At 43.2% G+C, this 288,358-nt stretch overlaps 9 protein-coding genes across 21 annotated transcripts; 3 read left to right on the top strand and 6 right to left on the bottom strand.

Annotated features, from left to right (window-relative positions):
- Window positions 1-68,594: 68,594 nt before the first annotated feature.
- Window positions 68,595-158,604, bottom strand: LOC110499014 (serine-rich coiled-coil domain-containing protein 2). 5 transcript variants are annotated; one of them, XM_021575813.2, is made up of 12 exons: window positions 158,018-158,604; window positions 130,934-132,454; window positions 130,461-130,666; window positions 111,753-111,855; window positions 108,030-108,114; window positions 107,241-107,403; window positions 101,145-101,231; window positions 98,746-98,832; window positions 91,260-91,385; window positions 82,615-82,702; window positions 80,924-80,963; window positions 73,337-73,539 (listed from the first exon to the last, which is right to left on the bottom strand). In XM_021575813.2, exons 2-12 carry the CDS (start codon window positions 132,411-132,413, stop codon window positions 73,470-73,472), a joined length of 2,535 nt encoding a protein of 844 aa, XP_021431488.2. In that variant the 5' UTR covers window positions 132,414-132,454; window positions 158,018-158,604; the 3' UTR covers window positions 73,337-73,469. The 5 variants fall into 5 exon arrangements, with proteins under 5 accessions (XP_021431486.2, XP_036811751.1, XP_036811750.1 ...); XM_021575814.2 differs by lacking the exon at window positions 80,924-80,963 and having other exon boundaries at window positions 73,294-73,539; XM_021575811.2 differs by lacking the exons at window positions 80,924-80,963; window positions 82,615-82,702 and having other exon boundaries at window positions 68,595-73,539; window positions 158,018-158,602.
- Window positions 158,605-159,530: 926 nt separating this feature from the next.
- On the bottom strand, window positions 159,531-162,669 carry LOC110499013 (zinc finger protein 501). Of its 2 annotated transcripts, XM_021575808.2 has the most exons (6): window positions 162,284-162,668; window positions 162,131-162,175; window positions 161,827-162,004; window positions 161,672-161,730; window positions 161,408-161,510; window positions 159,531-161,323 (listed from the first exon to the last, which is right to left on the bottom strand). In XM_021575808.2, the coding sequence occupies exons 3-6, from the start codon at window positions 161,984-161,986 to the stop codon at window positions 160,275-160,277; spliced, it is 1,371 nt and encodes a 456-aa protein (XP_021431483.1). In that variant the 5' UTR covers window positions 161,987-162,004; window positions 162,131-162,175; window positions 162,284-162,668; the 3' UTR covers window positions 159,531-160,274. The 2 variants fall into 2 exon arrangements, with proteins under 2 accessions (XP_021431483.1, XP_021431482.1); XM_021575807.2 differs by lacking the exon at window positions 162,131-162,175 and having other exon boundaries at window positions 162,284-162,669.
- Window positions 162,670-165,434: 2,765 nt separating this feature from the next.
- Window positions 165,435-168,622, top strand: LOC110498744 (dnaJ homolog subfamily C member 9-like). Its single transcript, XM_036955540.1, has 2 exons — window positions 165,435-165,464; window positions 168,365-168,622. The coding sequence occupies exons 1-2, from the start codon at window positions 165,435-165,437 to the stop codon at window positions 168,620-168,622; spliced, it is 288 nt and encodes a 95-aa protein (XP_036811435.1).
- Window positions 168,623-169,758: 1,136 nt separating this feature from the next.
- Window positions 169,759-176,197, bottom strand: LOC110498743 (nucleoside diphosphate-linked moiety X motif 13-like). Its single transcript, XM_036955539.1, has 5 exons — window positions 176,191-176,197; window positions 172,177-172,274; window positions 171,059-171,170; window positions 170,705-170,853; window positions 169,759-170,135 (listed from the first exon to the last, which is right to left on the bottom strand). Exons 1-5 carry the CDS (start codon window positions 176,195-176,197, stop codon window positions 170,013-170,015), a joined length of 489 nt encoding a protein of 162 aa, XP_036811434.1. The 3' UTR covers window positions 169,759-170,012.
- A 778-nt stretch (window positions 176,198-176,975) lies between these two features.
- On the bottom strand, window positions 176,976-201,560 carry LOC110499012 (myoferlin). 4 transcript variants are annotated; one of them, XM_036955851.1, is made up of 53 exons: window positions 201,225-201,560; window positions 200,764-200,819; window positions 200,440-200,531; window positions 196,994-197,102; window positions 196,175-196,268; window positions 195,617-195,783; window positions 195,385-195,513; window positions 195,200-195,262; window positions 195,040-195,090; window positions 194,859-194,889; window positions 194,383-194,498; window positions 193,991-194,117; window positions 193,627-193,730; window positions 193,461-193,529; window positions 193,319-193,362; window positions 192,720-192,802; window positions 192,470-192,502; window positions 191,606-191,730; window positions 191,369-191,482; window positions 190,991-191,168; window positions 190,770-190,894; window positions 190,473-190,582; window positions 190,126-190,318; window positions 189,312-189,599; window positions 189,032-189,195; window positions 188,581-188,695; window positions 188,404-188,506; window positions 188,128-188,264; window positions 187,882-188,052; window positions 187,654-187,747; window positions 186,022-186,099; window positions 185,742-185,923; window positions 185,473-185,631; window positions 185,279-185,380; window positions 185,019-185,180; window positions 184,708-184,870; window positions 184,518-184,591; window positions 183,592-183,603; window positions 183,406-183,504; window positions 183,171-183,299; window positions 182,826-182,981; window positions 181,013-181,104; window positions 180,743-180,913; window positions 180,437-180,585; window positions 180,168-180,307; window positions 179,992-180,080; window positions 179,817-179,912; window positions 178,591-178,732; window positions 178,382-178,481; window positions 178,054-178,247; window positions 177,788-177,897; window positions 177,532-177,679; window positions 176,976-177,398 (listed from the first exon to the last, which is right to left on the bottom strand). In XM_036955851.1, exons 1-53 carry the CDS (start codon window positions 201,313-201,315, stop codon window positions 177,360-177,362), a joined length of 6,162 nt encoding a protein of 2,053 aa, XP_036811746.1. In that variant the 5' UTR covers window positions 201,316-201,560; the 3' UTR covers window positions 176,976-177,359. The 4 variants fall into 4 exon arrangements, with proteins under 4 accessions (XP_036811746.1, XP_036811747.1, XP_036811748.1 ...); XM_036955852.1 differs by lacking the exon at window positions 192,470-192,502; XM_036955853.1 differs by lacking the exons at window positions 200,440-200,531; window positions 201,225-201,560 and having other exon boundaries at window positions 200,764-200,783.
- Window positions 201,561-202,501: 941 nt separating this feature from the next.
- On the top strand, window positions 202,502-217,479 carry cep55l (centrosomal protein 55 like). 2 transcript variants are annotated; one of them, XM_021575803.2, is made up of 9 exons: window positions 202,502-202,657; window positions 203,223-203,422; window positions 203,778-204,050; window positions 207,319-207,372; window positions 207,465-207,615; window positions 208,313-208,629; window positions 213,416-213,487; window positions 216,768-216,899; window positions 217,034-217,479. In XM_021575803.2, exons 2-9 carry the CDS (start codon window positions 203,237-203,239, stop codon window positions 217,235-217,237), a joined length of 1,389 nt encoding a protein of 462 aa, XP_021431478.2. In that variant the 5' UTR covers window positions 202,502-202,657; window positions 203,223-203,236; the 3' UTR covers window positions 217,238-217,479. The 2 variants fall into 2 exon arrangements, with proteins under 2 accessions (XP_021431478.2, XP_021431476.2); XM_021575801.2 differs by having other exon boundaries at window positions 208,307-208,629.
- Window positions 217,480-222,232: 4,753 nt separating this feature from the next.
- pde6c (phosphodiesterase 6C, cGMP-specific, cone, alpha prime) lies at window positions 222,233-267,045 on the top strand. Of its 3 annotated transcripts, none has more exons than XM_021575798.2 (22): window positions 222,233-223,271; window positions 246,543-246,695; window positions 253,986-254,075; window positions 254,357-254,497; window positions 254,642-254,716; window positions 254,829-254,896; window positions 255,028-255,094; window positions 255,223-255,270; window positions 255,475-255,624; window positions 255,717-255,860; window positions 256,102-256,167; window positions 256,288-256,434; window positions 256,876-256,983; window positions 258,344-258,453; window positions 258,586-258,673; window positions 259,226-259,326; window positions 259,440-259,547; window positions 259,680-259,743; window positions 259,897-259,971; window positions 260,093-260,176; window positions 260,549-260,693; window positions 265,171-267,045. In XM_021575798.2, the coding sequence occupies exons 1-22, from the start codon at window positions 223,263-223,265 to the stop codon at window positions 265,218-265,220; spliced, it is 2,091 nt and encodes a 696-aa protein (XP_021431473.1). In that variant the 5' UTR covers window positions 222,233-223,262; the 3' UTR covers window positions 265,221-267,045. The 3 variants fall into 3 exon arrangements, with proteins under 3 accessions (XP_021431473.1, XP_021431472.1, XP_021431471.1); XM_021575797.2 differs by lacking the exon at window positions 222,233-223,271 and adding an exon at window positions 244,284-244,894 and having other exon boundaries at window positions 265,174-267,045; XM_021575796.2 differs by lacking the exon at window positions 222,233-223,271 and adding an exon at window positions 244,284-244,894.
- rbp4 (retinol binding protein 4, plasma) lies at window positions 226,400-228,238 on the bottom strand. Its single transcript, NM_001124278.2, is given in 6 exon segments — window positions 226,400-226,691; window positions 226,904-227,116; window positions 227,320-227,426; window positions 227,531-227,667; window positions 227,832-227,951; window positions 228,181-228,238. Coding segments are annotated over 5 exon segments (579 nt in total). The 5' UTR covers window positions 227,934-227,951; window positions 228,181-228,238; the 3' UTR covers window positions 226,400-226,671.
- A 493-nt stretch (window positions 267,046-267,538) lies between the features above and the next one.
- On the bottom strand, window positions 267,539-283,363 carry fra10ac1 (FRA10A associated CGG repeat 1). 2 transcript variants are annotated; one of them, XM_021575799.2, is made up of 14 exons: window positions 283,224-283,363; window positions 282,229-282,308; window positions 282,028-282,120; window positions 281,888-281,933; window positions 281,608-281,684; window positions 281,412-281,495; window positions 281,248-281,332; window positions 280,202-280,247; window positions 271,752-271,865; window positions 271,445-271,487; window positions 271,175-271,302; window positions 269,141-269,191; window positions 268,507-268,594; window positions 267,539-268,399 (listed from the first exon to the last, which is right to left on the bottom strand). In XM_021575799.2, the coding sequence occupies exons 1-14, from the start codon at window positions 283,251-283,253 to the stop codon at window positions 268,357-268,359; spliced, it is 1,008 nt and encodes a 335-aa protein (XP_021431474.2). In that variant the 5' UTR covers window positions 283,254-283,363; the 3' UTR covers window positions 267,539-268,356. The 2 variants fall into 2 exon arrangements, with proteins under 2 accessions (XP_021431474.2, XP_021431475.2); XM_021575800.2 differs by having other exon boundaries at window positions 268,507-268,591.
- Window positions 283,364-288,358: the final 4,995 nt, after the last annotated feature.

Here is a 288,358-nt window from a genome sequence, read left to right as displayed (position 1 = left end):
CAGAGGGTCAATGAGGTAAAGTATCGTCTACAACTACCGGATCTCCCCAGCCTTTCATGTCTCCCTCAGGCCGGTGGTATCTGGTCCCCTGGTGGATGCTGTCCCCCACGACACATCTCCGCCTCCCATGGACATCGAGGTGACCACCTCCTATGTGGTTAAGTCCCTCCTGGATTCTTGGTATTGTGGGGGTCAGCTCCAGTACCTGGTGGAATGGGAGGGGTACGGTCCTGAGGTGTGGTCAGCCAGGACATCCTGGACCCCAACATCATCTGGGATTTTCATGACCGGCCCACTCCTCGCCCTCGGGGCCATCTTCCTGGCTGGAGCCGCACGTCGGGGGTTAATTTCACACCTACTCCCTCCAGCGTTTGACGCCAAATGAAATCACAGATAATTATAAGTGCGCAGGAGAACTTATAAATTGGCTACCTTAATTGCAAAGACTTTTCAAGCACCAAATTGAGGATATGTCTGATTTTCAAGGTAGACTTATTCCAGTAGTTGACTTTCTGAGCTCCAAATTCATAGAGGCTACCTCAAGCCCCTTGTATTAAAATTGCAGGTGTAACATGGAAAACTAAATGTATTTGTCATGTTATTTAATAACCAAATCACTGGTTTATTTTAATTTTTTATTTTTTTTCACCTTTATTTAACCAGGTAGGCTAGTTGAACAAGTTCTCATTTACACCTGCGACCTGGCCAAGAATAAAGCTAAGCAGTTCAACACAGAGTTACACATGGAATAACAAACATACAGTAGAAAAATATCTATATACAGTGTGTGCAAATGAGGTAAGGCAATAAATAGACCATGGTGTCGAAGTAATTAAAATATACCAATTAAACACTGGAGTAATTGATGTGCAGAAGATGAATGTGCAAGTAGAGATACTGTGGTGCAAAGGATCAAGCTAAGTAAATACAGTATGGGGATGAGGTAGTTGGATGGGCTATTTACAGCTGGGCTATGTACAGCTGCAGTGATCTATGAGCTGCTCTGACAGCTGGTGCTTAAAGCTAGTGAGGGAAATATGATCCAGCTTCAGTGATTTTTGCAGTTCGTTCCAGTCATTGGCAGCAGAGACCTGGAAGGAAAGGCGGCCAAAGGAAGAATTGGCTTTGGGGGTGACTAGTGAGATATACCTGCTGGAGCGGTTGTTACGGGTGGGTGCTGCTATGGTGACCAGTGAGCTGAGATAAGGTGGGGCTTTACCTAGCTAAGACTTATAGATGACCTGGAGTCAGTGGGTTTGGCGATGAGTATGAAGCGAGGGCCAGTCAACGAGAGCGTACAGGTCGCAATGGTGGGTAGTATATGGGGCTTTGGTGACAAAATGGATGGCACTGTGATAGACTGCATCAAATTTGTTGAGTAGAGTTTTGGAGGCTATTTTGTAAATGACATCGCCGAAGTCGAGGATCGGTAGGATGGTCAGTTTTACGAGGGTATGTTTGGCAGCATGAGTGAAGGATGCTTTGTTGCGAAATAGAAAGCTGATTCTAGATTTAATTTTGGATTGGAGATGCTTAATGTGAGTCTGGAAGGAGAGTTTACAGTCTAACCAGACACCTAGGTATTTGTAGTTGTCCACATATTCTAAGTCAGAACCGTCCAGAGTAGTGATGCTGGATGGGCAGGCAAGTGCGGGCAGCGATCGGTTGAAGAGCATGTATTGAGTTTTACTTGCATTTAAGAGCAGTTGGAGGCAATGGAAGGAGAGTTGTATGGCATTGAAGCTCGTCTGGAGGTTAGTTAACACAGTGTCCAAAGAATGGCCAGAAGTATACAGAATGGTGTTGTCTGCGTAGAGGTGGATCAGAGAATTACCAGCAGCAAGAGCAACATCATTGATGTATACAGAGAAGAGAGTTGGCCTGAGAATTGAACCCTGTGGCACCCCCATTGAGACTGCCAGAGGTCCAGACAACGGGCCCTCTGATTTGACACACTGAACACCATTAGAGTAGTAGTTGGTGAACCAGGCGAGACAGTCATTTGAGAAACCAATTCTGTTTAGTCTGCCGATAAGAATTTGGTGATTGACAGAGTCGAAAGCCTTGGCCAGGTCGATTAATACGGCTGCACAGTAATGTCTCTTATCGATGGCGGTTATGATATCGTTTAGGACCTTGAGCGTGGCTGAGGTGCACCCATGGCCAGCTCTGAATGCAGATTGCATAGCGGAAAAGGTACGGTGGGATTCGAAATGGTCGGTGATCTGTTTGTTAACTTGGCATTCGAAGACCTTAGAAAGGCAGAGTAGTGTAGATATAGGTCTGTAGCAGTTTGGGTCTAGAGTGTCTCCCCCTTTGAAGAGGGGGATGATCGCGGCAGATTTCCAATTTGGGAATCTCAGACGATACGAAAGAGAGGTTGAACAGGCTAGTAATAGTGGTTGCAACAATTTCGGCAGATAATTTTCGAAAGAGAAGGTCCAGATTGTCTAGCCCGGCTGATTTGTAGTGGTCCAGCTATCTGGGTTTGAGTGAAGGAGAAATGGGGGAGGCTTGGGCGAGTTGCTGTGGGGGGTGCCGGGCAGTTGACCGGGGTAGGGGTAGCCAGGTGGAAAGCATGGCCATCCGTAGAAAAATGCACATTGAAATTTTCAATTATAGTGGATTTATTGGTGGTGACAGTGTTTCCTAGCCTCAGTGCAGTGGGCAGCTGGGAGGAGGTGCTCTTATTCTCCATGGGCTTTAGTGTCGCAGAACTTTTTTGAGTTTGTGCTATAGGATGCAAATTTCTGTTTGAAAAAGCTAGCATTAGCTTTCCTAACTTCCCTGAAAAGTTGCATATCACGGGGGCTATTCGATGCTAATGCAGTACACCACAGGATGTTTTTGTGCTGGTCAAGGGCAGTTAGGTCTGGAGTGAACCAAGGGCTATATCTGTTACTGGTTCTACATTTTTTGAATGGCGCATGCTTATTTGGTGAGGAAGGCACTTTTAAAGAATAACCAGGCATCCTCTACTGACGGGAAGAGGTCAATATCATTCCAGGATACCCCGGCCAGGTTGATTAGAAAGGCTTGCTTGCTGAAGTATTTTAGGGAGCGTTTGACAGTGATGAGGGGTGGTCGTTTGACCACAGACCCATTACGGATGCAGGCAATGAGGCAGTGATCGCTGAGATCTTGGTTGAAAACAGCAGAGGTGTATTTGGAGGGCAGGTTGGTTAGGATGATATCTATGAGGGCGCCTGTGTTTACGGATTTCAGGTTGTACCTGGTAGGTTCATTGATAATTTGTGTGAGATTGAGGGCATCAAGCTTAGATTGTAGGATGGCCGGGGTGTTAAGCATGTCCCAGTTTAGGTCACCTAGCAGCACAAGCTCTGAAGATAGATGGGGGGCAATCAATTCACATATGGTGTCCAAGGCACAGCTGGGGGCAGAGGGTGGTCTATAGCAAGCGGCAACGGTGAGAGACTTGTTTCTGGAAAGGTGGATTTTTTAAAGTAGAAGCTCGAATTGTGAATGAGCCCACTATGCAATGTCATTTGTCATTATTTCCAGAATAATTAATAGGCAGACCTTTAGATGTTGCGCTATATTCTATCCTACCCAATTGCTCACAGTAGACTCGGTGCCCAATTCAAGGCACAAAAACATGAACTCATTACCTTACTCTGTTAAATCTAACGAGACCCCTATAAATCAAGCAGACAACAACATATCAACCTCAATTTGATAGGGATATTATACTTAACGTGGACCCAGGCACAATTGTCTTCCCCGGCATAACTACTGAGACTCCAAAATATTCTGGACATTCCTCGCAAACGCCTTTTTTCCAGCACTTGGGCTGTTGCATTGCATGTGCTTTTACAACAGCTGTTCATCAATTATTGGTCATTTGGAAAATTCCTTCTTGGATCAGATGTATGAAAATATCACAAGTAATATTAAAACACTCAGCACCAAATGAACATCCAACAAGAATTATTGAAGAACCACGTTAATTCAGGTTTTAAGAATCAAGGTGAGGTGACTCTTTCGGGTTAAAAGCATTCGATTTTCCAAATAGATTAATTATTTTGGATTTGTGTGCCCATAAAACTGGTTTCATAACATAAGGACACATGTTATGTAGTTATACTGCATTTCTGGTCCAATTTAACTCATGAATGCTTTTTTGATTTAAATGCAAGGACAGAAAAGTAATGTTTTGTCACGTGATTATGGACAAATCCGTCAAGACACCAACCATGCATGATAACAGATTTGAAATCAACTCGTGAATTTTATTGAATATAGCTATGATCCCCTTATATCTTAATGAAATTAAATAAATTGGCAGATTATTATCAATGACTTATCAAAAGCTGTAACAAGTTAGCCAGTGTTGGATATCCTCACTGGTACCCTAGTTTCTAGAAAGGCCCATATAGAGAGAAGTGCCATACGGGGCACAATCTTACAATGTTGCAGTCCAGAAATGAGAGCTTTTACCATCTGTCAAAAGCCTGAGCCTCTGATGGAAACAGAATGGTCATCAACACATGCTTCAGCATCTCTCCCCCAACACCCTCGCTCTCTAGGAGGATTTGTGTGCCAAGGTCCTATATGTGTATCGAAAGGATCCCACCCTGGTCACCAATGTAACCAACTTATGTAGAGAGAGAAGTGCCTTAGCAGAATGCATTCTTAAGATTTTGTGGTCCAGAGACGAGAACTCTACTATCTACTGCAAAAAGCCTGGGCTCCTGACGGGGACAATATAATTCTCATCCGTGCATGTTACAGTAGTAAAAGCATCTGTTTTATACCTCATCAAACCGATCCTATATTGAATTTAGTCTACAAGATGTAGTATCTGTAGTTGATGCTCTTCAAATCTAAAATGCACTAGACTATGTAAGAAAAAAATCCACAAAGAAAAGACAACAGGGAGATGCGTATGGAATCGTAATGTCTAATAGTGACCACAGGGCTAGGTCAAACTGCAGTAGGATGGTTCTCCTCACAGTTGAGTGATTCAGCTGAGCCCATGCTTGGTGGATAGCACATGGTTGATCTCTGGGTGCAGGACACAGGAGAGGAGAGCTGAATAGTGCATGGAGGCAAAAGTGAATCAAAGAAATCATCACTGCAAAGGATTGTAGATTGAGCTACAAATGAACATCCTGACAGTTAAATTATAACAACTAGTCCACTAGAATAGGGATAGAGGTAGGGTGCTCCAACTAGGCCTTTTGACAGGGATGGTATCACATTTCTATAACTAAATAGAGTAAATATAAATTAATTTAAGTGATAGCAATTTTTGGATGGAGTTCTCTCAGGAGCTGTCACCAGCTGTGTTTATGTATTGTCCTTAGGTATGGAGAACGTGATTGGCAGACATGATCAACAGAGATGGTACCTGTATAGTACCTGCACAAGTTTGGATTGGTTTACTGTTTAGTACCTGGCATCTTTTGCCTGTCCAGCAAGCTTACATAAAAGTATTTTGAAAAAACTTTGCAAGAATTGACATTGTCAACAAACGGAAATGTGTTTAGAAGAAATAAATATACACAACATGTAAAAACCAGCTCCTTACTCGCCAGACCGATCATCAGTATATATTTGTTGTCTTGAGGAAGGTGTTACTGGCTTTGGTTTTCGATTTGGAAGTTGGTTCTATTTCGGTGTGGATGCGTACTGATTGGAATCATCCTTGTTGGCCAGGATGTGTTGCACCTGTCGCCTCGTTATTAGTCATTTGTTTCGTTATTAGTCATCAACTCTGCTGGCACAGCTGATATTTAAGAGCCCAGGGGGCATGAGAGATTTTGGATGTTGGAAGAACTAGACCAATGGTTCGGTCTCCCTCTAAGTTTGTGAATACAACATCTTTATCTGGTCTCCCCTGTTTGGTTTGCTCAACGTTTGTTTTTTACCCCCTAACCTAAGTTGATGGGGATATGATTTTCATTTAGTTTGTCTGAGTGGGCATCCATGGTGGTTATTTGTTATGAATGTACTCGTCAGTGATTGATTTGTTTTATGTTGAGCGACAATTTTTTTTGTTGGTTATTAGAGAATGTAACAACGCTTGGGACAGCAATAAATGCTCTTTAGAATCTTCCACAAGTAAGTTAACTCGCAGCACAATGTGAACAAGTAGCAACTAGCTTTAAGTAGTCTAGTGTTTAAGAGCGTTGGGCCAGTAACCGAATGGTTGACGTACCCTTGAGCAAGGTAAAAATGTTAGTATGTGTTAGGAGGGTTAGCTTTGGCACAAGACGAGCAGTGCTCTAGTCCGTGTCGTTAACTGACACTCACCAGGCGCATGCCCACTACATGAAATACCTATGAACAACTGTAGCCAATAGGATTGCAGGGGATGTGCCAAAAAACACAGGGTGAGCACAGATGTGCAATGTCTGTATAATTGCTACAGTATGTGCCAATTAGCTTAGGCCTAGATTAAATCCTGACCGCAGAAGATTCACACTTTAGTGTGATTGACATTTAAAGGTAATTTTCGATTGAGCCGACAATTTGAACGCGGAAACATTGCCTTTAAAAGGTGCATAGCTGAAATGGGGCAATTGGGTTGAATCTAGCCCATATTTCATCATTCTCAATGGGTCCTCAACATAAACACATCTAGTTCAAAACTACACCTACAAAGACACAATCTACTAAATCATGGTTGGGCAACTCGTGCCGGAGTGGTGTCACACCTTTCCCCCATCCCTAGAAAACACAGCTGATTAAACTAATTGTGTTCTAAATTGATGATCATGATTAGTTGATTATTGGATGCAGGTGTGTTAGCTGGGACTGGTGCAAAAGTGTGAATTTGAACTCTACTGATGCACTCTTTCCAACAGCTCGCAGATATAGTGTAGGTATGGTTGGTATAGTGATGCGAGCCTACCAGACAAGCTTTTATGATCACTTCGAGGCAAGCAACTGTCATGACGTGCCCTGAGGGGAGGATCATAGCCCCCCCTCTCTCCACAGTTTTATGACTTTACGACAGGTCATAAATAAAAACTGCCATGCAATATTGAGTCTACCAGAACAAAGATCTTATCCCCAAAATGGGAGAACTAAACAATAATTGTATTTTTGAGAATGTGGGAATGGTCTGTGGACACTTAAGGGACATGACGTGTGTGTTTCATTTGGTGATCTCATGAAGGGCAGGAAACACACAACTGTATCTCTGAAAGTTTACATTTCCCAGCTGTCAGGTTTACATCTAAACTTCTAAATAAGAGTATGGGTTTTCATGTTTAAAAAACCAATGGCCACGCCCACGTGAGCATAGACATTACGTCGTCATCATGGAACCGCCCTTGTTTTACTCCAGAGTGTTAAATCACGTGTGATGAAACATTTCATGCCGAAGAGACCCACGGTAAGCCGGACGTCAGGAATGGTTAAGGAGTCAGGGAACGCCGGGACGTCGTCCCCACGCTGGAATGGCTACAATTCTATAGGCCATCAGAGACCATACAGCTGTAGTTTGGCTACATGGCTGGAAATGGTTCATCTCTTGAGACTATGGATCACTACAGAATAAGAGCAAATCTTAGATGTATAATTACTAGTCTGCAGCTTGAAATTACATAAGTCTAGAACGAGAATACCGACAACCGCCGAAGCATCTATTCTATGAGAATAGGTACTCTGAAGTGTCCATTCTAACCACCTACAACCACGAAAGACATTTTGACTTCTGGGAAAGTTAACCAGGGACTCTGATGAACTCTACAGGACAATTGAGTGTTTTCAACGGAGAGACAACAACGACATCCAGGCATAAATATGTACATTGCAATTTCTTTCAGAATGAGTGGCCATTCATGTGCAAAGGATTTGCATTTCAATTAATATAATTATAGATTGTGTGTAGTGAATCCATTTAGTCTTTCCCGCTCTTTCTCAGTCCCCACCGCTTTCCTTTGTCTACCAAGCCATCATATTGGCTTAGCCCATCAGGGTTTTTTCAATCATTGTTAGTAACCAATATCTACTGTTTGTTTGTGATATATTTCTGTGATTATTTAGTTATTTAGTAAATAAATAATTAAGCCATGTTGTATATTGCTGATATATTATGGAAACTAGGGTTCGTGCAGATAACCAATAATTTTATGACGTTTGGAGACTAATGAGGTAACAATTAATAATGAATTATTAGAAGACTATTTGATCAGATATTAAAGTATCTGAAGAGTTATATTTGGAAAATTCTAACTTTAATCTCAACATTTTCTGTGGTCCCCCTGACTTCCTAGTTAATTAATGTTTACATGATTAGTTTAATCATGTAATAATTAAACCTAGAGAACTGATTTGATATAAATAAGTATTCACATTTAATGATAGTCCAGACACGACACAACACTGAAGCATGCATGAGAGCACCAGCTGTTCCAGACGACTATGTGATCACGCTCTCTGTATCTAATGTGAGCAAGACATTTAAACAGGTCACATTCACAAGGCCGCGGGGCCAAACAGATTACCAGGGTGTGTACTTCACTGATATCTCCCTGATGGAGGCTGTAATACCCACATGTTTCAAGCAGACCACCATAGTCCCTGTGCCCAAGAATGCAATTTTAACCTGCCTAAATGACTACTGCCCTATAGCACTCACGTCGGTAGCCATGAAGAGCTTTGAAAGAATGTTCATAGCTCACATCAAAACCATCATCCTGGAAACCCTAGACCCACTCCAATTAGCATACCGTCCCAACAGATCCACAGATAACGCAATCTCAATCGCACTCCACACAATCGCACTCCACACAACCCTTTCCCACCTGGACAAAAGGAACACCTATGTGAGAATGCTGTTCATTGACTACAGCTCAGCGTTCAACACCATAGTGCCCACAAAGCTCATCACTAAGCTAAGGACCCTGGGACTAAACACCTCCTTCTGCAACTGGATCCTGCACTTCCTGACGGGCCGCCCCCAAGTGGTAAGGGTAGGCAACAACACATCCACCACGCTGATCCTCAACACAGAGGGGCCCCTCAGGAGTGCATGCTTATTCCCCTCCTGTACTCCCTGTTCACCCACGACTGCGTGGCCAAGTACGACTCCAACACCATCATTAAGTTTGCTGACGACACAACAGTCGTAGGCCTGATCACCGACAATGAGACAGCCTATAGGGAGGAGGTCAGAGACCTGGCAGTGTGGAGCCAGGACAACAACGTCTCTCTCAATGTGAGAAAGACAAAGGAGATGATCGTGGACTACAGAAAAAGGCGGGCCGAACATGCCCCCATTAACACCGACTGGGCTTTAGTGGAGCGTGTCGAGAGTTTCAAGTTCCTTGGTGTCCACATCAACAAACTATCATGGTCCAAACACACAAAGACAGTCGTGAAGAGGGCACGACAACACCTTTTCCCCCTTAGAAGACTGAAAAGATTTTGCTTGGGTCCCCAGATCCTCAAAACGTTCTACAGCTGCACCATCGAGAGCATCCTGACCGGTTGCATCACCGCCTGGTATGGCAACTGCTTGGCATCCGACCATAAGGTGCTACAGAGGGTAGTGCGTACGGCCCAATACATCACTGGGGCCAAAATATTGTCAGACCCCAGTCACCCAAGTCACAGAGTGTTCTCTCTGGTACTGCACGGCAAGCGGTACCAGAGCTCCTTAACAGCTTCTACACCGAAGCTATAAGACTGCTGAACAATTAATCAAATGCCCACATTTTACAATGCAGTTCAAGAAATAGAGTTAAGGGTTTGTAAAGTAAGTATTTCACCTGTTGTATTCGGCGCATGTGACATCAACTTTTATTTGAATTTGATATAGTCTACATGATGAGATTAGGCTATTATGGATAAAGGAGTGAGATTATTTTTATTTGTCAAACGGCAACCAAGCATCGATCATCACCAGAATACCAGAATAATACCAGAATAATCGCCAGAACAAGACCCTCAATATTTATTGGAAAGGAGCATCAAGCCAATCACTGTGTGAAGTTCATCATTACTTATTTCATCTGGAGCCTAAAAAACTGCATGCTTTACCGAGTCGTAGTGGGAGGACCACACAACATATTTATTTGATGAACTTTTATTTAATCGGGGAGCCCAATTGAGACCATGATCTCATTTTCAATAGTGCCGTGGGACCATAAAGTAAACGAACGAGTACATTTACATTAGAACATCACTAACATCACAGCCATAATAAACACGTTATTAAATCAATCAAATCAAAACAATTGCACACCTCTGTGAAATAATTTATCATCTGAGATTTTAAAATGCCCTAATGGCAACAGAGAATCCAAATGTAATGAATTTTGTAAATTATTCCAAAAATGTGGAGCGTGAAAACGAAAAGCGGATTTATCTAATTCCGTGGAGACCCAAGGAATCTGAAGAGTTAAGAAAGCCTGTGGACATGTTTGGTGTCTCATTCTTTTATATGTTAGCTACGAAGTTAGGTAAGTTGGAAGCTTGTGTGGTAGGGTTTTGTAAACAAAAAGGGAGTAATTCATTGATCTACGGGACTTTACTGAGGACCAGCCAACCTTTTGACACGGGATGCAGTGGTGAGTATTAAAACTGTCAGCAGTGATAAAACGAACGGCACTGTGGTAGACGGCATCCAAAGGTTTAAGAGTAGTGTGTCACGACTTCTGCCGAAGTCGATGCCTCTCCTTGTTCGGGCAGTGCTCGGCGTTCGACGTCACCGGTCAAGGGCAGTTAGGTCTGGAGTGAACCAAGGGCTATATCTGTTACTGGTTCTACATTTTTTGAATGGCGCATGCTTATTTGGTGAGGAAGGCACTTTTAAAGAATAACCAGGCATCCTCTACTGACGGGAAGAGGTCAATATCATTCCAGGATACCCCGGCCAGGTTGATTAGAAAGGCTTGCTTGCTGAAGTATTTTAGGGAGCGTTTGACAGTGATGAGGGGTGGTCGTTTGACCACAGACCCATTACGGATGCAGGCAATGAGGCAGTGATCGCTGAGATCTTGGTTGAAAACAGCAGAGGTGTATTTGGAGGGCAGGTTGGTTAGGATGATATCTATGAGGGCGCCTGTGTTTACGGATTTCAGGTTGTACCTGGTAGGTTCATTGATAATTTGTGTGAGATTGAGGGCATCAAGCTTAGATTGTAGGATGGCCGGGGTGTTAAGCATGTCCCAGTTTAGGTCACCTAGCAGCACAAGCTCTGAAGATAGATGGGGGGCAATCAATTCACATATGGTGTCCAAGGCACAGCTGGGGGCAGAGGGTGGTCTATAGCAAGCGGCAACGGTGAGAGACTTGTTTCTGGAAAGGTGGATTTTTTAAAGTAGAAGCTCGAATTGTGAATGAGCCCACTATGCAATGTCATTTGTCATTATTTCCAGAATAATTAATAGGCAGACCTTTAGATGTTGCGCTATATTCTATCCTACCCAATTGCTCACAGTAGACTCGGTGCCCAATTCAAGGCACAAAAACATGAACTCATTACCTTACTCTGTTAAATCTAACGAGACCCCTATAAATCAAGCAGACAACAACATATCAACCTCAATTTGATAGGGATATTATACTTAACGTGGACCCAGGCACAATTGTCTTCCCCGGCATAACTACTGAGACTCCAAAATATTCTGGACATTCCTCGCAAACGCCTTTTTTCCAGCACTTGGGCTGTTGCATTGCATGTGCTTTTACAACAGCTGTTCATCAATTATTGGTCATTTGGAAAATTCCTTCTTGGATCAGATGTATGAAAATATCACAAGTAATATTAAAACACTCAGCACCAAATGAACATCCAACAAGAATTATTGAAGAACCACGTTAATTCAGGTTTTAAGAATCAAGGTGAGGTGACTCTTTCGGGTTAAAAGCATTCGATTTTCCAAATAGATTAATTATTTTGGATTTGTGTGCCCATAAAACTGGTTTCATAACATAAGGACACATGTTATGTAGTTATACTGCATTTCTGGTCCAATTTAACTCATGAATGCTTTTTTGATTTAAATGCAAGGACAGAAAAGTAATGTTTTGTCACGTGATTATGGACAAATCCGTCAAGACACCAACCATGCATGATAACAGATTTGAAATCAACTCGTGAATTTTATTGAATATAGCTATGATCCCCTTATATCTTAATGAAATTAAATAAATTGGCAGATTATTATCAATGACTTATCAAAAGCTGTAACAAGTTAGCCAGTGTTGGATATCCTCACTGGTACCCTAGTTTCTAGAAAGGCCCATATAGAGAGAAGTGCCATACGGGGCACAATCTTACAATGTTGCAGTCCAGAAATGAGAGCTTTTACCATCTGTCAAAAGCCTGAGCCTCTGATGGAAACAGAATGGTCATCAACACATGCTTCAGCATCTCTCCCCCAACACCCTCGCTCTCTAGGAGGATTTGTGTGCCAAGGTCCTATATGTGTATCGAAAGGATCCCACCCTGGTCACCAATGTAACCAACTTATGTAGAGAGAGAAGTGCCTTAGCAGAATGCATTCTTAAGATTTTGTGGTCCAGAGACGAGAACTCTACTATCTACTGCAAAAAGCCTGGGCTCCTGACGGGGACAATATAATTCTCATCCGTGCATGTTACAGTAGTAAAAGCATCTGTTTTATACCTCATCAAACCGATCCTATATTGAATTTAGTCTACAAGATGTAGTATCTGTAGTTGATGCTCTTCAAATCTAAAATGCACTAGACTATGTAAGAAAAAAATCCACAAAGAAAAGACAACAGGGAGATGCGTATGGAATCGTAATGTCTAATAGTGACCACAGGGCTAGGTCAAACTGCAGTAGGATGGTTCTCCTCACAGTTGAGTGATTCAGCTGAGCCCATGCTTGGTGGATAGCACATGGTTGATCTCTGGGTGCAGGACACAGGAGAGGAGAGCTGAATAGTGCATGGAGGCAAAAGTGAATCAAAGAAATCATCACTGCAAAGGATTGTAGATTGAGCTACAAATGAACATCCTGACAGTTAAATTATAACAACTAGTCCACTAGAATAGGGATAGAGGTAGGGTGCTCCAACTAGGCCTTTTGACAGGGATGGTATCACATTTCTATAACTAAATAGAGTAAATATAAATTAATTTAAGTGATAGCAATTTTTGGATGGAGTTCTCTCAGGAGCTGTCACCAGCTGTGTTTATGTATTGTCCTTAGGTATGGAGAACGTGATTGGCAGACATGATCAACAGAGATGGTACCTGTATAGTACCTGCACAAGTTTGGATTGGTTTACTGTTTAGTACCTGGCATCTTTTGCCTGTCCAGCAAGCTTACATAAAAGTATTTTGAAAAAACTTTGCAAGAATTGACATTGTCAACAAACGGAAATGTGTTTAGAAGAAATAAATATACACAACATGTAAAAACCAGCTCCTTACTCGCCAGACCGATCATCAGTATATATTTGTTGTCTTGAGGAAGGTGTTACTGGCTTTGGTTTTCGATTTGGAAGTTGGTTCTATTTCGGTGTGGATGCGTACTGATTGGAATCATCCTTGTTGGCCAGGATGTGTTGCACCTGTCGCCTCGTTATTAGTCATTTGTTTCGTTATTAGTCATCAACTCTGCTGGCACAGCTGATATTTAAGAGCCCAGGGGGCATGAGAGATTTTGGATGTTGGAAGAACTAGACCAATGGTTCGGTCTCCCTCTAAGTTTGTGAATACAACATCTTTATCTGGTCTCCCCTGTTTGGTTTGCTCAACGTTTGTTTTTTACCCCCTAACCTAAGTTGATGGGGATATGATTTTCATTTAGTTTGTCTGAGTGGGCATCCATGGTGGTTATTTGTTATGAATGTACTCGTCAGTGATTGATTTGTTTTATGTTGAGCGACAATTTTTTTTGTTGGTTATTAGAGAATGTAACAACGCTTGGGACAGCAATAAATGCTCTTTAGAATCTTCCACAAGTAAGTTAACTCGCAGCACAATGTGAACAAGTAGCAACTAGCTTTAAGTAGTCTAGTGTTTAAGAGCGTTGGGCCAGTAACCGAATGGTTGACGTACCCTTGAGCAAGGTAAAAATGTTAGTATGTGTTAGGAGGGTTAGCTTTGGCACAAGACGAGCAGTGCTCTAGTCCGTGTCGTTAACTGACACTCACCAGGCGCATGCCCACTACATGAAATACCTATGAACAACTGTAGCCAATAGGATTGCAGGGGATGTGCCAAAAAACACAGGGTGAGCACAGATGTGCAATGTCTGTATAATTGCTACAGTATGTGCCAATTAGCTTAGGCCTAGATTAAATCCTGACCGCAGAAGATTCACACTTTAGTGTGATTGACATTTAAAGGTAATTTTCGATTGAGCCGACAATTTGAACGCGGAAACATTGCCTTTAAAAGGTGCATAGCTGAAATGGGGCAATTGGGTTGAATCTAGCCCATATTTCATCATTCTCAATGGGTCCTCAACATAAACACATCTAGTTCAAAACTACACCTACAAAGACACAATCTACTAAATCATGGTTGGGCAACTCGTGCCGGAGTGGTGTCACACCTTTCCCCCATCCCTAGAAAACACAGCTGATTAAACTAATTGTGTTCTAAATTGATGATCATGATTAGTTGATTATTGGATGCAGGTGTGTTAGCTGGGACTGGTGCAAAAGTGTGAATTTGAACTCTACTGATGCACTCTTTCCAACAGCTCGCAGATATAGTGTAGGTATGGTTGGTATAGTGATGCGAGCCTACCAGACAAGCTTTTATGATCACTTCGAGGCAAGCAACTGTCATGACGTGCCCTGAGGGGAGGATCATAGCCCCCCCTCTCTCCACAGTTTTATGACTTTACGACAGGTCATAAATAAAAACTGCCATGCAATATTGAGTCTACCAGAACAAAGATCTTATCCCCAAAATGGGAGAACTAAACAATAATTGTATTTTTGAGAATGTGGGAATGGTCTGTGGACACTTAAGGGACATGACGTGTGTGTTTCATTTGGTGATCTCATGAAGGGCAGGAAACACACAACTGTATCTCTGAAAGTTTACATTTCCCAGCTGTCAGGTTTACATCTAAACTTCTAAATAAGAGTATGGGTTTTCATGTTTAAAAAACCAATGGCCACGCCCACGTGAGCATAGACATTACGTCGTCATCATGGAACCGCCCTTGTTTTACTCCAGAGTGTTAAATCACGTGTGATGAAACATTTCATGCCGAAGAGACCCACGGTAAGCCGGACGTCAGGAATGGTTAAGGAGTCAGGGAACGCCGGGACGTCGTCCCCACGCTGGAATGGCTACAATTCTATAGGCCATCAGAGACCATACAGCTGTAGTTTGGCTACATGGCTGGAAATGGTTCATCTCTTGAGACTATGGATCACTACAGAATAAGAGCAAATCTTAGATGTATAATTACTAGTCTGCAGCTTGAAATTACATAAGTCTAGAACGAGAATACCGACAACCGCCGAAGCATCTATTCTATGAGAATAGGTACTCTGAAGTGTCCATTCTAACCACCTACAACCACGAAAGACATTTTGACTTCTGGGAAAGTTAACCAGGGACTCTGATGAACTCTACAGGACAATTGAGTGTTTTCAACGGAGAGACAACAACGACATCCAGGCATAAATATGTACATTGCAATTTCTTTCAGAATGAGTGGCCATTCATGTGCAAAGGATTTGCATTTCAATTAATATAATTATAGATTGTGTGTAGTGAATCCATTTAGTCTTTCCCGCTCTTTCTCAGTCCCCACCGCTTTCCTTTGTCTACCAAGCCATCATATTGGCTTAGCCCATCAGGGTTTTTTCAATCATTGTTAGTAACCAATATCTACTGTTTGTTTGTGATATATTTCTGTGATTATTTAGTTATTTAGTAAATAAATAATTAAGCCATGTTGTATATTGCTGATATATTATGGAAACTAGGGTTCGTGCAGATAACCAATAATTTTATGACGTTTGGAGACTAATGAGGTAACAATTAATAATGAATTATTAGAAGACTATTTGATCAGATATTAAAGTATCTGAAGAGTTATATTTGGAAAATTCTAACTTTAATCTCAACATTTTCTGTGGTCCCCCTGACTTCCTAGTTAATTAATGTTTACATGATTAGTTTAATCATGTAATAATTAAACCTAGAGAACTGATTTGATATAAATAAGTATTCACATTTAATGATAGTCCAGACACGACACAACACTGAAGCATGCATGAGAGCACCAGCTGTTCCAGACGACTATGTGATCACGCTCTCTGTATCTAATGTGAGCAAGACATTTAAACAGGTCACATTCACAAGGCCGCGGGGCCAAACAGATTACCAGGGTGTGTACTTCACTGATATCTCCCTGATGGAGGCTGTAATACCCACATGTTTCAAGCAGACCACCATAGTCCCTGTGCCCAAGAATGCAATTTTAACCTGCCTAAATGACTACTGCCCTATAGCACTCACGTCGGTAGCCATGAAGAGCTTTGAAAGAATGTTCATAGCTCACATCAAAACCATCATCCTGGAAACCCTAGACCCACTCCAATTAGCATACCGTCCCAACAGATCCACAGATAACGCAATCTCAATCGCACTCCACACAATCGCACTCCACACAACCCTTTCCCACCTGGACAAAAGGAACACCTATGTGAGAATGCTGTTCATTGACTACAGCTCAGCGTTCAACACCATAGTGCCCACAAAGCTCATCACTAAGCTAAGGACCCTGGGACTAAACACCTCCTTCTGCAACTGGATCCTGCACTTCCTGACGGGCCGCCCCCAAGTGGTAAGGGTAGGCAACAACACATCCACCACGCTGATCCTCAACACAGAGGGGCCCCTCAGGAGTGCATGCTTATTCCCCTCCTGTACTCCCTGTTCACCCACGACTGCGTGGCCAAGTACGACTCCAACACCATCATTAAGTTTGCTGACGACACAACAGTCGTAGGCCTGATCACCGACAATGAGACAGCCTATAGGGAGGAGGTCAGAGACCTGGCAGTGTGGAGCCAGGACAACAACGTCTCTCTCAATGTGAGAAAGACAAAGGAGATGATCGTGGACTACAGAAAAAGGCGGGCCGAACATGCCCCCATTAACACCGACTGGGCTTTAGTGGAGCGTGTCGAGAGTTTCAAGTTCCTTGGTGTCCACATCAACAAACTATCATGGTCCAAACACACAAAGACAGTCGTGAAGAGGGCACGACAACACCTTTTCCCCCTTAGAAGACTGAAAAGATTTTGCTTGGGTCCCCAGATCCTCAAAACGTTCTACAGCTGCACCATCGAGAGCATCCTGACCGGTTGCATCACCGCCTGGTATGGCAACTGCTTGGCATCCGACCATAAGGTGCTACAGAGGGTAGTGCGTACGGCCCAATACATCACTGGGGCCAAAATATTGTCAGACCCCAGTCACCCAAGTCACAGAGTGTTCTCTCTGGTACTGCACGGCAAGCGGTACCAGAGCTCCTTAACAGCTTCTACACCGAAGCTATAAGACTGCTGAACAATTAATCAAATGCCCACATTTTACAATGCAGTTCAAGAAATAGAGTTAAGGGTTTGTAAAGTAAGTATTTCACCTGTTGTATTCGGCGCATGTGACATCAACTTTTATTTGAATTTGATATAGTCTACATGATGAGATTAGGCTATTATGGATAAAGGAGTGAGATTATTTTTATTTGTCAAACGGCAACCAAGCATCGATCATCACCAGAATACCAGAATAATACCAGAATAATCGCCAGAACAAGACCCTCAATATTTATTGGAAAGGAGCATCAAGCCAATCACTGTGTGAAGTTCATCATTACTTATTTCATCTGGAGCCTAAAAAACTGCATGCTTTACCGAGTCGTAGTGGGAGGACCACACAACATATTTATTTGATGAACTTTTATTTAATCGGGGAGCCCAATTGAGACCATGATCTCATTTTCAATAGTGCCGTGGGACCATAAAGTAAACGAACGAGTACATTTACATTAGAACATCACTAACATCACAGCCATAATAAACACGTTATTAAATCAATCAAATCAAAACAATTGCACACCTCTGTGAAATAATTTATCATCTGAGATTTTAAAATGCCCTAATGGCAACAGAGAATCCAAATGTAATGAATTTTGTAAATTATTCCAAAAATGTGGAGCGTGAAAACGAAAAGCGGATTTATCTAATTCCGTGGAGACCCAAGGAATCTGAAGAGTTAAGAAAGCCTGTGGACATGTTTGGTGTCTCATTCTTTTATATGTTAGCTACGAAGTTAGGTAAGTTGGAAGCTTGTGTGGTAGGGTTTTGTAAACAAAAAGGGAGTAATTCATTGATCTACGGGACTTTACTGAGGACCAGCCAACCTTTTGACACGGGATGCAGTGGTGAGTATTAAAACTGTCAGCAGTGATAAAACGAACGGCACTGTGGTAGACGGCATCCAAAGGTTTAAGAGTAGTGTGTCACGACTTCTGCCGAAGTCGATGCCTCTCCTTGTTCGGGCAGTGCTCGGCGTTCGACGTCACCGGTCTTCTAGCCATCATTGATTCATTTTCCATTGGTTTTGTCGTGTCTTCCTACACACCTGGTTTCAATCCCATTAATTACCTGTTGAGTATTTACCCCTCTGTTTCCCCTCATGTCTTCGTCAGAGATTGTTTGTTATTATTTCGTATTTGTATTGGTGTGCGACGGGTCCTCATACCCACTTTGTTTATTTATTCATGGTTTTGGAGTTATGTTTTTTTAAGTTATTAAACTACTCCATTTTACCAAGATCGATTCTCCTGCGCCTGACTTCCTTGCCACCGAGACACACGCCTATGACATAGTGGCGGCTGCAATCTGGTAAATAGTGTCGCTGCAATCAAGAACTGCTACTTCCTGTAAAATCTGCTTCCTCCTATTTTGAGAGGCAAGAGCTATTTCTAAAAAAGAAGCGGGAACCCGATCAATGGGAGAACCATCTAATGAATAAATGTCTGTCTATCTGAAACATTCTTGCGCGAACTAGAGAACAATATATATTCAGTATTGCTCGCATTAAGTACACATTTTTAACGAACCAGGTGTCACGCCCTGACCTTAGAGCTTTTTATGTCTCTATTTTGGTTTGGTCAGGGTGTGATTTGGGTGGGCATTCTATGTTCCTTTTTCTATGTTTTTGTATTTCTTTGTTTTGGCCGGGTATGGTTCTCAATCAGGGACAGCTGTCTATCGTTGTCTCTGATTGGGAACCATACTTAGGTAGCTTTTTCCCACAGGGTTTTTATGGGTAGTTATTTTTTGTTTTGTGTTTCTGCACCTGACAGGACTGTTTCGGTTTTCGTTCATTCTCTTTGTAGTTTTTGTTATTGAGTGTTCAGTTGAAATGAAAGTATGAACACTTACCACGCTGCGCTTTGGTCCACATTTTCTTCAACAGATCGTTACACCAGGGCTTTCTGTAAGGTAACAAGGTCAGATTGCAGCTCTAACATAGCCTGGTCAACAGTTGGGGGCAATGGCATACATAAGTGTCATCTGCATACAGATGACTATTACAGTTAACAGACAGACCAATATTATTTATAAACAGTAAAGAGAATAGGTCCCAGCAACAACCCCTGCGGTAATGCCAGAGGCGGGTGTTTGGAGGATATATTGGCACGGGTGTTAGGCCCGAGACGAAGTTGAGGGCTGGCAAACAGTGCCAATATATCCTCCAAATACCGGCTTTGAGGGCATTATTACTTTTATACAACGGGTTACGAACATATTCAAATAACAATTTACATATTTTCAGTATTTTATTTTGATACATTTATTCATACTATTTCAACCTTACAAGAGATACAGTCCCAACACAAATCTAGGGTTGCTACCCAAGCCAGCTGTTCGTTCGTTCTATTGGTTCCATTGCCATACTGGCTGGCAGCATTGTTATCCCTTGCTTGCTAGCTAGCCAACTACAGTTAACTTAGTCACGTCAATATAACCAGAATAACAGCAAAGTAGCCACATTTGCATTTGTTTAAGGTGTTTTCTAGTGACATTTATTTGGATACATCAGTAACCATGAGCTAATGAGGTGTGATTCCGCCTGGTATAGAAAATGTGCTCACTCGTCAGGACTGTTGTTCAGAGGAACTAGCCAACAACACAATCACTTCAAACTGAATCTGGAAGGACTGCAAACTAGCTGCAATTTGTTTCTTTTGACCTTTTTTCAATTGACATTTCTTTGTATATATCCACAAAAAGGATGCCAGCTGATTCATGATTTCGACTTGTTGAGAAACGCTGCCTGCCTGTCTGTCTGTCTCGTCCCAACTCCCGACACGTTCATTTCTATAGGACAGCAGGATATCAAATTTGAATATTGAAACAATGTTGCAAATGTCAGTGAGACAGACAGGGTTTATACAAGAAATGTGAGATAGTGGAGATCAAGTTTATGAAGTGCCTGGCTGGGCAGATGAGACGGTGGATTGCGCAGTCAGATGGAACAGAGTAAATAGGCATTTTAATGTCATAGAGTTAGCCGGTGGTAGCTTGTGGAATAGACACCGGCTAGAATGCGATTATAACCAATCAGCATTCAGGATTAGACCCACCCATTGTATAATATATCAATATCTATGTATAAAAGCGTTTCCACCACTTTCTCGCCTAATTAATTTTAATCGACACGAAAAGATCACCCTGTCTAGAGTATTTTGTTTGTCGACATTTGGAAAGTTGACTGGCACATTTGCTGTTTCCATCAGGCCTGCCGTGACATTATTTATCCAACGTACTTTACTTTCATAAAAAGGATGGAAACCTGGTTAATGACAACCCTATCTTCAGAAAGACAGAGCAACAGCTTGATAACAATGGGAGCTGTGTCTGTGAAAGGGCCCCTAAAAGAGGGTGATGAAGGCCCTTACTAAAATGCCAGTCTGAGTCTCCGGGCTCATTGGTCCTCTAAAATCAGCCTCCTGCAGACAGAGTCAATTAGAAACCAACGCAGGCATCAGGCACTCTGTTAGGTCAAACATCACATTTAGATTATAATTGCTACAAAATGAAATCCTGTCTTCCTGTGCTATTCAGTCACAAAAAAAGTTAATTTTGTGTGGCGAAAAATAATCACCCACCTCCTGAATACACATTTGCCGAGTGTGCTATCAACTCAAATGCCTTAGCATGCGCACTGAATTGATATTGATTTCTGTGTTGTGCTTTATCTAGTTTTACTACAGTGCCATTGTTGTAGACTCGGTGACAGGGCTAATAATAATATTAAAACTGATAGCAGATCGCTTAGAACAGAACTAATTAAAACCTCTCCCAATGCGAAACAAAGTCTTTGTTATCTCATAAAGAATATTTAGTTACTGTCTGTCTGCACTCTCTCAATTTCACAATGTTGTTGCAACACTTTAACATTGGCCTGTTGAGACGTCATCTATTGAACAATACCACATTGGAAAAAGATTATAGTCTACCAGGCAGCCCTCAAAAGACATTAGAGAACTTGTTAATTAGGCAGGAAGGTTATTGTTGTAATCAATGTTTCATGACTGGAGAATAATAACGTATGTTCTATTCAGCCACAATGCTGAAATGAAAGCTTATCATATGGATGGTCTTGCTTTTGAAGCGCTAAATTAATTCATCCGGTCTGCTTTGTAGTGATACTTTCTCTTCTGCTCCTCCTGTGTTGATGCACATCTGTCTGTTATTCTCTGCTATAAAACTTAGCATTTTCACTTGCTTCTACTGAAGTTAATTGATCAATAAATCCAAGGTTAGAGTGAAAACATATCATTCTGTACAACCTCACAATAATGAAAGAAATTCAGACATGTACACCTTTTCTATAATGGCATGGTTGCTATGGTAGCTGCTTGTGAAAATGTAGTGTAGTGAATGTCAAAAATACTGCACTCACTCCCAAAGCGGGCATCACAACTCACTATCCCCCCCTGGTGTTGGTAGGCCAAAGCAGCAGCATCATCACTTAAGTACAGGCTCCTGTCTGAGCCAAGCTTTCCCACTTGTAATGTTAGCAAATGTCATTGACTTTGTAATTAGCTCACTGGCTCAATAGGCCGAGCTGAGCCTGGTGTTCGGTTCACCTGGTGGTTTCCATGGCAACTCCGTCATGAGTCGTCGGTTTTCAGGGGAACGGAAACACTTTAGAAAGTAAAGCTAAGCAACGAGATGTATTTCATCCACTAATACTAAACATGTGCATGTAATATTTATTTTTAGTATTTTTGATCTTGAAAGATTACTTGAGCTAAGGGCGCCATTTTAAATTGACATAATAATTACTGAAGCCAATGCGGTATTGGTAGGAGTGAGAAAATGGTCTGTGGTATTGAGTTGTGGTGCAGAGAGTGAATCAAAGAATGAGCAGCGGACGGCGAAGGTGGCAACAAGAAATTCAAATGTGAACAGTTTAGCCCCAGACTGTACAAATTGCTTCAAAAACAGTCCTTGTGTAAGATACCATCAGCTACACAAGGACCCACAAAACTAGAAAAAGTGTCTCCAGGTCCTGAAGAGGAAGGATATGACATATCGAGGCAGGGCCTGCAGTCAGCACTTCGTCGAGGAGAGCTTTGCTGTGTAGACTTGTTTAAATGCTGCTGTGCGTTTTGTTGCTAACCTTACTTTGCTACCTGCCAACTTTACGGTTTTAACTTTTTAATTACAGTTTATATTTTTTGTTTTTCCTTCGCTCAACTTTTTTCATTCAACTTTTTCACTCCGAATGCTTTATCTGGACGTGGTTCGTCAGGACCTCCACCAGCCGAAGCTAAGTAGTAACATTAACATGATACCTTCTGATTGCGGTCGCTGTACTCATAATATACAGAACACCGATTGCTCAACCGGTGTCGCTCATTCAGCCGACAAACTTTTAACAGGTTCTCCCCATGAAAGAAGCGAGTTGGAGTCAGAGGCCGAGCCTTCTCTGGTCTCTACTCCTCCCGTTACGGGGTCTGAGACGACGAAGCCTCCCACCATTAGCTCTGACAAATTGAAAACCCTAGTCATTGGCGACTCCATTACCCGCAGGATTAGACTTAAAACTAATCATCCAGCGATCATACACTGTTTACCAGGGGGCAGGGCTACCGACGTTAAGGCTAATCTGAAGATGGTGCTGGCTAAAGCTAAAACTGCCGAGTGTAGAGAGTATAGGGATATTATCCAGGTCGGCACCAACAATGACAGTCAGTCAGTCAGTAAATCAGCTAGAAAGATGTGTTGGCGTCGAGTTTTGTCAGTTAGGGGGAGTGATGAGCTCTACAGCAGAGCCTCACAACTCAATGGCTGGTTGAAAAATGCTTTCCACCCCTCCCAAAAGATAGAATTTGTAGATAATTGGCCCTCTTTCTGGGACTCACCCACAAACAGGACCAAGCCTGGCCTGTTGAGGAGTGACGGACTCCAACCTAGCTGGAGGGCTGCTCTCATCTTATCTACAAGCATAGACAGGGCTCTAACTCCCCTAGCTCCACAATGAGATAGGGTGCAGGCCAGGCAGCAGGCTGTTAGCCAGCCTGCCAGCTTAGTGGAGTCTGCCACTAGCACAGTCAGTGTAGTCAGCTCAGCTATCCCCATTGAGACCGTGTATGTGCCTCGACCTAGGTTGGGAAAAACTAAACATGGCGGTGTTCGCCTTAGCAATCTCACTGGAATAAAGACCTCCTCCATTCCTGCCATTATTGAAAGAGATTGTGATACTTCACATCTAAAAATAGGGCTACTTAATGTTCCTCACTTCCAAGGCAGTTATGGTCAATGAACTAATCAATGATCATAATCTTGATGTGATTGGCCTGACTGAAACATAGCTTAAGCCTGATGAATTGACTGTGTTAAATGAGGCCTCACCTCCTGGTTACACTAGTGACCATATCCCCCGCACATCCCGCAAATGTGGAGGTGTTGCTAACATTTATGATAGCAAATTTCAATTTACAAAAAAGGTTTTCATCTTTTAAGCTTCTAGTCATGAAATCTATGCAGCCTACTCAATCACTTTTTATAGCTACTGTTTACAGGCCTCCTGGGCCATATACAGCGTTCCTCACTGAGTTCCCTGAATTCCTATCGGACCTTGTAGTCACAGAAGAAAATATAAAAAAATTTGGTGACATTAATATTCACATGGAAAAGTCTACAGACCCACTCCAAAAGGGCTTTCGGAGCAATCATCGACTCAGTGGGTTTTGTCCAACATGTCTCCGGACCTACTCACTGCCATAGTCATACTATGGACCTAGTTTTGTCCCTTGGAATAAATGTTGTGGATCTTAATGTTTTTCCTCATAATCCTGGACTATCGGACCACCATTTTATTACGCTTGCAATCGCAACAAATAATCTGCTCAGACCCCAACCAAGGATCATCAAAAGTCGTTCTATAAATTCTCGGACAACCCAAAGATTCCTAGATGCCCTTCCAGACTCCCTTCGCCTACTCAAGGAGGTCAGAGTACAAAAATCAGTTAAGCACCTAACAGAGGAGGTCAATTATCCTATATCTCTTGACACATTGATGAAAGTGGCAGTAATAAAACCTCTCTTGAAAAAAAACCTTAACCCAGAAAATATAAAAAACTATCGGCCTATATCGAATCTCCCATCCCTCTCAAAAATGTTTGAAAAAGCTGTTGCGCAGCAACTCAATGCTTTCCTGAAGACAAACAATGTATATGAAATACTTCAGTCTGGTTTTAGACCCCATCATAGCACTGAGACTGCACTTGTGAAGGTGGTAAATTACCTTTTAATGGCATCAGACCGAGGCTCTGCATCTGTCCTCGTGCTCCTAGAACTTAGTGCTGCTTTTGATACCATCGATCACCACATTCTTTTGGAGAGATTGGAAACCCAAATTGGTCTACACGGACAAGTTCTGGCCTGGTTTAGATCTTATCTGTTGGAAAGATATCAGTTTGTCTCTGTGGATGGTTTGCCCTCTGACCAGTCAACTGTACATTTCGGTTTTCCTCAAGATTCCGTTTGTTCCTCAAGATTCCGTTTTAGGACCACCAAAAAACTGATTCCAAGGTTTTACTGCTAACCTACAAAGCATTACATGCGCTTGCTCCTACACATCTTTCCGATTTGGTCCTGCCATACATACTTACACGTACACTATGGTCACAAGACGCAGGCCTCCTTACTGTCCCTAGAAATTCTAAGCATACAGCAGGAGGCAGGGCTTTCTCCTATATAGCTCCATTTTTATGGAATGGTCTGCCTACCCATGTGAGAGACGCAGACTCTGTCTCAACCTTTAAGTCTTTATTGAAAACTCATCTCTTCAGTAGGTCCTATGATTGAGTGTAGTCTGGCCCACGATTGTGAAGGCGAACGGAAAGGCACTGGAGCAACGAGCTGTCCTTGCTGTCTCTGCCTGGCCGGTTCCCCTCTCTCCACTCAGATTCTCTGCCTCTAACCCTGTTACAGGGGCTGAGTCACTGGCTTACTGGTGCTCTTCCATGCCATCCCTATGAGGGGTGCATCACTTGAGTGGGTTGAGTCACTGACTTTATCTTCCTGTCCGGGTTGGCCCCCCCCCCCCCCCCCCCCCCTTGGGTTGTGCCATGGCAGAGATCTTTGTGGGCTATACTCGGCCTTGTCTCAGGATGGTAAGTTGGTGGTTGAAGATGTCCCTCTAGTGGCGTGGGGGCTGTGCTTTCGAAAAGTGAAAACTGTTTGGCCCTGTACAGGGGTATCGTTCAGAGGGGGCCACAGTGTCTCCCGACCCCTCTTGTCTCAGCCTCCAGTATTTATGCTGCAGTAGTTTGTGTCGTGGGGCTAGGGTCACTCTGTTATATCTGGAGTATTTCTCCTGTCTTATCCGGTGACCTGTGTGAATTTAAGTATGCTCTCTCTATTTCTCTCTTTCTTTCTTTCTCTCTCTCTCTCAGAGGACTTGAGCCCTAGGACCATACCTCAGAACTACCTGGCCTGATGACTCCTTGCTGTTCCCAGTCCACCTGGCCGTGCTGCTGCTCCAGTTTCAACTGTTCTGCCTGCGGCTATGGAACACTGACCTGTTCACCGGACGTGCTACCTGTCCAGGCCTGCTGTTTTCAACTCTCTAGTGTCAGCAGGAGCGGTAGAGACACTCTGATTGAAAAGCCAACTGACATTTACTGCTGAGATGCTGACCTATTGCACCCTTGACAACCACTGTGATTATTATTATTTGAGCCTGCTGGTCATCTATGAACATTTGAACATCTTGGCCATGTTCTGTTATAATCTTCACCCGGCACAGCCAGAAGAGGACTGGCCACCCCTCATAGCCGGGTTCCTCTCTAGGTTTCTTCCTAGGTTCTGTCCTTTCTAGGGAGTTTTTCCTAGCCACCATGCTTCTACACCTGCATTGCTTGATGTTTGGGGTTTTAGGCTGGGTTTCTGTACAGCACTTTGTGACATCAGCTGATGTAAGAAGGGCTTTATAAATAAATTTGATTGATGAAGGGTCGCATGCAGGAGTTCCCAAATGGAAAGAAGTCAAACATTGAACCCCTCTGCTTGCCCCTCCCATCTTTAATATCTAGGGTTAGTGAGTAGGGGTTACTAACCGACCATTATAAACAACATTGATGAATTCAAAGTCAAGGAATGAACGGAGGAGGCAGTGCGAGTAAGTGAAGGTAAGCCGATATTGTCGGCAATATTGCACTTGTTGCAATATTGTCTAGGCTATTCAAGTCAAATGTTATTTGTCACATGCACCGATTGCAAAAAGTGTAGACCTTACTGTGAAATGCTTACTTACAAGCCCTTAACCAACAGTGTAGTTCAAAAAGAATTAAAATATTTACCAAATAAACAAAAAATAATGAAAAGTAACAATAAAATAACAATAACAAGGCTATATACAGGGGGTACCGGTACCGAGTCAATGTGCGGGGGTACAGGTTAGTCGAGGTAATTTGTACATGTAGGTACAGTAGGTGTGAAGTGACTATGCATAGATAATAAACAGCGAGTAGCTGCAGTGTACAAAACAGATGGAGGGGTGTCAATGTAAATAGTCCGGTGGCCATTTGATTAATTGTTCAGCAGACTCATGGAATGAGGGTAGAAGCTGTTAATGAGCCTTTTGGTCCTAGACTTAGTGCTCCGGTAGCGCTTGCCGTGCGGTAGCAGAGAAAACGGTCTATAACTTGGGTGACTGGAATCTCTGACACCGCCTATCATATAATAGTCCTGGATGGCAGGAAGCTTGGCCTCAGGGATGTACTGGGCCATATGCACTACCCTCTGTAGCGCCTTACAGTCAGATGCCGAGCAGTTGCCATACCAGGCAGTGACGCAACCGGTCAGGATGCTCTCAATGGTGCAGCTGTAGAACTTTTTGAGGACCTGGGGACACATGCCAAATCTTTCCAGTCTCCTGCGGGGGGAAAGGTGTTGTCGTGCCCTGTTCACAACTGTCTTGGTGTGTTTGGACCATGATAGTTCATTGGCGATGTGGACACCAAGGAACTTGAAACTCTCGACCCGCTCCACTACAGCCCCGTTAATGTTAATGTGGGCCTGTTCTGCCTGCCTTTTCCTGTAGTCTACGATCATTTCCTTTGTCTTGCTCGAGAGGTTGTTGTATTGGAACCACACTGACAGGTCTCTGACCTACTCCCTATAGGCTGTCTCATCATTGTCGGTGATCAGTCCTACCGCTACCATTACACAGGGTGACTTTGTTGCAACTCAGTTGAAGGAAACTAAATTGCGTCGCAAGTGCTTTGTGTAACTAAAACCCACAGCAACTAACGTTAGCAAGCAAATCAACAGCATCTAAAATTGCAACAAAGTTGCTCTGTGTTAACCTGTTATAAGCTAGCTTGAGTCCACCTCAGATAGCTAGCTAACTAGTCAACTAGCTAATTATGCTGACAGAGTTTGTTTTGGCCTGCTGCAGCTAGCTAGCTGCCGTTAGCTGTCAAGAAGTTTTGCTAGCTAGCTAGCTACCTGGCTTTGTTAGCTCCACCTCAGATAGCTGGACTGATGGTAACAACGTATGCTGAAGGATAAATGTCCCACCCTATGTTTGTTCTGCTGTCTGGTGTACGCTTAACACATTTGTAACCAAATCAACGTCAACTGATATATTTGGGTTGACGTAACAAAAAGGTGTTATCCTGAAAACAAAAGTTAACACTGAAAAGATTTTCATCCTAGAAGAGACCATGAAGAATGTGCTGTAGGAGCCGAAGGTGGTACACGTAAACCCCATGTAAGTGTGAGGCTATTTTACACTTCAAGCCACAATCTGTCATTCCTGAGGCCATTTTGAATTTAAATTGTAAACTATATATGCAGTGATTGTTGAAGAAAATAGCTATAGCCTAATATATAGATGCCTCATCGTGAGCTTAGTACTACTGCCTTTATTTTTTTCCTACCAAGAGGAATAAATTGTTAATATTGCCTGCCAAACTGACCCCTGTGTTTCAGTGTCCTTGTGCTGCAGTTGAGAAGAGGACCACCAGGACCATCACTACAGAGCTGAAGGCCCTAGCTAGACTGAGCTCACGTCCATCTGTAAACGACCAAGTCCGGCCCCTTTCCACCACAGATCATTGAGGAGCTGACTGAGAGCGAGAGTAAGGACCAGGACTCACAGTCTGCGAGAAGCAGCTCAGAATCATAATCGTCACAGTGCGAGCCAGGAGTTTCTATCAAAGAGTGTGTCAAAAATAAGAGAATTTGCACCCCATCGTGTCAGATTTGCTGGATGCTGTGCCAGAATAAATAACCTGAAAGGCTCACTTTCCCATGGACTCATCTTTGTTCTCGAATCCGCAGGACATAAAACAATATAGAGGTAAGATAGATATCGATTTTGAGACACCATATGTAGTATTTTCAGATTTTAGTATACACTTTTCATTTTAATGCAAAATTCCTGTTCTTTTTTTGACGATTTCTCACAAAAACAAGGGGCTTTTATTTTGAAAGCCTCTCACAAAACACACATTCATCCTCATTATCTGAGCTGTTACAGGCAGATCTATGTTTCTATTCTAGCCACAAGCATAAACTCTTCAAAATGGGGAAATTATCAGCTCAAACCTGCAAGGTTTCAGGTTTATTGGCTCCTTTAACTATTTCCTAACTACTAATACATTTTCAGAGCTACTGCTGCTCTCTGTAAATTCCGCCAACTTTGGGGAACACCAAAACTCTCTCCTACCAATGACACGACAATAGCAATATGGTGATTTAGTTACAGTTAGCTGGCTTACTAAAGCCTAGTGTTTCCCTTCCTCTTTAACATACCAGGTTGCTCAGGGAGGCTAAGGAGAAGCTAAGCAGAGTTGGACAGGAAAATCTGGGGATTAGCGACAAAGCTAACATGAGGTAGAGTTATGGCTAGCTTCACACAGAGATGACTGAAAGTCTTCTGTGATTAGCTTGTTAAGTCAACCAAATTTGAGATGCAAAAACCTTTTGTATTGATGTCAATGGGAAATTTGTGTTAAATCACAAGCTGATTTATGTGGAGTTATGCAGGCGAATGTCAGGAGAAACTCAATTGGATTTCCTTGATTCCTCGCGTCTTCTTCTCCATCCACCGTGCATTTGTTTAGAAGAAATGTGGAAACAAATGTGCTTGTATGAAATGACTCTAGCGCTCATCAGGAAAATGACTTTTTTGCAGATGTGGAATCCCAAAATACATCTGTAAATTGGTCAAAATAAATGTAGCTAGCTGTGTTAGAAATGTTATGGATAAGTAGCATATTGTTTTATAAATGTGTGCATGCTTTTCTTATCCCAAAATACAACAATTGAATCCAACAGCTGTTTCAAAGGGGGTGTGGCAGACTTCAAAACTCTTCCACGATAGGATACACCTGAGCATCTTTCATTTTCCTATAAAAAAAATGGAAACTCTCTGACATATGGGGGGGGGGGGTCATACTTGTGAACTTTTGTTTAAACCATGGTTTATTTCTCGCTAATTTGGCCAGGTTGGCCTGAGGACAACCAGCTGAACAGATAATCATATCTGGTAACAAATCAACCTATCAGTGTGACGTGGTGAGGTTGGACCCAGGTGTAGAGAAGAGACCAAAAGAGGAATCAGTGTTTAAGGATAAACATAAATACTTTACTGAGAACCGGTAGCCGCAGGATCACAGTACACTAGAAAAATAACAGCTGCACAGCTGTCAGCTGAATAACAAAAAACACACCCAGAAAACAAACGCGTGCGCGCACACACCATAAACAATTCAAGCTTCTGCAAAGGACAACAGAAAACACACCTCTTTTAACAGGGAAATCATAACAGGTAAATAGGACACACCGGAATGTCATTAATGTCTATAAGACAGTCTGTGCAGCCCTCTGGTGAACCATGACAATCAGACCTTTGGAACCAACTTCTCTGATTTTAAACAGCCTGTGTGGCATCGATATGAGTCATAAACATTTATTCTAGTGTCAAAATTGACTACAAAGTATATCTAGGATAAAGTCAGTCTCGTCCAAAACACAGCTTGCCATGACTTAATGGAGGGTTGGGTATGGATTACTTACTTTTGCCAATGATTCCCAATTGCCCAGAGACACACGTTGTGGTCCGCTGTCATGTGGACTTTTGTTTTCAAGTCTGCATATGGATGCAACCAAAGCATGCACATTTCGCTCAGCAAATAGGAGTAAAAATGGGCTTCCATAAAGTTGGTGCAAACTTCCATTACATCCAACACCCGTCAGTCAAACCACTATTGTTGGTGAGTAAGTTAGCTAAGTAGATAGCTGGTACTAGCTAGCAAGTAGCTACTTTTTGTTTTGTTATAGAACATTATTTGATCATCCTAGCAGGCCAGGCTAGCTATGATACCACAGCATATAGATAAATACATCAATCTAATGTGTAATGTGATGTAGCATGTCAGAGAAAGATGTGCATAGCTCAACTTTTTAAACCAATGTTAGGTTATTGTGTCCAAAAATGGTGTTGATATACGCTAGCCCAGCCAATAACACATCCAAGACAATGAAGATGGCTCTATTGTTGATCTGAATGTTTATTGGTTAGGCCAGTCAGTCAAAAGATGTAAACTCTCATTCCAGACTCACATTAAGCATCTCCAATCCAAAGTTAAACCTAGAATTGGCTTCCTATTTCGCAACAAAGCATCCTTCACTCATGCTGCCAAACATACCCTCGTAAAACTGACCATCCTACCGATCCTTGACTTCGGCGACGTAATTTACAAAATAGCCTCCAACACCCTACTCAATAAATTGGATGCAGTCTATCACAGTGCCATCCGTTTTGTCTCCAAAGCCCCATATACTTCCCACCACTGCGACCTGTACACTCTCGTTGGCTGGCCCTCGCTTCATACTCGTTGCCAAACCCACTGGCTCCAGGTCATCAACAAGACCCTGCTAGGTAAAGTCCCCCCTTATCTCAGCTCGCTGGTCACAATAGCAGCACCCACCTGTAGCACACGCTCCAGCAGGTATATCTCTCTGGTCACCCCCAAAACCAATTCTGACTTTGGCCGCCTCTCCTTCCAGTTCTCTGCTGCCAATGACTGGAACAAACTACAAAAATCTCTAAAACTGGAAACACTTATCTCCCTCACTAGCTTTAAGCACCATCTGTCAGAGCAACTCACAGATTACTGCAACTGTACATAGCCCATCTATAATTTGCACCCCATTATTTTTATTTCTACTCTGCACATTCATCCACTGCAAATCTACCATTCCAGTGTTTTACTTGTTATATTGTATTTACTTTGCCACCATGGCCTTTTTTTTTTTGCCTTTACCTCCCTTATCTCACCTCATTTGCTCACATCGTATATAGACTTATTTTTCTACTGTATTATTGACTGTATGTTTGTTTTACTCCATGTTTAACTCTGTGTTGTATGTGTCAAACTGCTTTGCTTTATCTCGGCCAGGTCGCAGTTGTAAATGAGAACTTGTTCTCATCTCGCCTACCTGGTTAAATAAAGGTGAAATATAAAAAATTAAAAATAAAAATAGCGTGTGTTACAAAATCGTCAGGAAACGGTCAGATTTAGTGTATTTTACTGCATCGGCTTAATAACTTGTGAAGCCAGGAGGAGGCTAGGCTTCACCTCAGTGGATTCCTGGAGTAGCTGCACCCTCTATTGGACAGTTGGTGAACCTAGCCTGACATGTCAATTTAAACTTTGTTACACATGTGACAAGGTAGGCTAGACAATGATTATATAAAACTCTGCAGGCGTAAACTATATCTAGGCAAGCACACATTCATGCAACCTCTGCCAAGATATTATTAGGACCTAGCAGTTTATTTGTGAAGAAGGGTTAAGAAAGTCGTAGGCCTATCTCCTTAGGAAATGCTTTCTTAATCTTCATTTTTAAGGTGATGACTGCTCTTTACTTCTCAACACAATGCCACAATGAAACGATGACCCCACCGGGATTCAAAGTTACGTTGCAAGTGGTGAAGTGTCATGAACTAGGCATCTTATACTCTGAGCTAATTTCCCAGACACATTTTTGCATGTAATGCATTTAATTTAATCATCAGAGTAAGGATGCTTTAATGAAAAAGTGTTGGATCACATCCAACTATCCAACTGGACTATTTTAATAAGCTGAGATGGAATTTGTTAACAAATATAATTATCTGCTTAACTGCTCATTCTTGGCATCATGGCTAATTTGGTCAAGTTGGCGTATGAGAAAAGCTAGCAGCTCGCCATTTTAGACCAATGGTTGAAAAAAAAAAAAAAAAGAGTTTGGCCCCATTTAGACCACCTATCGGTTTCCAGTTCACGGAAGAGATGAGAGGATGGACTTTTGCCCAATTGAGAATATCCCCTCAATTTAGGATTTATCCCATAATGCCTATTCATTCTGCACATATTTTTGCACTACTCAAGTGTTGAATTGTATTTACAAATCTTTACAGAACCAGCATTTTCTCCAGCATTGTTACACACGTTTGACAGCTCCAGCAGAAGGTCATGTGGGGGTGGATAAGTCTCCACATCGCAAACGCCTAATTTAGATATCTCTAAAGTCTTACATTTCCACTTTGCTTCCCTTGGCAGACCAGCCCTCAGAGTCAGCCACAGGGGTTGCCTGGCAACAGCACACAGCACTGGGGGAAAATAGCGGTTTGTGTGCCATGAGGCTCGGAGATCGAGTTAGAGAGTTAAACTTGAATCTCACTAACCCACAGTTGGCTCCACAGAGCTCCTATCCAATCAGTGACCACAATGGGGACTAGGAACATCACCCCACTGACACTATCACTAACCCTGGTCTTCGGAGTGTATTGGCTCTAAAACAACCTTGTGCTAATTGATATTTCAGTAATGTGATACTGTTGGCTAATGTATTGCTACTGAAAGGGCAGTTCTAATACTGGTTGTACATCCCATCCCTGTTGTACTGTACAACCCATCCTTATGACAAAATCACAAGAAAGTCACATGCTGGCCAAGTTGCCATTTGAATATGTGTACATACTGAACGTGTGATTTCCTGACAGGACCACGTCAGAATTAAGAGGCTCAAAGTCGAGCATAATGCTCTCCTGTATCTTTGAAGCCTCCTATGGATCGCTGAGTACTGAGTGGCACTGTCACTGTATTAAAACCTGTCTGTCTGTGTCCGTCAGCTGTACCTACCTCATTGCTGTGGAGGACACAGAGACAGTTATTCTGCCTGACAGTCGTATGTTGTTTATTTTCCCTCATGCTTCCCAACCCCACACACCAGGATGATCAAGCCATACAGGTCTTCTGTCACACTACATGCAATTATTGTTCTTTAAAGCACAGAGCAAGGACATGACATTCCCAATAGTGAAGAGGTGTCTGTGTGTGTGTGTGTGTGTGTGTGTGTGTGTGTGTGTGTGTGTGTGTCCCTGCTCACCTCATACTCCTCTGCATGAGGAAAGAAGGCACTGATGGGATGTCTGTGATGCACTCCTGCTTAGAATACTGATTACTGGCAAATAGTATTTTTACTCACGCAAATGAATAACTGATTAGCATTGTCTCTAGTTTCTGAGCCCTCCTGAGATATGACAACATTTTAGCTAGCTTATACATTAGTGGTGGCTAACTAGCCAACTGGTGAGAACACTTGCTAGCCAGCTTAGGTTAGTTTAGTCATCTAATTATCTAGCTAAAAACGTTGTGTGTAACCAAGTCAGCTCAAATGTGTTACATCATTTATTCTGGAGTATAGCCGAGATTCAGTCCGATCGCACTTTGTAAGCTATGTGCCATTTTAAAGGTAATTTCCGATTTAGCCAATGTATGCAGTGTTTACCGTGAATGTAGTTTCAATGAACGCAGGAGCATTGTCACAAAAGCACTAGCTAATTGAATCCCGACTTAAATCACCTTCACAAAGAGGTTTCTACTTCTGGTTCCTCAGTTGACCAATCTCTGGCGCCAAAGCCCATCTAAATGAGCTACTAATGTTCCATCATTTGCCAGTTAGTGATATGTGATTTCGCTAAATTGCGCTAATTGTATTATTTTGTGACATTTGTAGGGTTTAGCTAAAAACTAAGAATTGCCTATGTTTATTTCACAATATTTTGCAGTTTGACTTTAATGTCAAGAGCTGGTTCCTTCTTTCTAATTTTAGTCAAACTATTACCATGCACCTGCAAAAAAAGATAGCTCAGATGTGCCTTTTGAATTGCAGTTTGACTTTAAAAAATGACTGTTTGTCCATCAACATTGTTCACAAAAGTTTGAATTTGAATGGCCACCATGCACTTCCTGTACATTTTAGCTTAGGAATGATGTGCTTTCTGTGTGCCTACCGTAAATGTACAGTTCAACATTTCTCACATTCAATGTCATTTAAATTCAAATAACAATACATCTGTTTTTATATTGACAATCTCTGTTATTGTTCTTTTGCAAGGTAGGCTACATTTGAATGTGTAAGATTGAATGCATTGTTATGGGAGTAGTAGCTATGGCACCAATGTGATAGAGACCCAGTCCCAAGCTGCACAGCTGTCAGCTGAAACATCTAGCTCTAACCCGAACAGACACATCATTACAGACAGGACAGGAGAGCACATCAGTAGGGCAAAGGCTGACATTCTAGATAGAACCCTCCCTGGTCATCATGTCCAGGATTGTCAGGCTTTGGAAGAGCAACATTCTAGAACTGGAAGATAATGCCGGAGTGGGACCGGGACAAGTCTCTGAATGTCCTTGAGCGGCCCAGCCAGAGCATGGACTTGAACCCGTTCTAACATCTCTGGAGAGACCTGAAAATAGCTGTGCAGCAACGCTCCCCATCCAACCTGACAGAGCTTGAGAGGATATACAACAAAGAATGGGAGAAACTCCTCAAATACTGGTTTGCCAAGCTTGTAGCGTCATACCGAAGACTCTATGCTGTAATCGCACCAAAGGTGCTTCAACAAAGTACTGAGTAAAGGGTCTGAATACTTATCTAAATGTAATATTTCTGTTCTTAAATTAGCAAACATTTCTACTAAACTGTTTTCGCTTTGTCATTATGGGGTATTGTGTGTGGATTGATGAGGGGGGAAAAACACGATTTAATCGATTTTAACAAAGTGTGGAAAAAGTAAAGGGGTCTGAAAACTTTCAGAATGCACTGTATTACTGGAAAAGTTCAAAGTTTACCAGTAAACTACCCAAATTTTGTTAAATTTCAAGGAATATGGAATTTTCAGATGACACCTAGTGGCCTTTTTGGGTACTTCAGATTATTACAGGTTTCTGTAATTATCTCTAGCCCTCTGTGTGACTATCACATTATAATCCTTATAAGCACAGAAAGGGAGAGGTGATGTTGACTCACTTGATTGAGAAGAGGAGGGTGAAGACATTTGGGAGCTGGCCAGTCATTATTATCACGCTCTGTGAACCTAGACACCCAAGGTGGCGGAGCAGATGTATGTTTGAAAGGCAGAGAGCAAGCCAGTCAGGATGCAAAGCCATGAGCGAGCCAGCCAACCTAGCTGGGTAGGTACATTACATACCTGGACTTCTGAATTGCTTTGGGCAGGTGTAGGATGCTGGAAGTTGGGCAGAGCAACAGTAACCTGTGGTCTCTGATAACTGGGCCAGCTGCCACCCAAACGATTAACGGTGGCGGGAGAATGAAGAGCCTGTGGAGGCTTGTGTTTTTACGAGTCTCTTGTCCTGTCACCAGTGTTAACTGGCTAATGACTGGGGGAGTAATCTTCCTGTTATGTGCTGCTTGGTTTTGGTAATGAGATGATGAATAAGTAGGAAAGCCAAGGGGAAGTGATGTGTAAGGTTGTGTTACAGAAAGTATAATTGCACACCTTAACTACTGTTAAATGTAAATGTGAAAATGTCGATTTCTGCCAACAGACATACACAAAAGTAGTTATTTAGGATGAGACGACCATAAACAATACCTAGTAATTCTTATACTGCCAGAAATATTATAATCTCAGCTTTCTGGAAAAAAAAAAGCTGTTCTTTAAATTGCTGAAGTGTTGTCACTTTCGAGGACACAAGTTCAAGAACACAGTACAAATATGATATTCAATGAAGGTGGGGGGAATAGGGCTTGAAATTATTTAAATGTTTTCTAAATATAGTAACAATCAACTTTATAAACGATTCAAATGACTGCTGACGGCGTACAACTTCCGCTTTAAGCACAACGTGATTTCGTTCCTCTGAACAACAGGAAGTGTTCTGGTTTCAAATATACGCAATGATTTTATATTGTTGAAAACTCTAAAATCCTTCTGAGAGCATCACTCTGAGCTTTTCTGCAATCGCTAGCGTCTCCTGTTTCATATGTCGTATTGTAAGCGGAGCTGGAAGGTTCACAAATGTATCCTTTTGTCTGGATAGGCCAGAACATGAGACTTGGCGCTCTCTGTGCAAATGTGGTGTCAGATTTCACATACTGCATCTCAGATGAGAGTGGAGAGCGACATGTGAAGTGGGATAACCAGTGTTCACAGCAATTGTTGTTCACTGAGCATTCTTTTCACAAACATGTTGGTCAGAACTAGTCTGTCCCACTGCATGAAAAGGCAAATTACGGGTCGAACACTCCAGTGCACAATTCCAAAAACATATAGTTTCTGGAAATGTGCGGTCAAGTGTCCAGCTGTGTTCGGCCCTGCGCACGTCCCGTATACCTCCATGAACATGCACGGCGTGTATACACTAACGTTCAAAAGTTTGGGGTCAGACATTTTTGGTCCATTAAAATAACATCAAATTGATCCGAAATACAGTGTAGACATTGTTAATGTTGTAAATCACTATTGTAGCTGGAAACGGCAGATTTTTTTAAATGGAATATCTACATAGGCGTACAGAGGTACATTATCAGCAACCATCACTCCTGTGTTCCAATGGCACGTTGTGTTAGCTCATCCAAGTTTATCATTTTAAAGGCTAATTGATCATTAGAAAACCCTTTTGCAATTATGTTAGCACAGCTGAAAGCTGTTGTTCTTATTAAAGAAGCAATAAAACTGTTCTTCTTTAGACTAGTTGAGTATCTGGGCCAGCAGCATTTGTGGGTTCACAAACAAAGAACTCATCAGTCTATTCTTGTTCTGAGAAATGGAGTCTATTCCATGTGAGAAATTGCCAAGAAACTGAAGATCTCGTACAACGCTGTGTACTACTCCCTTCACAGAACATCTCAAACAGGCTCTAACCAGAATAGAAAGAGTGGGATTCCCCGGTGCACAACTGAGCAAGAGGACAAGTACATTAGAGGGTCTAGTTTGAGAAGCAGATGCCTCACAAGTCCTCAACTGGCAGCTTCATTAAACAGTACCAGCAAAACACCAGTCTCAACTTCAACAGTGAAGAGGCGACTCCGGGATGCTGACCTTCTATGCAGAGTTGCAAAGAAAAATATATCTCAGACTGGCCAATAAAAATAAAAGATTAAAATGGGCAAAAACACAGACACTGGACAGAGGAATATTGTAAAAAAAAAGTGTTATGGGCAGACAAATCTAAGTTTGAGGATCACAAAGAAGAACATTCGTGAGATGCAGAAAAGATGCTGGAGGTTTGCTTGACGCCATCTGTCAAGCATGTTGGAGGCAATGTGATGGTCTGGGGGTGCTTTGGTGGCAGTAAAGTGGAAGATTTGTACAGGGTAAAGAGGTCTTAAAGAAGGAAGGCTATCAATCCATTTTGCAACGGCATACCGTGTGGACGACGCTTAATTGGAGCCAATTTCCTCCTACATCTGGACAATGACCCAAAGCACAGCTCCAAACTATGCAATAACTATTTAGGGAAGAAGCAGTCAGCTGGTATTCTGTCTATAATGGAGTGGCCAGCACAGTGACTGGATCTCAACCCTATTGAGCTGTTGTGGGAGAAGCTTGACCGTATGGTACGTAAGAAGTGCCCATCAAGCCAATTCAACTTGTGAGAGGTGCTTCAGGAAGCATGGGGTGAAATGTCTTCAGATTACCTCAACAAATGGACAACTAGAATACTAGGTCTGCAAGGCTGTAATTACTACAAATGGAGGATTCTTTGACGAAAGCTAAGTTTGAAGGACACAATTATTATTTTAATTAAAAATCATTATTTATAACCTTGTCAAGGTCTTGACTACATTTCCTATTAATTTTGCAACTCATTTCATGTATGTTTTTATGGAAAACATGGACATTTCTAAGTGACCCCAAACTTTTGAACTGTGGTGTATATCTGGAAACGGTTCAGTGAATCCCCATAAATGACCACACAAGTCCACTTACAAGTCCATTTACTAACTGTAAATCTGCTAAATTATTAAAATATAACATTTTATTTTCAGTAAAACAGTCAATGCAGTTCTGATACAGAGGCAATTAGTGTTCCAACAAAGTACAGCAATTTGGTGAGTAATAATGGAACCATAGCAGCCAGGTGGGTGGAATTCAACGTCTTTTCATTCTACTCTTCTAGACTCAAATATATAACTTGAAACATTGAATAGGGCCATGTTTGCACTTTGTATTCCAAAGACCAGGAGTAATATAGGAGTGATGAACCTAGTGTTACACAGAAGCCTCTTGTACAAAAAGGCTTATCTGCTTTCTCCTCTGGTGACCCTTCTTTGCATGTTTCTCCAAGATTGTGTCCCCTTTGTGCCCAGGTAGACCTGAGAGAAACGCCCGCTTCACAGTCTCGTAATAGGTGGAACAAGAACCTGCCATGGATATAAGCAAAAGGTTCATTTTATGTTGTTTTGGTGGCCAGGAAACCAGTGAATCGCCTTGCTATCGTACGTAAAAAGGGCATTAAACATACCTTTGTGAGTTTCAATCTTTTTCTCCAGTGTAAACACAGCCCTGTCTCACTAGATGTGTATGTAGCTACTGTATGACACCCATGCATTGTATGGACAACAACAGTACTTCTCATTAACTGTATTTAAACAGTGCTAATTGTATAAGCAAATTATAGAAGAGGCCTGTGTATTAAATGTCAAAATAAAACATGAACAGCTAACTAACAACATAAGCTATATAGTAGGGTGATATGGTAGGCTAGCTAGCACCTAGCGCTGAGCTAGCTAACGTTAGCAGTTAACAATTAGCATGCGACTAAGATACAATTTTCATGAAAACTAAATACATATAAATACACTTAATTTGAGACAAAATAAAAACATTTAAGAGCCAAAATATTTATAACAGAAATAAAAATCAGTTCTCTTTAAATTAGCAACATACAAAGTTAGCTTAGCTCACTCGTTTTTCACTCGGTCAAAAAAAAGAGACATGAGTGTTCTGGTAATTTTAATAACAGTTTATATAAACATGTTATCAATATATTTTGATGAAACAAACCTGAAAACACGATAAATATGCAGACACTCTTTGCACTGGGCTTCTCTTCCACCACGTGACGAATTAGGGAGTCACGCACCTGCAGCCGTTGAACATTTAGGCGACATGCACAGTCCAGAAATTTCACGAAACGTTAATGCGTAATTGGGAATTTACTTTCCCAGAAATTCCTGTCTCACGCCAGTGTTCAGGCATGTGCGAGAGTGTGTAGGAATGCATCGAAAATTCCCACCCACAACTGTGCACCTCAAATTTCACCAGAATATAATTTAGCAGATCCCATTTCACCCAGAAACTCTGGTTTTCATGCAGTATCCAGAACCACTCAAAGTCCACGAAATAGGTGACTTAAAAGTTACAATATGTAACATTTTGGGCAACCCAGCCAAATTCACATTGAAATGTGAGTTATAGATCTGTCATTCTCATTGAAAGCAAGTCTCAGGACCGTTGGATGTGTTCTATGTGTACAGCACTATTGCTATGCTTCCCATGCTTAAATTTTGTTTTTGCGTCTTTTACTTTCAGTTTTGTACACCAGCTTCAAAAAGCTGAAAGTATTGGTTATGGAAAATATATTTTAGAGTGGTTTAGAAAACACTTGCTTGTTTTGTCAACATAAACTGAAATTAGGCAAATTAAGATTTTTTTCAAAAAGGAAATGGCGGAGCGATTTCTGCATAGTGCACTTTTAGCGGTTAAGAGGATTTAACATGCTACCAGGTGCATGGAGACAAAAGTGTACTATGTAACTAAAGGTTACATAATTGTTTTCCTCAATAAGCTATGTCTTGTTTTCACACTTTGTACAAAATAATAAAATGCAGTACTACAGGATATTTCTTAATAATGTAGCTCTTTATTAGCTAGCTACAACTGGCATGTTCACGTATTGCTTACCAGGATCAAAATGCCCATGACCTAATCATTGGGTGGTCTTAACCAATCATAGCACAGTATGATATGGCGGTAAAATGCATCCAATTACAATTCAGTATGTTTACACATTTGAATATTACAAGCTATACACTCAATTTCACAATTTTACACCTTGGAAGCTGTGTTCTTGTCACCTCAGAGAGAGAATATAGCCTCATTAAAATCTTGAAACCTTGGTTATTGATGAGGTATAATTAGTCAATCACAGCCAACATTCTTAGACAAAAAGGGTTCTGCGGCTGACCCCATAAGAGAACCCTTTTGGGTTCCAGATATAACTCTTTTGGGTTCCATGTAGAACCCTCCCCTTACCAAAAAAGATAGCCGTTTTGAAACTGCAGTCAAAGTGCAGTAACTACAGTCGACTGGGGAATTATGGGCGCAGTAATTGCAGATTAACTGCAGTGTACTGCAGTTGAACTGCAACTACACTGAGAAACTACTGCAGTAAAAACAAGTGTTGTTTTGGACACCGTATTTGCAATGTACTGCAGTTATACTGCACTCTAACTACAATCTTTTTTCGTAAGGGTCTGTGCAAAAGGTTCTACCTGGAACCAAAAGGGGTTCTTCAAAGTGTTCTCCTACTGAGACAACCAAAGAACCCTTTTTGGTTCTAAACTCAGCAAAAAAAGAAACGTCCTCTCACTGTCAACTGCGTTTATTTTCAGCAAACTTAACATGTGGAAATATTTGTATGAACATAAGATTCAACAACTGAGACATAAACTGAACAAGTTCCACAGACATATGACTAACAAAGGGGGGGGGTCAAAAGTAAGTCAATATCTGGTGTGGCCACCAGCTGCATTAAGTACTGCAGTGCATCTCCTCCTCCTGGACTACACCAGATTTGCCAGCTCTTGCTGTGAGATGTTACCCCACTCTTCCACCAAGGCACCTGCAAGTTCACAGACATTTCTGGGGGGAATGGCCCTAACCCTCACCCTCCGATCCAACAGGTCACAGAAGTGCTCAACGGGATTGAGATCCGGGCTCATCACTGGCCATGGCATTACACTGACATTCCGGTCTTGCAGGAAATCACGCACAGAACGAGCAGTATGGCTGGTGGCATTGTCATGCTGGAGGGTCATGTGAGGATGAACCTGCAGGAAGGGTACCACATGAGGGAGGAGGATGTGTTCCCTGTAACGCACAGCGTTGAGATTGCCTGCAATGAAAACAAGCTCTGTCCAATTATTCCGTGACACACTGCCCCAGACCATGATAGACCCTCCACCTCCAAATCGATCCCGCTCCAGAGTACAGGCCTCTGTGTAACGCTCATTCCTTCGAAGATAAACTCAAATCCGTCCATTCCCCCTGGTGAGACAAAACCGCGACTCCTCAGTGAAGAGCCTGTCCTGTCTGGTCCAGCGGCGGTGGGCTCAAGGAACTTTACTGGACTCTGTGTAAACTGGAAACCATATATCCATTTATTGTAGCTAGGGATTTTAACAAAGCTCATTTGAGAACAAGGCTACCTAAATTCTATTAGCACATTGACTGTAGCACTTGGGCGGGCAATACACTGGACCACTGCTACTCTAACTTCCGCGATGCATCAAATCAAATTGTATTGGTCACATACGCATGGTTAGCAGATGTTAATGCAAAAAAAAGTAAAATAAAAGTTTGAGTGTTTTCGGTGACAAACCTGAGGTTGAAGAGGCACTGTTGCGCCTTCTTCACCACGCTGTCTGTGTGGGTGGACCATTTCAGTTTGTCCGTGGTGTGTACGCCGAGGAACATAACTTTCCACTTTCTCCACTTCTGTCCCATCGATGTGGATAGGGGGGTGCTCCCTCTGCTGTTTCCTGAAGTCCACGATCACTTCCTTTGTTTTGTTGACATTGAGTGTGAGGTTGTTTACCTGGCACCACACTGCCAGGTCTCTGAGTGCTACGGGGTGGTAATCATTTAGGCAGGTTATCTTCACTTTCTTGGGTACAGGGACAATGGTGGTGTGCTTGAAACATGTAGGTATTACAAACTCAGTCAAGGAGAGGTTGAAAATGTCCGTGAAGACACTTGCCAGTTGGTCCACACATGCTTTGAGTACACGTCCTGGTAATACGTCTGGCCCCGTGGCTTTGTGAATGTTGACCTGTTTAAAGGTCCTGCTCACATCGGCTACCGAGTGTTATCACATAGTCGTCCAGAACAGCTGGAACTCTTATGCATGCTCCAGTGTTACTTGGCCTTTGTAGTCTGTAATAGTTTTAAAGCCCTGACACATCCGACGAACATCAGCGCTTGTGTGGTAGGATTCCATCTTAATCCTGTATTGACACTTTGCCTGTTTGATGGTTCGTTTTAGGACGTAGCGGGATTTCTTACGAGCGTCTGGATCAGTGTTGTGCTCCTTGAAAGCTAAATGCAGATGTTGCCTGTAATACATGGCTTCTGGTTGGGATATGCACGTATGGTCACTGTGGGGTTGACATCGTCAATGCACTTATTGATGAAGCTGATGACTGAGGTGGTATACTCCTCAATGCCATTGGATGAATCCTGGAACATATTCCAGTCTGTGCTAGCAAAACAGTCCTGTAGCGTAGCATCCGCGTCATCTGGCCACTTCCGTATTGAGCGAGTCCCTGGTACTTCCTGTTTTAGTTTTTGCTTGTAAGCAGGAATCAGGAGGATAGAATTATGGTCAGATTTGACAAATGGAGGACGAGGGAGAGCTTTGTATGCATCTCTGTGTGTGGAGTAAAGGTGGTCTAGAGTTGTTTTTCCTCTGGTTGCACATGCTGGTAGAGATGAGATGAAACGGATTAAGTTTGCCTGCACTATTTACTCACAGCTGTTTGAGTGCGGCCACTATGAGCACCGCTTCTAGATGAGCATTTTCTTGTTTGCTTATGGCCTTATACAGCTGGTTGAGTGCGGTCTTAGTGCCAGCATCGGTTAGTGGTGGTAAATAGACGGCTACGAATAATACAGATGGAAACTCTCTTGGTAGATAGTGTGGTCTACAGCTTATCATAAGATACTCTCAGGCGAGCAATACCTCAAGACTTCTTTAATATTAGACATCGCGCACCAACTGTTCTTGACAAATAGATACACACCTGCCCCTCGTCTTACCAGACGTAGCTTCTCTGTCCTGCCGATGCGTGGAAAATCCCGACAGTTCTATATTATCCATGTTGTCGTTCAGCCACGACTCGGTGAAACACAAGATATTACCATTTTTTTATGTCCCGTTGGTAGGATAATCTTGATCGTAGATCATCCAGTTTGTTATTGTGGGTGAAAAATGTTGGTCATTTTCCAGTACCCATGTTGGAGAGTCTCCGGTCGCCTAGCAATTTTCCAGTGCCCATCTGAGCCAGATGTGGGCGTACACAATCCAGAATTAAGTCATAAAGATAATAGTGGCGCATGGCCAAGGGGAGTTAATCATTTGCATAGAAGGGAGGGAACATGTCTGATGGAAATGTATAAATACTGATGTTTTGAACAAGAAGAGTAAGTTCTTCCATGGAATTGCTCGGCTTTGTTTCTGTTTGTAATAAAGTCTATTTGAATTCACAAGCTCCGGTATCTATTTGATTCAATATTTCCATGACATTATCCAATGATTGCACGTTGGCCAATAGAATCGATGTTGGCCAATAGAATCGATGGCAGTGGGGGTTTACTCACTCGCCTACGAATTTCACCTACGAATTTCGTTTGATAAGTTAGAAATTGCAATTTGTACAATATGTTATGAATTTGCAATACTTATGATATGTTATGAGTTCCTATTTGTTGTGGCTAACGCTAAAATTAGGCGAGAGGTTAAGGTTAGGTTAAAGAGTTAAGGCTAGGTGAAGGGTTAGCTAACATGATAAGTAGTTGCAAATTAGCTCAAATGCAGTAAGTAGTTGCAAAAACGCTAATGAGCTCAAGTTGTTCGTGATGAGATTCAAACAAGCAAACTTTGGGTTGCTAGACATTGGCATTATATGCCTACCCATCCACCCCAACACCCTCTTAGTTTTTGCCTTAAGTAACTTTTTGATTTATCTAACCATACTATACTAATTGGAGTGTCCCAGATTTTCATTTACTATTTTACATCTAGTCTATGAGACCAGCCGGTGTTATTACATTAACCGTTGTTACAGTGTACTTTATGAAGACAAGACCTGTCACGACTATTCAAACCAACTTACCGGCCAGTTTATTAGGTACACCCATCCAGTACCAGGTTGGACCTCCCTTTGCCTCCAGAACTACCCGAATTCTACGGGGCATTAAAACATTGCTCAATTGGTATCAAAGGACCTAACAGTTACCAAGATAACATTCCCCACATCATTACACCGCCAGCCTGTAACTTTGACACCTGGCAGGATGGGGCCATGGACTCGTGCTGCTTTCGCCAAATCCTGACTCTGCTAACAGCATGATGGAACAGGAATCGAGAATCGTCAGATCAGGTTTTTCCACTCTTAAGTTTTACAGTGTTGGTGATCGCATACCCACTGGAGCTGTTTCTACTTGTTTTTAGCTGATAGGAGAGGAACCTGCTGTGGTCGTCTGCTGCAATAGCCCATCCACGGGAAGGACCGACGCTTTATCTGAACATTTCTATTCATTTTATTTAACTAGGCAAGTCAGTTAAGAACACATTCTTATTTACAATGACGGCCTACCAAAAGGCAAAAGGTCTCTCTCGTGGGAACGGGAGCTGGGATTAAAAATATAGGACAAAACACACATCACGACAAGAGAGACAACACAACACTACATTAGGGCTCCAGAGTAGTCGCAGTGGTCTAAGACACGGCATCTCAGTGCAAGAGGTGTCACTGCAATACCTTGTTTGAATCCAGGCTGCATCGCATCCGGCCGTGATTGGGAGTCCCATAGGGCGGGGCACAATTTGTCCGGGTGTAGGCCGTCATTGTAAATAAGAATTAGTTCTTAACTGACTTGCCTAGTTAAATAAAAACATAAAGGGAGACCTAAGACGACAACATAGCATGGCAACAACACATTGGATTTAGGGATCCTGAGTGGCGCAGCGGTCTACAGTTTAGTAAACTGAGCCGGGTGGATGAAAGATTAAAAGGACTGGCTGTGGTGTCGTAGCAGATGAAACCTCCTTTAAAGATTGCACTTCCTGTAAAGAAAAGGGATCCTGACAATGTAAGTTATTGTAAACAAGCCAAAAGGAATTTATACACTCTATATTCTTAATCTAGCAATCCAGTGAAGTGTTATTTTTCAGGATTTTCTGCTATATTAATGAAGTAATTTACTAAATCAAACATAGATCAAACAAACTCCATGCCCTTTTGATCACTGGTCTCTCTTTCTCGTTTAACTTGGAGCCGACAAAAACTGATTGACTAGTCCCCTCTGTGATCCTCTTGGGCTCTTTTTACTACAGCGCTCGGATGAGGTTTGGGCCTCTCTTTTATGGTTCTCAGAAGTACTAAGTAGTTCTTCAGTCTGTCGTCTTTATGGGGGTAAAATACGGCATTTGAAGATAATAGAGCTTCACAGTGGTGATATGTCCTCACATTACAAGCCAGAGTTTTGTTTTTGTCATTGTTTTTGGACAAATTCTAGGGACAAACATACAGATCCAAGCCATATCTTTCTTTTCAGACAAACCAATCAAATAATCTGCTAGCCTCTTCCCTATAAAAGACCAATAGATAGTGCCCAAGAGAAAAACAGACAGCTGAGGAGTTTCATATAATATATACAGGTATTAAATATATTACCGTATATTAAATATTTATAGACTACATATTTTCTTTTGAATTCTATCCATGGGTGATAATATGGGGAACACATCATTTTGTGAGTTGGAAAGTGATGCAGAATATTACAGTGAACCTCATAAACTACTATATAGTCTGTAGACATAAAAAGGCATTTCTAAGTGGAATACAACCGTGAAATCATGTTCTGGTTTGGGGAATATTATTGCTACCTAAATATAATGATATAAAGAGTCTCCCACAATTGTAAAATTCATTTTTTTCACCATAAATAGCCTAACCATTTTAAAATGGTTTCTCATCTCGGTCATGGCTTTGATTTTCTGGAGAATTGTTTCTCTCTTATCTCGGGATCCTTTTATCTAGCTGAACTGAAGTGTGGCATAACTTGATTCGAATTTCAGATAAATGAGCAGCAGGCAACACTCCTCTGTAAATTTGTGAAAGTGAACGCCCCATTTCATGCATAGGCAGTGAGCAGCTTGGATTGTAAAAGCTTTGAGGGCTCTGCTATTTAACAGCAAACTTGAATTTACATCAGCCCAAATAAATACACTCTGTAATAAAAATGTGTAATCACCAGTCTTAAAATCAGATACTCATTTAGATATTATTTCTACATTATAACTTTTGACATGTGACTCTGTCATTGTAAAAAAGGCTACCATAATTCAGGGTAAATGTAAGGTTAGCTGCAGTATGTCAGTACAGTTGGCTACAGTATGATAATGAGTTACATGGGTAAATGAGTGGACAATTTGTTTGTACAGGTATTTACAGTCTGCACAATTATGAATGTAGTGCAGTTGATCTTATTACCATCATCATGCAGCTAATACAGGTAAACATCTGATACATTGCTTTGGAATTCAGCGATACATTTCATACCGTTTTGATTTTCTCCTTTTATAATCATGCAAATGGAGAGGAAGGAAGGAAGGCGGGCAACGCTGAAATGTGTGGGACAGGTTTGGCTTTTGATGTCAGCTCCTGTTCATAGCAGACTTACAACAAGTGATTATCTTGGCCTGAACATGTACAGTGACTTCAGAAGGTATTCACACCACTTGACTTTTTCCACATGTTGTTGTGTTAACAGCCTGAATTCAAAATGGATTAAATTGAGAGTTGTCGCTGGCCTACACACAATACCCATAATGTCAAAGTGGAATTATGTTTCTCAAAATATTTACAAATTAATTACAAATAAGTATTCAACTCCTTAGTTATGGCAAGACCAAATAAGTTTAGGAGGAAAAATTTGCTTAACAGGTCACATGAACACGTGTGAATGACTACCTCATCTCTGTACCCCACACATACAATTATCTGTAAGGTCCCTTAGTCGAGCAGTGAATTTCAAACACAGATTCTATCACAAAGACCAGGAAGGTTTTCCAATGCCTCACAAAGAAGAGCACTTATTGGTAGATGGGTAAAAAAATAAAAAAGCAAACATTGAATATCCCTTTGAGCATGGTAATTACACTTTGGATGATGTATCAATAAACCCAGTCTCTACAAAGATACCAGCGTCCTTCTTAACTCAGTTGCCTGAGAGGAAGGAAACAGCTCAGGGATTTCACCATGAGAACAATGGTGACTAGCAAGATGGTGCCGACAGAGATGGCCCCCTCGCTTCGAGTCCTTCGGAACCTATGCAGTGTTTTTTTAAAAAAAAAAGGATTATATCTTACATTGTTAGCCCAGAAAATCTTAAGTGTTATTGTTACGCCCCTGAAAAAAGTGGATAAATAATCACGAGTGATACGGTCTTGTTTCCTCAATAATAACTTTTGGTGCAATCATTTTACAAAAGTAACACATTTTACAGAACAACAGATCTACAGGAAATATATCGTTTTTAGGGTACAAGGCTTATTCAAGTCATAACAGTATACACTGTAATTTACTGAAACAGATACTAATTTCAATATAACTGTCAATCACAAAGCTTTAACTCAGTAAACCATAACTCAATTTATCAACAGGCAATAACATTTTTGAAAAACTATTATACAAATAATAACGCAAAATATCTTATTAACAACGCACATGTTCATTCACAATTGACATAAAATGGCAGCTACTCTCAGTACGATGCTATTCTTCGCTGCAACCGAGCCGGGCTCATATTGCTCTCTGCAAACTTAACTCTAACTTCCTCAAGATGTTACTAAGACACACCTTAAACACTCTTGACATGCTAGCGAGTTATTACATTTAAATTACTCTTTTTTTTCATCAATAACGTACCTGAAAAAGGGGAGAAATAATCATGAGAGTGATACGGTCTTTCTTCCTCATAATAACTTTTAGTGAGTGAGTCTCACTCAACATCAACAAAACAAAGGAGATGATCTTGGACTTCAGGAAACAGCAGAAGGAGACCCCCCCCCCCCCCCCCCCTTATCCACATGGACGGGACAGCAGTGGAGAAGGTGTGGTGAAGAAGGCACAACAGCACCTCTTCAACCTCAGGAGGCTGAAGAAATTTGTCTGGTCACGTAAAAAACTGACAAGCTTTTACAGAAGCACAATTGAGAGAATCTTGTCGGGCTGTATCACCGCCTGATACGGCAACTTCACCACCAACAACTGCTAGGCTCTCCAGAGGGTGGTGCGGACTGCACAACGCATCACCAGGGGGCAAAATACCTGCCCTCCAGGACAGGTGCATCAAAGCTGGGACCCAAAGACTGTTAAACAGCTATCACTAACACAGAGAGGCTGCTGCCTACATACAGACTCAAATCATTGGCCACTTTAATAAATGGGTCACTAGTCACTTTAAATAATGCCACTTTATTCATGTTTACATATCTAACATTAAGAATCTCAGAGAGCTACATTAGCATTAACATCTGCAAACCATGTATATGTAACCAATAACATTTGATTTGAAGAAGACTTGAGGCTGTAATCGCTGCCAAAGGTCCTTCAGCAAAGTACTGAGTAAAGAGTCTGAATACTTATGTAAATATGATATTTCCATTATGTTTTTTATCAAAAATGTCTAAACCTGTTTTTGCTTTCTCATTATAGGGTATTGTGTGTAGATTGATGAGGGGAAAAAAACAATTGAATCAATTTGAGATTTATGGCTATAACATAACAAAATGTAGAAAAAGTGAAGGGGTCTGAATACTCTCTGAATGCAATGTACTTGACAATCTATGACAAGACCTGAAAATGGTTGTCTAGCAGTGAACAACAACCAATTTGACAGAGCTTGAATAATTTGGAAAATCATAATGGGAAAATGTTGCACAATCCAGGTGTGGAAAGCTCTTAGAGACTTAGCCAGAAAGACTCACAGCTGTAATCGCTGCCAAAGGGGCTTCTAGAAAGTATTGACTCGGGTGTGATTACCTGTGTAAATGAGATATTTCTGTATTTAATTTTCAATAAATGTGCTAACATTTCTAAAAACATGTTTTCACTTTGTAATTATGGGGTATTGTTTGTAGATGGGTGAAAAAAACAAAACGATTTAATCAGTTTTGAATTCTGGCTGTTAACACAACAAAATGTGGAATAAGTCAAAAGGTACTGTATGAAGACTTTATGAAGGCACTGTATCTGCTACAGTGTTTCAAAGGGAATAGGTGACATACCTCACCAACCTCCATGTATTTTTACCACACCTCCAAGACCTACATTTGTTGAAAGAAGCCTACAGTAGGCAATACAACCTAATTTGTTACACTGCTTGGGTGAAGCAAGAACGACGCAAGAACGACGCAATCTGAGTCCCCAAAAATATAACCTCTCCCTTAGGCCTACAGTTTTGCAGTATAGAGATGGGTTGAAAATCAAGAGGCATTCCATGGCATAATGTGACATATTCAACTACCCAAGGACAATTTCAGCACTCCTCTCCAAAGGGAATCGTGCTGAGCCTGTCACCTGGCGATTAGTGGGTGGGGTGGAATTTTTATTAAATCCCAGAGTTCCCCTGCCAGTCCAGCACTATTGTCAGACGAGTGTGTCGACATTGAAGACATTTTCCAATTTTAAACTTTACAGAACCTTGTGAACCATTGATTGAAGTGTATTGAAGTGTTTCTAGCTGCCAGGAATAAGAAGTACTTGAGTTTACTTCACGGCCTGAGAGGCTTTAAACAAGATTTGTTTTGTGTGAAGCTGAATTATTTCCGATGTTTCGGCAAATGGGGATGTAAATATTTTCAGAATCAAGGTCTTTAGGGGAAGTTTTATGTCGACCAACATCTAGTACATTGTGAATCCAGTGGAGGCTCCTCAGAGGAGGACGGGGAGGACCGTCCCCCTAAGTGAATTTCATATTTTTTTTAAAGGTAAAACATTGAAAAACACTGATAAAACTATAATAAATGTATTCAAATGTCACCAAAGAATTGATTAAAACACACTGTTTTGCAATGCAGGTCTACAGTAGCCTCAACAGCACTTTGTAGGGTAGCACCATGGTGTAGCCGGTGGACAGCTGGCTTCCGTCCTCCTCTTGGTACACTTACACAATTATGACAACTTCCGGAGGACGCCCTCCAACGTATCAGAGCTCTTGCAGCATGAACTGACATGTTGTCCAACCAATCATGGGATCAGAGAATTAATCTAGTACTGAAAGCATAAGCTACAGCTAGTTAGCACTGCAGTGCATACAAAGAGAGAGAAAGACAATAGTGTCCCAGATCCGGATATCCCTGCAGGCCAAACCCTCCCTAACCCGGACGACGCTGGGCCAATTGTGCGCCTTCCCATGGGCCCCCCGGTCACGGCCAGCTGCGTCAGAGCCTGGGCTCGAACCCAGAATCTCTGATGGCACAGCTAGCACTGCGATGCAGTGCCTTAGCCACTGCGCCAACGGGGAGGCAGAGAAAGACAATAGTTGAACAGTTTTCAACAAATGTATTCATTAAAAAATAAAAGACAATCGAAGAGAGAGAAAGAGTGTCATTTGTTTCAGTTTCACTTACTTAGCCAGCAAATGCAGCTGGCTAGTTTGGTTACTCAAACACCCGGCTCAACTGACTATACACTGTACATTTACTGCATGATTGTAGCGGGTTTACTAACGAGTTAGTTATATTAGATTATAGTTATTAGTTATATTAGATATGTTGACTAGGACGTTACTTTAGCTGATATGGGGACAACGATGTTGGCTGTGTGTAGCGGTTATGATATGGTTTGGAAAGTTTTTTTCGCCTGGTCACATACAGCTGATGTGTTGTTCATTGAAGTCCTTAAACGAAGGGAAAAGGTGAGAGGAGGAGAGTGCATAGAGGTGAGAAGGAATACAACGTGGCTGATATAAAATTGAACTGTGTCTATGCGTGATCATGGGTGTATTCATTCCACTGATTATGTTGAGAAACAATTCTTAAGCGGAAGCAAATGAAACAGGGATAAAAAAATATACCTGCATTTTTCCAATAGAAACTCTCGTTTTCAACTGTTGGAAAAATGATTACACCCCAGATAAGCTAGATGCCGGCAAGTGTGTGCAAGGCAGGATTGAATGTGTCAATGTCTCTCCATGTGTCACTGTCTGTCATCTCACATTTTTCTCTCAACCTATGTGCACCTACATTGTAAACTTTCATTCATAGGCTAGGTTGTAGCAACCTCATGATGGGTATAGGGAAAATTTGAGTATCATGTAGTAGCCTAAACCTACATTTAGCTGGGTGAATGGAATGTGAATGACAGTCATCCAACATGCTGTAATAGAAATAAGGCCATGCTCATGCTCAAAAAAATAATCGTCCTCCCTCATCATAAACGGCACTGACCGCCACTGTGTGAGTCACATCATTAAACTCGTATTCGTAAGAGGCACCCGTAAATTAAGCTCTGTGGCATTTGTCGGGATCACAGTGAATGGTGTCTGTGTGGAGACTATTTTGTAGGCAGTAAAAAGGTTAGCTAACAAAGAAGTTGAGAAACCAGAGTGAGCATTGCTAAGTATCCTCAAGCTGTTGAGGTGAAATTAGGTTTCCACTTCCATATAAACCCTCCCTTTTCCCCTTCCCCCAACCCCTACAAATGAGCCGGAGTGAGTGGAACCCTTATGATGTAGCCACCAGAACAAGACATCTGTGCAGCTAGAGAACTCTCCTGTAATAGAGTGAATCCCCTCATCCCCCTCCTCCACAGTACAGTAGAGTAATTAGTACTACATGCAGTGCCGTGTGTTCCAGTTTACGAGCCTCTGAACGTTCCTTTTGATTCCTTACGGCTTGATTCCCTCGATCTCAATCCTGCTCTCATTAGCGCTCGTCGCAGTTACACACTGCTTGCTTCATCAGATCATACAGAACTGCAGGCTGTGTAATTGCACTCCATAATTATATTTCATTATGCATCGACAACTTCCACCTGAACAATGCGCACGGTCACGTGACCCCACCCCAAATTAAGGATATGAGGCGCTTGGTATCCACATGGAGGCTTCTTGATGGGCTCGGAAGGAGACAGAGTTTGTGTGAGTGGTGTATCGTACGTGTTTGGTACTTGGTATTACGGTTGGGTTTCCTTTGGGAATGCTGGCTGTCAGAAGCATCGGAAGCATGGCTTGTCTGTCGCTGCTTGTTCAATCAGAGAGTCAGGGAGAAGAAAAAAAAGAGAGTGTTTGTACCAGAAGAGCTCCCAGGGCATTATTTGTTTTCCCCAAATAAACAAGTGGATAATCCATTCGATAAGCAGGGAAAAAAGACCGATCTGGCACTCAGGGCGCTGATTACAGCAGAATTACAAGAGTTGGGACCTGGTTTCCGCAGTGGGTTCCAAAAGTCTCTGGAACTGACTGAGGCTCACTCACAGAAAACAGTATATGGAATGCATTCGTTCCACACATAACATCAAACATGAGGTGTGATTGCAAACATCATCAAACGATGAGGAGCTGTTTTCGCATCAATCGCGTTAATCTAACCAATACTGTAAGGGGTTTTGCCCTATGGTATACAACACCCACCACCCAGCAGATCCAGACATCCGCACACATAACATCCTAGCTACAGTGGGGCAAAAAAGTATTTAGTCAGCCACCAATTGTGCAAGTTCTCCCACTTAAAAAGATGAGAGAGGCCTGTAATTTTCATCATAGGTACACTTCAACTATGACAGACAAAATGAGAAAAAACAATCCAGAAAATCACATTGTAGGATTTTTAATGAATTTACTTGCAAATTATGGTGGAAAATAAGTATTTGGTCACCTACAAACAAGCAAGATTTCTGGCTCTCACAGACCTGTAACTTATTCTTTAAGAGGCTCCTCTGTCCTCCTCTGTCACTCCACCTGTATTAATGGCACCTGTTTGAACTTGTTATCAGTATAAAAGATACCTGTCCACAACCTCAAACAGTCACACTCCAAACTCCACTATGGCCAAGACCAAAGAGCTGTCAAAGGACACCAGAAACAAAATTGTAGACCTGCACCAGGCTGGGAAGACTGAATCTGCAATAGGTAAGCAGCTTGGTTTGAAGAAATCAACTGTGGGAGCAATTATTAGGAAATGGAAGACATACAGCAAGACCACTGATAATCTCCCTCGATCTGGGGATCCACGCAAGATCTCACCCCGTGGGGTCAAAATGATCACAAGAACGGTGAGCAAAAATCCCAGGACCACACCTAGTGAATGACCTGCAGAGAGCTGGGAACAAAGTAACAAAGCCTACCATCAGTAACACACTACGCCGCCAGGGACTCAAATCCTGCAGTGCCAGACGTGTCCCCCTGCTTAAGCCAGTACATGTCCAGGCCCGTCTGAAGTTTGCTAGAGAGCATTTGGATGATCCAGAAGAAGATTGGGAGAATGCATATGGTCAGATGAAACCAAAATATAACTTTTTGGAAAAAACTCAACTCATCGTGTTTGGAGGACAAAGAATGCTGAGTTGCATCCAAAGAACACCATACCTACTGTGAAGCATGGGGGTGGAAACATCATGCTTTGGGGCTGTTCCTCTGCAAAGGGACCAGGACGACTGATCCGTGTAAAGGAAAGAATGAATGGGGCCATGTATCGTGAGATTGAGTGAAAACCTCATTCCATCAGCAAGGGCATTGAAGATGAAACGTGGGGCTGGGTCTTTCAGCATGACAATGATCCCAAACACACCGCCCGGGCAACGAAGGACTGGCTTCGTAAGAAGCATTTCAAGGTCCTGGGGTGGCCTAGCCAGTCTCCAGATCTCAAACCCAATAGAAAATCTTTGGAGGGAGTTGAAAGTCCGTGTTGCCCAGCAACAGCCCCAAAACATCACTGCTCTAGAGGAGATCTGCATGGAGGAATGGGACAAATTACCAGCAACAGTGTGTGAAAACCTTGTGAAGACTTACAGAAAACGTTTGACCTCTGTCAATGCCAACAAAGGGTATATAACAAAGTATTGAGATAAACTTTTGTTATTGACCAAATACTTATTTTCCACCATAATTTGCAAATAAATTCATAAAAAATCCTACAATGTGATTTTCTGGATTTTTTTTCTCATTTTGTCTGTCATAGTTTAAGTGTACCTATGATGAAAATTACAGGCCTCTCATCTTTTTATGTGGGAGAACTTGCACAATTGGTGGCTGACTAAATACTTTTTTGCCCCACTGTATATTATCTGATGCTCCAGGGGTCAGCATACAGCAGCTCCCAGGAGGCCACAATGACACTGTACTGTATGAAGGTGATCAATTATTCAAACCCACTAGATAAAGCCACAGCCTACAAACAATAATAAGCTCTTTAAAACATGTATTGAAACTATTTTCTATTCACAGATACTCCAGGGGAAGAAAATGACTCATTAGAAAAACACAGACAGGAGGTAACGATTTCTAGTCCAGGCTTCATGCTTTTGTAATACAGATATGGACTGAATATTAAGGGACCATTAACGACTCGGAGAGAGTCCCCTATTTGGATCACTGCTCCTACATCCCTTCCCCACATTGTGCCTGTGATATCGAACTCTGGAATATTTATTCCTTAGAGTTTTTACTATCGTCATATTTTACCTTTCGTTTTATTGCCGGATCTGGGGTGTTAATGCTATTCCCGCTGAGGTGAGGCCAATTATACCCAATCAAGCTTATGAGATGAGAATAGAAAGCATCATTAACAGGGTTCTTCATTAGAGCAGGGTGCAGCCGGGAGAGAGGCGCATGGACACTGGGTATGAATCAGTGTGATGCTGAACAGACGAGTGTAGGAGTCTCTGTAGATGATTTACAGTGGTCTGTGGTACAGGCTTGCAGTGTGTGGCAGAGGTTGTAAAGGTTGAGCGTGTGTGTGTGTGTGTGTGTGTGTGTGTGTGATTTCAGTCCAGCAGTACACCATCGCAGCCTGGGGGAAGGTGAGCATGGAACCTGCCTCACTCCCTGGGTGCTTCAGAGGCCACAACGGCTACCAAGACTCAGTGGAAAGCAGACTGGGCCTGCCTGTCTGTTTCGCCAGGCATGGATGGAATACCTCAAAATAACTTATTTTGACAAGACCATCCATGCACTTCTGAAACGGTATGGGCCTGGCCACTAACCACTAAGCCTACCAGCACATGGAGGTACGTGCAGACTAGACCAGGGTTTCCCAAACTCCGTCCTTGGACTCCAAGAGGTGCATGTTTTAGTTTTTGCCTGAGCACTACACAGCGTATTTAAACAAGTCAACTAATCATCAAGCTGTGTAGTGTTAGGGCAAAAAAACTAAACGTGCACCCCTTGGCGTCCTGAGGACCGAGTTTGGGAAACACTGGATTAGATCCACAGCCCAGGGGACTGATTCTGGGTGAATGCAGGAGGGAAATGGGGAACATCTATCTTACCTCATGTGCCGCTGCTCTATGGAAAACATCTCAATGAGGTCGATGGATTGATGAGGTCGATGGATTGTCTCAGGGTTTCACTGGATGAATGAGCACTCTTCCAAAATGGGACCTAGTCAGTTGTCCAACTGAATGTATTCAACTGAAATGTCTTCCGCATTTAACCCAACCCCTCTGAATCAGAGAGGTGCGGGGGGCTGCCTTAATCGACTTCCACGTCTTCAGCGCCCCGGGAACAGTGGGTTAACTGCCTTGATCAGGGGCAGAAAGACAGATTTTTACCTTGTCTGCTCGGGGATTCGATCCAGCAACCTTCCGATTACTGGCCCAATGCTCTAACCACAAGGCTGCCCAAATGCTACATATACCAATCAATGCTATTTATACAATGGGTGGGTCTAATCCTGAATGATGATTGGTTAAAACCGCATTCCGGTGTCTATTCCATAAGTTACCATCAGCTACAGTAAATCTATGACGTTAAAATGCCTATTTACTCCTGACTGCGCAATCCACTGTCTCATCAGCCCAGCCAGGCAATTTATAAACTTGATCTCCACTATAAAAAGCATCTAGACATTCTCACATTTCTTTTAAACAGCAGAGGTTCGTATAAACCTTGCCTCTCCAACATTTGCAAAATTGTTTCAATATTCAAATTTGATCTCCAGCTGTCCTATAGTAATGAATGAGTCGGGACAAGACAGACAGGCAGGCAGGCATCGTTTCTCAGCCTGTGGAAATCATGAATCAGCTGGCATCATTTTTATGGATATATACAAAGAAATGTAAATTGATGAAAGGTCCAACGAAACAAAGTGCAGCTAGTTTGCAGTCTTTCCAGCTTCAGTTTGAAGTGATTGTGTTGTTTGGACACATCCATGATCATTATTTGAATATGTTGGTAACCTGTTGTATAAAAGTGATACTGCCCTCAAAGCTGGTGTTTGGAGGATATATTGGCAGTTTGCCGCCCCTCGACTTTGTCTCGGGCCTAACACCCGTGCCAATACATCCTCCAAACACCGGCGTTGAGGGCATTATCACTTAAGTTTGCACTGCCAATTAAGCTCATGTGATGGACACTTTACAATTACCTTTTGTTTCATGTTCAGACTAGAGACGTTTTATATATGCTTTAGATGCACATAATATATGTTCTCCCTGTGTGGATGACAGCTCGCCAAGACGCAAAACAGATGTAATTAAAACACATTCGCTCCTATGTACAGTAGCACTAGGCTATCTCATGGTTCGGGGGGGGTCAGGGGAGCTGTTAAACGCAACATCATTGTATAGAGAAATAGCCAGACAAGAATTAATCTGTGTAATATTGTGTTGCGATTGTCTCTGCCCCAGTATGCTTGATGGAAAGTTTCCACTGCCAGTACTTTTCTTATCTCCCTCACACAACACTGCCTCCCTAAACAGCATCTACCAACTAAGCACCCCCTCCCTCCACAGGATAGATAGGTCAATGTGCAAAAGTTGCAGAAAAAGCAAACGAGGGAAATGTTGAAATAATGAGGGAAGGAAGGAGAGGCCTGGCAGTTGTATCTTGGGAGATGATTATAGACGTGTTGTTCTGCTCAGCGCTACTTGCGGAACCAGTTCGCCTGCAGCCGCCTGAATATTTGAAAGTACAGCCAGAAGGTAGTATTGGAGATCTGGGGGTCTATTCCAACGATGCAGAATTATACAGTACACGCTGCAGGTGATGAGGATATTCACAGAGAATAGCCAAAACAGAGGCAGTTGCTAAGGTGTGTGTGTGTGTGTGTGTGTGTGTAAATGAACAGCTGTGATGTTGTGGAAGTGGTTCAGAACATTTGAAGATTAAGCTCCAGCGAGATGAACGTTTTTGCACTCAACATTGTCAAGGACGCCGGCAAGATGGAGCGCCAGGACACAGAACCGTTGCTTTTTGTCATCCTCAACCTGTCACAGCAAAATTGAGGCATCTTTCAGAATTTGGTGAGATATTAGGGACATCATGAGATGTAGGGCTACCTTGTTGTTGTTGGATGAGCAGCATGTCTAGACACAGGCTCTGAGTCACAGTGAAAAAGCATGTGAGTTTCGAACCTCTCTCTCTAGTTCCACACTGAACGCATAATTGCTTTAACTACTGTGTATGTGTGTGTGTGTAAATGAACGCCTGTAAAAAATGGCAGTAGAATAGCTACTTCTGTAACCAGAACCTACTATTTCCTGTTGTTCCATCTTATTATCTTCTCTTTCTACCACAAAGGAGAAATTAACTCCAGGATATTTCTGTAACTGTACTTCCCAAGGCGTGCAACTGATTAGCCTAAACACAATAATTACAGCTTCATCACAGTTCTATTGGAGTCCTACCTTCCTCTTGATAGCCTCCTAGACACACTGTGGAGAGGGAGATAGGTGGAAAGGCAGAGGGGCACAGGGAGGCCCTGATCTCAATCTGTCAGTGCCGGCACCATCAGCCCCAGAACATCTCAATCTCTTCAGCTTGTCTCCTCTGGTCTCTCGGAGGGGCATTAAAGTTATTAAAGTGGATGTGGGGCCGTGCGGTGGTGGCGATCGATAGCCAGCCCAGCCCTAATGGGAAGGGGAAATGTATGGAAGGGTGAGGATTAAGGAGGGGGTTTTTAAGTGCTCATGTCACAAGCGTTGAGAACAAAGGGAGACTGATCGACAGATGGCTGAAGAATGCTTTATATAAACTTGTGGTAGATGACACAGTTATGATTGTTTGTTGGTGTTATATGTTGGTACTGTATATGTGCAGTACGTGGAGTGGACTATGGGGAATCATTTGATATTTGCACTGGATTCAACAAAAACTGACTTGCTAATTGAGAACATCATGTATCCCCTTACGGAGAAAAATCTTTAAAATCCATTTTAGCCTTCTAGGAAATGGCACATGCCATTGTCCGTCTGAGTTAATGATAATTATGCGTGTTTGTATCTCAAGTCTCCCTCTCATGCTGCTGAGAGGAGGGGGCTACACGCCTTGGCCTCTTTGAAACATGATTTGCTGCAATCATGGCAATTGTTTGGTTGAATTGCCCCAAAATCCATTCAAGTTCTGGGTTAAGAAGTGGCTTATTCTGGGCCTTGAGATTTTCTATTTCCAGACTGGACGTGAAGCATTCCAGAACATCCTCTTTCAGGTTTGTGATTTACTCCAAACAACCTGCTTTGCCTTCTGTAAAGACATAGATATATTCATGGTTTATCTGCTGATTTATTTTTGGTGTGTGTGTGTGTGTGTGACTGTCTTGTTACATGTCAGTTACCCAGGCGTTATATAAACTGACTTTACCAGTGACTGACTGGGCTGCAGGGCTGAATTCCCATGTCTGATCAGTGCTTGCTCTTCTGAAAATTACAGCAAAACGAAAAGTGGGCCCTCATACCGTAGCACTCACTCATGACTCTTAACACTACTGTGCCACAGTAACCTATCAAAAATATCGCTGACTTCTCAACTAACTCTCCAATCCACTGAAACTTTAAAAGCATATAATTCAACTGAAACTCTCGGGACACGGATTCTCTCTGGATTCGAGCAGGGAATACGAAATGTGGTTTCTCATGTCAATCTATTTAATATATCTGAGGAGCCCAGACCAGATCAATCTTAAAAGGCCCAGTGCAGTCAAAAAACGTGATTTCCCTGTGTTTTATATAGATTTCCACACTGAGGTCGGAACAATTCTGTGAAATTGTGAAAATGCCCTTTTAGTGTAAGAGCTGTTTTGAAAATACCATCATCAGAAAATGGGTTAACCTCAAAGTCTAAGCTGGGGGGGACCCCTTTAGGTATACATTTTTTATTATTATTTGATAAAATATAGAATTTGGTCTTTACTACTATAGCCCATAGAAATGCATTGAATAACACATTCATAAATAGCAAAAAAAAGACAGTCAAAAAATAGATCATAAGGAATAAGGTTTTGAAGTGTCTGTCCTATATCTTGGAGATATATTAAGTTGAGGAATTATTAAAACATTTTAACCTCTTATTTTTTTGGACATACTTCTATTTGTTTGTATGGGTTAACTTCAGATGAGTGACTGTGACACTTGTGGGGGTACTAGACCAAACAGAGAACACCATCGTTTTTATGAGTCTCCCTTTCCATAGAGTGGTCATAATAGTTTGGATGCTACAGACGTTTTCATGAGAAGACAGATTTCAGAGATGACTCGTGGTCTGACAAATACCGCTGTAGCTCGGCCACCTTCCACCGCAGATGCGGAAGGCCGACATAGGAGGATGCGGTGGATTGAGACGCAGCCCATGCAACAAACATCGGATATCTCTAGCTTAAACTGGAGGATTTTGATTTTCTTATTGGTCAATCTCAGTAACATAAAACAGAGTTCCAAACCTCTGCCAATAGCAGCTAATTTTGAGTTTTCCCTCCCCACTTAGACCACTCAGACTGTCCGAGCAAAATTCTTGCTTGAGAAATTGCTCTTTGCTAAGAAGCTATTTTTGTTTGTTTTTTGACCATTTTCCATTTAAAAACAATCCCAGTTGTTACCCGGAAATGATTGATATCGAGACAAAGACGGCTGCATTGGACCTTTAAGGCCCATAGCACATCTGCTATGCTGTGGCCAATGGTGAGAAAGATAAAGCTAGTGAGTAATGGGAGCACTATGTGGGTTTTATTGCTCAGAGGTCTCCATTTAGCTTGGCCTCTTGTAAATCACCTGTACTGCTGAGTGTGGTGCCTGGGTGTCTGATGGCTTTGCTCTGTATAAAGTTAAACCAGATTTACACTGAACCAAAAATAAATAAATCGACATGTAACGTGTTGGTCCCATGTTTCATAAGCTGAAATAAGATCCCCAGGAATGTTCCATATGCACAAAGTTATTAATTATTTTCACATTCCTGTTTGAGCATTTCTCCTTAGCCAAGATAATCCATGCACCTGACAGGTGTGGCATATTAAACAGCAGGATCATTACACAGGTGCACCTTATGCTGGGGACAATAAAAGGCCACTCTAAAATGTGCAATTTTGTCACACAACACAAAGCCACAGACGTCTCAAGTTGAGGGAGCACGCAATTGGCATGCTGACTGGAGCAATGTCCACCAGAGCGATTTCCAGAGAACTGAATGTTCATTTCTCTGCCATAAGCCACCTCCAACATCGTTTTAAAGAGTTTGGCAGTACGCCCAACCGGCCTCACAACCGCAGGCCATGTGTATGGCGTCATGTGGACGAGCAGTTTGCCGATGTCAATATTGTGAATTGGGGTTAGGCATAAGCTACGGACAATAAACACTTACATTTTTTCGATGCCAATTTGAATACACAAAGATACCGTGACGAGATCCTGGGGCCCATTGTCGTGCCCTTCATCCGCCGCCATCACCTCATGTTTCAGCATGATAATGCACGGCCCCATGTCGCAAGGATCTGTACACAATTCCTGAAAGCTGAAAATGTCCCAGTTGTTCCATGGCCTGCATACTCAGACATGTTACCCATTGAGCAGGTTTGGGATGCTCTGGATCGAAGTGTACGACAACGTGTTCCAGTGCCCGTCAATATCTAGCAACTTCGCACAGCCATTGAAGAGGAGCGGGACAACATTCCACAGGCCAGTCCACAGCCAGATCACCTCTATGCGAAGATGTTTCCTGCTGCATGAAGTAAATGGTGATCACACCAGAAACTGAGCGGTTTTCTGATCTACACCCCTACTTAAAAAACAAAAAAAAGTATCTGAGCAACAGATGCATATCTGGATTCCCAGTGATGTGAAATCCATAGATTACGGCCTCATTCATTTATTTACATTGACTTATATGAATTGTAACTCAGTGAAATCTTAGAAATTGTTGCGTTTATATTTTTGTTCAGTATAATTCCTTTTCCCATCACACCTAGGTATTGGTTTACTTGCAGAGGTGGGGGCGTGGTGAAAAGAGATCTACACTGGCACACTACACTCATGGGAACTTCTGGGAACAGAGAAAGTTAAAAAAGGACTGTATATAACCTGTGGGAAATGAAGCTGCCACAACCCTACAGCACTCTATTGAAAGAGAGGGTTTTCAATGACAACTTCCCCTCTTATGCCGAGATAAATATGCAACAGCAGAGTCCCCCTTGAAACTTTGCCCTCTTCCTGACAAGGTAAAGAATCGACCTGAATCCAAAACAACGATATTAACTTCTTATGCCTGTGGCAGTCAGCATGCCATTTCATTAGAGCTGGCAGATAGAGCTGCAGAGAGAGGAGAGCGTCACTGTGTGCGAGTAGTTTTGCTGCTCTTTGGGCTGTGTGCAGGCCTCGTGCAGTTGTTGTATTTTCAAATCAAATCAAAGTTTATTTGTCACGTGCGCCGAATACAACAGGTCGACCTTACAGTGAAATGCTTACTTACAGGCTCTTACCAATAGTGCAAAAAAGGTATTAGGTGAACACTAGGTAAGTAAAGATAAAAGTAACGAGGCCACATACAGACACCGGTTAGTCAGGCTGATTGAGGTAGTATGTACATGTAGATATGGTTAAAGTGACTATGCATATATGATGAACAGAGAGTAACAGTAGCGTAAATGAGGGGTTGGTGGGTGGCGGGACACAATGCAGATAGCCCGGTTAGCCAATGTGCCGGAGCACTGGTTGGTCGGGCAAATTGAGGTAGTATGTACAGTGGGCAAAATTACTGGCACCCCTGACTGGCAATGCAAAAACAATACAATTATAGAGAAACTCAAAATACCATCATGTGAGAAATACTGTACTTTATTAATGTTTCAATGGAACCAACCAAAATACATTTATCCATAATTATTGGCACTCCTCATTTAGTACTTAATGCAACCACCTCTGGCAAGGATAACAGCATGGAGTCGGGCCTCCTGGGTGGCGCAGTGGTTAAGGGCGCTGTACTGCAGTGCCAGCTGTGCCATCAGAGTCCCTGGGTTCGCGCCCAGGCTCTGTTGTAACCGGCCGCGACCGGGAGGTCCGTGGGGCGACGTACAATTGGCCTAGCGTCGTTAGGGAGGGATTGGTCGGTAGGGATCTCCTTGTCTCATCGCACACCAGCGACTCCTGTGGCGGGCCGGGCGCAGTGCGCACTAGCCAAGGTTGCCAGGTGCACGGTGTAGCCTCCGACACATTGCTGGCTTCCGGGTTGGATGCGTGCTGTGTTAAGAAGCAGTACGGCTGGTTGGGTTGTGTATCGGAGGACGCATGACATTCAGCCTTCGTCTCTCCTGAGCCCGTATGGGAGTTGTAGCAATGAGACAAGATACTACAACAATTGGATACCATGAAATTGGGGAGAAAAAGGGGTAAAAAAAAATTTAAAAACGAAAAAAAAAACAGCAATGTACAGTAATTAACAAGGTTAAGGAACACATTTGGAGGGATTTTGGACCATTTTGGACCAAAACACCTTCACATTCTTGGGTTTGCCCTCTTCTACTCAGCCCACTGGTTTTCGATTGGATTGAGGTCCGGCAACTGAGATGGCCATGGCAGAACATTGATTTTGTTGACACAGAACCATTTCTGTGTGGGTTGTGCCATGGCGGAGATCTTTGTGGGCTATACTCTGCCTTTCTCAGGTAAGTGGTGGTTGAAGATATCCCTCTAGTGGTGTGGGGGCTGTGCTTTGGCAAAGTGGGTGGGGTTATATCCTTCCTGTTTGGCCCTGTCCGGGGTGTCCTCGGATGGGGCCACAGTGTCTCCTGACCCCTCCTGTCTCAGCCTCCAGTATTTATGCTGCAGTAGTTTATGTGTCGGGGGGCTAGGGTCAGTTTGTTATATCTGGAGTACTTCTCCTGTCCTATTCGGTGTCCTGTGTGAATCTAAGTGTGCATTCTCTAATTCTCTCCTTCTCTCTTTCTTTCTCTCTCTCGGAGGACCTGAGCCCTAGGACCATGCACCAGGACTACCTGACATGATGACTCCTTGCTGTCCCCAGTCCACCTGGCCGTGCTGCTGCTCCAGTTTCAACTTCCACCTGACCGTGCTGCTGCTCCAGTTTCAACTGTTCTGCCTTATTATTATTCAACCATGCTGGTCATTTATGAACATTTGAACATCTTGGCCATGTTCTGTTATAATCTCCACCCGGCACAGCCAGAAGAGGACTGGCCACCCCACATAGCCTGGTTCCTCTCTAGGTTTCTTCCTAGGTTTTGGCCTTTCTAGGGAGTTTTTCCTAGCCACTGTGCTTCTACACCTGCATTGCTTGCTGTTTGGGGTTTTAGGCTGGGTTTCTGTACAGCACTTTGAGATATCAGCTGATGTACGAAGGGCTATATAAATAAATTTGATTTGATTGTCTTTTTGGAAAGTCCACCTATGGCCAAGGCCCAGCCTTCTGGCAGAGGCAACCAGATTGTCAGACAAAATTGTCTGGTACTTTGTGGAATTCATTATGCCATCAATCTTAACCAGTGCCCCTGGACCTCTGGAATTAAAACAGCCCCAAAACATCACTGACCCCCCTCCATATTTCACCGTAGGTATGAGGTTCCTCTCCTTGTATGCATCTCTGTTTCGACGTCAAACATGCAGATGCTGTATCTGACCGAAACGTTCAATGTTGGTCGCATCTGACCAGAGCACCTTCTTCCGGTCATCATTTAATAAATAACGTTTGGCAAACTCCAAGTGCTTGTGTCTTGGGGTCAGAAAGGGCTTTCTTCTAGAAACCCTTCCAAAGAGCCAGGTGGCGCCTGATGGTGCTTTTTGAAACCTGGTGACCCCAAGATGCCACCAAGGCCTGCAAATATTTCACAGTGATTATTGGGGATTTTGTTGCTTCTCTCATCATCCTCCTTCCTATCCTGGGGGGCAAAATGCATTTGCGTCCTCCACCCGTAAGGTTCAACTGTTCCATTATCTTTTGAATTTTGTAATAATTGCCCTGACAGTGCTCAGTGATATATTCAATCGTGTGTGGATCTTCTTGTAGCCATTACCAGATTTATGAAGGTCTATGACCATCTGTCTCTTTTGAATTGCCAGTTCTTTTGTTTTCTTCATGGTGTGGGATGACAGCGGGATATTGCATGTGTGTTACATCATTTTTATACCCTAGTTAAACAGGAAGTGATGTAATTGCTCAATATAGTTCCTTAAGACTTAGATAAATTAAATTCCACTTATTTAAGTTTGTGGTTTAATTTTGGTAGATGTTATTTACAATAATGTTTAAGGGTGCCATTAATTGTGAAACCTTGATTTTGAGGACATTGATTTTTAATGAAATCAATACATTATTTTGGTTGGTTCCATTGAAACATTAATAAAGTACAGTATTTCTCACGTTGGTATTTTGGGTTTCGCTATAATTATATTGTTTATATTTGTTTAAGCATTGTTTGTGCATTGCCAGTCAGAGGTGCCAGTAATTTGAGTCCACTGTACATGAATGAATATATAAAGTGACTATGCCTATATCATAAACAGAGAGCAGCAGCAATGTAAAAGATGGGTTGGGGGAGGCACACAATGTAAATAGTCCGGGTAGCCATTTGATTACCTGGTCAGGAGTCTTATGGCTTGGGGGTAAAAACTGTTGAGAAGCCTTTATGTCCTAGACTTGGCACTCCGGTACCGCTTGCCATGCTGTAGTAAAGAGAACAGTCTATGACTGAGGTGGCTGGGGTCTGACAATTTTTAGGGCCTTCCTCTAACACGGCCTGGTGTATAGGTCCTGGATGGCAGGCAGCTTAGCCCCAGTGATGTACTGGGCCGTACGAACTACCCTCTGTAGTGCCTTGCGGTCGGAGGCCGAGCAATTGCCGTACCAGGCAGTGATGCTCTCGATGTTGCAGATGTAGAACCTTTTGAGGTTCTCAGGACCCATGCCAAATCTTTTAGTTTCTGAGGGGGAATAGGCTTTGTCATGCCCTCTTCACAACTGTCTTGGTGTGTTTGGACCATTCTAGTTTGTTGTTGTGGACACCAAGGAACTTGAATCTCTCAACCGGCTCCACTACAGCCCCATCGATGAGAATGGGGGCGTGCTCGGTCCTCCTTTTCCTGTACTCCACAATCATCCCCTTAGTCTTGGTTACGTTGAGGCATAGGTAGATGTGTTGCTACCTACCCTCACCACCTGGGGCCGGCCCGTCAGGAAGTCCAGGATCCAGTTGCAGAGGGAGGTGTTTAGTCCCAGGATCCTTAGCTTAGTGATGAGCTTTGAGGGTACTATGGTGTTAAACACTGAGCTGCAGTCAATTAATAGCATTCTCACATGTGTTCCTTTTCTCCAGGTGGGAAAGGGCAGTGTGGAGTGCAATAGAGATTGCATCATCTGTAGATCTGTTTGGGCGGTATGCAAATTGGAGTGGGTCTAGGGTTTCTGGGATAATGGAGTTGATGTGAGCCATTACCAGCCTTTCAACGTACTTCATGGCTACGGACGTGAGTGCTACAGGTCTGTAGTCATTTAGGCAGGTTGCCTGTGTGTTCTTGGGCACATGGACTATGGTGGTCTGCTTGAAACATGTTGGTATTACAGACCTAATCAGGGACATGTTGAAAATGTCAGTGAAGACACCTGCCAGTAGGTCAGCACATGCCCGGCGCACACGTCCTGGTAAGCCGTCTGGCCCCGCAGCCTTGTGTATGTTGACCTGTTTAAAAGGTCTTACTCACGTCGGCTACAGAGAGCATGATCACAGTCGTCCGGAACAGCTGATGCTCTCATGCATGCCTCAGTGTTGCTTGCCTCGAAGCGATTTAGCTCGTCTGGTAGGCTCATGTCACTGGGCAGCTCGCGGCTGTGCTTCCCTTTTAGTGAATGAACAGTCATCTCTACCCCTAGACCCATCTCACCCCACCCTATCCCATCGATCCCTACACTCTCTTACCACCCTCACCCAAAAACCCATTCAAACCACTCATGTTCCATCACTTCTCTTACTGTACAAACCACTCGTCTCTTCTCATCCAAGCGTCTCGTCCCCTTATCCCCACCACTGACTGCATCTCTCCTTGGTTCCTACCCTCTCATGCCAAACCCAGAGACCTAACCACTTCATTTCCCCACCACATTGTCACTGTGCGCACACACACACACACACACACACACACAGTAGATTGAGTGCAGTCTTTATTTGAGCGCTCAGCCACTCCGTAGCCTCAGAGAGATCACAGCAAAAAGGGTGGGGAGCAGAATCAAAACAAAAAGTAGTTCAACACATTTAAGTTCATTCATTCATATTCAGTCTCAACACAACCATTTAAAGTGCATTTCAGATTGAGATGTTCCTTTTTTGACAAGCTCACAGTGACAATTACACAGACAGATATTGGATAGACATAAATAATTAGTATTGTGTACAACAGTATGCTCTCAATCGTTAACGTATTGCACATTAAATAACAGTATAGCAAACATGGAATTAAAACAGAAGTGGCAGGAAGATAAACACAAATACATGAGGAAACACAACCGATCCTCTGAGCAGAGTCTCTCCGTTTTAATTTCCTGTCATAGGTGAGGAAAATAAGTTATACAGTACAATGTACAGTCAATGTGATGCTAGCGAGGTGAAAGAAACAGAACAGTCGTCATACAGTACATCTGCCATATTGATTAGTGTATTCAAAACAGACTCATGTTATGGCGTTTAAGTTCACAGCAGTGATGTCAGACGACAACAAAGCAGAAGATTATGGACCTGAACCCAGTCCTCACTGTCCATAAGATAAGTGGCCAGGACTTTCTAATTACCAAGTGACCTGACCAGAAGAATACATAAAAAATAAAATAATAACTGGGGTAGTGATAGCCCAATTTTTTCTTGGCAGGTCACAAGGTCGGGGACAAGTCTAGGCCCCCACATCTGTGAAATAGGAGGGGGGGGGGGGGGGGGGGGGGGGGGGGGGGGGCGACAATTGCGTTCCAAATAGCACCCTATTCCCTATATAGTGCACTACTTTTGACAAGGGCTCATAAGGTTCTGGTCAAATTGTGTGCACTATAAAAGGGAATGGGGTGCCATTTGAGATAATGAGGGACATTAAACAGATCGTAATGAGCAGCAAACACATGCCGCTGTTTACAATGTAATTTCATGAATTAAACTACTGTTTCAACATTTCCAGTTTAAAAAAGAGGAAAAAAAGTAAAATGAGCTTAAAAACTGAGATTTGTTCTAAATTCGTGAAAAGCCGAGCAGCACAGCAGCAGATCTACTTAAGACTGCTCACAAGGACAAGGGGGCACACCAGAGTGCATTGAGACGGCAGCAAAGCAAATCTGAACACTTGAAATTCAAAACGTCAGAGCTGAGACAACACTGGAAACATAGCTTGGCCTGCTTTTTGAATACAGAGGATGCTTCTGTAGTGAGACAGACAAACAGGTTTGCCCTTCCCAGTCAGAACAGGTTGTCTGTGTGAGTCTGGGACAGTGAATACTAAGTGAGGCTGGCATGCTAACATCTGATAGCCTGGAAGAGCATAATGCATCCCTGTGTTGAACCCAGTAGAGGGGCGGAGGAAGCCCCACTGGCAGCCAGATGCAGCAAGGAGTGGGAATCACCTGTGAACCCAAGGCAGACCTCCTTCCTCTTTCAGCAACACAGCCAGGCAGTGGGACCAAGCTCCAGAACCACACTCATCTACATACCAAAATGTTATGTTCAGGACTACGGGAAAGGAAGTCACAAAAGCAGGCACTTCTGTAATACACAAGAACAGCAAGAGTGCTTTACGGTGAATACTGCTACGTGATGCTATCCCATGCAGTCATTTTGAGGGCAAGTTATTTACTTGACATTTGTTTAATCTACATACCATAATATGGTAAGCCAAGCAAAGCTAGACAACCGAAAAAATAATAATGCATGACTAACAAGTCTCAACCCTTCTCAATAACTTTAAGTCACTCCTATTTCGGGGGTTTTGGGTGAGAAATTCTCAGAAACAAACATGTTAGGGCTTCTGTTAAGATCTCGTTAACATTAAAAACGAAATATTCCTTCCCCCTGCACATTCTAAATCCTTTAAGTCAAGGACTCTGACTGTCAAACAGGAATTGATTAAATTAATATCTTCCTCATCCCGACAAACCTCAAATAGTTTGTTTGTTTGTTCATCATTGAAGAGATTAAATGTATAAAAAGTATTTGGTTCTTATCTGGGTGGGATTGGAAGCAGCCGTGCATTCCAAACAGCAGAGTTGTTTTGGGGTGACGTTTAACAAGTCCTGAGGCAGATTCAGATCAGGGTGATGTTGTACGCATGCGTTGTAGGGTTGCTGCAGAAAGCACTTCAAATCGCTTGACAAAAACGTACAAGGTGAGTGCTCGTGATGACCATTATGGGGCATGGCTTCCAATCATTTAGGAATGGGAAGACAAATACTTGGTGGCAGCAAAACAAGTGTTTCAGATATCATGTACACTTACATCTGCCTTTACATATGCCCATAACGAGAAGGATTCATGGAGGCAACCAGCTCATTGCCCATGACTAATGTACCACTGTGACTTATCTTCCATGACTAGGGCACAACTGTGTTGCATAGAAAAACATGTAAAGCTTTAGCTGGGGAAGAAGAAATGCCAAATTAAGTTACAGAAATAGGCATTTTTATTCTAGTCTTTGAGATCGTTTTGACTGGGTGACGTTCTGCTCATTCTACAACGTACACTCAGCCAACTGACTTGGAATCAAAAGATCAGTTATGACATCAAGGAAATAAGGACCTGATAGGTCAAGGGTACAAATGTGCCCATTGGTTACTACTTAAAGCTCTCAAGGACTAAACATAGTAACAGACCAGGAAGTAGTTAGACATGATGGCTTTGAAGAAAAGCAAATGAGTCATTGTGTCCCTCTCCATCCTCCTTGACACTCTGCCCCACCGTGATGCACTCATTGTAAGTCTATCACCTTGAGGAAGGAGTGAGAGAAGTAGTAGTGAACAATAAAAACTATAAAAAATGGAGAGTTAAGTCTCAGCAGATGTCAAAGGAGCATGCCTGGCCCTGCTGTCGACAGGGACACACTGAGCGTGTGCGTAACCCACTCGACATCCTCACACCCCTCCACTGTGCCACTCAGCCGCGTTACCATGCCAACTGGATCCGACTCAGAATCATTACGGAATCACGTGGAAGTTGCCGCCAGCCTCTGCATTACACCAGCAACATTGTTTCATGCTAGGAAATTATTTATCTTTCTTTCTGTCCCCTTCTATTCAGGGACCTGGGCCTGAAGCACGTCTGCTGTGTAGTTGGGCTGAGAGGCTGAGCTCTTCTCTGGTGCAGCCTCATTAAGGTAGCATGTGGGTGACCCTCTACCCACAGACCTAACTAGACCTGCTCATGATGGAAGCACAGGGGGAACAAAGGTGGCTCAGAGAGCACCAATTGCACAAGATGGCTCTTCTGATCTCTTTGTTGTCCCCGTGTCGCAATCAAACTGCACCACCACACAGACAAAGACAGATACAGACTATCGGTAGACAGAAGAGTACAGTGCAACATACAGCTACTTTTGAGAGTGCACTTAAAAACGTAAGGCATTCTCAGGGTACAAGGCAGAAATAATAAAGGTGTTTCAAAACCAGAGAACACAGGGGGCTGCTGCGGGGAGAACGGCTCATAAACCATGTGTTGTATTTGATACCATTCCAATGACTCCGCTCCAGCCATTACCACGAGCCCCCCCCCCCCCAAATTATGGTGCCACCAACCTCCTGTGAGAGACATAATACTGGCTGTGTAGCAAGGGGAACTTTAGAACATCACTCAGCAAGTAGAATTCCCCCCCCCCCCAGTTTAGCCAGAGGGACAATATCTGAAGTAACAAACTATATTCTCTAGTCTATACAACCAAATGTTCCCCTTCAAGTCAAGAGATTCTCTGTTCCTGTAACCGTTCCACTGTGTTATATTGCCTTAATCCCTCTACCACAGTTACGCAGAGATTATATCAGGTAAATTAAAGTTCCCGTCTACAGAGAAATCAAAGTTCTACTGAGCCCAACCACTACATACAGGCAGTTGTTCAGTAAGTAAAGCTTGACATGAACTTTCTTAGCCACATGTCCTTCAGACAAGTAGAACTGTTTTTTTTTTACTTGTCCGAAAGCTCAAGTCACTTGTTTATCTATTTGTAAGGTTAAAATATTCAGTGTTCAACGAAAATCTTGACAGCATAGGAATTACTTGTCAATTAAGCTATTAAAAAATATATATTCTTAGACTTTGGCAGAATTACATGGCCAGTATTGTACATGGCCAGCATTGAATAGGAGAGGATTTTAGTGCTTGCGAGACGGTTTTACAAACGGAGTATGCAGAATTGGTTTCATCCACTGTGCACACGTATCAACTACGTGTCCGACATTTGCAGTTATACACGAGCGCGGGTCAAAGTATATTTTAGGCCATCGGACATTACATTAATACATGCTAATAGCTAAATAGTTAAGTAGTGAGAACAAGCCAATCTACACTGTTGTATATCATTACTTTACCTGCTGCGCAAATGTAGCTCTCCTCTGACAAGGTGATGCAAACTTTTCCAGCATTTTCATTGTCGACCAAAAATGAGCTGGGCAAATAACTCACTAACTAGCAATGAATATCAACATGTGCACATGCGGCTTGCTTTGATCTCAAAAACGCATCTCGTGACTGCATGATTGAAAGATCGCTTGTGCCCGTCAATGCAGGCCTACAATACTCTAAAGCGCTCTGCAGAGATTAGGAGGACACTGATCCAATTCGCCTAATTGTTTGTGATTTCTTTTATACTAAACATTTTTTTTTACTTGTCCAGTCGGACAACTTAAATCTACATTCTTCATAACCAATTTTTTTTGGGGAAAGCAGACAAGCATTAATGTCGAGCCCTGTAAAGTTCAACCCAACTGAGTATGTATAAGTAACAATAAATGCTATATTGGGGCCAGATAACGCGGTGTTCCTAAGCATGTTCATTATCTTGGGAAAAGTTTTGGCAAGAAAGTAAAGTTGCAATTGTAGCTTGTTGGGGCTGGAGGGAATATAAAGTTAAGCATCCTGCCAGTTCCCACTTTGAAACAGAACTTCACAAAAACAACAATCTATTTATCTGCGTACAGATAGTGTTGAAGCAAGTTTTTTTGGGGGGGATAAACAATAAGGTGTTATGCTTGACTTCTTCGTCTGAGACGATATCAAATGTGTACATGGGACAAAAGATTTTTATGACCTTGAGTGATTCTTATTGGAAGAGGTTAGATAAAATATTATTTTGGGTTATATATAATATATAACCTAAAATAATATTTTAAGTCTGCATGTCATCCTTTCTCACAGGGTAGACATGGTAACCTTACTAAGGGGAGGTCGGAAGCCTCTAGAAGAAGTCTGATCTTTTGGGTCTGAGTGGGTAGAGGGTGGTGCTGAATGGCCTTACTAGAGGGCACTGTTTGAGAATTGAGAGAGAGCAATCAGTGGCCCTTTGGCTTGGGGAGTCGTAAGAGGGTGGGAGGGCCTAGACCTCTGGCCTTGAGACCACCACTCTCTGGTTCTCTGAGGCCTGGAGTCTGTTTGGGTGCTCTGGTCCGGGGGAAGGCGGGCAGGGTAGGGCCCAGAAACGAGGCAGAGGACTGGGGTGTGGAACTGTAGCAGGGTTGACCTCTGGAGGCAGGTGGGAGCAGACTCAGCCTGAACTGTGGAGCTATGTGGCCCGGCCTGAGACCACCCCTACCCTGGATTCCTCTCACCACCCTGGGGAAGCCTGCCATGGACATCTGGGTGGTGGTGGTGGTTGTGGTGGTGGGGCCTTCATGTGGCCTCTTAGGGATGGAGGCTTTCTTCAGAGAGCCGGGGGACTGCGAGAGACAAGGTGGAGGGATCCTTTTGGCTGAGTCCAGCCTGAGTCTTGATCCAGGGTGGGGAGGAGAACATGTCTGGCCCTCCAGACCCTCAGAGTCACTGATCTTCAGCTGGGTGCTGAGCAAGAGGCTAAGTTCTTCTGAGCCAGGGAAACAGCCAGCAGGAGGGGTGGAAGCAGGGCTAGGGCAAGCCAGGCCAGAGCGGGAGCTGTGCTGGGCCCTGCTGGCCAGACTGTCCCCCCAGCCACAGCCAGGGTTAGAGGAGGCCAGCTCACTGGGGGCCTCTGTGTGGGCTGAGTTTGTTAATCTTTCCTGGGAGTGGGGTTGGTGCACCCTGTTGGGCCATGGCCTGGAAGGCTGTAGTATTTGAGGCTGGGGGAGGAGAGAAACATACGTTAAGCATCTAAAACGGTATATAAACAAAACTAGATCTAGAACCATTGTACTCCATCATAACAAAAATAATCAACTCTAAATCATTTCTGTTCTTTGGCTTTTGAAACAAATATTTTGTACAGTCTTTAATGCCTAAGCAATGTTTTTCCCAAAACAGCAGTGTCAGTCTCTTGACAGTTGCACAACAAGCCCACAATTCCCACGAGGCTGTACAGTGTGTACCGTAACGCCTCTCCCTTTTCTTACGAAGGTAGAGAAAGAAACAGACTGCGCCGCATTCAACACATGAAACGCCGTCGGAGATGGCGCTTTTGATTCCGGGGACTCTTTGGAGTCTGCAGCCAGGCTTGTCACAGTGCTGCTGCGTGCTCCAGTACAGTAGTCGCAGTCTCTCTGCACTTATTAGCCATGATGTACCGATGCAGAGGCTGGGTAGGAGAGGTCACCATCAAAAGAGCCCTCCTCCTGCCTGCAAACTCGCTCGCTCGCCTGACTACATGTTGCTTCCTCCGATGACAAATAAGGCAGACATAGGATGGCAGTAGCTCTCCCGGGCCGTGTCTGCCGCCATGCCAGCACATCCTTAATTAGTGAAAAGGTTAGCGTGCACGCCCGGGCATCAGGGGCCTACTTCAGCCCGCTCATGCTTTTTGGGTGGGGAAGATGGCCTCATACACACCTACCTGTCAGTCAAACAGAGAGAGAGAGAGAGGCAGTAGACAGGCTAGCTGACTCAAAGGGAATTATTCTGTCAGTTTGGAGGGTGGGAGTTGGAGTTGAAGTTGTGTATTTGTCACAGCTGAAAACACAACAACAAATCCCCATGGAGAGGAAAGGTGAGGACTTACCTGCCCTTTTTGGGGCGTTTATCGGCATGGCCAATTAATTAAGGCCGATTTCAAGTGTTCATATTCGTAATTTTTGAACACCAATTATGGCCGATTACATTGCAATCCACGAGGAGACTGCGTTGCAGGCTGATCACCTGTTACGGGAGTGCAGCAAGAAGCTTAGGTAAGTTGCTAGCGAGCATTAAACTTATAAAAAACAAAATCAATCTTAACATAATCACTAGTTAACTACACGTGGTTGACGATATTACTAGTTAACTAGCTTGTGCTGCGTTGCAAGCAATCACAGCCTACTTCACAAAAAGGGTGATGATTTAACAAAAGCACATTAGCTTAAAAAAAAAAGCACCATCGTTGCACCAATGCCTTTCTTAAACTCAATACACAAGTATTGAGGGAAAAAAGTATTTGATCCCCTGCTGATTTTGTACCACCGTTTGCCCACTGACAAAGAAATGATCCGTCTATAATTTTAATGGTAGGTATTTGAACAGTGAGAGACAGAATAACAAAAGAATCCAGAAAAATGCATGTCAAAAAATTTATAAATTGATTTGCATTTTAATGAGGGAAATAATTATGACATAACATTGAAGGTTGTGCAACGTAACAGCAATATTTAGACTTAGGGCAGCCACCAGTTGGATAAAATATGGAACGGTTCACTGAAAGAAACAACATTTTGTTTCTAAATGATAGGTCATTAATATGGTCAAATCCAGAAACTAAGGTTCGTATTTCTGTGTGTTTATTATATAATAATTAAGTATATGATTTGATATTTGATAGAGCAGTCTGAGCGGTGGTAGGCAGCAGCAGGCTCATAAGCATTCATTCAAACTTGACTGCGTTTGCCAGCAGCTCTTCGCAATGCTTGAAGCACAGCTCTGTTTATGACTTCAAGCCTATCAACTCCTGAGATTTTGCATTATTTAAACCAAATTGAACAGGTTTCCTTATTTATTTAAAGTTAAAATAAGTTAATTCAGTATTGTTGTAATTGTCATTATTACAAATAATAAAAAATGATGATTAATCGGTATCAGCTTTTTTTGGTCCGGTATCGGCGTTGAAAAATCATAATCGGTCGACCTCGAATACGAACATAATTGAAGGAGTGAATAGAAGGAAGCCTGAACGTAATGAAAATATTCCAAAACATGCATCCTGTTTGCAACAAAGCACTAAAGTAATACTGACAAAATGTTCCTGAATAAAAAGGGTTGTTTGGGACAAATTAAATACAACACATTACTGAGTACCATACCATACATAATTTCAAGCATAGTGGTGGCTGCATCATGTTATGGGTATGCTTGTAATCATTAAGGAGTGGGGAGTTAATGGATCTAAGCACTGGCAAAAACCTGGTTCAGTCTGCTTTCCACCAGACACTGGGAGATGAATTCGCCTTTCAGCAGGACATTAACCTAGAACACAAGGCCAAATTTACACTGGAGTTGCTTACCAAGAAGGCAGTGAATGTTCCTGAGTGGCTGAGTTACAGTTTTGACTTAAATCAGCTTGAAAATCTAATGCAAGACTTGAAAGTGGTTTCACAGAGCTTGAAGAAGAAAAAAAAGGGCAAATATTGTACAATCCAGGTGTGGGAAGCTCTTAGAGACTTACCCAGAAAGACTCACAGCTGTAATCACTGCCAAATGTGATTCTAACATGTATTGACTCAGGTGTGTGAATACTTATGTAAATTACACTGAACAAAATATAGAACGCAACATGCAAAGTGTTGGTTCCATGTTTGATGACCTGAAATAAAAAGGTCCCAGAAATCTTCCATATGCACATTTGTCCTTTGTCAAGATAATCCATCCACCTGACAGGTGTGGCATATCAAGAAGCTGATTAAACAGTGTGATCATTACACAGGTGCACCTTATGTTGGTTACAATAAAAGGCCACTAAAATGTGCAATTTTGTCACAACAAAATTACACGATGTCTCAAGTCCTGAGGGAGCTTGCAATTGGCATGCTGACTGCAGGAATGTTCACCAGAGCGATTGCCAAATAATTTAATGTTAATGTCTCTACCATAAGCCGCCTCCAACTTATTTTTAGAGATTTTGGCAGTACGGACAATCGGCCAAACAACCGCAGAGCACGTGTATAGCGTTGTGTGGGCCAGCGGTTTGCTTATGTCAACATTGTGAAAAGAGTGCCACAAGCTACGGACAACGAACACATTTGCCTTTCATCTATGACAATTTGAATGCACAGAGACACCATGATGAGATCCTGAGGCCCATTGTCGTGATAATGCACGGCCCCATGTCACAATCTGTACACACTTCCTGGAAGTGTCCCATTTCTTCCACAGCCTGCATACTCACCAGACATGTCACAAATTGAGCATGTTTGGGATGTTCTGGATCGACGTGTACGACCGAGTGTTCCAGTTCACGACAATATCCAGAAACTTCGCACAGCCATTGAAGAGTTGGACATTCCAGTCAACAGCCTGATCAACTCTATGCGAAGGAGACGTGTCACGCTGCAGGATGCGAAGGATATGTCACGCTGCATGAGGGAAATAGTGGTCTGATCCACACGTCTAACTTTCTTTTTTTAAAGGTATCTGTGACCAACAGATGCATATCTGTATTTCCAGTCATGTGAAATCCATAGATTAGGGCCTAATAAATGTATTTCAATTGACTTTTTTCCGTATATCAACTAAGTGAGTAAAATCTTTGAAATTGTTGCATTTATATTTTTGTTAAGTGTAAATATCTATTTAATTTTCAATAAAGTGCAAACATTTCTAAACATTTTCTTATGGAGTATTGTGTGTAGATGGGTGAAAGAAACAAAAATTCAGTACATTTTGAATTCCTGCTATAACAACAAAATGTGGAAAAAGTCAAGGGGTATGAATACTTTCTGAAGGCACTGTAAATGTAGTTATTCTTTTTGATCTGTTGCACAGTGATCTGTGTACATAAATATTCACATGTATAGCTTTGAGCTTCGACATCTCAGCAGATCAGATGCCTCAAAGTTTAGCCTTACCAGTCCAACTTATTACCACGATTCATTGACTATGGAGATGAATTCAGTAGTCCACACTGCCACCCGCTGGCCGCCGCTTTGTACTACACCACCTTGCCCATTTTATATTTAAATAATTTAGCACAGTTTTATCCAGAGTGATTTACAGGAGAAATTGAGATTAAGTGCCTTGCTCAAGGGCACAGAGATTCACAACGGGATTTGAACCGGCGACATTTCTGTTACTGGCTCAACACTCTTAAAATGTGAAGGCTAACTGCCACTGGACCTAGCCCATCCTCTGGCACTGTGCTTAGAATCATTTACACACCACACTCCCCCTTATGTTATGTATTGGGCCGATCTCTGGCTTTAATGTCAATGCTGCTTTGATGGTCCTGGGGCTATTTCAACAGGAAAAACATTTTCCCCTAGAGTCCAGATAGTCAGGGACAGCAGGGACAGGTTCAGTCAGCAGGGTTCGGGACCTGAGAGTAGAGGGGCCCCTGGCCCCTTTAGTAGTCTGCAGACTGACTGAAATGGGGGAGGGATCTGGCCCCTGGAACGAGGCTTCATAAATAATGGATGACAACTCAAGGGGATTAGGGAGTGGCAGCTAACGACAGGTGACACAGCTTTCTTGAGCCCATCGCAGCAATGGAGAGAAGGGGAGCCTGGTTTATAAAGCCCAGCAGGTGTTTCAAGGAGGGAATCACCTTGCCTTCCCCTCAAAGCCAGAGAGGGACACAAGTGCATGCGTGGGTGGGTGGGGGGATGGATAATACCGCTCTACTGCCAAACCAGAGCTTTCCACTCATCCACTCCCACCATCTCGCTCTCTGCATTCATCACCTCTCCACCCGATCACTGAGGTTGCAAATACTGCTCAGCTCCGCTAATTTTATTTTAATTCTTGCACGTCTGAATTGACTCCAAACACATTCGAAATATGACAATGGATACCCACAAGCAATTTCCAACGAGCACACAGGACTTCAATACTAATTAAAATTATAATAAAAAGGAGAGGGGGAAAATACACTTTCAGACCATAATGGAGTCTGACGGATGACGAGACATGGGGGAAAGAATATACATTTGTGGATCGGTTCCATCTATCAACTTCCCATGCATTCACCACAAAAATAACATGGAACCATGCAAAGAATTTTATTGCCAATGAAGGCCATAGAGATATGTTCAAATAATTTGTTTATGCGGACAAGTTCTTGCCTGGTTTAGATCGTATCTGGTCGCAAATATATCAGTTTGTCTCTGTGGATGGTTTGTCCTCTGACAAGCTTCAGTGTTCCTCAAGGTTGCATTTTAGGACCACTATTGTTTTCAATATTATGCCAGCTTTTGATGAGGTCATTTGGAAACACAATGTCAACTTTCACTGCTGTGCAGATGACACACAACTGTACATTTCGATGAAACATGGCGTTTCAGACACATGGATGGCGGCACATTTTATTATTATATTCGGACAAAAGAGATCTGCTGTTTGATCTGACAATCTCTTTGGTTGTAGTCTTTTTTTTTTTTTTTTTTTAAATACACCCTGAAGGATCTCAGTGTTAACTCTGCACCCTGATCTCGCTTTTGACAAACACATCACAAATATTTCAAGAGTAGCTTTTTCCCCCATCTTTATAACATTGCAAAAAAAAAACTAAAAATGACGCAGAAAAGCTCACCCATGATTTTCTCACTTCACGATTAGACAACTGCAATGCTCTACTTTCCGGCTACCCGGATAAAGCACTAAATAAAACTTCAGTTAGTGCTAAATACGGATGCTAGAATATTGATTAGAACTGCCCAAAAGGTATCCTATTACTCCAGTGCTAGCCTTGGCATCCTGTTAAGGCTAGGGCTGATTAAGGTTTTACTTAGTCTCAACCTTGAAGTTTTTACTGAAGACTCATCTCTTCAGTAGGTCCTATGATTGAGTGTATTCTAGCCCAGGGGTGCGAAGGTGAACGGCAAGGCACTGGAGTGATGAACCACCCTTGCCGTCTTTGCCTGCCCTGCTCCCCTCTCTCCACTTGGATTCTCTGCCTCTGACACTACTACGGGGGCTGAGTCACTGGCTTGCTGGTGCTCTCCCATGCCTTCCCTAGGCAGGATACATCACGTCTTGCCAGGCTTTATTCGCTACACTCCACTTAAGTGGGTTGAGTCACTGATGTTATCTTCCTATACGGTCTTGCACCCCCATCGGGCTCGTGTGGTGGGGGAGATCTTAATGGGCTATACTCCGCCTTTTCTCAGGATAGTAAGTTAGTGGTCTGTTGATATCCCTCTAGTGGTGTGGGGGCTGTGCTTTGGAAAAATGGGTGGGGTTATATCCTGCCTGGTTGGCCCTGTCTGGTGTATTTCGCCTGTCTTATCTGGTGTCCTGTGTGATTTTAAGTATGCTCCCTCTCTTCCCTTCCAGTGAACTTGAGCCCTAGGACAATGCCTCAGGACTACCTGGCCTCAAGGCACCTGGCTGTCCCCATCCCCAGTCCATCTGGTCGTGTTGCTGATCCAGTTTCTGCTGTTCTGCCTGCGGCTATGGAACCCTGACCTTTCACCGGACCTGCTGTTGAGAGAGTCTCTCTCTCACACACACACACACACACACACACACACACACCACCTGCTGTCTCGACCGCTGAATGATCGGCTTTGAAAAGCCAACTGACATTTACTCCTGAGGTGCTGACCTGTTGCACCCTCGATAACCACAGATTATTATTTGACCCTGCTGGTCATCTATAAGCGGTTGAACATCTTGAAGAATGATCTAGCCTTAATGGCCATGTTCTGTTTTAATCTCTAGGTTTCTTCCTGGGTTCCTGCCTTTCTAGGGAGTTTTTCCTAGCCACCGTGCTTCTACATCTGCATTGTTTGCTCTTTGGTGTTTTAGGCTGGGTTTCTGTGTAAGCACTTTGTGACATCTGCTGATGTAAAAAGGGCTTTATAAATACATTTGACTGATTGAGTCAAATCAGTTGCTGTAGGTAGTCTGCTTTTCTGGCAAAAAAAAGATTAACTAATCTGACTGAATTATAAATTGCTCTGGAAAGAAGCAGCTTCTAAATAACTACAAAGTAAATATAGAAAGGTGGTCGATGCAAAACCAGACCTGTCGGGGGAGAGGTGGAGTGGCTCGGGGAGAAAAGAGGGAGAAAGGGAGATAGCGCGTGAGAGAGAGCATAGGAGGAGGAATGGAGGAATGAAGAATGTAGGAAGGAAGATGTGAATTGTTGTCAGAGTGCAGGCGATGCAGGGTGACCTGATAGAAACACAATGGGAAAGAAGCAGCCTGTCAAACACAGGTGAACTGTAAGGTCAAACTGCACCAGGGAGGGAAAACAACACCAGACAAAGGATAGATACGGGCATCATCAGACCAGAACCAGGCATTCCTCATCATGCAGATGGGATAGATGGAGGGAACAGAGAAAAGGAAAGAGGGATGGTTTGGGAGAAATATGAAAGGGTACTGTACCACGCTGTATCGCTGATGTAATGCACAAGCTGTTCCACTCCTTGCCAAGGTCAGTGTGGGAGAGGCAGAGGGAGAGAAACAACAAGGAAGAAGGGAGAGAAATAGGAGGAGAGTGATTTAGGTTAGGTTGATGGAGGAGTCCAGAATGGATGAGGGTCATCAGTCCATTCTTCATTAATTGATTGATCACACACAGGTATGTTTTACTACACAAAGAGACTGAGGCATGTTTGGTACATGTGTACCATACACACACACAAGCATGTTCATTAAGAAATAGACGTGTTCTGTGCCGTTCAATGACACACTGATCTCTCGTGGACAGAGGCAGGTATTGTAGCATCTTTCAACAGAGTGTGGGATACAAAGACTAACAAGGAACTTTGTCACTGATCATTTGGGCAAAATCACAATTTTGGCAGGGGTGTTTGTGTCTTTCAAAGTTCGGAGGGGTGAGTTGACATTTGGCCCATGCTTTGGCTGAGAGTTTACTTTAAGGGGGGGTGGAGACTTCGTTAGTCTCGTTTCTCATACATCTCCACCCCCAAAACCTAATCAAGCATCTGACTCAATTACTCCAAATTTTAGTTCTGTGTTTCCGAGACTAATGACACACTGACAGTCTTCAATTACTCACAGCGCAAACACCTGGAACACTCACACTACCATGCATAGAACACACACAGTCACTGGCAGTTATCCTCTTCAGTTACTCCCTCTAGTTCCCAGTTGCTCCTAAAAAGAGCTATGGCATCACTCAACCAATGGAGGGTGAAGAAAATTCATTAAAAAATGAGTTCAATTACAGAGGGAACTATTCACTCATTAGCAGATGTGCGTGGAATGTCGCTCGACTGAAATGTGTGGGATCAAAGAGGCACCGCTCTGTCGAGCGTGACGGAGAGAACTGCTGATTCTGGGCAGGGATGAAGAGAGGGATGAGGGGATGGAGGGAAACAAAGGCTGGGGAAGTTTTGGGCCTGAGTTGAGGGATACGGCCCCATAGTCCTTGGCGACAGGCGTCTAACCAAGTCCCACAGATGGAGATCAAAGGGCAAAAAGGAATGAATTAACGGAGAGTTTTTCCATCTCTCGCTCTCCATTTTGTCGTCATTTTCTCTCTTCTACGGAATCTGTCCATCTTTTTGGTGTTAACCCATTTCTCAGCATATTGTAGGCGTCACTGTGCTTTGACTACATTTAAAAAGAGACTAGTGAGGAGACTGGAGCACTTAAGACTCTTCAGAGAGTTCTTACAATGAAAATGCCATGGCTACACAATAACAGTGGGTGCTCGAGAGATTACTACCAAGGCAGATTGTGGGTCTCAAGTCTGCTCTACAGGTCAAGTATCGGACTGGAAGAGCCTTTCGACATGTCAGCCAGTTTGAAAACTAGAAAAGTGGGTTGCGATGCCGACATGTAGCGAGCAACAGAGAAAACAAATCCGTGACCAATTGAGGCAGCAAAAAGAGAGCTAACTGGAGAGGATAGAAAATGATAACTAGAAGGGAGAAAGAGAATTTGCACTTGCTTGATTGTCTGGGTGTAGCCAGTCAGCATTATGCTCTAAGACTCTAGGGACTGAAGCAGGGAGGCAGGGTAATGGCATGGGGACACAGATGCAAGGCTCTATAGGGTATGGGTGGCGAGGGGTAGGGATGAGGTGGGGGGCACTGTTAGGGACTCACTCTGTCTGCTGTGGTGGGGCATGCATGCCCGCAGGGTCCCCTGGTGAGAGCGCTGCCAGGGAGAGAGGAAAGGAGCAGGCAGAACACCCTGTGCAGAGAGAAGACAAACACCAGAGGAAATAACACACACCAGAGAACAGAGAGATAGACAGAGAGGATCGAACCCAGCCATCCCTCCGTGGAGTCGGTAAGTGAGTGATTGGTCTCCAGTCACACACAGGGATGGCATCTTAAGAGGAACAGAGGTGTCCTGGCATCTAAGGATCATGGATTGGTGTGTGTGTGTGTGTGTGTGTGTGTGTCAGTAAAGACCTACAGTGTCTTCAGAAAGGTATTTATACCCTTTGGCTTATTCCATTGTTGTCTTACAGCCTGAATTAAACATGGATTAATAATTAAAATGTACAAATACCCTATAACATGACAAAGTAAAAAATATATATTGAAAATGAAATATACACTGAACAAAAATAAAACGCAACATGCAACAAGATTTTACTGCGTTAAGTTCATATAAGGAAATCAGTAAATTGAAATGAATTCATTAGGCCCTAATCTATGGATTTGACAATTTGACATGACTGGGAATACAGATTGCATCTGTTGGTAACACATACCTTTAAAAACAATATATTTAAAAAAGTAGGGGTGTGGATCAGAAAACCAGTCAGTATGACCACCATTTGCCCCATGCAGCACAACAAATCTCCTTCGCGTAGAGTTGATCAGGCTGTTGATTGTGGCCTGTGGAGTTTTGTCCCACTCCTCTTCAATGTCTGTGTGAAGTTGATGGATATTGGAGGAAACTGGAACACGCCGCGTACACGTTGATTCAGAGCATTCCAAACATGCTCAGGTCAAGCCCCTGGTGAGGACGACGAGCACGCAGATGAACTTTCACTGAAGTTTTCTGACAGTTTGTGCAGAAATTCTTTGGTTGTGCAAACTCTGTTTCATCAGCTGTCCGAGTGGCTGGTCTCAGACGATCCCGCAGGTGAAGAAGCCGGATGTGGAGGTCCTGGGCTGGCGTGGTTACACATGGTCTGCGGTTGTGAGGCTGGTAGGACATACTGCCAAATTCTCTAAAACGACATTGGAGTGGTTTATGGTAGAGAAATGAACATTCAATTTTTTTGGCAACAGCTCTGGTGGATATTCCTGCAGTCAGCATGCCAATTGCACGCTCCCTCAAAACTTGAGACATCTGTGGCTTTGTGTTGTGTGGCAAAACTACACATTTTAGAGTGGCCTTTTGTCCCAAGCACAAGGTGCACCTGTGCACAGCCACACCTGTCAAGTGGATGGATTATCTTGGCATCAGAGAAATGCTCACAAACAGGGATGTAACTAAATGTTTTCACAACATTATTGAGAAATACGCTTTTTGTGATTATGGAACATTTCTGGGATCTTTTATTTCAGCTCATGAAACAAACACTTTACATGTTGCGTTTATATTTTATTTCAGTATAGAAATCTAATTTGCATAAGTATTCACACCCGAGTCGATACTTTGTATAAGCCCCTTTGGCGGCGATTACAGCTTTGAGTCGTCTTGGGTATGTCTGTATCAGCTTTGCACATCTGAATTGGGGATATTGGGGATATTCTCCTTTCTTCCTTGCAGATTTTCTCAAACTCTATTAAGGTAGATGGGGAACAGCGGTGAATAGCAGTCTTTCCACAGATTTTTAAAAATGGAATTCAAGTCTGGGCTTTGGCTGGGTCACTCAAGGTCTTTCACATTCTTGTTCTGAAGCCATTCCAGCATTGCTTTGACTGAATGCTAGGGGTCATTGTCCTGTTGGAACGCAAATCTTTGCCCCAGTTTAAGGTAATTTGCACTCAGGCACATTCTCAATGATTTGCCTTCATTTGGCTCCATTCATTGTTCCCTCTATCCTTACCAGTCTCACAGTCCCTGCTGCTGAAAAGCATCCCCTATAGCATGCTGCTACCACCACCATGCTTCACGGTAGGGATGGTGTTACACGGGGGATGAGCTGTGCATTATTTTCTCAAAACATAGCGCTTTGCATTCAGAATCTTTTGCCTTTATGCTCTGAGTCTTTCACACGCCTTTTTTTTCTTCACCTGCCTCAAACTCCAAGCATGCTGTCATGTGCCTTTTTCTCCGGAGTGGCATCCATCTGGCATTTCCTATAAAGCCCAGATTTGTAAAGTGCTGTAGAGACGGTTGTCCTTCTGGCAGGAACTCTAGGAACTCTAGGAACTCTGTAGTTCTGTCAGAGTGATCATTGGGTTCTTGGTCACCTCCCGGAGCAAGGTCCTTCTTGCCCGGTAGCTCCAGTTCCTTGGACTTCATGGTCTAGTTTCTGCTCTGACATGCACTGTCAACTGTGGGAACTTCTATTGACAGGTGTTTCTTTCTAAATCATGTTCAAACAACTGAATGTGCCACAGGTGGACTACCATCAAGTTGTATTGACAAGGGTGATCAAAGGTAATTAGATGCACCTGAGCTCAATTTGGAGCATATTAGCAGAGGTGTGTGAATACTTAGGTAAATGAGATTTCTGTATTTCACTCTGTCATTACGGAGTATTGTGTGTAGATGGGTGGGAAAATATATATGTAATACATTTTGAATTTAGGCTGTAACAACAACATGTGGAACAAGTCAAGGGGTATGAATAATTCCTGAAGGCACTGTAGCTTAGAGCACCATACTCTCAAACACAGGACACTCAGACATGAGGACCAGGGAGACTGGGGGGGGGGGGGGGGGATTAGTTGAGATGGACATTTCTCCAGCGCCTCAAACTGAGAAAATATGCTGGGATGGGGTGCAGCCACCAGCCTATTCCCCCATTGCTACACCCACACTAATGTGACGCCACTCGTCTCTCAGTCCATCCCCAGACAGGGTGCCTGCGATGTCTCCCTGTACAATACAATCACACTCACCCTCCACCGGTTCAGACGCACCTGCCAGGGAGTGATTTGACATGGGGGAGGAAGATGAGAAATGTAGACTAGAGTCACCTCTAAACTCATAGCTACCTGACATGACAGTGATAGGTACTGTTATTGAAGCTGCAAGAGGCTCAGTGAGAGGGGATTGGTTGGGTGTTGAGTTTACCTTTGCTTTGGGGGGGGTAGGGAAGCGTTATTTGTGAACTGACACTACAGATCAATTGTGCTCATTATGGTTGATGCCAGTTTCTCTGCAGTCTGGATAGACAGCATCATTTCTCGAGCTCATTACAATGTCGCCTCTCTCAACCCTCCCCCTCTTTTGTCACTCTTTCTCTCTAACACACCATCAGTATTTCTCCAAGACACGGTTGCCTGTTCCATTTATCAGTATTGATTAGTAGGACTGTGACTAATCCGCTAGGGATCGGCTTTTCTTAGGGAGAAAAAACCTTATTGCTCTAAAAACCGTTACCATGGTAAACCGGTGTAGCTGTGACAATGAGTAACATTTTCCCTTGCGTTTCTGAATACATACAGCCTGATAGGCAGTATACCGACTTGAATTTGTGACATCACACACACCGCAAAGACAATCTTGTCATTTCCATTGGTCCATCAAGCCTGTCACGCGGGGATGCGGGGGGATGCGGGTTTCACAGAGGGAACCAAAGACACATTTTAGAATGTGGCTGAAATGTATAGCCACCGTTTTACGGGCTCCTGGCCAATTCCGTTATATTGTGTGTTTATTTGCACTGATCTGAACTTTTCTGTACATAATGTTTATGCCATTGTTTCCTGTAATGAAAAGAGCTTCTGGATTTCAGAACAGCGATCACTAACCTCGATTTGAATGAAGATTGCTACTGACACGCATCTAGTACCGGGTTGGACCCCCCTTTGCCTACAGAACAGACTGAATTCTTTGGGGCATGGAAACATTGCTCAATTGGTATCAAGGGACCTAAAGTGTGCCAGGAAAACATTACCCACACCATTACACCACCACCAGCAGCATATACCGTTGCCACCAGGCAGAATGGGGCCATGGACTAATGCTGCTCACGGCAAATCCTGACTCTGCCATCATCATGACACAACAGGATCCGGATTCGTCGGCCCAGGCAATGATTTTCCTGGACTCAATTGTACAGGTTTGGTGATCATCTGCCCACTTGAGTCGCTTTCTTGTTTTTAGTTGATAGGAATGGAACCCGGTGTGGTCGTCTGCTGCAATAGCCCGTCCGTGACGAGGGCCGGCGAGTTGTGCATTCCGAGATACTGTTCTGCAAAACACTGTTGTACTGCGCAGTTATTTGTCTATTTGTGGCCCGCCTGTTACCTTGAACGAGTCATGCCATTCTCATCAACATCAACTGTTTTCGCCCTAAGGACTGCCACTGACTGGATGTTTTTTCTTTGTCGCGCCATTCCCCGTAAACCCTAGACACTGTTGTGTGAAAAGCCCAGGAGGCCAGCCATTTCTGAGAGACTGGAACCGGTGCGCCTGGCACAGGATGATCATACCACACACTCAATCGCTTAAGTTTTCCCATTCTAACGTTCAATCGAACAGTAACTGAATACCTTAATGCCTGTCCAATCAAAAACGACGCGCCAAGTGGACGGCGATTTTAATGCAGGAAAACTGAAATATGTCTTACCAAATTTCTTCAAGCATGTAACCTGTGCAGCTAGAGGCAGAACAACTCTAGATCACCTATACTCCACACACACAGAGATGCATACAAAGCTCTCCCTCAATCTCAATTTGGCAAATCTGACCATAACTCTATCCTCTGGATTCCTGCTTACAAGCAAAAACTCAAACAGGAAGTACCCAATACGGAAGTGGTGGTAGGCCTGACCACCGACGACAATCAGAGATCTGGCAGTGGGGTGCCAGGACAACAACCTCTCCCTCAACATTAGCAAGACAAAATGGAGCTGATCGTGGACTACAGGAAACGGAGGGCCGAGCACACCCCCATTCACATTGACAAGGCGGTTTGAGAGCTTCAAGTTCCTCGGTATCCTCATCACTAAGGATCTATCATGGTCCACACACAACAACACAGTCGTCAAGCGGGAACAACACCTCTTCCCCTTAAGTGGACTGAAAAGATTTGGCATGGGCCCTTAGATCCCCCCAAAAGTTCTACAGCTGCAACATTGAGAGCATCTTGACTGGCTGCATCACCACTTGGTATGGCAACTGCTTGGCATCCGACCGCAAGGCGCTACAGAGGGTAGTGCATCACTGGGGCCGAGCTCCCTGTCAGCCAGGACCTCTATACCAGGCAGTGTCAGCGGATGACCCTAAAAAAGTCTGGAACCAACAGGACCATGAACAGCTTCTACCCCCTAGCCATAATTCTGCTAAATAGTCCTATTTGGTAAACTATCTTCATTGACTCTTCACGTACACTGCTGCTAGTCTGTATTTATAATTATTTGTATTATTACGTGTTATTACAATTTTCTCTCTCTCTGCATTGTTGGGAAGGGCCCGCATTTCCCTGTTAGTCCACACAGGTTGTCTACAAAGCATGTGACAAATACAATTAGATGGATTTGAGCTGGAAATACTATGATTGGAGTTCAGCACTAAGAGAGAGCATGGTGTGAGGAATCCCGTGCCTTTGAGACAGAGATACTCTCAAGCCACTGTCATTATGCCTCTGTCAGCTTGCTTGATTGATTGTTTGTTTGTGTGCTGACGCTCAGACGCTACACTTTCCTTATCTCGAGACAGCGGGGAGAATATTGTCACCGTTTCCCTCATAACTGAAAAATGAAATGTCAGGGCTATCACGTTTCCCCTTCAAACAAAACTGCAGCGGTTAGATACAAAGGAGAAACAATTAAAGACGACAGGAAAGGCTTTCATTTCGGTGGCACCTGACTTATCTGTTTGCTGATGGGCACTTGTGTGTCTGAACATCTGAACGCTGGCGAATTCAAATTAGAGTGGCGTAAGGCATGTGCCTTGGTGAACGCCACCACAGCCTCGCCCGTCCTCTTATCTCCTCTTGCACCCTGGAAACGCATGTTTCCTGCCCTAGTCCCAGCACCAAAGCCCACCCCCCCGTCCCCTCCATCACCCCACTCCCTGCACACAACCAGGTACAACTTGTCCATTACCTTCTTCAGGTGAAGTACAAACCCAAGCTGTAAATCTGAACCGAACCAAATTTCCCATCCACACCTTATTCCAAAACCGCAAAGCAGGCGGGTGAATGAATCCAAATCATGGCGGGATACAAAAGTGACCAGAAGTGCGCCGGCACCGGGTGTGGGTGTCTATGATTGAGCACCATGCCTCCCTGCCGCCCACCTCATGGCGCCTCTCACCGGTATATGCTGATATGCTGGTGTCCTTTGGCAAGGTGTAAAAATGAGACCCCTGTGCTGCGTTACTGGAGCGCATATTTCAAGCGGAGCCTTCTTTTTAAATCTAAATCCGCTGCCTAACCCAACAAGCCTGTCCATCACGGGGCGGCTAGCGGCGTGCAAAAGCGATTTCCATGTTATTGCCGGTGCTACTTTGTTCTGCGCTGGGCTTGGAGGTGCCCTTTGTTTATTTTGGCCAGGCAAACTAAAAGGGCAGCTAACCCCCTGGATATGCATTATTGTTTGTCATTAGTGATAGTCCTGTGATTTATGCTGCCCAGGGAGGGTTGAGGCCCTGTTTCATCAGAGAACACAGAAAGATAGCAGTAGTGTACCAGACAGGCAGGCCACTACGCAGCCAAACACACTGGCAGCCTGCTTAGGAGACCGGAGCAAGGGGGGGGGCCCATGGGCCCAGTCATCCCTCTAAACTGGCATTGTTCAGCCCACGCAACATCCTGCTCCAACAGGCCCCCAGGCTGCCTTACTGTTGGAACATGCTGTCTGTCCAAGTGGCAGAGGCCAGAGACTCCTGGCTGCTTGGCTTGACCAGAGCGCTGGCTGTCAGAGTAAAAAGATGACACCTACCTAGCTAAGTCACTATTAGGGGTCCTCCAGCAGCTACAGTATAAAGTTATACAATGCCTACGGGAAAGTATTCAGACCCCTTGACTTGTTACATTACAGCCTTATTCTAAAATGTATTAAATAAAAATAAATCCTCTGCAAGCTACAGACAATACCGCATAACGACAACGTAAAAATAGGTTTTGGGATTTTTATTCAGACCCTTTGCTATGAGATTCAAAATTGAGCTCAGCTGCATCCTGTTTCCATTGATCATCCTTGAGATGTTTCTACGACTTGATTGGAGTCTACTTGAGGGAAATTCAATTGATTGGACATGATTTGGAAAGGCGCACATCTGTCTATATAAGGTCTCAGAGTTGACAGTGCATGTCAGAGCAAAAATCAAGCCATGAGGTCAAAGAAATTGTCCGTAGAGCTCCAAGACAGGATTATGTTGAGGCACAGATCTGAGAAAGGGTACCAAAAAATGTCTGCAGCATTGTAGGTCAAAGCACACAGTGGCCTCCATCATTCTTAAAAGGAAGAACCACCAAAGTCTTACCAGAGCTGGCCGCCCTGCCAAACTGAGCAATCGGAGGAGAAGGGCCTTGGTCAGGGCGGTGACCAAGAAGCCGATAGTCAATCTGACAGAGCTCCAGAGTTCCTCTGTGGAGATGGGAGAACCTTCCAGAAGGACATCCATTTCTGCAGTACCCCACCAATCAGGCCTTTATGGTAGAGTGGCCAGACAGAAGCCACTCTTCAGTGAAAGGCACATGACAGCCCGCTTGGAGTTTGTCAAAAGGCACCAAAAGACTCTCAGACCAAGAGAAACAAGTCTGATGAACAAAAATTTAACTATTTGGCCTCAATGCCAAGCGTCACGTCTGGAGGAAACCTGGTTATCATCCCTACGGTGAAGCATGGTGGTGGCAACATCATGCTGTGGGGATGTTTTTCAGCGGTAGGGACTGGGAGTCTAGTCAGGATCAAGGCAATGATGAACGAAGCCAAATAAAGGCAAATCTTTGATGAAAACCTGCTGCAGAGAGCTCAGGACCTCAGACTGGGGCGAAGGTTCACCTTCCAACAGGGCAACAACCCTAACCTCACAGCCAAGACGACACAGGAGTGGCTGCGGGACAAGTGTCTGAATGTCCTTGAGTGGCCCCAGCCAGAGCCCGGACTTACACCCGATCGAACATCTTTAGAGAGACCTGAAAATAGCTGCACAGCAATGCTCCCCATCCAACCTGAGAGCTTGAGAGGCTCTGCTGAGCGAAATGGGAATAACACCAAATACAGCTGTGCCAAGCTTTTAGCGTCATCTACAATCTCTACCAAAGGTACGTCAACAAAGTACTGAGTAAAGGGTCTGAATAATAATGTAAATGTGATATTTCAGTTTAAGCTTTGAAGTTTTTGCTTTGTCATTGTGTGTAGATTGAGGGGAAACAACTATGTAATACATTTTTAAATAAGGTTGTAACAAAATGTGGGAAAAGTCAATAGGTCTGAATACTGCCGAAGGTACCGTATATGTTATAGAGCTTTAAAACGGCTAGAAACGTTTCACAGCTCCTACAGAGCTATGACTTGGAATAGAGAACACTTGCACGGTGAGAATCCAACAAACAAAAAAAAACAGTCAAAAGTGCCCAACAGTAAATATGACCAGGACATGACAGTGGGATGGACACTCGCTCTCTCTCTCTCTGAGACATATAGGAAGCAGCACTCACAGCATGTCCCCTCCATGGTGGAGTCTGTGTGGCCTTGTCATGGTAGGTCACCGTCACTCTTTCCACATCTCTTCCAGGTGGACTGTACTGCTGGCAGTGGCATCTCGTGGCCTTGACAGGAACAGCCTAATCAAGAGAGAGACACACACACACGTCATTCAGTTGAAACTTCACATAGACACTGTCATTCAGTTCAATCGTGTTGTTTGTTAGTTCCGAATAGAGTTTCAGGGGTCGCCTATTCAAGAGAGTCATTCAGTTGAAGCTACACACAGATACCAATACAATATCATTCAGGTCAATCATGTAGGCCTATTGGTTCGCTGCAAACTGAATTGAGTTGCCAAGAAAAGTTGCCGGTGCAGTGTGTGTTTTGAGTTGGTTGCATGTGTGTAAATAAACATTTTTAATTACAACTACTCAGTTTAAGTTTCCTAAATCGTAATTATCTGTCGAAGTACTTCTTCAGGGTGTTGGGGACAAGATGACAAACAAACACCCAAATCAGGGCTAGAATAAAATATGAGCGATCATATAAAATATCATAAAAACTAAATGTGAGAGGACAGAACCTTTCATAACATTTATAGAAGTGTAACAAGGCCATAAACTGCAATGAGTGTCTGCTTCATTGTGTACGCTCATACTATGCCGATCTCTAGCCCTCTGTTTAGGCCAGGGACACTCAGGAGCAATGAGCAGTATGAACACTTCTGCAATGGCCACTGGCCCCCACTCGAAACAAACCTGCAACAACAGCCCTTTTATTACCCAAAGAAAACACCCCACAGCCCAGAAGACAAATGAAACCCTGCAATGTTCTCCATCTCACAACCTCAGAGGAGAGGAGAGCAAGGGTGGCCTTTGGCTGTGGCCCGAGTATGACACACACACACACACACACACACACACACACAGAAAAGCAGATGCAGACTAACACGCAGACGGCATACACAGAGGACAGTTGAGACACCGAAGCCACAGCCACTCTAAATCATCATGTACCGGTACGGTAGCAGTGTTATCTCTTAGGACTCCCTCATCTTCCATTACCTATTCTAGGACCAGACAGACTAGCTTTGTGTTTGTACTCTTTCAAGCATTCTTCAAAACCCCAAGGCTCTTTTTAAAACACACACACAACTTTTCATCCCCATACGTCACTCTCATCGTTCTGATTACATGCATACAATTACCTGCGCAAACAATTATAGGCCTCGAGGGCTTATAGACTCCAGGAAATGCAAGCAGAGACTGACGGACGCTCCACTCTTAAAGCTAGTGGGAGGACTGAAAGCACCATACAACATGGCCATCTTAAAACAGCCATATGCTTTCACAAAAGCAAACCCTTTCACAAACAGTAAAGAGAGTATGCACATCAGAGACACTACGGCACGGGTATCAAACTCAGTCCGTGGAGGGCCAAGGGGGTGCCGGTTTTCACTTGCACTTGATTGATCAATTAAGGGCATTGATTAGTTAGGAACTCCTCTCACCTGGTCGTGGAGGTCTTAAAATCGGACACAAGTAATAAAAAATAAAAAAAGAGGACAAAATGCCCTCCATGGAATGAGTTTGACGCCGCTGCCCTACAGTATGAGGCGCAAGTGTTTGAATGCTCCCACAATGAATAGCAACGGTTCAATCACTGTGGCGCTTAGCGTCGAGGGTGGAAACACTCCCAGAAATGATTGAACTATTAAAACAGTGTACGTGTTATTGTAAAGGAGAGGACTACAAGCCCTACCAAATCAGGGTCTGTCCAGGCTCCAACTACCCGTTGTGTCTGCATACTATCAACAGGAGGATGAGTCCCTGAAATAAAACATTGCTCTATTTTGATCGATACGCTAGTTCAACTTCAAATGTGATATTAGCAGGAGAGAGAGTAAGAGAGCGAGAGAGAGGTGTGTTCCTGTGGTGAAGAAATAATAATGAATCCCCCTGTTGCCTCCACAGCTCCTCTGGACCTGGAATCATGCATCCGGGCTGATTCCAGTCATAAAGCATATCAGCTATGGCATGCTGAAATACACCAACAGGATTCCAACATGATTCCTTGAAATAAAATCGGTGCTCTGTTGTTTGAGAAGCTGGTTCAACATCAAAAAGGTGAAATTAGCAGGAAAGAGAGAGCTGTGTAATGAAATCTCCACTGCTGCCTCAACAGCTCCTCTGGGCCTGAATCATGCATCCAGGCTGATTCTAGTAATAAAGAATATTAGCCTTAAATCATGTATCTATAAATGGTCTATGGAACTTTGTTGCTAGGAATGCATGGCTTTTAAAATCAGGACAGAAGAAATTATAACTGACTTTATTTAGACATCATATACGGTGCATTCGGAAAGTATTCAGACCACTCGATATTTTCCAAATGTTGTTACATTACAACCCCCCCCCCCTTCATCTACACACAGTACCCTATAATGACAAAGCAAAAACTGTTTAGTTATTTGTGCAAATGTATTAAAATAAAAAAACAGAAACATAAGTATTCAGACCCTTTATTCAGTACTTTGTTGAAGCACCTTTGGCAGCGATTACAGCTTTGAGTCTTCTTGGGAATGACGCTACAAACTTGGCACACCTGTATTTGAGGAGTTTCTCCCATTCTTCTCTGCAGATCCTCTCAAGCTCTGTCAGGTTGGATGGGAAGCGTCGCTGCGCAGCCATTTTCACGCCTCTCCAGAGTTGTTGGATCGGGTTCAAGTTCGGGCTCTGGCTGGACCACTCAAGGACATTGAGACTTGTCCCGACGCCACTCCTGCGTTGTCTTGGCTGTGTGCTTAGGGTCGTTGTCCTGTTGGAAAGTGAACCTTCACCCCATTCTGAGGTCCTGAGTGCTCAGGAGCAGGTTTTCACCAAGGATCTCTGAACTTTGCGCTGTTCATCTTCGCCTCGATCCTGACTAGTCTCCCAGTCCCTGCCGCTGAAAAACAACCCCACAACATGATGCTGCCACCACCATGCTGCCAACACCATGCTTCACTGTAGGGATGGTGCCAGGTTTCCTCCAGATGTGACGCTTGGCATTCAGGCAAAAGACTCAATTGATTTCATCACACCAGAAAGTCTTGATTCATGGTCAGAGTCCTTTAAGTACCTTTTGGCAAACTCCAAGCGGGTGTCATTTACTGAGGAGTATCTTCCATCTGTCCACTCTATCATAAAGGCATGATTGTTGGAATGCTGCAGAGATGGTTTTCCTTCTGGAAGAATCTCCTATCTCCACAGAGGAACTCTGGAGCTCTGTCAGAGTGACCATTGGGTTCTTGTTCACCTCCTCGACCAAGGCCCTTCTCCTCAGATTGTTCAGTTGGCCAGGCGGCCAGCTCTATGAAGAGTTTTGGTGATTCCAAACTTCTTCCATTTAAGAATGGAGGCCAATATGTTCTTGGGGACCTTCAATGCTGCAGACATCTTTTGAAACGCTTCTCCAGATTTGTGCCTCGACGCAATCCTGTCTCGGAGCTCTACAGACAATTCCTTCGACTTCATGGCTTGGTTTTTGCTCTGACATGCACCGTCAACTCAGGGACCATATTTAGACAGGTGTGTGCCTTTCCAAATAATTTCCAATCAAGTGAACGTACCACAGGTGGACTCCAATCAAGTTGTAGAAACATCAAGAATGATCAATGGAAACAGGATGCAGCTGACCTCAATTTTGAGTCTCATAGCAAAAGTGTCTCATAAGCACAGCTAAGACAATGCAGGAGTGGCTTCGGGACAAGTTTCTGAATGTCCTTGAGGGGCCCAGCCAGAGCCCAGATTTGAACATCTCTGGAGAGACATGAAAATAGCTGTGCAGCAAACACTCCCCATCCAACCTGACAGAACTTGAGAGGAACTGTAGAGAAGAATGGGAGAAACTCCCCAAATACTGCAAAGCTATAAGCTTGGCACACCTGTATCATTATGGTGTATTGTGTTTCGATTCATCAGGGGCAAAAAACTATTTCACACATTTTAGAATAAGGCTGCAACAAAATGTGGAGAAACTCTTAATACTTTCCAAAGGCACTGTATATAGGGAATACAATCATCCCAGCTCTGCAGATTTTGTTGTGAGGAGACAGAATCCTTAGATCATTTGTTTTGGTACTGTCCATACGTAGCTTGTTTTTGGTCGCAGGTTCAGGAATGGCAACATTTACCTGGAGCGAACTCTGCAAATAGCACTGCTGGGTGATTTAAAAAGTCATCGTCAAATCGATTAATAATATTTTTTTTTTGCCAAGAGTTATTGTGTCTTTAAATTTACAATAGGTTGAATATAAATGTTCAGAACTTCGTGAAACATCACAGCACAGTTGAAAGATATATGGCAAATAGAAATCAAAACTGCATGTGTTCTGAGATAGATGGGAGGGGTTGAGTGGAGCTGAAGGATGGGACTAAAAACAAACAAAAGATAACTATTGTAAACTGTGTCCATAAAATGTATATAGTATGTTAAAGCAGGAAGTAGAAGCCTAAGAGTTGTTGCAACTTGTGGGATTACATTCGATTAGACAGATTGGAATTATACGTTAAATCTCACGGAATAGTTGAAAGATATATATGTTGAGTAGAATTCCGAAGAGGGTGGCCAGTAGAGATAGGTGGGATGGGCTTAGGGTTGGGATGTGCAATTGGAAACAAGTGGGAGTGGAGTTGCTGTGCGGGAGATAGAATGATGGTAAAAGATAAGTCAAAAATAAAACATAATAAAAAGTTTGACTGACACTGAGGAGTAGCGTTTTTTTTCAGTTAATGCCGGTTTGCCTGAGGCTGATGCCGTGCAGATGTTTGTACACATGAATATACACACACGTATGTAATAGTGCCAGACATGCATTCAAACATATACAGTTGGCGTTGCTGTTAGGATTTTAGTTGTCCATGATGTCCTTTTTTTTTTCTTGCATTGTTGTTTGCTGTTTTCTTTTTTCTCTTTAGTTTATTTTCGTGGTTGTTGATGCTTTGGGGGGTTCTTGGGGGTGGGGATTGGAATTCATTGCATTTATTTTTTTCTTGGGGGGGGGGGGGGGGGGGGGGGTCTCCGTTTTTTTTTGGCCTGGTGGGACATCTGTCGAGGTGCCCTTGAGCAGGGCGTTGACCCTGGATACTTCTGTGTGTCGCTCTGAATCTGAATGGGAGTCTGTTGGATGACTGATATGGTGTAGTTGTTGAGCGGCTTCACTGCAAGTATATTGTATGTCTCGGATATTCAATAAAATAAAATAAAGTTGTCCATTAGTTTACTCCAATTAGGGGAGGTATGGTAGGGTTAGGGGAAAATATATATTTTACATAGTTACAAAAAAAACATACAATAAAAGAAAAAAAGGAGGATTGGAAATGATGCAGACAATTATACTGATGGAAGCCACAATCCATCTGCAATATTAAAGCTGATCCACCCCCTAACAATAAGAATGCACGGCTTGAAGTAGGGTTGTAGAGAGAAGATGATATCAAAACAGAAGGTAGATCATTCAACTTAAATAGCATATCTGTGATATGGTCATGTAAAAGGTAGATTTCAGGGTACTTGAAATGATGCTGGTAAATAACTGGATGATACAGAGTCTGGAGTCACATGATGCAGTAGCTACTTCGGGACGCAACAGAAGGAAATGACAGAATACTAGAAAAAACTATATTTCCAAATGTTTCTTGCAATGTTAATCACAAGGCGTGAAAAACAGTTTAACAAATAACATGTAAACAGCATCAACACAGCACCATGAAATTAACAAAGTGTGGGTGGGGGGGGAATCAATAAATAAAAGTCTAATTAAAGCAGTAAGTCTCAATCAATAAGACATTTACAGAAGCTCAACATTCTCATTTTCATTCAGTTTGATCAGGCATGGGAGCTGGAAAAGATCCCAAAGAGATAGAGAGACCGAGAAAAAGAGAAAGATACTCAGTGTTTGCCAAACGGTAGGAACACCTTCCTAATATTGAGTTTCACAAGTGTTGCATGGTCAGGGGCAGACTAATCAAGCGTGTCGTTCAGTTGAAACTTGACACGGACACAAAAAGCGTTCCACAGGGATGCTGGCCCATGTTGACTCCAATGCTTCCCACAGTTGTGTCACGTTGGCTGGACGTCCTTCTGGGTGGTGGGCCATTCTTGATACACACGGGAAACTGTTTCGCGGGGAAAACCCAGCAGCGTTGCTGTTGACACCTACTACCACAGCCCGTTCAAAAGCGCTTAAATATTTTGTCTATTCACCCTCTGAATGGCACACATACACAACCCATGTCTCAATTGTCTAAACGCTTAAATATCTATCCTCCCCTTCATCTCCACTGATCGAAGTGGGTTTATCAAGTGACATCAATAAGGAATCATAGCTTTTACCTGGATTCACCTGGTCAGTCTACAGTATGTCATGGAAAGAGCTGTTTTCAATACTCAGTGTAGAGAGAGAGACAGAGAAACTGACAACAGCGAGAGAGCGAGAGCGAGAGAGAGAGCCACAATGAGAGACATTATTCCAAGCAAGGTGAAGTGTAATTTCACAGATCTACCCACAGAGTAAGAGCCACACTACCCACACAGGACAGGTCCGATAATGATAGCCCTCTTCCCACTCTACCTCCGGGGCAGTAGCAGTTAGCTGGAGTGGCTCAGGCCCTGGAAGACACATCCAGGCATGGACACAAGTACAGCTCTCTCCCACACTAGGTCCAAAGTAACATGAGAAGCTGCTCCTGCAGTTCTCAAGTCTTCACCCAGACTCAGAACCAGCCCCGGGATAGACCCAGTTTGGCCCTATGGAGCCCATAGTTACTTCATGATCCCCACAGTAAGTGGATGGCAGAGGAGAGCCTTATAGACTACTAGGAGCGGACATGTCACTCTGTGGCTGGATCTATAAGTGGCCAATATGCTCTCACAGTCTCAAGTCAGAATTAGACGTTCATCCATGTTTCTCAAACGTCAAAAAGTGTTTAGGATTAAGTTTAGGCATCAACTCAGAATTCTTAAGGTTAGGCATCAACTCTGAATGGTTAAGGGAAAGGTTTGGGATAGGCTTAAAACATAAATATCAAAAACTACTTTCTATTGCTGGATTCGAACTTGCAAACTTTGGAATCAGAGGCAGATGCTTCCGCCCATCCGCCATCCCAGCCCACAACACCTGAGAAAAACCGAAACCTACTTGAAGATAACAGCGCTCACTGTTGCCCCTAGTGGCAGGTTTCCAAGTCATCTCCAGACGTCCTCAGACAGATGGACGTCGAATACTGGCTTGTATAATGGGTGACCTGTCTGAAGGGGCTGTGGGTTTGGAAGAGGCTGGTAAAATCCTAGGGTTTGACAACACTTACTGCGCATGGGTCACAGTGGTAGCGACTAGCTAGAAGAGTGACATGAAAACGGGGTGAGCAAGGTTGGAGTCGGAGTCGCGGAAGTGCACTGCGATGAAATAGAGTTTGCACTTCCGGCGTCAACATTTGTACAATAATAAGCACATACCATCTGCTGGGTCAGCTGAGAAATGGTCCGGTCTTTACTCCTCAGCTCCTCTCTCAGCTCCTGCACCTCCTTCAACAGCTCCTCCACCTATAACACAAACAAAGACAGTTCAGTACAGCCGCACGGATTTATTTGACCCCTAACGGCCTTAAACACACATTTCTATTCCTGACTCATCTCCACCCGTCCACCGCAGGGCTGCCAAGATCTGAGCCAGAATCCAATTTGTGAATTCATCCAGAGGATAGCATGGAATAAGGGGGAGGTCGATCAGCCGATCATGGGCCAGAGTCACAAACCATGAACCTGGCTGTGAAGTCTCCCTGCAGGAGGGAGAGCTGGAGAGAGCCAGTGAATGCGAGAGCGAGAGAGAGAGAGCGCGCGCATGTTTGGAAAGCTTGAAGACGGAGAGGGGGACATGCCCTCGAATGAGAATCCAAAACACCTGTCGGGATGGGAGAGAGTGATAAGCTTGGTCCGTGGGCAAAGGCAGCACATCAGAGGCTCAGCGCCACGGAGGTACCCTGCAGCTTTAATGGGCCTCAGCCAAACACAGAGCGGGAACCCTAGGACCAGGCAGACACGCTGCATTCTGATGCGTTCCCAGCCCAGCCAGGCTCCCTCTGGCCCGGCCGCTACCCACTCCCTTACCCGGTCCCTTGTTGGGGATTAATCAGAATTAGTTGGGTAACATAGATAGGATGTTTTATTTTCATGATATGCTTATGAGTTATTTCTCATTAGAATGTATTTTGTTGTACTATAGTGGTGGCCATTGGCAGTTATCTGTTCTCTGTCAGGACTAAGTTGCTTGGGCCGCAGAGAGGGGAGAGGTCAAGGTGTCATGTGTAAACATGTCTTTTGCTCCACTGTCTGTGTGCCAGTCACTCCCTACTTTTTCCATCGGGGAGAGGAGGATGGCAGTGTCTGGAATCATTCTATGCTCCCTCTTTTGTTGCTCCTATCTTGACCTATAGCCTCACTCTCCTCTCCGTGAGTTTGTCCAGGATTGGTTGTATTTAGAATTGGTTCTATCTAAATGACAATTCCATATATTCCATAGGGTGGGGGTAATGTCTTGGTACCATTTTGTACCAAGGACGAGATAAGAGCTTTGTTTAGGAGACCAAACTGAACGATAATTTATAGCCAACTGTCTGGCTAGGGGATATTCCTCTCTGAAGTAAAGTCTTTCTTTGTGTAAGTTCCTAAGACCTGTGGTTTGTCATGTCGTCTAGGGGGGGGTGGATCTTTGCTATAAAGGATCCCATTTGCCATTATGTTGACCACTCTCAACTTTTCATTAGAGATACTGAACTGTTGAAAGTCAAAATGCTATTGCAAAAGCTTAAGCATTATTAAAGGTATAAGCATAACTCTGACTGGTGTGTGATTTGCTCTCTCATCATTTGGTAATTAAGGAAATTTCCACGACACCCTAAACTCCATGCACTCCGGCCCAGACAATCACACACAGTCCCTGCGTGACCGAAACAAAATTGTGTATAAATGGCTATACAATTTAATGCAGAAATGCATTGTAAATGCCTACTGGCGCCAATGCCCCCTTCTCTGTGTGACAGTGCATGCTAGAGAATATGGTAGGCACTCAGGGTGATCCCGTTTTGGAGCCTTCACCATCCATGTCAATGCTATCGTACAGCAGGGCTCTGCTTGCTTTCAGGGATAGAGATGAGAGGTGTGGGTTTGGGCTCTGCCAGGTTGTTAGGGTCCTTAATGTCTTTGTGGTTCAGGGTGGTTAATCTCCCCCCTCCTCCTCCCCCTCCACTGCCCCAGACAGACATGCTGGGAGAGCAAGGCTAAGCTGGAAGAGCCAGAGAACATTGGCCCAGCTGTACACAGGTTTGCAGTGTTTACAGGTTAGGTCAGGAGGAGGTTGAGACTTGGCCATTGTGATGTCGAGTGGAGAAGGAATAGACTTCCCTTTGCTTGACTCCGTCAAGAGAGATCAAAAAGGTTAAAAAAAAGAAGAAATGTGCCCCCGAACACACAGTCAATTGCAAACACGCACAATAAACACACACAATAACAGGAAATTGGATTCCAGGTTCAAAAAACGTAATATGCCTGGCAAACAAGCATACACACACACAAACAGACCTAGAGTTGACACGGCAACAAAGATAACCTGAGAATGGAGAACGTACAGCGGACAAAAACAGGGTATGCACACAAACAACAAAAAGGAAAACAAACCAAAGCGCTCAGGCCATGTGAACACAAACAGAAGATGGGCACTGGAAACACGAGGACAAACAGGGCCTTGGACAAACATCTATAACATGGGCATAATCCACTGTCTACACGGGGTTTGTTTGACAGTACACTTCCTACTACTGTGTGTGTGTGTGTGCGCAGTGTTAAACAGTGGGTCTTACCTGTCGAGCTTGAATTGGGTCCCGTCTGGATTCTGGACTCAAGGTATCCAGAATCAGAGTGTCGTCCATATCACTACCATCCTCCATCTATACAAGAACACCAAAACATACACGGCTCATATTAGGCTTGTGGATTGCCGGCTAACTCAGATGTCAGAGAGAGCGTGTCTGTTAAATATGACTAGAATGTCATATTCATGTTGGCCAACTACCATATACCTTTGAGCACTCTTTTTTTTGGTATAAAGAGCCAATGTTTGGCTGTGGCAGGGTTTATAACAGAAGGCTAAAGGCTGGCTCGCCAACAACAGGAACTGTAACCCAACATTATCATAGCTGCGTTTTGTATCTTTGTGACTCTTACACACTGAACTGAATTAACTCTCCAAATCTCCTACCGCCTTCAATCCACCCCCTGGTCAGGCCAAACGATGCCAGGAGTGGTTTAGCGTGTCAAGCTAACAAAAGCACTCAGAGTGCTCACACACTGCTCAGTGAGCCAGCGAGGGCCAGCAGTTTGAAGGCATCAAGTGCAATTTAACACAGTGACAGGGGCCATTTTTAGAGAACACCCTCAGATAGATCCGTGAAGATGAAAAGAGTGACGTCAGAGATTTCCGTATGTTCCTACCACGACAATGGCCTTTTTCTATAACCCTCTTTTTTTAATAGCAGCTCGAACAAAAATAACAGTCAATAGCAGTTCACAGAACTTGTTTTTTTTATCCCTTATATTTCTATGAAGAAACCAATGATCAGCCATAAGCTCTTACATGAATTACAAAATAGGCCTAATGCCTACACTAAACCATTCCTCGCTTTCAATTGTTCTTTTAAGACGTCTTGATGTCTAGGGACGCACGGTTATCGTTCCTCATTGCATTAACATTGAGATTGTGCCATTTCCATGGCAACGTTTCAACCAACAGAGGTTAGGAAGAAATAGTGCATGAGTAATGACATAGGCTACAGTCGCTACATTCAAAGTGCTCTTTATGTCAAATCAGGCTTTCAAGAACGCTATTCTGACAAATTGTCACACAATCCACATTTCAACAACCCACTAGCACTACTAAACGTGTGACGGAGCTGTGGAGAAGAGGACGATTTCGCATCAGGAGAGGAATCAGTGTCGAAAAAGTCTACCAGGGGTTGTGTCATCCCAGAGCATAGACGGGAGGGAGTCTCTAAGCTGCTTTTCAGTTGGACCACACTGCCCAGCGTCCACGAACGGAACTCAGTTCGGAGATTTTTGGATCAGAGATCTGATGAACATTAGATTTGCAATCGTGACATGGAACCCTTAGACAAGGGGTTTATTCGTTGGTCTAGTCAGTGTGTCCAGCCCAGCTCCCATCAGAGTCGGTCTGTTTCAAATGGCACCCTTTTCCCTATATAGTGCCCTACTTTTGACCAGGGGTCATAGGGCCCAGGTCAAAAGTAGTGCACCATGTAGGGAATAGGGTGCCATTTGGAATGTACTCACTGTCTCCTCTTCTGGCTCCCCGTTGCTCGCCACAGGCGCTTTCAACAGTAGGCCAGAAAACAAGCCGCACGTCAACCAATAACAGCCTCGCGCAAATCAGACACCTCCGATCGCCACCACATTTATCTCCCGTCCCTCACAGACAGAGACGCATTAGCCTTTAGCGGCATCCGAAATCTCACCACAGCCTTGGATACCATGGCTGGAGCGTTGGGGAAATCGGCTGCTTTCATCATTGATTCTGTCAGATTGTCACACCGAGATAATAATTATCTGTGGGACATGGATGGGGCCGTGTAAATCTATGATGCGAGTGTTGACAATAGCCCTACGGGACTGCAGTGGGACAAGAACAATCACTGTTTTGATGCAAAGATATATCAATGATAGGAGGGCAGTAGCCCTGCTATCAGGCTGTGGTCCTTGGAATAGTCTCAAATGGCACCCTATCCCCTATATAATGCACTACTTTTGAACAGTTGTTACTGTAGTGAGCCTACTGTTATACACAGCATAGGGACAAGATCCCCAAATGTCACAGAATGTTGGTGGCCAGTCACTCTCCTCCTAAACTCCCTGGCTGAGAGACTATGTCCCAACACCACAGATATGTACAAAACAGTACCTGCATCCCAAATGGAACCCGATTTCCAACAGTGCCCTCAGAAAGTATTCACACCCCTCGACTTATTCCACATTTGGTTGTTACAGCCTGAATTTAAAAAAATTGGTTAAATTGAGATTGTGGGGCGTTGTGTGTAGGCCAGTGACAATATCAAAGTCATTGTTTTAGTACATTTTTACAAATGAATAAAAAATGAAAAGCTGAAATGTCTTGTTATGGTAAACCTAAATACGTTTAAGAGCAAAAATGTGCTTAACAAGTCACATACGTTGCATGGACTCTGTGTGGAATACTAGTGTTTAACATGACTTTTTGAACGACTACCTCGTCTCTGTACTTCACACATACCGACAAGTGTAAGGTCCCTTCAGTCGAGCAGTGAATTTCAAAACACAGTTTCGACCATAAAGACCAGGGACGTTTTCCAATGCCTCGCAAAGGGCACCTAAAAACTGTAAGTTTAAATGGCTGTCAAAGGAGAAAACCAAGGATGGATCAACAACATTGCAGTTACTCCACAATACTAACTTAATTGACAGAGTGAAAAGAAGGAAGCCTGTACAGAATGAAATATTTCATGCATCCTGTTTGCAATAAGGCACTAAAGTAAAAAAAAAAAAGTTTTTTAAATGTGGCAAAGAAATTAACTGAACACAGTGCTGTGTTTGGGGAAAATCCAACAACACGTCACTGAGTTCAACTCTTTATATATTCGAGCATGGTGTTGGCTGCATCATGTTACGGATATGTTTCTTAGTTATTGGCAATGAGATTTTTGGGGGGATAAAAAGAAACGGAATAGAGCTAAGCACAGGCAAAATTTGACTTAGTTCAGTCTGCTTTCCAACAGACACTGGGAGACAAATTCACCTTTCAGCAGGACAATAACCTAGAATACAAGGCCAAATATACATTGGAGTTTCTTGCCAAGAGGATGTTGAATGTTCGTTCCTGAGTGGACTAGATACAGTTTTGAATTAAAACGGTTTGAAAAAGGCTGTCTAGCAATGATCAACAACAAACTTCACAGCGCCTGCAGAATTTAAAAAAGAAAAGAAAAAAAAAGTGCAAATATTGTACAATCCAGGTGTGGAACGCTTACCCAAAAAGACTCACAGCTGTAAATCGCTGCAAAAGGTGATTCTAACATGCATTGACTCAGGAGTGTGCATACTTGTGTAAATTAGATATTTCTGTATTTCATTTCCCAAAAAATAAGCAACTTCAAAAAACGTGTTTCCACTTTGTCATTATGGTGTATTCTGTGTAGATGGGTGAGATAAAAATGATAAAAAATCTATTTAATCCATTTTGAATTCAGGCTGTGACAAAATGTGGAATAAGTCAAGGGTTATGAATACTTTCTGAAGACATTGTATATAGTGCACTGCTGGTCAAAGGTAGTGCACTACATATGGAATAGGGTGCCATTTGGGAGGCATGCAGTATTTGCCCCTCTGCTCTCTCTGGGTACTACGGGGGAGCGGGAGATGAATTACCAATCAATAGGAACACGGTTGATAATGCACAGATGATTATAGGTACAGCCTGGAACTCATCAAAATACAACGGGGTCTGAAATTGACACCCTTGTAGGATCTATGCCAAGAAGCATTGAAGCAGTTCTGGCTCGTGGTGCCCCAACGCCCTATTAATACACTTGGTATCCTGTATGCTCAACATTTCTTTTAAAGTATATTATTTTATACTAATACGATTACTCTTAAGAAATAGATTTGGTTTAACAATATATACAGTACCAGTCAAAAGTTGACACCAACTCATTCAAGGGTTTTTCTTTATTTTTACTATTTTCTACGTTGCAGAATAGTGAAGACATCAAAACTATGAAATAACATATGGAATAATGTAGTAACCCCCAAAAAAAGTGTTAAATTAAATATATTTTATATTTGAAATTCTTCAAAGTAGCCACCCTTTGCCTTGATCACAGCTTTGCACATAATTGGCATTCTCTCAACCAGCTTCATTCAACCAACCAGCATTCCAATTAACAGGTGTGCCTTGTGGAATTTATTTCATTTTTAATGCGTTTGAGCCAATCAGTTGTGTTGGTATACAGAAGATATTTGGTAAAAGACCAACTCCATATTATGGCAAGAAACGACAGTACATCAATACTTTAAGACATGAAGGTCAGTGAATCCGGAAAATTTCAAGAACTTTGAAAGGTTCTTCAAGTGCAGTCGCAAATACCATCAAGTGCTATGATGAAACTGGCTCTCATGAGGACCGCCAGAGGATAAATTCATTAGAGTTAGAAGCCTCAGAAATTGCAGCCCAAATAAATGCTTCACAGAGTACGAGTAACCGACATCTCAACATCAACTGTTCAGAGACTGCATGAAATCAGGTCTTCATGGTCGAGTTTCTACAAAGAAACCACTACTAAAGGACACCAATAAGATGAAGACTTGCCTGGGCAAAGAAACATGAGCAATGGACATTAGACAGGTGGAAATCTGTCCTTCGGTCTGGAGTCCAAATTTGAGATTTTTGGTTCCAAACGCTCCTGTCTTTGAGACACAGAGTAGGTGAATGGATTATCTCTGCATGTGTGGTTCCCACCGTGAAGCATGGAGGTGGTGGTGTGATGGTGCTTTGCTGGTGACACTGTCAGTGATTTATTTAGAATTCAAGGCACACTCTGCATGGAAACCACAGCATTCTGCAGCGATACGCCATCCCATCTGGTTTGCACTAAGAGGGACTATCATTTGTTTTTCAACAGGACAATGACCCAACACAACACCAGGTTGTGTAAGGGCTATTTGACCAAGAAGGAGAGTGATGGAGTGCTGCATCAGATGACCTGGCCTCCACAATCACCCGATTGCAGCCAACAAGTGCTGAACATGTGGGAACTCCTTCAGTTGGAAAAGCATTCCAGGTGAAGCTGGTTGAGAGAATGCCAAGCGTGTGTAAAGCTGTCATCAAGGCAAGACGTGGCTACTTTGAATAATCTCAAATATAGAAACACTTTTTTGGTTACTACATGATTCCATGTGTTATTTCATAGTTTATGTCTTCACTATTATTCTACAATGTCGAAAATAGTAAAAATAAAAATAAAAACCCTTGAATGAATAGGTGTCTAAACTTTTGACTGGTACTGTATACATGTTAAATATATGTTTAGAAAGAAATGGCACCCTTTGTGTGCTCTGTTGGTAATAATGTATGCATGTATATTTCTCTCAAAAAGGTAGGGGTCAAATTTATTGACAGCCCTGTTTCCAATACCTTTCAATGGCTCACTTTGCGAGGATAACGGCACTGAGCCCTTTTCGAAACGTTTTACAGTAGGTATGGGGTTCTTTTCTGCTCTGCACATTTCGACGCCAAACTCACCATTGGTGTGCATGGCCAAAGAGCTCTATTTTCAAGTAAAACTGACCAAAGGACCAGTTCCAATCAAGTGGCAATGCTGTTTAGCAAAGCGTTTACATTTGTTGGATGACGTGAAAATAGAGTTTGATCGCGTGGACGTCAATTAAGGCAGCCCCCCATGCCTCTCTGATTCAGAGGGGTTGGGTTAAATGCAGTAGAGACATAGAATGTCATTGTATGGTATAGCGTTAAGATTTCCCTTCACTGGAACTAAGGGGCCTAGCACGACCCATGAAAAACAGCCCCAGACCATTATTCTTCCTCCACCAAACTTTTGCTCGATTTTATAGACCTGTCAGCACCGGGTGTGGCTGAAATAGCCAAATCCACTAATTTGAAGGGGTGTCCACATACTTTTGTTTATATAGTGTATATCTCAGTAGGAGTCACCTCCAGTACAGACACAAATAGACAGGGATAGTATAAATCAGTGAGTAAGTGTGTTTGAATCCTAACAACTCATAGAAATAGTGTGATTGATTGCATTCAAGTGTATTGTCCATCGTGTAGTCTGTGTTCTATCTACACAGAATGAGTGGAGCAGAAGCAGAGTTATGGTGTGAGTGTGACCGACCTGCAGCAGTAGTTTCAGGTGTTCTAGCTGGGCCTTTACAGAGCAGCAGTCGTCTGCCATGTGTTTCAGTGTCAGCTCATCCAGCTCCACAGCCTGGTGAGGGGCTGCCAAGCCTGTGCCCTGACTCTGGTACCCATCATAGGTCTGGAACACACAGTCACTACTGGAGAGGTAGAGGGGGAAAAAGACAAATAGAGAGAGACAGGCAGAGAGCGAGATAGTCACTGCACGTGATACGAGGGTGAATCGGAGTGCCCACGGGAGGAAGCCTGGGACAGGTGAGTGGCAGGTAGGAGGACGAGACATGTTACCCGGTTACCAGGGGACGAGTGGCTGTCTCCCACATCAGTAGTGCACACATACACAACTCACATTGACGTAGGTATCGTGATTTTGGCTTGGATGTTAACGTTAGCTAGCACTAGTCGGTGTGTACCTGCTTAAAAACTTGGGTATTTATCATCCTATAGCTAGTTCTCCAACATGTTTTGAGCACTTAACACCCAAAATAATTTCCTCACGGCTTTCTCTTGTCCCTCTGCAGCAGAGGAGCAATATGTTTGGAACACCGAATCGCAATAAAAACACAGTACCAAATCACAGTACATATTGAATCGTGCTGTATATGGAATCGCAATACATATCGCATCGGCACATAAGTATCAGGACCATATCAAATTGTGAGGTCCCTGGAAATTCCCAGCCTGACTCAATACCAGAGGGCAAAAGGCAGAGACGGTCAGGATGCGTGTGACAAAGAAATGTAACCGAAAGCCCCCAGCAGCTCACATGTTGTCGCTGTGGAGTCGGTCGTCTACAGTCCAACAGAGCTGCCGTCTCCGCCACAGGGACAGATGGGACATCCCATCAGTATCTACAACAGGAGACAAGACCACAGAGACAAAGGCATGGAGTCAAAGTGAGGACCATAACACGATAACTTCCACAAGTTGTCAGGTATTTGAGGTTAAAAAAAAATCTTCTGAAGTTTGTAATTTCCACTGACATTTCAGACTTGATTTTCCCTTACGAAAAGGGTTCTCAACCCCTACAAAAATGTCCATTAATTATAATCCATGTAAAAAAATCATATTTCCTGTTGCTGCAGGATTATTTTCCTGCTGTAGAAAACAAAACTGGCTCAAATTAAGATCCTACACCTGTAACCACACTCACACATTGGCATACAGAGACAGACTCTCACACACACACAAACAAGTGCACACACAATCTCCAAGCCACACACACTAAAGAAATGATGCCATCTTTTCTTCCTCAGTTCCTCCCCATTCTCAAAGTACTAAGGGCCTCCCGAGTGGTGCAGTGGTCTAAGGCACTGCATCACAGAGCATGCGCAGACCAGCTGGCCGGTGTGTTTACGGACATATTCAATCAATCCCTATACCAGTCTGCTGTTCCCACATGCTTCAAGAGGGCCACCATTGTTCCTGTTCCCAAGAAAGCTAAGGTAACTGAGCTAAACGACTACCGCCCCGTAGCACTCACATCCGTCATCATGAAGTGCTTTGAGAGACTAGTCAAGGACCATATCACCTCCACCCTACCTGACACCCTAGACCCACTCCAATTTGCTTACCGCCCAAATAGGTCCACAGACGATGCAATCTCAACCACACTGCACACTGCCCTAACCCATCTGGACAAGAGGAATACCTATGTGAGAATGCTGTTCATCGACTACAGCTCGGCATTCAACACCATAGTACCCTCCAAGCTCGTCATCAAGCTCGAGACCCTGGGTCTCGACCCCGCCCTGTGCAACTGGGTACTGGACTTCCTGACGGGCCGCCCCCAGGTGGTGAGGGTAGGCAACAACATCTCCTCCCCGCTGATCCTCAACACTGGGGCCCCACAAGGGTGCGTTCTGAGCCCTCTCCTGTACTCCCTGTTCACCCACGACTGCGTGGCCACGCACGCCTCCAACTCAATCATCAAGTTTGCGGACGACACAACAGTGGTAGGCTTGATTACCAACAACGACGAGACGGCCTACAGGGAGGAGGTGAGGGCCCTCGGAGTGTGGTGTCAGGAAAATAACCTCACACTCAACGTCAACAAAACTAAGGAGATGATTGTGGACTTCAGGAAACAGCAGAGGGAACACCCCCCCTATCCACATCAATGGAACAGTAGTGGAGAGGGTAGCAAGTTTTAAGTTCCTCGGCATACACATCACAGACAAACTGAATTGGTCCACTCACACAGACAGCATCGTGAAGAAGGCGCAGCAGCGCCTCTTCAACCTCAGGAGGCTGAAGAAATTTGGCTTGTCACCAAAAGCACTCACAAACTTCTACAGATGCACAATCGAGAGCATCCTGGCGGGCTGTATCACCGCCTGGTATGGCAACTGCACCGCCCTCAACCGTAAGGCTCTCCAGAGGGTAGTGAGGTCCGCACAACGCATCACCGGGGGCAAACTACCTGCCCTCCAGGACACCTACACCACCCGATGTCACAGGAAGGCCATAAAGATCATCAAGGACATCAACCACCCGAGCCACTGCCTGTTTACCCCGCTATCATCCAGAAGGCGAGGTCAGTACAGGTGCATCAAAGCTGGGACCGAGAGACTGAAAAACAGCTTCTATCTCAAGGCCATCAGACTGTTAAACAGCCACCACTAACACTGAGTGGCTGCTGCCAACACACTGACACTGACTCAACTCCAGCCACTTTAATAATGGGAATTGATGGGAAATGATGTAAATATATCACTTTATAACCACTTTAAACAATGCTACCTTATATAAATGTTACTTACCCTACATTATTCATCTCATATGCATACGTATATACTGTACTCTATATCATCGACGGTATCCTTATGTAATACATGTATCACTAGCCACTTTATACTATGCCACTTTGTTTACATACTCATCTCATTTGTACATACTGTACTCGATACCATCTACTGTATCTTGCCTATGCTGCTCTGTACCATCACTCATTCATATATCCTTATGTACATATTCTTTATCCCCTTACACTGTGTACAAGACAGTAGTTTTGGAATTGTTAGTTAAATTACTTGTTATTAATGCATTGTTGGAACTAGAAGCACAAGCATTTCGCTACACTCGCATTAACATCTGCTAACCATGTGTATGTGACAAATAAAATTTGATTTGATTTAGAGGCGTCACTACAGATGCGGGTTCGATCCCGTGCTGTGTCACAGCCAGCCGCAACCGGGAGACCCATGAGGCGGTGCACTATTGGCCCAGCATCGTCCGGGTTAGGGGAGGGTTTGGCCGGCTGGGATGTCCTTGTCCCATCGCGTTCTTGGGACTCCTATGCCTAGTGCACGCCGACTTCGGTCCCCAGATGTTAGGTGTTTCCTCCGACACATTGGTGTGGCTGGCTTCCGGGTTAAGCAAGCAGTGTGTCAAGAAGCAGTGCGGCTTGGCAGGTCCGTGTTTCGGAGGACATTTGGCTCTCGATCCTTCGCCACTCCAGAGTCCATACGGGAGTTACAGTGATGGGACAAGACTCGCTACCAATTGGGAGGAAAAGGGGTGTGTTTCCAGATTGCTGGGAGCAGTCGAGAGCAGGGCCGAGAAAGCTATCTGAACTAAGAGCACATTACTAACACAAAGAGGCCAACAGGAAACTCCGCAAACACTAGAACACTTCAAGTGAAGCCTTGAATAGTCTACCCCAGAATAGACTCTCTGCACAGCTTCCCAAGCAAATCTGAGTGGGATGAAAACACGGCAAAAGAGAGAGACTGCGGTAGAGAACAAATTGATCCTCCCAAGCTTGACATGCTGCTACCAGAGATAGATAGAGGGTCAGTACTGAGGCAACTACGAACACAGCCCTCTCTGCATTCCTTAAGCATCTGTTGTGTCTGGGTTCTCTGAAAATATGATTAAAAAGGTTCAAAACAAGACTGCTATGGACACGGAATATATATATATATATCTTTTTTTTAAACAGACCTTGAAAGAAATAACCTGAGAGTGTGTGAATGTGTTGCTTTGAAAACTTCAATTCCCTAGTTTGGCTGTGTGTACTCGGATACGGCTGAAGAGGCTTGACCAGGAGGCAAAGGCTACGAGGCGAAGAGTCAAAGTGCCTTTTGACACGAAAAACCCCAAACATCAGAGTGTAGAAAGCTAAGGCCTTCCCCTTTTCCATTCGGGTTTCGTGCCTCTGAAGGAAGCTGTTATAGGACCCCTCCCCAGATATCGGGGTTATGACCTTCGGGAGGGCACCTTGGGCAGATTGACATGGCCTTATGCTAACTGTAACTATATGCTTCAACACATGATGCTGAGCTTGTGAGGTGCATTCCCATGCAGTCTTCCTGACCGAACAGCGCTCTCCTTGTTCAGGCCCCTTTTCCCCACGCTCGCTCCCGTTAGAACTAAGTTGCCCATCGGCACAGCACTAGGATGAGCGTACTCTCCACCAAACCTAATCTTGATCATTAAAGGGACAAAACTACGCTGAGATCCGTGTCTAGACAAAAACCACACTCACCACCATGCAAGGAGCCATCCTCAGGGAGGTCATCGTCTAGCATGAGGTCATCGTCGTCCAGATCACACCCAGACTCTAGGTTGTCCAGGTTGTTGAGTATGTCCTAGCATTAGAGAGCGAGAGAGACAGCAAGACAGACAGCGAAATTAGTCAGTTTGAAGCCTCATTTTTACAATAACAGAAGCAGAGACGGAAACAATTTTGAAAAGGCTGTTCATCTCCTTCAAGGGAAATATTTCCTCGAAGAACAAGGTTGAAAGACAGAATTGCATGGTAAATTATTGCAAAAAAAAAAAAGACAGCTCTCGAGGAGATTGTTCAATAATGTAAGGGGTAAAACTTTTAATGTCTTAATGACCCCTCAAGACACAGGTTGAAAATGGTTACTTGTTTTATGCAAAACTACAATAGATCTGCTGGAGAAAGAAAGAAAAAAAATTATATTGAAGAGAAACCAACTTTAGACAAATAGTAGGATGAAAGTGTGTGTGGGGGGGTAGTGAAACAAACAATAAATCCTTGGCCGTAAGAGAATCTGTCTGTCTCCATATCGAGTATCGTTATCTTCAGGCCCATTCCCCTTTTGCTCTGGCCCCCTGCCTTCGCTTAGAGTGGGCTTAGTCACAGCACAGCGCTCCTGGGGAAATGACATTTCCCCATGGCACGCGCCCATCCATCCGTAGCATGACATTACAGCCTAATCTCCTGCAAGAAGAAAAAAAAAACAACACAGGCGCTCCAAGGAGAGATCAATGGCCAAGGTCTTACGTTAGCTACATTTTTAGGGATCTCAGATCCCCTAAGCAGCCTTGTCGCTGTCGGCTTGCTCACTTGTCATCATAGCTACAGGCAGACACTCAGCCTCTATGTGGAACTGCCTGGAACTAGGGGCATCTCACTGGAATCTCTCCATTGCTGCTTTTCGACTAACACCAGTGTATACGCCCGATGCTATTACTAGAGAAATTGTGTTTCCATAGAGGCCTTACAGGGAGGACTTGAGGACAACCTCTACATAATCAAAAAAGTTGCTTTGTAGGGAGGTGTTAACCGTCTAGTGTGTTCATAGTTAGCCTTTGTTATGTAAACGTTACCAAAAAGCCCCAGCGGCCTCGCCTCGGCCCCAAGTTAGAGCAGGTCCGTTGGAGCCATGGCCCAGTGAGACATGGGTGCCGGACTACGTAGATGGAAAGAGAAAAGTCTGAGCCTTTACGTAAAACAGTGGGGTAATGCACCGAAACTAACTCAAAGTATTGGCTGCACTTTAAAATCATGTTCTATGGGCTTCAGTGGCGCAGCAGTTTAAGGCATCACTACAGACCCAGATTCGATCCCAGGGTGTCACACAGCCAGCCGTGAACGGGAGTCCCATTGGGCAGCGCACAATTGGCCAAGCGTCGTCCGGGTTAAGTCGGGATTGGCCGTCATTGTAAATAAGAATTTGTTCTTAACCTTTTTGGGATAGGGGGCAGCATTTTCACTTTTGGATGAATAGCGTGCCCAGAGTGAACTGCCTCCTACTCTGTCCCAGATGCTAATATATGCATATTAGTATTAGATAGAAAACACTCAAGTTTCTAAAACTGTTTGAATGATGTCTGTGAGTATAACATAATTCATATGGCAGGCAGAAACCTGAGAAAAAAAATCCAACCAAGAAGTGGGAAATCTGAGGTTTGTAGTTTTTCAACTCAGCCCCCATTGAAGATACATGGTGATATTAGTTATGTTTCACTTCCCAAGGCTTCCACTAGATGTCAGTATTTAGAACCTGTTTTGAGGATTCTGCTCATAAGGGCTCTTTGAGTGAGTGGTCTGGCAGAGTGCCACAGCCTCGGTCTGGCGCGCTCACATGAAAGTTAGCTACGTTCCACTTCAATTGTACAGACAAAGGAATTGTCCGGTTGGAGAACATTATGTTAAAAACATCCTAAAGATTGATTCCATACTTAGGTTGGCATGTTTCTACGGGCTGTAACGGAACTTTTTGAACTTTTCGTCCGACGTTAGGCGCGACCTGAACGCGCTTTTGGATTTGTTTACCAAACGCCCAAACAAAAGAAGATATTTGGACATAATTGGTATATTATATTTGGTCAGAGCTCTGAATGATAATTGGGTGCTGTCCCTTCAAGACCTCACGCATGTACACATGAAACCGATCTAGAAAGCCCCCCCCCCCCCCACATTCATTTAACTCCACTGCACCCTATTCTTATTTGACCTTATTTGCACTCACTGTATATAGACTTTGTTTTCTTTTTTTTGTACTGTATTATTGACTGTATGTTTTGTTCTTTCCATGTGTAACTCTGTGTCGTTGTATGTGTCGAACTGCTATGCTTTATCTTGGCTAGGTCGCAGTTGCAAATGAGAACTTGTTCTCAACTAACTTACCTGGTTAAATAAAGGTGAAATAAAAAATAAATACATGTAAAAAATGCTGGTCCGTCGAGCCGGATGGCCAGATAAGCTGTGGCCTGGGTTCTTTGTTCTGGATCCTGTCCTTTCCAGTTCTGTTTTTTTCCATCCTCAACGGTCCTTCCTCAAAAGGATGCAAGACGGCTGGGCTGGCACACTGAGCACTGACCTCGCTATCGCTAACATTAGAGGACAACATCAGAGGCCTCTACAAGGCCTGACCCCCCCCCCCCCCCCCCCCCCCCTCCCATGTTTTCATTACAGCATCCTATTCAAAAGAAGTCTAAGGCCTCGTTTAGAGTAGCCTTGTTATTTCCTCTTCAATGGTTTGTATATTTTATCTGTTTTCAGACTGCACTACTTTCCTCTCTCTCTCGGAGTGTCGTGGGATTTTTACAAAACATTTTCATATTGCAGGGTTAATTTTTATCCTCACAATGGAGTGGCTTTTCAAACCGGCAGACAGAGTACAATGGCAGAGCTCCACACATGCAATCTGTGAAAACCTTGTAACCGAGGCCTTCTCTTTCATACCGTGGCACTTCTATGAGAATGCAAATATGAGTTTGCTTACTTTCTCCACATAAATTTCAAAACTTTTCTACTAAATCGATAAGTAAATTGGACGGAATTTAACCAATACTATGCTGGACTATATAGTGCATACACTCAAAACCTGACCCAACCTTGTCTAAGTCCTGACGTAGACGAGTCCGGCAAAAGATGGTCACTCCATCTAGGTTTTCCCGGAGGACACAGGAGGGATTAATTTTTTATTTTTTTGGGGGGGCTATTTGTGGTCAATAACAAAAAACAAGAAACACCTACATTTCACAGTAGCCTTTCGGTTACTAGTCCAACGCTCTAACCACTAGGCTAACCTGCCGCCCCGGTCAACATCTCCAATGTGTTCACATTTCTCTCACGTAAATGTTATTTGGGAAATATTCAGGCCTTTACTCTTTTCTTCATTAGCATGCTGATGATTTCAAGTTGTATTGGATTTCATTTGTATCTGTTTAGACTGTTTCGAATGCATGTTGTTCAGTATATTTAGTTCAGTTCTCTGTGAGAAGCAAGTTCATTTAAAGTTGTGATTTGGTTCATGTAGATTAATTTCAATGCTAATAAACAAAGCAACTTGAAACCTCATCTAATTTGCATACATAATGAGTTTGAAGCTAATTTGAAGCAAACAATAGAAAGTTCGCCACAAGTTTCCCAGAAGTTCACAAGTCGCTCATTTGTATGTGAAAATACAAAATTTGCCAAAGATTTGCCTCAACAGTTTTTTTTCCTGGTGAGGTTTCCCTCTTCCCAATCTCATTTTGTGACACTCCACTTGTTATATAGCTGCCCAGCCAGGAAAAATCCCACAGGGGCTTTGCACCACAGATGCTGATGGGAGTTGAAGTCCAAAGCAAGTTTAATTCTATTTCATACCTCCCCAATCTGGACTAATAATTTACCAGCAGCCTGTGAAAGCTGCTTTCATGTTTCACTTGATGAACACAGCTGTCGGAGTGAAACTACCCTCAAAATCTGACCCAACTGTTGGGAGTCACACACACTCACGCACCAACAAAGCACCCTCAGCTGAGTCGGCAACAACTGGATGCATCCGGTTTTCAGGGGAAATAGAAAGAGCCTGTGACATGACTTCCACTTTTGGATGTTAACAAGGCGACACATTTTAATTTACTGGATTGGTTGAAGTGGGCCTATTTTTCTTCTCACCAGTTAGGGTTGGGCGGTATCCAGACTTTCAGGGTGCACGGCATTACCAAAAGTGCACACAAAGGGTGCCATTTCTTTCTAAACATATATTTAACATATATACAGTACCAGTCAAAAGTTCAGACACCTATTCATTCAAGGGTTTTTCTTTATTTTGACTATTTCCTACATTGGAGAATAAGTGAAGACATCAAAACTATGAAATAACACATACGGAATGATGTAGTAACCAAAAAAAAGTGTTAAATCAAAATATATTTGAGATTTGAAATTCTTCAAAGTAGCTACCCTTGGCCTTGACAGCTTTGTACTCTTGGCATTCTCTCAACCAGCTTCACCTGGAATGCATTTCAAATCAAATTTCATTTGTGGAATTTCTTTCCTTCTTAATAATGCGTTTCAGGCAATCAGTTGTGTTGTGACAAGGTAGGGATGGTATACAAAAGATAGCCCTATTTGGTAAAAGACCAAGTCTATATTATTGCAACAGCTCAAATAAGCAAAGAGAAATGACAGACCACCATTACTTCAAGACATGAACCAGTCAAGCTGGAAAATTACAAGAACTTTGAAAGTTTCTTCAAGTGCAGTCGCAAAAACCATCAAGCGCTATGATGAAACTGGCTCTCATGAGGACCGCCACAGGAAAGGAAAAACCAGAGTTACCGCTGCTGCAGAGGATAAGTTCATTAGAGTTACCAGCCTCAGTTTGCAGCCCAGTTCAAGTAACATCAACATTAACTGTTCAGAGGAGACTGCATGAAATCAGGCCTTCATGGATGAATTACTGCAAAGAAACCACTACTAAAAGGACACCAATAAGAAGAGAAACACGAGCAATGGACATTAGACAGGTGGAAATCTGTCCTTTGGTCTGATGAGTCCAAATTTGAGATTGATGGTTCCAACTGCTATCTATGTCTTTGTGAGATGCAAAGTAGGTGAACGGATAATCTCCGCATGTGTGGTTCCCACCTTGAAGCATGGAGGAGGTGTGATGGAGTTGGGGTGCTTTGCTGGTGACACCGTGACTGATTTATTTCGATTTCAAGGCACACTTAACCAGCATGGCTACCACAGCATTCTGATACGATACACCATACCATCTGGCTTAGTGGGACTATCATTTGTTTTTCAACAGGACAATGACCCAACACAACACTAGGCTGTGTAAGGGCTATTTGACCAAGGAGGAGAGTGATGGGAGTGCCGCATCAGATGACTTGGCCTCCACAATCACCCAACCTCAACCCAATTGAGATGGTTTGGCATGAGTTGGACTGCAGAGTGAAGGAAAAGCAGCCATCAAGTGCTCAGCATATGTGAGAACTCCTCATGAAGCTGGTTGAGAGAATGCCAAGAGTATGAAAAGCTGTCATTAAGGCAAAGGGTGGCTATTTGTTTACACTTTTTTGGTTACTACTGTACATGATCACATGTTATTTCATAGTTCTGATGTCTTCACCATCATTCTACAAAGTAGAAAATAGTAACAATAAAGAAAAACCCTTGAATGAATTGGTGTCCAAAATTTCAACTGGTACTGTATATACTGTTCATAATATTTCCCCTAATGTTATTAGCATACCTCTTTCTCCATTATTGCTTCAGTCCTTCCTCGCTTTCAACAGTTAAAGGAAATACATTTTGACTGGTACTGTATATAAAAACTAATAAATAATGGATTTTTTGGGGCGGTATTGAAAATGATACTGTCGGCATTTCTAAATAAGTGGGTACACCGTATACCTCCCTAGTCTATCATCAGGACCTGAAAGAAAACAAACTCAGGCATTTCTTTTATGCCTTCTACATTAGGTTACCAACGCACACGCACTGGACTGTTTGAGGGAAAGCACACACTTCTTCTCTCTCATCAATATTTGTGGACACAGCTGTCGGATTGAAACCAAACTCAAAATGTGACACTATTCTGGGAGGGACACGGACACACACACACACACAGCCTTAAATATGGTTACTGGACTGAGGGAGAGAGCACGCTTCTCCCTCTCGCTCATCAATATTTCTGGACGGTCACCTAGACAATGGCGCGACAGTTTCTAAATAGGCAGAAAATACAGAGAGAGTACAGGACTACACAAAGCTTTCTTTAGTGATGCGAGAGGGAGAGGAAGGAGACGAGAGAAGAGAGGATTGATGTCTGGTGGAGTCGTCACATTAACATTCAGATTACCTCTCCTGGTCGTGCGCCACGCGTGAGCCAAAGTGACAACTTAATGAGCAATGTAACCCCGAGGCTCAGCGAACCTTTCTTTTGGTGACGGAGTTGTTCTGTCTTAGTCCGATGGGTAATAGTGCGGAGGCAAATTGAACTGCAAGAAGACGCAGGAAAAGAAAAAAAAGAGTCCTACAGAGCGGCGTTGGCCCTGTCAACATCATTGACTCACCTGGGCCCTTTTCAGAGGCGTTGGGGTTCTCTCGCACTACACTGACGTCTCTGGAGGCTAAACACGATGCTGACCCGGGCCATGTTTGTGGCACAGTCGCTAATATACGGAGATCTGCGACACGGACAGTCACTCACCAACAGTCAGAACTTGTTCCTCACCCATCCATCCTGGCTCAGGGTGGATAAGAGAAAGTAGACCAATCCAGTTCAGAGAACTATCCTCAATGTTTGCGCCAAACATTCCATATAATATTTCTTTTTTTTTAATGTTCAACAAACTGAGTTTGTAGAATTTTGTATGGGCCATCCTTTCAAGCCTAACCCAGACCCTACTATAGGCCTACCACACTAAAGGAGACAAGATCTGCCGCTTAGCGAATCAGTGTGCGGTGTGGCAGTGAGTGTGAGGGGGAGCTTAGGGGGGAGGGAGAGTGTTGAAGGGTAATGAAATTGTCAAGCAGCATCAGTAAAGTGGAGGAAGAAGGTCAGGCCCATCGCAAGCATGATTAAAAATTGGTCCTACACTCGCGCCGTGAGTAAATGACTACCAGCGTATGCTTTTAAAGCCCGCATGGCGGAGGCAGTGGGTTGCAAATACACCGGAGAAGCTTTGACGAGAGAATATCTGTGATGATCTGGGAGGAAAGGAGCGAGAAAGAAAGACTGGAGAGCGAGCAGGGAGAGCGAGCGAGCGAGCCGGAGAGAGTGAGCCGGAGAGAGCGAGCCGGAGAGAGCAAGCAGGGGAGAGCGAGCCGGAGAGAGCGAGAGCGAGCCGGGGAGAGAGAGCGAGCGTGCGAGCGAGCCGGGGAGAGAGAGCGAGCGTGCGAGCGAGCCGGGGAGAGAGAGCGAGCGTGCCGGGGAGAGAGAGCGAGCCGGAGCGAGCGAGCCGGAGCGAGCGAGCCAGAGAGAGCGAGCCAGAGAGAGCGAGCCAGAGAGAGCGAGCCAGAGAGAGCGAGCCAGAGAGAGCGAGCCAGAGAGAGCCGGAGAGAGAGAGCGAGCCGGCGAGCGAGCTGGAGAGAGAGAGCGGAGAGAGCCGGAGAGAGCGAGAGCGAGCCGGGGAGAGAGCGCGAGCGAGCCGGGGAGAGCGAGCGAGCGAGCCGGGGAGAGCGAGCGAGCGAGCCGGGGAGAGAGAGCGAGCCGGAGAGAGCGAGCGAGCTAGAGAGCGAGCGAGCTAGAGAGAGAGAGCGAGCTAGCTAGAGAGAGCGAGCGAGCGAGCTAGAGAGAGCGAGCGAGCGAGCTAGAGAGAGCGAGCGAGCGAGCTAGAGAGAGAGAGGAAGCGAGCTAGAGAGAGAGCGAGCTAGAGAGAGAGAGAGAGAGCGAGCTAGAGAGAGAGAGAGAGAGCGAGCTAGAGAGAGAGAGAGAGCGAGCTAGAGAGAGAGAGAGAGAGCGAGCTAGAGAGAGAGAGAGAGAGCGAGCGAGCTAGAGAGAGAGAGAGAGAGAGCGAGCGAGCTAGAGAGAGCGAGCTAGAGAGAGCGAGCGAGCTAGAGAGAGCGAGCTAGAGAGAGCGAGCTAGAGAGAGAGCGAGCGAGAGAGAGAGCGAGCGAGAGAGAGAGCGAGCGAGCTAGAGAGAGAGCGAGCGAGCTAGAGAGAGAGCGAGCGAGCTAGAGAGAGAGCGAGCGAGCTAGAGAGAGAGCGAGCGAGCTAGAGAGAGAGCGAGCGAGCTAGAGAGAGCGAGCGAGCTAGAGAGAGAGCGAGCGAGCTAGAGAGCTAGAGAGAGAGCGAGCGAGCGAGCTAGAGAGAGAGCGAGCGAGCTAGAGAGAGAGCTAGAGAGAGAGAGCTAGAGAGAGAGCTAGAGAGAGAGAGCTAGAGAGAGAGAGCTAGAGAGAGAGAGCTAGAGAGAGAGCTAGAGAGAGAGCTAGAGAGAGAGCTAGAGAGAGAGCTAGAGAGAGAGCTAGAGAGAGAGCTAGAGAGAGAGCTAGAGAGAGAGCTAGAGAGAGAGCTAGAGAGGGCAAGAGAGAGGGCAAGAGAGAGGGCAAGAGAGAGGGCAAGAGAGAGGGCAAGAGAGAGGGCAAGAGAGAGGGCGAGCGAGCTAGAGAGAGGGCGAGCGAGCTAGAGAGAGGGCGAGCGAGCTAGAGAGAGGGCGAGCGAGCTAGAGAGAGGGCGAGCGAGCTAGAGAGGGGGCGAGCGAGCTAGAGAGAGGGGGCGAGCGAGCTAGAGCTAGCGAGCGAGAGCTGGAGGAGGAAGAAGAGAGGATCTGGGGCATCAGCACACTGCAAGAAGAGGGAAATATTTGGGGGCTTGAGAACAGGTTTCTCACCTTGGATGGATCACAAACAACTGTCTGCTGCTACTGTGCTTGGTATCCTTTACTGGTCTGTAGTCTTTTACAAAACCTCAAGGACAGATGAATACGACTCTGGCTACAGTTGCTGTTGAAATACAGGAGAATACTGCAGAGGAAACACATTTGTGATCATATTGTCAGTACGTTTTCCTCAGCAGCATTTCCGAGCATTGGCAACGCCATCCAACTTCGTGGCTTTATTGATTCAGATTGATACAACAACAAAAAGTCCTAGGAACTCCAGATAGTGTGAAGCAATGCGGAGAACAACAAAGGGTCTCCCCAGGCACACTCGTTCTTCTGGCCATAATGTGCTCCGCCTGCATATCCTCTGCTCTAGCAGTGGGGATGATTATGGAGGAGCGGGGTGGTGTGTGTGTGCGGGGTGGTGAGACAAAGAGAGCCAGAGAGGATTGGGGGGGAGGGGGGAGTCTGAGCTGTGAGGAGAAGCATGAATGAGGGCGATGGTGACGGCCCTACATGCATAACCCGGGCCTGCAGGCCTATAGAGAGAGAGCTAGAGAGAGAGCGAGCGAGCGAGCTAGAGAGCGAGCGAGCGAGCTAGAGAGAGAGCGAGCGAGCTAGAGAGAGAGCGAGCGAGCTAGAGAGAGAGCGAGCGAGCTAGAGAGAGAGCGAGCGAGCTAGAGAGAGAGCGAGCGAGCTAGAGAGAGAGAGAGCGAGCGAGCTAGAGAGAGAGCGAGCGAGCGAGCTAGAGAGAGAGCGAGCGAGCGAGCTAGAGAGAGAGCGAGCGAGCGAGCTAGAGAGAGAGCGAGCGAGCGAGCTAGAGAGAGAGCGAGCGAGCTAGAGAGAGAGCGAGCGAGCTAGAGAGAGAGCGAGCGAGCTAGAGAGAGAGCGAGCGAGCTAGAGAGAGAGCGAGCTAGAGAGAGAGCGAGCGAGCTAGAGAGCTAGAGAGAGAGCGAGCGAGCGAGCTAGAGAGAGAGCGAGCGAGCTAGAGAGAGAGCGAGCGAGCTAGAGAGAGAGCTAGAGAGAGAGAGCTAGAGAGAGAGCTAGAGAGAGAGAGCTAGAGAGCGAGCTAGAGAGAGAGCTAGAGAGAGAGAGCTAGAGAGAGAGCTAGAGAGAGAGCTAGAGAGAGAGCTAGAGAGAGAGCTAGAGAGAGAGCTAGAGAGAGAGCTAGAGAGAGAGCTAGAGAGAGGGCAAGAGAGAGGGCAAGAGAGAGGGCAAGAGAGAGGGCAAGAGAGAGGGCAAGAGAGAGGGCAAGAGAGAGGGCAAGAGAGAGGGCAAGAGAGAGGGCAAGAGAGAGGGCAAGAGAGAGGGCAAGAGAGAGGGCAAGAGAGAGGGCGAGAGGGCAAGAGGGCAAGAGGGCAAGAGAGAGGGCGAGCGAGCTAGAGAGAGGGCGAGCGAGCTAGAGAGAGGGCGAGCGAGCTAGAGAGAGGGCGAGCGAGCTAGAGAGAGGGCGAGCGAGCTAGAGAGAGGGCGAGCGAGCTAGAGAGAGGGCGAGCGAGCTAGAGAGAGGGCGAGCGAGCTAGAGAGAGGGCGAGCGAGCTAGAGAGAGGGGGCGAGCGAGCTAGAGCTAGCGAGCGAGAGCTGGAGGAGGAAGAAGAGAGGATCTGGGGCATCAGCACACTGCAAGAAGAGGGAAATATTTGGGGGCTTGAGAACAGGTTTCTCACCTTGGATGGATCACAAACAACTGTCTGCTGCTACTGTGCTTGGTATCCTTTACTGGTCTGTAGTCTTTTACAAAACCTCAAGGACAGATGAATACGACTCTGGCTACAGTTGCTGTTGAAATACAGGAGAATACTGCAGAGGAAACACATTTGTGATCATATTGTCAGTACGTTTTCCTCAGCAGCATTTCCGAGCATTGGCAACGCCATCCAACTTCGTGGCTTTATTGATTCAGATTGATACAACAACAAAAAGTCCTAGGAACTCCAGATAGTGTGAAGCAATGCGGAGAACAACAAAGGGTCTCCCCAGGCACACTCGTTCTTCTGGCCATAATGTGCTCCGCCTGCATATCCTCTGCTCTAGCAGTGGGGATGATTATGGAGGAGCGGGGTGGTGTGTGTGTGCGGGGTGGTGAGACAAAGAGAGCCAGAGAGGATTGGGGGGGAGGGGGGAGTCTGAGCTGTGAGGAGAAGCATGAATGAGGGCGATGGTGACGGCCCTACATGCATAACCCGGGCCTGCAGGCCTATAGAGAGAGAGCTAGAGAGAGAGCGAGCGAGCGAGCGAGCTAGAGAGAGAGCGAGCGAGCTAGAGAGAGAGCGAGCGAGCTAGAGAGAGAGAGAGCGAGCGAGCTAGAGAGAGAGCGAGCGAGCTAGAGAGAGAGAGAGCGAGCGAGCTAGAGAGAGAGCGAGCGAGCTAGAGAGAGAGAGAGCGAGCGAGCTAGAGAGAGAGAGAGCGAGCGAGCTAGAGAGAGAGAGAGCGAGCGAGCTAGAGAGAGAGCGAGCGAGCTAGAGAGAGAGAGAGCGAGCGAGCTAGAGAGAGAGCGAGCGAGCTAGAGAGAGAGCGAGCGAGCTAGAGAGAGAGCGAGCGAGCTAGAGAGAGAGCGAGCGAGCTAGCGAGCTAGAGAGAGAGCGAGCGAGCTAGAGAGCTAGAGAGAGAGCGAGCGAGCTAGAGAGAGAGCGAGCGAGCTAGAGAGAGAGCGAGCGAGCTAGAGAGAGAGCGAGCGAGCTAGAGAGAGAGCGAGCGAGCTAGAGAGAGAGCGAGCGAGCTAGAGAGAGAGCGAGCGAGCTAGAGAGAGAGCGAGCGAGCTAGAGAGAGAGAGCTAGAGAGAGAGAGCTAGAGAGAGAGAGCTAGAGAGAGAGCTAGAGAGAGAGCTAGAGAGAGAGCTAGAGAGAGAGCTAGAGAGAGAGCTAGAGAGAGAGCTAGAGAGAGAGCTAGAGAGAGAGCTAGAGAGAGAGCTAGAGAGAGAGCTAGAGAGAGAGCTAGAGAGGGCAAGAGAGAGGGCAAGAGAGAGGGCAAGAGAGAGGGCAAGAGAGAGGGCAAGAGAGAGGGCAAGAGAGAGGGCAAGAGAGAGGGCAAGAGAGAGGGCAAGAGAGAGGGCGAGCGAGCTAGAGAGAGGGCGAGCGAGCTAGAGAGAGGGCGAGCGAGCTAGAGAGAGGGCGACGAGCTAGAGAGAGGGCGACGAGCTAGAGAGAGGGCGACGAGCTAGAGAGAGGGCGAGCGAGCTAGAGAGAGGGCGAGCGAGCTAGAGAGAGGGCGAGCGAGCTAGAGAGAGGGCGAGCGAGCTAGAGAGAGGGCGAGCGAGCTAGAGAGAGGGCGAGCGAGCTAGAGAGAGGGCGAGCGAGCTAGAGAGAGGGCGAGCGAGCTAGAGAGAGGGCGAGCGAGCTAGAGAGAGGGGGCGAGCGAGCTAGAGCTAGCGAGCGAGAGCTGGAGGAGGAAGAAGAGAGGATCTGGGGCATCAGCACACTGCAAGAAGAGGGAAATATTTGGGGGCTTGAGAACAGGTTTCTCACCTTGGATGGATCACAAACAACTGTCTGCTGCTACTGTGCTTGGTATCCTTTACTGGTCTGTAGTCTTTTACAAAACCTCAAGGACAGATGAATACGACTCTGGCTACAGTTGCTGTTGAAATACAGGAGAATACTGCAGAGGAAACACATTTGTGATCATATTGTCAGTACGTTTTCCTCAGCAGCATTTCCGAGCATTGGCAACGCCATCCAACTTCGTGGCTTTATTGATTCAGATTGATACAACAACAAAAAGTCCTAGGAACTCCAGATAGTGTGAAGCAATGCGGAGAACAACAAAGGGTCTCCCCAGGCACACTCGTTCTTCTGGCCATAATGTGCTCCGCCTGCATATCCTCTGCTCTAGCAGTGGGGATGATTATGGAGGAGCGGGGTGGTGTGTGTGTGCGGGGTGGTGAGACAAAGAGAGCCAGAGAGGATTGGGGGGGAGGGGGGAGTCTGAGCTGTGAGGAGAAGCATGAATGAGGGCGATGGTGACGGCCCTACATGCATAACCCGGGCCTGCAGGCCTATAGACCTTCACATCCAGCTTGGACCAACACTGCCACCCGGTGGCCTGTCTGCACACCGGTTTATTTACAGCAGCCTTGTACTAACAAGCTCTGCATCTTCCGCTAGCAACATACATGGCAACAAGACCTTCTGGCAAACAAGACCAAAAGAGCCAAATCAATAGTTGTCATCTCCGACAAGCATTTAGGGTGTCTAGTGTTCAGTGAACATGCGACGTCATTGACAACATCTAACATTGGCTTTCAACGCATACCGACATGTTGCTGCCTGATTTGAGCTGTGAATCCGTATGCTATTTGTCCCAATTAAGATACTGTAACACACCCACGTAAATGGAGCATCACAGCCTTGTGCACTGAAACATTCAGCCAATACCTTCCGGGCGAGTAAAGCAAGACGTGGCCTGTCCCTCTGTGAGGAGACGAGCACAGGCAGACAGGACGGCCAGGCTTAGCAGGGCTGACGTAGCTGCTCGGAATGAGGGTTGAGGTGATGCCTGAGCATAACGGATGCTCCCACGCGAATAAGGACAGCAGGAGAGGGGACTGACGCCAGCATGGGGATATTAGTTCCAGGAGCCCAGCACACTGTCACTTCTCTGTCTTAACACTCCACTGGCTCCTGAAGTGAATGAGCATCAGGTCCTCCGGCCTCCGTGTGTGTGTGTGTGTGTGTGACTCTACTGGTAAGTCCCCACAAGAATAGCGAACAAACAAACATTTGACCAACTGGGGACATTTTTGTTACAGTTTCGTCCCCACAAGGTAAAATACTATATCTAGGGGGGAGGTTGTGTAGAAGTTGTTTTAGGGTTAGAATTAGGTTTAGGAGCTAGGGTTAAGGTTAGGGAAAATTTGATTTTGAAGGGGACTGAATTGTGTGTCCCCACAAGGTTAGTTATACAAGACTGTGTGTGTGAGTGTGTGTGTGTCTGTCTGTCTGTCTCTGGCATGCGTCAAAATCACCATTGGCCAGCAGATGGTCGTGTGAATGATGTTGGGTGGATAGCCTTTGCCACACACCGATGTAATAATGAAAAACCTAATCAAATACCTCAGCCTTGCTCTCACATAAGGCAGCATGGTTCAAAGTTATTTAAAAAGGGCAGCGACTGTATTATGACAGCAGGCTTCCTGCACTGTCTGCTGGAGCGAGGTAGGCAATCAAATAGCTCCGGCTGAATTAGTCATGCCTCCGGGCCGGTGCTCTAACTAACACGCAGTCCCACACACTCCTCTCTCTCAGTCCCTAGCGAAGCAGCACTCCTCGCTCTCTCAGTCCCTAGCGAAGCAGCACTCCTCTCGCTCAGTCCCTAGCAAAGCAGCACTCCTCTCGCTCAGTCCCTAGCAAAGCAGCACTCCTCTCGCTCAGTCCCTAGCAAAGCAGCACTCCTCTCGCTCAGTCCCTAGCAAAGCAGCACTCCTCTCGCTCAGTCCCTAGCAAAGCAGCACTCCTCTCGCTCAGTCCCTAGCAAAGCAGCACTCCTCTCGCTCAGTCCCTAGCAAAGCAGCACTCCTCTCGCTCAGTCCCTAGCAAAGCAGCACTCCTCTCGCTCAGTCCCTAGCAAAGCAGCACTCCTCTCGCTCAGTCCCTAGCAAAGCAGCACTCCTCTCGCTCAGTCCCTAGCAAAGCAGCACTCCTCTCGCTCAGTCCCTAGCAAAGCAGCACTCCTCTCGCTCAGTCCCTAGCAAAGCAGCACTCCTCTCGCTCAGTCCCTAGCAAAGCAGCACTCCTCTCGCTCAGTCCCTAGCAAAGCAGCACTCCTCTCGCTCAGTCCCTAGCAAAGCAGCACTCCTCTCGCTCAGTCCCTAGCAAAGCAGCACTCCTCTCGCTCAGTCCCTAGCAAAGCAGCACTCCTCTCGCTCAGTCCCTAGCAAAGCAGCACTCCTCTCGCTCAGTCCCTAGCAAAGCAGCACTCCTCTCGCTCAGTCCCTAGCAAAGCAGCACTCCTCTCGCTCAGTCCCTAGCAAAGCAGCACTCCTCTCGCTCAGTCCCTAGCAAAGCAGCACTCCTCTCGCTCAGTCCCTAGCAAAGCAGCACTCCTCTCGCTCAGTCCCTAGCAAAGCAGCACTCCTCTCGCTCAGTCCCTAGCAAAGCAGCACTCCTCTCGCTCAGTCCCTAGCAAAGCAGCACTCCTCTCGCTCAGTCCCTAGCAAAGCAGCACTCCTCTCGCTCAGTCCCTAGCAAAGCAGCACTCCTCTCGCTCAGTCCCTAGCAAAGCAGCACTCCTCTCGCTCAGTCCCTAGCAGAGCAGCACTCCTCTCGCTCAGTCCCTAGCAGAGCAGCACTCCTCTCGCTCAGTCCCTAGCAAAGCAGCACTCCTCTCGCTCAGTCCCTAGCAAAGCAGCACTCCTCTCGCTCAGTCCCTAGCAAAGCAGCACTCCTCTCGCTCAGTCCCTAGCAAAGCAGCACTCCTCTCGCTCAGTCCCTAGCAGAGCAGCACTCCTCTCGCTCAGTCCCTAGCAGAGCAGCACTCCTCTCGCTCAGTCCCTAGCAAAGCAGCACTCCGCTCAGTCCCTAGCAAAGCAGCACTCCGCTCAGTCCCTAGCAAAGCAGCACTCCGCTCAGTCCCTAGCAAAGCAGCACTCCGCTCAGTCCCTAGCAAAGCAGCACTCCTCTCAGTCCCTAGCAAAGCAGCACTCCTCTCAGTCCCTAGCAAAGCAGCACTCCTCTCAGTCCCTAGCAAAGCAGCACTCCTCTCAGTCCCTAGCAAAGCAGCACTCCTCTCAGTCCCTAGCAAAGCAGCACTCCTCTCAGTCCTTAGCAAAGCAGCACTGCTTTCTCAGTCCTCTTTAAAAGAGAGTAGCACAGGAGTCCTTCATTTTTCAAAGCTAATCTGAAGAAACCGCGGCGAGGGAGCGGGGCCTGATCATGTCACAATCGCAGGCCAAATTAAAGTGATTTGACTTTAATCATACCCCCGCAGATAGTCATAATACATTTAATTTCCTTCAGGAAGGCAATTCCCTCAGCGTGACGGGGAGCTGCAGACGCGACAGTTTTAGAGCTGGGCAGCGACGGCGTGGTTCTGTGTTAGTGCATTAGCACCTCTCCGCGACAGCAGGAGGCCTGCGGCTCCAACACTAACCAGGGGAACTGGCTGCCTATCTGCCTGCCTGTCTGTTAGCTAGCATCCCACATCTCTACAGTCCCTCACACAGTCTCTCCTTTCTCTCACCCCATCGCCCCCTCCCTCTCTCGCTCGCTTGTGTTCAATCCCTCTTTCCCAAAGTCTCCCCCTCGTCTCTCTAACACACACTCTTGTTCGCTGCCCCTCTCTTCCCCCTCCATCTTGTTCATTCCCTCCATTTCTCTATAATGAGTTCACTGCTATCTTCGAAGTCCGTTTCCGTAAATGTGGTTGGAGGCAGGCAGAGGCCAAAATTGTGCTCCATACCGCATGACCATGCGCTGCCCAAATGTTGTAACAATGCGGAGGGCTCTGTATATTTCCGCGTTGACATGATTGGTTGATGGTAGGTGGGGGCGGGAGGTCAGTATAAGCACCAACTCACTTCCTTGACAACAGCTCTGCGAAGTGCAATAAGTAGAAATGCCTTGACTTCTGCAGAGGCCGTAATCTCAGTAAATACTCTACGGCCACCGCAGGCGTCGGATTTGACGAATCAGCGCCTTTTAGGGTGGTGACACCTTTTGTGGAAAACTACCCTTGACAGTTCAAGTTCAGACCGCAGGAAAATTAACTCCACCTGATGTTCCTGAATAGTAAAGGAATCTCCTATATTGGATTTATTTCTGTTTAATTGTCTGAATTAAGTTTTGGCGCTTTCAACCACTGCCTCCGGTGTCAGTACAGCATTTTCAATAAATAGAAACTAATAACATTGCGCATCTTCCCGACACATTTACTAACAGTAATAGCCTATTGTGTGTGGATACACTTGCTGATCAATGCTACCCTCTAGCTTGATTCTTCTGCACTGCACAGAGATAATGTAAAAGCCTTCTGTTCAGAGTGCAGCCGTTGCAGTACTTACAGTCTCCTGTAGAGGTCGCCCAAGTACCACTTTCAACATAGGCTACCAAACGATACGCACCAGTGTGTTTATGGCTCTGATTATTAGCTGCAGTCAGATATGAAAAGACTATGAGATCCCAATCCATGAGATGACTATGGGCTAATGTTTTTAGATTATATGGGGTCACACAACTCCTTGACTCAAATGATTACAACTTGCGGACAACGTCATATTAATATGTCTGTGCAGTACAAAGGTGTGCTTCCTGGAAAATCCCCACATTATCAGACTAAATACAGCCTAACCCGGATCACAGTAAGAGGCGGATTAGCTGCGTTGGGGGGGGAAAAAACACAGTATTGAGAAAAAGGATAGAGGCAAAGAGCTGTGAACTAAGAACCCAAAACAGCTTTTAGGAGGTGCTGGCCCGTAAAGGAGTTAACTTCCAACGGAGAAACAAAAGCAAAAGGAGCTAAACCAGGTCTTTTGCATGACCAAGCAAAAACAAATGCCTGGAAATGAGAGCTGCAATGTGTATTGGAGCTTGTCTTCCAACATTACCCGAACCAAGGAGAGGTGATTCAGCACTTTTCAGAGAAGTGCTTTGTGTCCTGAACTTGGGTGGTTTCAGAGATGGGACCCACTGTCTGAGTCACTGACTTATTATGAGCCTCCAGGAATACAAAAATGAGATGGTTAAAAAAAAAAAAATGTACTTTTTGTTCCCATATTTTCCTCCATATAAAAAGGGAGTTCCTCTGTTATCGATGAGAGGAGAAGGGTAACAAGCTGCTCCTGTAGGCCACGTCACACAGTAATAACTACACTGTCATCCTTCCGCTTGCCTCTGGTACTGAGGCTGCGTCCTCCTCTCTGGCCAAGTGATAGGCTGCTGTGAAACAGCAGGGAAAATCACATGGGGCAACAGCCAATGAGTTCCCTCAAGGAAAGATCATTGAACGGACTCTTTGGCTGGAACCCAGGAAATTGGGTTCTTACTTTCGGGAGGCAGAACAAGGCCCTGACTCCTTCCTTCCTTCCTTCCTTCCTTCCTTCCTTCCTTCCTTCCTTCCTTCCTTCCTTCCTTCCTTCCTTCATGACTGATCTGACACTCAGAGATTGGTGAAATCAATAGGCTGGAGACCATGCGATCACTTTCAGATCAGTGATGAGGAAGGAAGGGTGTATTTTAAAAGCATTCAATCAGATTAGAGGAAACTAGACAACTACGTAGCTGTGTTGTACAGGAGCAGAGTGGCACAGCACAAGGCAAAGGCCCTGCCTGCATACAGTACACTGGGCAGAGAAATAGCAGCACCATTGAAGACCTGTCTTGTAGGTCAACGTCCTGAGTATTGACGTCAGATTGGGGACAGTGAGATCCCGTGGGCAGGGAGTCCACACAGAAACAGTGCCCGGCAGTGAGCTCATTTAGGTCAAAGCCAGCAGGACAACCCTTGCCCCTCTAGAATACAAATCACCCAGGAAATTCCATAGAACGGAAGTACTTGCCAGCAGCGGGGAAAGTGAAACGCTGACTATTAATAAAGGTGTGTAAATTAAAGTTAAAGTTAAATGGGCAAAGGTTATGCACATTATGACAGCCAGCGGGGATTAGACAATCAGTAAAACAGAAACACATATCCTACTCGTTTTCCAACACACGCGCAGTGGGGATGAAAATCACTTTATTGGTCAATTTCGCACAAGGTCCAACCGAAATTTGACTTCGGCTTTTAACCCACCCACACACATTACTAACCGAAGTACTACTGAAGAGCGACACCTACCATTCCAATGACGAATTAAATCTTAATCCATTCTGTTGAGAACTGTCAATTCCATAGAATGACATTCTTCATGGTCAACTCACTAGAAATGTTGAATACGTTTTATTCTATCCAGACTTACCATGCTGTTGAGGTCTGAGTTGTAGCTCCCACAGGGCTGTGTGGTGGTCCCCAAGGGCTCCAGACCCTCCTCGTCCCACATGTAGGTCCCCCCCGAGCCGGAGTCTGAGGGAGACAGGTCGAGGGAAGAGCCGAGGGGGTAGTCTGCACCCCCGGACAGGGCCTGACTAGCACGCCGAGACAACGCCCCTAAGCACCCTCTACCCCCTATAACAGAGAGGAGAAAGAAGAGGTTTTACTCACCTGCTACCTAATCACTGAGGGATATCTGGTTCATTTGTTTTGGTTAGTATCGTATGTCATTTAGGGCCCATTTCCCAGACACAGATAAAGCCTAGTCCTGGATTAAAACGCATCGCCGATGGATGTTCTCCATTGACAGTGTTTTCTAGTCCAGGACTAGGCCTAATCTGTGTCTGGGAAACCGTCCCTTAGACTTTAAAGTCAATTATTTGGATTAATGTGAAATCTTACCAGTGAGTCCCATTCCGGCCCAGTCTACACTGTCAGAGAGGAAGCTGTTAAGGCCTGCCATGGAGGTGCCACCGTGACGGTGGATGAGGTCGGCGTTGTCATCATCTGCCAAGACAGAGTGTGATTGGTCGAGCCCTCCATCACGGGCAGGGAGCAGCAGAATGCCTTCTCCTCCGTTTCCCAGGTTGTCAAAGTCGTCCATGTACTCCTCGCTGGTATCGTTGCGCTCCAGGGAGGAGGTGGAGGAGAGGGACATGTCCTCCAGGCCTTCTCCCAGGGGACGCACCCCGCTGGGGGCCGCAGGCTCCTCTTGCAGGCCTTCCGTTAAGCACTCTGGGGTGCTCCATGGGCTGTCAGTGTTACTGGATGGGTCTGGGGTGACAGGGGGCGTCTCCACCGAGTTCATCCTCCCCTCGCTTTCCTCTGTGTTGCCCTGGACCTTCTCGGTGGAGGTGGCCAAGATGGGGCGAGGCTGCTTGATAAGTGAGGGCCGTGTGAACCTGTATCTGAGGGCCGAGGGCCTGGTGTTGCAGGAGGCTGAACTGGGGAGTAAGGAATTCCTCAGTGTGGTGGGGGGCAAGATGCAGCTAGCTGTTCCCACCACAGCCCTGCCTGGTGCTAGTCCATGTCCACCCTTACCGAGGTGTAGGCCGTTCCCTCTCCCCGCACTACTCAGCACAGGTGTCGGTTTGGCCAAGGGAGATGTCTTGACCAGTCGGGACTTGACTAGAGGCCTGGGCAGCTCCTTGGCCAGCTCTGAGGCCCTGTTGAAGGAGTAGGAGCGGATGATGGGCGGCTGGGTGGGGGAGGGGATCCTCTTGACGTGGGTGAGGCTCCGGGAGCGCACCATGTTCTCCTCCGAGGCGGTATCCAGGCTGTCGCTGGACTGGGAGTGGGACAGGCTGCTGGTCAGGTTGCTGTGGGGGGAACCACAGCTCTGGCCCCGCCTGAGGGAGCCATTCCCAGACCCAAACTGTCCATCACCACCCGCCTGGCCGCTGAGGCCCGCTTTGCCGTTGCAGAGACTCTGTCCAGACAAAGCCTGTTTGGGGATGGCCCCGTGAGGCCCAGTTTTGGAGGGTATAGTTCTAGGGCTGTTGGAGGATACCACAGAAGCACACCCCCGTACCTTAGTCGTGGCAGGCATGGCGGATGGCTTCTTAATCTCCCGTACCGCCGCTGGTGAGGGCTGCGGTTGTTGGAGGTGATGCCCAGCTCCAGTTCCACCCTCCTCCCCCGAGTCCACCCCCCTCTCCACAGCCTCTCCTCCTTTCCCCTTCAGAGAGGAGGGAGGGGGCATCCGCATTGTCCCGTTCTGCCTGGTGGTGGCAGTTGGTAACCCTTTGCCCATGATGCTGGAAACGGGTTGGTGGCAGGTCCCATTGGTCAGTGGGGCGGTGGCAGCCACAGCCGCGGGGCGCGAGCCAAACTTGGGCAGCCTGGAGACCATGGTGGGCACGTTGGGAACCGGATCTTCCATCAGCTGCCTGCTGGACCATGGGTGTGCTGGGCTGGCTTGAGCTGTAGAGAGACGGGGGACAGGAGAAGGACAGAGAGAAATGAGAGTGAGAAGCAAGAACAAGAGGAAAAAGAATGAGAAAGGGGAAGAGAGAACCAAAGCGGTGAGAACATGTCGTGCTAAGATTAAAACACCCCCAAAACATGTTATTTCTAAACACAAATGGACATTTACAGAGGTAGACGTGAAAGAAACTGTCCAGTGTTTCTTAAATATGACCTATAATTCATTACAATATGAGTGAAAAATATGCTTTTGTGTTGGAAAGATGTGGGTGTACCCAACAGAATGGTGTTGGCGTATAAAATCAAATGTTATTTGTCACATGCGCCGAATACAACTGGTGTAGACCTTACAGTGAAATGCTTACTTACAAGCCCTTAACCAATGACGCAGAGTAAGAAAACGCTAAATAAAGTTACTTCTTTAACTTTTTAAAGTAAAAAAAGTAACGAGGCCATATACAGGGGGTTCCAGTACAGAGTCAACGTGCGGGGGTACGAGGTAGTCGAGGTGATTAAGGTCAAATGTACATGTGGGTAGAAGCAAAATGACTATGCATAGATAATAAACAGCGCGTAGCAGCATCGTAAAAAAGGGGGTCAATGCAAATAGTCCGGGTAGCCATCTGATTCATTGTTCAGCAGTCTTAAGGCCTGGGGGTAAAAGCTGTTAAGGAGCCTTTTGGACCTAGACTTGCATACTTGCTGTCCGGTAGCAGAGAGAACAGTCTATGACTTGGGTGGATGAACTCTTCTGACAATCTTTAGGGCCATTCTGACACCGCCTGGTATAGAAGTCCTGGATGGCAGGAAGCTTTGCCCCAGTGATGTACTGGGCCGTATGCACTACTGGGGCTGTTTAGGAGACCATATTACCGCCAGCCTGGCAGTCATGAACGCAGTAAAAATCTACATGACTGTCGAGTCATGGTAATCTCCTTTAACACACACTGGTCTGCAGGGCTCTATTGTCCCTCTAGCCACTCTGACATCAATGCATTAATGCAAATACAATGGAAAACTCACCACACTGCGATTGATCAATTTGAAGAAAGAAGTTCAACAATAGGTTGAAAGAGTGGAAAACATGGTTGTGGGCTAACAATGAAATGGACAGCGATTTCTAAGTGGATGATTCTTTCAAAACACTCATATGCATATTAAAGCTCACAAATAAACATAGGCCTATACATGAGCCCGAAAAAACAAATTATTAAAATAATGATTCTGCCCATGGAAGAACATTTTTTTAAATACTGATTTAAGATCTTTGGTACATAATTTGTCTAGCCCAAATTAAACAAAATCAGATTAAACATAAAATTGCCCAATTTGTTTTAGATTTTGAATAGTCTAGTAATAGGGCTTTTTTCCCATAATTAAAAGACTGACATTACTTTTAGCTACAGCAACCCTCACTGTGTTTCCATCTCCGCCACTATTTCATTCCTTTCTCGCAGAGAAAGGGGCTGTCAACATGTTTGATGAAATATGTAGCGTTGTGAAAACATGTTACTATCGATGTTCCCAAACAGATTTCACTTGGTTTCCCAAGGGAAGCACTGGGTAGCTAAAGGAACAGGTTTGGAGAGCCCATGGCATACACAGTTTGGGCAAAATATCATCTGTGGCACAACAAAATAATCGGCGAAGCCTACCCAACATGAGAGAAAAACGGACCCGCAGGAAAGTGGCCTCCATTCATGTTAACAGATGTCTTTTTTTGTCTTGATGGGGATTTGGGCCCGGTCCTACTTGATAAATCTACCAGACATGAGTACTATGGGTCGGTAGACATTTATGCAGGTTACCTTGGACTATGGTGGTATGCTTGAAACACGTAGGCATTACAGACTGGATCAGGGAGAGGTTGAAAATGTCAGTGAAGACACTTGCCAGTTGGTCAGCGCATGCTAACAGTATACGTCCTGGTAATCAGTCTGGCCCTGCTGCCTTGTGAATGTCTTACTCACATCAGCTGTGGAGAGCATGATCACACAGTCTTCCAGAACAGCTGGTGCTCTCATGCATGCTTCAGTGTTGCTTGCCTCGAAAACCGCAAAGAAGTCATTTGGCTCATCTGGTAGGCTGGTGTCACTGGGCAGCCCGCGGCTGGGCTTACCTTTGTAATGCGTAATAGTTTGCAAGCCCTGTCACATTCGACAAGCATCGGAGCTGGTGTAGTAGGATTCGATCTTAGTCCTGTATTGTTGCGTTGCCTGTTTGATGGTTTGTCAGAGGGCATAGCGAGATTTCTTAAGCGTCCGGATTAGTGTCCCACTCCTTGAAAGCCGGCAGCTCTAGCCTTTAGCTCTGTCCTGATGTTGCCTGTAATCCATGGCTTCTGGTTGGGATACATAAACTCAGTAAAATAAACATCCTTTTTTCAGGACCCTGTCTTTCAAAGATAATTTGTAAAAATCCAAATATCTTCACAGATCTAAATTGTAAAGGGTTTAAACACTGTTTCCCATGCTTGTTCAATTAACCATAAACAATTAATGAACATGCACCTGTGGAAGAGTGGTTAAGACATTAACAGCTTACAAAAGGTAGGCAATTAACCTGTTAAGCCTATAGGGGCGCTATTTCATTATTGGATAAAAAAACGTGCCCGTTTTAAGCGCAATATTTTGTCACGAAAAGATGCTCGACTATGCAGCTTTGGACTATGCAGCTTTGGAAAGAACACAGTCTAAAGTTTCCAAAACTGCAAAGATATTATCTGTGAGTGCCACAGAACTCATTCTACAGGCGAAACCAAGATGAAACGTCAAACAGGAAATGAGCAGAATCTCTGAAGCTCTGTTTTCAAATGTCTCCTTATATGGCTGTGAATGCAGCAGGAACGACCATGTGCTTTCTGTGGTTTCTTCAAGATGTCTGCAGCATTGTGACGTATTTGTAGGCATATCATTGGAAGATTGGCCATAAGAGACTACATTTTCCAGAGGTCCGCCCGGTGGCCTTTGTCTAAATTTGTGCGTAATCTCCAGTTGCGGTCATTTTGTCCTGGGATTCAGAACGGAACGCACACTTCCACGAAGGATATATCATCGAAGAGATATGTGAAAAACACCTTGAGGATTGGTTCTAAACAACGTTTGCCATGTTTCAGTCGATATTACGGAGTTAATTTGGAAAAAAGTTCGGCGTAATTGATGACTGGATTTTCGTTTTTTTTTGGTAGCCAAACGTGACGCGATTTCTCCTAAACAAATAATCTTTCAGGAAAAACTGAACATTTGCTATCTAACAGATCATTCATTCAAACTGCATTTTATGCATTTTGCCAGCAGCTCTTCACAAGCACAGCGCTGTTGATGACTTCAAGCCTATCAGCCTAATTAATGGCTGGTGTAACCAATGTGAAATGACTAGCTAGTTAGCTGGGTGTGCGCTAATAGCGTTTCAAACCTCACTCGCTCTGACACTTGGAGTAGTTATTCCCCTTGCGCTGCAAGGGCCACGGCTTTTGTGAAGCTATGGGTAACAATGCTTCGAGTGTGGCTGTTGTCGATGTGTACCTGGTTCGAGCCCAGGTAGGGGCGAGGAGAGGGACGGAAGCTATACTGTTACACTGGCAATACTATAGTGCCTATAAGAACATCCAATAGCCAAAGGTATATGAAATAAATGGTATAGAGAGAAATGGTCCTATAAATACTATATTAACTACAACCTAAAACCTCTTCTTACCTTGGAATATTGAAGTCTCATGTTAAAAAGGAACCACCAACTTTCATATGTTCTCAGGTTCTGAGCAAGGAACTTAAACGTTAGCTTTCTTACATGGCACATATTGCATTTTTACTTTCTTCTCCAACACTTTGTTTTTGCAATATTAAAAGCAAATTGAACGTGTTTCATTATTTATTTGAGGCTAAATTGATTTTATTGATGTATTATATTAAGTGTTCATTCAGTATTGTTGTAATTGTCATTATTACAAATGTTTTTTATTTATTTATTTATGTTTATTTTTTAAAATCGTCCGATTAAATCGGTATCGGCTTTTTTGGTCCTCCAATAAATCGGTCTACCTCTACTTTATATGCGTCTGTGTGTGTGGTGTAAAGGTGGTCTAGGTTTTTTTCCTCTGGATGCACATGTGACATGCTGGTAGAAATTAGGTGAAAAGGGTTGAAGTTTTCTGCATTAAAGTCCCCAGCCACTAGGAGTGCCACTTCTGGATGAGCATTTTCTTGTTGGCCTTATACAGCTCTGAGTGCGGTCTTAGTGCCAGCATCGGTTTGTGGTAGTAAATAGACCGCTATGAAAAATAGATGACATTTAAAATAGTTTAGTCTACAGCTTATTGTGACGTACTCTACCTCAGGCGAGCAAAACCTTGAGACTTCCTTAATATTAGAGATCGCGCACCAGCTGTTATTAACAAATAGGCACAGACTGCCACCCTTCGTCTTACCAGACGTTGCTGTTCTGTCTTGCCGATGCACAGAAAACTGTAGATTGACTGTAGATTATCCGTGTTATCTTTCAGCCACGACTCGTGAAACATAAGACATTACAGTTAATGTCCCATTGGTAGGATAGTCCCGAACAGAGGTCATCCAGTTTATTCTCCAATGATTGCACGTTGGCCAATAGGACGGATGGTAGAGGCGGGTTACCCACTCGCCAACAAATTCGCACAAGGACCCAGATCTGCGCCCCCTGTATTGGAGTCTCCTCTTCATGTGAATGACGGGGATTTGGGCCTGGTCCGGGAAAAGCAATAAACCCTTTGCGTCCGACTCATTAAAGAAAAGATTCTTAGACCAGTTTGAGGTCAGTAATTGCTGTTCTGATATCCAGAAACTCCTTTCGGTCATAAGAGAGAGCGGCAGAAATATTATCTACAAAAGAAGCAACAAACAATAAAACACACAAAATAGCACAATTGGTTAGGAGCCCGTAAAAAACAGCAGCCATCCCCTAAAGCGCCATTACAAAAGGGTCATTACAAATATTAATACGAGTAGACCGCTGGAAAAAGCAAGCATTTTTTAAATGGTCTGTTTGAGATACAAGTTGGAGGGGAGTGTTTTTTTAATAATTTATGCTTTGGCAACAAATAGAAGTATAGGACAAGTCAACAACATTATTTGGGTATGAGTTAACAGTATATTAACTTTTTTTTTACAGTGAGTTTCACTACACAGTTACTTTGACAGTTAAAAGACTATCAAATGCAATAAAATAACAGTTGGCTACTTTCTGTGAATATTCTATTCAACCTAACGAGAAACAGAGACACAGTAAGCTCTAAATGATTTATAACATCTGTTCTGGGAAAGCAGTCGTTCCTGTACCATCTAAAACGTGCCCATTAAAGTGCCCTGCTTTTCAAAAGACTAGGCTGTGAGCAGACTTGGGATGGGCAGGAACAGAGTCAGGGCTTGTCGGAGCACAACCACGTCTCCACATACACATGCATGCCAGATACCACACCCCTAATTATCCCAATGCTACTCACCCAATGCCACTGAGCCAACAGGAGCCTAGTTCCCGAGTGTATCTACCGTAACCTTTAGGCTAAATTGTTCTGTCACCCTCGCATGCAATGTCAAAGTTGCAGTATAAAAAAAAACACAGAAACAGATTCAATGTACTAACATGCATTAAAGTTCAGTGATGATGTCGTTGAACAGGATTTGCTACTCTGAGGACAAGTTGAGCGCAGCCTGAAGCTGTGGGGAGACATACAGTGAAGACAGAGGAGAGGAGTACGGTCTACGGTCACGTCCCAAATGGCACCCTCTTCCCTATCGGCTCTGGTCAAAAGTAGTGCACTACATAGTGTATGCGTCCCAAATAGCACCATATTCCCTATGTCTACGGGAGACTGATAATAGGCTAACGCTTACCTGCCGATGACAACTACCACCATGTGGATGATGCCCAGTGGGCATGGAGGATGATAGGCAGGCGGGTAGGGGCTGGCATGTGTTCACAGGGGTACCACCAAACAGGGGCCTTTATTATTTAAAAAAGTTACATGTGCCAGGGGCAAGAGGGGCATGCAGTCCTCCCCCCTAAAACCACGAGATGACAACGTGGCAAATCATTCCCAAGGGGTTCGAAGCACAAAGTATCGATTCAATAGAAAATGAAGATTAGGTCATCGGGCCCCTCAGAAGGTGGTTCTCCAAAACACCCATAGGCCTATGTGCAGCCGCCCTGAGTCTTATTGCGATATACCACAGCAGTGAGAAACTCAAACTGTCTCTGTGCATCGTTTACCTTGGTTTCCATAGCAATGACTCTGCAATGAGCTCTGTTTACAAAGAGAGGCGATAGGGATTCAGTAACGAGAACTTGTACCACTGATATCAAAACATTTCCCTATCACTGCTTCCTACACAAGACCCACACAATCAATTTTCAGTTGCATTTGTGAGGCCCTTAATAATATGCACAAGTAGTAACTATATAGCACATTTGATTAGCTACTAGTGCTGCTGAGGCACTACGACCTATATATAACACGGCAGAGGAGATGTGCTCACTGACTGAGGAAATCCATTAGGGGGCCACTCAGCAATCAGTGTAGGCTAGCACTGGCTCAAAGCCATCAGCCCCTTCTCATCAAGAGTACTGGCAGTGGGCAGGGGTGAATGACAGAGACAGACAGAGGAAATGTGTGTGTGTTTGTGGCAGTAAACTAAGTAAGCTATGCTGCATACTGCAGGGGAAGTTGCTAGTGTTGCAAGGTTGGCCAAGGACAGGGATTGCTTGCAGATGAATGGGTTTGCACAGGGAGCCAATGAGCTTAAGCCTCCATACTCTAAACTGGGCACCTGGCTGCAACCAACACTCTCCACCTCAGGGGTTCCCAACCTTTGTCCCCTCAGGGGCCCCTTTTTCACATTTGAAAAATGTTGTTTATTGAGATGGCCTATATTAAAATACACCACCAGCTTGACTTTGTCTAATTTGGGGAACAACTTTTAGGTAGGCTAATGTATAAATAATAAAAAATATATTATTATGAAATCAATTCTTGACCTGATTTTCCCCAAATGTACCAAATGTTTTAAAACGTATATCAACTCAATTTAATTATACATACTCTTTTACAGAAAGTGAATAGATCATTTGAGAGCGAAAGTCACACATTGTGTAAGATTACTTCCCGAGCAAAGTCCAATTTCTATGACTCCTCGAATTTAGAAGCTTCTGAATGTCAGAGCCAAACCAAATATATTCCTGCGTGCATCAGCCGCGTCTTCCTCGGGCATTTTACAGCTTGTTTCTAGCTTAAAGCATTGCAGATATGCGTTGTTTGAGATCGGTAGAAAATATATTTTTTATCCCTCAAATCAAAGAAGGCTGCAGTGACCTCCGGGCTGCAGTGACCTCCGGGCTGCAGTGACCTCCGGGCTGCAGTGACCTCCGGGCTGCAGTGACCTCCGGGCTGCAGGCAGCACACAAGCACAGGACTGCATGAGCAGTGAGATCTTTTGCAGACATCTATTACACTTTCACAGGTCCAGGCTTCACTTTTCCACTGCTTGCAATATAAGTAAATGTGGAGCTTAGAGGTCTCCTTCCATCACCTTGGCTGTTAGAAATATTATAAATAGTGATTCTATGATTACGGTTACAGTGTTCACTTCTCTCATATGACAAGGCTGCAGCCAGTAGCGTTAGTTTGCGACCCACCCCAACCTGGCTTGTGACCAATGAGGCCAACTCTACTGGCACACACTGACCCACTTCTCTCCCACTCCTTCTCCCCGCTTAGGTTAAATTGAAGGCCCAACCTACGATACCCCACCACTTCAACGGTAGGTCAGACTAAATCAAGTCACAGGCAGGCTAGCCAAAGCCTCATTAACAGAAATTCCAGGGGACATCACTCTTTCACAGCAATCAAATGTCAATATCTCTGCGACAGATCGCCTTTTTAAAAAATTATTATTATTAATATATATATATATATATATATATATATATATATATATATATATATATATATATATATATATATATATATATATATATATATATATATATATATATATATATATATATATATATATATATATATATATATATATATTTATTAAAACAGCACACACACAGTACAGCAGGAAAAACGGCTTCACCAGCGCACACACACACACAGCATAGAATGGGCCAGAATGCCACACAGAAAGGCCTTGAGAAGTCAAAGCAGTTGGGCAGAGGTACTATTGAGCAGCGTGAGATCTATTACAACTGTGGGGCACATTAAAGCTTTCAGCAACACAGGAAGATGTGATGCTTTATGCTCATATATTCCTTGGAACCCTGCTTAGCCAATGAACCCCCCCAAGTGATGACTTCCAGTGGTACGGCAACAAGAATCACATGGTGGATGAATCCATACATGGATTAATGGACGGGGGAGGACAAATGCAGGCCTACAGTCTCTCGGCCTATAGATTTGCACTTTTGAGGCAGCCTGGCGTCTTACGTTTTTATACCTGAACTATTGTTTCACCACAAAGAGCCTACATAATTGGGAATGGTGTGGATGCCCACCAACGCTTGCCCTCGAGTTCACTCCCATTTCAGAGACAGTCAAGCCATCATGTCTTAAGAGAGCAAGGTGTAGGCTACCTGCGGGCCAAACCACAGGGAAATGAAGCCCACTAAGACTATTCATCTGTCCCTATCAGGAGGTAGACAATATTCTGATGGGAGATAGGCCTAGATATCGGATAGAAATAGTATTGAAAAGTTTAAAGATGGAAAGATAAGCACCGCATGGGCACAGAACAGTTGGCTCCCTTCAGCCCTATGACTCCCACTGGTCACATTGTCAGGTTGAGGGCAGCAGCAGCAGCAGACACGCAGCCTGGCTGGAGTCATGATTTTATCGACCAATGCCTTTTTATATGCCCAAGTGTCTGCTTTTCAGAGAGCATTTAAAAGCATGCTTTTCCAGACTGTATGACTCAACAGCGTTCTGTACACACATACTAGAGTCAACCAGAGACGTGAAACAAGTTCTCTTTTTAAAACCAGATCCTTTTACTTCAGGGTTCAAGGTTAGAATTGTTAAGTCATTTTTTTTAACTTTGCGCATCACTTTCAGAGTTCAATCAACATATCAGCGGATGTGGTTCGCTCACGAAAAACCCGATGTATTGAGTGGCTGTGATTGAACATCCTGTCTACTAGACATTTACAAAAATGCACTAAAGCCACAAAACAGAAATCTACCTAAATTAGCCTAATTATTGGCAACATAGAACTATATATGACCTACTACACTGTCTGGCCGCAATAAGCAATCCATCACAGAAGTCTTATCCTTAGCTCGTGCATGACTATTAGGCTAAGATCTATCTATAAGTGGCTCTCACCCCCAGGGCAAAGGGCCCTCTAGTCCAGAGGGAGAATGTCACCCAGGGAGCACAAGCAGAGTTTAAAAATTATTTTTTTAAATGTAAAAAGTGTCACCGGGTTCACTTCAGCAGCACCCTTCTAGTCTGTAACTGAGGAGGACGGGAGAACACAAACACCACTCCCTTACACCACAAACCACGATGGCCACAATGACTCGACGCAACAGTACAGAGGATGGGCCCTGGTCAAAAAGGAGTGCAGAAAACAGGGAACAGGATGCCATCTTCAATAAATAGATCAAAAAGACCTCTTCATCATCCTCTGCATTGTAACAGAGTCATTGTGTCTAACGTGAATGCCAGGTTATTTTAGGGAACCTTTCTTTCTGGAACTGTGTGACAATGTGGGATTGTGAAGTGCCTCTGATGATCAGGGCTCCCGAGTGGAGCATCGGTCTAAGGAACTCCAATCTCAAGTGATTGAGGCGTCACTACAGACCCTGGCTCGATTCGAGGCTGTATCACAACCGGCCGTGATTGGGAGTCCCATAGGGCGGGTTAGGCCGTCATTGTAAATAAGAATTTGTTCTCGATTGACTTGCCTCGTTAATATAAAGTTATATATTTTATTTTAAAATCGGGCAAGCTAAAATACCCAGCAAACTAACCCCTGCCTTGAGGACGCGCACACACGCATCGTGCATGCCCTGCCCACTTAGTTTGAAGGATGCAAAATCCACTTGCCACATAAATCGCACCTTTAATTTTTGCTTTAATTTTACTCCTGTGACTCTCCCATACTCTTGCTTGTGCGTGACGGTTTTTCTATGAACGTTACGGCCGCGGAAATGTTTGTAATGACCTGTCAAACACACCCGGTAACCGCTGAAATGGGCTCAATGGAATACAAATGGAAGCTGCTATAGACCACCAAGTGCTAACAGTAAGTATCTGGATAACGTGTGAAATGCTTGATAATGAATGTGCTATCAGAGAGGTATATTTTCTGGGTGATTTAAAATATTGACTGGCTTTCATCAAGCTGCCCACTCAAGAAAAAACTTCAAACTGTAACCAGTGCCTGCAACCTGGTTCAGGTTGTCAGTCAACCTACCAGGGTAGTTACAAACAGCACAGGAATGAAAATCACCAACTAAAAAGGCTCAAGCCACAGACAGAGCTAGGTCTAACAGAGGAAGATCGTCATATGAGAATGATAAGACACCCAGCTGCTATCCAGACGAGGAAGAGAAAGACTAACCACTCTCAGTAAAAAAAAAAAAAAAAAGGGCCTTAGCAGCTCTACGTCTTGGATGACGTACCACGGATCCACACAGGCCCGCTAGATGTACAGTTGTCCCACTAGAACTCCATATGGCTTCGGACTTCAGTGCGACTACTGCTGAAGCTGTGACTTCTGAGAAAATCGTCTTTATCCGTCATTCAATAAGAGCAGGAAACACGGATAGGGTTCCACTTGCTGCATCAGCTCATTAGTCTGCTTTCAGTGGAAATGAGGCTATAATGTGAATCTTTCCCCTCGGAATTGTCAAGACTGTCGTCTTGTCGATTACAAACGTGAACACTGGTTTGGCGAGTTAGAGAAGCATTACCTCGCCTGTCCTTTTTCCTTCAGAAATAGAAACGTGACTGTGTGGCAAACTCTGGGAAAACAAGTCTGACTGACCACCTCAGTTCAGAGATGTTGGTTTGACTTTAAAAAAGGTTATGAATGATGGATGTCTTGTCCCAGTCAGACTCCCCAGTTGGCCAGACTGTCTGGGAGAATGGGCTCCCAGCATGAGGCGGAGGAAAACAGGTGCTTTAATATTTGATGATGGAGTTCATCTGTCGGGCTGGGCCCCGCCCAGGCTGAGCAGAATTGGCCAGGGAGAGGTGTCTGACTAGTCGGGCTGACAGGATCATAAGCAGTGGGCTATAAGGATCTAAAGCCAGGCTACCGATGGACCTGCCCTGATGTATTAGGGGTCGACAGACGTAGCCTAGGCCTACGTGCACGTCGTGCCCATCCAAGCAGACACCGATTTGAATCTGTAACGTTGGTTAGCCGATTAAAAACACAGTGTAGGCAAGTCCTTCTCAGCATTCTGTATACCCCTCCACGTCACCACCCTACATCCTTTGAGGAAGAGAATTCATCATGCTCTAATTCACGGCAGTGACGTAAATGTAACAGAACTCCCCTCCCTTAGGAGGAATTGAACCGTGTACAATTTGTATAATCTTTTTTTTGGAAAGGATGGGGTTAATGACGACAATATGGTCTATAAATTGATGCTCGACTTGATCTTTGAACTGATATGGTACGGTCATGGTGTAAAGACGGCCTTTTCCAAGCCATTTGATTATTGATGATGTTGACCGTACGGCTAAACAATGAAAGAAAGCGAGGCCTTTTACAGTAAACGGAACTTGAGTCCAGGCCACCGCTGAGGCAAGCACAGATGGTTGTGTGGCTGGACTGAGGAACAGATGGTAAGAACCCCAGGCTGTGTCCGGCCAGCCGGCAAACAAGTGACCAGTGAGCCAGGTTCTGAGGTCAGTGGTGTGTATCTTTCACCTCTAATAGGGCTGGGGGGAGTCTGAATCCATACTAAAGCTAGCAGCTCTAGATGGCAGAATGATGCTTCTACCTTTGAGGTTGACAAAGCAAAATGCATCAATATAATCAACAGTAAATATAACAAGCACAGAATGAAATTACATCCTCATCTATTGATCAATAGCATAACACCGCAAACAGAAATTAAGTTATTGATCCACTCATTGACCTGCTCATGATGCCTGCTGTTCCTAGTTTCTCATGGCCAATTGGCCAAAGCCATTAAGTAGTAGAAGAGTCCAGTTGTGCGCACCATGAATTAAACATTCGACAACTGGAGTGGGATACAGCTAAGCCCTTGTTGAATAACATTGTTTGTTTATTGTGTCTGAGAGAAGGAAAATGGTCATTGTCCTAAGAAAAACTTTCTTTGAGTCTGAAGTCACAGCACAATGAAGACGTAACCAGGCTACTGTTGGTTGCCTACACAGTTTAGCACCAGTAAAAATGCCAAGGGGGATGAATACTTTCACAAGCCACTGTAAATTGTCACTTAGGACCTGTACAGAGAGCCCCGATCCAGACAGACTGAATGCTCTTTCTTGTTAGACACATCCTAAACCCACACACACAGATGCACGCATGTCACATGCACAAACAGCCACCAGCCAATTCCAATCTAATGAGATAATTCATCGCTTCCATTGGAACAGATCCACAAGTAACGGGACACTAAGCATCTAAAACGGACTACAAATATCATTTCAAAAAATGTTTTGAAATAATAATACAAAATAAATGAAAATTAAATATATATATTTTTTATTATTATTTATCTTTAACGGTAGGAGTCTATAGCTTAGCCACTGATCTCCAAATGGCACTCATATTCCTTTACTACCCACAGCTTCTCTGTAGGCAAAGGCACAGCTGGACAAAGTCCCTCGTGTTGGGGTTGTGTTCACTCGGCTCGGCGCTCTAGCTTTAGCGCATGAACTTCCCTTCACTGGACACAGACAAAGGAGGCCATTCTCTCAGCCGCCACTCAAGAGCTCTCACTAGAGTTCCACAACAGCGATATGCCTAACGTTTGCTGCTAGACATGTGCCGCTGTTACTTTTCCAAGAATGGTGTGCCAAACTAAGAATGTGTTAGGTGGTAGCCTACTCGTGTTCAAAACGTGTGTTCTTGTTGAGAGATTAATTTAGATCGGCCTGCCTGTGAAACAATGACACAACGTATACAAATAGACAATGACTTCATTCTGTGGCGATGACTAACATGTACAGAACAATGAATAATGTCTTGAGAAAGGGATTTCTTTCAGTTGGGTCTACTGTATGCATTCCAGTGCCTCAGACAGGTGTCAATAATGTGGGTGAAACGAGAAAGGCGACACGCTGAATTACGGAGGCAGTGAATATTGGGGGTTAAGCCAGGCAGGGTTGTAATTGATTGTAATCAATGGGCGGGCCCGCCTAAGTGTTTTTTCTGGTCGTCTATGTCCAAACAGTGTAAACAAATATTAGAATTTTCTGGATAGAAGAACGCTTTAAATGTAAACCTAAACGATTAAAACCAGATATAAAGTATGAAGAAAAAATAATGGACCTATACAACTTTTTATAATATATTTTGAGAACTAACCATCACCAAAACAAAAACTTGACAGTTCAAAAACAATTAAGTTAAGACTATTAATTTTGTTATTATGTTTGTGAAAAAGAATACAGCATTATCCATGGCATTTAAACTGCAACATGTCCTCTCAGCTACATGGCAAAATGTGTATAATTGCAGGAAATAAGCTTTAAAACTGCAAAACAAAATCGGTGTGGAACTGCAAGAACGTGGCTTTGAAATGCTAAAACATCTCTACAGGGCCAAGATAGGTGCTGCTGAAATGCCCCGCCAACCACCTAAGCCCCTTTTTGGTCCATTAGAAAACCCTGCCAGGGCCCAACCAGGGTTAAGCCAAGGACAACGAGTTACCATGGAATATCACTACTAGCATCATCCCAGCCCCAACTCACACTTAGCTTCCACCATCTTCCGTACTCTTTCACAGCACCATACTAACTAGTAGACACTACCCACAAAAACCCATGCCCTCACTCAATAGCGGTTCAGCTGCCCGTGCCGTAAACAAACGCATGACAATGCACTCATCCAGTGTTCACACAATACACAAGGCTCTAGAGCACCAGCTGGGACAACAGACAGAGAACAACTAAAAAGACACAGTCAAAAGAGTTTGAGAGAGCTCAGGTACAGGTTCATGAACCCTTAACATAAAAACACCAGCTTAAAAGATGACTTCATCTCTACTAAATAATGATAGAACAAGGTGTTTCATAATATGCGTGTGAACATTCCCATTATCCCTCCTATTTTATCAGATTGTGACTCAACTTATGAGGTTCACACCTCAGATAAACACACAGGTGCAACAAAGTCATGAATGGACCCTGATCTGTGAGAGTTGTGAAAAACAACGCAATACATACTCTTCCCATGCCCCAGGCTACTGATGATAACATTGCCCTAAATGTCTTAACAGTGGAAAGTATTCAGATTCCTTGACTTTTTCCACATTGTTACGTTACAGCCTTATTCTAAAATTGATACAATTATTTTTTTCCTCAATCTACACAGAATTCCCCATAATGACAAAACTAAACCAGGTTTTTAGAAAGTTGGGCAAATTTATTAAAAAAACATATTATTACTTATTATTACTTATTTACATATTATTACATATTATTACTTATTTACTTAAGTATTCAGACCCTTCGCTATGTGACTAAAAATGGAGCTCAGGTGCATCCTGTTACATCCTTGAGATGTTTCTCCAACTTGGTTGGATTCCACCTGTTGTAAGTTCAATTGATTGGACATGATTTGAAAGAGGGACACACTTGGTCTAACAGTCTAACATAAGGTCTAACAGTTGAAAGTGTATGTTAGAGCAAAAACCTAGCCACAAGGTTGAAGGAATTGTCCGTAGAGCTGAGACCGGATTGTGTTGAGGCACAGATATGGGGAAGGGTACCAAAAACATTATACAGCATTGAAAGTCCAAGAACGCAGTGGCCTCCCGGCCAAACTGAGCAATCGGGGGAGAAGGGCCTTGGTCAGGGAGTTGACCAAGAACCCGATGGCCTCTCTGACAGAGCTCCACAGTCGCTCTGTGGAGATGGGAGTTAACTAAAGGTTTACAAAAAGATTGAGAACCTTCTAGAAGAACAACCATCTCTACAGCGCTCCACCAATTAGGCCTTTTTGGTAGCCACTCCCTAGTAAAAGGCACATGACTCCGCTTGGAGCTTGCCAAAAGACACCTAAAGGACTCTCAAACCATGAAAAACAAGACTCTCTGGTCTGATGAAACCAAGACTGAACTCTTTGGCCTGAATGTCAAGCGTCACATCTGGAGGAAACCTGGCATCATCCCTACTGTGAAGCATGGTTGTGGCAGCATCATGCTGTGGGGATGTTTTTCAGTTGCAGGGACTGGGAGACTAGTCAGGAATCAGGATAAGACAAAGATGAACGGTGCAAAGTACAGAGATATCCTTGATAACCTGCTCCTGAGTGCTCAGGACTTTAGATTGGGGTGAAGTTTCACCTTCCAACAGGACAACGACCCTAAGCACACAGCCAAGACAAGGCAGGAGCGGCTTCAGGACATGTCTCTGAATGTCCTTGAGTAGCCCAGCCAGAGCCCGGACTTGAACCAGATCCAGCATCTCTGGAGAGACCTGAGAATATCTGTGCAGCGACGCAGCCCATCCAACCTGGCAGTGCTTGAGAGGATCTGCAGAGAAGAATGGGAGAAATTCCCCAAACGCAGGTGTGCCAAGCTTGTAGCGTCATACCCAAGAAGACTTGAGGCTGTACTGTAATTGCTGCCAAAGGTTCTTCAACAAGGTAATGAGTAAAGGGTCTGAAAACGTATGTAAATGCGATAGAAATGTTTGCTAAAAAAATTAACTAAAAACCTGTTTTTGCTTTTAATCCATTTTAGAATAAGACTAAGGTTACATTTCCTGGTTGCAAAAATTCTAATAGTTTGCCTAATTTCAGTTTGTGACAAAACAATCTAGAGTAGAGAATCATTGTATCATCTAAACCGCTGAGGAATATATTTTCCATAACCAAAGATATTGTATTTTCAGCTGGTGTACAAAACTGAAAGTAAAATCCTCAAAAGATGAAACTTAAGGAGAGCATAGAAATACGGCATAGAACAGATCTACCACTTCACAGATTTGCATACAATGAGAATGACAGACCTATAACACATTTCTGTGAATTTGGTAAGGTGCCCAAAAAGTTACATATGGCAGCTTTAAAAAAATAATAGCAAACAAGTCACTGGCCAAACTGCTAAGGGAGCATTTATTTTAAGATGTATTTCCTCAATATCCTCTGATCACAGCTGGGTAGGTAATATGCCAGGCTGTGTTTCTCAGAGAGACAGCCCTCCCTAGCTACAGGAGGCCATGCAGAGTTGGCAGCACACAGAGACTGCCAAACTCCAGCAAGAACAGACGCCCGGGCCATTAATTATCTATGGATATCAGATAGGCTAGGCTGGTCCACAGGGAAGAGCCTGGAGGAGAGAAGAGACAGAATGGGGAGTGCCAGGCCAGGGGGCAGGGAGGGAAGGCCTGCCCTTTGTGTTCTTCTTTCCCTGCTCCAGGACCTCATGCTGCATTCTTTAACCAAATCACAAACAAAACCAGAGGACAAATTCGAATGCTATTTTCAAGAGGATTAGCCTAACCTGCTCTCCAAGTAGAGCTGCTGGAGAAGAGCTGAGAGCATTTAAGCTCATGTACTAATCCAGCTTCAACGATTCTGGGCAAGATATACAGTGGATGTCCAGTTGTTCATCAGGCTCGTGTCAACTCTCTCAACTCTGGTGGGACATGTTAAAGCAGAATCAGCACTGGCTAATTGTTAATCTTGTTAATGAGCACTGGGGGAGCTTTAATCCCTTCCTCTGAGTGATTAAGAGAGACACCAGAGAGCGCAGAGTTCAGGAGCTTATGCAAGAGGGTGCAACACTATAGAATTTTCACATTGAAACAGCCTATATATCATGTTCAACAGACATTCTTCTTTGTCCTGGAGAATAAGCAAGCATTCATGTGAGCTCTAGCCCTAATGCATTAGCATCTGTTAAATCTGTTAATTTAATCAATATATTATTACAGTTTTACCGTTGAAATTGTAGGAGTGGACACGTTGTTTGCAGGGCGCACAACCTAGGCTACACTTGTGAGTATTACATTTGTCAATTTATTCATCGTCTTGTGCTCCTGTCAAGCTTGAGTAACGACACGCACCTCATTACGCATAGAAGTAGGCCTAGGCTACCAGGCCTGCACGAAATGTACTGTAGGCCTAGAAAATGTTTCCATTTGGAGATCTGATACCATTTCTGATCGTCTTAACTCAACATCACTATAGCTTCTAAAACTACATGTTTTAAACAGTCGGTTTTCACATACATATAAGACGCATGTCTAAATGGCCTGGCTCCCCCTCCACTCAGTATTTTTGTTAAACAGAAAACCCAAACATTTGGCAGCAGATCCACAAGGTCTACCATGAGAGGTGACTGTATAGTTAGTTACCTTAAGGAAAAGCACATTTAGTAAATCCGTTTTCTCTTGTGAGAGCTTCCCATGTCTGGAATACACTGCCATCAGACACACATAACTGCACCACATACCACACTTTCACAAAATGCTTGAAGACATGGCTAAAGGTCAATCAGATTTGTGAACATGGTCCCTAGCTGTGTGTTGCCGCTTTCCATGTTATCTGTAGCTTGTGAGGTGTGGAAACACTTTGTTGCTTTTATTAATTTTGTCTTGCTGCTTTTTGTTCTATGTTGCTATGTCTGTATGCTACGTCTTGCTTGTCCTATGTTGCTATTGTCTGTATTGTAATTGTTTTTAATAACCTGCCCAGGGACTGCGGTTGAAAATTAGCCGGCTGGCTAAAACCGACACTTTTACTGAAACGTTGATTAACGTGCACTGTCCCTGTAAAAAATAAAATGAACTCAACTCAATACATTGACAATTACAATAGTTCCCCAATGTAGCATATTTGGAGAAAAATAAATAACTCGGGGGGGAATGTCATGCTCTGATCCGGTGGAAACATCATAACATAGGACGACCTGATCCCTTGCACAAACAGCCTACAGCTGTGTCTGTCTGTCCAGAGTTCACTGGCACAGGAAACAGAGGGTCCAGAATATTTTATAGAATGTTGCAAGTTAGCTAGCACCAGCTTCAGGACAGACCAAGTTAATACGATGTTTCAAGTTCCTTGAAGACAGGCCATGCATAGCCAATGTGATTTCTAAGATATATATATATATATATATATATATATATATATATATATATATATATATAAACAAAGCTTTAACTTCCTGACTGATGTCTTGCGATGTTGCTTCAATATATCCACATAATTTTCCAGCCTCATGATGCCATCTATTTTGGGAAGTGCACCAGTCCCTCCTGTAGCAAAGCAGCCCCACAAAATGTTGCTGCCACCCTTGTTCCTTCACAGTTGGAATGGTGTTCCTCGGCTTGCAAGTCTCCCCGTTTCCTCCAAAGACAACGATGGTCATTGTGGCCAAACAGTTCTATTTTTGTCCTCTGGTCTGATGAAACATTTCTCCAAAAAGTACAATCTTTGTCCCCATGTGCAGTTTCAAACCCTAGTCTGGCTTTTTTATGGCTGTTTTGGAGCAGTGGCTTCTTCCTTGCTGAGCGGCCTTTCAGGTTATGTCAATATAGGACTCGTTTTACTGTGGATGTAGATACTTTTGTACCTGTTCCACCAGCATCTTCACAAGGTCCTTTGCTATTCTTCTGGGATTGATTTGCACTTTTTGCAACAAAGTACATTCATCTCTAAGAGACAGAACGCGTCTCCTTCCTGAGCGGTATGACGGCTGCGTGGTCCCATGGTGTTTATACTTGCGTACTATTGTTTGTACAGATGAACGTGGTACCTTCAGGCGTTTGGAAATTGGATGAACCAGACTTGTGGAGGTCTATCATTTTTTTTCTGAGGTCTTGATTTCCCCATGATGTCAAGCAAAGAGGCACTGAGTTTGAAGGTAGGCCTTGAAATACATCCACAGGTACACCTCCAATTGACTCAAATTATGTCAATTAGCCTATCAGATGCTTCTAAAGCCATGACATCATTTTCTGGAATTTTCTAAGCTGTTTAAAGGCACAGTCAACTTAGTGTATGTAAACTTCTGACCCACTGGAATTGTGATAGATTATTTAACTTAAAATTCACTGTCTGTAAACAATTGTTGGAAAAATGACTTGTGTCATGCATGCACACAGTAGATGTCCGAACCGACTTGCCAAAACTATAGTTTGTTAACAAGAAATTTGTGGAGTGGTTGAAAAATTAGCTTTAATGACTCCAACCTCAGTGTATGTAAACTTCCAACTTCAACTGTAGATATCTATATATATCTATATATATATATATATCTATATATATATATATATATATATATATATATATATATATATATATATATATATATATATATATATATATATATATATATATATATATATATATATATATATATATATATATATATATATATATATATATATATATATATATATATATATATATAGATATATCTATATCTTTTTAAATCAGGACATTTTCTACCTGCAGGCTGCAATGTTTTAATTTGTTGGCTTTATGTATGTAGGCTATTTTTACATAGTTGGCAATGACAATAGTAGTTACTTTTAGATATAATTTTGATTAACCACATGAGATTGACTGAGATATTATAAATTAAATGACACTTCCATGAAAATGTGCATATGAAAATCATAACTGGCTTGCAGATCAGTCGAAATGGAATGATAACTGTCACTCCAAATGGAGAAGGTTGCCGACCGCTGGTGTGGTCTAGCTTAACGGCAAATCTGCGAAGGCCAGCAGGCAACGGGAGGAGGGAACAGATTTTTTTCTTCTGGTTAGGCAATATTGATCTGGCTCCCTCTTTTTACTTCATTTATAAATCACAGTGCTTAATAAAAAGCATCAGACATGCTCAAAGGCCTACATACAGTTCATTTTATTCAAACATAGCGTGTCTATTCATGAAGAAAAAAAAGTTGAACATTTACACCAATGGATTGTTTTTTTTGTCAGGGACAGCCCTAATTAGCCTACACATTTTAAGTCTACAGCGTTCGGAGAGTTTCACCATTCTTAACATGTTACACCCTTCTCAACACAACCCAGATATCCCAACATAGATACACCTCAACCTCAGAGGAAAGAAAACACCATGGCTAAACTATTTAACAGCTAGGACGGTGGTATAGCCGACTGTAAAGGGCGACTGTAAATCATGCACAAACAAATGACACGCAGACATGTCAGAAACACTGACAAACATTGTAATAACCTAACATCAAGAGAACACCAACGAGTCAACATTCCTAAACTTGACTGACAAATATCCACTAACAACTTAGGATACAGTAGCCTAACTAGGACAGGCTTGAGGGCTAATGGTTCTCTGCGTCAGTGCATGCAGATATCCCTCGTCTGTATTCTGTGCTCTGGCATGCAAGTCTACCGGGAGACTCACATTACCCCCAGGCTGCGTGGCTCCACTGGGGCTCACTGACCTCCATAACGCCATGCAAGTCCTTCCATCTCCCTCTGTAATGGTTGAATTTATCATGAGAGTGAGAATGTATACCTCTGGGAATCAAGGTTCTTCATGTCTTTTTAACCATTATGGAGCCAAATCCATACATGAAATCCGACATTGTGTTTCGCTGCATAGACCTTGACACAGTGTGCAGTGTGGCTGTCCTTTTATGACCACCACACAGACAATTAAATCCAACCGGTCAGAGACTGTCGGGGATTTTACAATGACAAGGCCACAACAATCACACTACCATCAGTCAGTGTTTTACAAGTTGCAGTTAGACTCACTTCCAATTGAAGTATGCATGGCATGCTGGTTTAGAGAGGAATGTGCAGAGGTAAAACATGGATTCTTTACCTCTGGGCCAATGTGGCTGGAGCCTTTAAGCCAATGACTGTATAGATGAATGGACAAAGCCATCACATGACACCATTCCTTCCTATGCCAAGATTCAATAACGCATTGACGCCAAATTAAGTGGGTTAAGATGTCGTTTCATGGAGACGTAACATGCACAGTTTGAGCTACTCCAGGAAGTGACGTTGCAGGCTAGCTCAGCGCTCTCATTAGCACATGCATGGCCAGCAAGGGGCCATTTGTGCCTGATGCTGATTGTTACATGTTATTACACGCTTACAGTAGCCAGCAGATTCCGACCCTACCGTTACACTTCGGTCGGAACGCAGTCATGTTTAGATTAAGAAAACACGAAACATGTACCTTAAAGCAAGGATGGGATGTGCCACTGTACTCCAAATTCGACCGACAGAACAAGTCAAAAGTTTGGACTCACTCAAGGGTTTTTCTTTATTTAATTTTTTTTTTACATTGTAGAATAATAGTAAAGACAAACTATGAAATAACATATGGAATCATGTAGTATCCAAAAAAAGTGTTTCATATGAGATTCTTCAAAGTAGCCACCCTTTGCCTTGACAGCTTTGCCTTCTTTCAACCAGCTTCTTGAGGTAGTTACCTGGAATGCATTTTAATTAACAGGTGTGCCTTGTTAAGTTAATTTGTGGAATTTATTTTCTTCTTCTTAATGCGTTTTTGCAAGTCATTTGTGTTGTGACATGGTAGGGGTGTTAAACAGAAGATGGCCCTATTTGGTAAAAGACCAAGTCCATACTATAGAAAGAACAGCTCAAATAAGCAAAGAGAAACAACAGTCCACCATTACTTTAAAAGACATGAAGGTCAGCCAATCTGGAAAATTTAAATGACTTTGAAAGTTTCTTCAAGTGCAGTCGCAAAACCATCAAGCGCTATGAAACTGGCTCTCATGAGGTCCGCCACAGGAAAGGAAGCCCCAGAGTTACCTCTGCTGCAGAGAAGAAGTTCAGTAGAGATAACTGCACCTCAGATTGCAGCCCAAATAAATGCTTCAGAGTTCAAGTAACAGACACATCTCAACATCAACTTTTCAGAGGAGATTGCGTGAATCAGGACTTTATGGTCGAATTACTGCAAAGAAACCACTACTAAAAGACATCAATAAGAAGAAGACACTTGCTTGAGCCAAGAACGACAAGCAATGGACATTAGACCAGTGGAAATCTGTACTTTGGTCTGATGAGTCAAAATTTGAGATTTTTGGTTCCCACCGCCGTGTCTTTGTGAGATGCAGAGTAGGTGAACGGATGATCTCTGCATGCGTGGTTCCCACCGTGAAGCATGGAAATGGCGTGATGGTGCTTTGCTGGTGACACTGTCAGTGATTTATTTTCGATTTTCAAGGCACACTTAACCAGCACACCATTCTGCAGCGATACACCATCCCATCTGGTTTACGCTTAGTGGGACTATCATTTGTTTTTCCAACAGGACAATGACCCAACACACCTCCAGTCTGTGTAATTGCTATTTAACCAAGGAGAGTGATTGAGTGTTGCATCAGACGACCTGGCCTCCACAATCCCCCGACCTCAACCCAATTGAGATGGTTTGGGATGACTTGGACAGCAGAGTGAAAGAAAAGCAGCCAACAAGTGCTCAGCATATGTGGGATCTCCTTCAAGACTGTTGGAAAAGCATTCCTCATGAAGCTGGTTGAGAGAATGCCAAGAGTGTGCAAAGCTTTCATAAAAGGCAAAAGGTGGCTACTTTGAAGAATCTCAAATATGAAACACTTCTTTGGTAACAACATGATTCCATATGTTATTTCATAGTTTTGATCTCTTCACTATTATTCTACAATATAGAAAATAATCTAAATAAAGAAAAACCCTTGAATGAGTGTGTGTCCTAACTTTTGACTGGTAATGTATATCCAAACTGATACATCAAGAAGATTGAAATGCTGCTAGTTTTTTTAGCAATCGTTCTATCTATTCTGTGTAACAGTTGGTATAAATGGGAGAATTCGGTGTACAACGCAATTTCTCATCCCTGGATTGAGGTACGTTTTCCGACCCATAGCTCATGCTGGCTCCGTAGGGTCTTAACCATGAGGACGTTCCGACCCCAGTGCAGCTCAGTATAAACTAGCCCTTGATAATGACTCTCAGTTCCATTACATGACACATAAGTGTCATTGGATGAAGGCATCTTCTGTACAGGGTATTTTGTTAAGCGCCCCCAACGCTCGGTCTGAACATTAACACGCCGCATCACTTGCGTATCCCCCCCTTTTGGAAGCATAAGGACCTTCTCTTTCATATCAGCAAGAAATAATTTTCAAAAAACAAATATGGTTAAATTGATACACACCTTTACAGAGTTAGTGTTCCCACCCGGCCATATTTCCATGTTACAGCACTTGTTCACGGAAAACAGACGGAAGACAGTCAGAAATAGTGTGCAACTGCAGCCTGCAATTTGGAGCATTCTTGCAAGTGGGTATTCCTGCATCTGCAGGAACGCCCCCCCTCAAGCATCCCATTGGTTCCTTCATGAACACCCCTCCTCGAGTATCCAATTGGTTCGTTCATGAACACCCCACCCCCTGAGAAAATGTTCATGCTTGTGCGACACTTTTATACAGTACATGTCAAAAGGGAAATAAAAAAGTTATGAGTTTTCCCACCGGTAGACAGTGTTCCAGCCTGCCGAACACTTGCCTTCACCTTCGTAACCAAAACTGCAGGAAAAAAACAGCGCCGACAGTACAGCGGGATGAAGCTACACTGTGTGATAGCTAGCTATCACATGGTGTCGCCTCTGCCTCCCGCCTGCTGTGTATCGGAGAAAAATATGCCTGACAGGCAGGGGCAAAGGGCACTGCCTACTGCTAGCTACTTCGGTACACAGCAGGCGGAAGCAACACTGTGTGCTAGCTAGCTTGCTAGTTAGATTGCTAGCACATGGTGTCACACCCTGCCTCCCACCTGCTGTGTACCGAAGTCATCCCTATGACTAACGTAAACTTGTACATCGCCTTGGTCCGCACAATTGCCCTTATTTTAGAGTCCCAAAAACATAATACTTCCAGATCAACTGGAATGTCAATACCATTGTAAAACACAATTTCTCCCCTTTCCAACAGAATCAATTACATGACCTAAACGCTGCCCGTTTCTGCATAATACAAGCAGGCAATGAGCCCAGTCAGGTCTTTTTAAAAATGGCGGGTGGGGAAGCAAAACTAATGCGTGATAGTGAGAAGGAGAGATGTTGTGTGGGAAAATTGCTTTTTTTCCACTCGATCTGTCCAACTTATTACCTTATCGCCTCTAAAATGTAAATAAAACACTATAAAGAGTTAATATAATGTGTCATTACATACCTATTTGAAGGTTTGTGTCAAATTTGAATTGGGTTTTTAGGGCGGTGCTAAAGTGAACCTAGAAGTAAACAGCGGCTTTGAGAATGATGATTGCATGCAATGATGACGGAAAAAATGACTAGGTATCTCCCCCTTACCCCCATCACTGTCTATTTCTTGTTTTTAAAGGATGATAGAAGTGCTACACCTAGTGGAGAGAGATTGTAAGACAGAAATAGTTGCTTTATGCGTGCTGTACGTTACGACATGTAACGGAGGGTCAGTTTTTTCAACTTTTCTCCAATACTATAGAGCCATTACCATGTCGATCAACGCTTGAATAGAAACCTAGTTCACACCCCCGATTTTGACGTCAACACAGTCGCTACAGTCCCATTAGTTTTCTTTGTAGCCTAGTTTGAATGTTGCGGTTGCGCACATTTGTACGGAATGGGGCGAGTTTACGTTAGCTGGCTAAGCTAGCACAGTGTCCTTCCCGCCCGCCTACCGAACACCTGCCCTCGCCGTCATTAACAGAACTGTGGAAAAACAGTGCCCAACAGGAGGGGGCGAAGGACACTCTACCGGTGTGTACTAGCTATAGCTAGCTACCGTTGTCGGCCCGCCTCTTCCTCCTGTGGGGTTTATCGGCAGTTGTCATCGAACTTCATAGCGCATTACCGCCATCTACTGTACTGGAGTCAGCTTTTTAAAAAGTACCAATAGAAGTATAGATGCAGGAACACCCCAAATTACGGGCTGCAGTTGCACCCTTCTCTTTGCTAATTAGCCATCTGCGTCGCTTTACACCTATGTGTAAATGGAAGATGGACGCCACAAAGTGTAGTCACTGAAATATACTGAAATATACGGTTAATTAAAAAATTGCAGTTATGAAATTATTTTTTGATATTAAAGTAGAGGGATTTGTTTCTAGAACCGTACCGCAATTGAGAATCGATTCACGTTCAGATTGACCGTTTTGGCTTTCGGAACAACGTTAGACCATTATTGGGCTACGTGTAAACAAGCGTAACGGTGAGGGTCTGAATCTGCTGGCTAATGACTCAGAGTACTGTAAATTAGGCATTGCTGTGACTTAGCTGCTGAATCAGGCCTGAGAAGGGATAGTTAATGTCATGACAAGACAGGACTTCCACTGAAAAACTGACACACACAGGTGACTCAAACTCGTACTTACCTATTGAAACAGACGACGCATCAGCTTGCGCTACAGCAAATTCATGAATTGAAAAGTGAAGAGGATGATTGAATATGAAGTGCTGGTCCAATTGCTAACGTTGGCTAGTAAGTTAGCTAACTAGCAAGTTCAAGGCAGTAGTCTGGCTAGCTCGCTAAATTATTAATGTTCAGTTAAATAGCCTTACACTGCTTGCTGAACGAAGCCCATTCATTAAATATGAAAACTTACGATCATATTATATATGACTGAGAAAGTCAAATCCACATTAGCTAGCTAACTAACGTTAGACTGCTTTCTCTGAAGCAGGCGTTTTTTTCTTCTTCAGTCAGGCGTATGGTCCACCAATTCATCCAGATTTTCTTGTCGCCTCCCTCCTGGTGTTCATTTCCATGTCTTGTCAAAGAAATATTGTATGGAAAAACGTTTGTTTCCGCTTGTTTAGTAGCTAGCTAGCTGAAGGGCTCCTTGTGGCGTTCAGTGTTGCTAAGCTCGGCGCTGTCAAGACTGTGCACTCGGTCGCTCACCCGAATCTCTGAATCATCCACACGCTCACCGCTTCAAGCACAGCTGACCCCGACGTCAGAAATATAAACATACCCTCCCCTTAACCCCAACATTTTAATTTTATGTCAACCTGAGAAACAGCACACTTTTCTTGCTAGCATTTCTGTGATACTGATGATTCACAGTGAAATAATTAACTTACCATTTATCAAATGTCATTGAATAAAATTATTTCTGCCAGACCACCAGGTGGCAATATAATCTTTATTTTTTTATCAATAAAGGCTTTCTTTGAACGTATTGATTGTAATCAAATCAAATCAAATGTATTTCTATAGCCCTTCGTACATCAGCTGATATCTCAAAGTGCTGTACAGAAACCCAGCCTAAAACCCTAAACAGCAAGCAATGCAGGTGTAGAAGCACGGTGGCTAGGAAAAACTCCCTAGAATGGCCAAAACCTAGGAAGAAACCTAGAGAGGAACCAGGCTGTGGGGTGGCCAGTCCTCTTCTGGCTGTGCCGGGTGGAGATTATAACAGAACATGGCCAAGATGTTCAAATGTTCATAAATGACCAGCATGGTCGAATAATAAGGCAGAACAGTTTAAACTGGAGCAGCAGCACGGTCAGGTGGAAGTTGAAACTGGAGCAGCAGCACGGCCAGGTGGACTGGGGACAGCAAGGAGTCATCATGTCAGGTAGTCCTGGGGCATGGTCCTAGGGCTCAGGTCAGTTTTATTATTGAACAGATCAAGTTACCAGTTTTGCAACAGCAACACTAGATAGAGTTCTCACGTCCTTAAATAATAGTAACAAAATAAATTAGACAAAATAAACAATGAGGCAAACAAAATCAGTCAAATGAATCACTAAAATAAGCCTCAAAGTGCTGCAACAGCAAATGTCAACCTTTCAATTGAGTTTAGCAGTGAATTGGGCACTAAAGCAACATGGTAGCAAGGTTTCCATTTGAATCCATAACAAAGTTCACACAGAAGAAATGGCCAAAATTGCATGTTTTTAATGATTACATTCCCATAATTTACTGTGATTTGTTTGAACCAATTTGTTCCATCCCACTAAATACAGCCATGTGTTGATTTGTCTCTTTTACATAAAGTATATAAAAATAAATGCTATAAAATAGAAAATGTGTGAATTTTTAACTCAAGTCTGTGGGAAACAAACCTTAAGAAACAAGTACATGTGGTAAGCAATAAATACAAATGGACCTGATGTTTTGGAAGTACAGAGTAGCCAGCCAAGCAATTCTGTTAGAACAAGACAATCTACAGATTTTTTTGTATCCAAACACCAGTTTCAGTTTTATTGGCTTTTTACAAATGATATCAATACATATCAGGCTGCAAAATGTTAACTGTACTTTTAGTTATGCTAAATAAAATGTCTTACATATTTACAAAAATGCCATTATTATATACAGTACACACTAACATGAAAACATTATTTAACTTAAATATATTGTTTCTGATTTTTCCTTTTCATAATTGCTTAAATGGGAACAAAAACTAAAATACCTAGCCCCTGACAGCAAGTCCTATTCCATAATAAACTATACATTTTTGCTCAGGCTAAAATCAAGTTGAAAGGGGATTCCCTAGATTCGCCTGCCAGGCTTCAAGGCTCTTTCACCAGAGACATCTGGTGATTCAACCAACAGGCATAAAACAGCAAAGCAAAGGACAACAAAAGCCTGTCAAAGATTGAAACCGTTTGCCCATCGCAATGTTAGATTGAGGCATAAACACATTTGTGCATCTTAAGATTCCGTTTGTCTGAATACCTCTTCCCACATTTATCACAGATGTACTGTTTCCCTCCTGCGTGGACATGCTTCTTGTGAGTTCGGAGATGACTGCCCTGACTGAAAGTCTTCCCACAGATTTCACAGCTGTACGGCTTCTCTCCTGTATGGATTCTCTGGTGCAACTTCAGACTGTTGGTGTTGTTAAATCTTTTCTCACAGAAGCTACACTCGAAAGGCTTCTCGCTAGAGTGGGTGCGTCCATGAGAGATAAGACTACTCTGCTGACTGAAGGTCTTGCCGCATTCTGTGCAGCCGAATGGCCTCTCTCCAGTGTGGATGCGCTTGTGTATTTTCAGATTCACTGATTGACGGAATGTCTTGCCACACAAGTCACAGCTAAATGGCCTGACACCTGTATGAATACGCTGGTGGTTCTTCAGATTGACAGAATGACGGAAACTCTTGTCACACTGATTGCACTGGAAGGGCTTTTGTCCAGTGTGAATGAGTTGATGTGTCTTCAGTGTTACAGCGCGTGTGAAGCCTTTCCCACACAGCAAACAAGTGAAGATTTTCTCTCCCGTGTGAATTTGCTGGTGTCTAGACAGATTTTGAGCCAGGTTGAAGCTCTTGCCACACACACTGCAGCTGTAAGGCTTTTCTCCAGTGTGTATTATCGAATGGGTCTTGAGGTGTGCCTGCTTGCCGAAACATTTCCCACAGACGCCACATATAAAAGGCTTCTCACCAGTGTGGGTGCGGATGTGATCATTACAACTCTGTTTGTGGGCAAAGGCTTTGTTGCAGAACATGCACACAAATGGTTTCTCACCTGTGTGAAGTCGCTGGTGGGATTTGAGGTTACTCTGCGTGGAGAAACTTTTCCCGCACTCTGTGCAAATAAAGAGCTTCTTTTGGGCAAACAAAGACTCCAATAGGATGTCTGTGGGGTTCACTGGTGGGTCATCGCTAATCATACAATATTGGTTCTCTGAGGAAGAGTTTTCTGCAAAAGCATCATCAGCAGCTCCTGTAAGACATATATAAAACATCTAATTTTAGGTGGCAGGAGATAATTTGATATAGGCCGTCAAAATACTGGCTTTATACTTACTCTCTGCAATGGCCCCCAGGTGTATTTGTCCATACTCGTCTTTGACAGAGACAGCCAAGACGAGGGGAGATTCTGGGATGTCCACTTCCTCCACATCTGCAGACTACCGGCACAAACAGATTGATTAGCTGTGAACTTTACAAACATAATTGGATCATGTTATTGAAATGGCACAGACTACAAACATTTCACATTTTGCCTATTGAAACCAGCAAAAGTGTTTGCAGAAACAATGACTCTTGAAGCAATCTGCAAAGTGCTTACCTGCATTGAAACAGTTTGCGCCACAGTTTTACAAGTTCCACCATAAGAATGTTCCTCTGCTACACCAAAGAAAGGAGACATTAGAAAGATAAATAGGTAATTCTTGTAGCTTGTAGTGCAACAGATAAAGCAATATAAACATCTATGCTACTTACCCATTCCTCCAACTGACAGAATATTCAAGATGCTTGCTTGTGGTTTAGCTTTTTTCCCTCCATGTTCTTTGAAGGTCTTGGATTCAAAGTCCAGCAAAAACTTAGTATCATCCATAATTTTTATTATTTTACCCAATGCCTCACTGCCCAGTACCTCCATGAGTGTTGCGAAGTGTGTCTGTAAATTTAAAAAAATAATAATAATACCATTTTTTTTTTTAAAGAGATGAACAATGCTTATTTCAACAACAAAAAAATGAATATTGAGAGAGTGGCTCTTCTATTCATGTATGGTATCCGTCACCTGTATCTGTTTATAAACAATGGTAGGGCCAACAGGTCAGCTGATCTGTGAATGTGATATGGGCAAAACGCTAAAGTTAATAGCGACCTCGGTTCAGTATCCTAACCAGCTGCTAGGCAGGGCCTTTCCTCTCTCGCACTCATGGTGACTTACCATCTTATTCTGACTCTCAGTCTGTAGTTTCGCAGATAATTTGTCATCCTCGCAATGTCCCTGGGTCCGTTCCAGGCTGAACACGAAGACAGAGCTGTCTTCTATAAGTTTACCCAGTTCGGCCACCGCCGCGTGAACAAGTGTATCCATGACGGAGGCCAGCTGGGTCTGCAGCGCGATGAAATTTGACATTGTTTGTTGGTATTTATCACGACTGTAGCTAATTGACAACGCTTTCAGATTTGCATTGATGAAAGATTGAGCTAGTAGCTACATCAATACTTTTGATGAATTAGGACTACACAGACTTCTTCACACGATCGCAACGTAAATAGTGTCTGTGCCCAGTCGGAAGTATTACGTGAAACTCCCAAATCGTAGTTCCGGTTTAGAAATGAAGTGGTTTTATTAAAGAGACAATTACTTTATCTTTATGGGAAAAACTCTTCACGCCACTTCGATAACGAAGGGATTTTCGTAGGTTAGGTGAGCATTTTCGCTAACCCCAACCTCTTCTAACCTGCGGCGTAGGTTCGCCAAATATTGAGAATATTTGATGATCAGGCCACAGAGTTTCTAAACCCAAAATCGCAACATCGCAAGACTTCCGGGAACGCTTGCAAAACAGACTAACAGACAGGCCAGGGTTTGGGGTTTGAGAAGTCAATGAGAGAACTGAAAGATTCTTCATTAGATGTTGGTGTTCTCAAAATCTAAATGCACAACCTAGATTCAAGCCAATGTCTTAAGTAGTTGAACATGTTATTTTTATGGATTTTTTTTACATTTTATTTCACCTTTATTTAACCAGGGAGGCCAGGTGAGAACAAGTTCACATTTACATCTGCGACCTGGCCAAGATAAAGCAAAGCAGTGCGACAAAAACAACAACACAGAGTTACACATGGGATAAACAAACATACAGTCAATAACACAATATTAAAATATATGTACAGTGTGTGCAGATGTAGTAAGGTTAGAGAGGTAAGGCAATAAAATAGGCCATAGTGGCAAAATAATTATAATTTAGCATTAACACTGGAGTGATAGATGTACAGATGATGATGTGCAGGGAGAGATACTGGGGTGCAAAGTAGCAACAAAATAAATAACAGTATGGGGATGAGGTAGTTGGGTGTGCTATTTACAGTGATCGGTAAGCTGTTATGACAGCTGATGGTTAAAGTTAGTGAGGGAGATATAAGTCTCCAGCTTCAGTATTTTTGCGATTCCTTCCAGTCATTGGCAGCAGAGAACTGGAAGGAAAGGCGGCCAAAGAAGGTGTTGGCTTTGGGGATGACCAGTGAGATATACCTGCTGGTGTGTGTGCTATGAGTGGGTGTTGCTATGGTGACCTGCGAGCTGAGATAAGGCGGGGCTTTACCTAGCAAAGACTTATAGATGACCTGGAGCCAGTGGGTTTGGTGACGAATATGTAGTGAGGGCCAGCCAACGAGACCATACAGGTCGCAGTTTGTGGGTAGTATATGTGGCTTTGGTGACCAAACGGATGGCACTGTTATAGACTGCATCCAATTAGCTGAGTAGAGTGTTGGAGGCTATTTTGTAAAAGACATCGCCGAAGTCAAGGATCGGTAAAATAGTCAGTTTTACGAGGGTATGTTTGGCAGCATGAGTGAAGGAGGCTTTCTTAAGAAATTGGAAGCCGACTGTAGATTTAATTTTGGATTGGAGATGCTTAATGTGAATCTGGAAGGAGAGTTTACAGTCTAACCAGACACCTAGATATTTGTAGTTGTCCACATATTCTCAGTCAGAACCGTCCAGAGTAGTGATGCTAGGCGGGCGGGCAGGTGCGGGCAGCAATAGGTTGAAGAGCATGCATTTTTTACTAGCATTTAAGAGCAGTTGGAGGCCACAGAAGGAGTGGTGTGTGGCATTGAAGCTTTTTTATTTTTTATTTCACCTTTATTTAACCAGGTAGGCTAGTTGAGAACACGTTCTCATTTACAACTGCGACCTGGCCAAGATAAAGCATAGCAGTGTGAACAGACAACAACACAGAGTTACACATGGAGTAAACAATAAACAAGTCAATAACATAGTAGAAAAAAAGAGAACTAGGCATGGGGAGGTAGGCGAATAATTACAATTTAGCAGATTAACACTGGAGTGAAAACTGATCAGATGGTCATGTGCAGGAAGATATACTGGTGTGCAAAAGAGCAGAAAAGTAAATAAATAGAAACAGTATGGGGATGAGGTAGGTAAATTGGGTGGGCTAGATAGCAGATGTTTAAAGTTGGTGAGGGAGATAAAAGTCTCCAACTTCACCGATTTTTGCAATTCGTTCCAATCACAGGCAGCAGAGAACTGGAAGGAAAGGCGGCCAAATGAGGTGTTGGCTTTAGGGATGATCAGTGAGATACACCTGCTGGAGCGCGTGCTACGGGTGGGTGTTGCCATCGTGACCAGTGAACTGAGATAAGGCGGAGCTTTACCTAGCATGGACTTGTAGATGACATGGAGCCAGTGGGTCTGGCAACGAATATGTAGCGAGGACCAGCCGACTACAGCATACAGGTCGCAGTGGTGGGTGGTATAAGGTGCTTTAGTAACAAAACGGATGGCACTGTGATAAACTGCATCCAGTTTGCTGAATAGAGTATTGGAAGCTATTTTGTAGATGACATCGCCGAAGTCGAGGATCGGTAGGATAGTTAGTTTTACTAGGGTAAGTTTGGCGGCGTGAGTGAAGGAGGCTTTGTTGCGGAATAGAAAGCCGACTCTAGATTTGATTTTAGATTGGAGATGTTTGATATGGGTCTGGAAGGGGAGTTTACAATCTAGCCAGACACCTAGGTACTTATAGATGTCCACATATTCTAGGTCGGAACCATCCAGGGTGGTGATGCTAGTCGGGCGTGCGGGTGCAGGCAGCGAACGGTTGAAAAGCATGCATTTGGTTTTACTAGCGTTTAAGAGCAGTTGGAGGCCACGAAAGGAGTGTTGTATGGCATTGAAGCTCATTTGGAGGTTAGATAGCACAGTGTCCAAGGAAGGGCCAGAAGTACACAGAATGGTTTCGTCTGCGTAGAGGTGAATCAGGGAATCGCCCGCAGCAAGAGCAACATTATTGACATATACAGAGAAAAGAGTCGGCACGAGAATTGAACCCTGTGGCACCGCCATGGAGACTGCAGGAAAACCGGACAACAAGGTATGGTGGGATTCGAAATGGTCGGTGATCTGTTTGTTATCTTGGCTTTCGAAGACTTTAGAAAGGCAGGGCAGGATGGATATAAGTCTGTAACAGTTTGGGTCTAGAGTGTCTCTCCCTTTGAAGAGGGGGATGACCGCAGCAGCTTCCCAATCTTTAGGGATCTCAGACGATACGAAAGAGAGGTTGAACAGGCTAGTAATAGGGGTTGCAACAATTTCTGTGGATCATTTTAGAAAGAGAGCATCCAGATTGTCTAGCTCAGCTGATTTGTAAGTATCCAGATTTTGCAGCTCTTTCAGAACATCAGCTGTCTAGATTTGGGTGAAGGAGAAACACAAATATGCCTTACTTGCAATACGGTTTTGTAACCCTTTCGAACTTAACTTTCATATAAGCCAGAAATACTCTTTTAAATACAAAATATACTTAATGTGTGCAGTTTAGCAAAGTTGCACCGCCTAGGCTACAACACATCCTCTTACCTTGCGCTAGCATTTCCATAGAACCATTCCATTCCACATTTCTGGTGTTTCTCAAAATATAGCCGGGTGTAACTTTCCTAAACTGCGTACAGTAAGTGTATTGGTTGTATTTGAAAAAATATTTCTCACATATGAAAGTTAAGTTCCAAATGTTTCCAGAACTGTGTCGCATGCTAGGCGTATTTGCGTTTAGACGGAGCATTTTGGCAGTATCTGAGCATCAGGGCTTTCCCTTCAGCTCAGGTGGCAGACAGCTTTCCCACACATTGTTGACATGCTAGGGGAAGCAGATATGGGTTTAATGGATCAGTGTGAGATGCTGTACAAGATGTCAAACCCGTATGATGTAATTGGTGTCACAAAGGACGCATCAGAAGCAGACGTTCGACAGGTTATTATAAAGTCTCACTACAAGTCCACCCTGATATGAGCACCAGGTGACGAGCAAGCCACTGCCAAGTTCCAGTTTGGCAAGCCAACCTAAAAAAATAGTGTGAATGTTTGTTTACCTTTCAAACCTTGTTTTATATATCAGGAGGAGCAGGTCTCTGATTATGATCAGTTTATGTCCTGTTTGGTGTCTTGCTATGTTACGAAATAGGGAAGATGTACGCAGTGTTGAGTGACAAAGACAAAAGCTGACCAATATCGTAACGGAAGATTATTGGAGAACAATGTTTCTTAAGGTAGTCAAGTCAAGATTTCTTAACCAGCTTTTTTCCAGTGCCTGGTAAGTCTTTACACCCGCCTTACAGAGTTTTCACATTCTGCAGCCTTAAAATGAAAATTACTATGAATTAACACTGTCCTCAAGGCTCCGTTTTAGGACCACTATTGTTTTCACTATAGCAGTGAAAGTCAACATCGGAAACATAATGTTGACTTTCACTGCTATGCGGACGACACATAGCTGTACATTTTTATGAAACTGTAATGGGTGTGTACTGGTGGCAAGGTAGTCAGGCACAGGAGAGTGAACATGGTATAAACTGAGTAGTTTAATAAATGCTAAAATAAACTCTGAAAACCAATATATACAAAAATAATATAAAACGGGACAAAACCCGTCGCAAACCAGAACATGACTTGCACAAAACATACAACAAACAATCACTGAGACATGAGGGGAAACAGACGGTTAAATACACAACATGTAATTGATGGGATTGAAACCAAGTGTGATGGGAGACAAGACAAAACCAATGGAAAATGAAAAATGGATCAGCGATGGCTAGAAGGTCGGTGATATCGACCGCCGAACACCACCCGAACAAGGAGAGCGACCAACTTCGGCGGAAGTCGTGACAGAAACATGGTGAAGCCCAAATATTGTCCTCCCTGGATGCCTATGTTTCAGACATAAGGAACTGGATGTTGGCAAATCTGCTACTTTTAAACTCGGACAAAACAGAGATGCTAGTTCTAGGTCCCAAGAAACAAAGAGATATTCTGTTGAATCTGAAAATGAATCTTGTTGGTTATACAGTCGTCTCAAATAAAACTGTGAAGGACCTCGGCGTTACTCTGGACCCTGATCTCTCTTTTGACGAACATATCAAGACTGTTTCAAGGACAGCTTTTTTCCATCTGCGTAACATTGCAAAAATCAGAAATGTTCTGTCCAAAAATTATGCAGAAAAATGTATCCATGCTTTTGTCACTTCTATGTTAGACTACTGCAATGCTCTACTTTCGGCTACCCGGATGAAGCACTAAATAAACTTCAGTTAGTGCTAAACACGGCTGCTAGAATCTTGACTAGAACAAAAAAAAATGGATCATATTACTCCAGTGCTAGCCTCTCTACACTGGCTTCTGTCAAGGCTAGGGCTGATTTCAAGTTTTTACTGCTAACCTACAAAGCATTACATGGGCTTGCTCCTACCTATCTTTCCGATTTGGTCCTGCCGTACATACCTACACGTTATGGAACCCTGACCTGTTCACCGGACGTGCTACCTGTCCCGGACCTGCTGTTTTCAACTCTCTAGAGACAATAGGAGCGGTAGAGATACTCTGAAAGATCAGCTATGAAAAGTCAACTGACATTTACTCCTGAGTTGCTGACCTGTTGCACCCTCTACAACCACTGTGATTATTATTATTTGACCATGCTGGTCATCTATGAACATTTGAACATCTTGGCCATGTTCTGTTACAATCTCTATCCGTCACAGCCAGAAGAGGACTGGCCACCCCTCATAGCCTGGTTCCTCTCTAGATTTCTTCCTAGGTTTTGGCCTTTCTAGGGAGTTTTTCCTAGCCACCGTGCTTCTACACCTGCATTGCTTGCTGTTTGGGGTTTTAGGCTGGGTTTCTGTACAGCACTTTGTGACATCAGCTGTTGTAAAAAGGTATTTGATTGATTGATACATTCAGGTCTCAGGCCTGGACATGATTACAGTTATGTCATAGGAGACTGCTTTCTCTTTGCAAATCACACAGCAAGACATCCTGAACTTTGAGAAGTCCTACAAGAACTGTGAGGATGAGAAGCATGATCTGATGCGGGTCTATGTGGAGCACAAAGGCGACATGGACAGGATCATGGAGAACGTGCTGTGTGCCACCCTGGAGGATGAGACACAGATCAGAGCCATCCTCAAGAGTGCCATCTGCTCCAAGGGGCTGCAGGCTCACAAGGCTTTCACCAACGCAAGGTGTGTGAACTAATCTACTACTCTAAATCTATTTTTAGTTAGTTTTATCTCATGCTCATCACAGACATACAGCTGATACAGTGCCTTGCGAAAGTATTCGGCCCCCTTGAACTTTGCGACCTTTTGCCACATTTCAGGCTTCAAACATAAAGATATAAAACTGTATTTTTTTGTGAAGAATCAACAACAAGTGGGACACAATCATGAAGTGGAATGACATTTATTGGATATTTCAAACTTTAAAAAAAAATTACAAGTGATGAAACAATTAAACAATTAAAACATGCTCCGGAACTTTCACGAATAGTAAGTATTTTTTAAACCTCCCGCATAATCTATGAGCAGAATTACTGTTTTACCTCAATTAGCCACAAGCTGTGTCCAGCAACATTTTCCGCCACGTGGGCCAGCTATTAACCACTTGAGTTTCAACCAATGAGCTTCAGCCCCTCGCCATTTGAGTGACAGCTAGTAAGATGCACACACAGCAGAGCGAGAGAGAAAGAGCAATGCAATTCACGGGGTGCACATACAGTGGGAACAAAAAGTATGTGAACCCTTTCGAACTACCTGGATTTCTGCATTAATTGGTCATAACATTTAGACAAACACAGTCTGCTTAAACTAATAACACACAATTATAATTGTTCATGTCTTGTTCATGTCTTGAACACACCGTGTGTACACATTCACAGTGCAGGTTGAAAAAAGTATGTTAACCCTTGGATTTAACAACAGGTTGACCCTCCTTTGGCAGCAATAACCTCAACCAAACGTTTTCTGTAATGGCGGATCAGACCTGCACAATGGTCAGGAGGAATTTTGGACTATTCCTCTTTACAAAACTGTTTCAATATTCTTGGGATGTCTGGTGTGAACTGCTCTCTTGAGGTCATGCCACAGCATCTCAACCGGGTTGAGGTCAGGACTGACTGGGCCATTCCAGAAGGCATATTTTCTTCTGTTCAAGCCATTCTGTTGTTGATTTACTTCTGTCTTTTGGGTTGTAGTCCTGTTGCATCAGGACAAAAAAGTATACAAAAGTACTGCAGAATCTCTTGAAATGTATGCAAAAATGTGTTTTACATATGGCAATCTTGAATACGAAAGAAAAATGTAGCATTTTATTCTAGCCATTTAAAGGCATTCAATTAATTACTGAAATACATGTCAAAAATTAAAGCAAGTCCCTATCGCACATACATTTTTACACAAGTGAGATGTATTTCTTGTTCACTGGTCCTCGCAGTGTCTGTTATTGACCCCGGAATGTTCATTGGTTTTATCAAAATCTATCATCCCATCTGTGTATGTCACCAAGCACTTAACAAAGTACAGTATTGCTGCCTGATCTTTTAAAATCATTGGTATGTTACATTTGCAGATTTGATGCTGTCCGCCGTCTACCCATCTTGCTCTGATTTGAGAGGTTGTTGATCGGTCCATTCCTGGTTCAGCCTGTTAGCTATGGCGTAGCTTGGTGGAACCCAGAACCCTCTTTTGTTGTTCCAAGGTGGTGCCTTGATCTTCAGAGCCTCTTGGACTTCATGAAGGCTGAACCACCGTTAGTTCCGTTTTCAACATGTAATATCCTGTTTCAATATACACTGTGTATTGGCATAGGAACATTTTAATAATAATATATTTATTTTATATAGCGCTTTTCATTACAAGTAGAATCTCAAATTCGCTTTAAAAATGAAATGAACAAAAAATGATTTAAAACAAATAGGGATCTAGCAGTTCTTGGACACAAAATCTACAACCATGGATATGCAGAGCTGGGTTACCAACCTGATTTTGTTATGTTTCAATATGTGTCACTATGTGTTATGTGTCACTCAGATACTGTCGCATATACCTGCATTAACCATGGCGAAATGTGTAGAATTGCAGGAAATTATCTTTAGAACGCAAAAATGTTATCTTCACCGGCCCAGAAACAGGCCTAAAAAATATTATTGCCCAGAACCCCAGATTTACATTAGTCCGGCCCTGTGGATAAGGCTTCGTCTAGATGTCTTGCACACACTCAAGCGACATGAATGTATTCAACACAGAGAGGGTTAGCGTAGAGAGGCAGCCACTGACTTACCTGTGTCTTTTCTGGGTTGGCGGCGGCGTGACAGGCCATCATGAAGGAGCTCTGTGGGAAGGGCCAGTGCTGAGAGCCTGAGTACGGGATAGACTCCAACCCCACATCCTCAGCTATCTCCTTGCGGAGTGTCTCCTCCATGGGCTCACCTGTTGCGGGAAACACATTCAGGAACCTATACCAGTTCTTACGCTAACAGTAATATAATAGTCTTAACGAGTACAGTTATGGATAAGTAAGGTACATCGCTCATGCTGTTTACAGCTGGGACGTATATTTGTATGTAATAGACATGTTATAAATAGTCAATACAGATGCTTCATTAGTTTAAAATGTGTGACATGTGAGACTCACCCGTGTCACAGATGCCTGCCAGTGCAGTGTACATCCACAGTGGGAAGAAGGACTGCCTCACCAGGAAACACCTTTTCCCATCAGACACTTGTACGATCACCACCGAAAACATCTGTAAAAGAAAACGAAATAGACGACGAAATTACTTTTCTCTCAGCTTGGGTAATGTACTAACTACATATTTCATGACCAAAGCCCCATTGAACTGCATTTATTATGGGTCCCCATTAGCTGCTGCCAAGGCAGCAGCTACTCTTCCTAGGGTCCAGCAAAATTAAGACAGTTATACATTTTTTTAAACATTACAATACATTCACAACAGATTCTGGACTTGGGGGACTGTGAAGAGACCTCCGGTGGCATTTATTGTAGTGTATGCTTGGGTGTCCGAGCTGTGTACCAGTAGTTCAAACAGACAGCTTGTGCATTCAACATGTCAATACCTCTCACAAAAAACAATGCAGAGCAGAGCTTTATTATGGACAGACTTCTTCCCAACCCTAGCTACTGTTATATCAATATGTATTGACCATGACAGTTAACAATCCAGAGTTATTACAAGTAGTTTAGTCTCCTCAACTTGCTCAATTACCACATGATTCAGTCTGGGCGGCAGGGTACCTTGTCAGACGGGGCGGCAGGGTAGCCTAGTGGTTAGAGCGTTGGACAAGCAAGCGAGTTCAAACCCCCGTGCTGACAAGGTACAAATCTGTCGTTCTGCCCCTGAACAGGCAGTTCCTAGGCCGTCATTGAAAATAAGAATTTGTTCTTAACTGACTTGCCTAGTTGAATAAAGGTAAAATAAAATGATTGGTTGGCTATTTGAGCCATTAAAGGGGGCTTTATGGGAATGTATTAAATGCAGAGTTTTGATCAAACAGTTATGAAGAAGTCGCAAACAGCACAGTAGCACGACAACGCAGAAGTGTGACGTTTTCACGTCGTGTTATGAGATCTGCTGACACACACGGACTGCCAGACTGGTTTCTATGGGCGGGCAGCCAAGTGGAGCTGCAGAAGCCCCTGACGATCAAAACACACACCCAGGTATAAGAGCAAACACGATACAGTACAATACTAGATTGGAGAGACTTGACTCAAATATCCACTCTGGCTACAAGGGGTGCCTCAGGCCCTCTCAGTAGGAAGAAGGCTTTCCTCAGGTCTATGAAGGTTCCTCCACACAGCCTCTCCACATCAACCTGCTCTATAGACCCTACAACAACACAGAGAGACAATGTGTCAACCTGAACTCTGACCCATGAGACACAGAGGACAATTTAATTGGAGAATGAGATGGATTGTTATTTCAAATGGGAATGTACTATTCTAACAGTGATGCCATGAAGTAATTTGTTATATGTAGTGATGTTCTCTTACCAACATCAATCAAATTTAATCAAATGTATTTATAAAGCCATTCTTACATTCTTGATGTCACAAAGTGCTGTACAGAAATCCAGCCTAAAACGCCAAACAGCAAACAATGCAGGTGTAGAAGCACGGTGGCTAGTAAAAATTCCCTAGAAAGGCATAAACATAAAGATATAAAACTGTATTTTTTTGTGAAGAATCAACAACAAGTGGGACACAATCATGAAGTGGAACGACATTTATTGGATATTTCAAACTTTTTTAACAAATCAAAAACTGAAAAATTGGGCGTGCAAAATTATTCAGCCCCCTTAAGTAAATACTTTGTAGCGCCACCTTTTGCTGCGATTACAGCTGTAAGTCGCTTGGGGTATGCCTCTATCAGTTTTGCACATTGAGAGACTGAAATGTTTTCCCATTCCTCCTTGCAAAACAGCTCTAGCTCAGTGAGGTTGGATGGAGAGCATTTGTGAACAGCAGTTTTCAGTTCTTTCCACAGATTCTCGATTTGATTCAGGTCTGGACTTTTACTTGGCCATTCTAACACCTGGATATGTTTATTTTTGAACCATTCCATTGTAGATTTTGCTTTATGTTTTGGATCATTGTCTTGTTGGAAGACAAATCTCCGTCCCAGTCTCAGGTCTTTTGCAGACTCCATCAGGGTTTCTTCCAGAATGGTCCTGTATTTGGCTCCATCCATCTTCCCATCAATTTGAACCATCTTCCCTGTCCCTGCTGAAGAAAAGCAGGCCCAAACCATGATGCTGCCACCACCATGTTTGACAGTGGGGATGGTGTGTTCAGCTGTGTTGCTTTTACGCCAAACATAACGTTTTGCATTGTTGCCAAAAAGTTCAATTTTGGTTTCATCTGACCAGAGCACCTTCTTCCACATGTTTGGTGTGTCTCCCAGGTGGCTTGTGGCAAACATTAAACAACACTTTTTATGGATATCTTTAAGAAATGGCTTTCTTCTTGCCACTCTTCCATAAAGGCCAGATTTGTGCAATATACGACTGATTGTTGTCCTATGGACAGAGTCTCCCACCTCAGCTGTAGATCTCTGCAGTTCATCCAGAGTGATCATGGGCCTCTTGGCTGCATCTCTGATCAGTCTTCTCCTTGTATGAGCTGAAAGTTTAGAGGGACGGCCAGGTCTTGGTAGATTTGCAGTGGTCTGATACTCCTTCCATTTCAATATTATCGCTTGCACAGTGCTCCTTGGGATGTTTAAAGCTTGGGAAATCTTTTTGTATCCAAATCCGGCTTTAAACTTCTTCACAACAGTATCTCGGACCTGCCTGGTGTGTTCCTTGTTCTTCATGATGCTCTCTGCGCTTTTAACGGACCTCTGAGACTATCACAGTGGAGGTGCATTTATACGGAGACTTGATTACACACAGGTGGATTGTATTTATCATCATTAGTCATTTAGGTCAACATTGGATCATTCAGAGATCCTCACTGAACTTCTGGAGAGAGTTTGCTGCACTGAAAGTAAAGGGGCTGAATAATTTTGCACGCCCAATTTTTCAGTTTTGGATTTGTTAAAAAAGTTGGAAATATCTAATAAATGCCGTTCCACTTCATGATTGTGTCCCACTTGTTGTTGATTCTTCACAAAAAAAATACAGTTTTATATCTTTATGTTTGAAGCCTGAAATGTGGCAAAAGGTCGCAAAGTTCAAGGGGGCCGAATACTTTCGCAAGGCACTGTATTCCCATGCTGTGCAACCTACAAGTTTGTGTTGCTATATAAATCTCTGTTGAAAGTTGTGCATGTCAAGAAATGCCCGTTTCTTTTATATCATTACAATAATGTCACTCTCAAATGAGAAATTCGGGAAGTGGGAGGGTGCTCTTATTGTTGTATAATGTCTTAGTCTCAATTCTAACCTCCATGCCACAGGGAAAATACTTCCAGACTGCAATGCTGCTCGACATGCGTCATCATCCTCTATCTTATTCAGGAGCCTAAATCAGACATGCCATAACTTTAGCTTTTGAATCCCATTCAACTGTTATTTAACTTACGGTGTGCTTATAAAATGGGTGTGGTATATCTGCGGGTGAACTGAACTGACTGAACTACAATCTAATAATTTTAAAAAAGGATCCAAGTGAAAGACAAAGTTGATGATAGTGGAAACTGTCTTTGTAGCACTGTCATGGCTTGACCAGGGAGGGCTACTTCCAATCAGAGTATGTGGGCGGAGCTGGAGCAGGGCCTGATCAATTTGACAGGTGGGTGGAGCGAGATTCCCAAAGGCTGGAGCATTGGCTTTCTCACTGGCTCCAATTTCGCTCCAGTAGCGCTCCAGTAGCACTCACTTCACGAGCTCAGGGCATGCCTGCCCCAGCATGCATTTGTAGTCTACTCGTGTTCTGCTATAGCCCCTTGTTTTTAGCTAGTCATGGAGTTCGCTTTATATTTTCATTAAGTAACTGATAAAACACACAGGTGCTAAATCAAGGTGACTTAACAAGATGAGGACCAATATCAAGAGAGGGAGTGCGGTGATGTAGAGTTCACAACTAAATAATCATTGTGGAATCCGAATACTTACTACTTGCACATGCTAAAATAAAGGAATGAGGTGGGTAGATAACTAAGGGTATCATTGTAGCAAAGTATTTATAAACAAAAAATCTGAACTCTTAAACGTTCCTTAATTTTCGTTCTATTATCTATACAACAGGCCATAATTGATTTTGTCCCAATAGGTCTGGCATATTCCCATGTTCAAGGAGCTTTCTGTTTTGATTGGGTTATTTTGCCTATAAACATTTAGGCCTACCTATAGAAAAAATATAAATACAACTCTGCCCAGCCTGGCCAAAAGGGTGTTTAGCATCCCCAGTTGCTCTTCAAGTGTGGAGATGATATTCTCCGCTGCTGACAAGTGTTGTGCCGAAAATCTCCCCCCTGCCAGAATTCTCCCCCCATTCTCGTTCTTTATTGCTGCGACTTGCTTGCTAGTTGAGATTTCTGCGCTCCACTCCGTTGTCAGTTTAGCCTACGTTTCACTGATTTTAGTAGCATAAAGCATTTTTGTCTGCAGTTCTCGGTTTGGATATTTGCTTCAAGTGTATGTGGCGCCCTGGACGATCCCCCAACAGCTGTTCTCCAGATACCATCGTGTGACCCTGAAGCCACAGACAGGCCAAAATGATTTCAAAGGCACTAATAGGTCATTTTTCTCTTAATTTATATTTAATTCTAAGTCAGTCACATCCTATATGCGCAATTTATATACTATAATGATTTAATAAAAAGTGTTTAGATGCTGAACACTTTATGTCCCAACCAGTCTATTGTGTCGCAATCGCAAATGCATCACAATGTATTACTTTGTAGGCTATAGCTTTGAGAATTGAAATAATATAACCTAAATAAATAATTTGTTCTTAGGCTCCCTGTCTGGCTCCTGCCCTATTTATATGGTTTATATGCTGTTTAATATAACATGGAGCCTATTTGAAAATATCACCACTTACATTCACCTTTTGTTTATTCAAATACTTTTCATTCAAATCCGTATGGATTGGTTTCAATACTTAAACAAATTGGTAGGTCAAGGTAGTCACAAAAATAGATGGGTGTTCGGTAAACTTTAATGAATGGAGCGAATTTGGAGCAGCAGTTTTTCCCCCCCCCCATGTGAGCCTAAAAACAGGAGACGTAGGAAAGGGCATGGAGTGCCAGACCAGTGCTTGTCCATGATCGAGATTTCCAACCGCTCAACTCTGCTCACATGCCATGGTTCCAATGGAGCAGAGCCTGCAAAGGCGTTTATAGCGTCTTGAGTTCTACTAGGAAACATTTCGTTCGGAACATGATTAAATCAATGCAGTAAAACCACAATCAATTTACCTAAAAGTATGTTATTGCAGTGATATGCGTTTGACCTTCACGTCTGTGTTCATGAATAATCGCATAGAGGTGCTCACAGTACACTTTGTGTACACCTCGTTGACTTTAAAAATGGAGGTTGTTTCGTAATTTCTATTATCCGTCTCCACAAGTTCTTATCAAATCATTACGAGCCTAAACTAAATTAAACTGCAAAGGTGATACTGTAAGACAAGACCAACTTGCTTGCATTTCACCCGAAAATAATAAGGGAACAAATTGCGTCAAGGCACACCAATCATGTTTGAGACAGATACTGTAGATCGAGAGCACAGCGACCTCTGCCACTGAAAGAGTGTATGGCCAAAGACATGACTTCTGTTGTATGGTTTTGGTGTAGTCGAAGATTATTTTTGCCCCATTCAGCTGTAGTTTCGTTTTAACCTTTGGATTACATTTTACTGATGGAAAACCAAGATCAAATTACTAAAAACCTTTACAAAACATGTATTTCCTTTTAATTGACATTGGTCTCTCTATCCACATTTTAGCAGTTGTATTTTAAACTTGGCTGGAGTTAAGGTTACACTTAACCTGCAGGCATGTCCTTACCGTTGACATGGGTTTTCACCTGAACTAAGAATATTAATATATATTTTTTAAACACACCTAAGACCAACAACTCCATTTGCATACTGATTATCATTTATTATGACCTTTAAAAAACAAACATGTTTGTAAACATACATCTTCAAACAATACAAAAGCAGATTTGAACATTCAGTGTGTACATAATCACAACAATATCTGAATCGCAAAGCACAGAACATTGACAAAAAAAAGTGAAAAAGTGCATAACGTTTAAGGAATTAAGGAATGACTAACTTCTGAAAAGAGAACATATGGCAGAAGTTAGTTTGAACAATACCAATTGTGCATTCTGTGGACAAACAGTAATTTTTTTATACATTTGAAATATTACACATACAGTTTTGAATACATAAAAATAGTCCTGATATTTTTGGTTGAAAATACATGGGAAAACTTTGGGTCTCTGCTCCTCTGGAGTTCTCATTGAAACGGCTTCACAATTTTCATTGAAATATAGTTCTAGAATAAAGAAAAAAAGCAATTAGGCAAACATTAATAACATCAAAAACGTAAGCTATCGGTTTGTTATTTCCTTAATGGGAATTTTATTTAAAACAATCTGACCCTCTATCCTCCTCCTGCTTGTTCTTACCGGTAAAGAGTATAACAGGATTCCGATGAAGAGCAGCACTAGGATCAGCAGGATCAGTCCAATGAACATACACTTGAATCTGCGACACAAAATAAGCTTCATGGTCTTACAGGGGTTCGTGAACCAGAAGAAGGACGTGTCTGGACGGCTGTTGAAAGAGGAAACAGAGTTTAATATGGTATGTACAGTTTGAGGTAAACATTTCTGATATGCCTATGAAAAGGGTTAATCTACACAGACCAGTGGAAGTCCTTACTTAGGGAAGTCAAGCTTTGGGTTCATGTTGGGTTCATCCCTGCCCTTCCCAGCAGGCTTCCCATCCACCTCATTCTCAGCCACAATTTCAAGAGTCATCTCGACCTTCCCCTACACAAGATGTTCATTCAGATGTATTCCACACAATGTTTCATATATGCCTCTGATTTGAAATTTAGTAATCTACTGCAGATCCCCTAAAACCAGGTTGATTTATAGTCTTAGTTTTGCCATTGTTAAAATTGATGACCGCTAAGCTGTACTCACACCAAGGACTTCCTTCCCATCCTGTTCAATGACACAGGGCCACCAGCCTCTGACAGACTGCTGAGCGAACAGCGAGTTGGTCAGGTCTGATTTGTGTGGCTCTGCATCCAACATCACCTCCATCATACCCAGACCGCACTTCTCTGGAGTCTTGGCAGGAGGGGTTAGGTTATGCAGATCCAGCTCTACTGTGCCTATAAAATGAGCAGAACAGCACAGAACTGTGTGTTAATAGCAGAATTGATCAGCTGAAGCAACATTAACATCTGAACATTTTTGGTTGAAAGAAAGTATTGTATGGTAATTCATAGTGCTAGTGGTGTCTCACCCAGGTAATCATCCAATGAGAACTTGTCATTATCCCAAATTTGAACAATCAACTTGGGGGGTATCCTGAACTCTGTTTTGTCTAGACTCCAGAAGTGCTCCTGTTTAAGATAAGCAAAAAACAGGCACAATTGTTGCCAATGAAATGCATCTCAATTTTATCTTACTACACTATTACGTTTGTAATATTTTTGTCAAGCCTCAACAAACCTTCTTGGAGACCAGACATAGCTGTTCAGCGGGCAGGTATTCAAAGCCAAAGATGAACCTCCAGTTGAAGTTGCCATCTCCGTCCAGAGACCTGTAGTGGACGTCAGTCTTCTGCTTGTCCTCCTCCATACCTGGCATCCAACTGAAAAGACAAACTGACTGGTTAAATCATTTAGGTTGTAATGTGCAATTGTAGTAGTTAGATCCTAATATATTTTCAACAGATAATTGTTCAACACTAAACTCTATCCTCCCGATTCCTGCTTACAAGAAAAAACAGGAAGTACCAGTGACGAGCTCTATACGGAAGTGGTCTGATGAAGCGGATGCTAAACTACAGCACTGTTGTTTCGCTAGCACAGACTGGAATATGTTTTCCGGAATTCATCTGATAACATTGACAAGTTTACCAGTCACTGGCTTCATTAATAAGTGCAGCGACGATATTGTCACTACACTGACTGTACATATCCCAACCAGAAGCCATGGGTTACAGGCAACAGCCACACTAAGCTAAAGGCTGGAGCTGCCGCTTTCAAGGGGTGGGACACTAATCCGGACGCTTATAAGAAATCCTGCTACAACCTACGACGAGCCATCAAACAGGCAAAGCATCAATACAGGACTAAGATCGAATCCTACTACTCCAGCTCTGACGCTGGTCGGATGTGGTAGGGTTTGCAGAATATCACAGATTACAAAGGGAAATCCAGCCGCAAGCTGCCCAGTGACGCATGCCTACCAGACGAGTTAAATGCCTTCTATGCTTGCTGTTCCGGACGACTGATCAGTCTTCGTAGCCAGTAAGACCTTTAAACAGCTTAACATTTACAAGGCTGCAGGGCCAGAAGGATTACCAGGATGCATACTCCGAGCATGCACTGACCAGCTGGCAAGTGTCTTCACTGGCATTTTCAACGTCTCCCTGACCCAGTCTGTAATACCTACAGATTTCAAGCAGACCACCATAATAAATGACTACCGCCCTGTAGCACTCATCTGTAGCCATTTAATGCTTTGAATGGCTGGTCATGGCTCACAACACCATCATTCCAGAAACTCTGGACCCACAACAATTTTCACACTGCCCCAACAGATGTCGCAATCTCTACTGCCCTCTCCCAGGTGGACAAAAGGAAAACCTATGTGAGAATGCTGTTGATTGACTACAGCGCTGCATTTTTGGTAAGCATTTCAATGTTAATCTACATTTGATTTATTGATACCCTTTGACGTAGATATCGCTCATGTGCTCCCCAGTGATGCTGGTTTCATCCAGAATGACATCAGTGGTGTTCCAAACAACAGCTCGAAGGAAATACCTAAATGGAGACATGGAATTCATTAAGACGTTTATAGACAAGATTACTTTGAAATACCAAATTGAGAAACAATTCTTACTTTTTGGCCTTGCGTGGTGCAATGTCAAAGGGTGGTCCGGGAAGGCCCATGCTTTTGGGGTAAACATCCACCCACATTTGAAGACGGCCCTATAAAGTGAGTAAAAATACAGTTAGTCTCATATACATGGAAGCAGTGGTAGACATATTAAAGAGGAAGACAACATGGACAGTGACCTGAGAGAGTTGGGGCTGGAAGCTGCTGAACAGTGTTCTGGTCTCCACATGCTCTGGCACCAATCCTTGAGTTCTGAGTACATGCAGAGGGAGACGTTCGTTGGCAGGGCCCAAGTGCTGGTGGATCTCGTTGTTAGCCTCTAAATGTAGATGGTAAAAGTGGGTTACCTCAAGTCACATAAAGGCTCTACTCAGGTCACACAAAACAATCTAAAATGAACGTGAAGAAAAAAAAACTGCATTTAAAAAATAAAAAGGTAATGAATTACCAAATTGAGCCAGCGTGTACTGTTCCCCATTGAATGACAGTGTGTTGCCATCGTCTTCTGTTATGGGTGGAGGGACACCTTTGAGGCGGGCCAGGTTCTGAAGGATCTGAGAGGGCTTCAGCTGGTCGCGCCATTGGTTGATTCCAGAGCTGTTTCAGGGAGATCACAGCAAATAAGTTCTTAATTGACCTGCCTAGTAAAATAAAATGTAAGTAAAATACTATCTGTAGCTATACAACAGAAGGCAAGGGGCATTTTGTAGTGAACTCTCACATTACGATTTACAGTAGGAAAAAGTATCCTCACATGCAGTATGTCTGAGGCAGGCCACAGTAGGAGCCGAAGCGCGACAATAAACGGTTCTCCAGGTCAATCACCGTCTCGCCCACTTTCTCATCCCGACTCAGCAGATCATAGTCATACACAGAGATCTTCAGGTCTTTGTCTTCAGGCAAGAAACATGTCATCTCAAACATTCTGCAAAACAAAGGAGGTTTAGTATAAGTGTAATGTACAATATTAGCCATAAGATCTTGAGGGTAAGTAAATATCTAAATTAAAATGTGCGATTTTTACCTTCCAAACACAGGGTTGGTGGTATTTGGTAAGTAGTTATCTCGGTCCTCAATTGACTTTTTCCCCAGAGCAATCTTCATATAAGGATCACACTGTAAAGGAAAGGCAAATTGAGAAAACATGTTGCAACATTGAAGCGATTCAATGTAGTATGCGTAAAATTGAAGAGGGCAGCAACGGACAATGCAAGAGCTTTGGATTCTAAGGTTATATCTTCATTTTGGGATAAACAGTTAGACATAACAAGGTTCACTACCTATAGTGCCTTCAGAAAGTATTCACACCCCTTTACTTTTTCCACATTTTTGTTGTGTTTCTGCCTGAATCGTCTCTGGCCTACACACACTACCCCATAACATCAAAGTGGTATTATGGTCTTGAGAAATTTTTTAAAATGAATAAAAAAATTAAAAGCTAAAATGTTCAGAAGTAAATGTTTGCTTATTTAACAAGTTGCAGGGACTCACTCTGTGCAAGAAGTGTTGAACATGATTTTTGAATGACTACCTCATTTCTGTACCCCAACATACAGATAAATTGTAAGTTCCCTCAGTCGAGCAGTGAATTTCAAACACAGATTTAACCAAAGACCAGGAAGGTTTTCCAATGCCTCGCGAAGGGCACCTATTGGTAGAGGGGTAAAACTTTTTTTAAAGACACTTAATATCCCTTTGAGCATGGTGAATTGTGAATTACATTTTGGATGGTGTCAATACACCCAGTCACTACAAAGATACAGGCATCCTTCCTAACTCAGTTGCCGAAGAGGCAAGAAACCACTCAGGGATTTCATAATGAGGCCAATGGTGACTAAACAGTGGCTGTGATAGGAGAAAACTGAGGATGGATCAAGAACATTGTAGTTACTCCACAATACTAATCAAAACGAGTAAAAATAACGCCTGTAAAAATAAAAAATGCATTCTGTTTTCAAAGAGTTAAAATTTCAAAAAGTGGCAAAGAAATGAACTTTTTCCAAATACAAGCCGTTATGTTTGGACCAAATCCAATACAACACAATGAGTACCACTCATATTGTTAAGCATGGTGGTGGCTGCATCATGTTATGGGTATGCTGGTCATCAGCAAGGACTACAGAGTTTTGTTTATTTGAATAGCACTAAGCACATGCAAAATCCTAGAGGAAAACCTGGTTCAGTCTGCTTTCCACCAGGCACATACAACTTTCAGCAGGACAATAACCTAAAACACAAGGCCAAATATACACAAGTTGCTTACCAAGAGAACATTGAATGTTCCCGAGTGGCCTAGTTACAGTTGACTTAAATCTGCTTAAAAATCTAAGGCAGAACTTGAAAATGGCTATGTAGCTATGGTCAACAACCAATTTGACAGAGCTTGAAGAATTGTGAAAATGGGCAAATGTTGCACAATCCAGGTGGGCACATCTTAGAGACTTACCTAGAAAAGACTCACAGCTGTAGTCGCTGCCAAAGCTTACTAACATGCATTTACTCAGGGGTATGAATACTTATGCAAATGATATATTTCTGCATTTGATTTAATACATTCGCACACATTTCTAAAAACATGTTTTCACTTAGGGGGTAGTGTGTGAAGATGGGTGAGAATTATACTTTAAATCCATTTTGAATTCAGGCTGCAACAACAAAATGTGGAATAAGTCAAAATACCCCAATTCATGTTGTAAAGTTACAAATAATATGAGATGAATATTGCTCACGCCAATCAATGTCAAACCAATATGGGCTTAGAACTTTAAAGCCAATCATCTCAGAATCACATTTTTACAGATGTAATCTTATAACTCCAAGGTCACATCAGGACTCGCCTGGCCGTTGTTATCCTTTGGTTGCAGGTTGATGCCTCTGACCACATAGATCCTGACCAGGCACTCCTGAGGCCCGCTTTTAGGCAGCTCACGGAACTGGCGAGGAGGAAGAGCAACACCCGGGTCGTCTGATAGAGGGTACACCTTAAAAGAGCCCTGAAAAAACAAATCAGCCATCACTGACAGGTAGCAATGCATCAACTCCGCCACTAGAATGCAGCAATAGCCTGATTTATGACTGATGCATTCCATCCATTTGTATAACCGAGCCAATGTGGCATGTTATGCATGAGACATGTAAGTGTAGGTATTTTGTGACACAACGGTGAGCAACTGCTGTTCCACCTTGAATTCTCCAACGACAGATGGATCATCTTCCCCATCTTCATTCTTGCCTCTTTTCAGTTTGAAGGTCCTGCAGAAATCAGTGAGTTGTTTGAACTCAGGAATCTCTTCCAGTTCGTTATCATACACCTGAAAACAGAGGATATAAAATGATATTTGAGTCTAGGGGGGGACTATTCCAATTAATCAGTGCAGCTACTTCAGATGTATTCTGTGTGAGATGTCAAGGCTTCACCTTCAAAGTGTCATATCCTTTCTTTAGGTAAGGACGGCACTTCTCCTGATCTCCAATGGAAGCGTAGAATTTACTCCACCAATCAACTGTCTCCTTCTCCTAATGTGAAAAAGCGAAGTTAACATCAAATTCAAGTCTGTACATCAGTGTGATAGAGAGCTGTGCGTAGAAGTTTTCATATCTTACCTTCTCTGCAAGCTTTAAGGAAGGAGAATGGGATGAAAGGAAAGATAAGTAAACAAGGTGTCAAGTCAATATCAGAGTCATTCGTATGCCAGGTAGTGAATCAGTGTCACATGAATGTGTCACATGCATGATCAATCTGGTAGATTCTATAAGATCTGCTGTAGTATGAAGGGGGGAAAAAAAAAAACACTTATTTATTTGATTCATTGATCACCAAATGTGAGCCAATGACACGATTGGACATTGTTTGAATGCACGAGCTACGATTGTCTAGAAGGTTGATCATTGATTACAATAGAAGTGGTATAATTTGCAGTTCTGTCATTTTAAATGCATACAATTATAAAACAATTTAAATATGATTGCCTGATCAGCAATATCTATTGGATTATAGGAATGAGTAGGCAAGATGTGAGAATGCAAAATCAAAAGAATAGTTTCAATAAGGGTTTATTTTTTTTGTTGCTCAGTTCTAAATACGAGACACAGATGTCCTGTTTTATTAGATTAAACTCAAACTTAATCATTTTTTTATTTTTTTTTAAACAGGTTCAAAGTTCGATTTAATTTTGTTTACTTCTTTGGATGAGTCACATTTTGACTCTGCTCATACTCCTTCCGCAGCAGTCATTTCACCACACACACACACACATAGATCACCGTTGAGATTTGAGAAAGGCAACCTCAACCCTGCAGTGTCTTTGTCCAGCCTATAGAGTTAAACTATAGATGACCATACATACAAGATGAGAAGTAGGTGGCGGCCATTTTGTTGACTGCTGCTGATATACTCTACACAAACTGCAAGTCAAAGCATCGACGTGGAATTCGGACACTTATTAGATAGAATAAATCTTACAAGCTGAGTGTAATGTCCAACAAAATATGGTGAATGAGGGATTTCCCCTTCAAATGCCAGAGTGTACCTGCGTTTCAAGCACAGGCCTCCCGTCTTCCATGTCAATTCTGATGTCCCGAGGAGAAGCGGCCATCAGAGCCACTAAAAAAGTTGAGACAATTTCTTATGTACATCTCATATGTTGGAAAACCATTTCAATCTCAACATAGGGTGGTAGAATGCACGTGTAGTAAGTGTATGATAGAGACAACAGTTACCTTTGGATGACATGGATGACTTCTGGATGATGTAAGGGTCACAGCGAAACTCCTCCAGAGTGTCTATGGTACACTGTCCAACCACTGGCTTCCTGCCAAATGGCCTGTGGTCGATCACCTTCAGCACAATGGGAGGGGTGTACATCTCCTCTTTGGGAAGGAGCTGAGGATAAAGACGAGACAACTTTGACATCGATCCCCTGAGTGAGGAATGAGAGGACGCCTACACTGGCAACATTTTACCCCCCCCCCCAAAAAAACAGAAGAAAAAAAAACACAAGTGCCTGAGATCCAAAGCAAGCAGCTCTTACCACTTTGAGGAAGAGGACAGATCCAGGAAAGTTGGGGCTCTTCTTCATGTTCTTGATGACAGCAGACTGAACCACCTCTCCTCCACACTCCACCACCAGGCTAGGGGAGGACACTGTGGCCAACTGGTAGGTCTTCATGTTGCGCAAGCCCCAGGCCAGAATCTGGAACACACACACACAGCATATATAGTGGGAAACTGCAGGTAAACTTGCCATTTCTGTGGTAATGTTATGACATGACTGAAGTATTGTAGGTTTACCTCAATGGCCATGAGTTGCACCACAGGCCGTATCCCCTGAGGCACCATGTACAGATTCTCTGCCCTCTTGGGAGGAACCAGAGGGAGGTCCATCCCAATCCCCTAGAGACAAGAGTACACAATACACATAACCCTCTTCCTATAAGCCTACCCCACTAACCAATACTGATCCACATCCTCCTCTGGTACTACACCTTATCCATCAGGATGAGCTCAGCAGCCACAAGCACCTCCCCAGCCCGCCTGCCCTTGTGTGTGATGGGGGACCACAGCAGTTGAGGGGTCTGGTCCATGCCTGGGTTCAGTTTCACCAGGGGGACACACGTGCTCCGACCCAGCAGCTCATGTTTCCCCTGGGGCAGAGTGTAACACATTAACCAACTACAGCCAGGATGAAAATCACAGTCAATTAGGGGACTGTGTTGATAACCTGAGTAACTGACGGGACTTTGATCACACTCACCACTTGGTCATTGTCATAGAACTCCAGCACCACATCAGGGGGATAGTGGGCGATGTTCTGGGGGTCCCCGTAGATCTCCATGTTATGGAAGATCAGAGTCTGGTCCCACGTGGGGTTCAGAGTAGCCTTCATGGTCTCGGTGGTTTGACTCATGTGCAGGAAAGACACATGGGCATATGGATCTAGGAGGAGATCGAACACATTGTGTGTTATTTTCATAATATCTCACGTGCCAACTGCCACCAAATCAAGAGGATTTTTGACAGGGAGATGTGCAGACCCGAGAAGCTGTCTTTGTCCATGGCAACAAGGTTCCTGGCCTGGTAAACGTAGATGCGGAGGTGGTAGACATGCGACCCTGCAGGAAGAAAAAAAAAATAACAAGGTTAACCTCTTAGAGCTCTAGGGGCGCTATTTCATTTTTGGATAAAAAACGTTCCCGTTTTAAGCGCGATATTTTGTCACGAAAAGATGCTCGACTATGCATATTCTTGACAGTTTTGGAAAGAAAACACTGAAGTTTCAGAATCTGCAAAGATTTTGTCTGTAAGTGCCCCAGAACTCATTCTACAGGCGAAACCAAGATGATGCATCACCCAGGAATTAGCAGAATTTCTGAAGCTCTGTTTTCCATTCTCTCCTTATATGGCTGTGATTGCGCAACGAATGAGCCTACACTTTCTGTCGTTCGCCCAAGGTCTTAGCAGCATTGTGACGTATTTGTAGGCATATCATTGGAAGATTGGCCATAAGAGACTACATTTTCCAGAGGTCCGCCCGGTGTCCTTTGTCTAAATTTGTGCGTAATCTTCAGGTGCGGGCATTTTCTCCTGGGATTCAGGAGAGAAAGCATTTTTCCAAGAACGATGTATCAATGAAGAGATATGTGAAAAACACCTTGATGATTGATTCTAAACAACGTTTGCCATGTTTTCAGTCGATATTATGGAGTTAATTTGGAAAAAAGTTTGCGTTTTGAGGACTGAATTTATGGATTTTTTTTGGTAGCCAAATGTGATGTATAAAACGGAGCTATTTCTAATACACAAGGAATCTTTTTGGAAAAACTGAGCATCTGCTATCTAACTGAGAGTATCCTCATTGAAAACATCAGAAGTTCTTCAAAGGTAAATGATTTTATTTGAAGGCTTTTATGTTTTTGTTAATGTTGCGTGCTGGATGCTAACGCTAATGCTAACGCTAAATGCTAACGCGAAATGCTAACTCTAGCTAGCTACTTTTACACAAATGATTGTTTTCCTATGGTTGAGAAGCATATTTTGAAAATCTGAGATGACAGTGTTGTTTACAAAAGGCTAAGCTTGAGAGATGGCATATTTATTTCATTTCATTTGCGATTTTCATAAATAGTTAACGTTGTGTTATGCTAATGAGCTTGCTGATAGATTTACACAATCCTGGATACAGGGGTTTTTTCATAGCTAAACGTGACGCAGAAAACGGAGCGATTTGTCCTAAACAAATAATCTTTCAGGAAAAACTGAACATTTGCTATCTGAGAGTCTCCTCATTGAAAACATCTGAAGTTCTTCAAAGGTAAATGATTTTTTTGAATGCTTTTCTGTTTTTTTGTGTAAATGTTGCCAGCTGAATGCTAATGCTAAATGCTACGTTAGCCATCAATACTGTTACACAAATGCTTGTTTTGCAATGGTTGAGAAGCATATTTTGAAAATCTGAGATGACAGTGTTGTTAACAAAAGGCTAAGCTTGAGAGCTAGCATATTTATTTCATTTCATTTGCGATTTTCATGAATAGTTAACGTTGCGTTATGGTAATGAGCTTGAGTCTGTATTCACGAACCCGGATCCGGGATGGGGAGATCAGAAAGGTTAAGGCCAGTATCAGACAGAGAAATCCATGCCAACTATGTATAACTAAAGCACTCACTGTCAAATGAACAGGAAACAGTTGGAGTATTGGCACCAAAGGGCTTGGACGCATCAACCTTCTCATCTTTTCTCTTCTCATCTGTATCAACCCCCTGCAAAGACAAATCAAGAATCCCTCAGAATTAATCACTCAACAGGGATGGACAACTGCTGGACAAGTGTCGTCATGCCAGGGAGAAGAGAAAACCAACAGAAGCTGCAGGTCGCGAGGACCAGAGTTGCTCACCAGTGCCCCCTCCAGTTTGAAAATGGCGGATGCCCCTAGGCGGTCGGCGGGGGCCATCTTCCTCCTCCAGCGTCGGCGTCGGATTGTGTCGGTGGAACGCACCTTCCTGTGGAACTTCCAGCCAATCAGAGAGGAGAACTCCCAGCCCTCCGGGTCTCCTTGGTCTCGCTTCTGAAAAGGCAGGGGAATATATTAGACACCCACAACATTTAATTACAGTTTCCTATTGGCACAGTGCGCACGGACCTCAGCGGTTGTACCAGCAGCGGATCTCTTCCTGGGCCTGACCACTCTCCTCCGTCTGTGGACGTGGTACATCTTCTCTGCTGGCACCCATGACTTGGGCTTTTCATCTGGAGGGATGGTGATTCCATACTCCCAACCTGCATTCAAATAAAACCTTAGAAATTCATACACAATGCTTGAAAATACTACAGGTCATTTCTACAGTAGTAGACATTACAAATTCCAATTTCAAGTCAAGTCCTCCACTGCAAGATCAAGCAGTGTGTGAAAGCAGACCTTTCTCATCCACAGCCCGATTGTCATCCACAGCCCACTCAGCCTCCCAGCTCCAGCCTGCAGGACACTCCATCTCCCCTGGGTTCTGGGTCTTCTCCCCATTCTGCAAACGCAACGAACAACACCTCAGTTACTTGAACACCGTTGTGCGTTTGTCTGTGTTGTGTGTTCCCTAACCACGTCAGCGTAGGGCTCAGCAGCAGGCTTCCACTCTCCGCCAGGGAAGCGAGTCTCGTTCTGGAAGACTTCATCTATGAATTCAGTGTGTCCCGCATCTGCCTCTGTCAACAGACTTGTACAGACACAAAAAGAGATTATTACAGACTTAAAACCTGCTCAAAAAGACCTGGTACAACAATACTCCTCACTAATGGGTGGTTGATGGAATGAGAAAAATGAAAAACAACCAAAGAACTGGCAGCTTGGTCATGTTCATTAGGCACCAAAGGGAAGAAAATAAGAAACAGGGAGGGCCTACCTAGACTTATCATATATATATATATATATATATTCTGTTTCAAAACGGCGTGCCCTGTCTGCTGAACATGACTGATTTCATGACTGATTGTGATAAAGGAGCGCAGATGACAAATATTCTACCACTGTATAAAACAAACATGCGTCTTACCCTTTCTCTGGGTCGATGAACCATTCTCCCTCCCACTCCCAGCCTCGCGGGGGCATGAAGTACTCCTGTTTCAGCTTCAGTTTGCCAGTCACATCAGAGTACTTGTGGCGTAAACCCAGACCCGTAGTTCCCCACTTTCCCAGCATGTAGGCCTGATTCTCATACTGCCAAAGGGGGGGGAGGAAACAAACACTTGATATATATTATACATAAACACTCTCCTCCATTTCTATTAAGTTCAACACTCAAAAAAAAGGGAGTCATTTTCATAGAACCATACCAATTCAGCAAACACACTGAACGTCCCCTCAGAGAAAGTGTTGAACTTCTTCTCGTGTGCAGACAGGCCAAGCCACACGTTGACTCTGATCTGGACTGGAACCTTGAGTCCCTTGTTTTTATCCATAGGGTACTGCATGAGGATAGTCCTGGTCCTGCCGCAGAACTGTCCACAGGCCTGTTCGCTGTAGGTGGAGTAGAGGAGCTGGTGGGCTGGGATACGGCTGTACGCCACTCTCGTCTCCCCCCTCAGCATCCAGATGATCACGTCAGGCATGCTGTTCTGGGGCTGGAGAGGGACACATGTAAACACACAATGTCAATTAAATCCCTGGTTAATACAGACCTACCACTACCTTCAAGGGTAATTTAGAGGGAATTTTACATGGAAACATGCAGTAAAAGTCAAACATTTGGACATGGGTTTGGAAAAGGGTTTTTCCTTTAATATTTTTTCTAAATTATAGACAACAAAACTATGAAACATATGGAATCATATAGTAACCAAAAAACAGATACTCATTTCACAGATTACACCTACTTTGTAGAATATAAAATAAACAAATCAAGCTAACACTTTTTTGGTTACTACATGATTCCATAGTTTGCCTTCACTACTATTCTACAATGTAGAAAATAGTACAAATAAAGAAAAACCCTTAAATGAGTAGGTGTCCAAACATTTGGCTGGTACTGTACTTAAAATGTGAAGAGCCTATAGCCCCAATTTTCAGCCATTACAAAATCGCTGATTATTGATAGCATTTTACCAAAAGTATATCATGCCCAGACTAACAGCTTGACCTCTGACCTACCTCATCAGCAAGCTGCTTCAGTTTGTCTAGCCAGCCCTCGATGTCCACCAGGGTGTCCTTGATGTCGGCGGGCTCGTCTCTCATACAGTCGGCCCCCTCCATGATGGTCTGCAGGGCGTTGTCCCGCAGCTTCTTGATCTGGATGTCCAGGGCAGTCAGGTTGGATTGGCCCTCCAGGTCTGGAACTTTGAAACTGGTATGATGGGGATTGGGTTAGATACAAATACTGGGTTAACAGTCATCTTCGCCGTGTTTGAGCTAGATCAGAAAGGAGTTATTATTTGAAAACCCAACAGATTATCCCAATGTTTACCAGCTAAACCCATTAAAAACAAGGAAGCATTTACCGGTCAAGATCGTCGATCAGCTGATTCACCAGCTTCAGCCAGATCTCTGCCAGACAGTTGTCAGAAGCTTTAGCCAAGATGGCCGTCTTCATTGCAGTGATGTTAGATTGCTGAAAGGAGCAATAGACTAAAATGTTACATTGCATTCATACATTCTATGAATAATAGAATACTATTTACATTTTAGTCATTTAGCAGACACTCCTATCCAGAGCGACTTACAGTAGTGTGCATACATTTTCATACTATGAATAAAATCTTCCATGGCAAAAAACAATAATTAACACATTATCTTACCAGGCGTTCAGATATGTACAGAATTATGTTGACTGCATCCAAGCGGTGACTGATGTCCTCCCAGAAAGATGTGATGACAACCACTGGCTTTGTGTCAGCCCAGGGCAGGTAATAGTAGTGGTTACCTGTTTAAAATAAACTAAATTAGTCCAATTCACATACTCTTGTAGAGGTACCAATTACCAGATGAGTTTCATTTCTAAGGTGGCGTGGTCCTTTACCATCAAACACAGCACAGCTGTACTGGGTAGTGGAGGACAGTGGTTTACAGGTGGTGTCCAGTTTGTTGCCATAGTTGCCGATGCTGACCTCAAACTGGATTGGTTCGCCAGGCTCCTGGAGCATGCTGGCACTGTGGAACACGGCACACAGACAGTACTTCCTCCTACGCTGGTATTTCTGATCAGAAAATAAAACGTGTTTGGTTTAGATTTTATTTTAAGTATGAATTGACTTACATTTCAAATAACTTTATTATTCAAAGATGTAGCATGTATTTTGCTTTTCTTTGGCCATAACCACCAAAACAGGACATACCTATAGGAGAAAAGGGTAAGGTAAAATTGATTAAGAACCAATGGGAGGACAGGTTACAGTACCTGGGCCACCAAGATGTCATCACTAGGGATCGCATCCACAGTCTTGTCAGGTTTGCCTTCCAGTTTAGTCGAGAGCTCAACCAGGATTCGTCCTCGATAGGCCACCCCTTCACCCTGTCAAAAAAGAAAAAAAGTATAGATCAATTCAATGTCAACATTAGTTTATACAGTCCATATGTAGAGATCGGTCAACATCTCAAAGCTTAGAGATGTACTCAATTCCCTTGCAGGACCTACCTTGCCATAGTTCAGCTCTTCATAAGGGTCAAGAAGCCCAGTAAACTCTCTGGGACTCCCATACAGGTTGACATAGCAAGGCCCAAAGGCTGGCAGAAAACCCACCTCAGACTCCCCAGTCTTCCCTGTGGAGGAAATAGCATTTTTTTTTATTTTTTTTTACTAATGTGTCTAAATAATGAGCTGCACAAAGCTGTGGAGTTAGTTCTGGGTGTCAGAAGCTGATGTCTTGGATGGAGAACAGTTAACACAGCAGTAGCAAATCTAGGGCATCTGCTCTGTTCCCCCCCCCCCCCCCCCCTCTTTGGAGTGTTAGGTTACACAAAGAATCTCAGCCTCACACAGCAACTTAGAAATGCAACACATGCAGCAAATGAGCTTTCTCTCCATCTTTGGCAAACAAAAGGAGCACAGGCAACTCTGACAGCACGAACAAAGCATGCAAATGATATTGAAGTCACAAAATTCCATAACCGAATATGAAGGGTTAGACGGGAGGCAAAAATGTTTGCTGTAACCTTTTGAGTACCAAGGAAGGACAACTTTGAAATGATATGTTCTCACTACACTCAAATATCATGCTATCGTACTCAAAGGGCTACAGAAATGAATTGACCGGGCACAACTCTTAGCAGTCACACAGTAACTGCAGTGCAGTAATCATTGTCTGGGGTCAAATTCAATCCATTCTAAAAATTCTTTGAAACGTCGTGCTGGGCTATAATCTGAGGAATTGACTAATGTGATGTATACAGTACTGCAAACTGCAGTATCCTTCACATGACGCGTTTGTGGTACCGGGCCAAATAAGATTTTTACACTGGGTGGTACTTTAATAATTCATCACATCTATTGAACCCTCACGTGATTGAGAGAACCCATTTCCCGCATGTTCGTCTAGACAAAGAGAGAAAAAAAAAAGGCACGTTCTGTACATTAGACAATTACAATAGAATATAGAGATGAATAGAGTAGACCTGTTCATTTAACAACCAAAGTGAATGGACATCATGTAATTAGACAACTACAATGGCATAGAAATCATATACTTGAGCTATAGATGGTGAAAGAGAAATAGTGGGGCGTAGTGGAATAGACCTCAATCGAACCATACCTTCAATTTCACCACCAGAGGACGCTATCTTGCCCAAGTTCAAGTAAGTGGTGCCAATTGAGTCATTCCGAGTCAAGCGATCCCTGCATAAGAAGTGCAATATCACAACATGACATTATCCACCGTCAACTTCACTGTCATCACATTTAGAGGACACACGGTTAGAAGACACGGTTTTCCTAACCTTTGACTTGCCCTGATTTTCCACCATTCCCACTAGCAACAGACTAAGGCTACAGTGGTGTTTCCCTGCCAACAGAATCCCAGCCTGGAACAGGGAGTGGCGGTTGACTGACTCATACTATAGTACGGCCAAGTTCCTCCCAGGCCAAATAACAGACTGACCACACTCTGGAGACGCCATTACACAGCATACAGGCAGGGAGCAGAGAGAGAGCACAAGGGAGGCACTCTAAGAGGGCTGACTATACACTACTTCCTGGCCCTATTTGTGCAGAAACTCGGGACCTTAGAAAGTATGCATCTGAATACGGTTCTAAAACAGTGCGGTAGGTCAGAACAAAACTGACAAGAGGGCAAATGAAGTGCTTTAAAAATGGATACATTAGTGTTCAGTAGAGAAGATACTGTTGACTTACCAATCAAATATGGTCAGTTTGATTTGTTCACACATGGAAGGGAACTGCAGAAAGATTTTGTGAAATCATTGTTTTGAATCACAATTTACCAAAGCAGAAATCCAGTACACAAGTGTGTTTTTTTTTTGTGTTTTTTTTTTACCTTAACCTGAAGATTCAGCATTTGGTTCCATTCTGGGTTGGCATTCTTCTCAATGACTTGGGTGCACAGCTACAACAAACATTCACATATCAACTTCACTGCACAACCATTTCCATAATAAACAAATCCTCCCCATGATGAGTTGTGTAGAGAGGAATGGGAGTACCTTTTTGCCAGCGAAGCGGGCCTCTACAAAAGGGTCCACTAGATTCTTCTTGTTCCCATCCCCTCCAAACATATCCTTCACTGACTGGGCAAAGGCATCATCCACTATGAAAATAACCACACAAAAAAAACATACTGGTTAAGTTTGTTTTGAGAGGAAAGTATATACCACATCAATCCAAATCTCACATAGTTTCGAGAGTTACACTTTTCTAAATGAATAGCTAGCACAGATGCACACCCCCATCTTATGCGTAGAGAGCAAGCACTTAGAAGTCAGTGCTGAAGAACCTTAAAGCATAACAAATCAACCACAACAGCAGCAGGACGTGATCGCTACGACATTAGATATAGGAGTGGTGTACTCTGGGGAATGTCCTCGGCCCGGAACACTTTGAGAGACAGGGTGACCCATCGCAGAGTGACCCCCGCTGGCATCAGCAGGTTACTCTCTATGTCATCCTGGTCATCGCTAACGTCCCTCTTCTCTACCTGCGGAAGTCAAACACACACTGGTGTCACACTTTGCTATGGTAGGGACATACGTTATTTTCATGTAAATCTGACTGGGGGAGGCATATGGGGGTCTTCCTGGGGCATGTACATCCATACATTATTTATTTATTTTTAAATTTCAGCGCCAGCCACGATTTAGCAGTAGCGGTGCGCCGATGTTAAATGCATATAGGGGAAACACTGAGGAACTGTGGGAGGTAAACCCAAACTAAAGGTTGTATTACTGAACGCATTACTGTACCGGTGGTTCGTCTCCCGTCCCAACTATGAACATGCTGACTTTGAGGTATCCCCTGGCCCCCGAGCTGTAGTCATCAGGGTCATTCAGAAGGAGCCACTTCCTCATAACGGAGTGATCTGTGAGACAGACGGGCACAACATTTACCTCCATAGACGGGTTGTCTGACAACATCACATAAATGATGCACGTGTCGATGAGTTAAGATTCTGAACATTCGGACAGCTAACAACAATGACAAGCTTATGCCATGTGGAGAATCATAGATGGCTCATCAGCTAGTTGTATCTTGTTATTGATACCATGTCTTGTTTAGAGGTGTTTTGACTGATGTCTATACTAATATGGCTCAAATTTGCTTGCTAGAAAACCAACAACTGTAACAATGAATTTAAGATATATACATTTGCACAATGAGCACTTATGTTTCCAATAAACATTGAGACTGCAAATACAGAGAGTCACCTCCATAAACCTACCTGGTCCATCATAAATAAAGCCAATAGCAACCTGTGGGAAGCAAAAGATGGGAAATACCTCAGACTGATAAAATACATAAATCGAGTAATGGATTATAAAGTTGGGACTTCTTCTTGGGACTTCTTCGTGTCCTTAGTCCTTGAATGTTTTAATAAGAGGTGTAGGGGAAAGGAGGAGTACCTTGAAGTCCCCCATGAGACTGTCAGCTCTCAGAGAGAAGGAGTCGTACACCTACAGAAGGAGAGCACTTAATTCAAGCGAGAATGAAATGCTATACAACTCATAGCAACTGAATGTTCACCAGTTAGTGCCAAAATGACCAACATTGAGTTCAACTTACCCGAAAGCTGATAGATTGATCGAATAGGTCTAATGGTAACATGTTGACGTTGTAAAAGAACATCTGTAAAGAGAAAGGAATTGGCGTTGTTTAATGAGAAAAGCTAAGCCACAAACTGCAGTCATTTCTCAATTTGATAAGCACACATGGACTTAGTCAAGTTTAATAAATATGGCTGCCTTTACCTCATCAAAGAAGGGATTGTTTCCCCTCCTTATCCTTGTTCTGTGAGTCTGTCCACAAACATTCACCTTAACAACAGGTTTGATGTTATTCCCAGGGAGCTGTCGCCCCTCTATGATCCTGACACGGATCTGAGGGTAAGAGATGAGAATGAGAAAAAGGGAGTGAAAACAATGTTACGCAGCATGACAGTTGTGTTTAGATAGATGTTAGAACCGCTGTGGGAGAATTCACCTGAAAGTCCTGCGGTTTATTGGCCAGGGGACGGTTCCGTTTCCTGGTACTCCTGACCAGTCTTTGGTTAGGGTTCCCAGGCTGACCATTGGAGGAGACTCCCCCTGCACAGCCACTCTGTCCTCCATCAATAAAGTCCTCATCCCTCTCTTCACCGCCACCTTCCACTGCACACGCGCGCACACACACACACACACACACACACACACACACACACACACACACAATCAGATTAAAGTATATTCAACAGCACAAATGTTTTTGCTGAAGTAACAGCTAATACAAGGATCCAAATAAACTCATAGGCCTTTCATAATCCTGCCACTTCATAATCCTGCCACATGGAAAACAAAGCCACAGGAAAACAAAGCCACAGGAAAACAAAGCAAAAATACAAATAGCTCCATGATGTTTCTTTCTTATTTGGATGATTAAGACAAGCATACCAGACAGCTCTTTTTTACAATCAAAGTATTCATCCACAGAGCCGAGCAAACAAAAGTCCTCCATGATCCCAAAGACAAATGCTACCGTGGCACTACAGACCACATGACGTACCAGAATCACCAGCTGTGGCTCCTTCCTGTGGGTCATTTGGCTTTGGAGCGGCATTGGCTGGAGGGTCATAGCGAATCAAAAGGCTTACTGTGGCCTGGAAGGTGAATAATTGGTGGAATCAATCAATCAATCAATCATCCCATTAAAACATGCTGGTATCAAAATTCAAATTGGAAAATTGCACCAGATTTTTATGCTCATGTGGTTAAGATAATAACTGTTGAATTAAAAATTGTATAATAGGGATTGAAAGGATTGCAGGGAAAACAGGTGTTTCAATTTGAGCTGATTGCATGATTGTTTTCCCCATATCCTTGGTAGCTGGTGAGTATTAACTAGTGAGGGGATTGCATTAATCTGGCCCATCGCTTGGGTAGGCGTAGTTTGCACTGGGTGGAAAGTGATTGCAGATTGGTTTGTTTTGGAACCGGGGTGCCTCCGGAACATAAGCTGGCTGCCCTGTTCTGGCCGCCGGTGAAGTCTGCTCAAAACAAAAGTGACATAGGTTAAGCACGTAGAGTAATGAGTAGGATTCTGTGTTCACACGCAAAAGTGATTGCTTTTGATTTTTTTTAAAACGCTTTAATCTGCCTTCCCAATTGAAACTAATTAAAGCATATAATTTCATGAAACAGAGATGTTGTATGTTTCTGAACGATGGATCATGCTGCCTTGTTGACAACATAACCGAGCGGCGCAGATTGCTGTTCGATTTGAGCAGGGTGCGCCTCCCTCACCAGCTATGCCCGGTCACATGACCGGCCATAGACCGGTGTACCCAGGGCCAGTTTAATCGAATCCCCTCAGTGAAAAACATACCCCAATAGCCTGCCCCTTTTCATTGACAAGAGCCACATCTTGAGATGGAGAGGATTTGACTTGACCAGTTGCAAGGTCTTTCAGTGAGATTTTTGCAGAGCCTAGAAACCTACAAAACAAGGGCAAACTTCAGATTCGGCTAGCTGTAAAAACAAATACGGCTTTCATACTATACAAAGGTGAGGGTTGAAATTACTTTTGATAATAAATATCAGGCACATCAACAAACAAAACCCATCCCACTTATTCAATTACAGTCCATTCCAAAATACATCCCTACACAGGCTGAGGGGCCAGTGAGGGGGAAACATTCACAGACAGGAATTTCTCGCAAGGCCTCGGCTGTGAAACAAAGACCCAAGAAACGTTCAGCTGCATTCACACGGATTTCAATTTTCTCTGAATTTTTCTCCACTTGCGATGTACAGTTTATGACCATTGCAATAAATTATACAAAGTCCACCTTTTAAACATTGTTGGAATCGGCTAAACTTTGAATATTGAGATAATAAATGATAGAGACGAAGCCTTGATTAGAAAGAGTCTAACTAGCCAGAAGGCTTTGGAATGTGTTTGATGGAAAGGAGGAGAGCGATGTGTTGATATAAAGAAGACAGATGGACATCTGTGGATTAGGTGAAGGAGAGGTTGAAGTCAGGAGGTGAGGGGTGAGGTCAGTTCCCCTTAAGGGAGTAATCAGGGTTAGTATCTGGTTACCTTCTTCCTCTTGGGCATAAACTAAGGATTGGGAGAGAGGGAGTGTCTTAAGTAGGATGTATATAAACTGTGACGTGAGAAATGTTTTGTTGTTTGATTACAGCTGTACAGAACCTTTGGGAATAATTCAACTTGGTTAAAGCTTCTCTAGTGTGCGTGGGTTATTTACTCTGAAAAATAACATGTAACATTTCACGATCCCTCGCTTGATGAGAACCCTTAACTGGTTGTGGTGCCTCTACTACTATTGTTTTCTTCCCCACCACTTGTTCCTTCCACTCTTCTCACCTCCTCCAGATAGGAGACACGCTGAACACACCTTGCTCTTGCCACCGCGGTCTTCTTCACCCTAACAGGGCACTTCAGGATTTTGGGCGCATGTTCGCCTCCACAATTGCAGCATTTCACTTCATCTGGCATATGATACTCTTCCATTCCGCACACACGACCAAATGTTTTGCATTCATGACACTTAAGGGGCTTGTGCACAAAAGCTCTTGCAGGGTATCTCATGAATCCTAGCCGTATATGAGATGGGAGAGACTCTTCATCAAAGAACAGTAGTATGGATAAAGTCCATTCATTTTCTCCATCCACCATATACAGGCCAGTCGATGTGCTTGAACCACTCCATCGATGTCTTCAGTTATGTCGTCGACCTTCACTTCTTGCGCCACCCCAGAAATAACCCCCTTGACATTCCACGCCTATATCTTTCTGAGGCTTAAAACATGCTTCTTCTTCTCTGCCTATACACACGCAAAAAAAAAAAATAAGACAACTTCCTGTGACACTTTCCTCCAACACGTTCCAGATTTTCCATCGTGATGTTAAACGGATTGCCCAGGTAGCATAGATCCAACGCCACACGCCGACAAAAAACTAATCTAGGGGTTTCCTAGTTTCCACCACAACTTTCCTTCTCTTGATTTAAGTTCTTCGTCGCCACTGTAACCCACTCATTTTCAATCTCTGTGCTATTATCTTCACCCGACTCACTAGCAGTTTCAAACAAAACCTCAGTTCACGCCATCGTCTCCGACAGTACATTGCTTGCTAGCTTTCGCTGTGGTCTGTGGGAATGAGTGGGCACTCGTGTGCTAAGTGATGACACCATGATAAAATACTATGATATGACTTGCTGCACCACATCACCTACTGTATGCATGAACAAATTGTTACAACCCTTTCAAGGACTTGAACTTGTACCCTCCAATCATGATTGAGGTCTTTACAGACAGGATACGATTAAACATCCTGGTGGCTATTGTTATTAATGTTACACTTTGCACTTTACTGGTCACTCTGCTTATGGGGAATAGTACATTTCCTATGCAGTGTTCAGACTGATCTCTTCTACATCTGGGAGGCTGAAACTTGAATTCTCTGGAGATTGATACTCTTCTGGAATGCAGGATAATAAACCTGTGGATGTTTTTTTGGGGGGGAGGGGTCATTTGAGGAATTCCTGCCCAAATCTAATAAGTCCAGAATCACAAGCTTAACATTTCTCTCCCAAGTTGCTAGGGTTATCAAGTATCATAACATACCCTGAAAAACTATGTGAGAGAGGAGTCCCTATACTCTCCCACATCGTCAGTGTGTGTGTCAGATTAGGCTAACTCAATGGAAAGCTTTACTCACATCACATGGCCTGCACTGATGCATGCATATAACTGACCAAACTGGAGCATCAGACATCCGATTTCAAATGTGCCGAGCTGCAGAATACTGTAGCTAATCTACATTACATACACAGGATTCACAGACATGATAATTTTACTGAATTAATCTCACTAAAACATTTACATTCTGTAAAGTATGTGTTGTCTTCATAACACAAAGCTTTCACGATTTTAATTGGCAGACCGCGGAAAATCTTTCTGTGGTTACATCTCCAGATCGTTACCATATGTCTTTTCCTCTGTGAATGGAAAATACTAGACAGACACCACAACATTTTAACTTTGGTCTATACTTAGTGGCCTGAACCCTCCCAACTTTTTCATCCTACATGAATACAATCTTTCCCTATCAGCAAGTGCCATCCAGCTCATCCCAACAGAACAAACAGGGATTCATTCATTGTTGCCTAAGATGGATCACCTCTCCCACTCATTGCAAGGACGTCTGAGCATGGCAAGTAGGGTGTGGGCGCTACATGTTGAGCCAACAATGAGGTCTCCTGAAACAGTGGCTATGCTAACTTACTTTTCCATTAACATTATCCCTAGAATGCATTGTAGTACTCTCAGTAGATATTGGGAATTGAATCGTATGCCATGCTACAAGCCCTGATCTGTTTATGTCATTATGTAGCTCTGGTCAAACCGTTTCAAGACTGCAGTTGACTCTTTCCCTTTGGGGGTTAATTTGCAGGAGGTTGGTCTAATCTACAGTATACCTTCATTAAAATTGAACCGATTAAGAGATCTTGTAGTAGTCGTAGAAGTCCTACCACCCCCTGTAATCACATTGCAGACTAGGCAGCTCTTTGCAACTTCATTTAGAGGACAGCTCTGCTCTGTTTTAATGAGGTGGAGCAAACTGGGTTTCTCTCTCTCCTAACCCTCCCCTATTACTGCAGGGGTGCATTCATTACACCTGTTGCAAAACATTTCTTAAATGGAGGCAAATGGAACGGTGAGGGACCTACCTGAATTTGTCCAATAGAAACTATTGTTTTAGTTGCAAAAAGGAACGTTGAGGTGTATGTGTGGGCCACTTACTTATCTTTCCCAATAGTTTCATAGTCTTTCACAATCACATCAATGTAAGATGAGGAATCAAGCGCAGAGCCCTTCAAATCAAACTGAAGGACCTGTAATCAAACATGACATGTATTAATTATCAAATCAGGGGCACTGCCAAGGTGTTTCAGGTACACACAAATCATATTATTAAGCCTATTAGAGAGCAGGCAATGACAATATTATACAGAAGCCTACAATAGTACACTATCAGCATTGTAGCTATTTTGAGCATATCTAGTCTTGCTTTGGCAATACAACTTTCCCAAGGACAAATACTCTGTTTGAACAGAAAGTACTTACTTCATTCCAAACTGGGTTCACTTCACTGTCAATTGATTTGGTTTTCTTCTTTTCATCTGAAAGTAACATTTGTTTTTTTCCCCCCACTTTTTTCAGTCACATTTTACAGTTGCTAAGAAAGTATCCCATTCTTAGCAACTTGTACAGAGTAAAAGAATGCCAATGCAGTCAATAGAACTCAGGTAATATTGAATTGATACATTCATCAGTTGAGGTCAAATGAAAAGTTATTGCCTACTTCAAAGGACCACATCCTGATTTAACCAATCAATAGGTTACACCATCATCATTCTTCATCTCACAACCTTTGTTCTTTCTCAATGAATGCAACAAAAGAAAACGTTATGACATTTCTATGTGTAAGGTGATGGGAGTAGCTCAATAAAGCAGCCCATCAGATTTGTGGATCAAAATACAGAAATATAAACTCTGGGACATAAAAAGTAAGAGCACTTCCTTACCTTTAAAAATAATAGATGCTACGGGATCCGGTGTCCTTCCAAGTTTATTTTTAGGCAGACCTTTAGCAGATTCTACCACAACCCGCAACATTATGATCCTCACTAATAGGATTCAGTATTGTTCTGGAATTACTTTAAAAAACCGAATAGCGCGCAGCATCATCACCACCGCCACCCCATCACTAAAGCTAACAGCACCTATTTGAACCCGTGTTAAATTTAGGAAAATATCAAGGGTGGGTCAGAGAGGAATAGGCTAATCGAGAGGTTTCACTCTCGCCAAAATTGAGCCCAATGCGTTTCTAAACTTGTTGCCTGCCTTCCCGCCTTTGAGGCAACGACTCCCATTGTTAGGACGGAGACATGAGCATCTCGTCATTATACCGATCTTTGGGTGGGTGGGGATTTGGGGGGAAGGGCAGTGTGCTGCCATCCTGTGTAAAGTGTTGACAGAGGAAAATATTGGCTCAGTGAAATAAGTAGGAAAATACTGTAAAAAAAAGTGCTAGTACTTTGCATGGCGTTATTAAAACAGGATATACAGGACAAAAATACATCTAGACTGAACAAATCGTATTTTTCCATTGATATTTGTCCGTTAATTTCTGTCCCATGACAAGTTAATTGGTGCTCTATTGTTATTGGACCGGTCAATAAAAGTACTCTGTCTCTATCTAGTGTTTGTTTTTTTATTAACATGTCAACAAACAAAAGAGGAATAGTCACATGCAAACAAGCATACATACAAACTATTTACATTGCCAGGAATCCTAAACAAACAAATCATAATCATTAATAATACAAGTTTTAATTGCCTTTTTGTTTTTCATTTTAGTTAAAGTAGTGCCATATTGTTTAAATTCATTTATAATGTGGAAAAAAGTTAGGTTTTGAATTAGACAATTTGCATTTGTGAATATGAAATGTGCCTAATATTATTAGCAGTTTAATTTAATATACTACATCTTTATCAATGTCAGAATTTCTGAAATAAATCATTATATCAAAACCATTAAATTGTACAACCGGTCCTATTTTTTTGTAATACAATTCTGTATGTCAATCCCAAAAATTATACTATAAATACAGGCGAAAAACAAATGCAAAATGGTCTCCTCCATTCCACAGAAATCACATTTATAGTCAATATTCAGCTTGAATCTTTCCAAAACATGTTTCACAGGATAAATTATATGTAACATTTTAAATGAAACTTCCTTTACTTTGTTACTGATACAATATTTGTTAGCAAATTTCCGTCGAGTGGTGGTTGATTTTTTAAAAAGGACTGTCAGCGTCATGATCTGACTCCCGGATATGACGCCCAGACGCGCTGTAATTCAAACTTTTCAACTAGGAAGCTAGAAAGTGGCAATTTCATTCTCAGAAGTCAAGCGTTCTACAATGTTATTTTGGAAACAGTGGTCTATATTGTGAGTTATATTTTATAAATGTTTAAAGATACATACATGTTTTCTTAACACAAGAAAACAGTTTGGGTTGAACGATCAAACGCTTAGCTAGTTAGCTGTATTTGCCAGACCAGATACTTTTGACAGGCACATAACATAACGTCACTAGCTAGCATTAGTCACAAACTCAAGAAAAATATATAGCCGACAAATTCTAACAAATTATCTGTATCTTTTTGGTAAGATTATGTTATGTAGTTTTGTTAGCCAGATAACTAGTTATAACATTCAGTTGTGAAGTTATAGTACCTATTAAACCTTTTTTTTCGATTAGGCATGTTCTTCTGTTGGTTTGTGCTTGAGTGTCTGTTTTGTCTGGCATGCTAATTTCAATAACTAGGCCTCACTGCAGGTGCCAAATTAATTTCATTTGGGCCTAATGAAATAAATGTTAGTATTGCCTGTTCTATTGCCTACCTAACTAGATATATTTAGACTTTATTGGAAATGTGCCATTGAATGAAATGTGAGTGATTCAATTGTTAACATTAGTATTAACATTTAAACTTCAAAATCATTTTTCTAGGTAACACTCCAGACATGGCATCAAAAGGCACCAAGGAGACCATTGTCAACAAGTTAGGCTTTAAATCCAGTGGCTCAAAACAGGCAGAAGCAGAAATGGACAGACTCAGGAAGGAGAATGCTCATCTGAAGCAGAAGATGGATGAAATATCAAAACGAACAACGAGGCCACCAGACTCTGACAAAAGCAAACTGCTGGAGGTAGCTAAAGCGTAGTAGTTTGTGCAGACGTTTGGGCTAAGCAGTATTGCCAGCCCAATGATTATTATAAAGTTATAGAGTCCAAATTTAATAGGATTCATATAGTGATACTGTTTATGAATGTAGGCTACAAATATATTAAACCAAAACAACCTTTTCACTCAATATATTCATATACTTGACCATATGATTTTGTGAGAGTCTGGGTTTAGCATTTTGCGCATCATGGGTGTGTCATTTTGAAAACCGTTGCTTTTGAAATTGTGTCTTGATGGAGTTGTGATAGGCTCATTTAAACATTTTTGTGCACTACCACATTTCATTCAAGTCATTCAAATGTTACATTTGATTGCAGAGGATTCTGTCTCTGGAGACGTCGAGGGAGAGGAACACTCAGCAGCTGCTGGCTAAGGACAAGGAGCTGGAGACTCTGAGACAACATCTGCATTCCAATGGGGGAGAGGTGGTGGCCTCGCTCCAGGCTCAGCTGGACCAGGGGAGGAGAGAGGCCGAGTACAGAGAGAAACTGTTCCAGTCCCTCTCGGAGGAGACAGGGAATCTGAAGAACAAATTGGTGGGAGTGTCGGCAAGGTGTCAGGCACTGGAGAAACAGGGTCCTGATTTACAGGTGGGTGAAGGGAAATGTTCAGTCTGCTGAGGGTGCCTAGACTTTGATCCGTTTTGTTAGCCAAGGCTGAGTTATGGAGAGAATGTACACTATATATACAAAAGTATGTGGGCATCCCTTCAAATGAGTGGATTTGGCTATTTCAGCCACACCCGTTGCTGACAGGTGTATATAATCGAGCACACAGCCATGTGATCTCCATAGACAAATATTGTCAGTAGAATGGCCTTACCGAAGAGCTCAGTGACTTTCAATGTGGCACCTTTCCATCAAGTCAGTTTGTCAAATCTCTGCCCTGCTAGAGCTGCTCTGGTGAACTGTAAATGCTGTTATTGTGAAGTAGGGCCTCCAGAGTGGCCGGTGGTCAAAAGCACTGCATCGCAGTGCTAGAGGCATTACTACAGATCCGGGTCGATCCCGGGCTGTGTCGCAACCTGGAGACCCATGGGGCGGCGCACAATTGGCCCAGCATTGTTAGGGGAGGGTTTGGCCGGCTGGGATGTCCTTGTCGCATTGCGCTCTAGCGACTCGTTGTGGCGGCCTGGGGGCACGCAAGCTGACTTCCGGTCATCAGCTGTACGGTGTTTCCTCCGACACATTGGTGCGGCTAGCTTCCAGGTTAAGCGGGCAGTGTGTCAAGAAGCAGTGTGGCTTGGCGAGGTCGTGTTTCGCCTCTCCCGAGTCCTTACGGGAGTTGCAGTAATGGGACGAGTGTAACTATCAATTGAATTTCATGAAATTGGGGAGAAAGAGGCAAAGTACCCAAAAAATAAATGTTATTGAGAAGTGTAAATGAATTGGTAGGCCACACAAGCTCACAGAACAGGACGACCAAGTGCTGTAGCGCGTTGTGTGCTGTAGCGGTTGCGAGAGACACTACCGAGGTCCAAACTGCGTCTGGAAGCAACGTCTGCACAAGAACTGTTAAACGGGAGCTTCATTAAATGGGTTTCCATGGCCGAGCAGCCGCACACAAGCCTTAGATCACCATGCGCAATGCCAAGCGTCTGCTGGAGTGGTGTAAAGCTCGCCATCATTGGACTCTGGAGCAGTTGATACGCATTCTCTGGAGTGATGAATCACACTTAACCATCTTGCATTCTGATGAATGAATATGGATTTGGCGGATGCCAAGAAAACGCTACTTGCCCAAATGAATAGTGTCAACTGTAAAGAAATGGTTTGTCAAGATCGGTGTGGAAGATCTTGACTTACCTGCACAGAGCCCTGACCTCAACCCCACCGAACACCTTTGGGATGAATTGGAATGCCGACTGCGACCCGGGCCTAATCACCCAACATTAGTGCCCGACCTTACTAATGCTCTTGTGGCTGAATGGAAGCAAGTCCCCGCAGCAATGTTCCAATATCTAGTGAAAAGCCTTCCCAGAAGAATGGCGGCTGTTATAGCAGCGAAGATGGGACCAACTCAATATTAATGCCCATGGTTTAGGAATGAGATGTTCGACGAGCAGGTGTCCACATACTTTTGATCATGTAGTGTGTGTAACAAGAAGACACTGTAGTTCACACCCCTCTATATTAAGATGTTACAGTTTCCTGTATGAATGTTGTGGTCATGGGGGCATTCCAAATCAAGGTGAAATTCTCTTTTATCACTCTAGATGGCAGCAGTTTCTTTCTGAATGTCATGTCGTCTGACATAATACTTGTTTACTCTCAGATCAGGTGGCTCTGTGATATTAGGAAAGCCAGGAGTCTTATTCATCGAGAGAGAGCTGATTTTATATCTCTGTCTCCAACTTTCGAATATCCATTTGGTCATAATCAAGGAAATCCGCCTCCTGACAGGCCCTCCTCACCGACCACATTACCATACTGTACATAATCCCCCCCCCATATGATCACTCAGTCTCGGTATTACAGGATGGGATTACCATCTGGAAGGAGTTCACGAGCTTATGAACCTATGACTTCTCCTCTCGAAGTGTAGTTAAGGGCCTGAGCCAGGGGAGAACGACTGCCCCCTAAGCCCCATTTTGATCCAGAAAAAACCCTGTATGTCATGTGTCAAACTTATTCCACAGAGGGCCAAGTGTCTGTGGATTTTCACTCCTCTCTTCTCCTTGATTGATTAAATAAGGCCACTAATTAGTGAGGAACTCCCCTCACCTGGTTGTCTGTCTTAATTGAAAGGAAAAACCTGCAGACACTAGCAGTGGTGGGAAAAGTACCCGATTTTGTCATACTTGAGTAAAAGTAAAGATGCTTTACTAGAAAATGACTCAAGTGAAAGTCACCCAGTAAAATACTACTTGAGTAAAAGTATTTGATTTTAAATATACTTAAGTATCAAAAGTAAATGTAATTGCAAAAATATACTTAAGTATCAAAAGTAAAAGTATAAATCATTTCAAATGGCATATTATTCAAACCAGACAGCACAATGTTTTTATTTGTATTATTTACGGATAGCCAAGGGCACACTAAAACATGCCTTCATCATTTCCAAATTAAGCTTTTGTGTTTGATTTGGTGGACTCATTAGAGGCAGTAGAGTTTCCCAGGGATGTTCTCTTGATAAGTGCGTGAATTGGGTCATTTTTCTGTCCCGCTAAGCATTCAAAATGTAACAAGTACTTTTGGGTGTCAGGGAAAATCTATACATAATTTTCTTTAGGAATGTAGTGAAAATATAAATAGTGAAGTACAGATACTACTTAAGTAGTACTTCAAAGTACTTTTACTTAAGTACTTTACACCACTGGACACTAGGCCCACGATGGAATGAATTTCGACACTCCTATAAGTGAATTTGTCCAAATACCTATGACTTCAAATGGGGGGGACCAGATGCATAAAGTGTTTTAATTTTTAAAAGGTGAAACGCATGTGTGTGAAATACCCTCTAATTAAAGGTGACATTATGTCCTGTACTGTGTCGCCTCATATGAAACATTTAAACATCATCTCAAATCCAAAATGCTGGAGTATAGCGGCAGATATATATTTTTAAAATACTTCCAAATACATACAGAGATAAGTGTATATTCAGGTCACTGGCTGGTTAAAGGACACCCAAGGCATTAGATTATTGTATGCAGTACATACTGTCGCTAGAAGATGCTTTCGGTTAAGCTTTCTTCCCTTTTTTATGTTTTGATTATAAGGGTCTCTTAGCAACCAAGAATAGTATCCCACAGACACACACACAACAGACCACGTCTTCATGTAGAAAGAGGTTGTTTACACCTATGTCCTCGTTTTGATATAGGCTAATACCTGTGTTTTCTTTACGATTTGATAGAATGGCCAGGGACTCACCGGTGAGGTTGCAGTAGTTGAGGATCACTTGAGAGATGTGAGTTGAACAACTTGTCAAGATTAAAAATGAAATTGTCTTTCTTTGAGTGCTAAGGTATGAGTATGTGTTTTTCCTCGGTTTACAAAAAGGCTTTGGAGAAGAATCAACAGTGGCTGGTTTATGATCAGCAGCGAGAGGCCTATGTCAAGGCAGTCCTGGCCAGGACCCTTGAGATGGAGCAGCAACTAAATCAAGCCAACGAAGCACTCCAACAACAACACAAAGAAGGCAGTTTGGACGGTAAAAAAAAGGGGGCCTGTGAGCCTTCAGCGCAGTGTGGGATTTGGCACGCGTTTGCTGTCGAGTAAATCCACTTTTAAATCAGTAGATACGGAAATGCATTATAAAGGCTGATTCAACACTAGCCATTTTTTCCCATGTGGTTAAAATAATTATCCTTTAGGGCCCACAAACTCAACTATGGACTTCAAAGACAGTTCCACTGGGTTTTTTCCCCCAGTTGTTCCCCCTCTAATCAGGGACTGATTTTTAGACCTGGGACACCAGTTGGGTGCAATTAATTATCAGGTAGAACAGAACCAGCATGCTCCAGACCTCGTAGGGTAAGAGTTGAATACCCCTACTCTAGGGGCTAATGCTTATTAACCTGTGTTTAGACTAGAAATTTAATTAATTATCTGTTGTCAACTAGCTATTAATTAACCATTACTAATTAGCTATTGCTTTGGTAAAGCACAGTCTACTTGAAAATAGTATTTCCTAGTGGCCGTTTTATAAGTGTTGCATAGAGCCCTCAACCTCATCTCTGGACCCCGAAGCCAGTTCGTTCCACTGCTTTTTTTTCATCGTTCCCCTCTAATCACAGACTGATTTAAACCTGGGACACCAGGTGGGTGAAATGTAGGGTAAGAGTTGAATACCCCTGGCATAGGAGCATGTAAGACTCTAACCCTGCTTCCTTTTCCCCCAGCACCAGAGAAGTCTTTGTCCCAGCTGCAGGAGCACTACGACAAGCTGCTGCTGCAGGCCAAGCAGGACGTGGAGGCCCAGAAGGAGGCGGCGGCACGGGCCCAGGGGGAGCTGGGCGAGCTCCAGAGGCGGTACGAGGAGCGGTGCATGGAGTTGGTCGAGGCCCGGGAGCAGCTCCGGGCCGAGCGCCTCAGCAGCAGATACACAGTCGGCGAGGAGAAGAAGTGCTCGGCTGACCGCGCCGACAGAATGCGGTCCGAGCTGGACAGCATGGACGCCAGGCTGGAGGAGGAGAGGAAGAGGTCTGCTGAGCTGCTGCTGCAGGTATAGTTATACGCCAGGGAGATGTGGTCTTGGTGTGTTTATTATGCAACGTTGTTTGACCAGGTGAGTTGATTATAAAGAATTCTCCTTTGCAACCACGGCCTGTGGAAAAGTTGCCGGGTAGAGGTTGAAGTTTAATTTAGCAGTTCAATATGGTTGGGGATTTTAATGACAGTTTTCTGTGCCAGACCACATACACTACATGACCAAAGGTATGTGGACGCCTGCTCGTCAAACATCTCATTCCAAAACCATGGGCATTAATGTGGAGTTGGTCCCCTATTTGCTGCGATAACAGCCTCCACTCTTCTGGGAAGGCTTTCCACTAGATGTTGAAAATTGCTGCGGGGACTTGCTTCCATTCAGCCAGAAGAGCATTTATGAGGTCGGGCACTGATTTTGGGCGATTAGGTGGGTCGCAGTCAGCGTTCAAATTCATTCCAAAGTTGTTTGATGGGGTTGAGGTCAGGGCTCTGTGCAGGCCAGTCAAGCTCTTCCACACCGATCTCAACAGTTTTTGTATGGACCTTACTTTGTGCACGGGGGCATTGTCATGTTAAAACAGGAAAGGGCCTTCTCCAAACTGTTGCCACAAAGATGGAATCACTGAATCGTCTAGAATGTGATTGTATGGTGTAACATTAAGATTTCCCTTCACTGGAACAAAGGGGCCTAACCCGAACCATTAAAAACAGCCCCAGACCATTATTCCTCCTCCACCAAACTTTACAGTTGGCACCAGACATTGGGGCAGGTAGTGATCTCCTGGCATCCGGCATTCACAGATTTGTCCGTCGGACTACCAGATGGTAAAGCTTGATTCATCCATCGAGAGAACGCGTTAACACTTCCCCAAAGTCAAATGGCGGCAAGCTTTACACCACTCCAGCCGGAAGTTGGCATTGCGCATGGTGATTTTAGCATTGTGTGCGGCTGCTCGGCCATGGAAACCTTTTTCATGAAGCTCCCGACAAACTGTTCGTGCTGACGTTGGTTCCAGAAGCAGTTTGGAACTCGGTAGTGAGTGTTGCAACCAAGGATAGATGATTTTTACGTGTTTCAGCACACAGCGGCCCTGTTCTGTGAGCTTTGGTGGCCTACGACTTTGCGGCTGAGCCGTTGTTGCTCCTAGACATTTCCACTTCACAATAACAGCACTTAACAGTTGACCGGTGCAGCTCTAGCAGTGCAGAAATTTTACGAACTGACTTGTTAGAAAGGTGGCATCCTATAACAGTGCCACGTTGAAAGTCTCTGAGCCCTTCCGTAAGGCCATTCTACTGCCAATGTTTGTCTATGGCGATTGCATGGCTGTGTGCTCGATTTTATACACCTGACAGGTGTGGCTGAAATAGCCAAATCCACTCATTTGAAGGGGTGTCCACATTTGTGTGTGTATAGATAGATTGATATATATATATATAGAGAGAGAGATATAAAACACACACACACAGTGGAAGTCGGAAGTTTACATACACCTTAGCCAAATACATTTAAACTCAGTTTTTCAGAATTCCTGACATTTAATCCTAGTAAAAATTCCCTGTCTTTGGTCAGTTAGGATCACCACTTTATTTTAAGAATGTAAAATGTCAGAATAATAGTAGAGTGATTTTTTTCAGCTTATATTTCTTTCACCACATTCCCAGTGGGTCAGAGGTTTACAAGCACTCAATTAGTATTTGGACGCATTGCCTTTAAATTGTTTAACTTGGGTCAAACGTTTCGGGTAGCCATCAACAAGCTGCCCACAATAAATTGGGTGACTTTTGGTCCATTCCTCCTGACAGAGCTAGTGTAACTGAGTCAGGTTTGTAGGCCTCCTTGCTCTCACACACTTTTTCACTTCTGCCCACACATTTTCTATATGATTGATGTCAGGGCTTTGTGATGGCCACTCCAATACTTTGACTTTGTTGTCCTTAAGCCATTTTGCCACAACTTTGGAAGTATCCTTGGGGTCATTGTCCATTTGGAAGACCCATTTGCAACCAAGCTTTAACTTCCTGACTGATGTCCCACCTCATAATGCCATCTATTTGCCATCTATTTTTGTGAAGTGCACCAGTCCCTCCTGCAGCAAAGCACCCCCCCCCCCCCCCCCCCCCCCCCGTGCTTCACAGTTGGGATGGTGTTCTTCGGCTTGCAAGCCTCCCGCTTTTTCCTCCAAACATAATGATGGTCACTGTGGCCAAACAGTTCTATTTTTGTTCCAGCAGACATTTCTCCAAAAAGCGGTTTTGGAGCAGTGGCTTCTTCCTTGCTGAGCAGCCTTTCAGGTTATGTTGATATAGAACTCGTTTTACTGTGGATATTGATAATTTTGTACCTGTTTCCTCCAGCATCTTCACAAGGTCCTTTGCTGTTGTTCTGGGAATGATTTGTACTTTTTGCACCAAAGTACGGCCATCTCTAGGAGACAGAATGCGTCTCCTTCCTGAGCGGTATGACGGCTGTGTGGTCCCATGGTGTTTATACTTGCGTACTATTGTTTGTACAGATGAACGTGGTACCTTCAGGCGTTTGGAAATTTCTCCCAAGGATGAGCCAGACTTGTGGAGGTCTACAATAAATTTTTAAAATTAGGTCTTTGCTGATTTCTTTTGATTTTCCCATGATGTCAAGCAAAGAGGCACTGAGTTTGAAGGTATGCCTTGAAATACATCCACAGGTACACCTCCAATTAACTAAACTTATGTCAATTAGCCTATCAGAAGCTTCTAAAGCCATGACATAATTGTCTGGAATTTTCCAAGCTGTTTAAAGGCACAGTCAACTTGGTGTATGTAAACTTCTGACCCACTGGAATTGTGATACAGTGAAATAATCGGTCTGTAAACAATTGTTGGAAAAATGACTTGTCATGCACAAAGTAGATTTCCTAACCCGATTTGCCAAAACTATAGTTTGTTAACTAGAAATTTGTGGAGTGGTTAAAAAATGAGTTTTAATGACTCCAACCTAAGTGTATGTAAACTTCCGACTTCAACTGATATATATATATATATATATATACAGTGCCTTGCGAAAGTATTCGGCCCCCTTGAACTTTGCGACCTTTTGCCACATTTCAGGCTTCAAACATAAAGATATATAAAACTGTATTTTTTGTGAAGAATCAACAACAAGTGGGACACAATCATGAAGGGGAACGACATTTATTGGATATTTCAAACTTTTTTAACAAATCAAAAACTGAAAAATTGGGCGTGCAAAATTATTCAGCCCCTTTACTTTCAGTGCAGCAAACTCTCTCCAGAAGTTCAGTGAGGATCTCTGAATGATCCAATGTTGACCTAAATGACTAATGATGATAAATACAATCCACCTGTGTGTAATCAAGTCTCCGTATAAATGCACCTGCACTGTGATAGTCTCAGAGGTCCGTTAAAAGCGCAGAGAGCATCATGAAGAACAAGGAACACACCAGGCAGGTCCGAGATACTGTTGTGAAGAAGTTTAAAGCCGGATTTGGATACAAAAATATTTCCCAAGCTTTAAACATCCCAAGGAGCACTGTGCAAGCGATAATATTGAAATGGAAGGAGTATCAGACCACTGCAAATCTACCAAGACCTGGCCGTCCCGCTAAACTTTCAGCTCATACAAGGAGAAGACTGATCAGAGATGCAGCCAAGAGGCCCATGATCACTCTGGATGAACTGCAGAGGTGGGAGACAGCTGTACAGCTGAGGTGGGAGACTGTCCATAGGACAACAATCAGTCGTATATTGCACAAATCTGGCCTTTATGGAAGAGTGGCAAGAAGAAAGCCATTTCTTAAAGATATCCATAAAAAGTGTTGTTTAAAGTTTGCCACAAGCCACCTGGGAGACACACCAAACATGTGGAAGAAGGTGCTCTGGTCAGATGAAACCAAAATTGAACTTTTTGGCAACAATGCAAAACGTTATGTTTGGCGTAAAAGCAACACAGCTGAACACACCATCCCCACTGTCAAACATGGTGGTGGCAGCATCATGGTTTGGGCCTGCTTTTCTTCATCAGGGACAGGGAAGATGGTTAAAATTGATGGGAAGATGGATGGAGCCAAATACAGGACCATTCTGGAAGAAAACCTGATGGAGTCTGCAAAAGACCTGAGACTGGGACGGAGATTTGTCTTCCAACAAGACAATGATCCAAAACATAAAGCAAAATCTACAATGGAATGGTTCAAAAATAAACATATCCAGGTGTTAGAATGGCCAAGTCAAAGTCCAGACCTGAATCCAATCGAGAATCTGTGGAAAGAACTGAAAATTGCTGTTCACAAATGCTCTCCATCCAACCTGACTGAGCTCGAGCTGTTTTGCAAGGAGGAATGGGAAAAAATTTCAGTCTCTCGATGTGCAAAACTGATAGAGACATACCCCAAGCGACTTACAGCTGTAATCGCAGCAAAAGGTGGCGCTACAAAGTATTTACTTAAGGGGGCGGAATAATTTTGCACGCCCAATTTTTCAGTTTTTGATTTGTTAAAAAAGTTTGAAATATCCAATAAATGTCGTTCCACTTCATGATTGTGTCCCACTTGTTGTTGATTCTTCACAAAAAAATACAGTTTTATATCTTTATGTTTGAAGCCTGAAATGTGGCAAAAGGTCGCAAAGTTCAAGGGGGCTGAATACTTTCGCAAGGCACTGTATATAGTATACCCTCTGGAGAAGGGAGTTTGATCCCTTTCTCTCTGACACTTTCCTGTCTGACCTTCACCCCCCCCTGTACACTTTCCCACTGTTCCAATGTCCTTATTTTATTTTTTAAGACATACTTTTCTCATCAGGTGAATCTACTCCAGAAAACTCTGTTAAACCAAAATGAGGAGCGGAGGAGAGTTGCTGTACTGGAGCAACATGTATGTATTGGCAACGTAAACCATTCCTGACTCTAGATTGTGAAATAATCAGTTATATAACATCTCTTATGCAATGGAACATCCAAGATCTGCAGTAGAGGTCGACCGATTTTTAATTGGGGCCGATTTCAAGTTTTCATAACAATCGGAAATCGGTATTTTTTGACATTGATTATTTATATATATATATATATATAATATATTTTTTACACCTTTATTTAATCTTTAACTAGGCAAGTCAGTTAAGAACACATTCTTATTTTCAATGACGGCCTAGGAACGGTGGGTTAACTGCCTCATTCAGGGACAGAACGACAGATTTTTACCTTGTCAGCTCGGGGGATTCAATCTTGCAACCTTACAGTTAACTAGTCCAACGCTCTAACCACCTGATTAAATCAAATCAAATTTTATTTGTCACATACACATGGTTAGCAGATGTTAATGCGAGTGTAGCGAAATGCTTGTGCTTCAAGTTCCGACAATGCAGTAATAACCAACAAGTAATCTAACTAACAATTCCAAAACTACTGTCTTGTACACAGTGTAAGGGGATAAAGAATATGTACATAAGGATATATGAATGAGTGATGTACAGAGCAGCATAGGCAAGATACAGTAGATGGTATCGAGTACAGTATATACATATGAGATGAGTATGTAAACAAAGTGGCATAGTTAAAGTGGCTAGTGATACATGTATTACATAAGGATACAGTCGATGATATAGAGTACAGTATATACGTATGCATATGAGATGAATAATGTAGGGTAAGTAACATTATATAAGGTAGCATTGTTTAAAGTGGCTAGTGATATATTTACATTTCCCATCAATTCCCATTATTAAAGTGGCTGGAGTTGAGTCAGTGTGTTGGCAGCAGCCACTCAATGTTAGTGGTGGCTGTTTAACAGTCTGATGGCCTTGAGATAGAAGCTGTTTTTCAGTCTCTCGGTCCCAGCTTTGATGCACCTGTACTGACCTCGCCTTCTGGATGATAGCGGGGTGAACAGGCAGTGGCTCGGGTGGTTGATGTCCTTGATGATCTTCATGGCCTTCCTGTGACATCGGGTGGTGTAGGTGTCCTGGAGGGCAGGTAGTTTGCCCCCGGTGATGCGTTGTGCAGACCTCACTACCCTCTGGAGAGCCTTACGGTTGAGGGCGGAGCAGTTGCCGTACCAGGCGGTGATACAGCCCGCCAGGATGCTCTCGATTGTGCATCTGTAGAAGTTTGTGAGTGCTTTTGGTGACAAGCCGTCTCGTCGTTGTTGGTAATCAAGCCTACCACTGTTGTGTCGTCCGCAAATTTGATGATTGAGTTGGAGGCGTGCGTGGCCACGCAGTCGTGGGTGAACAGGGAGTACAGGAGAGGGCTCAGAACGCACCCTTGTGGGGCCCCAGTGTTGAGGATCAGCGGGGAGGAGATGTTGTTGCGTACCCTCACCACCTGGGGGCGGCCCGTCAGGAAGTCCAGTACCCAGTTGCACAGGGCGGGGTCGAGACCCAGGGTCTCGAGCTTGATGACGAGCTTGGAGGGTACTATGGTGTTGAATGCCAAGCTGTAGTCAATGAACAGCATTCTCACATAGGTATTCCTCTTGTCCAGATGGGTTAGGGCAGTGTGCAGTGTGGTTGAGATTGCATCGTCTGTGGACCTATTTGGGCGGTAAGCAAATTGGAGTGGGTCTAGGGTGTCAGGTAGGGTGGAGGTGATATGGTCCTTGACTAGTCTCTCAAAGCACTTCATGATGACGGAAGTGAGTGCTACGGGGCGGTAGTCGTTTAGCTCAGTTACCTTAGCTTTCTTGGGAACAGGAACAATGGTGGCCCTCTTGAAGCATGTGGGAACAGCAGACTGGTAATTACATTGCACTCCACGAGGAGACTGCCTGTTACGCGAATGCAGTAAGCCAAGGTAAGTTGCTAGCTAGCATTAAACTTATCTTATAAAAAACAATCAATCAATCATATTCACTAGTTAACTACACATGGTTGATGATATTACTAGTTTATCTTGCGTGTCCTGCGTTGCATATAATCGATGGGGTGCGTATTCGTGAAAAAGGACTGTCGTTGCTCCAATGTGTACCTAACCATAAACATCAATGCCTTTCTTAAAATCAATACACAAGTATATATTTTTAAACCTGCATATTTAGCTAAAAGAAATCCAGGTTAGCAGGCAATATTAACCAGGTGAAATTGTCACTTCTCTTGCGTTCATTGCACACAGTCAGTGTATATGCAACAGTTTGGGCTGCCTAATTTGACAGAATTTTACATAATTATGAAATAACATTGACTGTTGTACAATGTAACAGGAATATTTAGACTTATGGATGCCATCCGTTAGATAAAATACAGAACGTTTCCGTATTTCCGTAAGAATAAAAGTCTTGTTTTCGAGATGATAGTTTCCGGATTCGACCATATTAATGACCTAAGGCTCGTATTTCTGTGTGTTATTATGTTATAATTAAGTCTATGATTTGATAGAATAGTCTGACTGAGCTGTGGTAGGCTCCAGCAGGCTCGTAAGCATTCATTCAAACAGCACTTTTGTGCGTTTTGCCATTGCCGTGCTGTTTATGACTTCAAGCCTATCTACTTCAGAGATTCGGCTGGTGTAACCGATGTGAAATGGTTAGCGGGGTGCGCGCTAATAGCGTTTCAAACGTCACTCGCTCTGAGACTTGGAGTGGTTGTTCCCCTTGCTCTGCATGGGTAACGCTGCTTCAAGGGTGGCTGTTGTCGTTGTGTACCTGGTTCGAGCCCAGGTAGGAGCGAAGAGGGGGACGGAAGCTATACTGTTACACTGGCAATACTAAAGTACCTATAAGAACATCCAATAGTCAAAGGTTAATGAAATACAAATATGGTATAGAGAGAAATTCATCTGGTTAATAATAACTACAACCTAAAACTTCTTACCTGGGAATATTGAAGACTCATGTTAAAAGGAACCACCAGCTTTCATATGTTCCCATGTTCTGAGCAAGGAACTTAGCTTTTTTACATAGCACATATTTCACTTTTACTTTATTCTCCAACACATTGTTTTTGCATTTAAACCAAATTGATTTTATTGAGTTAAAATAAGTGTTCATTCAGTATTGTTGTAATTGTCATTATTACAAATAAATAAATAAACAATCGGCCGATTAATTGGTATCGGCTTTTTTTGGTCCTCCAATAATCGGTATCGGCGTTGAAAAATCATAATCGGTCGACCTCTAATCTGCAGTGCTCTCTTGATTTGCTCTTGTCTATTCCCCCAAGATCCAGCTATCTGCCAAAGACTTTGAGAACGAGAAGCTTGATCGACAGAGTTTACAGCATCAGCTGCACAAGGTCCTGAAAGAGCTGCGCAAGGCTCGGGACCAAATCGCAAGACTAGAATCTAGCAATCAAGTAAGTGTTGTGAAATGTTGCTTTACGCATCAATTCTTTTGACATTTCTGCTTTTCAAATGAGTCATCATGAGTACATTTGCTATCTTCAGATAAGCAACTGTAAACCATTTTATTGTTTTGTACTTATTGTAGAAACAGCAGAGCGAGTCTTGTTTCTCTGAGCCAAGTTCTTACAAGCCTGAGTTTGAGAGGCTGTCCATTGAGGATCCCATCCCCACCTCAACCTCCAAAAACCTCCTGGACGAGAGTTTCCTGGAGTGTCCAAAGTGCAGAGCTCCATACGCCACCAGTCAGCACAGAGAACTGCTGGCCCACCTCGACTACTGTTTCACTTGAACAGCCTATAGGGGATTAAAAAGGGAGTACATCTGTCCAGTCTGTCTTGCTTTTGTCTTTAAGATATTATTTTTACATGACACATTTTTTTTTTGTTCATGCCGTGTTGTTTTTAAAGTGAAACATCAGTGATCTAACTGTAAGATCCTGAAGATTTGTTTACCAGTCTTTTGTTTCAAAAGAAATCAGTGACTTTTTGACAAGAATAAACTATTTTCTGAAATCTTTTTTTAGATGGAAAATGTTGTGTGGATTGTTTTGATATAGAACTTATGTAAAACAGTTATTTATGGCTTTGTAAGTGGTTTTCCTTTGTCTATCTGCATATTGTATTGTCTTTTATTTTATTTAAGGTTTTTGTTTTGAACAGAATAGGCTACCTGAAGATGATTTAGAACCACATGAAAAAAGTATTTCCCACACAGTTTCTTTGGGGCCTGTGGTGGATATTCTTTATTTCTGAGCTCTGAGAATAAGAGTTACACAGCGCAGTATAGACAGTATTTGGTGATAAGCGCATATCTTTATAGTTTCCTGTTCTTGGGCAGAACTTTATCTATACAAGGATGAAGGTGCATGCTGGATTGCAATGCAGGTTGATACTCCCAAGAACAGGAGATTATAATAGGACGGTTTCACAAGGTTAGAGACATTATAATTAAAATGTCCCATTACAGGCCATATTTGCGAACATTAGAAAAGTCTAAGTTTAAACACTTGCTCAGTCTCTCAATCTGCCTCAGCGAATTATAATCGTCGACGTACAGGTGGTCAAACGTTACATTAGCTATTCCCATCAGATAACCTGGCAGACTTTGCCCTGTGATAACCTGCACAGCTGGCCGTAATTCTGTCCGGTTCAAATTCCGTATCGGCCAATTAATATCAGCAACGTGATCCAACACTTATTCATGAAAGCATACTAAACAGAAGTCCAAAGGCACGTTCTGATAAACAACTATACTGAACAAAAATATAAATGCAACGTGACAATTTCAATGATGTTACTGAGTAACAGTTCATATAAGGAAATCAGTCAATTGGAATAAATTCATTAGGCCCTAATCTATCGATTTCACGACTGGGCAGGGACGCAGCCATGGGTGGGCCTGGGAGGGCATAGGCCCGCCCACTGGGGAGCCAGGCACAGCCAATCAGAAAGAGTTTTCTGGAACATTTCTGGGATCTTTTATTTCAGCTCATGACCTATGGGACCAACACTGCATGTTGCTTTTCTAGTTTTGTTCAGTATGGATCACATGCATTTGACTGACTGCTCATATAGCTCACAGTTGTCGCAGATTGTGGCAAGGGTTTAAATCCCACATTAGTATTTTTCTACTTTTAAATGTAGAATTACATTTATTTACAGCTACAGACCAACAACCCACAACGGTTTTGGAAGGAGATACATTTCACATCAAAATTGCACTGGAAAATGGCGAGTTTCACTGTCAAACTGATATTGTTTTGGGGAAATGGGAAAGAGATGTTGCACTTTTATTTTCAGGCGATAACAGCACTTTTATATTAGATTTAAGTTGGAGGAGGAAATACAGACAGTCATACTCCCCTAACCAGTATCTGAATGCCAGTCTTAATCTAGAGGAGATCAGAAAGGTGATTTAGCTTGCATAACCAAAGAAAGATACATTAATTGATTTGTCTAATGAAGTTTTGTAATCGCCTATGTTGTTCCAAACACTATTTGAACTCTTCCAGGCTTGTTTTGAGAATGGCATTATTCCATCTGTATGGTACCAATCCATAATCAACCCTATCCCCAAATCTTCCAAAAATGGCCCTAAAATCCCTTTGAACTAATGAGGGATTAGTCACATTAGCACCTCATGTAAACTGTAGTCCTGTGCTCTCCCACTAGTGCTCTCCCACTATCTAGAACTGTCCGGTCAGCTTCCAGATGAACAGAACGGCTTTAGGAAAGCCTGAGCGTGTATAGACCATAGCTATACTGTCTCTACAGTGGTCCGGGCTAGAATTCAAGAGAGAACCAACTTTTGGCTGATTTATTGATTTTCGGAACGCTTTGATTGGGTGAATAGACCTTGCTTTTAGACTAATTAAAATGACAATTCATGTAAGGTTTTCTGATGCTATGAAAGCTCTTTATCGGGCTCCAGTTGCATGTGTCCAGGTCAGTGACCTTAGGACTGTCTGGTTTCCAACCCCTTACAGTGTGAAGCAGGGAGGTGTACTCAAAACCCACTTTATTTGCACTAAATGTTTGTTTAAGCCCTACCAATCAAACATGCTAAACTTGGTGTTGAAGTTGCAGATATATTCCCGGTCATCTTGTTGACATGGTTCTCCTTGCTGAGACCGAAGATGACCTCCAGTGTATGTTGGATATTGTTAATTTATGGTGTACTAAATGGAGACTAACGATAAATCGAGAGAAGACCCAGGTTGGCCATTTCAGAAAGAAGGGCATGCAGAGAAGTGCACACAACTTTTGTTTTGGGTACAACCCCCATTATTCTACACTGGGCTCTATAAATAACATGGATGACAACATGACCTTTAAATACAGCATGAGATCACTAGCAAATTATGCAGGTAGAGCCTTGGGGTCAGTGTTAAACAAAATTAAGTAAAGACCTTGGTTACTGTGCTTATTCTCAGCTGTATAAATCCTATGTCCTGTGATGGCCTATCCTGCTGGGGTATGGGGATCCAAAGTACATATTAATTGTAACAATGTTCCAAAAAGAGCAAGCCACAGCTTTCTTGGTGTGTGCACAAACTGACTCCAAACCTGGCCGTCTGTGGAGGTATGAGTTGGGAGCAGTGTGCACAGTAGTTAGGCAAAAGGGTGACATGGTGCATCTATGGAATAGACTGATACATATGCCAGAACACAGAATCACAAAATGTATTTGACTAGAAGCTTACTCCTAACTATCCGTGGGCTAGAGAATGATAAAAAAAATTGTGGAACTGATATGAGGTGTGTAGATATTCAGGAACAAATTGCCATGTGGTCCAAAGCAAGGACAAGCTCTTTCTGATCAAAAAGGAAAAATGGGCAGCTGATATTTGGTTTAAACCTAAACTTAGAACTCTTATCAAAGAGAACTACTGGCCTGAACCATATGAGTCTAACAAAAGGCAAGTTTGTGTGTAGCTAAGATCCGGCACCCTCCCTCTGGCATGAGAGATGGGTATTATATTATCCATCGTATTATGTTAGCGTGTTGAGAAGGGAAGTGCAGCCAACAGGTTGTAAATGAGGATTAAGATTATTTTTTTAAACCTTTTTTTAACTAGTTAAGAACAAATTCTTATTTTCAATGATGGCCTAGTGGGTTAACTGCCTGTTCAGGGGCAGAACGACAGATTTGTACCTTGTCAGCTCGAGGGTTTGAACTTGCAACCTTCCGGTTACTAGTCCAACGCTCTAACCACTAACCACGCTCCACCCTGCCGCCCTGAGGAGGAGCTACGTCTTTCACCCTTGCAGATAAACATTAGGCTATGGCCTAATAGTCAAATTGCATAGGCTATTTTACATGGGCGTGTACACGCAATGCTTTATATGCATTTAATCATCTACTTTGTCAAATACAGTGCATTCGGAAAGTATTCAGATCCCTTGACTTTTTCCACATTTTGCTACGTTACAACCTTATTCTAAAATGGATTAAAGAAGAAATCGTACTCACCAATCTACATACAATAACCCATAATGACAAAGCGAAAACAGGTTTTTAGACATTTTTGCAAATGTTTTAAAATAAAAACCAGAAATACCTTATTTACATAAGTATTCAGACCCTTTGCTATGAGACTCGAAATTGAGCTCAGGTGCATCCTGTTTCCATTGGTAATCCTTGAGATATTGCTAACAACTTGTTTGGAGTCCACCTGTGGTAAATTCAATTGATTGGACATGATTTGTCAAGGCACATATCTGTCTATATAAGGTCCCACAGTTGACAGTGCATGTCAGAGCAAAAACCAAGCCATGAGGTCGAAGGAATTGTCCGTAGAGCTCCAAGACAGGATTGTGTCATTCTTAAATGGAAGAAGTTTGGAACGAACAAGACACTTCCTAGAGCTGGCCTCCCGGAAAAACTGAGCAATCAGGGAAGAAGGGCCTTGGTCAGGGAGGTGACCAAGAACCCGATGGTCACTCTGACAGAGCTCCAGAGTTCCTCTGTGGAGATGGTAGAACCTTCCAGAAGGACAACTATCTCTGCAACACACCACTAATCAGGCTTTTATGGTATAGTGGCCAGAGGAATCCACTCCTCAGTAAAAGGCACGACAGCCCGCTTGGAGTTTGCCAAAAGCACCTAAAGACTCTCAGACCATGAGGAAAAATATTTTCTGATCTGATGAAACCAAGATTGAACTCTTTGGCCTGAATGCCAAGCCTCACGTGTAGAGGAAACCTGGCACCATCCCTACAGTGAAGCATGGAGGTAGCAGCATGATGCTATGGGGATGTTTTTCAGTGGCAGGGACTATGAGACTAGTCAGGATCGAAGGAAAGATGAACACTGCAATGTACAGAGAGATCCTTGATGAAAACCTGCTCCAAAGAGCTCAGGGCCTCAGACTGGGGTGAAGGTTCACCTTCCAACAGAACAACGACCCTAAGCACACAGCCAAGACAACACAGGAGTGGCTGTGGGACAAGTGACTGAATGTCCTTGAGTGGCCCAGCCCAGACTTGAACCTGATTGAACATCTTCTGGAGAGACCTGAAAATAGCTGTGCGGTGACACTCCCCATCCAACCTAACAGAGCTTGAGAGGATCTGCAGAGAAGAATGGGAGAAACTCCCCAAATATAGGTGTGCCACACTTGTAGCGTCATACCCAAGAAAACTCAAGGCTGTAATCACTGCCAAATGTGTTTCAACAAAGTACAGAGTAAAGGGTCTTAATACTTATGTAAATGTGGTATTTCATTTTATTTATTTTTTATGTGGAAAAAAATCAAAAAAACTGTTTTTGCTCTGTCATTATGGGGTATTGTGTGTAGATTGATGAAGGATTAAAACTATTTGATCAATATTAGAAGGCTGTAATAATAAATTGTGGAAAAAGTCAAGTGGTCTGAATACCTCCCGAATACCTCCTGAATGCACTGTATGCGTTATTTGACTCGAGGACCAACAGTGGAGTGTTTTGTTTTTTTCAAATAAAAACCTTGCTCCAAGTCAGATTCGAACTTACAGCCATTGTATTTCACTGCTTCTGACCTTAGTTGATCACACCACCAATTAGTGATTACAGTAAACATGTCAATTACAGCTATTTGAGAAGACCACGAGTGCCTTTAACTTTCTATATACAACATATGAATATAAACTTACATGTTGTATAATCCTCCTACATCTTTATTGCTGTAAAAACACATGCATCTGTGTGAAACGGACTTATTCCACATTTTGTTGTTACAGACTGAATTCAAAATGTATTAAATATATGCACAATAACCCCATAATGACATAGTGAAAACATAATTTATACATTTTTGCGCATTTATTGCAAATTAAATACAGAAATATCTCATTTACATAAGTATTCACACCCTTTGCTATGACGCCCTGAATTGAGCTCAGGTTAATCCAATGTATTTTGATCATCCTTGAGATGTCACTACAACTTGATTGGAGTCCACCTGTGGCCAATTCAATTGTTTGGGCTTGATTTAGAAAGAAACATCTGTCTACAGAAGAATCCCAGGAAATTAGATGACAATAGGATGATATTTGACGGAAACCAGATTAAAGTATTATGACCAAAGTATGGAAAATGACTGTTGCTTCTACATTGATTACGTTTGATAATAAACTTACTGGTCCCTTCCCACATGTTACCTTAACTCTCATTTTAATACACCAATGGTAACATGATATTCGCTTATCTAATTTAAATAAGTACCACCTTGTCACAAACATCGGAGAAAACGTGTTTGCAGAGGGCCGTGGTTTATATAGCTAGATAGCTACTCTACTGGTGCCAAATGTTGACTGTATGTACCCTATTCATCTATGGCAAAGGTATTTATGTTTCCCCTTTCATCTGTGTCTGGTGTTAGCTAGTTACTGGCTAGCTAGGTCTTCATCTGTGTCTGGCGTTAGCTAGTTACTGGCTAGCTAGGTCTTCAGCCAGCATGTAACAAAACGGGGGGAAGGGTTGTTCAAAACTCCGACACAGCTGTCAAGTCAACACATGCATCAGTGCTGCTGTGAATCACAGGAGACATGCCAAATGGGAGATGTATTAAAATAAATTATACCATTGATGCTATTTCAATATTATATGAGTTCCTTTGTGTCACAAAATGTGCTTGAGATGATTTTACTGCAACACTGCATCCAAGTTGCTCAACATAGGTGTTTCAAAGAGCTGTCAGTCAAGGCGAGCTCATAAATATAAGCTCCCCGCCCAATCAGCCTGCCTTTTCAAACTTCCTGGTAGTTAGCCATGAGAGAGAAATTACTTCTCAGAATGACCTTTAAGAAATGCCATTGGTTGGTGGATATAAAGTCTAAGGTCTTTGATGCGGAATTTGCTACAGGAAATAATCACTGTCAGCTGGTGATGTTACCATAGGACTAACGTGTGCCAGGCTAGCTGATGGGACCAGCTACAGTGTAGCATTATATCACGTGCAACTACGTCAATGATTGTAATTGGCTGATGCGTATTTTGAGGTCCAGGTTCAAATTAAACTTTTTCTAATGTTTGCAAGTATCGCCAAAATATGTTTTACGTTGTACTTTGTCTTTATAAGAAATGTTTGTGTCCCTAAGTTGTATTCCATCAACGTGTTAAAGGCCCAGGGAAGTCAAAATTCAGTTTTTCTGGTTGACAGCTGATGAAACTAATACTGTAAAAGTATGAAATAAATCTGACCGCTGGATTGATACCCACACCACAATCCTAACTGTGGTTAATGCACCACTTTGGTGCCCTCCACTCAGACCACTCTCAGTTAGTCCTAGCAATTTTTTTGCTTGAGAATATTGTTTTTACAAAAAATCTCTTTTGAAAATTTTTATGGAAAACTAGCACAGTAAGTTACTAGATTGTTACCCAGAAATGATTTGATATTGAGATAAAAACAGCTGCACTGGGTAATGGTAACTAGTCAATGGTACAGTGCCTTCAGAAAGTATTCATACCCCTTGACTTATTCAAAATGTTCTCACCCATCTATACACCATCCCCATAATGACAAAGTGAAAACATGTTTTTAGACTTTTTTGCCAATTTATTGAAAATGAAATACAGAATTATTTCATTTACATAAGTATTCACACCCCTTAGTCAATACATGCTAGAATCGCCTTTGGCAGGGATTACAGCTATGAGTCTGTCTGGGTAAGTCTCTAAGAGCTTTGCACACCTAAAATGTACAATATTTTCACATTATTTATTTTTTAATTATTCAAGCTCTGTCAAGTTGGTTGTTGATCATTGCAAGACAGCCATTTACAAGTCTTGCCATAGATTCGCAAGTCTATTTTAAGCAAAACATGTATATTTGGCCAAGTGTTTTAAATTATTGTCCTGCTGAAAGGTGAATTTGTCTCCCAGTTTCAGACTGAACAAGGGTTTCCTCTAGGATTTTGCCTGTGCTTACCTCTATTTCTTTTATTTTTATTTTTTTTAAACTCCATAGTTCTTGCCGTTAACAAGCATTCCCATAACATGATGCAGCCACCACAATGCTTGAAAATATAAAGAGTGGTACTCAGTGATGTGTTGTGTTAGATTTTCCCCAAACATAAGACTTTGTATTAAGGACATAAAGGTAATGTATTTGCCACATTGCAAACATGCATGTTTTGGAATATTTTCATTCTGTACAGGCTTCCTTCTTTTCACTCTGTCATTTAGGTTAGTTTTGTGGAGATACATCCTCTGTTTTCTCCTATCACAGCCATTAAACTCTGTAACTGTTTTAAAGTCACCATTGGCCTCTTGGTGAAATCCCTGAGTGGTTTCCTTCCTCTTCGGCAACTGAGTTAGGAAGGAAGCCTTTATCTTTGTAGTGACTGGGTGTATTGATACACCATCCAAAGTGTAGTTCATCATTTCACCATGCTCAAAGGGATTTCTTTTTTCTGCTTTTTTTTTACCCCTTTACCAATAGGTGCCCTTCTTTGCGAGACATTGGAAAACCTTCCTGGTCTATGTGGTTGAATCTGTGTTTGAAATTCACTGGTCAACTGAGGGACTTTACAGATAATTGTGTGTGGGGTACAGAGATGAGGTAGTCAATCAAAAATCATGCTTGCACGGACTGTGCAACTTATTACGTGACTTGTTAAGCACATTTTTACTCCTGAACTTATTTAGGCTTGCCATAACAACAGGGTTGAAAGCTTATTGACTCAAGACATTTCATCCTTACATTTTTTATAAATTTGTAACAATGTCGAAAACATAATTCCACTTTCACATTATGGGGTATTGTGTGTAGGCCAGTGACACAAAAGCATTTAAAATTCAGGCTGTAACAAAACTACATTTGGAAAAAGTCAAGGGGTGTGCTTACTTTCTGAAGGTACTGTAAATGTGTGAACAAGGCCCACTTCTGCCTCAGTTCTTACTTTGCAAACCAGCAAAACTAAAGCTTGAATGAGATTGCATGAGCAAATCCTATAACCCAGACTGAAACGATTTAAGGCCAAGGATTAGCGAGGCTTCTCTGGGTAGTGGAAAAGAGGTTGAGGTGTCTCTATTCAAGGAATGTGACAACATGGTCTTAGCTGTAAGGTTACTGCTGCAGAATATTCATATGGTTGGTTCCAAGCACTGTGTTATGAATAAATCTGTGTTTGATGCCAATTTGTGACAATTTGCAACAGAGAAACATGCATCCTTTACTTTTTTTTCAGACAATTGGGTAGCTTTGATTCTATTTTTGTTTTGGCCTGTATACAAAAGATGTATTTGCTCTTTATTTGTTATGCACTGTACAAACATTTGCAATAAAGATTATAGCCATTGTCCTGTATCAACACAATCTTTGAGTATTCATTGTCTGTTTGTCACAGTCGAATGGAAACCATGTGGGACAATGCAGTTGTATGGATAGCAAACAAACCTGATGACATCAGAGCACAAAGTATGACTGAAACCATTGATACTAATAATACAAAATAAACACTGAACTAGTACATATGTGGGTTTTTTTATTTCAAAAAGAGGTTCAAGACTACATCATACAATGACAATCAGTAAAGTATCCCATTCCCTTGTACATTCAGATACACATAATTTGCTTTGGTTGATTGGTGTCATCTTTGGTAATGGCAAAGTTCCCCAACTGCTAGAAGGGGCTGGTTCGTGACGGATGGTTTGTTTTTGTTGCTGTTGTGGAACATGGTTTATATTTACAGTCTTGTGGAATTCTACTCCCACGATATCCCTCTGAGTAGTTAAAGATCAACTGCTTTCACAGAAACCTGCAACGGAGGAATAAAACATATATATATATATATATATATACACCTACTGCATATAATGAACTTATAACTGATATTTGGATTCAATAAGAGTTCATCATACACACTAGCTAACAAAAGTTAGACCCAAAGTTGCACAATTGCTTGCTACACAATCGTTTGTTTGGAAAGTATTGCTTTTCATTTTTAAATGTAGTTGTTACAACTCTTACCAGTGTGTCCAACGCGTCTGTATTTGCCGAGGAAGCAGATCTCCTTTTTCTTGTCTGTGACAATCTTCTGGTCCTCGGGCCTCAGGCCAGTGGGGTGACGGGAGAAGATGAAGGAGTATCCGTCCAGGCAGGTGCCATCCAGGTCAACCTCTCTGCAGGAGTAGTGGATGGCGTAGTTGTCGTAGTCGGTGTCAATGACCCAGTGGTCATCGTCTATGTGGAGGAGAGAGGAGACAGAATCATAGCAATGGTTGGTTTAACAGCAGGCTTTGACAGCAGGCAGCTTCATCAATGGCATGCTATTATATACTAATGAGGAAGAGTTATCATCAACGTGGGGTGGAGTAACTCAATGGAATATTCTGCACAACAATAGGAGATGTTAGTCTTGAGTGTGAGCCTGTAGTCTTTCTTACTTCCAGTCTGGAGGTATGAAGCAGCGCCCCAATATCTCATCTTGAACTTGGCAGGGTCTGGAGTGTCCTCGAAGGTGCCGAACATGTTGGCACACATTTCCCAGTTGCTAAAGGGAGGAAAAAGGGAGGATAAATGGGGAAGTTCAGTGGAAGTGAAAGCATAATGAAGTTCAGGAACAATTTGTATCATTTGTAAGTGAACAGAACTCACTTCAGGATGATAACTCTGCCGTGGGCAGTTGCAGTCATTTTGCCACTTTCATCTACTGAGAACTGAGCGACGACATTGTCCAAGAGAAACAGACCAACAGGATCTTTCTTGGCCACAGCATACCACCTACCAGTATACTGCAAGAGGAAATGCGAGCTCTATCAATCCCTGCATACCATACAATGACATTCCAGTTCCATTCTTCAACATTTAACATTCCAAAGCTGATAGATCAAAATTGGACAAGAGCAGAGATAGTTTATGAGAAGTTACATTTCCGAAATTAGAATTGTGTTCTTACCCTGCTCCTATCGAAGTTCTGCATGACCTGAATGTTTGAAACTTGACAGTCCTGTGCCCAGCATGTTGCCAGGGCACAGAGGGCCACACAGATCCTCAGCATGTTGCCTTGTTGATGGATCTGTGGAAGACAGTGCCCAGAGTCATGAAAAAATATCACAACATTACCACCAGTACATCCCATCAGGTCAATACAAGAGCCATATCCCACTCCATTACAGCTTCACTCTACAAAGCGTGCAAACTAATCCAAAATGTGAAAAGTTATTTTAAAAAGTTATTTTTTTGAAAGAAAAAAAAAACCCACAAGCGGAATAGATGTAAAAACCTACTATCCATGTAGTACATACCTTGTTCAAAAAAAGGGCTGAGGTACTTTGCCTCTCCAGACGACAGGGTTTTTTATAGTGTAGGGTCCCGCCACAATCAGGGTTGTGTAAGAGCAACTACAGATGTGAGACAGCCCCCAAGCAGGAGCCTCCCCTCAAATTGGGCAAACATTACATAACTCCAAACAAGACTCCCATTTGACCCTTGTTCCAAAGTGTTTTTGCTGCCTAATGAAAGAGCTGTTGTGAGTAAAGCCAAGAGCACATCTGGAATGCTATACATACTCACTATCAATCACTAACCGTGAAATGTTATGCTTCAGCAGTACGAGCCCCACGTTAATGTCCAGATCCAGACTTTTAAAAGGCATGTTTCATGTTTTTTCCCCCTGGAACAGCTACACAATGTTCTTTCTGGTTAGTCATGTCATTTCTCCACTTTTCTTGAAATGTTTCACTTTTCACTGGAAAACCATGTTAGGCAATCATGTACAGTACATTGTTTATTGCTGTATGTCCAAGACATCTCTAATGGTTGCTATCCTATAGGATAGCCTGTGGAGAAAAAAAACCCATTGACTTCTGGTTTGCTATGCAACCAATATCAAAGAGAAATACCTTGTAGTTCAAACCAAAGTCCAGATCCTCTTGGATTCACGCCACTCAATCAATGCTGATCTGATTACGGTGAAGGGCCTGACTGTTTGTGTTGTGTGCTTTCACCTGAAATCTCAACTAATCATTTGGAACTTGGAAAAGAGAATGCAGTGAGTGATCAAACAGAATTAATAAATTGTTTAATTCCATTGATCATAACACGCCAGCAAATTCCATAAGATATTATAAAGGCTCATACAAGCTAACAAGTTGTAAAGCATTATACTTGCAGGCTTTATGGAAAGGTTTATGAAATGGGCATGTACAGTAAATGGAGGTGTGTGTACTTACTTTTTTGGCCGACAAAACCTTGATTGTGCTTTCCAAGTAAACTTCTTTTTTTTCTAGGATCGTACAAACGCAACTCAGGGGCCCCGTTATGTAACTTGGCATGGCTAACTGCAAAAAGCATCATTTGTTGCTCCAAATAATGGCTGAACCAGTGCCAGAGTCATGAAAAAGTCATACTTTTTACCTGCTGAGTATGTAATATAGTATTCCAAACTAGATATATACAGTATGTGTAGGGGCAGGACAAAGCATATTGGGAATTTTTTGTAACGTTATGAGGTGTTTTGTAACTTTATGAAGTACACCCCCAACTGTACAATTCATCAGGTTGGTTACAGTCACATGTGAAGCTTTTTAACCTTTTGTGACTAGGGGGCAGTATTTTCATTTTTGGAAAAATAACGTTCCTGTAGTAAACGGGATGTTTTGTCAGGACACGATGCTAGAATATGCATATAATTGACAGCTTAGGATAGAAAATACTCTAAAGTTTCCAAAACTGTAAAAATATTGTCTGTGAGTATAACAGAACTGATGTTGTAGGCGAAAGCCTGAGAAAAATCCAATCCGGAAGTGCCTCGTGTTTTGAAAGCGCTGCGTTCCAATGCATCCCTATTGAGCAGTGAATGGGCTATCAACCAGATTACTCATTCTCCGTATTCCCCAAGGTGTCTACAGCATTGTGACGTAGTTTTACGCATTTATGTTGAAGAATACCCGTAAGCGGCTACATTGCGCAACTGGTCACCTGATGGCTCCCAGAGTGATTCTCGCGTAAAATACAGAGGTAGCCATTAGTCCAATCGGTCCTACTGAAAAACCTATTGTCCCGGTGGATATATTATTGAATAGATATTTGAAAAACACCTTGAGGATTGATTATAAACAACGTTTGCCATGTTTCTGTCGATTATTATGGAGCTATTATATTTTTCAGAGTTTTCGTGACTGCAATTTCCGGGCGATTTCTCAGCCAAACGTGAAGAACAAACGGAGCTATTTCGCCTACAAAAAAATATTTTGGGAAAAAAGGAACATTGGCTATCTAACTGGGAGTCTCGTGAGTGAAAACATCCGAAGCTCATCAAAGGTAAACGATTTAATTTGATTGCTTTTCTGATTTCCGTGACCAAGTTACCTGCTGCTAGCTGGACAAAATGCTAAGCTAGGCTATCGATAAACTTACACAAATGCTTGTCTAGCTTTGGCTGTAAAGCATATTTTGAAAATCTGAGATGACAGGGTGATTAACAAAAGGCTAAGCTGTGTCTCAATATATTTCACTTGTGATTTTCATGCATAGGAATACTTTCTAGGAATATTTATGGGGAGTGGGGAGTCACTACAACCAACAAAAACGATCACTGCCAAGCAGCATCAGATCAGATATCTACAGTGTGAGAATGTTGATGATAGGAGAGGGTGGATTAATCTGACATAACTCCGCCCCTTCAATGCAGGTTTTTAGTTCTGTCACATATAGATGTAGGATGTTAATTTGAGCAGGTTTGCTGGAAAATAGTTCTGCAGCAACAGGAAATGTGAATTATTATATAGATATTCATTTATTTATTTTTAATTCACCTTTATTTAACCAGGTAGGCTAGTTGAGAACAAGTTCTCATTTAGAACTGCGACCTGGCCAAGATAAAGCAATGCAGTACGACACAAACAACAACACAGAGTTACACATGGAATAAACAAACATAGTCAATAACACAATAAAAAAAGTATATATACAGTGTGTGCAAATGAGGTAAGATAAGGGAGTGGCGAAACAATTACAGGCAATAAATAGGCCATGGTGGCGAAACAAATACAATTTAGCAATTAAACACTGGAGTGATAGATGTGTAGTAGATGAATGTGCAAGTAGAGATACTGGGGTGCAAAGGAGAAGGAGAAGAAGGAGAAGGAGAAGTGTGTGCAAAGGAGAAGAAAAAAAATAACATTATGGGGATGAGGTAGTTGGATGGGCTATTTACAGCTGGACTATGTACAGGTGCAGCGATCTGTGAGCTGCTCTGACAGCTGGTGCTTAAAGTTAGAGAGGGAGATATGAGTCTCCAGCTTCAGTGATTTTTGCAATTCGTTCCAGTCATTGGCAGCAGAGAACTGGAAGGAAAGGCGGCCAAAGGAGGAATTGGCTTTGGGGGTGACCAGTGAAATATACCTGCTGGAGCGCGTGCTACGGGTGGGTGCTGCTATGGTGACCAGTGAGCTGAGATAAGGCAGGGCTTTACCGAGCTAAGACTTATAGATGACCTGGAGCCAGTGGGTTTGGCAACAAATATGAAGCTGTGGGTAGTAATCAATAATTTTGCACGCCCAATTTTTCAGTTTTTGATTTGTTAAAAAGTTTGAAATATCCAATAAATTTCGTTCCACTTCATGATTGTGTCCCACTTGTTGTTGATTCTTCACAAAAAAATACAGTTTTATATCTTTATGTTTGAAGCCTGAAATGTGACAAAAGGTTGCAAAGTTCAAGGGGGCCGAATACTTTCGCAAGGCACTGTATATGGGGCTTTGGTGACAGAACAGATGGCACTGTGATAGACTGCATCCAATTTTCTGAGTAGAGTGTTGGAGGCTATGTTGTATAAGACATCGCCAAAGTCAAGGATCGGAAGGATAGTCAGTTTTACGAGGGTATGTTTGACAGCATGAGTGAAGGATGCTTTGTTGCGAAATAGGAAGTTGATTCTAGATTTAATTTTGGATTGGAGATGCTTAATATGAGTTTGTGTCTAACCAGACAGACACCTACAGTGCCTTGCGAAAGTATTCGGCCCCCTTGAACTTTGCGACCTTTTGCCACATTTCAGGCTTCAAACATAAAGATATAAAACTGTATTTTTTTTGTGAAGAATCAACAACAAGTGGGACACAATCATGAAGTGGAACGACATTTATTGGATATTTCAAACCTTTTTAACAAATCAAAAACTGAAAAATTGGGCGTGCAAAATTATTCAGCCCCCTTAAGTTAATACTTTGTAGCGCCACCTTTTGCTGTGATTACAGCTGTAAGTCGCTTGGGGTATGTCTCTATCAGTTTTGCACATCGAGAGACTGAAATTTTTTCCCATTCCTCCTTGCAAAACAGCTCGAGCTCAGTGAGGTTGGATGGAGAGCATTTGTGAACAGCAGTTTTCAGTTCTTTCCACAGATTCTCGATTGGATTCAGGTCTGAACTTTGACTTGGCCATTCTAACACCTGGAAATGTTTATTTTTGAACCATTCCATTGTAGATTTTGCTTTATGTTTTGGATCATTGTCTTGTTGGAAGACAAATCTCCGTCCCAGTCTCAGGTCTTTTGCAGACTCCATCAGGTTTTCTTCCAGAATGGTCCTGTATTTGGCTCCATCCATCTTCCCATCAATTTTAACCATCTTCCCTGTCCCTGCTGAAGAAAAGCAGGCCCAAACCATGATGCTGCTACCACCATGTTTGACAGTGGGGATGGTGTGTTCAGGGTGATGAGCTGTGTTGCTTTTACGCCAAACATAACGTTTTGCATTGTTGCCAAAAAGTTAAATTTTGGTTTCATCTGACCAGAGCACCTTCTTCCACATGTTTGGTGTGTCTCCCAGGTGGCTTGTGGCAAACTTTAAACAACACTTTTTATGGATATCTTTAAGAAATGGCTTTCTTCTTGCCACTCTTCCATAAAGGCCAGATTTGTGCAATATACGACTGATTGTTGTCCTATGGACAGAGTCTCCCACCTCAGCTGTAGATCTCTGCAGTTCATCCAGAGTGATCATGGGCCTCTTGGCTGCATCTCTGATCAGTCTTCTCCTTGTATGAGCTGAAAGTTTAGAGGGACGGCCAGGTCTTGGTAGATTTGCAGTGGTCTGATACTCCTTCCATTTCAATATTATCGCTTGCACAGTGCTCCTTGGGATGTTTAAAGCTTGGGAAATCTTTTTGTATCCAAATCCGGCTTTAAACTTCTTCACAACAGTATCTCGGACCTGCCTGGTGTGTTCCTTGTTCTTCATGATGCTCTCTGCGCTTTTAACGGACCTCTGAGACTATCACAGTGCAGGTGCATTTATACGGAGACTTGATTACACACAGGTGGATTGTATTTATCATCATTAGTCATTTAGGTCAACATTGGATCATTCAGAGATCCTCACTGAACTTCTGGAGAGAGTTTGCTGCACTGAAAGTAAAGGGGCTGAATAATTTTGCACGCCCAATTTTTCAGTTTCTGATTTGTTAAAATAGTTTGAAATATCCAATAAATGTTGTTCCACTTCATGATTGTGTCCCACTTGTTGTTGATTCTTCACAAAAAATACAGTTTTATATCTTTATGTTTGAAGCCTAAAATGTGGCAAAAGGTCGCAAAGTTCAAGGGGGCCGAATACTTTCGCAAGGCACTGTAGGTATTTGTAATTGTCCACATATTTTAAGTCAGAACTGTCCAGAGTAGTGATGTTGGATGGGCGGTCAGGTGTAGGCAGTGATCAGTTGAAGACTATGCATTTAGTTTTACTTGCATTTAAGAGCAGTTGGAGGCCACGGAAGGAGAGTTGTATGGCATTGAAGCTCGTCTGGAGGTTAGTTAACACAGTGTCCAAAGAAGGGCCTGAAGTATACAGAATGGTGTCATCTGCGTAGAAGTGGATCAGAGAATCACCAGCAGAAAGAGGAACATCATTGATGTATACAGAGAAAAGTGTCGGCCTGAGAATTGAACCCTGTGGCACCCTCATAGGGACTGCCAGAGGTCCGGACAACAGGCCCTTCGATTTGACACACTGAACTCTGTCTGAGGATTAGTTGGTGAACCAGGCGAGGCAGACATTTGAGAAACCAAGGCTGTTGAGTCTGCCGATAAGAATATGATGATTGAAAGAGTCGAAAGCCTTGGCCAGGTCAATGAATACAGCTGCACAGTATTGTCTCTTATCGATGGCAGTTATGATATCATTTAGGACCTTGAGCGTGGCTGAGGTGCACCCATGACCAGCTCGGAAACCAGATTGCATAGTGGAAAAGGTACGGTGGGATTCGAAATGGTCGGTGATCTGTTTGTTAACTTGGCTTTCAAAGACCTTAGAAATGCAGGGTAGGATAGATATAGGTCTGTAGCAGTTTGGGTCTAGAGTGTCTCCCCCTTTGTAGAGGGGGATGACCGCGGCAGCTTTCCAATCTTTGGGGATCTCAGACGATACGAAAGAGAGGTTGAACAGGCTAGTAATAGGGGTTGCAACAGTTTCGGCAGATCATTTTAGAGAGGGTCCAGATTGTCTAGCCTGGCTGATTTGTAGGGGTCCAGATTTTGCAGCTCTTTCAGAACATCAGCTATCTGGATTTGGGTGAAGGAGAAATGGAGGAGGCTTGGGCAAGTTGCTGTGGGGGGTGCAGGGCTGTTGATCGGGGTAGGGGTAGCCAGGTGGAAAGCATGGCCAGCCGTGGAAAAATACTTATTGAAATTCTCAATTATCGTGGATTTTTCGGTGGTGACAGTGTTTCTTAGCCTCAGTGCAGTGGGCATCTGGGAGGAAGTGCTATTATTCTCCATGGACTTTACAGTGTCCCAGAACTTTTTTGAGTTTGTGCTACAGGATGCAAATTTCTGTTTGAAAAAGCTAGCCTTTGCTTTCCTAATTGCCTGTGTATATTGGTTCCTAACTTCCCTGAAAAGTTGCATATCGCGGGGACTATTCGATGCTAATGCAGTACGCCACAGGATGTTTTTGTGCTGGTCAAGGGCAGTCAGATCTGGAGTGAACCAAGGGCTATATCTGTTCCTGGTTTAAAAAAAAATTGAATGGGGCATGCTTATTTAAGATGGTGAGGAAGGCACTTTTTAAAGAATAACCAGGCATCCTCTACTGACGGAATGAGGTCAATTTCCTTCCAGGAAACCTGGACCAGGTCGATTAGAATGGCCTGCTCGCTGAATTGTTTTAGGGAGCGTTTGACAGTGATGAGGGGTGGTGTCACGTTCTGACCTTTATTTCCTTTGTTTTGTATTTATTTAGTATGGTCAGGGCGTGAGTTGGGGTGGGCAGTCTATGTTTGTTTTTCTATGATTTGGGGATTTGTATGTTTCGGCCTAGTATGGTTCTCAATCAGAGGCAGGTGTCATTAGTTGTCTCTGATTGAGAATCATACTTAGGTAGCCTGGGTTTCACTGTTTGTTTGTGTGTGATTGTCTATGTTGATTGTTTGTGTCATCACAGTTCTCATTTATCTTCACGGTCGTTATTTGTTTATTGTTTTGTATAGTGTGTTTCAGTGTTCAGTGTTTTCGTCATTAAATATCAAGATGAACACAAACCACGCCGCATTTTGGTCATCCTCTCCTTCCCAGGAAGAATCCCGTGACAGGTGGTCTTTTGATCGCAGACCCATTACGGATGCAGGCAATGAGGCAGTGATCGCTGAGATCCTGGTTGAAGACCGCAGAGGTGTTTTTGGAAAGCAGGTTGGTTAGGATGATATCTATGAGGGTGCCCGTGTTTACGGATTTGGGGTTGTACCTGGTGGTTCATTGATAATTTGTGTGAGATTGAGGGCATCAAGCTTAGATTGTAGGATGGCCGGGGAGTTAAGCATGTCCCAGTTTAGGTCACCTAACAGCACGAGCTCTGAAGATAGATGGGGGGCAATCAATTCACATATGGTGTCCAGGGCACAGCTGGGGGCAGAAGGTGGTCTATAGCAAGCGGCAACAGTGAGAGACTTGTTTCTAGATAGGTAGATTTTTAAAAGTAGAAGCTCAAATTGTTTGGGCACAGACCTGGATAGTAAGACAGAATTATGCAGGCTATCTCTGCAGTTGATTGCAATGCCGCCCCCTTTGGCAATTCTATCTTGTCGGAAAATGTTATAGTTAGGGATGGAAATTTCAGGGTTTTTGGTGTCCTTCCTAAGCCACTTTTCAGACACGGCTAGGACATCCGGGTTGGTAGAGTGTGCTGATGCAGGGAATAAAACAAACTTAGGAATGAAGCTTCTAATGTTAACATGCATGAAACCAAGGCTTTTACTGTTACATAAGTCAACAAATGAGAGCGCCTGGGGAATGGGAGTGGAGCTAGGCACTGCAGGGCCTGGATTAACCTCTCCATCACCAGAAGAACAGAAGAGGAGTAGGATAAGGGCACGGCTAAAGGCTATAAGAACTGGTCGTCTAGTACGTTTGGAGCAGAGAGTAAAAGGAGCAGGTTTCTGGGCGCCGTAGAATATATTAAAGCATTTATGTACAGACAAAGGTATGGTAGGATGTGAATACAGTGGAGGTGTTTACCTAAGTATTGAGTGAAGATGAGAGAGGTATTGTCTCTGGAGCCACCATTTAAACCAGGTGAGGTCACTGCATGTGTGGGAGGTGGAACAAAAGGGTTAGCTAAGGCATATTGATTAGGGCTCTGCAGTGAAATAAGACAATAAACACTAACCAAATCAGCAATGGACAAGGCATATTGACATTAGGGAGAGGCATGGGTAGCCGAGTGATCATAGGGTTCCAGTGAGTAGCTAGGCGAGTTGGAGGCACGGCGATTCAGACAGATAGCGGGCTGGGGCTAGCAGGCTAGCAGAAGGGCATTAGAGGGACGTCGCAACGGAAGATGTCTGTTGTAGCCCCCCTGTGTGTTTACGTTGGCAGACCAGTTGTGATGGATCAGCAGGGCTCCGTGTAGTAAAAGGGTGCAGGCCAATTGGCAAAATTGGTATAGTAGCCCAAGAAATTGGCTGATGGACCTATTCAGCTAACAGTCCGATATGCTCTAGACAGCTAGCGGGCTGCTGCTAGCAGGCTAGCAGGCTAGCAGCTGGGCATTCAGGGTACGTCGTGAAGGAGGAGCCTGTTAAAAAAAAAACTCGGGTGGATTACATCAGTAGTCCAGTCGTGATGAATTAGCAGGGCTCCGTATCGGCAGTAAAAGTGGTCCAGGCCAATTGGCAAAATAGGTATTGTAGCCCAAGGAGTGGCTAACCTCTTCAGCTAGACAAGAGATGGGCCTAGCATAGGCTATCTCCAGGCTAATTGGTGCTTGCTTTGGGACAGAGACGTTAGCCAGGAGTAGCCACTCGGATAGCAGCTAGCTGGCTGCGATGATTCAGGTGAAAAGGTTCAGAGCTTGTGGTAGGAATCCTGAGATATGGAGAAGAAGAAGTCCGATGGGTTGAATCGCACTGTGCAGACTGGGAGGAGTTGTTCTGGCTAAAGGTTAGCTGATGACAGCTAGCAGTGGCTAGCTGACTACTAGCTAGTAGTTAGTTAGCTGGCTAGCTTCTGTTGGGGGTTCCGGTTCTAAAGTAAAGAAAATAGCAGATCCATACCACATTGGGTGAGGCGGGTTGCAGGAAAGTATGTTGAAGTTGAGGTTAAGAAAAATGTTTTTTAAATATATGTGACACCTGACTTACGGTACACGACAAGACTAAGACAAAGACACCTGACTGCTACGCCATCTTGGATTATATTTCATTGCCTTTTTTTGTAGGGGTTCATTTTTCATGAGGGCACATCAAGTCTGAAATGTCAAAATAGAAATAACAAACTTCAGAAGCCTTTCTAAAACTCAAATGCACTACAAGTTTGCAGTTCCTGCTGTGCACGAAAATTATCAGCAACGAAAAGAGTGATTCAATTAAGTTCCTACATGTCTACTATACTGCAGGTAGCAGATGGTGGTTTTTATTCAACACAAGTCACCTGGCTGGTGTGGTGGGGCATCCCAGTGTGACAGCACAGTGCATGCAGAGTGGCCTTTCTGAACACAGTGCCACATGTTTTCCACGTGGAGGCTGGTGACAATAAAATAACTGATAAGCAGCAACTGGTTCACACACTACTGAAATGAGAGGTTTTGAAGGAATGGGAGAGTTTCTTGAACGCATCCAATCCAAATCGATTGCAGACTTTAGTTATCAAGTTTGAGTGTCTAATGTTATCTAACGCTTTGACAGTGTCTCTTTTTTTCTTACTCTTATGTATATTTAACTAGGCAAGTCAGTTAAGAACAAATTGTTATTTACAATGGCAACCTACCAAAAGACAAAAGGCCTCCTGCGGAGACGGGGTTGCAATAAGAATAAAATAAAAAGTAGGACAAAACATACCGACGAGAGACACCACAACACTACATAAAGAGAAACCTATGAGGCAGCATTGTGGCAACACATGACAACACAGCATGGTAGCAACACAACATGACAACAACACAGTATCAACACAACATGGCAGCAGCACGACATGGAAACAGCACAAAACATAGTACAAACCTTATTGGGCACAGACAACCACACAAAGGGCAAGAAGGTAGAGATAAGGACAGTGTACCGTCTAGCCATACTCTCAAGTACTTGTATGAGGTGACTACCTCAAACTCTAAACCCTCAATCACACCGGTGGAGAGAGAGGCATTCTTCTTACCGAACCACATGACCATTGTTTTGGAGGTGTTCAGAACAAGGTGAAGGGCAGAGAAAGCTTGTTGGACACGAAGAAAGCTTCCTCAGCGTGATAACATTGAATGTTTGCTTATTTGTCTCATTGCAGCCAGCGAGACTATTACCATATGGCTTTCTCAATGCGATTAACTCCTAGGTAGGGTGTCCATGTAACTAATCCATTCCATTGTGTCAGACTATCCCCGTCTCTCGCTCTCTCTCTCTCTTGCTCTCTCGCTCTCTTTCAGGGAGGACATCCCACAAATCACTTTTACTTAATCTGTGATTAAGTGATGCAGCTATTTCTTTGGCCTGTTGTCTGACTTTTATTCAGTGCCATGCTGTGTTGGCTGGGAGAGAGAAAGACCTTTTGTACACCGTACCAGGGGTAGGCAACTAGATTCAGCCGTGGGATGATTTTTGTCCAAGGGGATTGTCGGGGGGGCCAGAACATAATTATAACAATTTGTACACTGCAAATTGACCACATGTAAACACAAAAATAGATTGTATAAGCGGTATAACAATAATTTCATACCTTGATTACATTGAGACACGATCACATATTGTGTTTGTATTTATTAAGGATCCCCATTAGTTGCTGCCATGGCAGCAGCTACTCTTCCTGGGGTCTAGCAACATTAAGACAGTTATATACAGTTTAAAATATGACATGATATTTTATTACATTTCATAACACTTTCCCCAAAACATTTAGTGTGTTCCCTCAGGCCACAATTCCACTATTATATTTACAACACAACATTCATGAGTGCGTGTGTGTAGAGTGTGTGTCTTATCATGTGTATGTATGTCAGTGCCTGTGTCTGTCTCTTCACGGTCCCTGCTGATCCATAAGGTGTATTTTTTATCTGTTTTTTTTTATTCTACTGATTGCATCACTTACCTGATGTGGAATAGAGTTTCATGTGGCCATGGCTCTATGTAGTTCATCTTGCCAATGAAAAAATCATTGAAGTAATTGGTTATATTAGTGGGTTTTGTGATGAGTGAGCCATCTGATTCAATGAATGATGGAGCTGAGTTTGCCTTTTTGCCCAAAATGTAATTTAAGGTGCTCCAAAGCTTTGTACTATCAATCTTTATGTCATGTATCTTTGTTTCATAGTGTAGTTTCTTCTTTTTATTCAGTTTAGTCACACGATATCTCAATTTGCAGTACATTAGCAAATTGTTTGAGCAGCCAGACTTATTTGCCATTCCTTTTGCCTCATCCGTTTCAACGAAACAATTTTTCAATTCCTCATCAACCACAGAGATTTGATAGTTTTTACAGTCATTTTGTTAATGGATGCATGCAAATTTGTAACTGGAATAAGCAATTTCATAAATGAGTCAAGAGCAGCATTTGGTTTCTCCTCATTACACACCACAGACCAACAAATATGATTTACATCAACGACATAGGAATCGCTACAAAACTTATTGTATGACCTCTTATACACTATATTAGGCCCAGCCTTTGGAACTTTGGTTTTCCTAGAATATGGCTACTATATTGTGATCACTACATCCGATGGATTTGGATACTGCTTTAAAGTACATTTCTGCAGCATTAGTAAAGATGTGATCAATACATGCTGTTTGTAACTACCCTGGCAGGTTGACTGATAACCTGAACCAGGTTGCAGGCACTAGTTACAGTTTGAAGATTTCTCTTGAGTGGCAGCCTGATGAAAGCCAGTCAATATTTAAATCACCCAGAAAATATATCTCTCTGTTAATATCACATACATTATCAAGTATTTCACACATGTTACCCAGATACTGACTGTTAGCACTTGGTGGTCTATAGCAGTATCTGACCAGAATGGGCTTTAGGTGAGGCAGATGAACCTGTAGCCATATTACAGATCCTCTCTAAGTTTAACAGGGATCTGGTTCTGAATATAAACAGCCACACCTCCTCCTTTGGCATTTCTGTATTTTCTGTAGATGTTCTAATCATGTATTGCTACCACGCATTCATCAAAGGTATTATCTAAATGAGTTTCAGAGATTGTCATATGAATATCATCTGTTACTAGCAAATTATTGATTTAATGAACCTTGCATCTTAAGATACATCTGTTAACTTAGACTTTGACACTTTTCTGGGATGCTTGATTATTTTCATTGCTTTACTGGGAAGCTTAGCAAAAGTAGACATGCTCATGTTATTTATGTTAATGCAGGGTACGCTGGGTTCCTGGGTTCCTGCTGGTGTACAGAAATATTTAAGTCACACCACAGATTCTCAATTGGATTGAGGTCTGGCTTTGACTAGGCCATTCCAAGACATTTAAATATTTCCCCTTAAACCACTCGAGTGTTGCTTTAGCAGTATGCTTAGGGTCTGTCACATCTGCTCCTTCCACGCCCTCTCGTGTTCATCCAGTGTCTCCTTGACCTGCAGCCACTCACCCCGTACACTCACCCTCTCTCTCTGTGTGTGTGATTGTGTGGGTGGAGACAGGTGTGCTGGAGTCTGAACAGATCCCCACCAGCTGTAACCCGTTCCAAAATCAAGACCTCTACAAATACTCAGTCCTGCCACTTCCACTCTGCCAGATTGTGATCTCTGCTCAGTCAGTTTATGCTTCTAGCTATTTGTTTTTATTCAAGATCCTTTTACCCTGCTGTGCCTTTTTCCCTGTCTGATGCTGTTTATCCTCTCCACTGCAGTTTCGGCACTCTGAATCTGGTCCCTGTCTCCTGTTTCATGTCTCACCACCCTGCTACACTGTTCTGGATTCGGCACACTACTACTCCCTTGGATTCAACACCGAATCTGCTTACCCTGTCCCAATTCCATTCACTCCAACCTCAGCCTCCACATCTGGTTTCCTACATCCCACCCGAGCTTCCCCTGGCCTGCACTCCATCTCTCCCTGTTTTGCAATAAATACCTTGGTTAATTCAGCCCAGTTTCCGAGTCTGCTCTTGGGTTTCCTGTGCCGCTCCACCTAACAGGGTCATTGTCCTGCTGGAAGGTTAACATCTGTCCCAGTCTCAAATCTCTGGAAGACTAAACAGGTTTCCCTCAAGAATTCACCTGTATTTAGCGCCATCCATCATTCCTTCAATTCTAATCAGTTTCCCAGTCCCTGCTGATGGAAAAACATCCCCACAGCATGATGCTGCCACCCCCATGCTTCACCGTGGGGATAGTGTTCTCGGGGTGATGAGAGGTGTTGGGTTTGCGCCAGACATAGCATTTTCCTTGATGGCCAAAATGCTCAATTTGTCTCAACTGACCAGAGTATCTTCTTCCATATGTTTGGGGAGTCTCCCACATGCCTTTTGGCGAACACCAAATGTGTTTGCTAATTTTTTTCTTTAAGCAATTAGCTTTTTCTGGCCACTTCTGTAAAGCCCAGCTCTGTGGAGGGTACAGCTTAAAGTGTTCCTATGGACAGATACTCCAATCTCCACTGTGGAGCTTTGCAGCTCCTTCAGGGTTATTTTTGGTCTCTTTGTTGCCTTTCTGATTAATGCCCTCCTTGCCTGGTCTGTGAGATTTGGTGGGCGGCCCTCTCTTGGCAGATATTTAAGATGTTTTTTTATAACCCAACCCTGATCTGTACTTCTCCACAACTTTGTCCCTGACCTGTTTGGAGAGCTCCTTGGTCTTCATGGTGCCGCTTGCTTGGTGGTGCCCCTTGCTTAGTGGTGTTGCAGACTCTGGGGCCTTTCAGAACATGTGTATATATATACTGAGATCATGTGACAGATCATGTGACACTTAGATTGCACACAGGTGGACTTTATTTAATTAATTATGTGACTTCTGAAAGTAATTGGTTGCACCAGATCTTATTTAGGGGCTTCATAGCAAAAGGGGTGAAAAAAAACACACTCGCAGGCAGGATTTGACGGCCGCCTGTTGCCACCCCTGCCGTAAACGCATCATGAGCCTGTCTTAATCCCACATGTGAAATTAGACAGGGGAACTTTGTCCGTTCTGTCTTGCCAGACAATCTAATAAAAGCACACCTTTGTTTGGACCATCTTTATCAGATCTCTAATTTTCCTCACTTAGCAAGGCTTCCAAATTCCCCTATGAGGACAGTGAGATTAAGAGAATTAAGATAAAATACTTCTACCAACATTGTTGTCACGACTTCCGCCGAAGTTGGTCCCTCTCTCTCGTTGTTCGGGCGACGTTCGGCGGTCGACGTCACCAGCCTTCTAGCCATCGCCGATCCACTTTTCATTTTCCATTGATTTTGTCTTGTCTTCCATCACACCTGGTTCCAATTCCATCTATTACATGTTGTGTATTTAACCCTCTGCCCCCCCCCCCCCCCCCCCCCCATGTCCTTGTCCGGAATTGTTTCTTGTCGTGCTTGTGCACGGTATGCTGGTGATCACCGGGTTTTGTTTGACACATTTCATGTATTGTTCTGTTGACGGTGGTTTTATGTTGATTAAACAACACCGTTGTAAATCAGTTTTTGCTTTCCTGCGCCTGACTTCTCTGCCGCCAGTACGCACCCCATTACAATTGTGAACATAATGTCTAGGTGTTTTTTGTTCTGCAGTATGTTTATCACACTTGAACCATACCAAGACTAAAATGAGCTGGGTTCAATGTCGGGTTCACCTAGTGGTCATGATATGGGCTGTACCAAATGTTTGATGTATTATAATAATTGATTATGCTTATGTTGTATTAAAAGAAGGGGAGGGGTTATAAGACCCCGCCCTCCTTACATTTATAGGATCCTAGACTACAGATTAACAATATATATTAATTATAGAGGTTTAGTATTGTTCCACAGTTGTTTTCTAGTCTCTCTGCCTCTTATAAAGAGACACCTCTGAGAAATGTGTGACTGAGACAGAACTCTGCAGGGGAGTGTAGGAGATAAGAGACTAGTCAGACATTCCACAATATATCAACTTTGGGGAGTGGACATTTATTGCCTAGGCCTTAGAAATCACTGGAACTATTGTAATTCTCTTGCAAGTTTATATAGCTGTGTATGCATGGGCTTGGTCTGATGAGTAGAAGGTAATGGCGTATGCAGTGACATCACAAGGGCTGGACTTCGGGTTTAATAAAATAACTTGGGACCTTTTATATTTTTCAGAACTTACTCGGAAACATGTGCATGTTCCTGTTGTCAACTTCTCTCTGCAATTGCATTAATAAAGGTTTATTAATTAATTAATTAAAGATATTGTCAGAATGCTAATTTCACCAATGAGCCAATGATTGACAGGGAACAAGGAACGAACCCCAACAACATTATAGAGGGAACTGATTTAATTGAGCTCTTTTTTGAATTGCTTCACTGATGCTATTACTCAATTGGCTTCACTTTGACTGGAAATATAGCGTAGGGTATTCTTATAAACATACATCACTGTGAGAGAGAGTTCTGCGGCTGGAATATTTGCTTGGAACTATAGTGGGGAACTAAAGAATTGTTCTTCAAGGTCAACTGTCCAAATATTTCCTACTCAGTGGGCCAATTGGGTAAATAGTCTATTGATGAGTCAACCATTTTGTCCCAAAATGAACTTTCTATACCACAGCTGCAGTAAGAGATAGAGCTCCAACAACCTGCCTCCCTTGCCTCAGATTGGATTGTCCAATGTAAAATGATCTGTGTTGGGATTTGCAGGTTAAGAAAGCTTAAGGGCTTTAATTTCATGACGTCACATTAATTAGCGGACACTTTGATCCTTTCAGCCTGTAAGCCACCACATTCAGTCAGCTTGTAGCGTAGTACGGGACGTTTTGGTGATTTGTCTGGGACCACAGCAGAGGATGCACGTCGGCGCAAACGGAGGCCACTAACTAAGCACCTTTTACACTTCCCTTTCGACTTTCCCGTGTGATGCGTCTGTAAGAGAAGGGAGGGAAAAGCAAACAATTCAAAATGGGAGACAAGGATAGTGTGGAAAAGTACCTGGAGAACAATCCCCAGTTCGCTAAAGAGTACTTTGATAAAAAGTTGCGCCCCGAATTGATCTCGACAGCGTTCACAGAAACTCTTGAGATCAAAGATCCGACTTCGTTCAAAGATGTCTCCCAAATTCAGGAGGCCAATCTCATCTTTGACCTTGTCAAAGAAATGCAATCAGAAATTGTTATGGAAAAAGCATTGCACAAGGTCCTGCAGAGAGTTTGCATGATTTTGAACGCCGACCGGTGCAGTTACTTTGATCTTCGATCTAGAAACGGAATACCTGAGCTTACAACGATGCTCTTCAATGTCACCCCTAGCACCAAATTTGAGGAGAACCTTGTCAACCCCACTGGTGAGATTGTGTTTCCAATCGATATGGGTGTAGTTGGATACACAGCGCACTCCAAAAAGATGCAAAACATTCCGGATGTTACCAAGGTGAGTGCCATTGTCAGCAGGTGCCCACCCGCCAAAGTGTGTGTAAAGATTGTACAAAGCACCCATAACATGGGAAACGTTTACGTATGATTTGACATGTTTTCTTATTTTTCTTACAATTTTTATCCTGTTTTAGCATGTAAAAATTATTGGAACGATCAGAGGTTGGACCTAAGCAAATGTATAAGTACTTCCCTACACATATAGAATATTTTGTGTGTTCTTATTGAAGTGCTAGATGTGTTTGTTGTATTAAGTTTTATGTTTTACATTTGGGTTGTGTAAATTATGGTTTATTTTATTTCATCTTTGACCTTGTCAAAGAAATGCAATCAGAAATTGTTATCGCAGTTATCGCAGTTTACTGCAGTCGCAGTTTACACACAATTGTTTGTGTCAGATCTAAATTCTTAAAAATGTATTTTGTTTCTCACATAGTTTAGACATTTTAATTGATGCAGATTTGAGAAGATAGTTAAAGAAATATAAAGTGTTCATGCATGTCTCTGAAGGCGTAAGCCCATGCTATTTTTGTTAAATTCACTTGATGGATTTCTTGAAGGTGTTGCCTAATAGTTTTGATTATCCAGAAGTCTGACCAAGGCAAACTTCCTAGTCTGATTAGGTCTACAGTAAAGTCAGCTTTAACAAGTATACGTGAAATTACAAGTATGATGGAATGAGGGGTTCATTCTAAATGTTAATGTTGACCACTGAGTTTCCCCTGTGTAGTGTAGAAAATTGCTTTTACCTCCAGAAGCCCTACAAGTGTCATTATCTGGTTGATTTGCTAATTGATACATTAATGTATTATATATATTTGTATAATTTAATTCAAGTCATCATGATAATATATTGTATCATTTTCAAAACATAAATGTCCAGTTGTATGACTGCTAAGATGTTGATGTTACAGTATGGATGACTGAAGAGAAAGCAGGTTGACATTTATTGTCATGAATTTTGCCCAGGAGGCAAACTGAGCGAGTTCTGCTAGATGGGCCAGCTGCAAAGTCAAAATTGGCTATATCGTACAAATTCATTAAACTAAAATGTGCTTTTTGGACATAATTTACAGTAAGGTTAAGGTTAGGCATTAGTGTAAGCAGTGTGGTTAAGGTTGGGGTGAGGTTTACATTTGAGGCTGTGCCAGCTAGTGACCATTCTGCAGAGCTGCCTCCAGGACAAGATTCATGACAATAAATGCCAACCAGCTAAAACAAATCTGTATTTGCAATTGGTCAACATTCTGTAGATTACTGGATGAACACCCTCATTACATGTATAAGTTAACTACAGAATTCAAGTAGGGGTTCAATCTATGCTTTTTTAGCCAGTGTATGTCCATAATGTTTCTCGTTTGATTAGCCCATGATATTTTCATTGATTGAAAATCATCTTTATTACTTTTAAGACAATGGTTATAGAATTGGGCCATTTACATGACATCCATTATGTGCAGGCTGCAAAAACCATAGCTAGCAGGGGTCGTTTTTTTAATCTAGCGACTGTTAATTGTACTCAATAGGCCTTTCCACATGGCATTATCTTAGCCCAGGGCTAAGGAGACTGTTAGCCCTGGGCTTTATTGCAGTGTGAACGCAGCTAATGTCTTGATCCAATATACTCTTTTCTTTTTCACTTCCAGAATAACCGCTTCAGTGACTTTGTGGACAAGCAGACAGGATACAAAACCAAAAACATGCTCACATACCCCATCATGGCTGATAAAGAATGCCTTGGTGTTGTAATGGCACTAAACAAAATTGGGGCCGAAGAATTCTCAAAAGCCGACGAGGAAGTAAGTCCTGAGCTCTCAAAAGAAAAATACCAGTCTTAGAAAGGTTTCTCAGTGTTAGTAATTAACTTAATTAACTTTTTTTTAAATGTACAATTAATACATAATAGCACAATTCACACAGCACATGACATATACAGATACTGTATAACCTATATTACCCCAGTAATCAATATTCATGATGTTAAGTCCCCTATTTGGGTGGTTCTGGATCGGTTCCGACTGACATTTTGGTGGACAAATCGCTCTGTGAACGTCTTAGGGTCCCGTGTCTTAAAGTGTCAGAAAGCCCCATATCTCCGTAGTCCAAAAAAAAACACTAATCTAAATAAAAGAAACACAAAATCTAAATAAAATCCTACAGGATTTTATCCAATAGGACTAGTTCCAAAATCAGATAGGATTTTTCTATTTACATTTTAGTCATTTAGCAGATAATCTTATCCAGGGAGACTTACAGTAGTGAGTGCAAACATTTTCATACTGGTCCCTCGTGGGAATCAAACCCAAAGCCCTGGCATTGGAAGTGCTATGCTCTATCAAGTGAGCCACACAGAATCCTGTAGAATTTCAATGCTTTTTTTCTCCGATATGATTTCTATTGATTTTGTTGACGGGCATTACATTACATTCTTAAAAAATATATTTTTTTACCCCTTTTCTCCCCAATTTTGTGGTATCCAATTGTTAGTAGTTACTATCTTGTCTCATCGCTACAACTCCATTATGGGCTCGGGAGAGACGGTCAAAAGCCATGCTTCCTCCGGAACACAACCAAACCAAGCCGCACTTCTTCTTAACACAGCGAGCATCCAACCCGGAAGCCAGCCGCACCAATGTGTCAGAGGAAACACCGTGCACCTGTTGACCTGGTTAGTGTGCACTGCACCCGGCCCGCCACAGGAGTCGCTAGTGCGCGATAAGACAAGGATATCCCTACTGGCCAAACCCTCTCTAACCCGGACGACACTAGGCCAATTGTGCATCGCCCATGGACCTCCTGGTCGCGGCCTGGGCCATCATTCCGCTCAGGAAGGAGACGCGTTCTGTCTCCTAGAGATGAACATACTTTGGTGCGAAAAGTGCAAATCAATCCCAGAACAACATCAAAGGACCATGTAAAGATGCTGGAGGAAACAGGTACAAAAGTATCTATATTCACAGTAAAACAAGTCCTATATCGACATAAACCGAAAGGCCGCTCAGCAAGGAAGAAGCCACTGCTCCAAAACCGCCATAAAAAAGCCAGACTACGGTTTGCAACTGCACATGGGGACACAGATCGTACTTTTTGGAGAAATGTCCATTGTTCTGATGAAGCAAAAATAGAACTCTTCGGCCATAATGACCATCTATATTTTGGAGGAAAAGGGGATAGTCTTGCAAGCCGAAGAACACCATCCCAACCGTGAAGCACGGGGGTGGCAGCATCATATTGTGGGGGTGCTTTGCTGCAGGAGGGACTGGTGCACTTCACAAAATAGATGGTATCATGAATCAAAAATGCAGATGTTAATGCGAGTGTAGTGAAATGCTTGTGCTTCTAGTTCCAACAACGCAGTAATAACCAATGAGTAATCTAACCTAACAATTCCAAAACTACTACCTTATACACACACAAGTGTAAAGGGATAAAGAATATGTACATAAATGTATATGAATGAGTGATGGTACTGAACGGCATAGGCAAGATGGAGTAGATGGTATAGGGTACAGTATATACATATGAGATGAGTATGTAAACAAAGTGGCATAGTTTAAAGTGGCTAGTGATACATGTATTACATAAAGATGCAGTAGATTATATAGAGTACAGTATATGCATATACATATGCGATGAGTAATGTAGGGTATGTAAACATTATATTAAGTAGCATTGTTTAAAGTGGCTAGTGATTATATGTTTACATCTATTTCCATTACTAAAGTGGCTTGAGTTGAGTCAGTGTGTTGGCAGCAGCCACTCAATGTTAGTGGTGGCTGTTTAACAGTCTGATGGCCTTGAGATAGAAGCTGTTTTTCAGTCTCTCGGTCCCTGCTTTGATGCACCTGGACTGACCTCGCCTTCTGGATGATAGCGGGGTGAACGGGCAGTGGCTTGGGTGGTTGTTGTCCTTGATGATCTTTATGGCCTTCCTGTGACATCGGGTGGTGTAGGTGTCCTGGAGGGCAGGTAGTTTGCCCCCGGTGATGCGTTGTGCAGATCTCACTACCCTCTGGAGAGCCTTACGGTTGTGGGCAGAGCAGCTGCCATACCAGGCGGTGATACAGCCCGACAGGATGCTCTCGATTGTGTCTTGTAGAAGTTTGTGAGTGCTTTTGGGGACAAGCCAAATTTCTTCAGCCTCCTGAGGTTGAAGAGGCGCTGCTGCGCCTTCTTCACAACGCTGTCTGTGTGGGTGGACCAATTCAGTGTGTCCGTGATGTGTACGCCGAGGAACTTAAAACTTACTACCCTCTCCACTACTGTCCCGTTGATGTGGATAGGGGGGTGCTCCCTCTGCTGTTTCCTGAAATCCACAATCATCTCCTTTGTTTTGTTGACGATGAGTGTGAGGTTATTTTCCTGACACCACACTCCGAGGGCCCTCACCTCCTCCTTGTAGTCCATCTCGTCGTTGTTGGTAATCAAGCCTACCACTGTAGTGTCGTCCGCAAACTTGATGATTGAGTTGGAGGCATGCATGGCCACGCAGTCGTGGGTGAACAGGGAGTACAGGAGAGGGCTCAGAACGCACCCTTGTGGGGCCCCAGTGTTGAGGATCAGCGGGGTGGAGATGTTGTTACCTACCCTCACCACCTGGGGGCGGCCCGTCAGGAAGTCCAGTACGCAGTTGCACAGGGCAGGGTCAAGACCCAGGGTCTCGAGCTTGGTGACGAGTTTGGAGGGTACTATGGTATTAAATGCTAAGCTGTAGTCGATGAACAGCATTCTCACATAGGTATTCCTCTTGTCCAGATGGGTTAGGGCAGTGTGCAGTGTTAGGGCAGTGTGCAGTGCGTCGTCTGTAGACCTATTTGGGCGGTAAGCAAATTGGAGTGGGTCTAGGTTTGTCAGGTAGGGTGGAGGTGATATGGTCCATGACTAGTCACTCAAAGCACTTCATGATGATGGAAGTGAGTGCTACGGGGCGGTAGTCGTTTAGCTCAGTTACCTTAGCTTTCTTGGGAACAGGGACAATGGTGACCCTCTTGAAGCATGTGGGAACAGCATTCTGGGATAAGGATTGATTGAATATGTCCGTAAACACACCAGTCAGCTGGTCTGTGCATGCTCTGAGGACGCGGCTGGGGATGCCGTCTGGGCCTGCATCCTTGCGAGGGTTAACACGTTTAAATGTTTTACTCACGTCGGCTGCAGTGAAGGAGAGTCCGCAGGTTTTGGTAGCGGGCCGTGTCAGTGGCACTGTATTGTCCTCAAAGCGGGCAAAAAAGTTATTTAGTCCGTCTGGGAGCAAGACGGGGCTGGTTTTCTTTTTGTAATCCGTGATTGACTGTAGACCCTGCCACATACCTCTTGTGTCTGAGCGACTCTACTTTGTCTCTATACTGACGGCTTAGCTTGTTTGATTGCCTGATGGAGGGAATAGCTACACTGTTTGTATTCGGTCATGTTTCCGGTCACCTTGCCCTGGTTAAAAGCAATGGTTCGCGCTTTCAGTTTCACGCGAATGCTGCCATCAATCCACGGTTTGGGAATGTTTTAATCGTTGCTATGGGTACAACATCGTCAATGCACTTTCTAATGAACTCGCTCACCGAATCAGCGTATTTGTCAATGTTATTTATTTTTTAAATGTAATATTTTACCCCGTTTTCTCCCCAATTTCGTAGTATCCAATCGCTCTCATCACTACAACTCCCGTACAGGCTCGGGCGAGACGAAGGTTGAAAGTCATGCATCCTCCGATACACAACCCAACCAAGCCACACTGCATCCAACCCCTCCCTAACGACGCTAGGCCAATTGTGCGTCGTCCCACGGACCTCCCGTTCACGGCCGGTTACGACAGAGCCTGGGCGCGAACCCAGAGTCTCTGGTGGCACAGCTGGTGCTGCAGTACAGCGCCCTTAACCACTGCGCCACCCGGGAGGCCCTGTCAATGTTGTTGTTGGATGCAATGCGGACCATATCCCAATCCACGTGATCGAAGCAGTCTTGAAGCGTGGAATCAGATTGGTCGGACCAGCGTTGAACAGACCTGAGCGCGGGAGCTTCTTGTTTTAGTTTCTGTCTGTAGGCTGGGAGCAACAAAATGGAGTCGTGGTCAGCTTTTCCGAAAGGAGGGTGGGGGAGGGCCTTATATGTGTCGCGGAAGTTAGAATAACAATGATCTAGGGTTTTACCAGCCCTTTGCGCAATCGACATGCTGATACAATTTAGGGAGTCTTGTTTTCAGATTAGCCTTGTTAAAATCCCCAGCTACAATGAATGCAGCCTCAGGATATGTGGTTTCCAGTTTGCATAGAGTCAAATAAAGTTTGTTCAGGACCATCGTTGTGTCTGCTTGGGGGGGAATATATACGGCTGTGATTATAATCAAAGAGAATTCCCTTGGTAGATAATACAGTCGACATTTGATTATGAGGAATTATAGGTCAGGTGAACAGAAGGACCTCAATCCTATAGAACATTTGTGGGCAGAACTGAAAAAGCATGTGCAGCAAGGAGGCCTACAAACCTGACTCAGTTACACCAGCTTTGTCAGGAGGAATGGGCCAGAATTCACCCAACTTATTGTGAGAAGCTTGTGGAAGGCTACCCGAAACATTTGACCCAAGTTCAACAATTTAAAGGCAATGCTGCCAAATACTAATTGAGTGTATGTAAACTTCTGACACACTGGGAATGTGATGAAAGAAATAAAGCTGAAATAAATAATTCTCTCTTCTATTATTCTGACATTTCTCATTCTTAGAATAAAGTGGTGATCCTAACTGACCTAAGACAGGGAATTTTTACGATAATTAAATGTCAGGAGTTGTGAAAAACTTGGTTTAAATGTATTTGGATAAGGTGTATGTAAACTTCCAACTTCAACTGTATATAAAATGAAATAAATGCTTATCTTTGTGCTACTGTACCTAAACATTTATTTTCCTTCTACTTTTTATTTGCATATAAGGAATGTAAAGATTCTGTACATTCTAAGGGGAAAATCCCCCCAAACATCTCGTGTTATTGTAACATTGTCTATAGTATTGTATGTCATATTGTAATGTCTAATTCAAAGACAAGAAGTTGCATGAATAAGCATCATATCAAATAACTCAAGTGAGTGTTGGAGAGTTTGTTGAAAAAGGTATTGGTGGTCAGACTGTAAATGAACTTACAGCCTTCAATATCTCCCATATTGTGGTGGTGAATAAAACTGAAATTAATATACAACAGTTTTTTTGTACTGGAACAAATGACAACAAACTATCATTTAATGGGTTCAATTAAGAAAATATGTTCTAGTAGGATTCTGATTGGGGTGACAAGATCCTACAATCCTATAGGAATGTTTGGTATCGATAATTCCCCATGGGATTCAATGGAGAAACACATTTTTGATATCAATAATTCCATTGTTTATATAAATAAGTCAGGTTGCTCTTGATGGTGCAGCTGTTGAACCTTTTGAGGATCTGAGGACCCATGCCAAATCTTTTCAGTCACCTGAGGGGGAATATTTTTTTTTGTGCCCTCTTCACGACTGTCTTGGTGTGCTTGTTAGTTTGTTGTTAGTTTGTTGGTGATGTGGACGCCAAGGAACTTGAAGCTCTCAACCTGCTCCACTGCAGCCCTGTCGATGAGAATGGGGGTGTGCTCGGTCCTCCTTTTTCTATGTCTTAATCACGTTGAGGGAGAGGTTGTTGTCCTGGCACCACACGGCCAGGTCTCTGACCTCCTCCCTATAGACTGTCTCATCGTTGTCGGTTGACAGGCCTAACACTGCTGTGTCATCGGCAAACTTGATGATGGTGATGGAGTCGTGCCTGGCCAAGAAGTCATGAGTGAACAGGGAGTACAGGAGGGGACTGAGCATGCATCCCTGAGGGGCCCCCGTGTTGAGGATCAGCGTAGCGGATGTGTTGTTCCCTGCCCTCACCATCTGGTGGTGGCCCATCAGGGATGGGAGTGGGTCTAGGGTTTCTGGAATGATGGTGTTGATATGAGCCTATACCAGCCTTTCAAAGCACTTCATGGCTACAGACATGAGTGCTACGGGTCGGTAATCATTTAGGCAGGTTACCTTAGTGTTCTTGGGCACAGGGACTATGGTGGTCTGCTTGAAACATGTTGGTATTACAGACTCAGTCAGGGACAGGTTGAAATTGTCAGTGAAGACACTTGCCAGTTGGTCAGCTCATGCTCGGAGTACACGTACTGGTAATCCGTCTGGCCCTGCGGCCTTGTGAATGTTGACCTGTTTAAAGGTCTTACTCACATCGGTTACGGAGAGCGTGATCACACAGTCACCTGGAACAGCTGGTGCTCTCATGCATGTTTCAGTGTTACTTGCCTCGAGCGAGCATAGAAGCAATTTAGCTTGTCTGGTAAGATATGTGTCACTGGGCAGCTCGTAGTCTGTAATAGTTTGCAAGCCCTGCCACATCCGACGAGCGTGTAGTGGTGTAGTACAATTCAATCATAGAGTTACGGGATCGTAAAATGACGGCCATCTCCATCAGCGCCATTATCAAATTATTATTGAATTAACCTGGTATAGAAACTTGATACATTTTCTGGAAAATAGTAATCCTTTAACTGTCACTAAGTATAATCATATTTATTTTACAGTTCTAAGAAACGTGAAATCTTATATTAAGTCATTTATAATGTGATTGTTGCTATATTTAGAAAGCATTTCAGTCATTTCAAGCCCTAATGCCCCACTTTTTCTAAATAGGAAGAAAATCATATACTGTACTTGAGCTTGTGTCCTACAAAGTGAGTACACCACAGCAATTATTAACTATTTTTACTAGGAAGGTGAGTTCCAGACCTTTATAAAACTATGCAACTTTACCAGTTGTTGTTTATGACCAACTCATGAAAAGTAATTATGTTTTGGTATGTCTATTTAGGCAGAAAAAATTGTTTTGCCATATAATTCAACTGTTTAAAAGCCACACTGATACTGCCACAAAACTATTAGGTTCTCTCTCGATCATGAGAAGTGGCGATACTGCATATTCAATGTTAGCACGGTGTGAGGGATGTATGACATCAATAGTGTGGACATCACCTCAGATGAATGCCTGTCTGCTGTACTGATGATTGATTTAATTGGATTTGGTTTCCAGCTCTGGAACAAGTACATGGTCTTTGCACACGTCATTGCCCTGCAGCATCACACTGCATACATGTTCAACGTGGAATCCAGGAGGAGTCAGGTAAGAATCCAGTGAACCCCATCATTCAACATGAGCTGTCCGTCAACTGTGTCAATCATGCTGGCCCTTGAATACAAAGACACAGTTCACCAAGGTAATTTTCTATTAGTGTCTGACACAAGAATAAGATGATAAGATGAGTGGTATAATATATCAGTAATATATCAATGATCATCATAATATATCATCATATCAGTTAAAGTTTCCTGTAAAGCCATGTTGTTCCATTATAACAGTTTCCCAAAAGAAAATGATTCATTTTTCTCCATTTGTTTCACCAGGTACTTCTGTGGTCTGCCAGCAAAGTGTTTGAAGAGTTGACAGACATTGAGAGACAGTTCCACAAAGCTCTGTACACTGTGAGAATCTACCTCAATTGTGAAAGATACTCTGTGGGCCTCTTGGACATGACCAAAGAGAAGGTTTGTTGCTAGTGTATAATATGCTGAGGCATATTGCTGTTTTGTCACTGTCTTGATATCGGTGCCATTTTGGATCTGCTCCCTCTGTGGTTGCTAAATGGATACACTGAAGTCCTGACTGCTGTCTTCCCTCTCTTCGTGCAGGAGTTCTACGATGAGTGGCCAGTGAAGCTGGGAGACGTACCACCATACAGCGGACCAAAGACCCCCGACGGAAGGGTAAGGACCGATTTTCCTTTGATATGATTTTCGCCAAGCATTCTGCTCTTTACTCTACTGCATTGTCTATGGCACAATCACAGCCGGTGACTGTTGTTCTGTGCGTCTGCAGGAAGTCATCTTCTACAAGATTATTGACTATCTCTTAGAAGGACCCAAAGAGGAAATCAAAGTCATACCGTAAATACCAGGAGCTTCTTGTTAGAAAGCATTCATTATTATTATTATGCTCTCTGAATGAACACAAAAAAGTCTCAAAAGTACCAAAATCTATCACTCACTCTCTTACTCCCTCCCTCTGTTCCATGCAGGGGACCTCCTATTGACCACTGGGCCCTGGTCAGTGGGCTCCCCACCTATGTTTCTGAGAATGGCTTTGTAAGTTGATGTGAAAGAGTGCATGTAGTCCATACATTAACCACAGACAATATACTATCCACAAGCATGTAGGGCCTACTGTAGACAGGGATTTTACTGAAATAGGTCTTCTTCTTCTTCCCCTGCAGATTTGTAACATGATGAATGTTGCCGCTGATGAGTACTTCACCTTCCAGGTGAGGAGTCTGGGCCCCAATTGGATGGATGGTATTAGGTATAGGATGACCTTGGTGTTACAATATATCGAGTCCTCAGCAACACGTGCTATTTGAAGAGGACCACCAGCCCTCAGATTGGTGTTGTATTCCTAAAATGCAATATTCTAGGGATAAAATCGACTTGCGATTTGCAAATCGACTTCATGCTGTTTTGTCTTTCAGAAAGAGGCTGTGGATGAGACCGGTTTCGTCATCAAGAACGTCTTGTCCCTTCCCATCGTCAACAAAAAGGAAGAAATCGTGGGTATTGCCACTTTCTTCAACAGGAAAGATGGTAAACCATTCGATGAGCACGACGAACAGATCACTGAGGTGAGTGCATAGACATCAGTCATATCAATAAATTCTGTCATGAGTTACATGTGAATGTATGAGGTGGTAAATGCCTTTCTGCATTGTTCCAGGCCCTCACTCAGTTCCTGGGATGGTCGGTGCTCAACTGCGACACGTACGACAGACTGAACAGGATGGAGTGGAGAAAGGACATCGCCCAGGAGATGCTCATGTGTCAGAGCAGATGCACTAACACTGAAATGCAGAGTATCCTGGTGAGACCTGAGACATGTTAGATTCATAGAGGAAACTAGCCTCATGGGACAAACCTTTGATACTCTTTTCTCTTTAAGCTATAAAAATACAAATAAATATAAACAGAATTAGTGTGCGACTCTCCTTATTTTTATAGCTCATAGTTTATCTGCCGTTAGTCAGGACCTATACATAAAATTGTTTTCTTTGGGTGTGCGCCAGCTCATGTTTTTTTTATTTCACCCTTTTCTCTTTCCACAGAACACAAAGGAGAAGTTTGATGCCGAACCAGAGGACTGTGACCAGAAAGAGATGTACAAGCTCTTGGTAAGACCCATGTATAAGACTGTCAGTGAAAGTGGGTAGAGACACAGTGATAATGTAGCCCAGAGTGGTGTTTGAATGATCAATCAATAAATATATGGCTATTATTTTGCCCTTCTGTAGAGATCGAACTGCCCTGTGGCCATAGACGTAGACCTGCTGCTGTTCTCCTTCAGTGACTTCCCTGTGACAGAGCACGGCCTTATCATGTGTGGAATTCGCTGCTTCTTTGAGCTGAACGTGGTGGAGAAGTTCAAAGTGCCCGCAGAGGTCAGTCATGAAGCCCCTGGCTAGTAAAACAATCATATTCATTTCAGAGGTATTTATTTTGTTGTGACCTCAGCATTATACATTACCATGTCCCCAGAATGCATGCAATGTATGTACTGTACATGACTCAATATATTAACAAAGCTTTTGCCTTTTTGGTATCTAATTTATTTTGTTGAGCCTAACGTTTTCCAAATACAAGGCCATGTCCTACTGGTTTGGTCAAATAGAGCAGTGGTTCCCAACCAGGGGCACTAGGACCATCCACTACTTGAGAAGACTCATGAGACCATAGGCCTACTGGTAAAATGCACATGAGGGGGTACTCCGGGCAGAGAAACATTCTGTTGGTGGTAATGTAACCGAAAAAGGTTGGGAACCACTGATATAGATCATTAGTAAAGTCATGGCTAAATGTTTCCTCTCCACATGTACAACCAGACCCTGACCCGATGGATGTACACTGTCCGGAAAGGTTACCGTGACATCACCTACCACAACTGGAGACACGGCTTCAATGTGGGCCAGACCATGTTCTGTCTTCTACAGGTGAGTCCCTCTACTCCTATACCACCTGATACCTACAGTGCCATGAACAATTATTTTCCCCCTTTCTGATTTTCTCAATTTGTTCATATTTTTGATACTGTTATCAGATCTTCAACCGAAATGTAATATTAAATAAAGGGAACCTGAGTTCCCCAAAAAAAGTTCATTTTTTTTACATTTTTAACCCAATTCCCCTGGGTGAAAAAGTAATTGCCCCCTTACAATAACTCAATAACTGTTTGTGCCACCTTTAACCGCAATGACTACAACCAAATGCTTCATGTAGTTGTTGATCAGTCTCTCACATCGCTGTGGAGGAATTTTGGCCCACTCTTCCATGCAGAACTGCTTTAACTCAGCGACATTTGTGGGTTTTCAAGCATGAATTAGTCGTTTCTAGTCCTGCCACAAAATCTCAATTGTGATTAGGTCTGGACTTTCACTAGGCCATTGCAAAACTTCACATTTGTTACTTTTTAACCATTTTCATGTGGACTTGATTGTGTGTTTTGGATCTTGCTGCATGACCCAGCTGCACTTCAGCTTCAGCTCACAGACGGATGGCCTGACATTCTCCTGTAGAATTCTCTGACACAGAGCAGAATTCATGGTTCCTTCTATTAAGGCAAGTCATCCAGGTCCTGAGGCAGCAAAGCATCCCCAAACCATCACACTACCACCACCATGCTTGACTGTTGGTATAAGGTTCTTATTGTGGAATGCAGTGCTTGGTTTTCGCCAGACATAATGTCCAAAACGTTGACTCAAGTTTGTCGAAAAGCACCTGGAAGCACATGGATGATCATCAAGACTCTTGAAAGGAAGTTCTATGGACAGATGAGTCAAAAGTATACCTTTTTGGACGACATGGGCACCACTATGCCTTTGGTTGGAGTCATTGCAGCATAAGGTGGCACAACCAGTGTAAGGGGGCAATTACTTTTCCCCACAGGGGCATTGGGTGTTGCATAACTTTGTTTCTGAAATAAATATGTAATTGTTGTGTTATTTGTTCACTCAGGGTCCCTTCAGCTAATAGTCGGTTTTGGTTGAAGATCTAATAACATTCTGTATTAAAAAATATGCAAAAGTAGAGAAAATGAGAAATGGGGCAAATACTTTTCACTGCACCGTACATGGCTAAGTGTAGATTGTGCAGAATATCTGGACATTCAATCACCAAAAGAAGAGTAGTTCAAAGTTCCTATTTATTTAGAGAAACATTGATGATGCCAACCAAAGGCTGCCCACTAATGATAATTGTTCAATCACCTGACACATCCATTTTGTTCGATAGTGGATCACCCCACCCCTACCATTTTGTTTGATAATGAATCAGACCACCCTTTTGCTTCTTCAGACGGGCAGGCTGAGGAAATATTACTCTGACCTGGATGCCTTTGCCATGGTGGCTGCTGCATTCTGCCACGATATTGACCACAGGGGGACCAACAACTTATACCAGACAAAGTAAGACCCCCTCTGTTTACCTATGAGCACTCAAACCACTACCTAAATAATCACTGTTTAGTTGTCTGTTCTTGGTTTGGAAGGTGTTGTTTGGGGTCTAATGATTGTGTTACCGCTCTCTCTGACCTGCAGGAGTGGATCGCCTTTAGCCAAACTGCACGGATCCTCCATCATGGAGAGGCACCATCTGGAATATAGCAAGACGCTCATGGCTGAGGAGGTTCGAGACCCCGACTCCTGTTACGGCTGTGGCCAAAATGGCACCCTGTTCCCTATTACATTTGAGTAATTTAGCAAACGCTCTTATCCAGAGCGACTTACAGTTAGTGAGTGCATACAATTTTGCCAGTTATCAGTTGCCGCCTTCATCCACCTTTCCAGACGTTTGGGAGATAGGACTCCTGTGTCCGCCTTGCCAGCCGTTGAGGACTTGTGGCTTTGTAATTGGAGTTGTCCATCTCCTAGACTGGCTGCATACCAGGGTTTGAGAGCCCAGTCTACCCTATATTTTCCTGTAACCCTGGGTAGGGGCCCTAACCGGGTGCTGTCAGCCGGAGCCAGCTGAGCCCGAGGTTCGCGTGGGGCAGGGGCGTCACTCCCTGAGGTAGCATGCAAGGCAGAGCAGAGCAAAATAAGGGAAGTCAGAGCAAAGCAAGCATGGCAAAGCTATGCTACCCGCTACCCCTACATAGAGCACTACTTTTGGCCAGCGTTTGCATACAAGGTAATTGTGGGAGTTGAATTCTTACCTTTTTCTCTACTCCCCCTTCAGAGCCTGAACATTTTTGTGAATCTCCAGAAGCGCCAGTTTGAGACTGTACAGCACTTGTTTGACGTCTGCATCATTGCCACTGATCTGGCTTTGTACTTCAAGTGGGTTTTTAACAATTGTTATGGTCTCTGATATAGCTGCTTTTAAATATACTGAATCAGTATCACTTTTCATGTGTGCAATGTTCTAACTTGACTGTTGGTCTGGCCCCCAGAAAAAGAACAATGTTCCAGAATATTGTGAACGCCACTGAGCCAATGGAAACCGAGAAGGACAAAATCGAGCACATTTCCAACAACGCCATCAGGAAGGAAATTATCATGTGAGTAGGAATGTTATTCTTTCCTCCATCTCAGGGATTTACTACACTTGAGGCAGTTGTGCACATTGTCGCAGTTCTCGGTTTCTTACATAATATGAATTAATATAACAATATAACCTTCTTGTGTATCAGGGCCATGATGATGACAGGTTGTGACTTGTCTGCCATCACCAAACCATGGGAGGTCCAGAGCAAGGTGGATACTATTTCTGTCCACCATGTCATGAAACAAAACAACATAGCAAAGAAATATATATCCCAATTTCCTCAAGACAATATAGACCACAGGATGCTCTGATGTTTAAATTAGTACTGACACCATTTTTTCTATGAATTATCTACCTCCTAGGTGGCTCTAATGGTCGCAGCTGAGTTCTGGGAGCAAGGTGACTTGGAAAGGTCCGTTCTCGATCAGCAACCCATTGTGAGTTTGTGAAGAAAACCGCTGTTTCTTTACAATATACTATATGTTTATAGAGTAATCACACATTTTTGTTAGTTCTCTGTTTGAGTTGATCTTCCCCATTAATTTCATTGATCCTCAGCCCATGATGGACAGAAACTGTGCAGCGGAGTTACCCAAGATGCAGTGCGGTTTCATTCAGTTTGTGTGTGCGTTCGTATACAAGGTAACTGCCTGGCTGGTTGAAGCTCAACAAAGCCCTGTTTTATCTCTTAATTCATTGGAATCTGATGATTAGAAAGAACTCAGCTTGTGTTATTTGTCATTGGGTATAATGTTCTATCAATTGTTTTTGGAAACGGAATCATCCTTCGAAAAATAGATGAGATCAGTGTCTCTGTGAACCATCAATGTCATCTTCAGTGAGGAGGTCATCCAGTTTAGACCACCATGAGTGACCAGTAAGCCTATCCATCTCCAAGTTTGCATCAGCTGAACTCCACAGCGGGAATGTTTTTGCACTGTGAGGAATATGTCAGGTTGAGTGACAGTCCCGAGCACGAGAATGCTTGCAATAATGGGGCCTACTTGTGTGCAGGAATTCTCGAGGTTCCACGTAGAGATCACCCCAATGTTTGATGGGCTGAACAACAACCTAAAGAACTGGAAAGAGCTGGCCGACATCCACGCCGCCAAGATGGCGGCCATTGAAGAAGAGAAAAAGAAGCTTGAAGCACCAGCAGGTAACTTTTGAAATACAGTCAGGTCTCAGCCAAGAAATCAGGGTTGGAGTCAATTTTGAATGAAATTCAATTCGACCCATGAATTGAAATTCTATTTTGAATTGAATGTAACAAGAGTGTACACAAAACATTAGGAACACCTTCCTAATATTGAGTTGCAACCCCATTTGCCCTCAGAACAGCCTTAATTCATCTGGGCATGGACTCGTAAAGGGACAGGGTTGCTGGCCCACGTTGACTCCAATGCTCCCCACAGTTGTGTCAAGTTGGCTGGATGTCCATTGGGTGGGGGACCATTCTTGATACACAAGGGAAACTGTTGAGCATGAAAAACCCAGCAGAATTGCAGTTCTTGACACACTCAAAACAGTGCATCTGACACCTACTACCCCTTAAATCTTTATCTTGACCATTTTTTTTTATTTTAGTAGGCAAGTCAGTTAATAAGAACAAATTCCTATTTACAATGACGGCCTACCAGGAAATAGTGGGTTAACTGCCTTGTTCAGGGGCAGAACAACATATTTTGACATTGTCAGCTCAGGGATTCAATTCAGCAACCTTTCAGTTACTGGCCCAACACTCTAACCACTAGGCTACCTGCCGCCTCAATCACCCTCTGAATGGCTCACATGCACAATCCATGTCTCAATTGTCTCAAGGTTTAAAAAACCTTCTTTCACCTGTCTCCTTCCCTTCATCTACACTGATTGAAGTGGATTTAACAAGTGACCTCAATAGGGTTCAAAGATTTCACCTGGATTCACTTGGTTAGTCTACGTCATGGAAAGAGCACATATTCCTAATGTTTTGTGCACTCAGTGTATGTGCACTCAATTTTTTGAAACATTTGTATAAGATAAGATACAGTGCCTTGCGAAAGTATTCGGCCCCCTTGAACTTTGCGACCTTTTGCCACATTTCAGGCTTCAAACATAAAGATATAAAACTGTATTTTTGTGAAGAATCAACAACAAGCGGGACACAATCATGAAGTGGAACGACATTTATTGGATATTTCAAACTTTTTTAACAAATCAAAAACTGAAAAATTGGGCGTGCAAAATTATTCAGCCCCTTTACTTTCAGTGCAGCAAACTCTCTCCAGAAGTTCAGTGAGGATCTCTGAATGATCCAATGTTGACCTAAATGACTAATGATGATAAATACAATCCACCTGTGTGTAATCAAGTCTCCGTATAAATGCACCTGCACTGTGATAGTCTCAGAGGTCCGTTAAAAGCGCAGAGAGCATCATGAAGAACAAGGAACACACCAGGCAGGTCCGAGATACTGTTGTGAAGAAGTTTAAAGCCGGATTTGGATACAAAAAGATTTCCCAAGCTTTAAACATCCCAAGGAGCACTGTGCAAGCGATAATATTGAAATGGAAGGAGTATCAGACCACTGCAAATCTACCAAGACCTGGCCGTCCCTCTAAACTTTCAGCTCATACAAGGAGAAGACTGATCAGAGATGCAGCCAAGAGGCCCATGATGAAGAAAGCCATTTCTTAAAGATATCCATAAAAAGTGTCGTTTAAAGTTTGCCACAAGCCACCTGGGAGACACACCAAACATGTGGAAGAAGGTGCTCTGGTCAGATGAAACCAAAATTGAACTTTTTGGCAACAATGCAAAACGTTATGTTTGGCGTAAAAGCAACACAGCTGAACACACCATCCCCACTGTCAAACATGGTGGTGGCAGCATCATGGTTTGGGCCTGCTTTTCTTCAGCAGGGACAGGGAAGATGGTTAAAATTGATGGGAAGATGGATGGTGCCAAATACAGGACCATTCTGGAAGAAAACCTGATGGAGTCTGCAAAAGACCTGAGACTGGGACGGAGATTTGTCTTCCAACAAGACAATGATCCAAAACATAAAGCAAAATCTACAATGGAATGGTTCAAAAATAAACATATCCAGGTGTTAGAATGGCCAAGTCAAAGTCTAGACCTGAATCCAATCGAGAATCTGTGGAAAGAACTGAAAACTGCTGTTCACAAATGCTCTCCATCCAACCTCACTGAGCTCGAGCTGTTTTGCAAGGAGGAATGGGAAAAAATGTCAGTCTCTCGATGTGCAAAACTGATAGAAACATACCCCAAGCGACTTACAGCTGTAATCGCAGCAAAAGGTGGCGCTACAAAGTATTAACTTAAGGGGGCTGAATAATTTTGCACGCCCAATTTTTCAGTTTTTGATTTGTTAAAAAAGTTTGAAATATCCAATAAATGTCGTTCCACTTCATGATTGTGTCCCACTTGTTGTTGATTCTTCACACAAAAAATACAGTTTTATATCTTTATGTTTGAAGCCTGAAATGTGGCAAAAGGTCGCAAAATTCAAGGGGGCCGAATACTTTCGCAAGGCACTGTACACTATATCTACAAAAGTATGTGGACACCCCTTCAAATTAGTGGATTCGGCTATTTCAACCACACCCGTTGCTGACAGGTGTAAAAAAATCTAGCACACAGCCATGCAATCTCCATAGACAAACTTTTGCAGTAGAATGTACTTACTGAATAGCTCAGTGACTTTCAACGAGGCACCATCATAGGATACCACATTTCCTACCCAGGTCAACTGTAAGTGCTGTTATTGTAAGTGGAAACGTCTAGAAGCAACAATGGCTCAGGCGCAAAGTGGTAGGCCACACAAGCTCACAGAACTGGATTGCCGAGTGCTGAAGCATGGAGCGTGTAAAAAGCATCTGTCCTCAGTTCCAAATGGCCTCTGGAAGCAACTTCAGCACAAGAACTGTTCGCCGGGAGCTTTATGAAATGCGTTTCCATGGCCGAGCAGCCGCACACATGCCTAAGATCACCATGCACAATGCCAAGCTGTCGGCTGGAGTGGTGTAAAGCTCGCCGCCATTGGACTGGAGCAGTGGAAACGCGGTCTCTGGGGTGATGAATCAAGCTTCACCATCTGGCAGTCCGACAGACGAATCTGGCTTTGGCGGATGCCAGGAGAATGCTACCTGCCCAAACGCATACTGCCAACTGTAAAGTTTGATGGAGGAGGAATAATGGTCTGGGGCTGTTTTTAAGGGTTCGGGCTAGGCCCCTTAGTTCCAGTGAAGGGAAATCTTAACGCGGCAGCATACAATCACATTCTAGACGATTCTGTGTTTCCAACTTTGTGGCAACAGTTTGGGGAAGGCCCTTTCCTGTTTCAGCATGACAATGCCCCCGTGCACAAAGCAAAGTCCATACAGAAACGGTTTGTCGAGTTCGGTGTGGAAGAACTTGACTGGCCTGCACAGAGCCCTGACCTCAACCCCATCAAACACATTTTGGTATTAATTGGTATGCCAACTGCGAGCCAGGCCTAATCGCCCAAAATCAGTGCCGACCTCACTAATGCTCTTGTGGCTGAATAGAAGCAGGTCTCAGCAGCAATGTTCCAACATCTAGTGGAAAGCCTTCCCAGAAGAGTGGAGGCTGTTATAGCAGCAACGGGGGAACCAGCTCCATATTAATGACCATGATTTTGGAATGAGATGTTCGGAGAGCAGGTGTCCACATACTTTTTTTTAATCCCCCAAAGGGTGCTTAATAAAGTGATATAGTGATGTATAGAAGACATTAACCATAACATATTTATTGAATTAAATTTGCAGTTGCTACAACCATTTGTGGACTTATAAATTAATTATATATACCCATTGATTCTTGAAGAATATAACTTATAAATGCCTTATGAGCTTAGTTCAACTGTCTGAAACCAAAATATAAGCTTGCTTTAATCCAATGTCTGTAAACAAAGTAAATGTAACAAACACTGCATAGCCTCAAAACATGGTTAAAAGTATATTTGTGATATCATAGATGGTCAGTCCTTGCATCCATAGCTCTGTTAATGAATTTCAGAGTGGTAACATTTCTCCAGGCCCATCCCTCAGCTTTTTACCATAACAGGGGTGGGGTGTACGCTTTGCTATTGTTTCAAGTGCTGATTGCCACTTTGATATAAATTATATTCTATTGTGGCCAATTCGAATTCAATTCTAATTCAACAATTGAATTAGAATTAAAGGGCTATTTGCAGAATGGACCCAACCCTGCAAGAAACACTATTGTACAATCTCCCAAGAAATAGCAACACCGGTAAATAGCATACCATTCTTTTAGACACAGTGCCTAAAGCTTGTCCATGCACACAGATGCCAAGCCACCAGTGGCACAGCAGGCCACCGGACCATTTTTTTAGACAGGCCTGGGCTAAACATGTCAGACAGGGCTGAAAACGGACCGGCCCATCTGGCATTTGCCCAAAATGCCAGATGGCCAGTCCGCCCCTGAAGTTACCTTAGTTAAGTTATCAACAAACTAAGACCACCTTCTTACTCTTTATCTTGCTGCTTGCTGTCTTGCTATGAACACAAATCAATCTAAAAAATTGATTTGTATTGTTGTGTATGTTGTTGCTGCTTGCTGCCTTGCTGTCCTGCTTTCTGTTTGAACAGTAGAGGAGGCAGCAGAGGTTGGAAAGTCCAAGACCTGCACCATCGCCTAACCTCCTGGATTGTGCCCCAGTCCCGGCCGTGTGGCAGAGGATCCCTGGGCGCAGCAAGCAGTCAGTGGGGAGACCGTGTGAAGATGTGTCCCTGTGTGGACTGACTTAATCACTTCCCCTCATTCTCAGGACTTGATAAGCCAATCCTGATGGATCGACACACTCATTGCAGATGTACTCGCAGCTGATGCATTACCATATCTTGACAGCGCACTTAAAGTAGAGCTTACCTTTCGCAGATAACTATAGGTACGACTTTATCGACAACTAACATAATCCAAGTAATGAAACAAACATTACATCTTAACATCTGTCAAATGGCATATACTGTATTTAATATTTAGACATGTATTCTGTTTTGGGAAATATCTCCCTGTACATTTGCATCCATACTCTGATGATCCATAAAGATATTAGGGGGACAGGTTCAGTGGACAAACTTTTATAACTGAGCTGTTTTATTAGAACAGGAAAAACTCAAACTTCTCAAACTTGAAACTTGTTTTTAGCAAATGACAATTGACTTTACCCGAGGGCTAATATAATAGCAATGCTCAAAATGTGTTCACACTCCTGAGCCTTGTGAGGTTGCATTTATGTTGATATGCAAAAGTATATATTTTTTGATTGTCAGAGATTTTCTACTTCATGTATTTTACGAGTGGAGCTGAGTCAGTTCAAAGCCTAAGTCTTTAGATTGTATGAACTAATATGTTTCGAAGTCACATTTGAGCATCAGGTATCCATTGCAAACTTTGTGTTCAATTTTAAACTCAATTTCCTACAAATAACTTGAAAATGTAATATATATGACAATAATATATTGGTGTGTCATAAATTGCAATTCAATCATCTTTTAAAAAAAATGTAGATGATGCTACTGTATCATGTATGTTTATGCTCCAAAGAAAAGTAGTTCATCACATAAATGTAAAATATGTGAAAATGAAACCTACAATCCCCCCCAAATTGTTGTGCTTGCTATTAGGAGGCAATCCTTGGTAAGGCTCCATCAGCGTTGTAAATATCTCCAGGTACCTGACCATAAGATGATTTGATGGGATTGAGTTTACTTGTCAGTCGGCTTTTGAGATCTGCACAGCTTGAAACTTTAAATACCCTACTTACTGTAGATAAAGCAGGCTACCGAAGTCTTGTATCTACTGTGTGTGAAAGGCACCATGTTTGTTTGATGGGGGACAAGCCTGCAATGTGGCCTCAGTCAGACCAAAGTTCCTCTTCTCTTTGTTTGACCATTTGAGGCTTATTTGATGACCGGTGTAAAATGAATTTAAGCAACAATGAGAAAGTGAATTGCAACGGGATTTCCATAAAGAAAACATCCTTAGAAATCCTGCCAAGCAATCTCCTTTTGACCTACTGTAACAGGTGGCCAAGACATCTGCGGAGACATCCGTGAGTTGCCCTGAGCAGGAAACACAGGGCAGGCAAAGTTTGACTCCCTTGCTTATGCAACGTGCCCTCACTAAATCAATGGAAAATCAATCAAGAGCAGTAATCCAATGAGGGTGGCTTTGACAGCCACTCTTCATCTTAAATGGATTCTCTGAATTTCTGTTCCTATAGGTGCTGGGCGGGGCAGGCTGCTTGGGTTTGGGCTCCACAATGGGATAAGGCGAACAGTATGAGAAGCAATCTATTCTGCGCGTACGTTTAAAAGACACAACATGTATATCTACTAATTCTATTGCGTTATCATTGAGAGATTAGAATTTGACATTTGATGTCTGATGAAACGAATTCTACTGTATGTACGTGTCATAAGATGTAACATGTTAACAAAATAAAGGCATTCATCAAAGTCTTGTGGGATTCTTGTCACATTCTTTAAACTTGCCCACTGAATTGAACAATTTTACCCACTACCCTTGAAATGGAATAGCACATTGATATACAGTAGACGCAGGACTAACTTGAAACACTTTGGGGTAGACAGTCCTCATGACTCCTGTATCGTGCATGGAGATTACCCTATAAAGCTGGATTAGCCCTTGGAAAAGAAGATCAGCCAATTGCGTTGCTGTCGAGACCAATGCACTTTGACGCACTTTGAGTAATCACCTTGAGCGATGCCTGCATGAGGTGTTTCCTGATCAATATCATCCCGTGTCATCATATACAGCCGTTATAGAGCACTTTTTTTAAAACAGTATACTGCATTAACTATATGACACATATAAGTATACATATATATGTAAGACAGTGTACACTTTTCAATCAAGGACAATTCAGAGCAAAAGGTTATTCAATCATATGCAATCATATTTCTGTGACAACATATGCCTACAGTATTGTAATATGACATCCAAACTCTTTAATTGGGTAAATAGGGCACATTTATTAGCACAAAGAAACACCGATCAAAGTAGAATGTGTACTATGGTCGACTTCCTCTTTAACGCATGATAACCGTTCATGCAGGTTAACTCACTATCTGTGGACTCCTTTAGAAAGAAGAGAGAGTAATTACTGAAGATTAAAGCCATTGTGTCTAATCCCCGGGCAATGGACACGCATCTGAACTTCCTGACGAAAAGAGCACACGGGCCACTTCAGGCATAATTCACAGCTTCCAAATCGTAGCGCTACAGCATCGAACATTGGTTTGGACATCTATAACCCTATAGACAGAACATTGGTTTGGACATCTATAACCCTATAGACAGAACATTGGTTTGGACATCTATAACCCTATAGACAGAACATTGGTTTGGACATCTATAACCCTATAGACAGAACATTGGTCAACTATAACCCTACAGGAAGAACATTAACAATGCATTGGCTTTTATTTGGTCTCTCTACTACCATGGTTGAATGTTTTGCTTCATTTTGCTTCATCTAGTTCTTCTGATATTGATCTTTCTTGGCTTAATTTTTGCTTCATCTAGTTCTTCTGATATTGATCTTTCTTGGCAGTTCTTCGTGGTTTTACATGGCACTCTATGCATATCGTAGTCTTTATTTCAGTTGTAAAAAAAAAAAAAAAAAAAAAAAAAAAAAGATTTTATTTAGCTTCAGATAAACTCAAATATTCAACGAGGACAACTTCTAACACCAAATCAATAACATCAATGTCTGGACTCTTGCTGGCAGAAATCCAAGGTCAGGGTGGTCAAAGAAACATGTCCTCAAAGTACTCGTCAAACTTCTCCTCCCTGGAAGACAGAAAATAGTCACGTCACACTTTAAATGGCTGGTATTAGTGGCCAAAGGCCTAACAGGACATTGTAAAGGTGAGCTAATGTGAGAGTGCTAAGCTCACCTGGACTTCTCCTCCATGGTGGGGGCTGGGCCTTTCCAGTGGTCTGCCTCCGACAGGCTATCTGGCTCCTCACTGTGTTCTCCCTCTGCTACAGGGCGGAGACCATACAAATCAGAAAGATGTTATTCATCAAGAGATGTTCATGTATTCAATCATAATGCTTTCATAAACAAACACGTATAACAAGCTTCAACTGAGGGATTGCTGCAGCACATGAAAAAATAGGTACAGCGCTTAAGGTTTGAAGAGGGTCTGTAGAGTCAAGTCCCGACTTAAACTTAAGAGTATATGGCCCTTGGTCTGCACCTTGGCTTTAGAGTTTGGCCTTCGTGTGCAACGACTGCTTTTATTTATGTTAAACCGACAACCGAGGGTAAGCAGGCCCATACTTCAAGTGCAGCTGACAGTGTGAATGGATCGAAGCCACAATAATAACATGACCGTTGTCGGACTTTCTGCGGAGCTGCAGGGAAGACTCCCCTGAGGCTTAAGGGCCAAGCTAGCACACATGTTTTAAAAGGCACCTGTAATGAATGTGGACACTAGGCCCAGTCTATTCTGCTTGCTCTGAAGGTGTAAGATAATAAACTGCTTGACTTTGGTAGGGGAGGTGGAGAGTGAGAACGAACGGTACCTTTGTCTGACTCTTGGGAGTCATCCTCAGAGTTACTGGGCGAGGAGTGGTCTGCAAGGGGAGAGAGAAGGGGAACACAGGAAGGGATCAGTCAGTTTAACTTGGACAGCCAACTATGCGCAGTTGACATTGAGTAACAAAAAAAAGGCAACATGACCGTTGAAGGGTCATTAACAAGCAAAAAGTGTTCAGCCAGCTATTATGTAATATCACAGCTATTATGTAATATCACAGCTATTATGTAATATCTCAGCTATTATGTAATATCTCAGCTATTATGTAATATCTCAGCTATTATGTAATATCTCAGCTATTATGTAATATCTCAGCTATTATGTAATATCACAGCTATTATGTAATATCACAGCTATTATGTAATATCACAGCTATTATGTAATATCACAGCTGTTATGTAATATCTCAGCTATTATGTAATATCTCAGCTGTTATGTAATATCTCAGCTGTTATGTAATATCACAGCTATTATGTAATATCTCAGCTATTATGTAATATCTCAGCTATTATGTAATATCTCAGCTATTATGTAATATCTCAGCTATTATGTAATATCTCAGCTATTATGTAATATCTCAGCTGTTATGTAATATCTCAGCTGTTATGTAATATCACAGCTATTATGTAATATCTCAGCTGTTATGTAATATCTCAGCTATTATGTAATGGACAATTCCACAGTAAGAGTAACAGAGTCCGATGTTTCACTTTAAAACGTCAAATGAAAAACCTATGATTGAAAAGTTAAACAAACCGTACAACTCTGTGTATGAGGACTACTTTTCACAATTTCCACAGAAAACTTCACAAAAACAAATGTACTTTAAGAACAGCGCAAATGAAAAGTTTGGTAACAGAATGATGGTTTGTGCTGTTTGTACCATCATTCTGTTTCTGCATCGGCACAATTCTTCTAGTAAATGTGTTTTGTAAAGTTTTCAGTGGACATCTTTAAAAAGCCCTTGTGCATAAAGTTGAATGGTTTGTTTAACTTCATTGGTTTTTGTTTGACACGCATTTTAAAAGTGAAAAATCTGAGTCTCAGTGTCACTGTTAACATGGAATTGCCCTAATATCTCAACACTGTAGTAGGCCTATTTTTTATTTTGAACCTTCACTTAACTAGGCAAATTCTTATTTACAATGACGGCCTACACCCGTCCAAACCCGGACAACGCTAGGCCAACTGTGTGCCGGCCTATGGGACTCCCAATCACGTCCGGTTGTGATACAGCCTGGAATCGAACCAGGGTCTGTAGTGACGCCTCTAGCACAGATGCAGTGCCTTAGACCGCTGCGCCACTCGGGAGCTCCGAGTGTACAAAACCGAGTATACAAAACAATAACACCTGCTCTTTCCATGACATAAACTGACCAGGTGAATCCAGTGAAAGCTATGATCCCATATTGATGTGACTAAATCCACTTCAAATCAGTGTAGATGAAATGGAGGAGACAGGTTAAAGAAGGATTTTTAATCCTCGAGAAGATTCAGACATGGATTGTGTATGAGTGCCATTCTGAGGGTGAACGGGCAAGACAAAAGATTTGTGTCTTTGAACAGGTTATGGTAGTAGGTGCCAGGCACACCGGTTTGTGCCAAGAACTGCAACGTTGCTGGGTTTTTCACGCTCAACAGTTTCCCATGTGTATCAAGAATAGTCCATCACCCAGAAGAAATCCAGACAACTTGACAACTGTGGCAAGCATTGGAGTAAACATGGGCCAGCATTCCTGTGGAATGCTTTCAACACTTTGTGGAGTCCATGCCCTGACAAATTGAGGCTGTTCTGAGGGCAAAAGGGGGGTAGCAACTCAATATTAGGAAGGTGTTCCTAATGTTTGGTATACTCACTGCAAGTTGTTCATGGTTGTGAGTCGGCAAATCCTAATTACATTTACACCATCAAGACATTAGTACAAACACCTTCTGCACTTTAAATGTTATCACCATGGCCTGTTATTGTTGTTTACCTATAACCATGGTTGTACAAAGATATGAAACGGGGGAGTCTTGCCTTTGTGCTTCCTTTTATGTTTGTTTTTGTGTTTCTTGGAGCCTTTCTTGGATCTTTTTGACTGTGGCTCAACTTCATTTTCCTCAGACGACTTTGGTATTTTTCTCTTGGCGATCACCTCCTTTCTCCTGAAAAAAATTCACTTGTTTCAATTTTGCCAATCGTCAAACATTAACTGTGACATCTTGACAGCACAAAAAGGGTCCAGAGACCCCACGTGTTCAATAGACGATGATAAACTGACAAGGAACAATTAGAGATTCAACTTACTTGTGATGATAGTTGAGTTTGAAGGAGCACTCGGGGCAGAGTCCTAGAAAATACCATCTCGGTCAGTATGGCAAACAATTGGAATCGAGGATGTGACCTAGGAAATGATTACTGTGACAGACTGCTACATTTGCTTTTAAGTAAACTAAGTTGATTTTGCATGTCAGAGTTTCCTCAGGGATCACAATGAGAGAAGGGAGTTATTCTTTTGGCTTTACGAATGCGATTCGCTTCGACATGATACTGGAGCGAGGATTTAAAAGTCCCAGCCCTAGCTTAGACAGCCAGTAAACAACAGAGCTCTTACGGAGTTTGACCAGTGCGTTTCTCTTCTCTCCCTGCTCCACATAGGCAAAGTTCACCTCCCAGCTCTTCAGGCCATCCTCCTTCTCACAGCGCTTGTTCCCACACAGAAACTGGCCTAGAGTGTCAACACAACAGAAACAGGATTCAACTGCATTTCCATACCACACAGAGTAGAGCAATAGAGAGTGATTGAGAAATAATCTGTATCGTGTAAAAACAAATGTACTCTCATGACGACCTGCATTTTGCAGTTATTTTTTGTGCAAAACCTTGGAAACCCACATCTGGGCAGGTTTCATTAAAAGAGAACAGACTGAAGGGGAAATATTTTCAAGTATATGAAGTCACCCAGTATTATACCTATTTTAAGGCAGATTTGGCACATAGGATAGTCTGAATACGGTGCGAGAAATGCCAATGTAAAGCTCAACAAGGGTGTGTTTCCCTGTGCACTTCATTATCACATATGTCACTACTAATCAAGTCAATTAGTCAACTACTAGTCAAATTAGCTCTCAATTGGAGGAAAGGTGCATAAACATGGCTGTATCTTTAGTTCACACCTTGTTGTGTTACAGCCAGAACTTTAAATGGATTATATAGTTTTTTTTGTCACTGGCCTACACATAACACCCCATAATGTCAAAGTGGAATTATGTTTTTTTTTTTTACCCCTCTCTCCCCAATTTCGTGGTATCCAATTGGTAGTTACAGTCTTGTCTCATCGCTGCAACTCCCGTATGGACTCGGGAGAGGCGAAGGTCGAGAGCTGTGAGTCCTCCAAAACACAACCCAACCAAGCCGCGTTGCTTCTTGACACAATGCCCACTTAACCCGGAAGCCAGCCGCACCAATGTGTCGGAGGAACACCTGGCGACCATGTCAGCGTGCACTGCGCCAGGCCCGCCACAGGAGTCACTAGTGCGCGATGGGACAAGAACATCCCTGCCGGCCAAACCCTCCCCTAACCCGGACGACGCTGGGCCAATTGTGCGCCGCCCCATGGGTCTACCCGTCACAGCCGGCTGCAACAGAGCCTGGACTCGAACCCAGAATCTCTAATGGCACAGCTAGCACTGCTATGCAGAGCCGTAGACCACTGCGCCACTTAAGAGGCAAAGTCAAATTCTGTTTGTTGACATTTTTACAAATTTCTAAAAAGTGAAAAGCTGAACTATATTGAGTCAGTAAGTATTCAACCCCTTTGTTATTGCAAGCCTAAATAAGTTCAGGAGTAACAATTTGCTTAACAAGGTCACATAATAAATTGCATGGACTGTGTGCCATAATAGAGTTTAAAATGACTTTTGAATGACTACCTCATCTCTATACCCCAGCATTCAATTATCTGTAAAGTTCCTCGGTTTTCCAATGCCTCACAAAGAAATGCACCTATTGGTCGATGAGTTTAAAAAAAACAGACATTGAATATCTCTTTGAGCATGGTGAAGTTATTAATACACCCATTCACTACAAAGATACAGGCTTCCTTCCTAACTCAGTTGCTGGAGAGGAAGGAAATTGCTCAGGGATTTCACCTGAGGCCAATGGTGACTTTAAAACAGTTAGAGTTTAATGGCTGTGATAGGACATTGTAGTTACTCCACAATACTAACATAAATTGACAGAGTGAAAAGAAGGAAGCCTGTACAGAATAAAAATATTCCAAAACATGTATCCTGTTTGCTACAAGCCACTAAAATAAAACTGCAAAAAATATGGCAAAGCAATTAACTTTTTTGTTCTGAATAAAAAGTGTTGTTTGGGGAAAATCCAATACAACACATACTGAGTACCACTCTCCATATTTTCAAGCATAGTGGTGGCTGCATCATGTTATGGGTATGCTTCTAATCGTTACGTTTTTCAGGATAAAAAAATAAAACGGAGCTAAGCACATGCAAAATTCTAGAGGAAAACCTGGTTCAGTCTACTTTTCATCAGACACTGGGAGATTAATTCACCTTTCAGCAGGACAATAACCTAAAGCACAAGGCCAAATATACACTGGAGTTGCTTACCATGAAGACAGTGAATGTTCCTGAGTGGCCTAGTTACAGTTGTGACTTAAAACAGCTTGAAAATCTATGGCAAGACCTGAAAATGGTTGTATAGCAATGATCAACCACCAACTTGACAGCTTTAAGAATTTTTAAAATAATAATTGTACAATCCAGTTGTGGAAAGACTCAAAGCTGTAATCGCTGCCAAAGGTGCTTCTACAAAGTATTGACTCAGGGATGTGAATACTTCTGAAAATGAGATATTTCTGTATTTCATTTTCAATCCATTTTTAAAAAAATGTAAAAACATGTTTTCACTTTGTCATTATGGGGTAGTGTGTGTAGATTGGTGAGAAAAAATATGTTTAATCAATTTTGAATTCAGGCTGTAACACAACAAAATGTGTAATAAGTCAAGGGTATTTACTACTTCTGAAGGCACTGTATATAGGATGTGTCAGAAGACACCTCCATTCCTATCAACAGTCAAGAGCTGTGGTTGACCTGCCGAGGTTCCTACTGCTGCGGTCTAATCTTATTTTGCACCACCAGGGCTCCTTTTAGTCCTCTCCTCCTGCAGCAGGAGACATGAAGCAGGAACTGGCCAGTGGCCATGCCTTAACCCTGATTGACCATCAACAGCCTAGGTTTATCTTTAGCAGGCTTAATGATGGATCCTCTAGATTGCCCAGGAGGAAAAGTGTCATGAGCGGTCGGGACTGTTCCCCCCTTCTTTCTTGTCATCCTGCTGTTTAGGAGTCCTTAGACCTCACCTGACCCCAGGCTGCTGGAGCTGGCAACATGCCATGAGCTGCCTTCTTCACATGAAGGCCTTATCTGCCAGAATAAAGACCATTCTCTCCGATGCTGACAGCTGTGATTTATACTTACCAATGGAAAAGCATAAGCAACAAGAGTTAGCAGTGACTTCTAGAGAGACCGTGTCAACATGACTTTAGGCCGCTGGAGATGGCTACATGCCATGAGCTGCACGTGCAGGCTAATTAACACCTTATCTGCCAGATAAGGCTCCATTCTCCCGGATGTTGGCAATAGTAGAAATTGAAATTGTGCACTAATATTGACTTTTAAAAGCCTGTTATATTAAATGAAGTGACCTTTAATATAAACCACATGGAACATTTAATACAACACATTTTTTATATGAAAAAAAAAAAAAATATGCAAAAACTCTCCTTCCTGGCATGTTTCACCTCATGTTTTTTCTGACTTCGTGGAAGATTTTAACCCACTTAACCCCAACATTTCTCCAAGCTGTCACCATCATTGTAAAACCCTAGTTTTGCCCTATGTTGTTGATTTACATAAGTAATTTGTGAAGATGAATGTTTATTTCATACGATAAGGGATTCATTTACATTTGTCCTTCATTTTAAGGTCAACCCTGTCACGTAAACTGAACTCTCGTTTTAATAGCAAAAACATTGAACATCTAATAGTCAAATCATAGTGTAAAAGGAGGTGAGCTGATTCCAATTTTTTTTTGTAATTTTCTTGTTGTTTTGTGGTAGAAAACTGAGAGTCGAGCATAACACATCAACCCTGCTTTCATAAATAGATGGGCAAGAAACATTTTTTTTAACAAGTACATTTTTGTTACGCTTGCTTTCAATTGCCCCTCCCTGTTGTACACAACATGCTTCCATTCCCCGTCAAGGGGAGTTATGTCTGATTTAAGATAAAATCATCAACCCTGTAAGGTCGACTGAATCTTTAATTGGCCCTTTTCCTGTTACTTTAATTGTAATTTGGCTTATTTTGACCTTTTGAGATAGGAAAACATGTTTCTTTTATAAAGTGGAACATGTGCTCTTTATGTCAGAATATTATAATTAGGTGAAATAAAGTTTTTTTAATTTATTTTTATTTTTAAGAATTACACTACCCAAAAGGCACTCTTTTCCATGGAATGACTCTGGTAGCTGTGATTATAAAGCATGTTAAGCAATGAAAAGGGAGTAACTCTCTAGGGAGAGGCCCCGCCCCGTCTTAGAGATACAGCGTATGACCTCACTGGAATGGATCTCTAGTGTCCTTTTAGTTTGGACACACTTCTATGCCGTTTGACTTTCCAAAAACATGCTGTAAAAGTTCCACCAACAACTGTTCCCAAAACTAGCCCCTGATCACGTCTCTCCGTTCCATTACATTTACCCCTAAGAATCATTGGACGAAGGCGTCTTCTGTACGGGGGAGTTTTGTTAATGCTTGGTCTGAACATTAACACGCTGCATCACTTGCGGTACGGTTTTGGAAGCATAAGGACCTTCTCTTTCATATCAGCAAGAGATAAAAAAATATATATATTTTTTTTATTTACCCCGTTTTCACCCCAATTTCGTGGTATCCAATTGTTTAGTAGCTACTATCTTGTCTCGTCGCTACAACTCCCGTACGGGCTCGGGAGAGACAAAGGTTGAAAGTCATGCGTCCTCCGATACACAACCCAACCAAGCCGCACTGCTTCTTAACACAGCGCGCATCCAACCCGGAAGCCAGCCGCACCAATGTGTCGGAGGAAACACTGTGCACCTGGCAACCTTGGTTAGCGTGCACTGCGCCCGGCCCGCCACAGGAGTCGCTGGTGCGCGATGAGACAAGGATATCCCTACCGGCCAACCCCTCCCTAACCCGGACGACGCTAGGCCAATTGTGCGTTGCCCCACGGACCTCCCGGTTGCGGCCGGTTACGACAGAGCCTGGGCGCGCACCCAGAGTCTCTGGTGGTACAGCAGGCGCTGCAGTACAGCGCCCTTAACCACTGCGCCACCCGGGAGGCCTTAGCAAGAGATAATTTACAAAAAAAACAACAAAAAAAGGTTCAATTGAAACACACCTTTACAGAGTTAGGGCTGCCACACGACATCTCTATGTTACAGCGCTTGTTTACGGAGGACAGACAGAAGACCGAGGTTGACCACCTGTGCTAATTAGCCATCTAGCATGTGCCAAACAACTGTGTATAAGCGTAACTCTGTGTAGAGGTAGAGTCATCGGATGGAGGCACTCACAGCTGTATGGATCTGTGCAACACTGCTACAGTGTAGCTTTTCTTTTTTTTTAAGGATTCTATCTCGCAGACAAAAGACATGGGCCATATGTTTTGAAAGCTGCATCGCAAGCAATGATTATTGACGTTTCTAAATGCTCAAACACAGCTTCTGGATTGTGGTTCACATGAGCGATTAACATAAAGAGTTCATCGCTCGCCTTTGACCAGCGGCGTGCACTCACAGCATCAGATGTGGATGGTTACAGCCTCCCGAGTAGCGCAGTGGTCTAAACATTCTCGACATAAGAGAGATAAATGATGATTATGTCATCAATAATTCACAAATATTGTTTATAAAAACAAATGCTTATGCTGCTTGAGTCAACAATGGTTAAGTGGCCCAACACTCAGAATTGGGGGTCTGCCCGATATATATATATTTTTTAAAGCATATTTGTCATGTCTACTCCTGCTCCCCCACTCGCCGTCGCCAGTTTACTAACCACCGGTCCTGGCAACCCATCACGATGCACACCTGGACTTCATCACTACCCTGATTACTTCCCCTTATTCTAGCACACCCTAGCATCTCTCTTCAGGCAGTATTGGTTCAGTTTTTATGTCCGGATGCTTCTCTTGTTTTGTACTCTCCATGTTCGCTATTATTAAACTCGCCATTTGCACCGGTTTCCTGACTCCCTGCGTCTACGTTAAAATATTGAAAGATATCTGCTGTTTCAAAGTGAGCAAAATAAACCAATTAGAATATTATATAAGCGAACATGTTTTTATGTCTGGGACCTTTGAACAGAAAGTATCCAACTCAAGGAATTACAAAGTGATTGCAGACAGACATGTCGAAAGATGAACTACTGACCTTGCTTGATCAATGCATCTTCACATGTGTACTAACCTCGGTTAACCCAGAACTAAAATCTTGCGGAATTGGGTCTATACATGTTACAAATGGAGAATTCTGGTTAGCGAAGTCTCCGCCCTTGCAAAAAGGAAGCTCTGAGCCAAACCCAAACCTGACACATTCAAATAACCAGTGACCAAAACCCAAACACCGGAACTACTCGTTATCCCACGCATCCCATTCAGTCTCAACAGATTCTACGGTTTACACTCCAGTCTCATCATGACGTAGGCCCTACGTACTTCAGACTGGGGGATTCTCCAAACACCAGCTTGTTTGGCAAAGTGTTGATTTAGGACACACTTTGTTGAATCGTGTCAACTTGGTTTCAAGGAGCACACATTGTCACATGCTAAAGTAGGCGGACACACCATTGCCATATGGGGATGGACAGACATGGTCTTAGCTAAGACAGATGGCATGTAAACAGTATGCTAAGGCTCAGACGGTAAGAGGGTTTAGGGGCCCTAGCGCTCCAGCGGCAGACACGAGAACAAATCAAATGTTATGTTACATGCGCCCAATACAACAGATGTAGACCTTACTGTGAAATGCTTACTTACAAGCTCTTAACCAACAATGCAGTTCAAGAAATAGAGTTAAGAAATCATTTAAAAAGTACAAAAAGAGTAAAATAACAATAACGATGGGGTATACATGGGGTACCAGTACCGAATCAATGTGCGGGGGTAAAGGTTAGTCGGAGTAATTTGTACATGTAGGTACGGGTATAGTGACTATGCATAGATAATAAACAGCGAGTAGCAGCAGTGTAAAAACAAAGTGGGGGTAAATAATGTAAATAATCCGGGTGGCCATTTGATTAATTGTTCAACGGTCTTATAGCTTGGAGGTAGAAGCTGTTAAGGAGCCTTTTGGACCTAGACTTGGTGCTCCGGCACCGCTTGTCGTGCAGTAGCAGAGAGAACAGTCTAGGTCTTGGGTGACTGGAGTCTTTGACAATTGTTTTGGGCCTTCCTCTGACACCGCCACCAGTGAGGAGAAGACAGAAACATAAGGCTTTGGAAAGACGGTCCTTTTAACAAAAGCATCGGGTCCTTTTCTTATCAAATGAATGACGTGCTGTATAGAGGGTGAAAAAAGATGTATGTCCCCTTGGGCAAAACAACAGCTGTAAAAGGCTTGCTACAAAACCTTGTGTATAATAATAAGAAAGAAGTGCTGTTGCTGAATCTTTCCTGGTGTGGCCAAAACGGGTAACTAACGTTCATTACACATGATTAGATCAATACTTGACCTAAACCAAAGCAACATGACCTGTGACACAGAGATAGCATGACACTAAAGTATGACTAGCATTGGCCAGAGAGAGAACATGACTGGCCTCTTACACATGTAGACGATCGGATTCGAGGTCATGGATTGGTCATTGCATCCCATTGAAGAGGGAATGATAGAACAGAGCATCGGGTTGTGAACTTTGATGTTCTGAGTCAGCCTGTTAATCCCGTGGCACTGCCTACAGAATAGCAGTAAACGAAAATACAAGGGCGGGATTAGCTAGAGTGACTTAATCTGGTACAGCATATTGGCTTATTCAGCTTTCTCGGAGTGGCAAGAATAGATCTGTTCAATGCATTACTTAAAGTGTCTCAGTGCACTCACCTTGTAGCATTTCCCAATAACCTAATCTATTTATACTTTCTATCATCCACAAAGCCATCATCCACAAAGCTTTTTAAAATCATTTACAAGTGGATAATTGAATGGCTACTCTATTTGTGTAGTTACTTCCTGAGTACCAAGTGAAGGAGGAGATTTATTTGGAAGCATCAATGGCAGACATCACACATCTATTTGTTTTGGGGAAATACATTTATCTGGTGATTATTTTCCACATAATGGGATGCAATGACCAATCCATGCTCTGGCTGAGAGTTTCCATTTAGGGGAGTGGACACTTTGCTAGTTCAGTTAGCATCTAGTATCTTTTCTCATACATCTCCCCCAGAACCTAATCGAGCGTCTGACACAATTACAGTAGATTTTATTTCTGGGTTTCCGAGATTAATGTTAACCAAAAGTGGTTAACTCTGATCCTGGAGCGCCGCAGGCACCATCGAGTTTTGTTCCAACCAGATACCACACCTACTTCTAGAAATCAGCTCACCAACTAAGCTTACCGACTATTCTTAGTGGTTGGATACATTTCACCCTCCTCTCCCCAGTCGAAATCCAAAGAGGTAAACTAAAAACCTTACGTGCCTGCCATGTGGTATTACAAGAACAGGGTTGTCAACCCCTTAAAGCTGAGTCAAAAGTATGCACGCCTTGACCTTTATCGCCATCTAGTGGTAGAGTGCCGAAATACTTCTGACTAGAGCTGTTGGTTGATAGGTACAAACGTATGTCCCCGACTCCAGGTATTGGCATTTTAATGGTGAACTGTATAAGCCATTAACTGAATAAACAACAAACGAATAAACAGAACTTTCAACAATGTATACATTTATAATGTATAAATGTCTCTGAATTTAAAATGTAATAAAGACTACCTTTGCCAGAGACGACTTCCTTTTCTACGCGCCATCGGAACCCAAACTGGAGGAAAAGTGCAGTCATCCTCATTAATCACATAATACCAATAGAACACTATGTATGCACACTTACATAAACACTACCGTTCAAAAGTTTGGTGTCACTTAGAAATGTCCTTGTTTTGAAAGAACATTTTTAAAAAACTGTCCATTCAAATAACATCAAATTGACCAGAAATACAGTGTAGACATTGTTAATGTTGTAAATGACTATTGTAGCTGGAAACCGCTGATTTTTAATGGCCAGCATCCCGGAGTCTCCTCTTCACTGTTGACGTTGAGACTGATGTTTTGCGGGTACTATTTTATGAAGCTGCCAGTTGAGGACTTGTGAGGTGTTTGTTTCTCAAACTAGACACTAAGGTACTAATGTCCTCTTGCTCAGTTGTGCACCGGGGCCTCCCACTCTTCTTTCTATTCTGGTTAGAGACAGTTTGCCCTGTTCTGTGAAGGGAGTAGTACACAGCGTTGTACGAGATCTTCAGTTTCTTGGCAATTTCTCACATGGAATAGCCTTCATTTCTCAGAACAAGAATAGACTGACGAGTTCCAGAAGAAAGTTATTTGTTTCTGGCCATTTTGAGCCTGTAATCAAACCCACATTTGCTGATGCTCCAGATACTCAACAAGTCTAAAGAAGGCCAGGTTTACTGCTTCTTTAATCAGGACAACAGTTTTCAGCTGTGCTAACATAATTGAAAAAGGGTTTTCTAACGATCAATTAGCCTTTTAAAAGGATAAACTTGGATTAGCTGACACAACGTGCCATTGGAACACAGGAGTGATGGTTGCTGATAATGGGCCTCTGTACGACTATGTAGATATTCCATTTAAAATCAGCCATTTCCAGCTACAATAGTAATTTACAAAGTTAACACTGTATTTCTGATCCATTTGATGTTATATTAACGGACAAAAAAAAAGTGCTTTTCTTTCAAAAACAAGGACATTTCTAAGTCAAACATTTGAACGGTACTGTATATATATAAAAATATACCACATACCTTGTTTTCTTTATATCTGCTTAGGTCAGCGATACAGTACTCTTTGAAGAGCTTGTCATAGTACTTCTTTGCTAGTTCTTTCTCCCTGATAATAAAAGAGCAGCTATTGGTGACCAATATTTCCAACAGTGGCAAATAAAAGTATTTTGTTTCACAGTACTTACCATGTCATTTCTTCTTCATCCTCATCCCGCCACAGGAAGCGATGGTTTTCACGCACCACATCCAGGTCCGATTTATCATTGGCCCTTAGGTTTACAATGACACGTGTCAGCATTTTTTCATATCACACAGAAATGTATCATTAGGAAGATCTCTACTCCACATATTAGGCAACATTAAAAACATAGCAAAACTTACGTGGAGCGTCTGAGATCCTCCACTTTCCCACCATAATACAATATGTAGTCACTGACAAACTTTTTATGTCTCTCAAACTGAAGGTAAATGGTTAGGGAATCAATGATAATAAAATCATGTAGAAAAATAAGGAACTGAATTAATATTGCATCCTGGGGAAAAAAAATAACAGATATTGAACATTGTTGCTGGGTGAAGCACATTCAGGGGGAACTTTGCTGCTATTCTGGCAGGTACACACTCCCAAACATGAATCATCAAGTCAATTTTAGAAGGATACAGCATTCATTGATATCAGGTGATGACGTCGGTTTCTGGCTTCCTCCCTGTGTGGGAACACAAAACCCTTGCAGTCACTAACAGAAAACATAATTGACGTCAGGCAACGATGCTTCATTATGAAAGAGACCGATACTGCACCTGTCATATTCATGAGTGGCAACATCCCTATGTGCCACCTTTGTGTGTCTTCCTTTCTGAAAGGGCTTCCGCAGAAGATCATCCTCACGTTTCCTGCAAGTCAACATTAATGAGAAAAAAACAAAAAAAAATGGTATGTAGTATCTTGAAGTAGGCTAATTGTTTGGATTTGAGTTTGCTATATGGTCATCTGGCCCTTACCTTTTCACTCCACGTTGAGACGTCTCCCCCTGGCCCTCGTCATCACTGAAGTCAGAGTCATACCCTCCGCCTCCATGGACCTGCAAGAAAAGTAACCTTTCTGTCATCATGCCATATAGCTTGTTAGACCCTCACGATAGTAGGCCTATAATCTATTGTTTAGCCATCAAGCACAGTTAGGCTAAATCTACAGAAATAGGAAAGGTAGCTTATGAAATATTCGTTGTTTTGGAAGCAAAACACTCAATGTGGGCGGCAGGTAGCCTAGTGGTTAGAGCATTGGACTAGTAACCGAAAGGTTGCAGGATCGAATCTCCGAGCTGACAAGGTAAAAATATGTTGTTCTGAACAAGGCAGTTAAACGACTGTTCCCATGTCATCATTGAAAATAAGAAATCCTTCTTCATTGACTTGCCTAGTTAGATAAAGATAAAAAATTACAAGGTCAGCTTTATCAAATGGCCATCTCAGCAGACTGGTTGAAAAATCACACCAGGGCTGCATTGCAGTGATATACAACGTGAAGGGCTGACTTGGTTAGGATGCTGTTTTGTCAACATCTGCAACGTGAAGGTCAGGATGTGGGGCTGAATTGGTTAGGTAACTACATTTGACATATAGCAAGAAATTGAGAAATTGGAGAGAAATTGGCACTCACTTTACTTTGACTCTGGCTAGTTAACGTTCGCCCAAATGTAATAGCCAGGGAACTTGCTTGCTAGCTTTAGCTACTTGCTGCTGTTGACCATGGCCATTGCTGTCGACAATATGCATTTTTTTAGGGCAAGGTACCTTATATAAGTAGCTAGCGTTGTATCCTAAGTTGCACACAATGTGTAACATGTGCAGCTAGCCATAAAGCATTGAAGCTAGCGTGTTGACTAGGTCCAGATACAGCTAGATATGTGACATGGATGAAACAAATGGATAAAGTATAAATACACTATAAAGTAGTCCATTTTGTCTGACCTAAGATAAAGTCGAGATACAACTACCTTTACGAGACTGTCCATATTTCTCGCCATGCTCACGATTAGCCTACGGTTTGTTTACATTGGAAAGTCTTCTTCTTCTTTGGGTTGACAGATTGCATTCGACGTTTAAGGTGCATACAACGCCACCTACTGTACTGGAGTGGGAGGCCAGTCACAGCCTACCTACATTAAATTATCTTCATTAGTCCTGTTCCTCTTAGAAAGTTAAATAGAGCCCTAGACACCACTTTCCTCCCCCCACTACACCACCCAAACTCCAACCCTGTCCAACCTCTAACTTTTTTACACAATATCTCCCTCTCTATGTCATACAGTTCACAAAATATGCTCACCGTATCCTCCACTAAACACTCATCACACAGCCCGGTTTCATGTCTCCCTATCATCCACAACGTGGCATTCAAACCTGTGTGCCCAAACCGTAGTCTACTCCACACAACTTCCTCTCTTCTACATCCCATGCTCCCCACCTCTTCCTTTACTGACCAGTGCACGCAATAAAATTGCCTCCCCTTACTATTAGCATCCCACTCCCTTTGCCAAAGATCAAGCCCCTTTGCCCCGACCAAGGACTTGACTTCCCTGCGGCCCAGCGGGACCTGAATATCTACCCCCTCTCTCCTCACCACACTCTTAGCCACAACATCAAGCCTTCTCATTACCCTCCACAACCAAATGGGCGGGAACCCAGCAAAAGCTTACCACCACTCCCATCCTCTCCAATCCCATTAACAGCACTATCATCTCCACAAACAAGTCTCCCCTATCCGACCTGCCCGCCTTCACACTACTCAACACTGCAGCCGAATCAGAGCAAATCACCACTCAGTGGTTTCACCTTCTCCACCCATCTCAGACCTATAATCATGTCCATCAACTCGGCCGCATACACCGACACATAATCAGTTAACCGCTTACATACTCTAACGTTGAAATCTGGGATATACACCCCTGCCCCGTACCCTACCACTAACTGGATCCTTTGAATCATCTGTATATATCCTTAAAAACGAATAAAAACGATTATCTACAGTATATATATCTCTCCACACACCTTCTCACGTCCTCATCCCATTCTCTGCTACCCTCAATCCTATCCACATCTACACTTGGTTTCGTAAAAAGCCACAGAGGAACATTCCCCACTGCAATTGCCGGCCCTATCTCTCTCTCCCCCAGTCCATATTCTACCACTTTCTGCCCAATTGTCCACCAGTACACGCTCTGCTTACCCACTCCTCACTCCCAGCAGTCCCCAGTTTCCGTGACTGCAGGATGTCCTTTTGAACTCTTTCAACCTCGCCCAGTACGCTAATGCAAGTTTGTCCCGGCCTTATCCTCAGTGGCAGTTCCCCACTATCCAGCAGCAATGCCTCAACAGGTGTCGTATTGGCAAAGTCGCGTATTGATTACGTATAAGAGAACGTTCACACATTTTCTTTGTGATTGAGGTCAGGGCTTTGTGATAGCCACTCCAATACCTTGACTTTGTTGTCCTTAAGCCATTTTGCCACAACTTTGGAAGTATGCTTGGGGTGATTGTCCATTTGGAAGACCCATTTGCGACCAAGCTTTAACTTCCTGACTGAAGTCTTGAGATGTTGTTTCCATATATCCACATAATTTTCCAGCCTCATGATGCCATCTACTTTGTGAAGTGCACCAGTCCCTCCTGCAGCAAAGCACCACCACAACATGATTCCTGCCACCCCCGTGCTTCATTGTTGGGATGGTGTTCTTCGGCTTGCAAGCCTCCCCCTTTTTCCCCCAAACATAACGATGGTCATTATGGCCAAACAGTTCTATTTTTGTTTCATCAGACCAGAGTACATTTCTCCAAAAAGTACAATCTTTGTCCCCATGTGCAGTTGCAAACCGTAGTCTGGCTTTTTTTATGGCGGTTTTGGAGCAGTGGCTTCTTCTTTGCTGAGCGGCCTTTCATGTTATGTCGATATAGGACTCGTTTTACTGTGGATATAAATACTTTTGTACCTGTTTCCTCCAGCATATTCACAAGGTCCTTTGCTGTTGTTCTGGGATCAATTTGCACTTTTCACACCATCTCTAGGAGACAGAACGCATCTCCTTCCTGAGCGGTATGACGGCTGCGTGATCCCATGGTGTTTATACTTGCGTACTATTGTTTGTACAGATGAACGTGGTACCTTCAGGTGTTTGGAAATTGCTCCCAAGGATGAACCAGACTTGTGGAGGTCTACAATATATATCTTTTTTTTTTTGGCTGATTTCTTTTGATTTTCTCATAATGTCAAGCAAAGAGTCAGAGGAGTTTGATGGTAGGCCTGGAAATACATCCACAGGTACACCTCCAATTGACTCAAATTATGTCAATGAGCCTATCAGAAGCTTCTAAAGACATGACATAATTTCCTGGAATTTTCCATGCTGTTTAAAGACAGTCAACTTAGTGTATGTAAACTTCTGACCCATTGGAATTGTAATACAATGAATTATAAGTGAAATAATCTGTCTGTAAACAATTGTTGGAAAAATTACTTGTGTCTTTGTAACGGTTTTCTTTCGGTGAAAGAGAGTCAGACCAAAATGCAGCGTTGTGATGATTCATGTTTAATAAAGACGACACACGATCAATACAAAACAAGAAACGTATCGAGAAAACCTAACAGCCTATACTGGTGCACAAACAAACACAGAGACAGGAACAATCACCCACAAACACACAGTGAAACCCAGGCTACCTAAATATGGTTCCCAATCAGAGACAATGACTAACACCTGCCTCTGATTGAGAACCATATCAGGCCAAACATAGAAATAGACAAACCAGACACACAACATAGAATGCCCACCCAGCTCACGTCCTGACCAACACCAAAACAAGGAAAACACACACGAACGATGGTTAGAACGTGACAGTACCCCCCCCCCCCCCTCCAAGGTGCAGACTCTGGATGCACAACCTAAACCTATAGGGGAGGGTGTGGGTGGGCATCTGTCCGCGGTGGTGGCTCTGGCGCTGGACGTGGACCCCACTCCATAATAGTCTTAGTCCACCTCCTTAGCAGCCCTAGATAGGCGACCCTCGCCGCCGACCTTGGCCTAGTAGTCCTCACCAAGGGCCCCACTGGACTGAGGGGCAGCTTGGGACTGAGGTAGCTCGGGACTGAGGGGTAGCTCGGGACTGAGGGGTAGCTCGGGACTGAGGGGAAGCTCAGCACTGAGAGGAAGCCCAGGCAGGTAGTTGGCTCTGGCAGATCCCGGCTGACTGGCAGTTCTGGCAGATCCTGGCTGACTGGCAGTTCTGGCAGATCCCGGCTGACTGGCGGATCCTGGCTGACTGGCGGATCTGGAAGATCCTGGCTGACTGGCAGCTCTGGCTGCTCCATGCTGACTGGCAGCTCTGGCTGCTCCATGCTGACTGGCAGCTCTGGCTGCTCTATGCTGACTGGCTGCTCCATACTGACTGGCGACTCTGGCTGCTCCATGCTGACTGGCGACTCTGGCTGCTCCATGCTGACTGGCGACTCTGGCTGCTCCATGCTGACTGGCGACTCTGGCTGCTCCATGCTGACTGGCGACTCTGGCTGCTCCATGCTGACTGGCGGCCCTGGCTGCTCCATGCTGACTGGCGGCTCTGGCTGCTCCATGCTGACTGGCGGATCTGGCGGCTCCTTGCAGACTGGCAGCTCTGGCGGCTCCTTGCAGACTGGCAGCTCTGGCGGCTCCTTGCAGACTGGCAGCTCTGGCGGATCCTTGCAGACTTGCAGCTCCTTGCAGACTGGCAGCTCCTTGCAGACTGGCAGCTCCTTGCAGACTGGCAGCTCCTTGCAGACTGGCAGCTCTTTTTTCTTTACATAGTTGAATGTGCTGACAACAAAATCACAGAAAAATTATCAATGGAAATCAAATTTATCAACCCATAGAGGTCTGGATTTGAAGTCACACTCAAAATTAAAGTGGAAAACCACACTACAAGCTGATCCAACTTTGATGTAATGTCCTTAAAACAAGTCAAAATGAGGCTCAGTAGTGTGTGTGGCCTCCAAGTGCCTGTATGACCTCCCTACAACGCCTGGGCATGCTCCTGATGAGGTGGCGGATGGTCTCCTGAGGGATCTCCTCCCAGACCTGGACTAAAGCATCCTTCAACTCCTGGACAGTCTGTGGTGCAACGTGGCGTTGGTGGATGGAGCGAGACATGATGTCCCAGATGTGCTCAATTGGATTCAGGTCTGGGGAACGGGCGGGCCAGTCCATAGCATCAATGCCTTCCTCTTGCAGGAACTGCTGACACACTCCAGCCACATGAGGTCTAGCATTGTCTTGCAGGAGGAACCCAGGGCCAACCGCACCAGCATATGGTCTCTCAAGGGGTCTGAGGATCTCATCTCTGTACCTAATGGCAGTCAGGCTACCCTTGGTGAGCACATGGAGGGCTGTGCGGCCCCCCAAAGAAATGCCACCCCACACCATGACTGACCCACCGCCAAACCGGTCATGCTGGAGGATGCTGCAGGCAGCAGAACGTTCTCCACGGCGTCTCCAGACTCTGTAACGTCTGTCACATGTGCTCAGTGTGAACCTGCGTTCATCTGTGAAGAGCACAGGGCGCCAGTGGCGAATTTGCCAATCTTGGTGTTCTCTGGCAAATGTCAAACATCCTGCATGGTGTTGGGCTGTAAGCACAACCCCCACCTGTGGACGTCGGGCCCTCATACCACCCTCATGGAGTCTGTTTCTGATCGTTTGAGCAGACACATGCACATTTGTGGCCTGCTGGAGGTCATTTTGCAGGGCTCTGGCAGTGCTCCTCCTGCTCCTCTTTGCACAAAGGCGGAGGTAGCGGTCCTGCTGCTGGGTTGTTGCCCTCCTACGGCCTCCTCCACGTCTCCTGATGTGCTGGCCTGTCTCCTGGTAGCGCCTCCATGCTCTGGACACTACGCTGACAGACACAGCAAACCTTCTTGCCACAGCTCGCATTGATGTGCCATCCTGGATGAGCTGCACTACCTGAGCCACTTGTGTGGGTTGTAGACTCCGTCTCATGCTACCACTAGAGTGAAAGCACCGCCAGCATTCAAAAGTGACCAAAACATCAGCCAGGAAGCATAGGAACTGAGAAGTGATCTGTGGTCACCACCTGCAGAACCACT

This window comes from Oncorhynchus mykiss, chromosome 20, assembly GCF_013265735.2.
Source record: "Oncorhynchus mykiss isolate Arlee chromosome 20, USDA_OmykA_1.1, whole genome shotgun sequence".
In the NCBI taxonomy this organism is placed as follows: domain Eukaryota; kingdom Metazoa; phylum Chordata; class Actinopteri; order Salmoniformes; family Salmonidae; genus Oncorhynchus; species Oncorhynchus mykiss.
Note: the sequence above shows the minus strand (reverse complement) of the source record. Positions and strands in the feature narration are given on the sequence as shown.

What these genes read in the sequence shown, in the direction of transcription:
- pde6c (XM_021575796.2), top strand. Translation starts at nt 244,427, where the DNA reads ATGGGAGACAAGGATAGTGTGGAAAAGTACCTGGAGAACAATCCCCAG. An exon ending in GAGGAAATCAAAGTCATACC is followed by an intron (nt 254,897 to 255,027) that starts GTAAATACCAGG and finishes TGTTCCATGCAG; the next exon opens with GGGACCTCCTATTGACCACT. An exon ending in CTGAAATGCAGAGTATCCTG is followed by an intron (nt 255,861 to 256,101) that starts GTGAGACCTGAG and finishes CTCTTTCCACAG; the next exon opens with AACACAAAGGAGAAGTTTGA.
- fra10ac1 (XM_021575799.2), bottom strand. Translation starts at nt 283,253, where the DNA reads ATGGCGAGAAATATGGACAGTCTCGTAAAG. An exon ending in TCTCAACGTGGAGTGAAAAG is followed by an intron (nt 282,121 to 282,228) that starts GTAAGGGCCAGA and finishes GTTGACTTGCAG; the next exon opens with GAAACGTGAGGATGATCTTC. An exon ending in GAGGATCTCAGACGCTCCAC is followed by an intron (nt 281,496 to 281,607) that starts GTAAGTTTTGCT and finishes TGTAAACCTAAG; the next exon opens with GGCCAATGATAAATCGGACC.
- cep55l (XM_021575801.2), top strand. Translation starts at nt 203,237, where the DNA reads ATGGCATCAAAAGGCACCAAGGAGACCATTGTCAACAAGTTAGGCTTT. An exon ending in AACAGGGTCCTGATTTACAG is followed by an intron (nt 204,051 to 207,318) that starts GTGGGTGAAGGG and finishes ACGATTTGATAG; the next exon opens with AATGGCCAGGGACTCACCGG. An exon ending in CTGCTGAGCTGCTGCTGCAG is followed by an intron (nt 208,630 to 213,415) that starts GTATAGTTATAC and finishes TTTTCTCATCAG; the next exon opens with GTGAATCTACTCCAGAAAAC.
- LOC110499013 (XM_021575807.2), bottom strand. Translation starts at nt 162,475, where the DNA reads ATGTCAAATTTCATCGCGCTGCAGACCCAGCTGGCCTCCGTCATGGAT. An exon ending in TCTGTCAGTTGGAGGAATGG is followed by an intron (nt 161,731 to 161,826) that starts GTAAGTAGCATA and finishes TCTTTGGTGTAG; the next exon opens with CAGAGGAACATTCTTATGGT. An exon ending in CCTGGGGGCCATTGCAGAGA is followed by an intron (nt 161,324 to 161,407) that starts GTAAGTATAAAG and finishes TATGTCTTACAG; the next exon opens with GAGCTGCTGATGATGCTTTT.
- LOC110498743 (XM_036955539.1), bottom strand. An exon ending in GAGGGCCTGAGGCACCCCTT is followed by an intron (nt 171,171 to 172,176) that starts GTAGCCAGAGTG and finishes TTTCTTTTACAG; the next exon opens with ATGTTTTCGGTGGTGATCGT. An exon ending in CCAACCCAGAAAAGACACAG is followed by an intron (nt 170,136 to 170,704) that starts GTAAGTCAGTGG and finishes GAGGCTCTGAAG; the next exon opens with ATCAAGGCACCACCTTGGAA.
- LOC110498744 (XM_036955540.1), top strand. Translation starts at nt 165,435, where the DNA reads ATGGAGACTGCAGGAAAACCGGACAACAAG. An exon ending in CAGGAAAACCGGACAACAAG is followed by an intron (nt 165,465 to 168,364) that starts GTATGGTGGGAT and finishes GTTATGTCATAG; the next exon opens with GAGACTGCTTTCTCTTTGCA.
- LOC110499014 (XM_021575811.2), bottom strand. Translation starts at nt 132,413, where the DNA reads ATGGAAGATCCGGTTCCCAACGTGCCCACCATGGTCTCCAGGCTGCCC. An exon ending in ACTCAGACCTCAACAGCATG is followed by an intron (nt 111,856 to 130,460) that starts GTAAGTCTGGAT and finishes CTCTAATGCTAG; the next exon opens with GACATACTCAACAACCTGGA. An exon ending in GGATGGCTCCTTGCATGGTG is followed by an intron (nt 108,115 to 111,752) that starts GTGAGTGTGGTT and finishes CTCCTGTTGTAG; the next exon opens with ATACTGATGGGATGTCCCAT.
- LOC110499012 (XM_036955851.1), bottom strand. Translation starts at nt 201,315, where the DNA reads ATGTTGCGGGTTGTGGTAGAATCTGCTAAAGGTCTGCCTAAAAATAAA. An exon ending in AAACTGACCATATTTGATTG is followed by an intron (nt 192,803 to 193,318) that starts GTAAGTCAACAG and finishes CTTCTTATGCAG; the next exon opens with GGATCGCTTGACTCGGAATG. An exon ending in CCAAAGCTTGACTTCCCTAA is followed by an intron (nt 177,680 to 177,787) that starts GTAAGGACTTCC and finishes CTCTTTCAACAG; the next exon opens with CCGTCCAGACACGTCCTTCT.